At 42.3% G+C, this 203,521-nt stretch overlaps 7 protein-coding genes and 1 non-coding gene across 24 annotated transcripts; 5 read left to right on the top strand and 3 right to left on the bottom strand.

The window, feature by feature from the left end:
* Positions 1-996: 996 nt before the first annotated feature.
* Positions 997-7,638, top strand: ntmt2 (N-terminal Xaa-Pro-Lys N-methyltransferase). Of its 2 annotated transcripts, none has more exons than XM_018753936.2 (4): positions 997-1,418; positions 3,001-3,176; positions 5,587-5,749; positions 6,632-7,638. In XM_018753936.2, the coding sequence occupies exons 1-4, from the start codon at positions 1,265-1,267 to the stop codon at positions 6,886-6,888; spliced, it is 750 nt and encodes a 249-aa protein (XP_018609452.1). In that variant the 5' UTR covers positions 997-1,264; the 3' UTR covers positions 6,889-7,638. The 2 variants fall into 2 exon arrangements, with proteins under 2 accessions (XP_018609452.1, XP_018609451.1); XM_018753935.2 differs by having other exon boundaries at positions 5,497-5,749.
* Positions 7,639-44,760: 37,122 nt separating this feature from the next.
* prrx1b (paired related homeobox 1b) lies at positions 44,761-55,713 on the top strand. 4 transcript variants are annotated; one of them, XM_018753838.2, is made up of 4 exons: positions 44,761-45,831; positions 51,220-51,395; positions 52,190-52,405; positions 53,411-55,713. In XM_018753838.2, the coding sequence occupies exons 1-4, from the start codon at positions 45,561-45,563 to the stop codon at positions 53,549-53,551; spliced, it is 804 nt and encodes a 267-aa protein (XP_018609354.1). In that variant the 5' UTR covers positions 44,761-45,560; the 3' UTR covers positions 53,552-55,713. The 4 variants fall into 4 exon arrangements, with proteins under 4 accessions (XP_018609354.1, XP_018609355.1, XP_018609356.1 ...); XM_018753839.2 differs by having other exon boundaries at positions 44,762-45,807; XM_018753840.2 differs by having other exon boundaries at positions 44,766-45,831; positions 52,190-52,371.
* Positions 55,714-75,161: 19,448 nt separating this feature from the next.
* On the top strand, positions 75,162-149,369 carry pde4dip (phosphodiesterase 4D interacting protein). Of its 6 annotated transcripts, XM_029254899.1 has the most exons (49): positions 75,162-75,302; positions 82,327-82,379; positions 83,693-83,760; positions 99,557-99,667; positions 104,239-104,315; positions 106,034-106,157; positions 106,562-106,722; positions 107,918-108,074; positions 109,092-109,145; positions 117,435-117,572; positions 118,040-118,159; positions 118,248-118,340; positions 118,589-118,798; positions 118,998-119,156; positions 119,369-119,473; positions 119,850-119,987; positions 120,123-120,302; positions 120,615-120,809; positions 121,166-121,357; positions 121,535-121,622; positions 121,736-121,824; positions 121,918-122,034; positions 122,168-122,287; positions 122,428-122,534; positions 122,643-122,782; positions 126,878-126,999; positions 127,555-127,745; positions 127,923-128,241; positions 128,661-128,811; positions 129,258-129,374; positions 130,603-131,047; positions 131,245-131,480; positions 131,931-131,985; positions 136,902-137,158; positions 137,590-137,733; positions 138,990-139,169; positions 140,422-140,703; positions 140,826-140,957; positions 141,042-141,158; positions 141,567-141,756; positions 142,277-142,404; positions 142,534-142,725; positions 143,249-143,359; positions 144,678-144,862; positions 144,960-145,103; positions 146,358-146,496; positions 146,857-146,903; positions 147,269-147,323; positions 148,000-149,369. In XM_029254899.1, the coding sequence occupies exons 1-49, from the start codon at positions 75,256-75,258 to the stop codon at positions 148,146-148,148; spliced, it is 7,131 nt and encodes a 2,376-aa protein (XP_029110732.1). In that variant the 5' UTR covers positions 75,162-75,255; the 3' UTR covers positions 148,149-149,369. The 6 variants fall into 6 exon arrangements, with proteins under 6 accessions (XP_029110732.1, XP_029110729.1, XP_029110728.1 ...); XM_029254896.1 differs by lacking the exons at positions 75,162-75,302; positions 82,327-82,379; positions 83,693-83,760; ... (4 more) ...; positions 107,918-108,074; positions 109,092-109,145 and adding an exon at positions 112,881-115,443 and having other exon boundaries at positions 121,766-121,824; XM_029254895.1 differs by lacking the exons at positions 75,162-75,302; positions 82,327-82,379; positions 83,693-83,760; ... (4 more) ...; positions 107,918-108,074; positions 109,092-109,145 and adding an exon at positions 112,882-115,443.
* Positions 81,430-81,502, bottom strand: trnar-ucg (transfer RNA arginine (anticodon UCG)). Its single transcript has one exon. It is a non-coding gene; the product is annotated as a tRNA-Arg (tRNA).
* A 5,950-nt stretch (positions 149,370-155,319) lies between the features above and the next one.
* Positions 155,320-167,577, bottom strand: slc25a24 (solute carrier family 25 member 24). The gene is made up of 10 exons (XM_018753806.2): positions 166,903-167,577; positions 164,754-164,880; positions 163,945-164,032; positions 162,435-162,546; positions 158,701-158,859; positions 157,864-158,016; positions 157,113-157,220; positions 156,795-156,962; positions 156,123-156,273; positions 155,320-155,846 (listed from the first exon to the last, which is right to left on the bottom strand). The coding sequence occupies exons 1-10, from the start codon at positions 167,095-167,097 to the stop codon at positions 155,665-155,667; spliced, it is 1,443 nt and encodes a 480-aa protein (XP_018609322.2). The 5' UTR covers positions 167,098-167,577; the 3' UTR covers positions 155,320-155,664.
* Positions 167,578-171,233: 3,656 nt separating this feature from the next.
* fam102bb (family with sequence similarity 102 member Bb) lies at positions 171,234-190,056 on the top strand. 4 transcript variants are annotated; one of them, XM_018754263.2, is made up of 11 exons: positions 171,234-171,454; positions 179,629-179,749; positions 180,109-180,138; positions 180,563-180,679; positions 181,057-181,103; positions 182,527-182,630; positions 183,190-183,285; positions 185,472-185,682; positions 185,928-186,064; positions 187,183-187,252; positions 187,829-190,056. In XM_018754263.2, exons 1-11 carry the CDS (start codon positions 171,309-171,311, stop codon positions 187,869-187,871), a joined length of 1,122 nt encoding a protein of 373 aa, XP_018609779.1. In that variant the 5' UTR covers positions 171,234-171,308; the 3' UTR covers positions 187,872-190,056. The 4 variants fall into 4 exon arrangements, with proteins under 4 accessions (XP_018609779.1, XP_018609780.1, XP_018609782.1 ...); XM_018754266.2 differs by having other exon boundaries at positions 171,339-171,413; XM_018754265.2 differs by lacking the exon at positions 171,234-171,454 and adding an exon at positions 176,148-176,836.
* A 1,011-nt stretch (positions 190,057-191,067) lies between these two features.
* henmt1 (HEN methyltransferase 1) lies at positions 191,068-193,838 on the bottom strand. Its single transcript, XM_018754288.2, has 6 exons — positions 193,546-193,838; positions 193,312-193,424; positions 192,814-192,948; positions 192,468-192,650; positions 192,152-192,332; positions 191,068-191,979 (listed from the first exon to the last, which is right to left on the bottom strand). The coding sequence occupies exons 1-6, from the start codon at positions 193,618-193,620 to the stop codon at positions 191,560-191,562; spliced, it is 1,107 nt and encodes a 368-aa protein (XP_018609804.2). The 5' UTR covers positions 193,621-193,838; the 3' UTR covers positions 191,068-191,559.
* Positions 193,839-193,957: 119 nt separating this feature from the next.
* LOC108935390 (pre-mRNA-splicing factor 38B-like) lies at positions 193,958-200,616 on the top strand. Of its 5 annotated transcripts, XM_029255003.1 has the most exons (7): positions 193,958-193,985; positions 194,078-194,472; positions 196,502-196,570; positions 196,748-196,899; positions 197,134-197,194; positions 199,144-199,352; positions 199,440-200,616. In XM_029255003.1, exons 2-7 carry the CDS (start codon positions 194,215-194,217, stop codon positions 200,257-200,259), a joined length of 1,569 nt encoding a protein of 522 aa, XP_029110836.1. In that variant the 5' UTR covers positions 193,958-193,985; positions 194,078-194,214; the 3' UTR covers positions 200,260-200,616. The 5 variants fall into 5 exon arrangements, with proteins under 5 accessions (XP_029110836.1, XP_029110837.1, XP_029110839.1 ...); XM_029255004.1 differs by lacking the exon at positions 193,958-193,985 and having other exon boundaries at positions 194,377-194,472; positions 196,502-196,580; XM_029255006.1 differs by lacking the exons at positions 193,958-193,985; positions 194,078-194,472; positions 196,502-196,570; positions 196,748-196,899 and having other exon boundaries at positions 197,187-197,208.
* The last annotated feature ends 2,905 nt before the right edge of the window (positions 200,617-203,521 follow it).

Raw genomic sequence — 203,521 nt, 5'->3', positions numbered from 1 at the left:
AAGATACACAAGTATAAAATACAGTAAAAGCGTGATAAACAGCCCCAGTCTCTCTGTACACTTATTTCCGCTTAGTGGATGACATTTCTTAATACAGTTGGACATAATGTATTATTCCCAACAAGTAAATTTGAGCGTAATCTATTGAAAATGTATATTAAGCACTACAGCATCAGTAGTTAATTAGTTAGTTTTGCCCTCCGCCCCGGGTGGGTCACCAGCAACAGTTTGCCAAACACTTCACACCATCATTACATTGCCATTATACGTATCATTATTACATTACATCAACAAAACATTACAAAACGTGGTCAGTTCTGCTGTTTCCTCCTATGAATGTCTGAATATTCATAGCAAAATACAGGGCTGAAATGTAGAGCTTTTACATGTTTTCCTAGCAGCTAGTAACTACCAGCTGTGCTCTGTTAAAGATGCATATTGATAACCGGTCATTTCAAAGTCAATGTTTCCCACAATTCGTATAATGAACTGCTTACTATTGTAGGTCATGAATGCACATACGTGTGTTTTGCAATGCATCATCCATCATTCATAAGACTGGTCCAGTGAGAGGAACGGTAGATTCAACAAGCCTGAGGGTCATTGTTTATTTCTCCATCTAAAATAATCCACTTGAGTTTCTTAAGCATATATTTATAAGGGCTGTCCGAGGCTGCCAAACGACACCAATGTACTTCACATCAACAGTTTCACAAAGTGGGGAACTTGACCAGAGGGCAATACTTTATAGGTCAGCCACGGTTTCACATATCTGGGCAAGTAATGAAGAGATTCAAATGTTGAGAAGTAACGTATCAGCTTAGTATATCCAAGTTAGTCCTGTATGAAACGCCCCCAAGGTAAATTATGTGCAAACGTGGGGAAGGTTCCTTCGGCTTATGGAAGGACTAAGAATAGCTGATACGTAACTTGTCCGTCAAGGTCTGAGATATGTTTAAGGACCTGTGCGCGCTGGCATTTTGAGTCAGAAGCTCAGTTATGCCACTCCGTGCCTATTTGAGTGGAAAGGAGAAGGACTGCTGGTCCAAGCTTGGATTTTCTATCACTACGCAGTCCATCTGTAATTCTGCTTTGACTTTCAGCACCCGCAGAGAAGGGGATTGCTGCTGATCAGTTACAGCGAAGGTGCCAATCATCCCACAGATATATCATATCGCCAGTGTGTCACCCGCCGAGCACCTTAGTACAACACTTAACTCGCAAGCTCTTCAACAGGCTGGACTCTCTGTGCTGCACCGTTGCTATGGAATATCGAGGTGCTCACCTGGCTTTCCGCCGGCGATGGAAGAAGACAGACAATGACCTCTGTCGACACAGCATGTCCTTTGTCCTGCACAACACTCTCAGGAATGAGTTTTTTGCCAGCTATCTCTACCTGCTGGAACAAATCCCTCTAGGTAAGTCTGAGAGGGACACAGCATGGGTTTGCCCAACAACCGGCCATCAGTGAACTGCACTCCCTGCAAGATTCCTCAGTATAGCGCCTCCAAATCCGATAAGTATTTTTTTTAAAAGACCTGGCAGCCTGTTGCTAATTGTATTAAACTGTATTTTTCATCCTCTGTTCATACATTTCACTGAAATTACTTTGCTGTTAAATCAAAAAATGATTGGAGGCCCAGAAAACTAACCAGTTTAATCCAATTCACAAACGTTTGTAGTTTGTCTGGCGGACACTGTGTGTTTCTTTGCCTTATGTGTTGAGATAATAGAACTCATGTTGTTTAATTGTCAACAGTAATTGTCTTATGACTGGTGGATAACGATGATCAGAGTGTCATGCAGATAATACTATAAACATTGCTGCCACATGAAGTGCAAACTATCAGATATGCAACCGAATTTAATATAGTAAGACGTTTCCTACGCTCTTCCGCAGTCTGTTTGAAGTCCTTGCTTTTACTCTACGGTTTTAGATTCACTGATGAGGTGTACTGATTCGAGATGGATCTTGAACAAAATGTTGCTTCTAGCTCATTCCATCTGTCAAACAAAGGTCTTTAAAAGCAGGCACCTGCCTTTCTGCAGCTGTCTCTCATCGAAATGAAAATGATCCATTTGGCAGCTGGTCACACCAGGCTGACTGTTCAAATGAATGAACGATGTAAATAGATTCAAATGTCTGCTCCCATGACTTAGGCCACCATGTTGTTACTATACTTATCTCACTGCGGGAAGCGCCAATCAGGCGTCACATGAATGCCTACACGTATATGTATCAGAGTACAATCTGTTTGCCAAAACTGTCATCCCTCACTTTCCTAATGTTACCTGCTGAGAACATGATTTTTTGCAAGTGTAGAATCTGTGCACATCTCGTCAACACAAATTGAACCAGTTCATAGCGGCAAAGCTGCTGTCTTCTGTTTGTCAGTCAATACCCTTTTGGAGGGCTTCCAAGAATGTCCTAATCCTTAATATTACGAAATTTAATGTACATCATGCCAGTGTAAATCTTGGGTGTCGTGGATGTATGCTGGTAACTGCTGAGGTGAGCCCTTTGCCACGTGCGTGATATCCGAGAAGGGCGCTGAACAACCTTGTTGAATCTTCTAGAAATAATTCTATGCTCATTAAAGAAACAGCGAGACTACTTTAAGATTCAGATTTTAATATTATGTTCATGGACTGATATGGCTCATCAAGACTTACACTACAAGTTCACCCAATAAAAAGTCGTTGCACCTCACACATCCATGGAAAATTTAAAACCAATACCAGATTTCAAAAGCACCAGAACAAAACAAAAGATCTTAGAAATATTTTGAGTCAGATATGCACTCAAATCATAACTAATGAATTCCGTTTTCTTACTGAACCTTAAAGCTTAGAAACCCCCCGAAAATCAACTTTTTTTGGTTGTGGATAATTTGTGGAGTGTCTATCAGATTCAGAACAATCAAACTCTCAACACTGAACTCCACCTGTACTACAATGAAAGATACCTGACTTCCGCTGACTTTCTTCTTTGTCTGATAGTGAAGCTATATGCGGTGACATGCGAGTACATCAATGGCGAGAAGCAGTTCTACGCACAAGCACAGGACTTCTACAAAACTGTCCCAGCATCAGAGGAAGGCATGATGGGAGACTTCATAGAGATCTCTGAGATTGACCTTGAAGGCTCCAGAGCATTCCTGAAAAAGTTTGTTGGGGTAGGTACTGCAGTATAAATGATCTGTTTTTCCAATTTTATTTTGTGAGTTACATTTTTATTACATAGAAAGGAAGGACCAGGATTTAGGCTTTCAGGCAAAGGGCAATGGTATCAGTATGGTCATAAACTAACAAGTGTCTGGTAAGACACATGTATACATATGGAAAAATGTGCCCAAAGAAGCCAAATAAATAATGCTTAAATAATTCTTATGAGGGGCCCATAAGAAGGTAGTATATCAGGAGAGAGGAAGAAGTACAATTGACCCTTGAAGTACACCTCTGACCAGGTGTATCATATATATATATATATATATATAGAGCATGCAGCAAAAAAAGCAGAGAAAGGGCTTATTTTATGACACTAGCTGAAATGCCCATGAAACTACATAAATACTGTATGTATATATATATATATGTATTTTCATGGACATTTCAGCTTGTGTCATAAAATAAGCCCTTTCTCTGCTTTTTTTCTCTGTCTTTGTAATGCTATACGGACTTCCATTCAAAAGGGCATGCATGTTTAGTACGCATTTTTAAGACTGATCAGGGCATACATATCTGTGTGTGTATGACAGAGTAAGAGGCAGACAGCGGGTGGTGCTGATTTATGGGAATGCATGTGCCAATGAAGTATGCTATTTATAGTGTCTTCACTTAGTCCAACTTCTTGTCATGATCTCAGGATTTACAGGTTCGTTAAGAAACTCTGCAAATAACGATCACCTCGCGAATTTCTGAATTTCCTTTAAACCAAGTTCTACCTTACTGCTGCTCAGTATTACTTTCTGCCAAATTTAAATGTGGGACATGGATATTTTCAAATACATCTGAGAAGCAGTTTTTGATGAACCAACATTTCTATTTCCTTCACAAGCACTGCCAAGTGAATTTACTTTTTCAAGCAGCACACAAGTTCAGCTCGCACAGATGATACGTGGATTACTGCTGTCACTGATAATGATCACAAAACTTTTGACATTTTATTAAGCAGTTTATAACTGTCTGATACACATTTCAAACATGTATTAGAATTAAAACAGGTTACCAAAAAATCAGGTAACCAAATACTTTTTTTACGTAACTAACAGTTTATGGTAACAGATCAGGTTGTGGAAAAGAGGATATAACCTGGTGGTTGCCAGTTCAAGTCCCAAGAGGGCTCCTGCACTAGTTGGACAAATGTGTGAATAAAGTGACCAGTTAAACAGTACCAGCTGTATAAACAGTAACATTGGATAAAAGTTCTGGCTATGCAATTAACAAATAGGGGGGAACATTACTGGTTGTGCTGTTAAAATATCCACCAATAATTCATGTGAATCGTCAGGTTTCTGTTATTAAACGCCCTTTTCTGTTTGCCTGATTTGCTACTACAGTCAAAGCTACTACTTTTTGTTTTTTAAGTGTTCATGGACAATGAACGTAAAGTGGCCTACTTGGAATTCCAGCCCACCACTTGCTGGCAATTGGTTTCCTTGTGGCTAACCCAAAACCAACTATAAAACCATGAGGGCAGCACTCAAAACACAAAGTCCTGTAAAACTACATTCCATTTATATTATTTCACCTAGGACATTAGTTATAAGCGCTCATATTTCAAATATAATCTTTTTTAATTGATAACATTTGCTTTATTTGGAAATCATTTGAAACTAAAAGTATTCAAGACTTTCCTGGGGTTGTACTAAACTGAATTTTATAAGGTAGGAGAGAATAACTTTCTTATTTACATTTGAAATCACTTTTATACACGTAACAGATGCTTTTCTCCAAATTGACTTCTAATGAACACTGTGCAGTGTTATCAGCCCACACCTTATTCACCCAAGCTGACTTACACTGCTAGATACACTACTTACAATGGGTCACTCATCCATACACCAGACTTATCCATTACATTCTCTACGGTTTCATTATGCCCATCTTTAAGCATTTTATTCATTATTTTATTTTTGATTAAAAACAAAAAAAACAGAACAAAATTAGTTCGATAATGAAAGTATATAACATGCTTTAAAAACATAAGAACACTAGAATTTTCTGATTGTGATTAAATTTTACCTGCATTAACTGAAAGAGACCAACAAATAATTCATGAACACTAATGATAAAGCCATCTCCGCATAGCGTGTTCCATCAAATAACCATTGAATAACCATTAATCAAAAGGTGACTGACGAACCCGGCAACATAGGGCGCAAGGCTGAAGGGGGAGGGGACGCACCCAGGACGGGACTGACGAACTAACGAATTAAAAAAAAAATGACAAGTTGAATTTAAAAAAGTATCCAAAAGGACTACTTTCTGCGCCAGGGCCCTGGCAAAGCTGGCACCAAATGTGCCTTGGACTGTGGCTGTGGGATTGGAAGGGTCTCCAAGAACGTCCTCTTTCCTGTGTTTGAGACACTGGAGATGGCAGACATGATGGAGGACTTCTTGAACCATGCCCACGAATGCTACCTGGGCGATGACGCTGATCGTGTCGAGTGCTACTACTGCTACAACCTGCAGGATTTCACGCCCCCCCTCAATAAGTACGACGTCATCTGGATGCAATGGGTGGCATGTAAGTCTAACCGAAATCAAATTAATTCATGAATGTGGATTTGTTTGTCTATTTTATGCTTAGGCAGCCCTAGGAACTGCATCACAAAAAAACCGATGTCCTGAAGGACAAAGAATTGGTGGAGTCATACCAGAAAACAATATGAAACATAATCTCTTTAGTCACATTTGTAGCTCTGACTTGTCATCTCCTCAAATTAATCTAAAGCAGTTTAAGGATATTTTTAAAACCTCTCTTTTTAGCCTGTGGTTTCATCATCTTAAGTTTCTGATACAGTGAGTAAAAATATTTACTGCATATGTAGGCCTACGCTAACTGACAGTTCTGTGCCACAGGCTCATGTGACTTCTGCCTTTTGGCCCCGCTCACATATACCTCAGCAGAACTGCTCAGGATAGTGGGTTACTCTTACTTGTGGCACAGTTAGGAATTATTCTTCTACCTTCTAAGCTGAAAAGTATAATTAACTAGCAGTCTGCGAGAAAGCTGGTAGCATCTCTAAAATAACGTTGCAAATATTTCCTAGTTCTACAGTTCCGATGATGGTCGAGTGGCTTAAAATTGTTTTTTTTTTTTTTCCCAAGAAGGCCAAAGGTTTTCTAGATGTAATGAAACAGACTGCCTTTAGTGTACACCAGTGATGTCACTTTTCCACAGAAATGTTCTGCTGATGTAATGCCCTCATCGTTTTGAAGAAATGTGTCTGCTAAACGAATAAACGTAATTGTAAATGATAGCGTAAATAGAAGCTCGTGCACTGTAAAGGCATCGGTAATGCAGGTGCTGGTGGGGAGCTTACTACAGCAGCCTTAAGGTTCAAGAATGTATCTCAGGAGTTCTACTGTCACTCCAGAATTAACTTTTGCATCTGTGTCCCTTCAGGTCACCTGACCGATAAAGATCTGATGGAGTTTCTCATCAGATGCAAAGCCAGTCTGAGGCCAAATGGAATCATAGTCATCAAAGACAACATGGCCAGGCAGGGTTGCAAGCTGGATCCCATTGACAGCAGCCTGATCAGGCACCTAGACATTGTAAAAAACATCATATACAAAGCTGGTCTGGAGATACTAGGCGTTGAGAGGCAGCAGGGCTTCCCTGAGCAGATAATCCCAGTGTGGATGATTGCTATGAAGTAGTGACCTTTAAAGAATGACCTGCTTTATGCACAGATCCAAATACATATGTATACTCACATAAAATGGACTCACGGAGCTGAAAACTCTAATTCATTTTGTCAGGTGCAGACTGATCTCAAACGCTGCAGTAACATTTTGTTTTTCAGTGCGAAAAAATGACGTTGGTTCACTTCAACAATTTTATTTTTTCCTAGCCATTCCCACATGCGAAAACATTTCCATTCCTATAATCCATAGAAGTAATTTAGGCAGAGGTAATAATATTAAACTGAGGTTTTATGTCTCCATGGAATAGCACTGTGAGATGCATGTAAACAGAGTGGACAATATAACTGATGCATATAACTACATGGTCACTGCATATTGCAAGTATTCAAATTTTTCATATCCACTATTGCTATAATTCTTATATGTTCTTATGAAAAAAGTTGTTATTTGGAAATTCATAGAAACAGGAGAAAGTATGAAGTAAAAAACCATAATTTTGTTTACCAGTTACAATTTTTAGAAAATTACACCATATATCAGAACTTAGAGTACTATCTTTGTGCCAGTTTTCAAGCAGAAGTCTATGAAAGTAACGAAAACTGTTTTTAAAACTTAAGATGAAAGTTATGTCTTTTCAGACAGTGTAAGTTGCTCTGAAATGGCACATCATGTACTCTGCCATCTGTTTTAAACTAAAATGTACAGATTCGATGCAAAATCTCACCATTTTTACTTTCATGGAAAAATTTTTATTTTTGAGAATTCAGATGCACAGTACTCTTTTACACTGAGATGTACATATTATTATTTTTTAATATTCAGTTCTGTTTTGTACCTACAAATATTTTAATAAAGGTCAACAATTATTTTTTATGCACCCTATATTCTATCAGGAAATATTAGCAATTCTCTTATTTTAATGTCTTTGTTTCAAATGTATCTTTATGTACCTGATTTATAAAGGTACATATGAAGTAGTTTGCTGAGATTAAAAGAGATACATTTGTTTTCCTGCTAATCAAAATGAATAACTGGTGTTTGTTATTTTTCTGAGACCAGGCATAAATACCGACTTTATTTCCATAGTTTTAAAATGTGTTAATCTGTCAAATATATAAAACCATTTTGTAAGTTAATTTATGGGTAAAATGATACGTCCAAGAGAAGGGGGAAACATTTAATGCAACAAATAAGTTATGTGCTCTACATTTTAAAAACAGAAGTCAATATAAAATTAAATGTGTTTCATATAAAATGCAGTTTCAGCTTTCAAAAATATGCTGGTGGTGTGGCCAAAATGTAGTGGCAAAACATGTTTTACTCAGCTTTTTAATGCAATCAATCTAAACCAAACTTGGAAAATAAAACTCTAATATGACATTTTAATTAGTCTCTTAACTATGAAAACATATAAAGTTTTTAAAGAATGTGCAATTTATTATTTATTTACTTTTTATAATACTACTTCATATACTTTGACTTTACTGGAGGTAACACTTTGGACACAGACGTTAAGTCAGGCATGATGATCCAGCAACTGCAGATTCCACAGCTTGGTAGTTTACTGAGGTATTTTCATGTTAAGTACTCTAAAGGAACAACAGGTGGGATTCTCCAAGGGTTTTAAACCAGGAATCCATGAGTCACAAGGCCAATTCCCTAAATAAAGGGCTGCCTCTTCAGTCACTTTACAATATATGACTGCAGAAGGCTGGGGTATAGATCACGAGCGCTGCCGGTGAATTTTTAGCAGCCGAGCTTTGAATAGTTGATTTATGCGATACTAAAGAACAGCTGATGAAGACACACAAAAGATTCTTGGAAACACAGTCATGGGAAAAGTGAAACATTAAAGGATGCACTTTGCAAGTGAAACTTGCTCTAACCTGGTGTTTACCTTTCTGGGGTTAAACATTTTGTTGCTGTCAGTGATGAGCTCCAAACTATGATTTCCCCACAATTCGAAATGCCAACTACTCCGTCCGTATTGCCAATGTTCATCTCTGAAATATCTCATTCTTCGGAAAAGGCTGAAAGATTGCTAACAAAGTTAAAACAGATATATATATATACATAATTCAAAGTTCACTGAAAACATTATGGCACAACCATATGAGTGTTTCTATTGAGGATCTTTTATATTGTCTGTCTTGAGCAGACATTATTAAAGCGAAATCATACTAATTGCTTTCTAAATGTTATTCCTGGTGCCATGTGCTTTCAGTTATAGAGCTCTTTTTAAATGTGTGAGTGCAGTCACATGAAGGGATGATATCATCTCATCGCTTACAAAACAGGAAATAGCTGGGCATGACTTATTTGGTGATTTTTTTCCCTTTAAAAATAGAAGCGACCAATTTTCTTTTATTAGTTTAAACTGACACAAGAAAGTGGCATCTAACCCAGTATGATAAAACACTGTTAAACTGCCCAAAAATGACAATCTGACAGACATGGACATTACTGCAGAGCGCTGCATCTATGTAATGACCAATTGTAAACCAACTGTAATGTATTTTCAAACTGAAGCGTTTACTTGATTTTGTCCAGAAAACATACAGTCCATGTCACTTGAAATTATTTCATGAACATTTGTCCGGAAATTAAAAAGGCAAATAATGTAGGAAACCAGCAACTCAGTTCAATCACGATAATGTTGCTAGTGAAAAAATATTATTTAACAGGGAGTGAGTGTTTTGATCATCATGTACTCTTTATCTAGCTGGAGATTAATTTATGGTAAAAAATAAATAAGTAAAAAATAAATAAATAAATAAATAAAATTAATTCACAGCATGTTATACCATAGAAATTAGGGGAAAACAAGAAAGCAGAAACATCTGATGTCTAATGAAACAGTTTGTAAATATATATTTTATATATTCAATTCAGTTTCAAAATGTTGTGATGAACTTGTGTGATGAATGTCGGTGCATATCGTGATGGAAACAAACTAACAGTACTTAAGGGTCACATGTGTGCAACTATGTCTCTTTTTCTTTCTCCTAACGTAATGCACAAATTTTATTTTCTATGAGGTGTACATCCCTTTGGAGAAAAGTGTCTGCTAAATGAATAAATGTAAATGTAAATAGATATTTTAAAAACACATTATTTATTCATATATTATAGCCCTGCTATTGGCTTTCATCTGAGTCACTTTGTTATATAAAAACAGGCCATTATATTCTGAAATAGTTAAAATGACGTCCATATGTATTGTTTTAGCTAACAATCAAAAACCACATCATTGAGGCAAATTACTTTCAGATGGAGCTCTTTGATATAAGAGTACAATTGTTACCAATCTAAAAGACAATGATGCCTTTTTATCTCCTTTGGCTTTCGTTCAGGCCTGTCAGGAGCAATAGGCATAAATGTGTTTTGCAGTTTTCCCAAATATGGAGACTGAATGTATTTGAGGAATGATAGAAGTTTCACAGAATCGACTGTTCTTAAATGCTTCATGAATGACTGGCTATAAATGGCAAAGCGGTTAAAACTACGTGCAAATATTTGGGAAAACCCTGAACTCTTTCTAATAGAGATACTGGAGATTGGGGCCTCCACTGTGCACTTCCTCTATTTTTTTGTCAAAGTATATGTTCCTTTAAGAACAAACTCCAAAATTAGTCTCTGAAATAGTAAGCAGATAGTGTATGAATATCTTCGGTACCCATAAATTTCAGTTAGAGACATTGACAGCTGTCTTTTTAATGTGGGGATTCATTTGAACCATATTAATGCAGTTATGCATAAATGTAAATTCAGAGGGTTCCAAATATGGCATACACACAGTTATTGGTCAAAACTGCTACTAGTCTTATATTGATATATACAACATAATGCAGAAACACAGTGAATGATAGCTTGATATTTTGCAGCAATCATTTTAAGTTAATATATGTGAAAACTGTAGTATTTGAGGTGTTTTGCATTTTTTTTCTGTCTTTTGTTGTGATCTGTCAATAAAAGACAAATGAACCTTTCAAGTGTTGGTCTTTGTCATGTTTGTTTAATGGTGCAACTATTCACATAAAATTCAATTATGCACTTACTTATGTAGTTAATTATCTACTCAAAGGATAAATACATAGCACTCTGAGCAACAATGTAATAATAAAATGAGACACGTAGCTTGACCTTAAATGGCATAGGCTGTTACTGGGAAAACACCTTTCAGAAATTTTTGGTACAGAAGTGGTGTGCACTGTTTCAATATCATGGTCCTGATATCACATTTAACTCTTGCAGTCAAGCTGTGAAAAGTTGAAGTATCTCGGTAAATTCAGATTTTATTGTAATAACAGAGGGGAGAGTGGTCCATTAATGCAAATGTCCATCAAAGTGCAAACAGGCCTTTTCTTGCTCATACACAATCTGTACATGTGGGGAAAAGACCATAATAGATAATAATCATTTTTAAAAATTATGCTGTGTTGCAGCTCACAGTGATGGAGAGCTGAGTCCACAAGATGTTTGTTTCAGCTCAACAATGAATCACCTGGTTCAACTTACTGTGCTAATTTAACCCATTTATGTCCCTTTCTGTTCTCCTAGTGGGGTAAGGAGAGCTGGAAAACCTGTAGGACTCAACTCCCCCAGGACTTTGTCTTATATAGTTCTACTGTAATGCAGTAATAATAATAACCTTTTTGTTACAGTATGTGAATTTCATCACAGATTAAAAATAATCAAAATGCATGTCCCAGGACTCTTTAGGGTCTTTTACATATGAAACACATACAAAAAACAGATCAATCAAATGTAATATTTACAGTAAATATAATGTCTCGGAAAATATGCATGGGCAAATGTACCTAAGGTATAAAAAAAGTTTTCTTTAAAGTTTAAATTTTGGAGACACGGTACGATGTAGAAAGTATTTTGAAAACACTAACAGACCTAATCATGTGGTTAAGAATTGTACTTATAGTTTATAAACAACATTAAAATTTTGAAAAATTTTCGTGATTTTAGCTTTCCAACAAGATCCCGCATTTTGCAGTGGTTATTGACAGTGATTAAATACGAAGCGGCATCTTTTTTCCAAATTAAATTTGCAACTGAGCGAACACTATCCTTTAACAGTGTGGGATTATTGAGTAATGGATGAAGCTTTTAAAAGAGACAGCAGCAAAGTATAAACAAGCAGGCAGCAGATCTTATAGACATTCCTTCACATTACCAGTTTTGACTGGTCAGCTGGCAAAGCAGCAAAAGTGCATTTGTTTGTTCTCAAGCAGTAAGCGCTAACAGTGCATTTCCATTTCAGCGGCTCCCACAGCTGGAAGTGAGCAGCAGTGGTAACCGTGGGAAGAAAATTACATGTGCAAGTGCATGCATTAATTCATTCTAATTTGGTATAACAAACACCTAATTTAATTACGTGAAGCTAAGTTTAACAGTAAGCCACTCAATTAAATTAGGAGAGGAGCAAACCCTACTATGTACATGCACAGAGTTTGCCGTGTAAAACATGTGGAACCACCTTAGGGAGGCAAGTTTTTTTTTTTTTTTTTTTTTTTTTTTTACCTCTAGAAAAATGACTCCTCATGCTGTTTTCAATTCCATAACCTTTCAGATTTAGGAATAATGAGCCAAAATGGCTCACACATGCATGTTATGCCCGCTGAATCATTTTCCACCATCCCAATATTCTTCCCAGATTTAATATTTTTTCCCCCAAATGAGTCACAAGCACCAGCCGACTCTTGGACGGGCCGAGGGGGCCGTGTAGCGAGCGCACCGGTGTTGGAGACACGCAAAAGGCAGAGCTGTTCCATTAAAGCGAGGAGGACTTTCAAAAAAAAAAGCAGTCTTAATAGCAGGTATTTCCTGCTTCTTGATCTACGGAGGCAGAACACATTTCACTCCACAGGGTGCGGCTTTATAACAACTTGCGGTTTGATGCCAGCAGTTTATTATGCAGGTTTTTCTGGGGGGACTTCAGTGCCAAATCACAAAGGATTGCTGAATGAATTTTGGATGCAGGAGGGAGCCTCTGGAGAAGATGATGATGATGAAGATCTCTGTCAGCCCCTCAGTAATGTTCACTCCCACACAAGGTGAAGCCCATAGACCATCTGACAGTCTTTCTGAACTGGTCAGACATCTATACATGGGGCAGTTTGTGTATTCATAGAGGCGAAAACAGGATGTGAATTATGAGACCACACTAAAAGCAGTTTATGGCTGTGGAACATTGTTCAGATGTATTTTGTCGCCTTGTATACAAAGTGAGCATTTAAAAACCTAGCAGTAAACTTGAGAACGAAATTTACTGGATTCACTTGGAAAACATCACAATTTTTGTTGAGCACTATTCCAATTTGCATTGGAGCCATGACTCCCTGGGCTTTGCATTTTAAATTTATTCCGAAAAGACACGCCTTGTATATTGCACCACGGTTTTTTTAAGCTCTGTTCTTTTTCCATGTCTTCCAAATTGAAACGACCACAAGGAGACTGAAAACTTAATATGAATCAAATATAGAGCTGATGTTTTTCTCATGCTTGTTTTTAGTCATTTGTCATTGTTAATACAAAACACGTATGTGTCTCGGTAGATTTCTGTCCCGTCTTATGTTACATGATCTGAAGTAATGTGAGCATAACAATTATAAAATTAACTGAATACTGTACACTTTTCTAGTCCCTAATCAATCTGAACCTTGAACCCAACCCAAGCACCAACACGGATTCGATGCCAAATCTTCACTGAGGAATTGTAGAAACGAAATGAATCTTGACTTTTTCAAATTTTTTGAAAGATGAAACTTTGACAACAAGGTTTACAAGGAAACGAAGTACCGTCGAATCATGAACTATAGGTTGTAGACAATATAAAACTATAATACCATTGACAACTCTTTGTATTCACTGTGAAAGCAAATCTTGCATGCGCGTGGAGGACCTCAAGAATATTTTAGAAATAATGCACTATTATTTATAAAATATTTTGTTATGTATAAATTAAAATATGCTAGTACTGAAAAAAAAACATGTTCAGATTTGTAGTACAGTTGGGCACCTTGAAAATAAATTTGCATTGCTAACACCCACGCCGATGAACTTGCCCGACAATTCAATTCATGTTTATCAAAAGACTAATAATACATTTTTCTTTTAAAATCTATTTTTTTTTTACAAAACAAAGCAAATTATATCCATGGCAGCCATGTCTAGCGTGATGATAATTTGACTTTGAGCCACGGAAGATCAGTGCCATGTTTTTTTTAAGATAGTGTACTGCAAAAAATACCTTATAAATGAATTCATTCATTGGTTTGCAAAAAAGTCTTTTTGATAATTGGAGATCATTTTCAGGTGTCATTCTGATAACAACTCAACTCTTGTCCTTATGTCTATGGAAATAACTTGGGTGAGTAATTGTCCTTTGCTTGGCATTACAGTAAGAACCAGGATAGAGCATGTATTCAGGAATATGTTAATTTTTGACCCACCCCAAGACTGATCCAGACCTGGGACTGGCATTCCTGTGTAAAAGCATATATACATATAGCACCAACAAATATTCAGCTACAAAAAAATAAGCATTCAAGAATATCACAAAAAAAGTTGATATTATAAGGTGTAAAGGTGTTTCTGGAAATAGAAAAAGGAATGGTGTGTTACATCCACTTGGAACAATAACACATTTTTTAGAAAAGATGCAAAGATGGCCACTGAGGGAAGGACAACTTTAAAAGTAGGTGAGTCTTGACCTAACATATTTTGTGGTTGGGTGAAAGACCGATGAATCTTCACCTAATCTTGAGGGAGGACCGGTGAATAGAAGGTGAATCTTGAACTTATTTTTTCCCACAAAAGTGAATCCCGACGAGGTACTGCATGTTCAAACCCTGATCTTCACATCCTTGAAGAGCCTTCCAGTCTAACTGTAACTGAGGTGTGACACCTTGGGTGACCTATGCAGTCGTGAACACCACTAGTAGGAAGGAAATTATCGTTTTATTACCCCTGCTGCATGTTTCATGTGCACCAGCACTTTAAAATCCATTGCAGTAGAATCTAAGAATAACAAACTCATTTGGTACTCGTTGGGTAAGTTATGAACATAGCCCTTAAGTACAGTATGCTTTTCGTGATGATTACAAATGGCTCCGATGCACTCTGATCCTGCTGTTTGCTAGAGTCTACTTTGCTGGCAATGTCGCAGCCCTTAATCAAATGTGAAAACAGCTGCGGCACGCCTGTTATGATTACTGCAAACTTAGCTGACGAACTCATTGTTAAATGCTGTCCGTGTGGTTTGTCCTAATTGAATAAAGGACAGTTTAATATGGGACTGGCAGACATAGGCATGTGGTGCCAACAGCCACGTCTCAAGATTGTTTTAATGGAACCACTTTCTCTTTACAGTCCTTTCTGCTCAGACTTGAGCGTGTATGGATATAGCTCTTTTTTTTCAATTCCTGGAAACAGTCCAGATTCATGATATATGCCAAGCACAGTGGCATTCCTACCTAAGTTACTTCTTTCATTGCGGATGTTGTGCAACGAGTTAAAAGATGTTGTTCATTGTCACATGACGTTAGGAGTGCCGAGCAAACTCGATGCCTTGAGTATGCACATCTTGCGTGCAGATGTGGCGGTTCGACATACACTTCAAAGTGCCTCCCAGGCCCACAGCGGCCCGCTCCTCCGACGCCAACTGTAAATGTCCTGGACACGCACAGGGGAAAGTATGTAACGTTTCACAATGGCCAAAGCATGATTTACCCAATATGATTTCAGAAAAATTAAGACAAAAGAGTTATCTCTGTGTCTTGTTTTAAAAAAATACTTATATAAAGTAATGCAGGGTGAGGTTAGACCAGAATCACACTGCATTAAAATGAAATTGTGCATCCACTGCTTTCGGAGCATTCCTAAAAACCAGGACATAAATATGCCGGATGTTAATACAGCAGTCTCGGCACTTATTAAAGCATCCTCTATTTCATGTTTTTGCTAGATAATTACAGTGGGTCCAGGAGGGGAGCGTCACGCAGACAATCATGGTACATTTCTGTGGAACTTCTGCTTTTACACCAACAATTTTCTCACGGAAGATTAAACAGAGCGCACTTCTCCCGGTGGGAATCGGCTCCTTTTAATCTGACGTCGGCGGCAACTTTGACCTTAATGGTGGCAGCGGGGGGTGAAGGGGGCGCAGCAGTGAAAAACCCCTCACCGCAAACCAGTGTGGGGAACTTAAGACAAACCAAATCGTTGAAAACAGAACAATGAGCCAGTATGTCCACTGAACCAGTCGTTTAAGTGCTGGAGTAATGTTGTGACATCAAAAGAGTTATTTACCACATTTGAGTGACAAATTTAGTACAGGATGTTTTTGTTTGCTTTTTAGTTTTTTTCTGCCAATAAATAAACAAGCAAACAACAAAACAACTGCATGACCACACACTGTTGAAGTACACTAATGCAGCAAAACATCCACAGAAACATTTTTATCCTTCTTACTCCTCATTGCTTTGGGTATTGTTGGGATTTGGGACTATGCTTAGGAAAATGTGTACACACAGACATCATTAGGTAGTTTGAAATATAAGATGCAAAGTTTGCATTCTACTCTTTAATTCCTGACAGTAAAGCAATTAACTTGTATAGATGTGGGAGCGTGGCCGTTGAAGGCGATCCGCGTGTTTTATGGCCAACATTTCACAATAAAGAAACACTTGCACTCTTGCAATTGTAAATGATACCAGTTCTCTTATCAGTAACAAATTTCTTTCAAGGTTTTTTTTAAAGTCCTCAGTTAAGGACTTTGATACAATCATTTTGGACCACATATACCCACAGACATTTCAAAATCTGTCTTAGTGGTTTATTATTTTCATACTGTCATTCTGAAGGTCTGAAAATTTTCTTTTTTCAAAGTGTATGTGTTTCAAAACCTTCAGTATGGTGATATGTCATGTATTCCTGATTCTTTTCGGAATGGTATTTGCCGAAGAATTCCACATGAATGACGTGATGTCACAGTTGCACACAGTATTGTTCTAAAGCTTTTTTCTTTTATGTCTCTCCAGTGAAATATGAAGCATATACTAATACGCAAAGCACATTTGATTTAGTGAAGATTTTACAAACATTCCGTAAAAAAATAAAAACTGCTTCCATTCACTTGTGCACAACATTTCAACATGTTTTTCAGAACCTCATATTTGTAAACTAAAGGACAAAAAAGAGCAAACTGGTAAAATAAACATGATCCTCTTGTTGTTACTGTACATGAATTTCATGTAAATATGCAGTTAAAATATTGTTTCTTATTTTATCAAGATTTCTGTCCAATATAACATTTTTTATTAAATACTATCCTGAACTAGCTCCTTAAGCATGCCAAAGTTAAATTATTTAAATTATTATTTCTGCTAATGTTTTGTGCAGAAAGACATGAAAAGTTTATACTCAGGAAATTGTCATATTCTTATCCCATTTTACATTTTAAAAACTGAAATGTGTTCATGAAATATATACATTTTCAATATCAAACAAGCTGGAATTATTTACAAAGATTTACAATGTTTTGCTTATCCTACAAAAAGAAAAGCAATTGTATTATTTATTCTGAGTTTTGTCTCAATACATTCACGTTACTTCTTTCAGTATGATTTCAGTTTTTAAAAGTTGGGGAAAATATAGAGTCAGCCAGCCAATAATTGGCAACCTGTGGCAGTTGGTATCAAATGTTTCTGTTGTTTGTGGTTATTGGTAAAAAGCCTTGCTATATATATTTCTGAAGAAAACACAATATTGTCCTTCCATGAATAATGGTTTTGAAAGAAATCTGTTTGAATTCAAGCCTGAGCTTTTCCTGATTTTTATTGTTTTATTTTTTTACTGCTTTATTTGTTCATTTTTTATCAGTAGTGCCAATAATTTTGAAGTCAACTATTTTACTACAGTGCTGATTCATTCTGCAGTATGACTATGGACTATAATTTATTAGTATTTATATTATTATTTGCCTCACCATGGAAATGTCACGGACACATGCATTGAGACACGTATAATATGCTGGCTTCTAATTTTTCTTCATTTTCTTCTTATAGATCACAGGAACTGCTAAAGCTCAGGTTGTGTGGCTCAGTTTTTATACCAGGTCTGCAGGTATCCTGGTACATGTCATGATTTAAGTGTCTGTTAATATTTAGTTTAACTTTCACTTGAAACAGGTATAGACTTTAGAAAATCTGCTCTTAGTACCCTTCAAGCAGTCAGTAACAGAAAAAGGGTGCTACTTTCTGCTCATTTCTGTGTCGAACACTCGTTTGACATGAGTGCTAATAGGCCGTGTAGTCTGACTCAATTGTTATGCCAATCATGAGCTGGGACAGCAGCAATCTGCCAGGTCTCATATGGAAAGCATATTACAGAGCCTCAGCAGCAGATGTTAGACTTGCTACATGCTTACACTTATTGCAGCTGGATTGTACATTGAAACAGCCACAATAGCTTGTGGTCAACAGATAGTTTACAATACCGTACCTCTAAATGCTGCAGTACGGACTTTATTTGTGTGTTATGACAGTAAAACCCAGGGATATTTATGCTTATACATACACACACACACACACACACACACACACACACTGGCTGAAACCGCTTGTCCCGGGGGGGCCACTGCAAGCTGGAGCCTAACCTGGCAACACAGGGTACAAGGCTGGAGGAGGAGGGGACCCACCCAGGATGGGACGCCAGTCCATCACAAGGCACCCCAAGTGGGACTCAAACCCCAGACCCCCCAGAGAGCAGGACCCAGACATACCCCTGCGCCATTGCACCCCCTCTACACTTATACATTATATACAAAAACAGTATTTTTTAGTCAAGGATTTTAAGTGTTTTAAATTGTCTTAGTTTTAAATATATGTTAGTACCTTATCAAGGGCAATTTTCCAATTCAAATTCCAGTTCTGGATTCAAATGTTAATTCAAAAACAAAATTCAAATTCAAATGCAGCTACAAAAAATTTACTAGTGTTAAGCCCTATATTTCACTTCTGCAGAGAAGTAAGGATGTTTTGATGCAATCAGATAGATAAATCTTTAACAAGATTTTGAAGTTTTAATTCCTGGCAGGACCATAAAGTATTAAATTGCACATTGAAGACATATTACAGCTATACACAGTATTGGTTCTAAGAACTAGCAAGTTGCAAAAAAGTGGTAAATAATAACACTCTAACTTTCTCACAGCTCCTGTGATCCTGGTAACAAATTTGGATGACACAGCTGACTTCACAGGCATGTCCTTCTGACCCATTTCAATCATCTGAAGGCTAGTTTGTTGGGGATCATTTACTATCCAAGAAATAAGTAAGCCTTGCATTATACAAGGAAAATCCTGTATGTTCACAGTTTTGCATGTTATTCAATAAAATCATTAACCCGTCAGCGTATCCACATGAAGGCTTCTGTAGCATGAAGACAAGAAACACAAAAACTTTGAAATTTTCATTGGTCTTCTGTGGCTTTACTTCATGTCAAGTGTGTTAAATTTCCCCTAGACTTCATAGTTTTACTATTTTCCCGTTTCATGAAAAAAAAAACTAATTGGATTTATGTAAAGAAATTATCACTGCCTGTGTGTTTGTTGTGTGTGCGGTTGAAAGATGGAGCACTGTACAACGCCTACAAACACATTAAATGCACTCCAGTACCTAGGGGTAGAGCTCACACAGCAATACCTGCTGGAGGACTCCTTCTGCCAGCTCCTCTCATAATTAATAGATAAAAATCCCATTTCAGCTATTTTCAGCACAGGAGGAGATGAAAAAAGATGACGCCTCCTCAAGCTGCTGTTTGTTTGCCAGCCTTGTCTTACTGATGGTTACAATTTGGTAATCATGAGCAGATGTTCATTAATGGGTCTTAAAAGATCCCAGCGCTGATCCTGGACCATCTCATGCCGGGGACTCCTTACACCAGGAGGGGTGTACTGAGATTGAGATCATCTGAAGCTGTGGATGGAGCTGAGTGTTAGCATCCCATGTTACAGCTGGTCAGGTGACCAACCTTATGTGGTTAGACAGTAGGCATATAATCAGACACTACATCATGGCACAACTTTGGAAAGAGAATGGTACAGGGTCTTAGAATTTTGTGAAATGTGACTGTGAGAAATTATATATTCATTCACACACACTGGCTGAAACCCCTTGTCCCGGTGGGGTTGCAGCGAACCAGAGCCTAACCTGGCAGCACAGGGCATAAGGCTGGAGGGGAAGGGGACACACCCAGGACAGAACACCAGTCTGTTGCAAGGCAGCCAAAGCGGGACTCGAACCCCGGACCCGCCAAAGAGTGGGACTCGGCCAAGTCCACTGCGCCACCACGCCCCCCTCTTACATGTTTATACACACACACACACACACACACACATTTTCAGAACCACTTGTCCCATACGGGGTCACGGGGAACCAGAGCCTAACCCGGCAACACAGGGCGTAAGGCCGGAGGGGCAGGAGACACACCCAGGACGGGACGCCAGTCCGTCGCAAGGCACCCCAAGCGGGACTCGAACCCCAGACCCACCGGAGAGCAGGACTGTAGTCCAACCCACTACGCCACCACACCCCCTACATGTTTATAGTGAAGGCAAATATTGTTTAAGTTAAATAAATGCAAAGAGCTGTTCATCTGCCATTCCACCATAATAATCCATCAGTCCTGATAAGATCATTCAAGTACTTCTCATAACAGTGAGTGCAACAATGTAACAATAAAACATTTGTACCTACAAAAGTGGAGTGATAAAACATTTAAATATTACAATACGTTCTAAATATTTATATTTTGAACAAACTCTCTACCTTGTATAGTTTTTGCTGTAAATGCAATAAATTGAAAAAAGAAAATGATCCATTTCACTATTTGTACTTTTAATCAGGATGCTTGAAAAATTAGAATATTTTGAGTCATTAAGCAATCACCTGTCATGGCCATGAAAAACATCATCCTGCAAAATGGCATAAGGTTTGACTGTATCTCTATTCTGTCTCATTAGTTGCAGTGTCTAGGCAATCCTTAAAACAAAGTAATTAAAATGGCATTTGTCTATTCACTAATACCATAACAAGGTGCAAGGTAGTCCCCTTCCAGGGGTCCCATTTGTCTGAAGGAAACAGAGACAGAAACTTGCAGTAAATTTTCAAAGCCATCTTCAGATGACCACCAGAAAAACATTAACATTGCACTGGTGCCAAGACTGCACAGCTTGCAGGTGTACTGTTTTATCTGTATTTCTATTTATTTCTTTAATTATTACATCACTACACACTAAGGCGGGAGGGGGGGGGGCAGTGGCACAGTGGCACACTGGGTTGGACCGGGTCTCCTGCTCTCTGGTGGGTCTGGGGCTCGAGCCCCGCTTGGGGTGCCTTGCGACGGACTGGCGTCCCGTCCTGGGTGTGTCCCCTCCCCCTCCAGCCTTACGCCCTGAGTTGCCAGGTTAGGCTCCAGTTCCCCGCAACCCCGTATGGGACAAGCGGTTCAGAAAGTGTGTGTGTGTGTGTGTGTACACACTAAGGGGCTTTAATGAGACACTGGATCTGCATCATAAAGTTACTAATCTTGTAATATATTCAAGGCTACACAGGGATTATGCTAATTCACAGTATGTTTCTTAACAATACACACCGGTAATATCCAACACTCATTATCAGTAATCATTAGTCCAAGTCAGGGTGACTGTGTTCTGGAGCCCATCCCAGAAGCACAGGGTACACCACACTAGTCCATCACAGCAATGTCCAACATGCCTACAATACAGATAAAGATGAAATCAATGGACAAAAAAATTGGATTAGGGAAAAATTATCTATTTATGAAAATATATTTAATTTTCTTTTCCTCTTCTTCCTGTGTACTGCATCTAAAAAACCTCTGGTTAGATATCAAGGAAAAGAGTAAGGGATACTGGAACATTTCAGTGTTCATGTCCACATATTATCCATTAAATTAAATGAATTGCAACTACATCTCAGAGCATTTGAATTGATCAGTGGTTATCAAACACCTCTATGAAAAATTATAAAGGGCCTCATAATACTTGATGCCAGCTTACAGTTTAACATACATTTTATTATTTCATGTTTCCCTATTTGAAACTGTATATAAAATGTAATTGCTTTCAAATTTAATAAGCAGGTCACATTATGACTATGTTCTCATAAAGCTACATTCTGACTCAGCATGGGTTTTGTATTCTTGATTAATTCCCTGCATTCATCAATACCACCCATTTCAGAACCTCCAATTTAAAGTCTATGAAATAGTTAACACTGGAATGTATTGCTAATGCTTTCAATGCTTTAAAGCAAGGTTGCTGGTATCTCCATGAGATAAAAGATCCCGCAGTACCTGTACATCCATGCCAAAGCTTTACTGTTGATGGGCAAAACATTACAAATTGCAGCCAAATGGCAGCATTTTCTCCCTCTGAGACAGTTAAACCCTGGTAGTTAAGGTCACCATAGTTTTACTATTCTGTTACACTAAACACATGATTAGGCAAATATCATTGGTATTTAATGATAAAAACCCTCCAGATGTTCACGAGTACATTGTCACATGCCAGTTTTCAACTCTCAGTTGAAAGTGATTAAGAGGTTGATTGAGTACACACACACACAGAAACCACTTGTTCCAAGCGGGGTCGCCGCAAGCCGGAGCCTAACCCGGCAGCAGAGGTCGTAAGGCTAGAGGGCAGAGGGGACACACCCAGGACAGGGTGCCAGTCCACCACAAGGCACCCCCAGCAGGGCTTGAACCCCAGACCCACCAGAAAGCAGACACAGGCCAAATCTGCTGCACCACCGCACCATTGATTGAGTATGTGTTACATATTTATCTCATTCCTGGCACTGTACCCAGCTGCAATAGCCTTGAGACAGGTAACAAAGACTACTTAAGTAAACAGTTGTATAAATAGGTCAGTGTTTTCTTCAGTTGTTGTCTATAAACATGATCTGTTTTCTGTTTATTAAATCAGAGGAACAAATGGTGCCTTATTAACTAACATCTGAATCAATGAACATAAATCAAAAAAGTTTTAGTATGTAATGGAAGACAGATTGTATTACAACACATTGTTTTACTGCTTGGCTAGGTAGTAGTACAGTATTCAGATGTGTTGCACACCACTTAATTAGCCTGTTTTATTGATTACTTCTACTCATAATGCTCCTACCATTCTTGTTCATCCATCAGTACAGTATTCACCAACGTTGTGCACCACAGCTATTTAACTGGTAATATTGTTGGTGTTATTGTCCAGCCAACAAGTGTGGTACAACACTGCAATGTGTAGGGACTGTTGCCGTGTCCTGCTGCTTTTCACTTGCTCATCATGGCATTCATTCATTTCTGACATGTGCCATCCCCCTGGACTCCTTTCATTCATCTGTAGGCTTGGTCCTTCTTCTACAGCAGATCTTTTGTTGGTTGTCAGACATGACAGCCATAATCCAACTTAAAGGCCAACATTGTTCTTAAAGAGTAAACTTTTTGGTAGGAAATGATAGAGACAAGAGGAATCAATAACTAAACAAAAAAAATCTTTACAGAACTTTTTAAAAGATTATGATCCACTTAACATGTATGACAACCAATGCAAAAAATTAAATTTGATGTGATCCAGTCTCGGGGTGTGGTGGTGCCGCAAGCTTGGCTGGGTCCTGCTCTCTGGCAGGTCTGGGGTTTCAGTCCCGCTTGGGGTGCCTTGTGGCAGACTGGCGTCCCACCCTGGGTGTGTCCCCTCCCCCTCCAGCCTTACACCCTGTCTTGCTGGGTTAGGCTTCAGCTCGCCAAGACCCCACTAGGGACAAGCGGCTTCAGCAAGTGTGTGTGAGAGATCCAGTCGTAATAATATGATTGTTAAAATTTGGAAAGTGTATTCATATAACATCCTGGATTTCCTTTTGCTCATACCTTTAGAAAGTATGCAAAAGTGTTAAAAACAGATTTAAGATATTGTACTGACTTTGGTTCTCCATATGTTGCTGTGTGACGTTGAGATCCAGTGAAAGTATTTTATACCAACCAATGTCTGTAATGATTGAGGTCCTCCAGAAACCCACCACAAGGTAATTTGCCTATAACAGTAATTACTCCATTCAGATAAGCCTCTGGTTTGCTAACTACCACTAAGACCTCAGTTGCAGAAGGTCCTCAAAGTAGACATAAACACAGAGTATATGCAGTACCATGACTGGATGTCAGCAATCAAGGACCAGAAGGAATCTAGGAGACAGGTTTGGCGATCAAAAACGCAGTAAAACTTCATTCCTGGGAATCAACAATTGAAAGTCAAAAAGGGACTTGAACAAACTTGAGAATGATGAAACAATTAAGTATCTTGAGAAAATTAGAATGGCATCTAAATAAGAAAGCATGACAGATTTGACACTGAAAAGGCTTCATAACTGAGCACTAGCTTTACTACTATCCAGGAAGCTCCCCATACTTAATGATTTATCAGAGATTAAAAAAGCTTCCAGAAGTGTGTGCATATGGCACTGCCTGCTGCTAGTCGGCAGTGGTCATTACAGTACTCCATCTCCAGGGTGAAATCCAAAGCCAGCTGAGAACTAGCAGGACCAAAAGATCAGCTCCATAGAGGGCCTCTATTTCATGAAGGAGCATGTTTGTCTGTGTGCAAAGATGAATGTCTTAGATCTAGCTAAAGCACAAAATTAAAGATCTAGAAACCCACAGGCTCTCCAGGTACAGGGTCCTTTTTTGTATGGCAGCTGAACAAACTACTGGAAGACAGGTGGGGCATTAATTAAGCCAAAAGGAATAATAAGATATTCATAGTGCCCATTACTGGTATGAATAATGGTTTTCCATTAGTCAAATTAATTCTGCAGTGGAGGAGATGAGAGGCAAAGGATACCAGAATACTTTATTGTAATAGCATTGAGCCCACAGTAATCAATACAAGATCACTGGCTCCCATATTTTAACCCTCAACAAAGAAGAAAACAGCACCAGCTAGGGTTGCAGGTGGATGGGTAATTCCTGCCTGAAGGCTTCTTAGATATATGTTTCCGTAGCTTTTGATTTTGGCTAACAGAGGGGATAAATCTAGCCTTTAAGAGGTGTGTCTTTGGCACAGTCATAACTTCTGTGTTGCAGCAGGGTAGTACTTTTGACCTTACTAAAAACCTCTTTGCAATGGAATTCCTCATCAACAGCAGGCTGAAAAGGGGGCAAGATTTCAAGGCTGAAGGCCCAATGTACAGCACTGTACCAAACAATGCTTAAGGCTGTCACACTGGCTATTTTCCCTTCAAGATCTTGGGATGGTGGTTCCATAGCTATTGAAATCCAAAACCCTGTGAACTGAGAAGAGTAACTGTTGTTGTAATGGTTTCATATAGAGTTCCAATATAGTAAGTGTGTGGTTATGTCTGCCATTGGATCCCTCCAAAACAGAGAGTCTGGCTCTCTAAGACCTGGATGTAGTGCACTGCTTAACATGGCTGAACTGGGATGTTTAGCTTTTGGGCCAGTTAAATGTCAGTTAAATTAATTACCACACTGGAAACTCTTCTCTAGAGTATGGTGTTCTGCTGTGGGAAACCAAACTCATGTTAGTTGGATTGGTTCTGACCCCAACATGGTCTCCATAGTGGTATCAGCTGAGGCAGTCCCAGAATTAGTCACATGTGAGGTCCAGAAACTTCCAGTATCTCATTCTTGCCATCTTTTTCTGTGGCACTCATTTTAGCTAGATTGTTAAACTGATGAGGACCTCTAGCTACTCTTTGAGGTCTCTGCAAACTAATTCATCTTTCACTTCCTCCAGTAGTACCTGGGAGACAACAGTGAGGATTTCTTTTATTTAACCAGAGGCAACTGCTATGATGTAAAACTCCACTGCATACTCAGATACCACTGAAGACTTATTGACTCACCACAAGCAAGTTTGTATCCTCCCATACTTGCACTAGATGGTGAAAGATAATCTAGTTCTCCTCCAAAAATAACTCCAGGGTGCTTAATGTGTCTTGTTTCACACAGATGCAAGTCCCAACATGAATTATGCAAGGAGTGGGAAATGAGGTTACTTGTAGCTCAAAAACCAAAACACTGAGTTATCCTCTGGATCTTCCTGGACAGCTATTGCAACTTTTTGGAAAAGAATATAGGCCTTTGGAGATGAATGCTCAGCAAACAGCACAGGGATTGACTGAGATTCTGCTTGTTCTTGCCTTGCCACAGCAGATCATAGCCAGTCTCACTCTGCTGAGTCCATTGTTGGGCTCAGTCTCCCACCACAACCAACCCCTAGGTGTCTAGTATTCTGCCTATAGCAGTTTCCACACCTTTTTGGTGGAGCCTCTGGATTTCTGCTCCCTGCTGGTAAGTACTAGTGATGACAATAACTGCAATACATGCATGTAAGATGCTAATTCAAACCTGACCCATAGCGACCACTCACATGGTTTTCAAGGCGAGTCAAGGGAGGAACAGAGGTGGGTTGCCAGGTCCTTCCTCTGCATATTGGGAGAAGCAAACACAGTGAGAAACACAGAGTCACTGCACACCCCAAGCAGTACTTGAACCCCAGACACGCCACACAACAAGGCACCGGTCAAACCTGCCATGCCAAGCAATAACTGCAATAAAAATTGGAAAATCATAGCAAATAATTTAAGTGAAATAGTGCAACCTTGAGGAGCAGTGGCACAGTGGGTTTGGCCTGTGCCTACTCTTTGGTGGGTCGGGGGTTTGAGTCCTGCTTGGGCTGCCTTGTGATGGACTGGTGTCCTGTCCTGGGTGTGTCCTCTCCCTCTCCAGCCTTGTGCTCTGTGTTGCCTGTTTAGGCTCCAGCTTGCTGTGACCCCACTTGGGACAAGCAGCTTCAGTCAATGTGTATGTGTGTGTTTTTCAACCTTGGGTTTGAACCCCATTATAAGTGTGTATTCTCCAAGCACCACTATGTCTGTGCCTTCAGAGAATTGGTTGGTATCCTCTAACTCTCTCTGTACTTTCTAACAGTCACTGCTGCACTGTTATTTCTTGTTCTGTGTCCTGTAGGATACTAAAACAGTAGACACTTGAATGTTTTCATGTTACAACTGAAAACACTACAGACTGAAATTAAAATGAATTAGCCGCAGCTTCTGTTATTGAATACAGAAAGTTCAGGAAAGTACATAAAAAACCATTAGACCAGATATCATGAGGAGTCACTTCCCACAGACACATACTGCACACACAAATTGAAGCAGAAACCTGTTCCATTATGGTATTCTCTTGACATGGGTGTTTTTTATGTTTAGATATTACTCGGTTTGATTATGAACCAGGTATGCTGTATCAGCATTCCGGAAAGTGTGTGATCTTGATGAAGTGTAATTTTATACTTCTTGCATTGATAAACTGGAAAAAGAATGCTGCGATATTGTTCTGGTGAAAATTTATTACATCATTTTTCAGTTCACATTTTAAGCAAAACACCATGTAAAATATGATTATGTAATGCAAAAGGAATGTCTGCATAGTTTGTAAGGTTTTATGTGCTTTCCTGTACAGGTGATCAGGTATCTCTTAATATTTCAAGGGATGCATATTTACAATTTTTCACTTTGCTTTTATTACAAGCAGTCTGTTGGACTTTGTCATCAGGAGCTCTTATGTCAGGTTCAAAGAATAAATGAGTACACAACCCTGACAGTTAGGTACAGACCTGAAGAGAGAGCTGACTGTTGTCAACGAAAGTGATGATGTGAAGTCGAGGCACCAGCTGACAGACATAATGGCACATCCGAATACACTTGAGATAACAGTGTTAGCAACACAATCTCCCTGCAGACTCTACTGCCAAGACCTATTCTGTTCCAATCTCTCCGTCCCTAGAGATTGTGTGGGAGGGAGAAACACGGTGCATAGTGTCGCCCAGGGTTATTCCTCTAAACTTGCTGCAGATGACAGGACCAAGAATCAGAGGATGAAATTAAAGAACAAATTCAGAACAGAAGTAGGGAAGCCGGCTAGTATGAAAGAAAGAAAAAGGTACCAAAGTTCAAGTGAGGTCAAAGAAGTTTAAAGAATATTTTCCCTAAACTCAGCAACAGGACATGACTGCAGTTATACCGGTACGTTTCAATTTTTTACCAGATTGTTCCAAAAGTATGTGTAAACATTGCTTCTGACACATTACACATTTTACACACTGTTTTGTTTAAAAAAAAGATAGTCTCAATAAGTATTGTAGCCTTGAAGTTAGTTATTTATTCATCTGGCTGATGCTTTTCTCCGAAGTGATTTATAGTGTTAAGCTCCTGAAAATCATTGACACATTTGTACAGCTGGGTAAATTTTAATAGAGTAATTCAGAGTAAGTTCCTTGCTCAAATCACACCAAACCTAGCCTAGACCATGATTTTAATTTGTAACACATCTTGGCTTCATTGTGACATTGAGCTCCACAACAATTAACCTAATAGTTATGATTCTGTTTCAGATGTCAAAATTGGCAGGTTAACAGAGTATAAGTATATCTGATGAGCAAATATGAGTACATTTGCAGGTATTTCAGCTATATACTCTATTATTTAACAATTTCTTTACAGTTTTCCATGCTTGACTTTCCTTGAAGAAAATCTGTTTGAAACCTTTTCAGAAAGCAATCTAAAGAGAAAACAATAAGGAATAAACAGCAGATATTGACAACCTGTGCGAAAAACCAAGACAACATTTTATATTTGATGAGAAATAATAAAATATATTTGTAATCAATCAATAATATTGGTAATATAGAAATCTATAAAGTCTCCCCCTACTTAATGTGTCCCAGAAAAACCCTTTGTAATGCAAACTTTCATAACCTGAAGATATAATTAGCATTAGGTTCAACTGCTAAAGTTTTTATTTCTTCTTAAGCCCCCAGATGTGACACCCATTTATACTATAATATCCCCAGATCCAATTAAAAAGTAATTTCAGTAATTCGCTACTACTGAGGGCAGTTTCCCTTCATGAATTACTCTGTAATACCGTATTGCTTTATTATTATTATTATTATTATTATTATTATTATTATTATTATTATTATTATTATTATTATGTCTACATGTGGGGGGTGCGGTGGCGCAGTGGGTTGGACTGGGTCCTGCTCTCCAGTGGGTCTGGGGTTCGAGTCCCGCTTGGGGTGCCTTGCGACGGACTGGCGTCCCGTCCTGGGTGTGTCCCCTCCGGCCTTACACCCTGTGTTACCGGGTAGGCTCCGGTTCCCCGTGACCCCGTATGGGACAAGCGGTTCTGAAAATCTGTGTGTGTGTGTCTACATGTTCTTGTTCTGCTCTTTCTGAGTTAATGCATTCTCTATGCTTAAACACCCACAAACACAACATGCACAGAAATGATATTCAGTGTTCATGTGTTATTTCAGCCATTAATGCAAAAAAAAAAAATGAATAAAAGTATGAAAACAATGCTAATGCAAACTCACATGTGTTTCACAGCTTCTCAGCTGCACATTTCACTGAGTTTGATCCCCACTCAGTCCGTCGGGAGTTTGCATATACTCCACATGTTCACAAAGATTTTCTCCCCAAGATATTTTTCAGGTGAACTGATCGCTCTGAATTGTTGATAGTACGTTTGCCTATGTGTGACAGTGTGCATTTGTGTGCACGCGTGTGTGCAAATCTGGGTGAATTTCCACTTTCTTCACACTTTTTTAAGATTTTTTTTTCACTTTCTGTAGCCATGATGCACAAAAGACTAAGCAAGACAGTACGCAAAGAGATGCTGGCCAAACATATACCCATACTGTAAATGTGAGATGCATTGCTATGTGTACCTCACCAATGAGCACAAAGGTGCCTTTGAGGGATGAAATAATATATTTTTTACACACAGTTGCTATTACCCCACAGTGATTTTCATAAGTGCAAGCATATTTTATGTAAGTAAATAGAATAGTGATATTAAAATTCTTCATAAATGTTCACAATTCAAGTAATGATTGTACAAATATTATTACAGTTATAGTTCAGTAGAATAACTCATTTGGTGTCCCTTTCCGCTGGGATGTTCTTCATTGCTCAGCATCTTGTCATTGAAGCCTTTTTATCAAATGAGCAACCATGAGGATTCTAAGGCCTGCCATGTCTAATTTGAAGTGCTGTATACTAAATATAAACGTTCCAAATCACTATAAACTTTAAAAAGCAACCTTCCTGGAAAGTTTCTGCAAACTACTTTAAAGTGACGCCTTTCCCTCCAACCAGTTTCTCATGCTTCCTCTTCTTCCTTTCATTAACCTCCTTCATGCATTCCTCCCATGGGACTGCAAGGTCCAACAAGACAAGACAAGCTTCAGACAGCAGCCTAATGTCTGATCTTACTAATTTCGGTGATGGAGGCTGGCAGTCTCAGTTGCCTTCCTAGGTCAGCCATCAACTGCCTGTGTCGAGCTAGACAAATACCTTTATTCCTTATCAATATCATATGCAAAAACGTTATTCAATTCCAGGTAGACAATTTGCACCAGTCGGATCCAAGAGCCATTTCTACAACCATTTATTGTCCTTAAAAATAGTTATAGGTTCCATTGTTTTGGGGCTGACTGGCTTAGTAACTGCTCTCAGACACTGGTTCAGGCTGGCAGTTTACATTGTGTTTGGGATTTATATTCCAGTGATGGTGACCAGAGTTAGGGTTTCGATGATTAGGGCTTTCACAGCAGTTGAACACGATAGGCACATTCCCGCTCGCAGAGTAAAATTTTACTTAGGCCAGGGTGTCTTGGGTCTCTGGCACTTAAATGCCTGCTACGGATCTGTTAGGCGGCTGTATTGTTCTTTAGTAAAAAAATTATTTGCACTGCACCTTCTACACGAAAAAGTTTAAGCTACACGAAATCTCATTCAGGAAGGAATGTGGTTGATGCAGATAGTCTGGACATGATGCCTACAGACTGAAAATTTACTAAAGTAAAGAGAAATTTAGGGAAAAATACTAATATACTGAGTCATCTAAGACTGTCGTGTTACAAAAATGTCTGTTTTCCCCAGAAGATTGTGTGGTCTTTGTTATATTACCAGATAAAAACGAAATGAAACAACATCTGGAAACAATTTAAATGCTGCAGTCTGAATATTTATTGCAGGAAAATATATAAGGGCAAGACAAGATCCTGTAAAATTGTAGTTCATAAGACAGTAGAAATTCACAAAACCCCTAATCCCTCTAAAACTATTATTCTTATCACAACCACTGTCACACTTTGTCTTTAGGTTCTGAAAACAAATGATGGATCCAAGGGGTTTCTCAGGGCTGATATAATTCATGTGTTGGTTGCAGAAATATGTTTGAACTGATTATTTCTTAATTGCAAAAATAAACAAACCAGCTGGTATTTAAAGAATGTAGATAACTGATCTTCCTGCCCTTTATTTCAATTGTTGTAACATCCAGACATGAACTGACAAAGGACAGGCCACAAACAGAACTCAGGTTGGTCCCTTCATAACTCTAGGGAAATCATGACAAAACACTGATCAATAATCCACAAACTCAGCATCAAACTTCAGCCTTTTCGTACATTTACATTTATTTAGCAGACGTTTTTCTCCAAAGAACTTCCAATGAACTCTATGTAGTGTTATGAGCCCACACACATTATTCACCAAGGTGACTTACACTGCTAGATACACTACTTACAATGGGTCTCTCATCCATACACCAGTGGAACACACTCCCTCTGTCACTCACACACTATGGGGGAACCTGAACAGCATGTCTTTGGAGTGTGGGAGGAAACCAGAGCACCCAGAGGAAACCCACGCAGACACGGGGAGAACATACAGACTCCACACAGACTGAGCAGGGAGCAAACCCATGATCTCACACCACCCAGGCGTGGTAGGATAGCAGAGCTGCTCGCTGCGCCACCGTGCCCCCATAGGAGTAGGTGCTGGTAAGTTGGTCAATTGAGGCCAGGTGTGTTAATGCAGTTAGACTGATGCAACGTGATACAGCTGGTGGACATCAGGGATTCTGTTCTTGCGGCTGTGACAATTGTGCTAATTTTAAGGGTTTGCTTTCCAGAAAGAGGAAATCTCTTGACAAATAAGCAAGTGAACCATTTAGACCAAATGCAAAGTGGGAGGACTGCATCATGTATTAGATCTGGAATGAATTCTGATAATTTACAGTAAACAAAAATTAAGGCAAAGCTGGTAAATCACAATGGGAAAACAGATTTCTGTTTCATATGAATATGCGTACTCTAAAAAAATATCTGTTGTTTCAGACCATAAATATCAGTATGAGTGGTAATGCCTTTCAAAGGCATAACACTACAGGTTTCCCCGCCTTCATGACCCATAGGGACATTACTCCTAGTGACCATAGGAGGCACCGCTCGGTTCCAGTAGTGCCAACTTGTGCACCTGTTCACAATATGATAAAACAAGTATACATGGAACAAACCACTGAGGGAAGATTGTGGATTATTAATAAGCTTTCTACTATGTTTTCTGCCATTCCCTTATAAACCTTATTTACTCACCAGGTTCCCAAGTCCTGTTCCAGAGTTGTTTATGCTCTTGTCCTGAGTACGTGTCCTGTCCGCGAAAGCCTTCTGCGCTCCTGACCAGGTCCTGTGTTCCAGTCTCGTGTTTTGCCACGCCATTATGTTCAAGTCCCAGTCACAGATCCCTGCTTCGCTTCTTGCCTCTGTGTGAATACCTTGTGTGTCTTTTTGTTCCATGTTCATCATATCACCGCTGTACTGTACTTCCCAAATTGCACAGTACAATTGTGAATACACTCTGTATGTACGGTCACCGTACATTATGTCTGCATCCAGGCTTTACAGTAATAGATGTCCATGTATGTATTATGTCCAGGACCCAATTCGTTCCTGAAAGTGCATATACCAAAAGTCTGTAAACCGGGAGGTCCTTTCCCATTGTTTTAAATAAGAAGAAAAATTATGCGTTCCTGGACTTTACAGACATACCCAATTATTTCCACAAACACCTTCCAGTCACTTAAAAACAGTCTCAAGAAATAGTAATCCAAACATTAGGATAAGATATTAAACATAATCAAGAAGGAAATTAACAAAGACTAAATTAGGGAAGAAATGTTTTTTACTAAACTACTGCACCGTAAGTGCACATAAACATAAGAAAGACACAGTACATACACATTTACATTTGCATTTATTCATTTAACAGAGGCTTTACTCCAAAGTGACATACATCTGGAAGAACAATATAAAAAGTGAATAACATCAACAGAAGGAGAGATGTGGATGCAGAGATGTGATTTTTGAGTACAGTCAATTTGTCATAAACCTGTACACATTACACAAGTAGCCGTTAAATGTCTTCAACAGAGATACTGGAAGAAAAAAACATTTAAAAGAAGAAAACGTCTAAAAACAGTAATGAAATAACCTGAAAAACAATGCAAAAGTAAGAAGAGGTTATCATACAGTGTTGAAAACTCTGTGCCAGGTTGGGTCATGACTTCTACATCACTGTCTCAAACATCTGAAAAAGGCCTGCAATACCAAGAAAACACACACACACACACACACACACACACACACACACACACACACACATTTTCGGAACCACTTGTCCCATACAGGGTCACAGGGAACCGGAGCCTACCCGGCAACACAGGGGGTAAGGCCGGAGGGGGAGGGGACACACCCAGGACAGGACGCCAGTCCGTCGCAAGGCACCCCAAGCGGGACTCGAACCCCAGACCCATTGGAGAGCAGGACCTGGTCAAACCCACTGCACCACTGCGCCCCCCCTACCGCTAGACATTAAACCAGAAAATTGATTTTTTAGCTATACTATATCAATAATGTACCACAGGGTAAATTCAAGTCTATAAAGTGAGCTCACTATATAATAATTTCCACACATTGTGTTCTCTCTTCACTAGCAATTGTTCAAATGTGGGGAAAGGTTTCTTAAAAGCACACTACCATTCAGCTGTAGAAATGCTCCTAATCATGATGAATGTGACTTAGCCAAGCTACCCAGCTTTTTATTTTCACCACACAAAGGTAATTATAAGCAAGTGCAATATTCACATTTTGCATGCAATGAAATTAATTAACAAAATGCCTATGAGCCAAGCAAGAGTGCAATAACATACAAAAAAGAACAATAAAATGTGAATGCCTTGAAGCATAGAAAATCAAAATAGTACAGGATGTAATATTGTTAGTGTGTACTGTGGGGTGTAAATTTTAAATGCAGACCCAGATACATATATACAAACCCAAACCCAAGTCTTGAACAGACTTGAACCTTTGAACTCCCGAAGCAATCTCAGACACTGTCTGTATCCATGGGCTCAATACATGCAGAATTTGCAGGCTCATGGCCTTCACATGTCCTCACAGGTCCTGTCCATAATGAAGCTCCAGTAATTCACAGCCTTGGGCCCAGAGCCACCATTGCCCGCAAACGCACAACAAATGACCATTCAATCCCCTGCCATCTGGATCCCATGTATGGCCCCGTCTCACTCCTTTCCAAGATTTATACCCTCCTGAGGTGTTTCGCCTTTTAAGCACAAAAATAATTGGCTCCCAGATGGGAAAAAGATGTGGAGTGGGTTTTATAAGTTGCTGGTTTTATTGTTTAGTTGTGCAGAATGCTTATGCGCATGCAACATTTCTTGACGCTGATTATTTTCTTAGCTATTTAATTAGAAGGTTTAAAAATCGTTTAAATGCTTTAAGGTAGAGTTAAGTAGAGTTAAAAGGATTCAAAATTAATAGCAAGACTTAAAGCACAATAATAAAAGCCCTCACATTTGTGCTCATGAGAGACGGGTCTTTTTCAGCTCTTTTCTGTTGTTGAGTACTAGTCAGTATTATTATGAGAGCAATGAATAAATGAAAAGGGGCTTAGTCCTTAAGAACACCATACGAAGTGAAGTGTGCTGTTGCACATGCATATTTTGTCTTGCTTTCCTGGAAGCGCTGTGATGGTTTGTGTGAGTAGGGCAGACCACTAGGAGCCAGGGATAATGCATTCAGCTGCCAGGCTGGGGAACAGCTGGAACACCCTATTTCCTCTTTCCTGTCTGGATAAGGTACGCTGCTACGGTAACACCCCCTGCAGGGCTGGGGCCTACACATCACAGAAGACCTGCCAAAGATGGCTGCCAATTTGTATGAGTTAATAGGTGGTATTTGCCTGTAATTCCAAAAAAAGAAAAAAAATCCATTATATACTTGCACACTGTTACATAAATAGGACTTGGAAAAGAAAGAGCAAATGGTGTTTCTGTTGGCATACTGGGCAACTTCATAAGAGCTCTGGATCCATCTCCAAGCTCAGCTGTTTTAAAAAGGGATAATTGAAATGATCAAAGCTAAAAAGAACATTTAAACAAACTTAACACAGCCATATGGAAAAGTCCCGAGGAGGAAAAAAAATCTTTGATCTGCATGCAAAAAAATAAAATAAATTCTCAGTATTATTAAGTTATTTAAAATAACTACAAGCGGCACAGTGTTGTGTCTTAAAGAATGCTGTGTCAGTTTAGAATAGATACCCTTTTTATTGAATTTTGTCATTTTGGCATATACATCAACCTTTTTAGTCTGGTTCCCTTACAACTGTGTGTATTTGAAAATCCTGTTGCGTTCATTCAATATTATATCCACTAACCCACCACATCAGTGTTCCCTCATACAAATAAAAGTCAAATTAACCTCTTCAAATACTACCAAATGATTCTGGTGACAATGATAGAAAAATAAATTAGTTATAAAAATGATGTGACTTTGTGCGCTAATGTTCACTCTATCTTTATATAAAATTTAAAGCAAATAAAAAAATACAAATTCTGTTTTAACGAAACATATGAGGCAAGTTATAGTTTCCTTCTTGTATAAATTGTTTAAATGCACCAATGTTAGTAAACATTTAAAGTTGCTTTTTTTACCGAAAACATTAGTTTTAAGCGTAGCATCTTACAATGTGTCTGCAATTTTTTGTAGAAACCAGGGATTCAAATATCTTGCCAGTAGAATGAAACATTTATTGTGATTTATAGCCTTTAAATAATATTTGTTTTTCTTGGCCCTCTGAGAATATTATTAGATGATAATGTGTTCCACTCCATGGCAGGCTTTAAGAGTCCAGTGGACGGTGTCTGGCACCGCAGTACCCCCAGGCCGATGTCTAGGGCACTAACCTTTCCTCCATTTCCTGCGCGGACCTCTGTTGACATCAGGACCTCTGGTTTTCAAATGCAGATTGGGGGCAAAGTTCCTAATACTCATAGGAAGGAGGACAACGATTAGAGGACTCAAAAGAGTATATTTTGGAGTCGGATAGCCTGATTAGAAGGCTTAGAGAACCCACACTCATGTCTTGCTCTAAAGCAGATTTCAAATTAACTTGCACATTTAATCTCATTTTGGATGTCCCTGGCTGTATCTACGTAAACCTGAGACTGAATCAGAGCTCTTGAATATGGCCTCATGAACTAAACTTTCCTGCACTGTCAAACCAGGGTAAAGTTTGGGTTAAGGAGGGTGGACAATGCTTAAAATCACCTTGTATGATAAAATGTCCCTGTTGCACTCTGGCCATAAAAAAAGGAATCTTCCATTTTTACTGCACACAGCACCTGGTCATATTTTTTGAGTATCCACAATAATCTAGATTATGAAGCACTACTCCATTTCTTAGCAGGTCATGAATTCACATTTGATTTACTCCACTAGACTGCACTAAGGAGCTTAGATCACTTCTGGAGAGAGTCTGTGCCCACAGTGACAGATGAAAATGTTCAAAAAGCCATAAATGAACCTGTGGTTGTGTACCACCTATACGATTTGACCACAGACCCTGCTTTAGCGGCGGAGAAAGTAGAAAGTGTATGATCTTAAAAGAAAGATTCAATTGTCTAACATCTGTGTACATTCTGGGAAATTTTAAAAGTGGACAGAACTGACAAAAAATGAATACTGAAATTTCCTCATAATAATTAGCCTTGAGTTCCATCCACCTCTTATATCTAATGATGGCAATAACTGGAAATGAAGATGGAAATGAAGATTTTACAGAAAGCAACAAAGGTCTCACATCTTTGATCTTTACACAAACAGCAGTGAAACAAGAAAACATAAATTGTTGGAGCAGCTTCAACAACAGCAGCTTATGGAGGAAAGCAACAAACACAAAACAAGCTCTTTTCACTAGACTGTGAGTGAAAAGTACAAACAGCACATTACAGGTTCAAAGTTACCGGCACTAACAAGGAAAGAAAAAGCTCAGTGTGTGTTCATATATACCTAAGATGAAAAGACTTTTGTAAAAAGAACTGCCATCTTACAAACTTCCAAGTTAAATAAAGTGACAAGTAACACCTAATACTGAAAATTGCTGTATGGACACGTCTATATTTTTTTTCATTAACATCCAGTTAGACTGTAGTTTTCTGTAATACCTGTCAAATATAACTAGAAACAAATAGAGGTAGTACTCTTTAGCAAGGTACTTACTCTGAATTGCTCCAAGAAAATTGCCCAGCTGTATAAATGAGTAAATCATTGTAAGTATCTTAATATTGTAAGTCGCTTTGGAAAAAAGCATCAGCTAAATGAATAAATGTAATGTAAATGTAAATAGGTCATTCCTAAACTACAGACAGCTTTAAACCACAGCTTTGCTTAAAACCTTCCTTTGGAAATCATATAAAATCTCTCAGAATGATTTGATTTACAAAGCATTACAGTGCACAATATACAGTATATAGTAATGCCAAACATACTGCATAGTGTCCGTTATTTTTTTCTAGTTAATATGTTGACTCTAAACATTCATGCCAAGTTGTTTTTCAGCTAGTTAACATCAAAAAACTAACTTTAGTACACCTTACTGCAAAATGTTTTGCAGAATGTTCTGTTGATATTTTACGAAATAGTTGTCCAACCTTTTTTAAATCAACCGCTAAGGAGATTCAGTCGACAACATAAAGCTTTCACTAAACTATTTTTTGTAATCAAAAAAGTAGAGCATTGTTTTATTTTTTAAACTTCTTGCTGCTTCGTGAGGTCAGTTTTAGTACATCTTCGAACCTAACATCTTGCATATAGCTCTGAATACTGCCCTCTAAAGGATTTTCTACTGTTAATCCTTCTGTGATTGCAAACAGAAGAAAACAAGTCAGAAATGTTTCTTGTTTGTTAACATAAACCAAAGCATTGTTTCCTAGAGATAATAGGCATTTTATTATGAAGATATTCTGAAAGTGTGCTGTCTTCTTGTTCAGAAAATTGCACAGCAGTACAAGGTGAAGGAACACCTGTGAACCTCCTCAAAGTGTTAATGTGGGAGCTCAAATTACAGGCAAATAGGGATCAACTGGATTTGGAAGGGAGAATACTGCAAAGACGTGACGAGGGGTGAAGGATAGGGATGATGTTCAATGGTAAAGAGGCGGGAAATGACAATCCATGAAGTATGGCACTCCAGAGCAGCATAGCCAGAAATGTCGATAAGTCCGATTCCCAAAAAACTGAAGGGGAGCACTCAGGACTGAGATCAAGCCCGTATAATGGACATGTGAGTTTACTTTGGCACAATGGACATGTCAGCTGTTTTGGATAAGTCGGTCATCTTAATAAATTAAATTTAAACCAATACAAAACTGTGGGCCGAAAGTGTTTAGTCTTCGCCTCACAAGAAATACAAATACGGTGTTCACTGGACCAAGTAGAGAGAGACTTTACCGTATGCTGCACAGTAGTGACGTTATGTAGATGACACTTTTATCCCAGACAACTATCACTTATACTGACCCATGAGATTAAAAGGAGATTTTTTTCTGCTCAGGGACACTGCAGCAAGCCTGAGATTCCCACCTTTGGAACTGTGACAGTTACTGGGTCATTCTTCAGACTAAAAAATTGTCTCAAATCAGCAGATAAACTGCATTCAAAATGTATTTAATGTCAATATGATGTATGTTTTGCTGAAATTTAGTAAAAACAAATGAAAAGGAAACAGTTACGTCGCCAAAAGACGAATATACAATGGTTCCTTCTACATTCCTAGCTGCACAGCAACACCTCTTTGTATCAACATCAATTTCCAGTACATCCTGTAAACTGTTAACGCATGTTTCTGTTCATTTTAGCAGAACACCACCTGAGTCTCTAAATGACAGACTGCATAGTCAATCTGGCAACTTTGTGTTTCCATAAAGTCCATCTGTCTGGTGCTGCTTTTCTTACATTTATGTAAAAAATGTTATATTTCTATACTACTATTAAGTGAGGGGGGAGCGGTGGCGCAGTGGGTTTGACTGGGTCCTGCTCTCTGATGGGTCTGGGGTTCGAGTCCCGCTGGGGGTGCCTTGCTATGGACTGGCGTCCCATCCTGGGTGTGTCCCCTCCCTCTCCAGCCTTATGCCCTGCATTTTGCTGGGTTAGGCTCTGGCTCCCTGCGACCCCACATGAGACAAGTGATTTCAGACAGTGTGTGTGTGTACTATTAAGTGGAACTGAATTAACCATGCAGTGCACATAATTCCATTTTGATTTTGTATTCATGTGTTAAAGTCTTCTGTCCATGACCATGTCCAGAATATGTTCTAATTTTACTCTTCATAGCCCACTATATAATATCTTTTCCTTAATGGCCTGCTTGGAGTCCAATTCAAAATCGATCCGACAGCTACGTGTTCGTCAGACTAAATTTACAAGACCCTCCTGCGACTTTCAGCACTCCACATTTCACGCATGCACAAGTCCCAACACAACTGTCCACATTTTCACGTGTTCAGTTAACTTGATCACAATCGCCTGACTTTTCCTTGGTTCGCTCCATGTTATACTATGTAGGCGCCGGCAGGAATGGAACGGCATCAAACAGATATACATAAGGACTGCGATTCTGTAAAACTCAAGACTTAAGGGAACTGCCTTCAAAGTGTTCTTGATTTATGTGGAGCCAGTTTTTCTAGACAGGTTGAAGGAGGCAGTGAAACCTGAGAAGCGAAAAGGCAGTGGGACCCATTCTAAGTGAAAATCTGTTCCTCTAGTTAGGCATTTGTTAGACATCCTTTGACCTTGTCACACTGTTTTATACACAATAACTTATGATAATTGGATTGGCAAGTACATAATATTTAAAGTCATTATTTACATGAACACTTAGATTTGCATTTATCCATTTAGCTGAAACATTTCCCCAAAGCGAAATACATCTCAGAAAAAAAAAAAAAAAAAAAGGCAGTTCACTTTTACTTATTTTATTATTTGTTTATGTAAAACAGTTGGTACTGTGAATGTGTGATGATCATGACGACGTGTCTGTCTGACATGAAGAAGCACTTGCACTAGGCTACAGCACAAACCTATTCAGTAAACAAAAGTAGGCTACTAAGCCTAACATGCCGACGATGACGATGGAATATTCATGCAGATATATGAATATGATATGGATCGCAGTTGATGTCATTTTTCGTAACACTACATGTTTTTTTTTCAAACGCAGTTTCCGGTCATTCGTGAACCACTGCATTTCTGTTTCAACGAAAAGAAAGAAGTGATGGATTACAGAACAGCCCTTTGAAGAAAAAAAAAATAATAAAGAAATTTAGAAGTAGAAAAGGGAAATGAAATAATTCCGAAGATGGTGAGATCAATGAGAGCGTGTGTCTTTTATGCTAAAGTAACACGCTTACTTGCCACCATTTTAATGATAGACGAAAGCGGAAACTAGACTCGGTTCGGGTTTTTATTTTCCACAAAACACTTGAACCCACAATCGAAGTTATTTATGACATGCCATGGTGTTATTCATAAGTCAATTCCCCACACAAATGCATTTATTAGAGCTTCAGTAAAAGTTTCTTTTAACTGCGAGCGGTTTTGCTTAAGAACGAATTGCAGCACGAGATTATCAGGCACAGGGTCGTCGACAGGTTGCACTCAGTCAGTGTACTTTGACCTCTTGCGAGCTAAACAATTAAAGCTTATTACTAAAATGCGCAATGTTGAACAATATTTCATAACACAATGATACTGTTCCTTTTTAGTCCCCTAAGGCTTAGCTCTGCTATCACTTTTTCCTCAGCCAGGTTCAAGTACAATCCTGAATCTACATCATTTGCATTTTACTGCGGTTTACAGTACAAATAACCTACGACGTCTTAGTGTATAATTCTCAGCAAGGGGCAGGAATTAATTACATTTTCAATACATTCATACAGGTCATTTTGTCGTCTTTCGTAAAAATAATTACAGAGAGTATAAAGAAAGAATACGATGGCGCCTTTAATTAAACTCATGTCATTTAGACTGTCTAAATAATGTCTGAAATGTTATGTTATACGAAACTATTATTATTGTTGTTGTTGTTGTTGTTGTTGTGCGTGATATTTAATTAATTTTTATGATGGTGTAGGGATTGGGCTGTAATTGTAAAACAGAACATTATCATGGTGATGTAATATCTTCGTTAATGATGATGAATTAAAATTTAACAGCAGTCTCGTTCGATGAATCAGTCTCTCCGTAAAATGTCTAAGAATGTGGATGTTTTAAAGGTGAATTAAATAAGAAATAAGAAGGAGAACGTGGGAAAGCTGCCCATGATGATCGCTGACCTGTTTTAAAATAAGGATGATGTTTTTAGATTTGATCAGGTTATTCGGGAAAACTAATAGGGAACAACAATGGAAACAGCACGAATCCGTTCATTAAGTTTCAGCTCATTCCGGTAATTTATAAGATACGGTCGTATACTCCGATGATATAAACGCCTTTCTGTTCAGTGGTGGAGCACAAATAGAGGAAAGAAACATTTTGCAGTTACGTGTAGTACTGTGATAATATTAAAAAACTTGGTTGTGGGCCCCTCGGTCGGAGCTGTGCTGTCCAGTGACCCTTGGTGCTGATTAAAGCAATCCTCTGACCTGTGCCAGCATTTATTTCCTTAAAGACTATTAACGGCTCTCTCTCTTCATTTTCCACACCCTTCACAGAAAACACTTATGTGTGTACGAACCCTGTGTGTGAGTGTAAAACTTTATTTATGTCTAGAGTACACCTGGATTATTTGTCAGTTTTCTAAATAAACAATTCAAATTAAAATATTCTTAAAGTGTCCAAAATGAAATTGGAAGATTATTATTATTATTATTATTATTATTATTATTATTATTACAACGCCTTCAAAGCGACTTGCAACGTGAGGCTTGAAATTACAATTATACAGTATGAGTAAAGCTCTTTAATAAAAAAAACTGCTTAAAAAAATGTCCTTATCGTTTATATGTTGTTCACTCAATTTACTGGCCTCGTTGTTATCAACATGGACTCTTAAGTCTAATTGCAAACTGCTTGAAACAAGTCTGCTCTGAATTAAAGGACACGAAGAGTTTACAAACCTCTGTATGAGATTAATTAACCTTTAATTTTCATCTTTAAATCAACCACTTGTGGCTTAAAGTAGACAGAACAAGGTTAAAGCAAGACAGACCACTTGTGTTTTTTATTTAGTAATGTAGTACGACCGGTTAAAATCTTTTCTCTCTCTCACACGCACACACACACACACACACACACACACACACACACACACACACACACACCAATTCAGCTTTCTATACACCATCTTATTTTTCCCTCGCTTTTATACGGTATGAAGTTATATTCATCACCAAACCATCTGTATTTTTTATTTTTTCTGTAGTAAATGAACATATTTCAGTGAACTCAGTGAATAGAGAATGCACACAATGTGTGTTATCATGTCAGCGTGTTTGTCTCATAAATATTTTGTTTATTATGGGCTGTCCTCGTAACCCGTCGAGCTGCTATACAGCGCAGCATCTCTGCCGCCGACCTTTTGGAAGATGTTTAGTGTTTCAACTGGATAGAACAAATATGCCACCTGATTTTACGCTGTGATATACTTTGTGATGTGATATGTGGAAAGATTCAAGACTGTAAAGTATTTATTTATGTATTTATTTATTTATTTTTATCTTATTTTAACGCTATGCGGTCGACGATGCTGAACAATATTACGATCGTTCAGATATAGACTGCTTCTCTTGAATACAGTTCTTTAGCATAAAAGTCTTATTATTTTATGACCATGATGAATACCACATCAGGAGTGGGATGCGCAAACATACCATTATGAACCAAAGTATCCGCTTTCAATAATTTTCGATTTCTACATTTCCCAGCTGTCGCGTTTGACCATAAAAAAACCGTTTAAATGTCTTTACAATTTTATTTTTCGTTACAATACCCACGATGTTTGTATAAACTGTCAACAATGTAATTGCATCTATTAATTTATCTTTATTTTGTGCTTATTTATTGTTACATAGGGAACGATGACCGCGCGGGCGAGTCAAGCCTTTTGGTCTTAGATTCTGAAGGCTCTCGGTTCGAATCCCACTCCTATAGCAGCACTCCTCATCAAGGGGTTTTATCCTACAGTCTGAATACACTCTTGTATAAAGTGTGAGCTAAATGAATATAATAATAAGGAAAGTAGGCGTACATTTCCACTCTGATTTTTGTTCGGAGCGGCAGACAAAAAAGATCAGAGTCCAAGAACTGGTCGTTGTTCGTCGTTTCCTCCCTGTGTCCTTTTTGAACAAAGGCGCACGAAGAAAGAGCAGAGACGTCATTTCACATTGTTGTTTGTACCGGGATAAAGAGAGCGGCAGCACCCTGGCACTGGCCCTGGCGTTTCATGGCAGAAAGGAAAGGGATCTGGAAAAGTAATGATGAAAAAATGTCCACTGCATCCCACCATCCCGCCATCCCACCATCCCAGCGCCTTCATTAAATACATGGAAAGAGCGAGCGAGGCACATCTGGTTTCAATCTGCGTCCCCTTTGATGGCATCAAGTGTTCTTTTCCCACATCGGGGTTTGGGAGCCACGGGCTCTCCGTGGCAGCTTGGAGCCCACACTCCCACTCAGAGTCCCACCCCCACTCCCACGCGCGAAGGATCCAAACCCTCCTTCTCCGCTGTCGGACCGATGCACTTCTCTCATTCATGGATTTGTTAAACAATTTCTCAAACAGACCCATAGAAAAGAGGTGTTTAAAAACTACCCGCACAAGTATATGTCACACGTGTGTGGGGCAGTAGGTGGCATGGTGATTAGACGTCGCTGCTTTGCAATTTGACGGTTCTTGGTTTGAATCCCGCTACTAGAGTGCCCTTAATCAAGGTACTTTTTCATAATGGATACAGTAAAAGCTTCTGTTTAAATTTGTAAATTACTGTAAAGGTGACCGTAAGTCGCCTTGGACGTAGGTGACAGATAAATACTGGAAAGGTTAATAGCACAATTCTGAAATAAGAATTCAGAAAAAGTCAAACTGCATTTGAGGGACTTGATTTAATTTAGTCAGTTAACCATTTCACCGTGGTCATAATGGTCATGACGGCCATGTTCCCTCTTCCACGGTCTTATTAACATTTCCAGGATAAATAATAGTGTCAGAAGTTAATATGGAACACAGAATAAAAATAACAACATCATAACAAAGATAAGAACAAAATTGTGCGTTCTCATCCACATTATTATTATTATTATTATTATTATTATTAATAACCTTTATTTAGCTAACAGAGAGGTGGCTTAAATCCAATGATAATCACCTTTAGTGATCTACCCATTTATACATCATGAGGTATTCGTCTTGCATCAAAAGGGTACAGCAGGAGCGAGGATTCGACCCTGCTGGTTTGGCCATATCTCGAATTTAAATTGTGCATCATGTTGTTTTTTTTCGCAGTAAAACGGGGGTCGTTCTGCGCGGTGTCCGGGGGACGGGGGGGGGGGGGGGCGGAGGTGCGGTGCTGGAGTCTGAGAGCGTCTCTGTAAAACGTCAGAAAGTTACAGAAAAAAGCATCGCCACGTAATTACAGGCCCCTATTAGGACGATCTTCCGTCCCGGGGGGTCTTAGGTTCTCATTTGTTCCCCGCTCGGGCTTCCTTCTCCTGCCCAGTGTGCGCTGTTTGAAGTGCCGGAGTCAAAAACCGCTTCGCGAAGCGCCCTCGCCCCAAACGAGGCTGCGTCTTCGGCCCTCCTCTTCGGAACGCAGAGCGAGACCTCCCGAACACCCACGCATCTGGTAGACATCATCTCCTCCACTGCCGTGAGTCAACAAGCGCTGAGAACGACAAGAAGGAGGAAGGAGAAAAAAAAAAAAAAAAAAACGTTTCTCCGAAGTCGCTGTGGGATTTGGACTGGGCCGGGCGCGATACCGCTCGCCATCCGGGGGGGCTTTCAGTGAGTGGACTCATCGTCGGCGCGATCTCCCGACCCGAGTTGTGGAAAAACTGTGGAGGGGAACGGAGGGAAGGAAGGGGACGCGAGAAGAACTTCAGCTTCACACTTCAATTGTCCGTCCCGCTGCGCGCCCCGTGAATCTCTGCGGGTTCGAGACGTCTCGAGATCTGCGGAGCGTCAGCGCCGGCGGTTCCGGATGATCCGTACAAGCGCTTTTGTGACGCAAGGGCCGACTCGCTGACTCGCCGGCAGCTTTGGAGACCACCGGCTCAGGTGCCTGACTGTATGCATGCGAAGGAATAATAAGTCGTCCCGCTCGCTGCTCCTCCATTCATTACCCCGCATCCCATTTGCGTCATGACTTCTGGTTATGCACATGTAATGGACAGACAAGCCACGATATCCAGCCGCCTGGAGAGTCCGATTACAGCCAATCTGGAGAACCTACAGGCTAAGAAGAAGTTCTCAGTGAGTCACCTGTTGGATCTGGAGGAGGCAGGGGAGATGGTGGGTGCGCAGGCGGAGGAGGCCGGCGTAGAGGCCGGACGGGGCATGCTCGAGTCCCCGGGACTGACCAGCGGCAGCGACACCACGCAGCAGGACAGTAAGTGTCCAGGGAGCTCCCGGGGTATGTATGTATATGTGCTGTATGTATCATGTATGCATCTTATGTGCACTGGGGCTCGGGTTGCCATTAACACCCTAACGCAGAGGGACTGGCACATTACACGTGCACGTCGGTTCATCTAGCCGCGCTTGTGACATTAACCGCCAGTGCTACAAATGGACATCATTATTATAACCTATTTATCTGACTCCTGTATCTATCCAAGAGAGGACGTACGCGAAAACGGAACCAACTTTACAGTTCTTACTCAGACGAGCAAGGTATTATTACTTTATCGTGTAGTGTAAGTGCCGTGTATCAAAGGCACCACACCAGGAGTGGCATTTGAACCTGGAACCTTCACACATTGCAATCAATGCCCCTAAACAGTACGCGGTCCGCAGCTGCCCAGCATAAGGGACTCTTCTTGGAATCGAATGGGAGTTGGCGGGGAGGGGGAGGGGGGGCAGCGCGTGTAGTCTTCAAAGACCCTGAAGAAACTCTGTTTTGCTGTTTGCAGTTAAAATGTGTGTATTAAAGGTCCATTTATATACTGGAAGTCATTCCGTGCGACTTCCAGTGTATAGCATAAGCATTTGCTTTAGTTGACCATCACTGCTGATGGCACTATAGTATAGAGGGCAACATGCTCAATATGCCTCTGTATTTTAGCACTCTGAAGAAAACAGTTTGGAAACTTAAAGGGGCCCATTGAAGATGTGGAGTATAATCAGATCATGCAGAAATGGTCTGAAGAGTAGCCAAAATAAAGGTATTCCACAGCGCTGAACACAATACATCAATCTATTGATTTCTTTCCCTGGTCTGTGGAAGTTGGAATCTATAACCCTGGAATGTACAAGATCTGAACAGTTAGCCAGATTTATGTAATTATGTAGTCGGGGTCTTAACAGAACTGGCTGGTTTTAGTTACTCTTGAAAATAGCAGTAGCAACAGCAAAGACTTTTCATGTGTGAATTTCTAATTATTGCGATGGGATAACTGCAGTTACTCAACCTTTAGAGAGTCAGAAAAAAAAATCAATTTTTTGTTCTAAAATATAAATTGGTTGTATTTCTTTATACATATATTTATATTTATGTTTATACTTACGTAGTACATAAGTATTAAGTATTTTGAAGGAAATCGTATAGAACCATAAACCTACGTAACAATGTTGTTTATCGATTACAATCGAGGAAAATCAAATTTTTCCATCTGTTTAAATCTATATTTTACACATTATTTTTTAACAAATATCTGTTTGTGTTTTAATCTGTAACAAGTTTGTTTTATTAAAATTCGAAATAGCATAATTCACCTTGTTATATGTAAGCTAATGGAACATTACCAGCTCGAAGTGATCCGTACAGTTTACCATGGCGTCTACATCTTATTTAGTACTTGAGTAGAAATTACTGAAGTTCTCTTACAAAAAAATAAAACAGATTTTTTTAAAAAAACATTGCAGCTGAATTTAGGGACTTAAAAGAGTGATGAGTACATTTCAGTGCTGAAATAATTTTCTGAAAATGCGATCATCACTGAATTCGTCGTAATAATATAAAGGTACATGATTCTAAATGATGCGTGTTTATTTTGTTTTCTTTTGTTTGATTTTTTTCCTGCATTTCCCTCCATTTATTCTGGGGGATATTAGCAGGGGAAAGGGATCACATCAGACCTCATGAGGTGCAAAACATAACTGTCTGAAAGGATGAAATAAGAAACATGAGGAGTAATCCGAGTAGTCTGCAGACGTGGAATGCAAAATGCTGACACTTTAAATTAAATACGAGCGTGAATCACTCATATTGGTCACCGCGCCGGTGATGCGCTTCTCTCCATCCATGTGTGTGTCAGCGCGCGCCGTTCGGTGAAATATTGAGGGAAAAAAATAAACGTGAACGCGACCTGCACGTTCTGTGTCGTAAAGTAGCGTCATGCTGCGCTGGTTCACATCCGAACCGAGTTCTCGGTCCCCGCAACCATCAGCTGGCGCGTGCCGCTATCACCCCTTCGCGTATATATATATAGGTTTGTCAATATAGATCGACTGCAGTTGCTGTTTTTAGTCACAGTTGAAGCAGTTATAAAATCTGTGGAGAAATGCAAATCAAATGCTGATAAATGTTACATTTGTTACAAATGTTACATTAATGTAGTCTTCAAGATTATACGAAAATCTATTCATATTTCATTGCGTGCACGAATACAGCTAAGAAATGTTTTCCGCCGTTATTACATAGGTTTTGGATCCAAGATGACATGTAAAGTGGGCCTAGAACCAGGGCGCCGGGTTTGGTGTTGTGCCTGTAGCTGACAACAGAGTGGTTTCTTTTGCAGTTACTTAGAAATGTGAAAAAGCTGCAAAATGCGGAGAGAATGAGTAAGTCGCTGGAAAGTGAAAAGTTGGTGTCAGTTAAATAAAAGTTAATAATGTCGTGCGCTAAAGTACTGGTGGAGAACTGTAAATCCAAACAGAGATTAAAATATAAAAGAGTATAACAAAACTGGCTGTGCATTTAAGCACGAATCCACCATCCCCGACTATGCATCCTGCTTCCATCAACAAGAAGGTAATAATACTGCAGGCCGACATCGTAATTTTACCACAGTGCCCGTGAAGCGTTGGCAGAATACTATAGATAACTAAATAAATAAAAATGGAAATGCACCATGAAACGTCATGAATGTAATTTTAAATGTATATACAGAAGTTATCAGTCGAAAAAACTGAATGAGAAATACTGGATCGATCATTAATGCGGTTTTGGAAGAGATTTGAATAGTATATTAAATATTAAAATGACTTTGCCCGTGCGCATCTCCGAAGTGCCACATTCATTCTTCCGAGTCGTCTGCCCAGCAGCCTGGATGTGATAAAAGCCTATAACGCGGTAACAGTCCGTGTCTAATCGCTCTGTCACCAGTCTTCTGCCCGCTCCCGTCCCTTCGCACTGATTGATGTGCGCAGTGAGCGCGCAGCGCGTCCCCGGCGGCGCGTTTTCCCGCCTAGACAACCGTACGTACTGAAGAACAAATATTTTATGCGCTCAGCAAAATGAAAAATATCAAATACCGAGAATCTCAATCTATTTAACCTTTATAATACATACATAGGGTATTTCTTACTATATATATTTAATAACTTATATATACATAAATGTCTGATGACGCCTTGGTAGAATGTAGTAGATAGCTCTATTCACAACAATGATGGCCTCTGGTAGAAACATTGTCTTTTCTGACTTTCATACACTTTTTATAAAGACATGCCTTTTTGTTAAATATATTAATATGTAAGAGCTCACCTGGCCTGTAGTTTTGTGTTTTTGCAAATAGCTGCAGTGAGTAAATTGCATGTAGTAAATATTAGTATGTTTGAAGTGGTTTCAAAAAAAGCATTGCAATGTATTCATCGAATGTAGGCGTTATTTTGCATCTATTGTCCTTCAAGTCCTTAGGCAATGTTTTAGGTACAAACAAATCTGAATTCATTTCTGAGCAGTTGGTTCAAAGACCTCAGTATAATAGCGTGTCTGTATGAGTTTGGCAGAGCATCAAAAAAAAAATTTGACAAGTTCTCACATTTGTGCAGTAAGAATGCACAAATAAAAACATTAAAAAACACTGGTTCTGTGCAATACTTTTCTGTTTCCGTTTTCTGTTTTTAGCCCACTTTGCTCTTTTTGAAGTTGTACCAAAGGCTTCTGACACTGAAAAGAACACAGTACACATCTGGTTTGTAAATTCAGCTGAAAAGAAGTTAACTTTCAGTGTTTAATGACATATAATTGGTGCCACTACCCAGGCCTGTGTCACTGTGTGACTATCAGGCATCAGATGCTGAAGTTCATCTTGTGGTCAAAAAGGTATAAGAGCAAAAACCCAGAACTGGGGCTGCTTTTTGAGGAATGTCATTCTCATAAAGTGAAATCGGTCGTGGGAAGTACATGCCAGAAGTCTGTACTGAATTAATGATGTCTGTTTATAACACATCACATGGTGACCATAATGTTTCTATATTGTACTGATAGTGTAAATTATTTTCTGCCCCTACTACACATTCAGAATATTTAAATGGTGATTTGCAGTCCCCCTCTGGCCTTACGCCCTGTGTTGCCGGGTAGGCTCCGGTTCCCCGTGACCCCGTAAGGGACAAGCGGTTCTGAAAATGTGTGTGTGTGTGTGATTTGCAGCTGCATATTGAAGATAGGTGTGCTGTAAACTAATTTGCTGTCATGATTTTCTTACTCTGACTGGTGTCTGCTTTCTTAGTCTTTTAACTGTTCTTTCAGAAATGCTTTTATATTTATGAAATTAATTTCTAATAAACACCATGTAATCATTTCACAAAATTTTTAAAATAAGGTTTTTTGGAGTAGCACAAAAATGAAAGAACCACAAGCTGAATTAGTTCCTTGGTCAAAAATGTACTTAGTGCAATCCTTATGTCCTGTGCAAAAAAAATCATGCAACTTTAAATTTAATTATATCTGGTTGTTGTCAGTGATTATATTTTTAACTTCTAGGTTTAAATTTTACATTAGAAAATTGCTGTTATCTGTTGATAATCATATAAAACTACGGGTCATTTATGAACATTTTGGGTGTATAGGAATTACATATATTTTAATACAAATGTTAACTTTTGTAGTTGTGATGTATAAATAAATTGCTCTAAACTAGCTCTAATGAAACTAACTCTGATCTGCTCAATAGTTAAGAGAAAAAGTCCTTGATTTAAAAAATTAAGAGATGTATACAGTCATCTTTATTCTTTAGACTTGTAGCCTGTTGAAGGATTACTGTACACTTAATTAGTCTTAATTTTAGATATCTGCAGTATCACAGTAGATCTGTATTTTTATTCCAATTTAGTTCTGCAACTGTAGCAAGAAAATGACAATGTAGTGGAACTCTGCCTGCAAGATCAGAATAAGTTTAATGAACTGCCACCTGATATTTTATGATGCAAAATATAACCTGATATTTTGTGATGCTTATTTATAAACAGCAAATGCCATGCGTCTGTGTCACTGTTACTCGATGAAAAGTAAGTTCCACTGAAACTGACCTTCTTGGCGAGTCACATAAGCTGTATGCTTAGAGGTGGATGACAGATTGATTTGTGCCACCAAATAGACAGTACAATTACTTATTAATGTTCATAACCTTAATTAAATGCAGAAGTCATATACACAGTTCTGATGAGAGACTATGATATTGCTAGCACATGTCAGAAGCACAGTGACAGATCATCAGTAAGCTGGCTCTCCATACTGTCTCAGTGAACAGATAGGCCAAAGAATTTGGTATAATTTAAATCACTGTGTACACATTATATTCCAGTGCATGCCTGTTTAGCTCTGACTCCTGCTGTGTGTTGTTTGAATGCGCTGCAGATGAGCAGCTGAATGCAGAGGAGAAGAAGAAGAGGAAACAGCGGCGGAATCGAACCACATTTAACAGCAGCCAGCTTCAGGCTCTGGAGAGGGTCTTTGAGAGGACGCACTACCCCGATGCCTTTGTCCGAGAAGACCTGGCACGGAGAGTCAACCTCACTGAGGCTCGAGTACAGGTACGCAGCAGCCCGGCAGCCTCGCGTGCCTCTCAGTTAACCCCATTGCATCAGATTTTTTTGCATCCGACATGCAAGTTTCACCTGTGAAACATACCCTCAAGCAGCATGTAATAGCAACTGACTGTCACTAGGGATTTAAATTTGATTAGGGTGGTTAATTAATTCTAATGACTTAATGCATTTAGCATCCGAATTCAATGAGAATTCAAATTTCAATTCATTCCATATGTGTCACATATGTACAGATGCCGGCAAGGACGCGTACTGTAAAGACTTCAGGCTTTGGTGTGTTGGCTTGCCCTTAATGTTAGAATGGGAGTGTTTTGTGCCGGCATTATGCCTTGTTAGAAAAGAAACACATCTGTGATTAATACTTACCAGAGCAATACCGATCCTTTGATAAAAGGACTTTGTGCTCATTCCTGAAGGGTTGCGTTACAGGACATTGTGCCGCCCAGAGCAACAGCCGTACTTTAGTGAGGACTAAGAATTGCTTTAATAAAAGATTTTATTTGCTGTGCGAGAGTTGTGGTGCCCACAATCAACTGTTTTTCTCTTTGGAGTAGTATTATTAAATGATCTCTCAGACTATATGGCAGTGTTATGACGGAAAGAAGTAAATGAAGTTCAGTCTCATGATGATAAGTCCTTTCTTGACGGGAATGCAACTGAGTCCACTGACTCAGAGAAGACATCACTTGAACAGAGGCTTCCCAATGAGCTTGTTATTCCTTAAGGGGCATTTTTGGACTCTCCTAACCTTCTGTTGCCTGGGGCGTTGGGGTGTCAAGGTGTGGTTCCAGAACAGACGGGCCAAGTTTCGCAGGAATGAACGGGCCATGCTTGCCAGCAAGAATGCTTCCCTGCTGAAGTCGTACTCTGGGGATGTGACAGCAGTGGAGCAGCCGATTGTACCCCGCCCCGCACCTCGGCCCAACGACTACCTTTCCTGGGGCAGCACATCCCCCTACAGGTGTCTCTTCCCATCCAGCGAACAATCATTTCAGGCAATTCTTAAAATATTCACTGATGTCCATTTGGCAAAAAGTTATGCCATATACTTCTGTACTTCCCTGTCCATTACATTCCCATTGAATCTTCATCAATTCACTGTTTTAAACACCCTCTGTATTAATACCCTTCACTATTGGCTTTCTGTGCCCATTTTTCTCTTCTCAGGTTTATGTGTGTTTAAAGTACTGCATAGACTTCTAAGTGAGTTCCATACCTGGAGGACTGTAAACTAAAAATGCATGATTCAGGGTTCCTAACCCAAAGTCAGGGCAACTTCTTTTTGGAAATTAAAGGGTTAAAAGAGCCCACAAAGCTCTAAAATCCTCTTCACGAGCTGAAAATCTGAAAATGAACAAACTCTGACCTACAGCTCTCCCCTCTGAGCCCTCCGTTATGCGATATGTGTTAATAAATGCACGGAATGCGTTTTGGGCTGGATTTTTTTGCGTCTCTGGTGACACTAGTTTGATTTACTGTAGTACCTCTGAAAAAGGAAAATAAAATGTATGACAGCATTAATCTGGCAGGAGCAGTGGAGTGTTATTCAGTCGGGAGTCTCCACTGGCGTGAGAGCGCACTGCTTCTTTCCACTTGAGTAGAAACGCGCTTGGCATGTGAGATCGCTAAAGTGAGTCCATGCTGAAACCTTACATATACATCACAATTATATATTGTTATGCTGGTATCCAATGCTGGCTGGAGCATCTATTTCAGTTCCACAGAAAAAGCTGCCTACAGCAAGTACCGCTTGATTTTATAGACTAATTATAAGTTTCCTTTTGTCAGTAGCTAGAATTGCATGACAAATGTTGATCCGTTTCTTTCTTTTTCTCACTTAGTACAAAACTTCTAAAGTATGTATCTGGGCAATTTGTAATAAACGGTTCTCTTGCAATTTGATTTGTTGTTGATATGTGTCAGCACTTCCATACAAATGTTTCTTGTTCCTCATGGATATACTGATCTATGTGTGACATGTGCTCTTGTGTTCATCCTAGTGCCATGGCTACCTATACACCCACATGTGCCAACACCAACACCTCCCAGGGAATGAACATGGCGAACAGCATCGCCAATCTACGCCTCAAGGCCAAGGAGTACAGCTTGAACCAGGTGCCCACGGTCAACTAAGGGAGTGAATAATGTTGTCCCCTGGAAGAGACCCGAGGAGGACTATTTGACATTGAGATCCATGTCCAATCAGGCTTGCTCCAGGCAACAAGCCTTCCTTTGGGATTTACAAGAAACTCTTCCACTGGTGGGACACCATCTTATTCTTGAATGTATTCTATTCTTGAGCAACCATTGGGATAGAGAGAGACTGAGTTATATCAAAATGTTTCTGCACACTTCCCCTTGAACATTATAAGTAAGCAGGTCTCAGTTAGTCAAAGAAAAAAAACAATGAAAAAAGCCTGGATACTTTTGCAGACTGGTTTAAGCTGAAGAAAATACATTTCAACAGAATGGAACAGGCTGCTGATGTCCTTGAATATTAAAAGCTAAGTATCCTAAAGTCCAGTAGTTGGCACCACCTGAGAAAATTCCCCAGGGTTCTCCAGCAACCACTGGATTGGATCACCACGGTTTTCCCCAGTGACAAAACCAAAGACCCTCATCCTGCCTTTTCATGACCCAAGGGGAAGAAACAACAGACCGGTGGAAAGTGTGTGTTCCCGGTATTTTCAAAAAACAAGACTTCAGCCAGTGTATAAACTGGAAACTTTTAAACTTGGTTATGTTATTTTATTGTTTTATTTCAATTTCCCACTTTATACCACTGACAAGCAAACCTCGTCATTGCATCCTGATTTATATAACATACACTATACAACCTATGTCAGCTAATGTAACTCATTTTGAACCCAAATACTAGTTGCTCTTTTTGTTTGTATGGTATCTTTATTTGTAACAGAAAATCGTATATAATAATAAAAAAGCAGTTTCAAGCAATATATAATGCAATGGTGTTAGACTTTAGAGCTTATTCTTGAAAGTGGATTGCAAAATTATTAACAGTATTTAGGACATTGGTAGCTACTTGCTAGAATGCACTTTTATTTAAATCTGAAATTGTTCTTCTCATTAAAAGGTAACTTGGAACTGTTGCTGGCAACAGTGATTCAATTTTGCAGAAAATCATGTCATCCTGGGTAGTTAGTATGTGTGAAGTATACCACTAATTACAGAAAATTTAGAATAAATATCTATGAAATAATTGTCAGAATCTATTCATGGTCTTCACCTCTTTTGATTTTCACCTTATGAAAAACTAAATAGTAATAAGTCAACAACAACAGTGCTAGTTTCCTGTTGTATGTGGTGGTCATATGTGGCCAAAAATGAAAATTGCATTCAGCATTAAGGTACACTCCATATATTAAAAAAAAGAAAGCAAGAATCAATGTCACAATCCAACCAAAACTTTCACTGAAGACAGAATCTAAGAGGCTTCTCTAAAATCTTTTATGGGACACAGAAAAATGTCAAAAAAGCAACTTGTACCTGTTTTGAGGCTATCCTTTGTCTTACCACTTCCATTGTACATAATGTCAGCTTGATAATGATAATGTACAGGCGGCCACGTTACCACGACAGCTGAGGAGGGTGAATGTTCCCTTGGAAATGACGGCCCAGCACCCACTATATCAGCAATTATTCATCTAAACTACAGCAATCACTGGATAACTTATATCACCTTTGTTCTGCAGTTACAGCTAAACAAATGCAAGGCTTGAAGTAACAGCTCTTGGAATTTTTGTGACTTCCACTTAAGAGTGTTTTATTGCTCAGAGCGGGACTTTCCTGCAGCCACACACACACTCTCAATGCTTTCTGTGGAACTGCAGTGTTTACCTAGGAAACAATATTTTATAGTGCAGGAAGCTTTTTTAATGGACCCTATGGCCTCTTTGGGGTTAATCACTACCATAATGTTGTCTCTGTACCCAAAGCTTTTTTGAGTTTACCACTTACATATGACCCAGCAAGCCCCCACTGTGACCCATGGGCGAGGACTCAGGGGCTACCACCGCTAGGCCAAAGAGGAAATGCCACTCAGGAAAGCCTCTGATCTTTGTCAATCATACCCTCAGCATTGTTTATATTATCTTTATTAATTCCTTATTTAGCTCCCACCATAATCCTAGGGGACTTGTGTGAGAAAATTTGAATGTTTGAAACAAAACAATGATCTACTTAGTAAAGAGTAAATTATGGTATTGAAAAGAGCTGGAACAAAAGCCTAAAAACTCATGATATACACATTTATCTTAAACATTTTGTGCCATTAAATTTAACCAAGGGCAACATACTGCGGACTTAAATGTATGATTTATATATTTTCAGTTTCATGCAATCCCATATTTGTGAAGATTTGTTTAATGTCTACAAGAATAAAAATAGTTCACAATGCACCTTTAGTGCTGGTCCTGCTAAACACAGTGATTATGCAGTTGTATAGGGTGAGAATTTTACAGTGTGTGTTTTGTCTCCAAGGTAAAATGCTTTCTATGTTTTTCTACTTAATTTCCTTCTGAGTGGATCACAGCCAGTTGTTGGCGGTGTCATACGAATCCCATCCAGCATTTAGTTATCACTGATCAGATCTTTACCTTTAAAAGTTCAAGGAAACTCTGAAACTGAGGACTGGGAAAAAGAAAAAGGGACATACTCTATTGCAAATACTGTGACACTGACATGTTGATTTACAAAAATCAACCAATTCACAAAACACAAAGGGAAATGCATGCATCATGTGCTGAGCCTGAGGCATGAAAAACACACATTACACATTACGAAGACCACCAATCTTCTTGATAATCTCCAACACATTACAGTGCACATACTTCCTACTCTCTGTGTACATCAGTACAAATACACTCAGTTTTTTTGCTACTTTTATATTCTATACTAAACTACAGCGCTGTCAACACTTGTAAATACTCGTTTTGTAACTAAGTTACTCGACTGCGTTGTCCAGTACACTTAACTCTTCATAACTTCTCTTATAGCCCAGATTATATCCAGACTGTAGTTCTTTTCTTTAAATCTTCCACACATACAAAACCATTGACTCCCTCTTACAAAAGGGGTTGGGTACCTTTCCATATCTATAAGCAGATGAGAGAAAATGATCTCCAGGTCATTTTGTATTGAGGCAATGGTAACCAATTTGATGGCGCTCTCCTTTGTTGGGGGAAGGTGGTGTGTATGGAGGGCTATATGCAGGGTCTTTTCATGGCTTGGGATGAAAGCCCCGCGGGCTACTCCTCACAGGCCCAGCGGCCGTCTCACCTTTCATGACCGAGCCCGCTGACCCGAAGTGCTTCCAGATGTGTTCTGTTCCGTGACCTGGGCCGGGGCCCTCCATCAGCCGCGACAGCCTCCCCTCGGACCGGCGGCTCCTTCCAACCGCAGCCGACACGCGGGCTGCGCGCCCCAGCAGCTTCACATCTGGAGCCCATCAGTGAGAGGACGGCAATAGACGGGGCGTTGCGAAAATATTGCGAGATCCTTTTTATTTAAAAATATTTAATCTAACCCCTTGTTACCGGCATTCAGGAATATGTGTTACCTGTGACAGTTCATTCGGAAAATGCTAAATTAAGTAATTACTGTGCAAGAGCAAGGCAGAGAAATAATTTGTTTTCATGTTTCACAGAAAAAAATGTTGTGAATGATGACATCCAATAAGCAGTCAGAATCAAGGAAATGCTGTTTCTCTTCTGTGGTGACTCAGGTTCTCCAAATTTGTTGTCCAAAAAAGAGCAGACTCAAGATGCTACAGCGTCTTTCCACTGTTTCCTTCAGAGGGAAAGCACGAAACAGAAAAATCATGGTTCATATTGGGCAAACAATAACATTCTATAATCAGATCAAACATCGCAATTCACATTAGTGTAATGGAGGAACAGGAAAGCAGAGAAATATATCTTCTAGTAGTTTTTCACAGCTGTGCTTTCATTCTTTCACTTTCTGAAATCACCTTCTCTGTCTTGTGATCAACTGTAAAGAAAAGCTGTTGTTTAGTACCAAAACCTTATTCATCACTGACTGCCGTAATGTATGGGACCAATAACTATTGTTGTTTCTGTCCTGAAAAGAGAACGTTTTAGATGTTGGAGAAGCTAAATGACATACTGCTGTCAGCAGTCAGCTGTTTTTGTGATTCTTCTTTTTTACCACAAGGAGATTCACAAAAACAGTAATGAAGATTGGAGGATAGCATGGGAGACATTGAGAAGGATAGTGGGAGAACAGTGGGAGGACACTAGGCAGACAGTGAAAAGTGTGACTCCTCAACAACACCGCTCCATTAACAGAGCTACTTTACTCATACCCATAGTAAAACATTAGCCTGCTAAAGATCCAATTGGAAAATGTTATCAATAACATGTATGTTTAATTAGCACCTTATTGACACATGATTAAAATAGAAATTCAGATTCAAATACCAAATTTCCTTTTGCATTCTTCAGTTTCACAACACATCCTGTTTACTTATTTTAAAACAAAAAAAAATGAATTTAACATTTTGGGAAGAGGTTCCATGTGCTAAACAACCATGTTGAAACAAATTGCAAATTGGTCCCTGTATAGTTTGACAATTTTTGACAAATGAGGAGTACTGCCTTTACTCTCTCCCCACCTTTACCTTCAAAAAAAACAATCCATGTTTTCAGAAAATCTGTCTAATCAACTGGAAATCTGTGTCATTTACTGATTAGGAATTTGTTTTTGACAATTACAAAACAAGAAAACACGGAATATACCTCAAGTCTTGGAAGAGCTGGTAGTGTAGTGGTTAGAGCTATTACCTTTGGACCCAAAAGTTGCATCTTTGATCTCCACCTTTGGCTGTAGTACTGTTGGACAAAGTACTTACCCTAAAAATGGTTATAGTAACATTAACCAGCTGTATAAATGGGTAAATAATTGTAAGTATATTAACACTGTAAGTTGCTTTGGTGAAAAGCATCAGCTGAATGCATAAATATAAGTGAAATCTATTCAAACAATATAAAGCTTTCTTCACTTATCGTACCAGAAATTGTAACCCCTCAGCTCCTGCTCACAAACACAGCACATGCACTCAGTGACCAACATTACAAAGCAATGATTCTGGCACTGTGAATTGAAAAATAAAATGTAGTACAAGAAATTGAAACATATTGATTAACACTGGTATTCAGTAATACTGGCTTGATGTTTTTTGCTTTATTATCACATTTTGCTGCCATGGATTCAAAGTTTAAGGAAGTTATGGATGGAAAAGTATTTGCTGAAGCAATTTTTGGCAAAAAATGTTTGAAATGCGGGGGGCGCGGTGGCACAGTGGGTTGGACCGGGTCCTGCTCTCTGGTGGGTCTGGGGTTCAAGTCCCGCTTGGGGTGCCTTGCGGCGGACTGGCGTCCCGTCCTGGGTGTGTCCCCTCCCCCTCCGGCCTTACGCCCTGAGTTGCCGGGTAGGCTCCGGTTCCCCGTGACCCCGTATGGGATAAGCGGTTCTGAAAATGTGTGTGTGTGTGTGTGTTTGAAATGCTTATTCTGGGATAGACTCCAGACACCCCATTTCACCAGGACAAGGAGTTAATGAAAGTGAGTGAGTTTATAGACCAAACTACAAACTGTAGCAGATTCTCAAATGCAGGCCTTTTTGTAGCACCACAGTTTTACACATATTTGCTGCCATTTACTACAAGACAGCAACTTAATAAGACAATATGCTAAAACTGAAAGCTCGAACTCCAAAATCTTCTAAGGTTGTAGATTTTTATTGGCGCCACTCTGACCAAAAATATGCAATATCGTTATGTCATAGTAAGGACATCATATTTGATTTTCACTGAGGCTATATCCTTACTTTAGGGTAATATAAATGACTATTAAAACTGTAATCATGCAATTATCTCTCCCAAAATGAGATTTTCCAACAAAAAAAATATATAATTGTTGGTTGTGTGTGAGAAGGGGGTGCAGTGGCGCAGTGGGTTGGACCGCAGTCCTACTCTCCGGTGGGTCTGGGGTTCGAGTCCCGCTTGGGGTGCCTTGCGGCGGACTGGCGTCCCGTCCTGGGTGTGTCCCCTTCCCCCTCCGGCCTAACGCCCTGTGTTGCCGGGTAGGCTCCGGTTCCCTGTGACCCCGTCAGGGACAAGCGGTTCTGAAAATGTGTGTGTGGTTGTGTGTGTGTGTCCACTTTGGGATATGCAGTGTTAATTTACCACTTTCTTTTATTGCAACTATTTGAATGAAACCAACTATCATAAAACCATGCGAAAACTCTGCTCTTACAGAATTCCTGAACTGGTTGAATTCAAAATTTCATTTTGTAAACCTTAAAAACACCACTATACACAGACTGATTTGCAGTTATGGTAGATGATGTTTATAACAGACATGGCAATATTTACCATGAAGAAAATGGACACTCCAACATATGTAGCATTACTTTGCCTTTTAATCTGATTTTAAATGGTTTCTTCCACACCTGAACTAAATAAAAAATGTATCAGTCACCATTTTTTTTCAATAATTTCTTATTGATATAGGGTTATAGTTATCAGTTAACACCTTGGTAGTTTTTGTTCTAGCAGACAGACAGACAGACAGATAGATAGATAGATAGATAGATAGATAGATAGATAGATAGATAGATAGATAAAAACACAAAAACAATGAGTAACTTTGGTAGGCAGCCACTTTGTACAGCTTCCCAGTTATTCAGCTGTCTTTAGGATGATTATTATTAGCTTGAAGTAGTAAGTCATATCATTCAGTGTATGAGCCATCTACTCCTGAAGTAAAATACACACACACACACACACTTTCAGAACCGCTTGTCCCTTACGGGGTCACAGGGAACTGGAGCCTACCCGGCAACACAGGGCATAAGGCCGGAGAGGGAAGGGGACACACCCAGGACGGGACGCCAGTCCGCCACAAGGCACCCCAAGCAGGACTTGAACCCCAGACCCACCACAGAGCAGGACTGCGGTCCAACCCACCGCGCCACCGCACCCCCAAAGTAAAATACACTCCGAGCCATCCAGGACCTTTTTGGGGACCTTCTACTTTGGAATATGTTTGCAAGGAATGGCAGCCCTGTGATTAACCTGATTAGACATAGGTCACATCACTAGCAAAATTCTTACTTTTTCCTATATAAAGAGAGGGGCCAGGATTTGTAACTGAGAAGAGTGATTTTACCAAGAACTGTATCAGCATGAAGTGACCATAGTGTTTGTCTTTGTGTTTTTTAAAGAAGTTTGGACCAGTCTAAAAGCTGAAATAAATCGGAATTTGACTTTCAAAAATTAAAAAATAAAAATATACACACAGAAAAGAAACAAGAATATGCAAAAAAGAAAAATTTGAAATTGTTATATTCACATGAGGGGTGCGGTGGCGCAGTGGGTTGGACCGCAGTCCTGCTCTCCAGTGGGTCTGGGGTTCGAGTCCCGCTTGGGGTACCTTGCGATGGACTGGCGTCCCGTCCTGGGTGTGTCCCCTCCCCCTCCGGCCTTACGCCCTGTGTTACCGGGTAGGCTCCGGTTCCCCGTGACCCTGTATGGGACAAGCGGTTCTGAAAATGTGTGTGTGTGTGTGTGTGTGTGTGTTATATTCACCTAGATTAGCATTACATTATACATATACAGTGCTGCTTGAAAGTACATAAACCCATTGTGTCCCTTAATTTTACCATGAAATTATTATTTAATCAGAACCAGTCTTTTTCATCTGACATAATAGGTGTGTAATTACCAATTACACACACATTTTCTGAACTGCTAGTCCCATACGGGGTCGCAGGGAACCGGAGCCTAACCCGGCAACTCGGGGCATAAAGCTGGAGAGGGAGGGGACACACCCAGGACAGGATGCCAGTCCGTCACAAGGCACCCCAAGCAGGATTCGAACCCCAGACCCACCAGAGAGCAGGACCCAGTCCAACTCACTGCGCCACTGCACCCCCCATTACCAATTACATATGTTGGTTAAGAGGAAATCATGTGTGTAGTAGGAAACTGGAAGTTTTGCAGGTATAAAAATAAGTGCACCCCAAGTTGCACAAGTTAAACTAAGTAGTGAAGAGGAACCAGGTGTGTAAATTGATTATTTATTCATTTTTAGTTGAGTTTCTTTTAAAATTTAAGATCACATTTTATAGGTTTGTTTTAATATCTTATACAGAATAACACTATCCCTATAGGCTTGTCAGGGCGCTGCATTAGGGCATACCATACCAACGTACAATTTTTCAAATCATATTTTGGTATTCCACTGAGAAACTAAGTTGTTTATAGAATTTGACAAGTGACAGAAAAACAGCGAAGCACTTGTACCTTCTTTTCAAATGTGACCCAGCCTTAGACAGCCTGTTAAGCGGGCTTAGGAGTAAACTTGCCATGTTTATGAGCAAAGTAGGTGGGCATGTGAGTAAAGCTCAGGTCTGTTAGTAAACTGGACAGGTGATGGGTCAGCAGGCCCAGCCATGGTACCTTGTTACTCCTCAACACATTCTTGAACTGAAGAATTTACTTGTGTACTTTAACACATCTACTCTTATCCAAATTTAAGGGATAAATTGGAGATATTTCTGCTTACTGTTTCTTTACAGCACTCTGATGTTAGATTTGCAATGTCAAGATCAAACCATATTTAAGCATTTGTGTCATTTATGAAGTTTAATTTAAAAAATCTCTTTTCCTCTCTACTATGTTACCACATCAAGTGCGCAGGTAGGCTGTGTGGTCAGCAAGGAAGAGTTTAAATTATCCAGACTTGACAGAACAGGGCACCTTGTCACGCTTGTTTGCTGATATTTTCAAGAAGTGTGGAACAGGAAGATTTGATTGCCCTCAGCACTTAAGTACAAGTAATTTACGTTCCTTTGCTTCCGGGCCTCATTACTCTTGCTGCGTCTTGGGATGGAAATATACAACAGTCACACCATGTCTCAGCAGGACCAGTTGGGTGCGCTTTGCCTTTGAGACGGATTTCTTTAAGTCTCTGTATACTACGGAAAAAGAGAAAAGTTTTGTGGACCATAAGTAATGCTTTTTTTTGTGAACAACATAGGCATAAACAAATACATTTGAAGTACATTTGAAGAAGGTCCCTTTTAGATGTGTGCATGTAATTAATTTGTCTCCAGGGTCTAACATGTTAATTTTAGTTACGCATAAGACAGGGATTCATTTTTATAGCGTTTACCCCTTTTGGACTCTTTTCATGTTAACGAGAATAACACAACTTCAGTGACTCTCTCCCTACAACTTCTTTCAGTAGGTTTAGTACCAAATACAGACCCCAGGGACAGTCAAGGTGGAACTGCAGAGAACAAGACTTTAGGTCCCTGTAGGTCTGATTGGACATTAAAAGGAATTGCTTTACGAGGAAATGTTCCTTTGAGTTATTTTGTTAAAGATCTGGAGTGTTTCTGGAGACTCAGATTCAGGTTTTGACTGGCAGGACTCTTTTTTGTAGGCTTCATGTTGACCAAGCTTATGGCTTTATTGTAACGACCCCCGTTACCCACGACTGTCAGATTTGAGCGGGAAAGGATATTTATTGTAAATAGTCGGGGAATTTTGAGGAGTAATGTAAGAGTTGTTCAATCACTGTGGGGGCTGAAAGGGATTATAAGTGCCTGCTGACCCGTGGGAGGAGGTAAAGGAAACCTCGAGAAAGGCTGAGCAGGCTGGATTGCTTGAAGAAAAATGGCTGCTGGGACCGAGAGTATTATTTCTTTGTGCTCCCGCCCATATCTCTCGCTGTGTGCCGCTCTTCCAATAAACGTTCGCAATGAACGCTGCTCGCGCCTCCTTTTTCGCGCCCTGCGAACCCAGCGCGAGACAGCATTTCAGTGTTATGGTGCGTTTGTAAATGGTAATTGAATGAATGTTTGTCGAAAGTTCAAAGCAAATTAATAGTAGTCCAGAGTTGTACAGTTCAGCCACTTCTCACAGAACTCATTCTCCGGCGTCGTGTCACGTCCGGACGTGTGTTGCTGTGCGCCCGAAAACGGGGACGAAGAGGGTAAAAATCCTGGCACTGTGAATACGCACACTAAATAATACGTTTGTACGTGCACCATGCAGCTGGCAGATGTTTGTCCTTAACGCACTCCTTTATGGGGCGTGGATTTAAATTTTAGTGTTTGAGCAGGATAGACTTTGAAAAATTACATAGCATATCAAATTTTTAAAGTTTAAGTGATTTGATTGAGGGGGTGCGGTGGCGCAGTGGCGCAGTGGGTTGGACTGGGTACTGCTCTCGGGTGGGTCTGGGGTTCGAGTCCCGCTTGGGGTGCCTTGAGGCGGACTGGCGTCCCGTCCTGGGTGTGTCCCCTTCCCCCTCCGGCCTTACGCCCTGAGTTGCCGGGTTAGGCTCCGGTTCCCCGCGACCCTGTATGGGACAAGCGGTTCTGAAGATGTGTGTGTGTGTGTGTGTTTAGTAGGTTCAGGTGTGTTGATGTGGCGCCGGGCGACGCCCCTCGAGTACCCAATCCTGACACATATAGGTAATCATTATATCTAATAAAAATTTTTAAAGCAATAATATTTTAATTGTCATAATGCGTTGACAAATGTTCAGTAGCAAAATATTATCATTTAGTTAACGAGCTGTTAGAGAAACCTTAATTTAAGCACCTTAGGAAATTTTGTTTTAGATAACCTAAGTTACTTATTTTGAATTTGCCCATTTTAATCGCATTAATTTATTCAGATGAGCACACCCAGTCTTGCTAAAATAAAATATTAAGTCAAATCCATTTACATTTCTTATAATTATGAGTGTTTCTTGATTAATTAGCAAAAAATAAGGTACTGGGCACTTATACACTGAAACCAACCTGATCACATACTAAGATCTTAATCTAAATATGATTTTACTAGTACAATTTCTGGGAAGACCATATACAAAACTGACATATGACATAACCAAAATTCATTGTAGACTTTGAATTTTCTAACTGCTTTTTTTTCTGCCTTCTGATAGCTACTTTGAGAACTTCCCCCTCCAGCTGGCCAGTTGAGCTTATTATTGCACTTTTCCATTAACTACAGGTGTGAAGGGACTTTATCACATTTTGCAAGTACCATTAACATTTGGTCTTCTTCAGGCAAGTAAATTAAATTGACTAAAATCTATTATCACTTTTTAAATTAAAGGAAGTCTTGTTTTACCTGGTTCATAATTTATTGCTGCTGGTAGGTTTTAATTGTTTCTTATTCCATCTGGGATAATAAAGGGATACAGGGCTTTCATGTGAACTGCTTAATGATTTCCTGATGATGAATAACAGTAACAACTATGTATACAAATGTGATCTATGTCACCTTATTAAACACAGATGTTTATGTAGAAGTAATAACTTCAGAGCTGACATGAAAAACCAGGGAACTTTTCAGCCATGACAACACAAGAAGAAAATAAAGTGAAGAGAGCAAATATTACAGAACCTTACTGTGAATCCAAAAGGTCCTCTTACTTTTATGACATAAAATTCAATAAATGCATTTATTTGGTCTTATTCTGTGTATTTATAAGGATATTTTCAAATGGATGATGTATTTATAGGGTTTTGTAATCTGTTCTATGATGGTGATAATTCAAATGCATTGCCAGGATCCTCTGCAGATGCTTGCATTAGCAAATTATAGGGTGTAAAAAAAGATGTTCACATATCTGTATATGCACATAACTCCAAAATAATTCAAAAGTATCCAAGTTAAAGTAAAATAATTTTGTACTCATGGAAACATTGAACACTTGGAGTCTGTGATAACCGTGGTAACATGATAACTTAATCTCATGTATTTTACAGCACTGAAATTTACGCTTCAGATCTGTGGAGCGGGGCTGGCTGATTCTGTCACATTAACAATCTTTTACACTTAAAGAATACGCTTCAGAAGATACTTCACATGTTCTTTAATGTGGCAAGACTTGAGTGATGTGACAGAATGCCTTTTCAGACATGCTAAACCTAAAATTGCACCAAAATAGAGAGATAAATCAAGCCCATTAATTATGCCTGTTTATAGTTAGCAAAGGGGCTAGGAGAACTGACGTCACGTGCCATTTGGCTTGTCCAGAACGACTTTGGAAAGCTTCTGCTGTAGAGAGTGCAGGTTTCAAAGGAGGTTCCAATTAGGCCTAATTAAGGAAGCACACGGCACACTTCTCTGACCTATGAGCCGGCACTCGTGCCAAATTTAAATGGGATATCCAGTGTGCATGTGTCTTTTATTTACATTTCAGATTAACATAATTCCCTTATTCACATTTCAGTCTTCTAAAATTACAGCAAGTTATGAACTTGCAGATGTTACCAGATGCAGTAGATTTATTACGTATGCAAATATATGTATGTAAAATGCATGGTGTAACAGTTAAAAATGAAGAGAAATTCAATCGAAATCAATACATGACCATCTGTTAATGAATACATTGATTAATAAAAACTACTCCTGGTCAGAATTGTTTAATAGTTGGTAAATGATGATGAACAAAAACTAGCCAATATATTTACATGGCATTAACTTTGGCATCAAGTTTAATGCGGAAAGAGCAGCTCGTGCAAGCTGCATATTTTAATTTTAATTTCTTCCTTCTGTACTGAAATAAGAACAGATTTTTTTTGTGCTCTTAATTGTACGTAAATATCTATGTCTATGGAACAGTTACAGCTGTCTAAAAACATATTATGCCATCATTAATTGCTCGCAATCACTCCCTAAGCATTCAGGCAAATATTATTTTGACAAATTATTGCCTTTTCCACTAACTTCTGCCTTGAAATATTCCTTCCCAGCCTTAAAATTTACACATATAATACATTTTGACGTTGCGAAAGACAGATTAAAACAATAAAACTTTGAGAGCTTATGACTCCCAGAGGATCACTTTAAGTTCAGGCTCCTTTTTCAGATCTCCCTTTTTTGCGTGTTTCATCACATGAAGAACTAACACCATGAAAACACTGTGACATATAAATGACAGAAAGAAAGTATTGCTCCAAACCAGTTCCTTTTGGTATTTATTTTGCTCTAAACCAATTGCAAAATAATACACTGGCATATAAAAACTTCCATTGCCCATTGAGCCGTAATGAGAGAGCAGTTCCTTACCTGCGCTCTACACCACAGTCCTTTTTTTTAGTGAGTGCCAAGATGAATGTTTTCAAAATTCAAGATAACATCGGCAATTTCTGCATCATATAGTATGTATTGCATTTAGCGACTGGTTTCACCCTTAACCCCGTTTGCTTGTTTGGCTCTTCACTCATTCATGCAGTTAGATATTTACCAAAGCAGTTTGGCTTAAGTACTTTGCTCAAGGCTACAGCAGCAATGGCTCTAGGAACACTTTTAACCTCATACTAATAAATTCTTAACTGCTACTCAACGCTGTTGCCCCTTATCACCTGTGGTTAAAACAAGCCTAAGAGGTTGGATTGTTTTCTGTGGATACGCTCCAGTTAATAAATACGGTCCAGGGGAAATAACCACAATGGCAGCTTTCTGTGTTTCAGGGGCAGAGGGGGCTTTCAGAGGACATCTACGGCTGTGTGTTACTGGATGCAGGGTGGAGGAGGGCTGGGGGTTGCTACGCACCACCTGCCTTTCCAAGCTCTGTTTGTTTGTGGAGCGGCGTGCCGAGCCAGGCCAAGTGGGGCAGGAGCTGGGGCAGTGCTGTTCTGCAGCGTTTGTTTCGGTGGGGCGACTCGAGGCCCGAGGAGCCGTGCAAAGCCTGCCGTGGCCCCCTTGCTCCGAGGGGAGTGGGGAGGAATGCAGCGCATTTCCCATCGTGAACGCGCTGACAGGCTGGCTCCCTGAGGACGGCCTAAAGGAACAGGGGAATCGTCAATTACCCAAACGGGAAACACGGTATTAATACGGACAGCTGAAAAGCACTGAAGTGCGCTGGGTTTGTTATGACACTTTCAAACAGATCAGGGGCTGACAGGAGACCCAGCACTGAAAGGGCCTTGGTTCTGTTGCCCCTAGAAGGGAAATGTGTTTATTCTAGGGCAGGGAGTGGGGTGTCCCTTCCTCTGAAACCGATGAACCCGTGTGACCCCTCAACGCTTAAGGCTTAGCTGGAACTAATTTGACTGGGAAGCAGAGTAGAATATTTAATATTGCTCATTAAACAGTGGGATATTCCTCGAGGGATTCCAGCCTTGCTGTTTATTTTGATGGGGTTCACTGTGCAGTCTGCATGGCCCAGGCTAATAACACACTAACATACACTGTATCTGATTATCCACTGAGTGCTTGGTTGTATGAAGTAGAGTCCCCAGTCCTCCTGCAAGGAGGCGATTCTATGTTCGATGGATTTTTTTGTTCCAGTTATGGTTTATTGCATATCCCTTACATTAAAAAATAAAGTCATAACAAATTAAACAATAAAGGAATGAACTAAAGTCAAGAAAATTGAAGCCGTTAACTCACAGTTTACAGTTATAGATAAAATGTTAATCATTAATTTTATGAAGAAACATGTTGATGATACAAGATATTTCGAGGACGAGACACTAGGACCACGGATACATCTGACACAAAGAGCTCTCTGATAAATGCAGTTATATGTTCTTTTGTCTTTTATTTGCTAGAACAACTTGCAGCGGCAAAGGAAGTGTTTTCACCAGCCTGAGAACTAGACGTACAACGTACGATGAAGACAGCTTCACTCAGTGTTCAGTCTGGGAATTTGGGTTGCAGTAAGCATGAATTTTAGGCAGTGTGTTTGAAATCACCTTATCTGTTAAAAATAGAGCTCACATTAATGCAGGTCACTCAATCCTGTCCCTGGATCATGTCAAATGCCAGCCACAGAGGCCTATGTGTATGCTGGACACATTTATCCAGGTAAATTGCTTTGTAAATTATGCCAAATAGCTGTGTGTTACTTACATAATTGTTTCGCTCTAAAGACGACTGAAGAAAATCACACACACACAGGCTGAAACCACTTTTCCCAAGCAGGGTCACAGTGAGCTGGAGCCTAACCCGGCAGCACAGGGCACAAGGCAGGAGGTGGAGGGGACGGCACACCGGTCCATCACAAGGCATCCCAAGCAGGACTCGAACCTCAGACCCGCCAAAGAGTGGGACCCAGCCAAGCCCGCTGCACCACCACACCCCCACTGAAGAAAATAATGTTTTTTATTACATACAGACAGAAGGTAGCGTAGTGATTTGAATTTTAGTCTGAAAGACTTTCACTGCCACTGGACTTGGAAGTCTGTGGCTAGATTTCAGGGGGTCCATGAACTTTTATGGGAAAAATGTACATCTTCACTTTCCTCTAACCAAAATTCAGTATTCCCTTCAGTTGTGAACATAGGCAACAAAGCACACTCATGTTACACTTATTTAGCAGACACTTTTCTCCAAAGTGACTTACAACAGATACTATGTGGTGTTACCAGCCCACACGCCCTACTCACCAAGGTGTCTTACACTACTAGATACACTATTTACAATGGGTCACTCATCTATACATCAGTGGAACACACTCTTCATTCACACACTATGAGGGAACCTGAACAGCATGTCTTTGGACTGTGGGAGGAAACCAGAGCACCCAGAGGAAACAGGGAGAACATGCAAACTCCCCACAGACTGAGCGGGAATCAAACGGACCTCCTCGCACACCACCCAGGCACTGTGAGACAGCAGCACTACTTGCTGTGCTACCCAGTATCTATACCTCTGTCACCAATAGCAATCACAGATATTTTTCTATCATATTGTAATTGTTACAGATATCTTGAAATATTGCTCACGACATGCTCATCACATCTTTTTTATAGAGTTACTGTAGTTTTTAAAAAAATATTTTGATAACTGTATTTTAGTAAGGGGGTGCGGTGGCGCAGTGGGTTGGACCACAGTCCTGCTCTCCGGTGGGTCTGGGGTTCGAGTCCCGCTTGGGGTGCTCTGCGACGGACTGGCGTCCCGTCCTGGGTGTGTCCCCTTCCCCCTCCGGCCTTACGCCCTGTGTTGCCGGGTAGGCTCCGGTTCCCCGTGACCCCGTATGGGACAAGCGGTTCTGAAAATGTGTGTGTGTGTGTGTGTGTGTGTGTGTGTGTGTGTGTGTGTGTGTGTGTGTGTGTGTATTTTAGTAAAATTGGTTTCTTTTGTATTGCTGTGTATTTTATTTTATGCATTTAAACGCATTATACTGAGAAGGGGTTCATACCAGTTTTACCAGACTACTATAGGGGTCCAAGGTAGAAAAAAGGTTAAGAACCCCAGTTCCAGACTTTTCACAGATTGTGAAGGCAGTTCTGGCCATAACCACTAGAGGGAGACAAAAAGCTGAATAAGCTGTTCTTAAGTGACAAGGCTCTTCATACAATACACCCCAAAGGTGACACCTCTCACCTTAAGACCAGAGACCTTAATCAGGTGGATTTATTGTCAGTTCAGCTTCCATTGAATATGAATGAAAACTGCAAACAGCAGCAGAATAACTGGCAATATTCATATTCAAATACCCTAAATTTGGCATTCATGACATCATTCTCTTTATATTTCTCTTTATATTTTTGTACAATGCCATGCACTGCATAGGCTGAGTTTATAAAAGATGACTTCAAATGCACTCGGTTAATATTTTATTGGCATAAAAATAATTATTCTTCAATACATACTAGATTTTGACAGCTCAAACATTTTGTGGTTTCATTCATCCACGGTGACTAATAGCTGACTAAGTCTGCACTGCCTACAGAAGCCTTGCAGTAATAACATGTGTAGAGATTCAAACAAGAACTTGTACTGTACTTGTTCATTATTCCGTGTCGTAACTGCACTTGCTGCGGTCAATTTGTGTCTCTGTGTTTTAAACCGGCAGTTTCAAACATTTTTCATAATATTTGGTAAATATTTATTTGATGGCTTGTAGCATTTTCATAATATTTGTTTGATATTTATTTGGTGATTTGGAAAAAAATATATATAATAGGCCTATTTATCCAAGCCAGAGTGGAAATTCTTTGAATAAATCAAGGACACAGTGGTAATTTTACTGGGTGCCTTTTACAGTTATGCAACATCTACCTACCTTAACCCTTAATTTCCAAATCATTTGAGAAATTCATCCTTTAGAACCAAAACATTAAAATTCCTAGGTAAAATATATGACATACATCATTTTGTTTCAAAGACAGTGTGCTATGACTGACTTCATAAGAACCTGCCCAACTCTGTCAAAACACAGGTTTAATTCAGAGGCTCATTGTAAGTTGTGTATATTGTAGCATAAGTCACCTTGGATGAATAAGGTGGGGGATGATGTAACTAGGGGGTGCGGTGGCGCAGTGGATTGGTCCTGGTCCTGCTCGTCGGTGAGTTTGGGGTTCATGTCCCGCTTGGGGTGCTTTGTGATAGACTGGCGTCCTGTCCTGGGTGTGTCCCCTCCCCCTCTGGCCTTCCGCCCTGTGTTGCCAGGTTAGGCTCTGACTTCCTGCAACCCTGTGTGGGACAAGCAGTTTGGACGGTGACGTGATACAACTAGATAGTGTTCATTGGAAGTTGCTTTGGAGAAAAGCATCTGCTGAATGAATAAACATAATTTATGGCAGAAACATCTTGTCTATAAGGTGACTGGGTGCAATAAATTCATGCAAGCAATCCAGGGAACTGGATTAAAAAAATCAGAAGTTTCAAGATTCAAGAGTTTATTATCATATGTACAGTGAACAGTCTGTTACACCATACAATGAAATTCTTACTCTGTGAATCCTCCCAGCAGCCTAAGACATACATTATAAATTATAAGGACATAAAGAAAGAAAACACAAGGCATAAGTTACAAATTTACAAAAATACAATTAGTGCAAATGCAAGAAGCAAAATATGTGCATACATAAAGTGTACAGTGTGCAATGTAAACATGGAACACATGTATGTGCAAAGTAGTTCAGAGGTAGATTGGGTCCTGTTGTTGTCTGCAGTCTGAAAAGGGGTGTGTGTGAGTGCGCAAAAATGCAGAGGTAGTCTGTAATGTCTGATGTTATTAGCATCGTGTGTGTGTGTGTGTGTGTGTGTGTGTGTGTGTGTGTGTGTGTGTGTGTGTGTGTGTGTCTGGGAAGGATGGGGTAGAAGGCATGACATTAAGTCATTTATCTGATGTTTCTATCCAAAAAAGAAAATGATAGAGAGAAATACAGTTTTGCTAAATTTAGCATGCTAGTATGACAGTTTATATTGTCCAGGGAAATAAGCGTTAAAAACTTTTTTAAACAATTACTATTTATACAGGGGGTTGTGGTGGCAGCACAGCAGGCTTGGACTGTGCCTGCTCTCTGGAGGATCTAGGGTTCGAGTCCCGCCTGGGGTGCCTTGCAGCCGCCTGACGTTCCATCCTGGGTGAATCCCCTCCCCCTCCAGCCTCGTGCCCTGTGTTGTCAGGTTAGGCTCCAGCTTGCTGTGACCCCATTTGGGAGAAGCAGTTTCAGACTGTGTGTGTGTGTGTGTGTGTGTGTGTGTGTGTGTGTGTATGTGTGTGTGTGTGTGTATGTGTGTGTGTGAGTGAGAGATTTATACAGTTAAATATGGTGGTGTGGTTCACCCGAAAGACCTTCTCAAGAGTGCAATAGCAATGACCCTCTGTGGACCAAGTGGTCTTATTTCCACTGCACATGATGTACTTATACAGGGGAGCGCTGGTAGTGTAGTGGTTAGAGTTGCTGCCTTTGGACCCCAAGATTACAAGCTTAGTCCCCACCTGTGGCTGTAGCCCCCTTGAGCGAGGTACCTAACCCAAGTTGCTCCAGTAAAAGGAAAAAAAAAAAAAAAAAAAAATTACCCAGTGGCATAAATAGGTAAGTAGTTCTACCCTTAACTCTGAAAGTTGTTTTGGAGAAAACCTCAGCTAAATGTAATAATACACTGAAAAAAATGGAAAGTAGCTCTACTGAAAATACGAAAACAATACATTTACAGTCAACTTAATACATGTATGTTTGAGATGAGAACATAATTATACTGCATAAAGTCCAAGTGAAATTCAACAGTCATCAAAAATTGATATGATCACGCCGCAATAAAATGTCCCAATGTATTTAGACTTCTAACAGACGGTGTTCACTCAACATGACTTTTATTGCTTGTTCAATTTACTTAATTAAAATTAGTTAATGCGACACAATTCTTTTGCGTTTTGTTTCAACTTAATTTCATTGTGTACAATCCATCTACGTTTACTTAATCCAGTTGTGTCGGGAATATTGTTGGGTCAGTGTATTGCTGAAACTGAACTGAAAAAGCAAGGCTCTATAAAAAAATATCTATTTATAGTATATTGTATTATATATAGTTATAATTTAACATATAGTGTAACATTCAATCACACACACACACACACACACACACACATTTTCAGAACCGCTTGTCCTATACGGGGTCACGGGGAACCGGAGCCTACCCGGCAACACAGGGCGTAAGGCTGGAGAGAGGGAGGGGACACACCCAGGACGGGACGCCAGTCCGTCGCAAGGCACCCCAAGCGGGACTTGAACCCCAGACCCACCGGAGAGCAGGACTGCGGTCCAACCCACTGCGCCACCGCGCCCCTCTGCAACATTCAATCACTTTATTAAATATATATGACATGTAATTAATAATAAATATAATTAATAATGTTATGCAGATGACATAGGGATACATGTTTTTTCTGTCCTGTTTTCTCGAAAAAAGGAGAAAACTTGAAGCTTCTTTTCGAGATGACAAAAACAAGACAGAAAATGTTGGCTTCAGTATCATGTTCCGAATCTGAACTGTTTGCAAAAGCATGTTTTCACTATGGTTTATCACAGCTTCATTTCTATGGGGAAAAAAAAAATTAGATGGACTTCTGTTGAAACGCCGCCCATGTATTTAGCCTGTATTCAAGAAATATCAAGTTTATTGGTCTGGAGAGCGACACCTGGGAGCTGGTAATTCAGTAGAAGGTAAGAATTGTAATAAAAATCTGATAGTATTCTGAGAATAGCTCTCCACCTAACGTTAAATACAAGAAACTGTGTTTTAAGAAAACCCTACACTTTTTTTAAATCATGTCGACCGTTATTAACAGATTAGGCCTATAGTTTCACCGAGTCGAGATAGTCGCCTCAGTCAATCGCAATCCGATAGTTGTCACAGTAGTTGCGATTGCGATAGTCAGAATAGTTGCGCGATAGTCGATCGCGATAGTCGCGACAGTGGTTGTGATAGTCATGATTGTCGCGACAGTTACGCGATAGTCGCAACAGTTGATCCCAATCGTGATAGTCTCGACAGTTGCGCGATAGTCAATCGCAATCGCGATTATTACAACACAGTGGCCACGATAGTCACGACAGTCGATCACGATAGTTGTGACAATGGCCACGATAGTCACGACAGTGGTTGAGAACGTCGTGACAGTTGCGCGATAGTGGCGACAGTCGATCATGATCTGATAGTCACGACAGTAGTTGCGACCGCGGTAGACTAGTCAGGAGAGTTGCACGATAGTCAATCACGATAGTCGCGACAGTGATTGTGATCACGACAGTTACGCGATAGTCGCGACAGTGGTCATCGCAGGAGTGGCCTCTCACTGTGTGCCGGTGTTCCGGTGACTGTTTGTATTTCTTCATATAGCCCATGCTTTTCTCCAAAGCAACTTACAATGTGACACTACTGACAGTTATTTACCCATTTATTTTGGAGCAATTTTTGAGTACCTTACTTAAGAGAACTATAGCTGGAGTTGGGATGTGAACCTGTGACCTCTGGGTCCAAAGGCAGCGGTTCTTGCCGCCACACTGCTCTGTTGTGTACAGGATGCCCTTGCAGCAGCAATCATGTAGTGGTTAAAGTCTTTGTCTTGCAACCAAAGGACTTAGATTTAAAATCATTGATCAAAGCACTTACTTTGAACTGTTATGGTAAAATTACCCGGCTGCACACATTGTCATTGGCAAATTGCCTAAGGAATCGTGTACAACCCTAATATTGTAGGTTGCTTTGCAGTTATCATCATGTGTCTGCGAAATAAGTGATATAAAGTTTCACCATGTGACACAATCGTTCAGGCCTACATACAAATCTGTCTTTAAACACATATTTTTTATTAAGGTTGCAGTGGAGGGTGAAAGTCTCCTCTGTGTAAATTGATCCTTTTTCAACACTCGACTTGGCAAAACAGTTTACGACTGCTTGGTTCGTTTTTCATTGCTATAATCATGATTTTAGTGCACTGTCCTTTGTTTGTGCGAATATCTCTGTCTGGTGGTGTTAAATAGCAGGCGGCTAATCGTCGGACAGTAAGTGAGTAATAATTCACAGTACAGATCAGCATGATTTAGATGTAATCAATGCTTTCAGCATCTGAAATATCACGAGCCGCATCACAATGTACCTTAATTACTGTCAATTTTATCGATTTCAAGCTAGCGATGTAATAAAATATGTCCGGAAAGAGGTTCGGGGATCGTTTCGCTCTTTTTGACACAAAATCTTTAAATCGGAGGAGACTCGGGAGTCAGCGCAGAGGCGCGCGCCTTGTTTGCAGTTATCGGAGCGCGGCCGGAGCGCGAGGCGCGTCGCGCGACGACGTGACAGGTCCGGTGGCACGCGCGAGGTGCGGGTGGAGGGGGGGAGGCGGTTGCGCGCACGCGAAACGCAGGAACCGCTCGTGGCTCGCTACCGCGCAGCATCTTCGTGGCCACGTCCTGCCCTGTTCCCCACGGCCACGCGAGGCGCGCGCGACGGATGGACGCGGCGTTGTCGCCGTCAGTGTCACCGACAGGGATGCGGCTTTCCTGCGAGGACACCGCGTCGTGATCGAGCGCAATGGAGTGGGCTGCGCCCCCGGTGCAGGGCTGGAGAGAAGCGGCAAGGTAACGGCTGCGAGTGTCGGCGCGACGGCGCACGAACGACACACGACACGACACGCACATCAGCTTAGCTTCGTGAATGTGACGGACGGCACGGGGTGGCTCGGCGGCGGGAGGCTGCGCACGCGGCTGTCACTGCGGTGCTCGCGCCCATCCGCTGTCACGAGCTGCGCAGGAAACAAAGACCACCGTTTTAACAAAGACCGCCGTTCGTTCTGCGGAGCGCGTCCCTCCTGCCAGCTCCTCCGTCGCGCTCACGCGCTCCATCCATTATCCCCCCCTGCAAACATCATGATCTCGGAGGAATGTCCGCTGTCCGGGGCCTGCATTTTCCTCGGGTCTAAGCGCAATTAAGCTTAATTTCATTTTGGTTCGCAATGTCCAACGTTCCCCTCTTCACTGTTGAGGGCATCTTGAACAGTACCACGACTTGTACGTCGTTGTCTATATCCAGCTATTTCTGATACATCAGCAAATTTTCCAGTTTTTCTCGGATTGGCTGGAAAGTGGATCATCAAACTGGTCGTTGGCTAACACTAGAATAAAAGTGTTTCTGGGCAGTGCAGGTAGGATGTGAACAGGAGAAGCTGGTAGTATATAACAGTGAAGGTGCTGCCCTTGGATCCAAAGGCTGCAGGTTTGATACCCCCTCTGGCTGTAGTACCCCTGTACAAGGTACACACACACACACACACACACACACACACACACACACCCTGTCTAGGACCACTTGTCCTATTTGGGGTCACAGGGAGCCAGAGCCTAACCCAGCAACACAGGGCGCAAAGCTGGAGGGGAAGGGGACACACCCAGGACGGGATGCCAGTCTGTCACAAGGCACCCCCAGCAGGACTCAAACCCCAGACCCACCAGAGAGCAGGACCCGGTCCAACCCACTGCGCCGCCGCACCACCATGCCCCCCTCCTCTATACAAGGTACTTACCCTAAATTACTCCAGTAGTGTTACTCAGCTCTTTGAGTAATTGTAGGTAGACTAACATTGTAAGTTGCTTTGGAGAAAGCCGTCAGCTAAATGATGGCAAATTGTGGAATATCAGGTACTTGCAATGAAGGACAGAATGTTGCTGAAATGCCATTTCGTGATCTGAAGGCCTGTAGTGACAGAGAAATAGGCAGATTTAGTTCAGTTATAGTCTTGATGTGTTGGTGAGCAAAAAAATTAAAGAATAGCGAAAGAAACAACAAATTCACTCATTGCTAGTAGGAATACATATAACACACACACACACACACACTGTCTGAAACCACTTGTCCCAAGCGGGGTTGCGGCGAACCGGAGCCTAACCCGGCAACACAGCGCGTAAAGCTGGAGGGGGAGGGGGCGCAACCAGGACAGGACGTCAGTCCGTCGCATATTCCATATAAGATGCAATCAATGGGGCTAAATTAGGTGTTTGAAGAGAATGCTTCTGGCACTTTTGGGTTAAACCAAAATTATGTGTTTACAGAGGGCCATCGTCAAACACAATCACTGCGTTTGAGAATTTCACTTTCTTCTGTGTTTGTCCAGCCCCCTTCTGTTTGACCAAGTCCACGGTGCACTTTGTCCTTCTGCTGGACTCCAGCTCACAAATGATAGGTCAGCTAAGCACTAAAACCATCAGGCACATATCGGCAGCTGTTTACAAAGCGTATTTACTTCAGTGAAACGCTACCTCCAGATCTTGGTGTTTATTTGTGTAAGACACAAATGTGTAGGTGAGTCGCTTATTCCCCCCGAGTAGTTTTTGAAAGCTTGATGTATAATTCAAATGTTACGTTCATCACGTATATGCGAGACTGTCTGTATGAGCCAGGACTTTAAAACAATATGTTATTAAAGTATAGGTAGGTAGTAGGTAGTGTACTGTACTGTATTTAGCACAGTAAGTCACCTTGCATGGAAAAGTGTCAATTAAATACGACATAGATAGTATTCACTGTAAGTCGTTTAGGAGGAAAGCGTCTGCTAAATGAATAAATGTTGATGTAAATGTTTCGCACCGGTCAGCTGTCAGTAGGCACACAAAATTCAGATTTTCTCCTTATGAATTCAAGGAAATGCCTCATAAACTTTAGTAGGGGCATTAAATGAAACTCCTCATAAAGTCCAATTCTCGTAACTCGAACGGGCGTATCTTGAGGTATGACTGTATGCGTCTGGTCTTTTTTTTGTGTAACGGACGGAGATACTGTAGCAGTACAGTAGGGATATTCTATTGGAAAATGTTCTCATAAACAGTAAACTGTGAGAAATAGACAGTTTGGGGATTTCTCCATGATGTAAAAATGTAACGTAATAAAGTTAATTAGATTTTTCCCAGAACTTAAATTTTTTATTGACTGGTTTCGTGAACAAATGTGTGTGGTTGCGAGTGATGTGTGAAATACCTGAAAAAAAGTCAAGGCTTCATGTGAGCAGCTGTGCAAACACAGCAGGAGGAGGCAGAGCTTTCAAACTGCCACGGCTCTGCAAGGGTTAATCCCAGGGCAGTCCTGGCAAAACGTCCATGAATCAGACAGAAAAAGGGGAAGAAAAACAAAAAATAAATATACTGGCGTTTGATGCAGTACTAAAAACATTTTGACGGATTATTAGAGATTTTAAAACACATACGTATGTGTTATGTTTCTGGCTATTTGCTGCTATGTCTGTACACCAAAATTACACAGTTCGTTTAGTCAGAAGCAGAGCAGTGCTGTGATTTGTTTTTTGCATAATGCTTGAGTCTGAGTACTGTACTTATAAAACAAAACATTCAGTAATACAGGTCGTTCTAATTTAATTTATATTATCAGTATCTTTCTCAGCCAGTGATGATGCTGCTTTTTTTCTTCGAGAGATTTTTAACCTCTCAGTAAAGTATATAAGTTAAACAGCAGAAAGCAAATACCTCATCAGTTCACCTATGTAAGTTTCAAACCTTTTTATACGTTCAGAAATACTTTAGACTGATCCCACAAATAGTACTATGTGTTTTTGTGTATTAAAGAATGTAACTGGTGTGCAAGGAAATAGGGCCGCAGGTCCTTTCAGTGGATGTTGTGAAATGTTAGGGCGCAGCAGTTGTACATTTTGTTTAACCCGAATTGCTGCACTAAAAACGTCGCCAGTCGAAAACAACACTTTGAATATGTTGTCACTTGTGGGATTCATCCACGGAAAATGTAAAAGAGCCATGGTTTCACCCAGATTCTGAAAAGAGTTTAAGATGTGTTACACGTTCTTTTATTTCTTCTTAGCTCCTTTGAGGGGGAAAAAAAAAAAATCTGAACCCTTCCAGTGAACAGCAGATATTATCTCAGAATCCTTTGTTTTACCAGTCGTGGGCACGTCTGAACCTGTGGCATTCGCTGAGGTATGTTCACGCAGCTCCACCTTGAAGAAAATCACCGGGAGGACTGAGCAAATGGACAGAAACACAGAGGCAATTCATGCCTAGGCAGGAAATGTGCACAGTAACACCGAGTGACTCCGTGTGGCGTGTTGGAACAGACCTGTCTTTCACAGAGCACCTTCGCTCCAGGGCTGCTCCCCGCTAACCGGCGTAGAGCGACGCTCCGCGATCCGCGCTCCATCTGCAGCGGCTTCGGCCTGCCACGTCAAACGACTGCTTTCAACTGTTCCGCTGAGGACATTGTGGCCATTTGCTTGTGTCTCTCCTGAAGAAGAGGAGGAGAACCGGTGAGCAAGTGTAAAACACCGTCCGTCTCACTGGTGGGAGCTGCTGGTGCATGCGGTTTCTTAGCCGGAGATGAGTGGCTTTTTGTACAGGGGAAGGTAAGTGCTCAGAGGAAAACATGGTAAAAACAAAGGCTTTGTGTTTGGGATTGTGGCACGCGTGGGGTGTGTGATAGATGAACTGTCCGAATGTTGTTTTGCAGGACGGTCTCGGAAAAGAGCTCTCAGCTGTTCTCTAAATTATGGGAGGCGACGGTATAGAACTGCTGAGTTTTCATTTTGTCCTGCTTAAATTTACCTTAATCCAGCTTGTGAGTAGCCCTAAGTGTAGGGAAGACTGTATGAGGTTTGTGTTGTTCTTTAAACGCTTGGATTTCCTTTACGCCAAGAGATCATGGATGAGCACACGTTCACAGTGGCGGTGACTAAAGGATCACGCTGAGCTCATTGGAGGGGCGACTGGAAGCTCAGTCACATTGTGGAGAATTAACGTCAGACCAGACACCAGCGTGTGGGAAAGTTGAAGCAAGTGTGGCCATCTAAAGTCATATTCGTCTTTGCAAACCAGTACCTATGGGGTTACGTAAGTGATGGTTTGAGTTATTAAAAACCAATATCTCGTAAATTGTGTCGACCGTAGAAGACGCCAAATCAGAGTCATTTTGATCTGTGCATTTTATATGGTTAGGTGCTCTTTGCACAAATACCGGTTGAATATTTTTGAAGCTGCGCTCACTGCGGGTAGGACCTGCCTGGCTGGCGGACGACCTCAGGTGGTGCTACAGTCACGCCCCTCGGTCGTGCTGCGTTCGGGAGCTCTGAACAAGACCACCCTCCCCCTTCCAAGCTAGTCTGCTTTAGTAAAGTAAAATAAAGCACGGAGGTTCTCGGTTCTGGCTCCGTTGTGGTGGAACGACCTCCCCCTCTCACTCAGAACTGCGGAAACTCTGTCTACATTCAAGAAGGCTCTGAAAACTCACCTTTTCCGGACCCATTTCGCCCAAGAGCTCTCCAGCTCATGTGCGGTGTAAACGTTCGTGCACCGTAACTTCACGAGCATCCCCAGATAAGCCTTTACACGGCCGCTACTCCAGCATTGTGTGTTTTGCCTATCTTATTGTTATTATAAAAAAAATTTGGTAGGAAGGTTATTAGGATTCATCTACTCATCCTACTCAAGCGATAAGCCCTACAATAATGGTCAACTGTTCACAACTGAAGTCTTGAATTCAGTGAGATACGTGAGTATGAGGCACCTTCACCTGTAAAAATATTCTATTTGCATTTCGGAGCTGAAGACAACAAAATCTAGCAGCCATAATAAGCAAATATAAGTAATAACTGAACATCTTCGTGGGGAGGGGCTAAGTGGGTTGGACCAGGTCTTGTTCTCCGGTGGGTCTGGGGTTCATATCTCGCTTGGGATGCCTTGCGATGGACTGGTGTCCCATCCTGGGTGCATCCCGTCACCTCCAGCCCCATGACCTGAGTTAACAGGTTAGGCTCTGGCTCCCTGTAACCCTATATGGGACAAGGAGTTCAGACAATGTGAACATCTTTGTAATCAGTGAAGGTTTGTAACAAGTTACATTTACTCCATTACCTATGCTAAAGTAATTTTTTGGAGAATTTGTACTTTTCAGAGTAGTTTTTGGAACAAATTTTTAATTTTTTTTTTCACTTTTACTTGAGTACATAATTAAACATTTGAAAAGAGTTGTAAAAATGTGTACAGGTTATCCCTCATTTTATTTCTGTACAGTAAAAGTATTTTAGATTGCTGCTGGAAAGCTGAACATCAGGACTAGGAGCTACCAAGTTTGGAAAGCTATCCATGCATCCATTACCGTTAACCACTTCTCCAGTGCTGGGTCTCACACACACACACACACACACACACACACACACACATTCACTCTCATACTCGCACTACCGTCGTTTTATATTCACCAGTTCACCTACAATGCATATCTTTTGGCCGTGAGAAGAAATGGGAACAAAACCCCACACAAGTATGAGGAGAACATTCAAACTCCACCCTGACTCAGCCAAATTCGAATCCAAATCCTACTGCACAGCCCAGGAGTTGTTAGGCTCCAGTCCTACCTGCTGCACCACCATGCTGTCTGCGGAAATGTTTGTTAATGTTAATTGATATGTTGATTAATTAGCTAATTTAACATGACTCTTAAAAAAGAGTGTGACAGTCAGCAGTTGTATTTGGTTTTACATTTAGCCTACACTTTTCTCCAAAGCAACTTTGAATTATTTACCCACTTATACAGGTGGGTAATTTTACTGGAGCAATTTAGGGTAAATACCTTGCTCAAGGGTACTACAGCTGGAGGTAGGATTTGAACCTGCAGCTGTAACCACTAGACTGTGAGATGTTCCTAAGCAAATAAAAGCATGAGTAATAATGGAGTTCAACATTGCACAAACACTAACAACCACGAAGGGACTCGAACCCTCAGTCTTCTGATCCGAAGTCAGACGCCTTATCCATTAGGCCACGTGGTCTGTTGCAGTTCTTCAACAAATTCTACTGGAACCAGCAGTCTGGTTAGGTGTGGGGTGTTGCTAAGAGCCATCAGGTCAATATTAATTCTTGGTAACCACAACATGTGAGCTATTAAGCTATTCAGGTATTTCTGAACTTCGTGTTTTGTATTTATGTGATTTTTATCATTTCTGTGATCTGTTTTTTTTATGAAAGCAGCCTTACTCGAATAAAATAAACTTAACACTTGAGTGGGGGGGGTGCGGTGATGCAGCGGGTTTGGCCGGGTCCTGCTCTCTGGTGGGTCTGGGGTTCCAGCCCTGCTTGGGGTGCCTTGTGATGGACTGGCGTCCCATCCTGGGCGTGTCCCTTGCGCCCTCCGTTACTGGGTTAGGCTCCAGCTCGTGTGTGTACTTTCACTCGAGTACTGTTTTTTGATTATTCAGCCACCTCTGCTTATTACTGACTGGCAGAGTTTGAGATTGTGTGCAAATTTAGATGTACATATAGTAAACGTTCTGACCATAGAGGTCTATTTATGGTCACATGCTGCACACTGAAAGCTTTCACGGTTATTCTTTCATTTTGCAAGTAAAGCCCTATAATCTGCTTTCATTACTTCTCCGTTGTATTCTGAAAGCACACAGTTAAACCGGGTGATTGTAATGCAGAAAATGAATATGATTCATGGTCCGGTGTCTGCCCCGCTGTCTCCACATCTCTGCGTTGCCTATTTATTCCACGCGTTGTGTTATGCGTCATGTTTTAACTCTTTAAGCTCTGAGGCCGAGAACGTTTCATGGATGTTACTGATGACTGAAACATGGAACCTTGTCTTTTTCAGGCACTCGGTGCTGGACAGGGAAGATGTGCAAAGGAACAACTGCAACACATCAGGTGAGGTCTCCCGTAGGTGATGTCTCTCAAAATGCTTACTCTTTCTACACTGGACTCAGTGTTAAGATGAACCTTCCTGCTGTGGTATGTCATATAGACACTTCCTTCCTTTAGCTCAGCTATTTTCATTTATATCCACAAGGCTTTGAGCTCACATCTCTTAAGAGTGTCCTCTCAAAATTGCATTATGTGCTCGGTATCACTAAGAAAATGTTCGATCTTTGGTTTCTCAGAAAGGAGCTCAAATTTGAACTCTTTTTAGTTTTATTTGTCACATTATGTTACGCTTGGGGGGGTGCAGTGGCGCAGTGGGTTGGACTGGGTCCTGCTCTCTGGTGGATCTGGGTTTCAAGTCCTGCTTGGGGTGCCTTGTGATGGATTGGCATCCTATCCTGGGTGTGTCCCCTCCAGCCTTTCACCCTGTGTTGCCAGGTTAGGCTCTGGCTCCCTGCAACTGTGTATAGGACAACCAGTTCCTGATTGTGTGTGTGTATATATGTATGTGTATTATGCTTTATTCTCTATTTTTGTCCTAAGCGACAGGCAATGTCAAGCTTGTTCAGTACATAAGTGCTTATAAGAGTGCAGGGTAAATGTAGGGTCTATAATGAAGTATAGGCCTAATACTTCATTATAGACGACTGTATACTCTATACTCTGTATACCGTATATACAATATACTCTATATATACTCTATACGTCATTATTCCATTGCTTTTCCTGCTCTGCTACTTTAACGTCCAGAGTTGACATGGACAAAGTGTTATTTACTGTAACACTTTGTCTATATGAACTCTGGACGTTGAAGTAGCAGGGCAGGAAAAGCAATCACAGGCCACCTCTACTTACCCCTAGTACCCCAGGATTGGCTCCACTGTTCTGCAACACAGCATTGTCATTAAATTGTCATTCTGCAATGAATTTTAACACTCCCCAGATGTTTGATCGCCTCTGTGTTGCTGTCATTATGCTGCGTATAATCTTCCACACAAATCATATATCAGTGCTACTCACCGAGGTTTCACTTTTACTGGTCTTTCAGGAATTCTCTGCTGTCCGACTCAGAGTGATATCTATTTCATTCTATTCTAAGCTACAGAAAAAAACAATTTTATTAAATTCATGCTTCAGGGAGCCGCAGCTCATAAATTAGGTCAAATCCTAGAGCTGTACAGGCTTGATATAAATGCACAACCAAATCACAGTTTTTGTTTTTGCAATACTTTTCTTGGATTCTTTTTAGTATTTTGATTAGTTTAATTATATGGAAGGTCTGAAACAAACTAATGCTCCTATTTTTTGTGGCCTCACAGAACTGCTGAGTGATGAGACGGAAAAGGGCCCTCCTCTCCAGACACACACGCTACGGAAGTTCGAGCAGGTGAGGGGCTCCCTGTCCTCCCTCCCGTTGGTTAATCGAATCTGGCTTGAGTGTTGATCTCTCGCTTTTTACAAATGGATTTGCTGGATGGTTGAGCTCTTCCCAGTCCAATATCATTGTTGTCCACTGGGCAAAAGGACATCTCAGTTGTTTGTGACTGTGCAGGTACTTAGAGTAATGGCCACTGAAAAAGAAGCATTGCAATCTAATCAGCATATGTAAAGTTTACATTGTCAGTCGTAATCTGCACATCCATCTAACAGCACAATGCATCCTTGATCGGACCACCTCTTGTTTTTTTGACCCGATAAAGGGCATTGTGTTTTAGTCTCTGCCGCTGTAGTGACCTTCTGTTCAATCCATATCCGTATGGTTGTGCTGTAAATAGGAAAAATTGGATTTTATTTTTCCCTTGCTCATATTTGTACTGCTTGTAAGTATGATCTAGGACCTGCGCCAAGCTGGTTATGATATTACTTCAATGTCAGTGGACTTCATTCAGCAAAGTGCCTTGAGAGGAGGAGGAAAGCATATTAAATTAAGCATTGCACCGTGACTCTTGGTGGACGTTCGGGAACAGAATGATTTCAGTCGGGTCACCGATTTTAGTAGGATTTTCGTTCGCTGGTTGTAATTCATCATTTTGCTAAATGTGTTCATATACAGTTACTTTTTTGTGTTCTCAGCTGGTACTTCTCAGTTGTTCCTGTCACGATGATGAAACTGAAGAAAAAGAAATCCGGGGAGGGCTTCAAAAATTCCTGTATGCAGTAGCCTCAGACAAAAAAAATAGCAGGCAGAACGTGGAGTCTCGAGTACAAATGCCTTTGTTGTGTTTGAGCTTCATTTCTTTGTTTGTGGGGGGAAAGTCGGTCAGCCCTTCACATAAATCTCAAGATTTTCTCTTTATCTAAAATCGCACTGTATGAGAAACTGACATGTAGGACGTAGCTTAGTAATTTAGAAACTGAACTAGGAACACTGACCTGAGCATTTTATGTGCATTTTACATATCAGAGCCAATAATTTGGTTTCGATACTCATTTATGACTATGCCAAGAAAATTCTTAAGATTCCTTACTTTTTGCAAGCTTCTCAGTAGACCAAGCGGTACATCGTTCCTGGATTTATATTCTGATAGATTTATCTGTAATATAATGTTGGTTTGATTATACACATTATTTGTTTAAACTGGTTATCATTTGAGCGACCTTTCCGCTAATTTTCTGCAAGGAAGCACAATAATGCACACCTGTTTCAGCGTGGGTAAGAGCTGGACTGAGTTCAAACCTGAGTTAACAGGTACTCTGTATGACACATTTCTCAGTGGAAAACATCAGACAAGATTTCCAGCTTCTAGGCGTGGATGTGAAACCATGCCGAAATAAGATTTGCTGCTGTAAAACAATTTTAAAAAAATAATAATATGAGGACAAGTGGCAGGAATGTTTGCAGAAGTTTGAATTTTCTTTACAGCTAATTACATCTTCCACTTCTAAAGCTCGTATATTTATGATATAGGAAGGACTTTTTGATTCAATTTATTCCTAATAAATATCAATCTCCCTTTGTATCAGAGGTTTACGCACATTAAACTAGTGAGTTGGAATTTTGCATTTCATTGTTATGCAAAGTGTTTCAGCGGTGTTATTTTGGTGTAACAACTATAGTATTTGCAACATAAATGTGGTACAGTGGGTTTAGTCTGTGCCTGCTCTCTCATGGGTCTGGGGTTTGAGTCTTGCTTGGGGTGCCTTGTGACAGACTGGTGTGTCCCGTCCCATCCCCCCAGCCTTGCGCCCTGTGGTGCCGGGTTAGGCTCTGGTTTTCCGTGACCCTCCTTAGGATAAGCGGTTTCCATCAATGTGTTCAGTCAGTCAACATAAACGTACCAACATTTCTATAGGCCTTGTGAAGGTAAAGTCTTCATGTGTAGAATGACAAACATGCAATCATGAAAAAGAAGTAGTAGCAGTGTCAGGATGCACCACAAGCAAAGGGGTCCAGTAGTCCACCTCAGACAGGGTGGGCATACTAGTGGTAGACTTTCTCTACTAATAAATTCTTTATCAGTTTATACGGCAAGGTATTTTTAGTGCAGTAATTCAGGGTACGTACCTTGATCAAGGGTGTTAACCACTCTAACCACTGCCCTGCTTGCTGCCCCCTAGACCCTCAGAACCAGCTGCTGGACATCCTTCTCTATCTCTTTACATTTGCAGTCTTCTTGTAGGTATCAGTGCTTGTGTGTATCTGACGCAGGGTCTGGTCTACATGACTTCTTTTCTCCTCCCATGTCATTCAGTTAAATTCACCATGATTTGGGTTATTTGTCTTTGACATGAGAATGGCACTTGATACACGTGGTTCAGAAACATTTCATTTCCAATGCCGGGCTTCAAGGAGCTTGTGGCTGGGCCAGTTCGGCCGACGGCTCCGATGTCTTTGAACAACCAAGGTCACTGCTCATTGGGCTGGTCATTTGGCGGGGTACAACTCTCCAGTGCTGCCATCTGGATGGGATTTTAAGCCTAAATTCTCTGCCATTTGCTGGGCGATAGGGTGGTCGTAGTGGAAGAATCCCAACAATTCGCTTGACTAATTCTCTTTCACCACTAACAGTATATGAAAATTGGTGCTAATTCACCGCATCACAGTTAAGATTTACCAATTCAGTATTATATTTTTATAGATATTAGACTTGCTGAAACCTGCGCTTGAACTGCACCGGTGCCGCGAGGCGGCAGCGCTACTTGCTGCATCACCGGTCTATTTTTCCCTTAAATTTTGCAGATATGCATGATTGAACTGACCAGATAACATTTTTACACGGTAAAGAAACGAGCAGGGTAAGTTCGGTAGGTGCTGGGAATCCTGTTATTTTTGTAAGGTTGGCCAAAAACAGAGCAGGAAACGTTCGTTCGGGACTGGTGATAGGTAGTAGAGCCTGTGCACTTCATAAATAATTGTAAACGAGAGCTCTGTTAGTGCGTGCGGACACGTCTCACTCGCCCTACCGATTTCCTAGCCAGCAGTGCGTGCTGCCTGCCCTCCCCCCCTCGTCGAGGCCTTAGGGCCGATGGCAGCTGGCCTGTGGAAACAAACCATAATGTATTATATGAGCACAGTAACCATAACTGTGCTCACCACGGTATCTCCATTGTGGGTAAAAATAAACTCGGCAGCACAATGTTTTCGGATAACTCCGCGTCTCCGGTTCCAGCGCAGCGCCGGAGTTTTAAGGATTAACTATTAAAATAATTGAAATAGGTGCAGTGACTGCATTTGTTACGGATTATATCGTGATTTCGGGTCCATTTAATTTGTCTCTCGCGAACGTCGGCCCTTTGCCGCCTGTGACATTTTAGAGCATTTATTTGCTTTGAAAACACAGCAGCTGAGAAGATCCCGGCGGACCAAGGCATTTGTTGGATTAACTGTTCGTGTGTTTGTCTGTAAAATGGAAGAAGTGTGATTTTCATTTTTTAACCTTCCCAGGATTTAAGCACAAACACATTTTTTTCATAATGCAGAGCAGAAGAGGCTTCTGCTCTGAATTAGAGAGACATGTAAAGAGGCCATGTGTGGACCAGGACTGAGAGTGTCAGTGCTTCACGCACCGGCATGAAACGGGACAAGAGAGCAGAAAATATCCCTCTGTTTTCAGTAAGATTCCGTTTTTTTCTCCCTCCCTTTTTACCCACAAGACTCGAACACTCTGTGATACGTGTCTGCACTTCCCTCCCCTCATTCTTCGATAGGAGATCTTTGCCCGGGACAGAGCACATAACCACAGCTGTCCCCAGCATGTTCCCAAAAAGAACAAGAAGCCCGGAGCAGCACATGCCTGTCTCTGTTTTATGGCCGATACGGTATAAATATAGAATAAATAATAAGCCAGTTGGGTATTGGGATTTTCAACTGGTAAACCGGGACGCAACATGGGACATACGGCCCGGAAACTGACGTTTGGAAAGAAGGGCCCGGAAAGTGAACTTCTGCCCCTCGTTCGGCTGCTTTAGAGTTACTCACATTACTCACATTTACCTTACATACTTCCTGAATACCACATTTGTTTACAAGCAGTAATTTTAATGAGGGTTAAAAGCAGCAGGAGTTTTAGTTATCCACATGCCGCTGCCTTTGTTATTCCCCTTTTTGGTGCCAGGCAGCAGGCGGAGCAAGGTATTTACCCTGAACTGGTGCTGTAAAAATGACCCAACTGTATAAATTGGTGAGTAGTGGTAACTAAATTACTATGCATATGCAACATTGTAAACTACCTTGGATGAAGGCAAAATGAATAAACAACAACAACAATAATTATTATTATTATTATTATTATTATTATTAATAAAAATAATAATAACAATAATAATAATAGTGCATAATGATACTTCTTTTCAGGGGGCATGGTGGCACAGTGGTTTGACTGGGTCCTGTTCTCCGGTGGGTCTGGGGTTCGAGTCCCGCTTGGGGTGTCTTGTGATGGACTGGTGCCCTGTCCTGGGTGTGTCCCCTCCATCCTTGCACACCGTGTTGCTGGTTAGGCTCTGGCTTCCTGCATGGGGCAAGTGGTTTCGGACGTGTGTGATATTTGTTTTCCTCCTTTAGTTTGATCTGTGCTGGGAAAAGTGATTTTGCTTACTGAAAAATGTGAAAATCTTAAAAGGTTATTAAATTTGACAGAGAGCCATTTGTCCTGTAGGTGTATAGCAGTGTGTGATTTTATTTATTTATTTTTTTTAAATTATACTGCTTATCTCTCTCTTGTCTGGTCTTGTGATTGCGCTCGTGGGGAAAACAGTTCTGAATCATTGTTGTTTTTGCGGCCACCTCCTTCACCCTGTAGAAATATTTTCACAGCTCCTTAGAAAACTACAGCTCTAACCACTAGAATGTGATTTGTTGGCGATATCACTAACGTTTAACCCCTTAAACCAGTAATAATTTGCAATGTTGAAATGAAAGTCCGTGCATTTTCTGATTATCAGAGAATTTGGAAGTGATCGGAAAAGAAATGAATAAACATCCAGAGAAGGCCTCTTTTTCTCGTATTCTGACTCTTGAAATTGGTGTTTACAATAAAAAAAAAATACCAGCATGTCTAGGAAGTGAACATGCCTCGGTGGTAGATGGTCGATACAGGTCAATGTCGCTAGAGTCAGCACCGACCATCCAAAGTTTGTATACCAGCAGAGGAGACGTTACATAAAGGGCTTTGGTTTGAGCAAACGCAGTAGCTGTCTGCTTACAGAGCTGCGTTGTAGGGGACCCCCCCCCGACAGTGCTCTTTGAACGTTACGTAAGTGCACCGACTTTAAGCCGCGTGGATTTTAGAGAGTCGTTTTACACAAGCCTCACAACCCATGACGTAAGTGCTTGAGGAAGAATTCTCCGACAGCCTGCTGAGGTCCTGTGCGTTTGTACCCATTCAGGAACCTTAAAGCAACGTCGAGGTCCTGGTGACAGTGACATTTCGCCAGACGTGGTCGTTTAGTATGACGAAGACAATAGCGTGTTCAATGAGAAAATAGACAGCTTTGCTTACGACCAGTGCAGCACTGGTCCATTCCAGTGAAAAAAATTCCACTCCATCTTATGGAACTGCAGCTTATGTAAAATCCTATGTGGAAACTCTAAATACGCCCTCGGCAATGGGTTAGTCGTCCTATAAAGTGCTTCCGTTTCTTGGGTGCTTCCATCCAGGGAGAGCTGTGTGCTGAATCATTTTTGCAGAAAGCAGAGCAGAAAGAAACATACCCTCTTTAATGCACATTTTTGGTTAATCGAGAGCTTCGGTAACGATCTGAGAACTCATTCCGGTGTCGGGGTGGGGGGGTGTGCAGTGTAGGACAGCTCACTATACCAGCCTGTGCCTGAGCCGCATGGTAAGAGCGCCTCGAGGCTGGAGGAGCCAGACAATTTAGGATTGAGCAGTCCTTTAGAGCTATACACTAAGCAAACTACCTGTCAGACTGTCAGAACTCTTCAACTCACATCAGTCTCCTCAAGAACACAAGGGACGGTGTGTTAGATAATGCGCTTCCGTGGCAGCCGCCAAATTCCAGTGTTATTTATATACATCCGTTTTTGCATAAGGGGTGCGGTGGCGCAGCGGGTTTGGCTGGGTCCTGGTCTGTGGTGGGTCTGGGGTTTGAGTTCTGCTTGGGGTGCCTTGAGTTGGACTGGTGTCCCGTCCTGGGTGCGTCCCCTGGGTTAGGCCCCAGTTCACCGCAACCCCACTCGAGACAAGTGGCTTCATACAGTGTGTGTTCTTTTTTTTTTTACATATTACCATGAAGCTGGACACATTTAATAAAAATGTATTAATTTGGTAATTAATTTCGTAAAAGCTCAATAAATATATTTTTTATTTTATTATTTTTAATAAGTACGTAAATTAAGTACAAATTATATTAATTATATAATAATAATAATAATAATAATAATAATAATAATAATACAGTAACATCTTACATTCATTTTACATTGCATGTTGTGTTACCTGTGTTCTGTCTCCCCCTGCTGAATATGAGATGTATTGTGGTACAAAATTATTACTATACAAAATGTAAACAAATGTAATCACCCTAATTTTCAAATCTCTCCCGTGGCTGGGAATTCAGCAGTCCGCCCACGTGGAGCTGAGCACTTCGTTGCGGTCGCCGGAGTGGAATTTACAGCACGGAACAATGGTTCGATCGACGCCGTTTGGTTTTTGCAGATATCTCCTTATTGTTCGTTGGCTTGCTTCCTTCGTAAAGTTCGGCTGCCAAAAGAGTTTCCGCTTTGCTCTGCTCGGAGAAAATATTTGCTTTGTTTTCCCGCTGTCTTGAAAAAAAAGTCTTAATTGTCGGAAATGACTTCAAGAACTAAATGTTCTGTAAGATTTTGTAACATGTCAGCGAAAGAGACAAATGAAATTTCGCCACATATGGTTTGCAGTTAACGTGATACCTTAATTTTGGCCTACTGTAAATAAAATAAATGAAGAGCAGGGATTTGGATGTAAAACATGCCCCGGAAGCATTGTGCTGTTATCAATTGAATGCGTTTGGCTTGCAATAGGTTAGAAATAATAGCTATTTATAACACTAACAATTTCAAAGAAGTTTGTTTTAATATGATTAAGTTTAGGAAAAATAAGGAATACTGCTGTTCTGTGATTTAACGTTTAGTGCTTTCGTTTGAAAACGTAACTTCGAAGGAGGATGCTGTGCTTTTTTTGTTCAGAAGGCCATAGTAACATAACGGTCAGTCGTCACAAGTTAATAACAGAACAACTGCTTATTCACCTGTCTCGTGCAGGATCTGAGTCGCCAGAATTTTTATTTAATTTGAGATTCTCCCTGACCAAATAGCACGCTAACTGGCGGGTGGTAATGACATTCCGATGACTGGGCGTGTCACCGCGCCACTAACTTGTTGCTGACATATGTCAGCAGGCTGAGATGTCTCCTTTGTGCCGCTCATCTGCTCGGCAAAGGCCTCCGAAAGCCCACGAACGTCTCCGGAGGGGATCGGCAGGAAATGAAACCAGGAGGAAGAAGATGGGCTGGAAAGTGAGCTCTGTGGGACAGAAAGGGAACCTCCTATGACTCCTCTGCTTATGTTACAGAAGTGGAGCTTCTTCAGCTTTGTTTACACGTCTTCTCGGTGTCTTTCGGCGAGCAGTGATAAGGCGCTTATGCTTGGTTTTTTTTTTTTCTTTTTTTTTTTTTTATGCACCGTTGTGTAGGGAGACCGTTGACTGGCGCCAGGGGACCCCTGAGTGTTGAGTGTCGGTGTTCTCGACTGATTCATGCATGAGGAGCAGTGAGAGGAGGGGGTTATTGTGGAAGAACTCCTCACTGATTGGTGGAAGGATGGCAGGTGGGCGGGGCAACTGAGCCCGGACATTTGGATTAAGTGGTACCGGAGGAAGGCGCGGGGATGGGAAGTGTTGCTCCGATTAACGGCTTTACGATCCCCGGGCCTTTTCACACCTGCTCGGAGCCCTCGGTGAGGCAGCTGGAAAAACGCTTTATGACCCGAACTCCCTCCGGGCTGCTGCAAGCCTACCGTGAGGAATGGGGTCATGTGCGCGCCGAGCCCGGATTCGCCCTCATTTCCAGCTACATAGTCATCTCTTTGGGAACAGTTTGAGTTTATGGTTTCCAGAAATACCTATAAATCACGCTTTTATATCTATCCCGACTAATGATTTCACTTGAACGCCTGTTTGTACTTCCACCTTTGGATTAGAAAACCCTCCGTGTGCTGATCTGCCACAATAGAATAGTTTTCTCCCGCGCGTTACCTGTCCTGCGCTGGGAAAGATGTGAAATCCGGGGATCGGAAGCGATCGGCTGCAGGTAAATCCTTTCCGCGTCCCTGGAGCGTGCGAGGTTGGCGGCAGAGGCGCGCGGACGCAAACGAGGATACGAGCCCTTCCGCGTTTCGTGGCGTCGCAGCAGATGCCGCGCGTGTGTGTGTGTGACACGTGGCTCGTCGAGAGGCGGGAGGGGAGGACGCGGTAGCGCGAAACTCTCGGCTGCGGCGTTGTTCTGATTATGGTCCGGGAAGTGATGTAAACCGCTATCGTGTGGCCGTAACTGGTCCTCGCCGAATAGTTCTTCCCCTGAAAAGCTCAGATCCAGCTGGAAAAGGCTAAGGGCAGGATTTGCTGGGAGTCTTCTTTCGCCTCCTAGCTCCATTACAGGAGGTTTGATGCTTCTCCCAATGAGGTAACTTTGCTCTCCAGACACTCCGCTGGCAGGGTGTGTTCAGGGATTACACCAGTGGGATTGTAGTACCCAGCCCCAACGTGTCCTCTGGCGGAGGGCCGCCGGGCCCGGCCTAGCTCCGGTGGACCTAGAATAGCACGCGGCTCCTGGATCTCCACACATCTGCTAAGCCGTGATGACCGGAGCTGCCCGCCGTGAGACTTGTAAAGAACGGGACTTTGGGAAAAACAACACATTCCGCTGCCTCTGGATGAAGCACTGCACACATGTAGAGTCCAGTACAGTTGAGAATGCGCTCATAGAAATGTTGCATTTCTAAATTTTTCTTGTTTATGCGATACCCATCCATGTGAAATTCTTCTTGTTTGTTCCACAGACTGTGTGTGTTGACACGGGACAAAGAGCTGAAATACAGTTTGTGTTAACGATCGTGTAAAATGAGATCACGATATAGAAGTTGCTCAAGTTCAAGTCTGTTTGGATGACGGTGAATGGGATTGTGGGAAATCTCAAAGGGAAGGTGGTGATACTGCGGTCAGTTCATCACTGACAAGTGACAGTAAGGCCAGCGAAGAGCTGACTGCGCTCATGTCGCTGTGATTCCGCGTTGCTGTGATCATAGGGGGAAGGAGGCCGTCACGCCGAGGTATTGAGCGAAGCGCAGATACAGTCACTCGGGGACTGTTCCCTTGTGCGGGGTCACACGCTGTTTCCGGAAACACCTTTGTTTGGAGGTTACCAGTCATTTGCATTAGATTTTGTTTAGTTAAGCCCCACGTCGCACGCACACGCACACGCACACGCACACACACACGCACACACACACGCACACAAACCACTTGTCCCAAGCTGGGGTCACAGTGAACCTGAGCCTCACCTGGCAACACGGGACACAGGGCTGGAGGGGGAGGGGACACACCCAGGGCGGGACGCCAGTCCATCACAGGACACCCCAAGCAGGACTTGAACCCCAGACCCACCAGAGAGCAGGCACAGGCCAAACCCGCTGCGCCACCGTGCCCCCCCATAGTATATATACTGTACATATTTCTGTAAATGTTTTAAACAACTTTGACACTTTAACTTCCAACTCTTATAAAAAAAAAGAAATGTTATTGTCAATGATTCTTGCAAAGTTTTCACACCAGTTTTGCCACTTATGTTCAATGTTCAACGGATGAAAATTGTCCTTTTGCAAATTATGCATATATTATTACTTCAAAAACACCAATTTATTGAAAATCAAAGCATTATGCTACTTGTATTTCTTTTGCAGCAGACATATGGCCAACAAAACATTTTTTTCTCATTTAATAGTCATGTGATTCACTACATAAGATCACGTAATAAAGTGAATAATGTAACGTTATCTGCGCTGGTCCACTGGTGCAAACAGCAAATACAGGAAAATGGAAGCGGTGAAACCAGGACATTTTCAGCATATTCATAAGTTAGGTACTTTTTGTATCTGATTACCTTTGTTCTTCTGTAGTAATATTCAAGTCACCTGACACCGTTTACAGTTTTTGGTCTGTCCAAGTGAGCTGTCTACCATCTTGGTCATCCGTTTGGTTCACAGAGCCGTACCTCCTTGCCAAGCCGATGGCTTTCTCTACGCACCGTGGGTCTCTCACACACACACACACACACACACACACACACACACACACACACACACACACACTCACTTACTTACTTCTTGCTGGCAGTTGGAAACTTGCACGTGTGAGACACGAGGCCCTGGGGCCTGGCCAACTTAAACACTTTCTCCCTCAGGGGAATAAAGACAGTTATGTTCTGCCGCAAGGGACCGGCAGGTGACGCAGCCGGGAGTCGACTCACGTCTCTTATGAAACGTCATTATTGGCTATTTGGTGCGGAATATGCGCCTTTTCCGGGATCGTTGTTTCTCGTCACGCAAGTTTGCATTATGTACTCGTTGAGATATGTGTTACATTTGGATTTAGCTCATTTCCTGCTCTCTTCCCCATCTGTTGCAGCTGAACCGTAGATCTGCGTCCAGGGCGTGCGTCTCATCGTGCGCGTTGTGCCGGCGAGAGAGCCGAAGCCGTTATCCAGTTTTATCCTCCTGTTTTATGTCTGTGGCGAAGTCTTTTTTAATACTTTGACTTGGCATTCCCGACTCCAGGAACGGTATCAAAAACATGCAGTGTAGCATCCAAGTGCTAAAGTGCTGGAAGTTGTCAAACGCAAGCCTGCGTTTCCAGAATTTTCTCCCACGTCGGATCCCCATAGCCGGGAAGAGGGTGAGTCACACGTTGTTTTTCGGGAAGGACCGGTGACACACCGAATACTTCGACCGCAGCGATGCTGGCAGCCTTTGTGGAAAAGTTCCCCTGACGAGCTGGCGCCCGGGACGGACCCCCATCTGGAAGCCATTCGGGCTCGCGGCGAATGGGGTGCGTGGGCGATGAGCAGAGAGGGGGAAGGGTAAACCGAAGGCTGGGAGGCTGGAAGGCAGGGAGGCAGGGAGGTCCCGAGCCGTGTCCTCATCTGCTTGTCCTCCTCGTCTGACTCTAGAGTGGCGGTTCGGTCCGCAAGGACAGGTTAGAGCTTTAAGGAAAGCGGGACGCAGGACGAGTCCCCCGTCGTGTCCGCGTTGACTTCGTACAGGTATCGCTGTGACAGCTGCTACCTCGCAAAGTCTCTGACGCTGACGGGGAATGAAAAGAGCTGCTTCTCCCAGAACTCCCGTAAAATGCTCACACTGACGTTATTGTTGTCACATAGTCCCCGGGACGCTCACTCTTGAAGTGCTTCCTGTAAACAATCGGCTTGCTGTTCTCTTTATTATTGAGTCTTCCGGTTGAAGTATGGTGCCGCCGTTTAAGTGATCGTGCGTGACCGTCCTGCGATGTCCAGGTGGCCTATTCGCCGCGTGAGCTTCGTTGCCGTACGCCACGTGCCTCCCCAGGATAGGCTCCTGACCACCTTGGCACCGAACCTGGCAAGTGGTCATCGAAAACGGAAGGATGGATGGATGGTTAAACTACTCCCCATCTACGTGCCCTTTACTTTTACGTAAAGATGACTCTTGCCTCCCTTGATTGTGCAACAGTGTCATTTGCAAAGGGAATCATCACTGCACGTCCTGTTTTTTTCTCATAAATAGAGAACAACTGCAGAGCGCTAGCAATTTTGCCAGACCGAAATCTACTTCTGTTTTATAATTTATGTATTATGGCCTGTGCAGCTTGTTTTTTTTGCCTGTAATAACTGTACAACTGGAAGCAAAAGTTGTCAGTGACTGCTCTTATAAGTACATGTGTTTTTTTTTTTTTTTCAGTTTTCCTTTTTTTATTTTGTTCCAACACTCAAAGAATTAATTAGTCATTTTTTTTCATTTTAAAAGAAAAAGCATCAGCTGACTTTTACGGCTTTAAATTAACTTGTAACTCTGCAGGGTAAATTATTCACACCCAAAAGAAAGCCGGGTGATTTTTTTTTTTTTTCTGGACAAGTGTTGGAGAATTGATCGACTGTGCGCTGTAGCCCAACAAAAGAAAAAAAAAAAAAACTTCAGACCTTGCAGCCCCCATAAATCACCCTTTAGTGAAATGTAATCGGTTTCTAATTCCTTCCCAGATCTGAATTGGGAGGGGACATGGGAGTGTGGTGGTGCAGTGGGTTGGACCGGGTCCTGCTCTCCAGTGGGTCTGGGGTTCGAGTCCTGCTTGGGATGCCTTGCGATGGACTGGCGTCCCATCCTGGGTGTGTTCCCCTTCAGCCTTTCACCCTGTGTTGCTGGGTTAGGCTCTGGCTTCCTGTGACCCTGCATGGGACAAGTGGTTTCAGATGATGTGTGTGTGATGATCTCTATTTGCTGACTGTGTGTGGAAGGCACTGCTGTTTAATGAAACACATTAGTGTGTCACCATTGTGCTCCAGCCAAAGGTATAGTGTCATGGTTTTTTTTTTTATATATATATAGGAAGTTCTGTCCTGTCATGCTGATTTCTCGCTATTCTGGATAGACATCATCTATCACTCATCTGCACACTCACTTACTGTAGTGTCTGTGCACAGCCACTAGGCTGAATGGACTTATTCCAGTGTGAGCTGTGCTGTTACTGTGCTGCCTGGTCCTATTTTGGTCTCTCTGGACTAGTTGGTACCACTCAAGTCACTGGACTGCGTGCTTTCCTTCAGTTGTAGCGTGGAGCACGGTGACCAACGTATCTTGGTTTCACGCTTCTTTCAGCGCACAGAGGAGCGTTCGGGCTTCCGGCCCCCTCACAAGGCACCTCGCTGTTCGAGGGGGGTGAGACATGTCAGTGAAACTTCGCCCAGCCACCGCTGTGGCCAGAACAGGGCAACGTTTGGAGTCTTGAAACGCTAATCATCTTTTGCCACCGCTGTTCCCGACAGTCGTGGAAACCGAACAGAACACACTGACAGCTCAACTGTAGTCAGTTATTCACAGACTTCTGATACATTTTACATTTATTCATTTAGCTGAAAGTTTTCCCCAAAGCAGCTGGCAATGTTTAACTACCTACACTTATTTACCAATGTATCAAACTGGGTAGTTCTACCAGACCCATTGAGGGTAAGTGTTTTACTCAAGGGTACTACAGCAAGAGGTGGGATTTGAACCTACAACCTTTTGGTCCAAAGGTACCACCAGCTCTAACCCCTACACTACCTGCACGGTTTTTTTCATGCAGTTCACTTCGGCCTGAATCCAGCCTGCAAGTAATTTGTCAAGCTTTTCTTCATATCCCATCAAATAGTGCTTGATGTGTAGCATCAAATTTTTGGAAATAATCTCTAGACCAAATAATATTTTGTTCACTTTGACCTATCTACTTTTCCCATGTATATATGCGAACGATCTATTTATATTAGAACACCGAATATAAAGTTAAAAGAAGCATAATGGCACAAAACCAGTAATTTGTTTAAATGGAAGCCCTTTGTAACACATTGTAAACACATTGTAAACAGTGGCGAGGCACTGCTGCTTCGGTCCCTCCTGTGACACCAGGGGGAGCCATACCCGAGGACCAGCTGGGTCCCGTGGACTCACTTTCCCTCACGTGAAGCCGTTCCTTCTGGAATCCTAAGCCTTTGGTTCACATTTCCAGTAAAAGCTGGCTTAAAAATAGTCGGGCCAGCCTTCCTTGGCATCTCCCCTGCCTCCTTTAAGAGCGGCATTGTTATTTGGTGGAGCTGCAGCGCCCCCCACTGATTTCCTGCACCGGTTCCATGCTGAGTCTAAAGCTGAGATTTTGTCACATGCTCTTTTAACTCGTTTTTCCAAGAGTACAATTTGCAGGGTCATAGTAATAATTTACTTTGCTTTACTTTGTGATTATTGTAATCGTTGATCATACATAGTACTCACATAGGGTAATACTAGACACAGCAGGTTAAACTTCACACTACCTACTGGTGTATATACCTAGGACCCGTAACAATCAATGAAGAGGTGAACTATCAAAGAAGTTAAGTTTCGCTGCAGTATATTGACTCTTCTAAGAATCTGAGTGCTTATTTGTGAATTTGTTGATTTAAGGAGTCTGCCTCTCAGAGTTCACGATACATACTTTGGAAGACCGTAAAATGTGCTCAAAGTCAAGTCAGCAAAAAATGTTTAAAGACCTAATTTCTTCAACTGCTTGGGGATTCTGCAGCATCGCCGTCCACAGCAGCGGAATGTAACGCATAGTAGATCATTAATACTAACAGCAGTTGTGCAATAGTCAAGTTTAAACCGTGGTGACGTGCATGCTTGGTGACAGTTCTCGATAAATTTTTCTATGTTTTTTTTTTTAACATTATCAGTAACCGCTTGTTCATTGTAAGGTCGTGGTGGTCTGGAGTCTGTCCCGGAAACAGAAGGGTTGAGGCAGGGTACACCCTGGACAGGATGCCAGTCCAGTGCAAGACAATCACACACACAGAATGAGACAGTCATACACTAAATGCAGTTTAGAGGCACCAGTTGACCTGTAATATGTCTTTGCACAGTGAGGAAAGGAAGGAACCCACACAAAATTCAAACTGCACTCAGGCTGAGAAAGATTCAAACCCAAATCTGAACCCACATCTCATAAGCTGCGAGGCCGCTGCAGCCTGCTGCACCGGCATGCCATCCGTCGGTCAACTACCATACATTACAATTTAATAATCTGGGATAAATGTTGATGCAGTGTGTATTGCATAACGGAGAAGACTAAAGGACAGTATCTTGCCTGCACGATAAAATGATTTCATATCAGTTTTATGCATGGATTTGTCCTGTAATCTTTAAATGAATTCAGGCTTTCTAGGAGACATTTCAGAAAATGTATTTTCCTACAGATCCTTTTCTAGAATTATAAATAAATAATTGATAAGGAAACGTAGTGTAATGTGAAGAGGTTTTATTAAGCGGTTGTGTGCAGTCTTACAGGTACAGTTTTACAATTTGAACAATTAAGTCTCAACATAGCTGATGTGTCTAAATATCAAAATGGAAGTAAATCCAAATGTATGTAGCAGATGTTTCGTGTTATTTACCTGATTTACATCTGGAGTTTATCGGTTAGTCTGACGTGAGGTGCGGCGCATGGTGCTGAACACACTCCAGTTAGGAGCGGCTGATCTTCCCAGCCGTTGCGTGGTGGCGGAGGGGGGGCTCGCGTTCGATATGAGTGAGCGCCAAACCATCACGTTCACAGCAGCACCGCTCGCTCTTTATCTTTAAGTCACTCCCGCCTTGGCCTGGGCCGGCTCCCGTGCCACTTGAGCCTGTGACATCGCGCCTACCCAGCATTCCCGAGAGCCTCAATCCCCCCCCCCGCAACAAGAACCCGTGGGTGTGGGAGGGGTACGGAAGGGGCAGAGCCAAGTGTATCACTGTGTCACTGTAGCACGGTGTGTGTTGATGTTGTCACTACTCAGGCAGTACTCGCCGATTCACTAGTTAGGCTACACCAACCTTAAGGCTGTTTGGAACGGACTCTTCCGTGAGCGTGCTGCGATGCTGCGGGACTGAGGAGCTTCAGGATGTGCCCCCCGCAGGACCTGTCATGTCTAACAGTTACCGCACTATATCGCAGCACCTCAATGACCTGAAGAAGGAGAACTTCAGCCTGAAGCTGCGCATCTACTTCCTCGAAGAGCGCATTCAGCAGAAGTATGAGGACAGCAACGAGGACGTCCACAGAAGGGTGAGTGCCGGTGCGTGGGGGTGGGGAGCGGGAAGAGGAATTCATTGTGACGCTTTGCTCTGCAGGTTAACATGGAATGGTATGCATAAATGTCCCCAAACTAAACAGCTCTTTGTTTGGATGGAACAGTGGTTCCCTGTACATAACCTAGAGTTGATGATAACTGGTTTGACTGTATCAGTCCATCTGTTGCACTGATATACAATTCCATGTATTTATATTCTGCTTTAAAATATGAACTATAATAATGGGGGTGTGGCCGGGTCCCGCTGTGTGGTGGGTCTGGGATTCAAGTCTTGCATAAGGTGCCTTGTGGTGGACTGGTGTCCCATCCTGGGTGTGCCCCCCCCCCCTCCAGCCTTGCGCCCTGTGCTGCCGGGTTAGGCTCCGGTTTGCCGCGACCCTGCTTGGGACAAGCGGTTGTAGATATTGTGTGTGTGTGTGATTAAAATATAACATTTAAATGGGTTTTAGTGCAGTCAAGGTGCCATCATTAGTCCTTCTGCACATGAGATCTGTCTTTTAGAGTTACAGTGACCAAAAAAGTGATTAATCACTATAACTCTTAGTAATGAAGAGTGCAGACCTTCACTGCATGATATACAAGTTCTACTAAGTGTATACATTTTTAAAAAAATTTTAAATCGTAAGAAGGCATGTTGCGTAGTCTTTTGGACTGTTTTGGCCTTGTTATCTGAATGCTCCCAGTATAAATCCCGCTCCTGCTGTAGTACCCTTGATCAAGCTGTGTATCTTGAATTGAAGCAGTAAGAATACTCTGCAGTACGGATGAGTAAATCATTGTCAAGTTAGTTATTTATTGCTGTAAGTCACGTTGGGCAAAGGAGTCAGTTAAATAAAGGTTGAAAAAAAAATGCTCATAGATTTGTTGCAGGTGGTGCAGCGGGTTTAGCCAGGTCCTGCTCGCTGGTGGGTCGGGGGTTCGAGTCCTGCTTAAGGGGTGCCTTGTGATGGACTGGCATCCCCTCCCATTCCAGCCTTGTGCTCTGAGCCGCTGGGTTAGGCTCTGGTTTGCCGTGACCCCCGCTTGGGACAAGCAGCTTCAGCGAGTGTGTGAGATTTGTTGCAGATGCATGAGTTGGAGTTATTTGATTACATTTCTCTAAATTAACTTAAATTCTTATCTTATAGTTTATTTTGCTGCTATCTCTAGTCACTTCAGCAAAATAAATAATGACTATCTTCAGTTCTGGAGATAAAAAGTGATGGCATTTTGTTGCTTAATTAAAAAATATCATCCACCACTTTAAGTCTGTTGGAAAGAGTCTGTATCAGATTTAATCACATAGATTTTTTTAGTGTGACTCCCCTCAGTTAGTGTATTGATAATAGCGCCAGACATTCAGCAATCATTTTCCTTATCCGCTCTGTTGCAGTGTGGTTCAAAGGTTCTTTCAGTTCCCTATTGATAGCTCAGCAGCACTGCATTGTGGGTAAATTGTGCGATCGCTTGCGCTGGGGTACATGTGGTAGGATTTCCAAGTACATGTTGTTTTCGAGCGCTGAGACAAAGAAGCGGTAATTAACGTTTTTCCTGCACACACTTAAGACAGTGGGGCGAAGAGAACAGTTTTAAAAATGCAAAAAGGAAACTAAGAGGATTACCTTTGAATTAATACACAGCTTGAAGGAAGTTCTCAGATGACAATGAGGCATTTGTGCACTTTTGCTGCTTATCTTGAAGAATTAAAAACATATCCACATGGTAATGAAATCATTGAAAGTAGTTGTGTCGTACATTGTGGAGTAATACTGAAGAGTAATTTTTGCGTTTACATTTATTGGCAGACACTGTTCTTCAAAACAAATCACATTTAAAGTCGTACAGATACAGTGGCTGCATTACAACAAAAACATTACAAAACTAAAATATGCAAGGACAACAAAAAGATAATATAGTGCATTAAAGGCCAGTGAACCCTAGCAATGGCGGATCTTAGCAAAAGCTTATGCATACCCTAGAGTCCACATTATCTGCTGATGTCTTTAAAGAATTAGCATCTTAACAAAGTCACAGGTAAAGTGATACACAAATGCAAGTGTCAACTGTAGTGTACTTTAAGAATCACGACATTATTATCTAAAGAATATGGATAATGCTTAAAAGGTAAAATGGGAAGACCACAGCACAACCAGGGAAAAGTTACGGTTTTAATTGGTGCAACAGTGATTTGCAGTCTTTATTTTATTCTATCAAACATAGTACAGATGAGCCTCATCTTACAAGCCCAACTGGGACCGGAAGTCGGTTCATGACTCGGAATTGTTCATAAGTCTGCACACTACATCGCGATCGATAAAATCTTAATAATACGGTTTAATCTCTCGATTTATTAACAGGTTAGGTACAGTTAAAAACATCAGATAACGATAAAATTATCTGAAAAATTTCCTATAAGACACTTTGTTTTCAATGCAGTGTAGCGACAGCCTTCGGTGTAGAGCAGAGATTTTGGGTTGCGTTGCTCGACCTGGATGTGGTCGGCTCCCAGTTTCAAGCCGTCATGTGTTTCTGGGTAGGGTGGGGGGTGTCGGCCCACACTCCGTAGTGGGGTATACACATGCTGCGATCTGGGACAAGATGGCCAATGACAGTTCGTCTCACCCCTGGCATGTGTATCGAAAGTTATAAGAGACTCTGTTGCTGAGCTGGGAGGTGCAAGCAACAGGTGGTCTTATTTTTAGTTTTATATCTGTCCAGTGAAACTAGGTTAGTTTGCAACCTCACGAAAGCTTGTATCCACTGAGGGGTTTTAATTGCTTTTTCGAGATTTTCCCTTTCAAAAGATCACCTTTTACGTATGGACTGTGTGACTGAAGTCTAAAATCTGTCAAACAGAATTGGTTTTGCGGCATTGTCTTGCTTTTACTCACGGTGAATTATCCATAGGCTCTCTGTCGATATGCTGCTCTATCACAGACTACTGTTATACAATAATAATTTTTTTCATGTTATTTGTTAATGCTTGACTTTCACATGCTTTTCTGGTTTCTGGTCCCAAAATAACAGTGTAATTCATATATTGCTAACGTGTGGATGACAATAATCTCTCTTTATTCCAGTATGGCTGCAAGCGTCTGCATTTATTTTTGCTGTATAAACGTTATTTATAGAATGTCTAGAAAAATGTAAAAATTAAAAAAAAAAAAAAATTAAACCCCTGTTTTGTGTAAACTTCGATAATGCAACCAGCTCAGATTTGTCTAGACATACTGGAATCGCTGGACTGAATGTGACAGGTTACCAGAGGCAGGGGTGCACATACTACAGATGAGAGAAAAGGCAAAAGAAGTCAGGAGAACCGCGGCTGGAAGCACAAAATTAGGACAGGCCCAAATCCTACTGAGCTCCAACCGTCTGCAGCACAAGTGTGCCAGTGTCAATATCAGCATGTGTCAACGTCAAAGAAAAGGCTGCCCATGTTGCAGATGTCTCTCCGTGCAGGTAAATATTAATACGCTTCACCTGGCATCACACGGGCCCCGGCATTCCTGTGGTCTAAATATAAAAGCGAGGGCACTGGTGAAATGTCCCAGGGTGGTGTTAAGTTACACCCAGACACATGGACTGTGCTCTGCAGACAGCCTCCCCTCCCCTGTGCCCTGCGGGACAGAAACACTCTCTCTCCACAGAGCGGACAGCTTTCCGTTTCTTTTACTGCACAAGTCGAGAGGATCGAGAGTAATGCGAGACAAAGCCGAAGATATATTTAGAACTTATTTACTGTATGAACATTACTTTGAATCCTCTGCACAAATGGCTCGTACATCTCATAAATCTCCCACTTTTAAAGAAGTGCAGTGGAGAAAATAAGGGCTGCAGTGTAATATATGCAGGTTTAGAAACCGAGCTGTCATCTTCCTGGCTGAGTTATGACAGAGCAAAGGAAACCAGATGATGTATATTATCTCTGTAGAAACTATTTCTTTTAAGTGATTTTAAAGTAACTTCCCCGGTTCTTGAATCTGAAGATATTAAATTTTCATTTTCTCTTTTCGAAATTAAATGTTTTTTTTCCCCATACGGAAATCAAGGCCATACATCAAGGTCATTCGGCAAATATTAAAAAAAAAAAAATGCACCATTTTGTTTTTAAAATATCATTTAATGTTTATTAGTAGAAGGGGTGCAGTGGCGCAGTGGGTTGGACCACGGTCCTGCTCTCCAGCGGGTCTGGGGTTCGAGTCCCGCTTGGGGTGCCTTGCGACGGACTGGCGTCCCGTCCTGGGTGTGTCCCCTCCCCCTCCAGCCTTACGCCCTGTGTTGCCGGGTAGGCTCTGGTTCCCCGTGACCCCGTATGGGACAAGCGGTTCTGAAAATGTGTGTGTGTGTTTATCAGTGGTATCCAGGCTGCTAAGTGAAGGAATATATACTTTATATAAGAATATATATCTCAGTGTATATACTAAAGGAAAATGCAGATGGATTGAAATGTGTTCATTTTTGCAGTCTTTGAATTACAAGGTCAAGGACACATTACGGAAGAATTTAACTTTCAGTCAAGTATAGACGTGTTTAATTATTTAGTTTTTTCTTCATTTTATTTCAGAACATCGAACTGAAAGTTGAAGTGGAAAGCTTGAAGCAGGAATTACAAGAAAAGCAGCAACAGCTTGACAAGGCATTGTAAGTTCACATATAACTTCACAGTTTTGACTGATTAAAAACCAGAAAGTTCGACCTGTATCAAAAATGCATTTTTTTATACTGATTTTACAAAGGTTAGAAATAAACCATGCGGCTTAACTCCCAATTTACTGTAAATGGCTGTAGTTAAAACGCCCCTGACATGGTCCAGTCTGAGATCCTATTACACTTAGACGTTTGACAACCAAATAAAAAAGCAAATCAGCAATAATCACACTAGCAAGAATGCTTGAAGTTCAATGCCAGGCTCTGAACCTGATGGTGCTCACATTTCACTGGACAGCTGCTGGAGCCTGAAGTTCATCCTGCTCTGACTTGCTTGATTCAAAACGGTGCAGCTGCCATGCTTGTCTTCCTGTCTACGTACTGAAAATCAATGCTTTGCTCTCTTTAGACACCAGTGGGAACAATGGTAGAAGTGGGCATGTTCACATGTTCATGGGGCTCACTGTAGCTGCTTTATGTCCTACTCAGTTGACTTTCACTTGCCTCAAAGGGCTTTGTAATGTCCCAACGGTTGCATTGACCAGTTAGCCTCCATACACCCCCATAGAGGAATAAAAGGTGTTTTTTAGGAAATAAACACTGGAACATGCAAGGAATTTGCATGTTCTCCCTGTGTCTGCATGACTTTCCCCCAGGTGCTCCGATTTCATCCCAGAGTCTGAATTTATGCAGTTCAGGTCGATTGGTGATGCTAAATAGTATGTGCATGAGTGTGTGTGTGTGTGTGTGTGTGGCTACCCTGCAATGGACTGGGATCCTATCCAGGGTGTATCCCCTCTCAGCCTTGCACCCACTGCTTCAAGAATAGGCTCTGGTTCACCACAACCCTGCTCAGGACAAGCAATTATTGAAATTGGATGGGTGGATGGATGGATGGATGGATGGATGGATGGATGGATGGATGGATGGATGGAATATACAAACAGCCTGTATACCCTGCTGAAAACTCATCTCAGCATTAAAACTCTCAGCACGGAAGACCTCCTTTTAGTTCAGACTGGCCTTCAATGTGGCCAGCCCCATTCACTTTATCCTAACAGAGACCCCACAGTGTTCTGCATGTATGAAGTGGTGCCCACCGTAGTAAGAAAGTGAGCTTCTTGTGTTAATCATGATCTGATGTCCTCTGTAACCATAATGCTGTCCTGAAGGTCACCAGTTCTCTAGATTATCACATACATTCGGGTAAATTCACAGGCAGAGAGCCAGCAAAATGGCGACCTGCTAGGCCTACATAGTTCTGCAGAAAATTGTACTGTTTCTCACGGAAAAATTCTAAATTACGAGTAAATATTTTCCTTTAACAGTGTAGGTCAAACAACTGTGTTCATTTGTCTCTTACACTTGGACTGGAGGATGCCTCCTGCACCAATAACAAATTTGTAGCATCTAGGTCATCTTAAACATCTAGCACCATGCCTTGCCTCTGATTGTGAGCACAAGTTGGATGATGTATAATAGACTTGTCCTAAATAAATTATATATGGCTTTATTGTCTAAAGGCAGGAAAAATTTGCATTATTTGCATTTGTAGCAGAAAGCATTACCTAGTAAAGAGCAAAATCATAGTATCCTAGTCCAAGTAATGTAGTTGGATTTTTTGTGGTGTGATGCAGAGTCCAGAAAAACCACAATGATCACATTTAGCATATTAACTATTAATGATTATTTGTCATTCTGTGGTCATGCAGGACAACAGTGGAGAGCCTCTCCAGTCACAATGAGGCTGAGTTACAGCGACGATGCGACGAAAGGCAGCAGGAGATCGACCACATGCAGGAGATCCTGCAGACCAAAATCCAGCTCCTGCAGGAGGTGCATCACTTGATCCATGATTTTCATGCTAAAAATGGCTGTGGACTGTTTCAAAACACCATTTTATTCTATTCTCATAGACAATGAGTGCAGACTCTTCTTAAGGGTAGCCTTCCAGTGTCAGTGCTAACACTACCCTCTTTTACCACATTTACCATGCAGACATCGAAGCTGAAATTTCCCTTTAGTACAACCATGTTCGTTACCAACTTTCCTGTCAACTAACGTTCGTACTGCTAATGATCACTACCATTACCTGTATGTTCACATGCTCATACGAAAGTTGCACAGGTGTACTCACCTGTTCTGTAAATCTCTGCTTTGTCCCATCCTCCAATTCAGAGCTGTTTGAATAATACCATGTATAGCAGTTTATGCAGAGACTCACGTTGTTGTGAACTCAGGAGGCCAAGCTAGCACGCAGTGAGGCGGAGAAGATGGCCACCTTGGCGGAGTGCGAATCCCAGCGGTGCTTGGCACTGGAGAGGAAGATGAAGGATGTTCCAGAGGATGGGAATATGCCCTCTGGACCAGCACGGCAGACTGACTTAACCGAAAAGGACAGGTGTGGATGTTTCACTTCTCTGCAATGTTCAGAGTCCTCAATTTGGAGCTTCTTCATCAGTTTTAAAGCTTTAGTGGGAAGTTCATAGATGAGAAAGGAACAGTTAATTTATTCCTACTTCACTTTGTTAACCTGTATACAGTGCAACTTTCTGGGGTCTATAAATAAAGTGTATGGAATGAGAGTTGGATGAGAATGTGATCTCCGAGCTGAGCGGAACACTTGTGGCCTTTGCCATTCACTGACACTGATAAACATGACAGAAGCCGACAGGCTAAACTCAGGTCCACAGAGCACATACCCCAGTGCCATCTGGGATGTCTGGACAAATGGGAAGAGGGCTTTTGTGGAGCAATATAAAGCCTCCAGCTATTCCATCCGCAGCCTGCTCTTCCAGCTCATTACATTCTGAAGCATGATTTTTTTTTTAGGGTATTTTGCGACTTGCGTGTTTTACACTTCGTACTTCTTTCAAAAGTAGATGAGAAGCAACATTTAATGCATTGAAAAATTTAATCTCTTGATTAAGTACTTTAAACACAGTGCTGCCCATAGCCCTGCAGTTTTAATTTTAATGGATAAAAAAAATCACATGTAAGTCTGATTTGGACTAATCAATTTTTTTAAAGATATATATAGTATGTACAAATTATAGAATGTCCACTTTCTGTTTTATTCATATACAGTGAACACATTCTTCGATTAAGCAAATAGTAGACCTGTTATCACCATGGCACAGTGGTGCAGCACGTAGCCTTTGGGCGGGGGTTTGAGTCCTGCTTGGTCTGTCCTGAGTTTGTAAGCTCTCCCTGTGTTCATGTGGATTTCCTCTGGGTGCTTTGGTTTCCTCCCACAGTCCACAGACATGTGTGTTGAGTGAATTGTGGGTCAGTGGGACAGCTGGTAGTGTAGTGGTTAGAGCTACTGCCTTTGGACCCAAAGGTTGTAAAATTGCCCAGCTATATAATGTGGAAATAACTCTAAGCATCTTAACATTGTAAGTGGTTTTGAAAAAAAGTATCAGCTAAATTAATAAATGTAAAATCGTTGGCTTTAAATTCCCAGATAAATGCTAGTTAACAGTCATAATCAGTGCCCTGAGAAAAGACTATGCTGAATGAGTTTATGTAAATGTATGGTGGTTGTGATTTAAGGTCAGTTCTGACTTCAGTGGCTGCTCCTTCCCTTATTGCAGAATGATTGGGGAGCTCACCCAAGCCCTGCAGTCCAAAGAGGCTCTGATCACCCAACTGGCAGAGGAGAAGACCTCTCTGCAGGGGCAAGTTGGTCTGTTGGAGGATCAGGTGCAGGACCTCACTGCCTCTCTCCAACAGAAGGAGCAGGATGCTGAGGTAAGCTTGAGCGAAGATGACCTCTTGTAGGAAAATCTCATGGAGGTTTTTAAGGTTCCTAGCTCAAGGGTACTGCAGATGAGGCCCTCTTACAGCCTTCAGGTTATAAACCCATGTCCTTAACCATGACGCTACCAGATAGCCTTAGATCTAACCCTGACTATGAACACTCATGGAAGTCAATAGCCTGTGCTAAACAACTGGTGTTAAAGACAAACATGGACTTAGTGAGATTTCTTTTGTTTTGCCTCCATTCCCACTAATAGCAGTTGATGACATTTCTGTCTATGACCACTTTCAGCTCAGAACTGATAAATGCTGCGAAAAAGGGACACATCACATAATTTTATTATGTGATGCAGACCAAGTGACTGCTGTTCTTGCCCCTTGCTGCAATGGAAAATATGAAGTAAAACTTGTCTTTTAAAATGCATTTATGTACATAGGGCCCTGGCTTGTGCAAAATCTAAATCTGTTTCCTGAGCGAGGGGGTGCGGTGGCGCAGTGGGTTGGACCGCAGTCCTACTCTCCGGTGGGTCTGGGGTTCGAGTCCCGCTTGGGGTGCCTTGTGACGGACTGGCGTCCCATCCTGGGTGCGTCCCCTTCCCCCTCCGGCCTTACGCCCTGTGTTGCCGGGTAGGCTCCGGTTCCCCGTGACCCTGTAAGGGACAAGCGGTTCTGAAAATGTGTGTGTGTGTGTTTCCTGAGTGTTCAGAAGTGATTGTCATGAACATAACAAAAACAAACCTTCTGTCTAATTTCAATCAAACAAAATTGTGTATACTTTCATGTTCTTTTTAGACAGAAAATGTTATTATTGGCATGAAATAAAACCCTGGCAATAAACTATATCAAAGGGACTGAATCTAAACTTTTAGTCTGAATGCTGCCATCTCTAAGTTTATGTGGTTTGGTACAAATGTCAGTCAGCAAAGGTTCAGTAGTTTTTTTTAAGAAAGTATTCAGGAAATTTTGCCTTTGCTCGACCACCTCCTTTCTCCTCTTTCCTGCCTGCAGTTCTTTCAGGACGAGTTGGGCCGTGAGAAACTGCGCATTCAGCAGCAGATGCAGGTATGTGGGTCAGGATGGCTGGCACTAGCTATGACTTCTCTCTTGCACCCCATCCCACTCTCAGCTAGTGATGGACAGTTAGAGGATTCCCCCTGGTGGAAATCCTCACACACTGCACAAAGGAGCAGAGGGCACACTGAGTTGAGGCCGTATGTACAGGTGGTCTCCGATTTATGATGGTTCGACTTATGATTTTTTTGACTTTAAGATGATAAGCTGGCGATAGACACTTAGTAGAAACCATACTTCGAATTTCGATTTTTTCCTGAGCAAGTGATATGCAGTATGATACTCTCTTGCAATGCTGGCCAGCGGCAGCGATCTACATCTCCCAGTCTGTCATGCAAAGGTGTGTATTAAGTGCATTTTTGATTTACGATATTTTAGACTTATGATGGGTTTCACAGAATGTAACCCCATTGTAAATTGGGAACCATCTGTATAACTATGTCCAGCTGGGTTGTAACTCTGTTGTAACTGGGTGACCACCATTTGGACATCAGGATGGCTTTAGAGTTAGATGAAGGTCAGAAATTACAACGCGCTATTCATTCCAGATGATGCAGTTCTCCTTTCCACACTTTTGCATTTTTAAGTGCGTATATTAATTTTCATTCTTTTTAATTTTGTTTCAAAGTGTTTTATTTAGGGGCGTGGTGGCACAGTGGGTTGGACCACAGTCCTGCTCTCCGGTGGGTCTGGGGTTTGAGTCCTGCTTGGGGTGCCTTGTGACGGACTGGCGTCCTGTCCTGGGTGTGTCCCCTCCCCCTCTGGCCTTACGCCCTGTGTTGCTGGGTAGGCTCTGGTTCCCCTGTGACCCTGTATGGGACAAGTGGTTCTGAAAGTGTGTGTGTGTGTGTTTTATTTAAATTATATTTCATGATTGAAGTGCTTACATGCTGTAATCCATAAGTATACCTTTTAGGAGTGAAAGAGTGACTTTCATTGACCTGGCTTGAAGATTTGGGGCTCTTTACTATGGATGTAGAGTAAAAGAGCCGCAAAGCTCAGCATTTTACACATTGTTACATCTCTAAGACCTTTTCTTGCACTGCTTTTGAACTTGCATTGTATTAAATTGCCTGGATTTTTTCCCCACTCATAAATTCACAATGTTTGAGGGTAGCTTATTTGTTCTTTCACTGGAAATGAAAGCCAGTTACCTAATCAGTACAAAAAAAACCACAAGGGCAGAGCTCTGTCATTGTGTGAATAATAAATTAACAAATTGTCCTGCAGTGGAAGTTTTTTCAGTGTTGCAAACTGAACTCCGGCAGAGGTAGTGAGTATACTTTGGGCCGGCTTGATCTGTTGGGGAATTCAGCATGGTTCAAAAGAATAAGTAATTATAAGTTCTCGTGTTCTAAATTTTATGGCCACAGACTGCTCATTTTCATGTTTACTAAAAGAAAATGTAGGTTCCTTGCCGAGTGTTAACTAATGTTTACCAGCCCGCAACCAGTTGGTAGTGTATAATGCGACTGCATTTGGACCCAAAGGTTGCAGGTGTGAGCCTCACCTCCATCTATCGTACCCTTGAGCAAGGTACTTAGCCTAAATTGTTCCAGTAAAATGCCCCAGCTGTATTACAATACTTGTATGTATCTTAACATTGTAAATCAGGTTGCAGAAAAGTGTCAGCTAAATGAATAAATATAAACAATTAATCCTGTATATTGAAGTTGCTTCATGAACTCTGTAGTTCTTTGTTCCAGCTCTTTCAGGTACTAATACATAGAGTTGTATTTAAACAGAAGGTCTATAAATTGAGAAAAGGAAAAAGACCCCTAGGTAGGTTCAATACTGCATTATCATTCTGTATTAATCAGTGTCAAGTGGTATTCTCTTGCATGTGGTTATAAGAGCCTTGGTCAGAAGTTGGGTCGAAACATTGAGATGTTATTAATCTTTACAAGATGAAAACCAAATTTCAACATTCATATACCAATAAACATAAGGAAACATAATGGTTAATAACAATAGATTTGTGTGTGAATATAAATCTGGTGTCTGCCCTGATCAATCAGTTAAGTTGTACTTCAGTTAAATTCTAAAAGATTTCCTGGCAGTGACACTTTGTATAGCTGAAAGAAAAGACAAGTAGTAAAACTTGAAAGAGCAGCATAATGCTATGGCTTACACTATATTGTGCCTAAATTACATTGAGGCTGTGGTAGGTCCACATAGTATATATGCAAAGAAAGAAATTTTTAAATGTAATAATCCAGGCTTCTGGAACCCATGACACAAATCCTTCTGGGTGAAGAACCTCAGCTAAACAGGTGCATGTTAAAAATAAATAAGAAATGTAGAAAATAGGAAAAATTTTGTCACACTTGACACAAGCAGGCTAGAGAGAGGTAGGTAGTGAACCCAATTGTGGGTTGGTTTTAACCTTCAGCGAGGTTCGTAGGACTGGACGTAAACGAAGTCAGGGACAGGCGAAGTCTTGCAAGGCACGAACGTCACAATACAGGCAATCCGAAGGTCAGTAGCGAGGGAGAACAGGCGAGAGACGGGAACAAGCAAGGCAAAGACGCTGATACTGCAAAACCACAAAAGTGTTTGCGAGAATCCGCATCATGGTGTGGACTCAGAGCTCCTTATATCCCAGTGGTTCAATTAACTGCAGGTGCTTCGCTTGTTCCCAGAGGCGTGAGAAATTTACAGTGTGAAGTATAAGAATTGAATGGGAGTTAACTTCCATAGGTGATAATAAATTTCCTACAACATGTCATTTAGTTTGTTAAGAAAGATTTTGCATACTGAGGCTTGTTTAGAAAACGGGCAGCGGGTAATGTGAGAACGTGGTTTTGTATCATTCTTCAAATACATGACCATCTGTCTCCTGAGACTCTAGTGTCAGTAATGATAGAACAAAAAAAAAAAACAGGAGGTAAGAAACAGTAACGTTTTGATGTGGACCTGGCCTTTGTTTTGTATAACATACCTGTATTCTTTTGAACATCTTCCTGTAGTGCTTTCACTGGAATCTCCCAACCCGCCGCTATTTTGCATGGCTTTGTAGTCACGGCTATTTGTCCCCATTGAGCGGGGCCTTTGTGAAAGGGGCTTTGCTTGTCTCCGCATCGTGTGGCCTCCAGACACTCACCCCCCGCGCCATCCCCAAAACCCCAGCCTAGTCACCAGACTGTAGGCTGAAACTCTTCCCTTGGGGCTATGCATTGACAGTCGCCAAATAGGACACTGGTTTTACAAATGTTACATATATATGAGGAAATACAGTTTACTGTATGCATATTATTTAACACGACAGATTACTTATATTTAGCATCGTACAAATGGCTGTTATCGAAAGCCCTCCCTTGCATCTGAACAGCAAGTCAAACAAGTTGCTGACTTTGCATATGTTATACATGTATTTCTTAATTTACTTCACATGACAGATTAGTTACATTTACCATCCCACAAATAGCTTCATGACTGTCACTGAATATAAAAAAAAAAAAAAAAAAAAATCATTATATTAAAGTTTGTGACTTAAAATATACTACATTAGACTTGCTTCTTGTAATAACAGACAAATGTTCTACGTTTCAAAGGAATAACTTTCACAAAGGGAAGAACATTTTCCTGAAACATACAGGCTAAACAGCATTTAGTTCATCGTTAATAAAATTACTGTATGTTTAATTCATTCCATCATAACTACGAGTGCAGAAAAACAATAACACATTCGTTATACTGAACATTGTTATTTAGTTCAGTGTGAAACATTTAGGCTGCTGAAACAAGCTTGGGCAGAATTATTAAAATTGTGCAGGCAGTACAAATGCAGCACCTAAACCGAGTAGTTTGACATGTTGATCAGCGTCTTAACAGACAGAACTGTTGTAAATCGTAGATTATTCGCAGTATTTCGCTGCTATTTCCTTATTCTGTGGTTATGAGGAGGCTTCTGGCTGCGTATTTCGTTGTTCTCCACATCACACAGCAGTCGTATGACAGAAAACGAGCCCTTCACCGATTCACCTCCACATCGGACCAAACCACATCATTGCTCGGGGGGTTGAGGGATTATCACACAATAATGTCACTGTTCTCGCATAGTGATATTTTATACACATTTTATCTTTAAACAGTATTCTTGTGTTTTTCACCATTCTTATTGTGCCACGGTTGAAAATAAATACGCTTTACATAAATTTAATTTCGGCACTCCTCCTTTGTAGTAATGGTTCGTTCCGCAGCGGCTCTGCGCAGCGCTGCCACATCACAGCCGTCTTCTCGCTGCTGACGCTGGAGAAGCGTCTCAATTTATTTAAAACGAAGAAACCTTAATGTAGCGGGACACCAGTATTTGTTACTAGATAAAACATAAAACCTGAGGTCTCCGGTGGCTCGCGAGAGAGCGACGTTTTGCCGTCACACCGAAGGAGGATTAGCAGCAGCGGTGCCGCGGCGGAGCTGACAGGACTGCGGTCCGGCATCATGATGAGGAGGAGGATGCTGAAGATATCCAGACACTGACTCTCTCGCACGTCGGCTAAATACACACTACTGCGCAACAGGATTTTGAATTATAAAGTGGACTCCGTTGACGTTGTTTTGTCGAGGGAGGGGGAAGGGACAAAAAGAAGAAGAAGGGGAGAGAGGGGGGAGAAAAAAAAAAAAAAAACCCGCTGATATCACGTGGATTGCCTTCATTTTCGCTTCTCTCGTGCATGGCGCGAGAGGCTTCTCCGCGCCCTCTTACCGCTTGCGGGACTCCGGCGTCTGTTTGTCCTCTGTCACCACGTGAACACGCAGTGGTGCAGCCCCCCCCCTGTTTGTATTATTGACGGCTCCTTAATGCTGCTTGTCGACACAGGTGTGTCTCATGATGATGTCTGATGGACCTACACTGAGACCTACAAGCGATGAGGGCTGCAGTCCAGCAGTTCCTTCTCTAAGGCAGCGCTCTCTATGACTATTGTGCTGTGTGCTCATGCTACTTTAGGCTTTCATGTTTATTTATGTATTTATTTCCCAAATGGCTGCAAAACTAAGTGCATCAATCCGTCTTGAAAATATGAAAGATTTCTTCCGACTACCTCGGCGACGGGTATTTTTTGGACGGGGCGCCTTTTGAAAGCGGTTGCTTCGCCGTCGAGCGCTGCGGGGCGAAGGCCGGGCTTGGTCGGCGTTTGCCGTCTCTGCGCCGATGTTGGACGTCAGGATGAAGGATCTGTGTCGGATCTGCGCCCGTGAGCTGTGCGGTAATCAGCGGCGCTGGATTTTCCACCCGGCGTCCAAGCTCAACCTGCAGGTCCTGCTGTCCCACGTGCTGGGCCGGGACCTGACGCGCGATGGCAGGGCTGAGTTTGCCTGCAGCAAGTGCACTTTCATGCTGGAGCGCATGTATCGCTTCGATACGGTCATCGCGCGCGTCGAGGCTCTCTCCATCGAACGCCTTCAGAAGCTGCTGTTGGAGAAGGAGCGTCTCCGGCAGTGCATCGGCAGCCTCTACAGTAGGAGCAATAGCGAGGAGATGAGGGCGGGCGCGGAAAGCCGGCCTGTGGACTGCACTGTGGACATGTCTGGCCTGCATGATGCCAAGTACGTTTCCCTGCTCCAGGAGGACCTTGCCTATTCTGCGTATGAATCGTGGGCCGAGCACGAAGACCAGGTGCTGGACCCTCACCATCATTGCCAGGGGTCTGAGGCGTGCACAAGCCGCTCGCGGAGGTGCAAGGGCTGCTCAGCCCTGAGGGTCGCCGACTCCGATTATGAGGCTGTGTGCAGGGTGCCCCGCAAATTAGCCAGGAGCATCTCCTGCGGCCCATCCACTCGCTACTCCGTGAGCGTGCCGGAGAGCGAGTACAGCGTGGAGCCTTCAGCAGCCGTGACGCCCGTGCTGGAGGGGGACAGCACTGCGGAGTGTGGCAGCCTTGAAGACACTAGCTCTGGATCACCCTCCGTCGAGTCCCTGGACACTGCTGTCGATGCGGTCCATCCCTCCGGTCATGGGGAGGAGGAGCAGAGGTCTGAGCAGATGTCTGCAAGTTTGGTCCTCTCCTCCCACAAGTTGGCTCTGGCCCTCAGCCTGGTGAGGAACTGTGAATACAGGCCCATCCAGAGTCCTCGTGGAAGCAGGCTCCCAATCCTGGTGAAACCTACCTCCCTTGAAATGGGCAACAAGGAGGCTGCATTAGAACTGTCCGCTAGGGTTCTGTGCAGCAGGTGCAGCGAGGTGGCAGCCCATCAGGTCCCCCTAGACCTGCAGCTGGAACTTGCCGAGCTTGAGGAGATGTGGCGAGACGTCTACGTGGAATATGCGCCTATTCGCTGCAAGAAGGTATCGGATGGGCGCCTGTCGATTTCTAACCTGCCTATCCTCCTATGTGAACGTGGTCAAGGGTCAGCCAACAAAGCGAAGCCCCTTTGTCAGCTTTTTGTTGTAGATATGATTGCAAGTTCAAACTTTTTTTTCCCGTGTATTTCTTTTTAATTTTTCATTTAACTTATTTGGACCAGAAATTATATGTGCTCAGATTTTTGTATTACACTGTTAAATGCAGTTTACTGTTTTCAGATGTATGTTAGACAGCTAATGCATAATTATTAATTATATTGAATATATGTTCTTATTGCGGACTAGATATGTCCAGAAGAAGGCCTGTGGCAGTGTGTTTAGTGGGCGTACCACCACTCATGATAATTCATAACTCCTCTTTGCTAGACTGCAGTCTCGGAGAACATTACCCGTTTCCTATAAGGCCTGTGACACTCGTTGTCATGGAAACAGTTGTTGTGTTTGACACTGTAGGTCCATCCCACATCCTTTATTTCGCTCCTTCTCTCGTGCTGTTTCCTCAGGCTTTGTTTGTTCTTGTTTGTAAGTACTGGTTGCTATGATGACTCTAGACTTTCAATTGCTGTGAGCTATTTTAAAGGTCATGTTTCATTCTAATGTGTTTGCAGCTCTTTGTCTCTTGTGGATTTAGAATTGTATGCACTAATCTTTAACTTTTTAAATACACAAATAATACAACGATCACATGTTCATTAATGTCAGGATAAACAGCACTTAATTAGTTGTGGGATAATTCAAAATTAGGCTGATCGCCTGCACTCATGAATAAATCTGTGACTACTTTATCATTACTTCACTATCTTTGTCTATTGACAGAACCTGGTGCTCCCCATTAATTTTGTGGATGATGAATTTAACAGTTGTGAATATATTCCTTATTTAATTCTTCCAAAGATTTTGTAACGGTTGCTCTAAGGAATGATCTGAGCTTTGTTGTTTCTACCTCTTACCTGTTTTTTTTTTTTTTTCCCCTCCCCTTTCCATTTGACCTTATGGTGCCAGCATGCTCAAGAGCCCCCTCATTCATGTTGGCCTTTGTCAGAAGACTCTTCTAGCCTGTGGTATAACATGCCCACCAGCTAAAGCACCTGCTCCTGACATCTGCATCGGCTTTAGTGCTGTCCCACTTTCGCTGCTAGCCGAAAACTGCAATACCGTGTTAGATGATTCTTCTTTTTACGGAAAGACTGCTTATGTTGTAGACAAACGCATTCAAAAAAGAAAATAAAAATAAAGGAGGCTGTAAATGTTTTTATTTTAGTCATTTAAATATGGATTGTAGAGACCTCCCTCTGAGGGAACTCAAAAATTTGTGGTAGGGTTGTACAGCGTAAGCTGCTAGCTCATATCTAGTCCAGAAATTTCTCCAGGACATCAGTGCTCTGGGTATGCAAAGAAGAAAAATAAACACGGATGCCCTCAGGAAGTTATAGAACACTGAGCTGCAGTTCTCATTTTGCTCAGTGTTTTGCAAGAGAAATCAGTAGAGGGGTGTGCTATAGGTGTTTGTGTGGAAACAGAAACATCAGAGCAGAGCCAATGCCTTTTATAGATCAGCGTTTAATTTTCCACACAGCACAGAGATGTAGAGTTAATCAGGATTTCAGCAGTTGCTACTGATTGAGGGAGTGAGAGGCCTGACCTTGCGATAGTGCTGTGCTGTCTGTTTACTGTTCCCTGCAGCAATATGTCCCATTGCCTGCCCTCAGAAGGCCCCACTGAGATGGTGTGTAAATTGCCCACTATTGTCAGTGGGCCCTCTCTCTTTTTATGACTCTTGAAATTGGGTATTACCTCATGAAAAGGCAATTTTAGTCACTAAAGCTGATGCAAAACAAAATCATAAAAAGCTTAACATAGGTCATGTAGGTGAGTTTGTGCAGTGGAGGACCTCATAGTCCTTTCTGGTACTGTGGCTGAGGTAGTACTTTTGACCAAGATGACATCTGTTTGTGCTGTGTTCGTGTGTCCAGAGCCTCATCGAGGAGCAGCAGAGCCAGCTGAACCAGTACGAGTGTGCTGCGGGCCAGTGCGTCAGCGAGCTGCAGAAGGCACAACTCCAGGTCCAGTCGTTGCAGGCCCGAATCCACAAGAGCGAGTCCAACAACAAGGTACAGTTTATCCAGCCAACCTGTACGCTGAAAGTTTCTTCTGTGTTTACTCCGCAGCAGGCCGACAGTATCCACGTGATGCAGATGTTCTACAGTACCAGTGAAAAGTTTGAGCACTCTTCCACGAAAGTAGTTTTTTCACACAAGGCATTCGGCTGACAAAGTTCGATTAGCAAATGAGTCAACGTCTTTCTAGCTCTTCTGCAGCAGTTCCCAGAGGTGTAAGATGCTTGTAGGTTGGCCTTATTTCACTCTTCTGTCCAGTTTCACCCATACAAGAGTTGGCTAGGTTGTCTGGGTGTACTCATATTTTTGACCGGTACTGTATAAGGCTACACGTTGGGGCTCACAAGATGATGCAAGATTTGGATAAAATGAGAGGTGGGGTTAAACATGAGCTATGCCCTATTTTTGTTGGGCAACCTCACGCCAAGTGGTTGTGGTCACAGCTCATCTCCTCTCCGCAGAAGCTCCAGGAGAAGCTGAATGAGATGGAGTTGGAGCTGCGTTCCCTCAGGCAGTCCACCCAGATGCAGGAGCGCACCATTCAAGGCCTGAATGACGTTGCTGGCACCAAAGACAGGGAGGTGGGTGAGCTGCTGCAGGAGATTGGTCGTGGAAAGGGTGAATTTCAAGGAATCACTCTTCATTGCTGTGCCATTGTGCGCTTTCCAGGCCCAGGAGCTCTACAGTGTCATTGAGGGGCAGAATGAAATGCTGTGCACGCTGAAAGAGGTGGCCCACCGGTACCAACTGCAGCACCTGCAGGTAAGAGCCCGACTCTCACAGAGGTGCATGTGGGACTTTTTCAGCATATTTATTGTAATTCACGTTTCCCTGACCAGCCTGGGGTATAGCTTTCAAAACGTATTGAGAACATTTGGTACCAAATACATCACAACATGATACATCCTGCAAGAATTGTCCTAAGCATTTAAGTAGTTTCTGACAAGCATTTCCTCACTTGTTCTGGTGCAGTGTCCTGACAGGTGTTATTCATAACCACTTTGGTGCAGGTGTCTGACAGGGAGGCAACCCAGCTACAGACAGAGCTCCTTGCCCTGCGCAGTTCCATCTTTTCTAGTCAGCTGGAGCTGCAGGGCAGCAAGAGGGCAGAGCGGAAGAGCCAGTGGCAGGCTGCTGACATCTCTCGTGCCCGTGACCGTCTTCACGCCGACCTGGAGGAGGCGCTACAACACCGTGAGAGCACAGAGCAGCACAACCAGGTAGGCCAAGCATAAGGGTCATCTGTGCTTACTTGTCTATCGCTGTAGAATTTCTCTTCCCACCTGCAGGAAATGGCGTATTAAGCATAGGATATTAACACATCTTTTTTCCAGGCTGGCTGCTCAGCAGCTTGGTGTTGCGTAAATGACTTTGTGTGCAAGAAGTGAGATTAATGACATGTTGATTGTCCTACTACAGGAGTTGCGCAGTGCTCTGCATCAGGCCCAGTCTGACCTCCAGGCAAAGGAGGTGCAGCTGAAGGAGGTGGAGGGAGAAAAGCAGGTGGAGGTGGAGGCCAGGGAGAAGACCATGCAACAGCTGAGGCTCTCACTACAGACCAAGGAGCAAATGGTGCAGGTCAGAAGACCAGGGTCATTAAGTTGCATTTAGTTACTGCTGCTATTGATTACCTCCACAGCCATGTTTTCCATCCCATGAGTACAACGTGGCTTGTGTGCTTGTCGCCAGACCTGGGCTGGTTTCAGGTTCTTTGGGGCTTTAAAGGTATCAGAAGAATAGGACTGGTTGGATCCAGATTGACCTTAACCTCCCAGTGATCCTTTACTTAGGAGTACTTGGAGCTTCTTGACCATCAAAAGGATCCCAGCAAGAATCGGGACACAATGCTTCACAAGCTAAAGGAGCGCATCAAGGAACGGGACAGAACCCTGGAGGTGGGTTGCAGATCAGCACTGCGTGTGAGCTTCACAAATCACTTACATTTATTAATTTAGCTGACACTTTCTCCAAAGTGACTTACAGTATTAATCTACCTACAGTTACCCACCTCTATAAATGGGTAAGTATTTTTACTGAAGCAATTTAGAGTAAATACCTTGCTCAAGGGTACTACAGTTGGAGGTGGGATTTGAACCTGCAATCTATGGGTCCAAAGGCAGCAGCTGTAACCACTGCACTGCTTTACTTTAGATTGCATTTATATTTTTAGGGTGTTTGATGGAACAGGAGGATTCAGATCTGAAAAAACCTGTCTGGGAATATTTCAGGTAGTTGGCCTTTGCCTGATTATTTTACCCCCTCTCCCTCCAGCGTGCCATCGATGACAAATTTCACTGCCTGGAGGAGAAGAATGCAGATATTCGCCATTTGCAATTGGCCCTCAGGGAGAAGGAGAGGGACCTGGAGAGACTGCGCTATGTTCTGTCCAAGAATGAGGAGACCATCACGGTACTGCCAATACCCCAGCTTCGCTCCATTGGCGACACTGACACACACCAAATGTACTGCGCTGTGTGTCTGATATACCTGCCTTCCTAAGTCTGCTGGTCTCTGTCTGTCTGCATTTGTCTCGGCATGACTCAGAGTCTGGAAGGTGTGCTGCGAGGCCGAGAGCTGGAGCTCGAGCAGGCAAAGGAGGCCAACAAGAACCTGCAGTGGCTGAAGCACGAGGTGGAGGAGAGGAACAGGCACAGCCTGAAGGAGAGAGACGCCATCATCAGCCAGCTGCAGGCCTCACTGCAGAGCCGTACAAAGGAGGCAGAGGTATGAAATGTTTCTCCGTCCATGGTGTGTGTGTGTGTGTGTGTGTGTGTGTGTGTGTATTCACCTCACTGCTGTATAAATGGGTAAAAAACTAAAGTTCATCCAGCATAAGTTGTCTTGGATAAAGACATAAATAAGGATTATGAATAAAAACGTGCTAGCAGCCCTCTGAAAACATGAGTAGAGAAAAAGGTAAATGCAGGAAGAGGTGCAACACCATCGCAGTGAAGCAGAACACATCCTTTGTTGGATGGAGTCAAGTATATACTCATCTCAAGCATTTCATTGTGTTTGTATTTGTTTGTGGCTCAGAACCTGACAGCAGCACTCCTTAGCAAGTCCACCACAGATGGCAACCTGGTGGTAGAGGAGCTTAAGCTGCGCCTTCAGCTGAAGGAGCGTCTCTTTCAAGAAGCTCTTTCAGATCGCACCCGGCAAGCCCAAGAGCACCACTCCCAGGTCCAGGAACTACTCGGCGCCATCAACAGCAGGGACCAGTACATCAAGGTAAAACCCATGCTGCAGCAGGTGACAGATCTGCTTTAGAAATCCGTCAAAGCACATAAATAAATATAAATGGAATAACTTTAAAAATGTAATATTAATACATAGTCAAGGAAGTACACTAGAAAATGGTGCTGTTTACAACTGTTTGCTTGCAATGGAGGGACCCTGGTTTGAATCCCACTCCTGCTTTTGCATGCTTGATCAAGATACTTTTCCTGAACTGATATACAGAATGAAATTCTTTTTCTATTTATAAATCAGTGCTATAAAACAGAACAGTAGATATAAGCATTGCACTCATAGCCAGACAGTGTTGAGTGTAACTTGCGATGCTTATTCAATTGGTCTCCTCTCAGGACTCTGTGAGCCGACTGGGTCAGGTGATCGCGGAGCGGACCTGTGAGCTGCAGGAGCTGCGCAGACAACTAGCTGTCCGTGAGCAGGAGCTGACCAAGTTGACCCAAAAGACTGAGCAACAGAGCTCAGATCCACATTACCAGATCAAGAGGCTGCAGAACCAGCTGCGTGAGAAAGAGTCATTTATCCAGGTAAGCAGGCCTGCATAAATCCAGGTTAGATTTCTTCAAAGCATGTTGGGTCTTAATTTATTCAAACTCAGTCAACAGTACTCAGATCTTGCATTAGCATTGCCTTGGAGTATATGTTGTATGTTTCATACAAGTGTTGTACCTTCACTGAGCAAAGTTTGTGATAATCACCTGTAGGTGCTGATGAACAGCAATTCATACAATCAGGAAGAGCCCATGATCACCTCCAAGCAAGGAGAAGCATCCACAGGCACTGGGCAGAGAGGTAAATGAAAAATAGTAGGCACATGTAGTACCAGCACTTCTCCATGTTAGTCGGTGCTAATACCACTGGTACAGTTGTTCATGGCAAAGTCATGTTCTCTGTGGTGTGGACAGCGGCTGACAGAGATTTGGGGTTGCCGACAGAGATTTGTGCACTGCACGAGGAACTTCGACTTGCCCTAAAGAAGGAGAAGGAGGCCCAGGTAATGGGCAGATGATTCGATATGAGTGATCATGAATTCAGCGTCCTGTCAGTTTGGATTGGCTATGACAATTTTTTTTATCTTTCCATCCAGTTGGAGCTTTCCACCCTCCGTGCTGCACTAGCCAAGGTCAAGGATCAGATAGAGACCCAGGCTGTTGAACTGGAAGGCCTCACAAAAACACTGGAAATCAAGGAGGAGCTCATTAAGGTTACACAACAGATTGCTTTTGTAGCTCTTAATAAGATTCTCTACAGAGTGTATGCTCACCTGTCTTTTTAGTGCTCATCTGGTATCCTTGTTGTTTTTTTGCTGGTGTGTTTGTGTGCATCGTGACTCAAAGGACCTTCAGAGGCAACTAGTACATCCTTCAGACTTGACTTTGGTGGAGGGGCTGACACAGGAGCTCCAGGAGCTGAGGGACAGGGAAGGCCACCAGAAGATCACCAGCAAGGATCACCAGGTGGCACTTATTTTTTCTGTATTGACCACTTGGGCAGTAAAGAGATCACTGACAGCTCACTGTCTCTTCTTTTCCATCTGGGTACCTCTAAGGGGCTTGTTTTTTGATTTTAGGGGGTTTTTTTGTCTATTTCTTGACAGCTCTTGTTAGAGCAACTGATTTCAGACTACGGTAGACTGAACGAAGCTGTAAAGGTGGAGAAACAGGTGTATCACAGTCTGATGCAGGTTGGCTCTATCGAAGACAGGTAAGGTCCCCTTAGTTGATTTATTGGTCTTTTTTTTTTTTTTTTGCTTTTAACCTACTCTGTGTAGTTCCTTTTTTCTGTGTTGGCATTTTTTTTTCCATACCTTAGCTCTGAGAAGGTCTGGACGCTGCAGAGAGAGCTCGACACAATTCAGGCGCTCCGAGGACAACTGGAGGAGGCCCTTGGAAGGGCCCGAGAGACCACCACTCTGCCAGAAAAGGCAGCTGCAACACAACCTGAATTTGGAGGTGGGAAACAGCAAAGTTTGAGGCTCCTTCAGGAACAGGCCTCCTGTGCTGCAGGGGGCAGCAGTGCTCATTCTGCGTAGCTCACTAATGTTGAATGGGGTTGCCGAGTGGGACGGACAGTGTTCGTGGGTGGTGCTTGCTCTGAGCTGTTCATCTGTGGGGTGATTCTACTAACTGAAGAGGCAACATGTGCAAATCTCTTTTGTGTGTATTTATTTTAATTTGTTGGTTTTTACCTTAGTTTCCTGTTGACCTAATGAGATTTTGTGCAATATCTCCTCTCCCCCCCCCCATATTTTGACTGCACTGTATTTATGTTAAAGCCTTATTTTTACCGTGAGTTTCAGAATTTTTTTTTATTTTGAAACATTTGTAGTCATTCATTCTCAAGTCCATCCATGCACCTGCAACCATTTTGGGGAAACCTTTCATAAAAGTCATTGCAAGCTAGCAGGGCTCGTGAGAGACGATGCTTGTGTCACTGTGCCGTAATCACCTAAGTGACTTTTTATTGCCAATTTGTCGATCGGAATATTACATTGGTAGGAAACGGTTCACTTCCCTCATAATGTGGCAAAAACAAGAGTTTTCAGGAAAAAATACAATGTAGGCCTACAGTTTCTAAGAGTTACCCTGCAATGCCAACATCATTCTTAATTTAAATTCTTGGATACATTTTACGAACCTTTTAATTGCCTGTTCAGTCCTTCTTGTGGATAAACAGTAAAAAATAAATGTTTGTGCTATTGGCGATACCTGTATTTAGTATCAGTGTGTTGTGTGCAAGGAAGTGGAACCAAGTTGTGTACTTGTTCCCTTTTGGACTTTTTGCTCCTTTTTAAGACTACGGTCCCACCCTATTCTGCTTGTGTGTCAATGCTCTTTTCATAGGATTTGTTATTTTACCATCTAGTGCAAATAGGTGCAGATTTGAAGGTCCAGAACCAGTACGATTAACTCCCACTTGTGTTTTTGCCTCAGAGCTAAGTGAGAAGTTTAGTGTAGGAGGGTCCAGCCTCTCCATCCGTTTCTGCCCTCACAGGGACTTCCATGTGCGCGTTTGCTTTTCGCTTCCTATTCCCATTTCCAGCACTGCCATGTGCCGAGTCTCAACCTTTCACGGCACCCGGGGGGGAAATTAAATATCCGCTTCCATTACTCAGAATCCCAGTTCACGTCTGACCAAATCATCACCCGGCACAAAGGTCAAAAAAATGTTCTCTGTAATACTTGTGTTTTTTTTTTTTTTTTTTTTTTTTTAAAAGTTAATTTCCCTAATTGGCGTTTGGATTTTCTAAGCAAAATGGTTGAGAAAAAAAACATATTTCAGCTGACATTAGATTTAATGTAATGCAAGGTAGATGGAAACAGTTTTATGGAAGTAGGCGATTTATGGCAGCCTGTGTTATTGTATGGCGCCTGTGGTTCTTGCATGAATGGTGTGCAGCATGAGCCTCTAATCTGCATGGCTGAACTTCTGTAAAGCTGCAAAACTGATATATGCCGTTCTGTTTGTAAACCACCATTTGTAAAAGAAGGTGTGATTTTTAACATGAAATGGGAATTCTTTTGTGTGAGTTTGTCAAGCTGGATTTTTATTTTTTTTTTTTTTTTTTGGTAATTGCTTTAATTCTTCATATAGTGGGTATTGCTGATACTGCATTCTGGATATTGCTCATAGTCTTACAGTGAGGCAGCATAATGAACTTTTTAAGGGTAAGGATTCACCAGACTTAGTGTTTTTAAACTATTTTGTTTGAATTTTATGCAACATTCATACAATATCTTCGGCCTTTGTGGCATATATTAGATAATAATTGAACATACTTTATGGACCTAATTACATGCACATTTTAGTCCACATGTCTCATGGCTGGATGAAGGTAAGTACTATAAATATCAGCATTTTTGTCATCATCCTCTCCACCTTAAGAGCGCACAGGTACGTATCCTTCCCGTTTCCCTCACTATGGCTCTGTGCTGTGCCTGGTGCCTTCATTGCTATATCTGCTGCTTCTTAAGGTTCACCTTAGTTCTTTAAAATATTTAGTTTTTTTTTTTTCCCATGTCAGTAATAAAAATGCAACTGTGCTACATCTTGCATTTTCTTCTTTTTGAGGCAACAAAGTAAGGAAAGGGTGGTTGACTCAATTTTTTTAATTTTACATTAGTAAACCACAATACGGAGCTGGAAGTTGTTTGCATTGTCTTAGCAAAGGACCTTTTTTGGTTTTCCCACTGTAATGCTCTTCTATATAAAAATGTCTATAAACATTTCAGTTACACCTTCTTCCTGGTGATGTGAAGCTAAATAAATGCACCGTCAATGATCCTGTGAGTTTGTGTTAGTTGTTTTGAATCACCACCCCATCTCTGGCCTTTTCACCATTTTTACCATTCGATTATGAGTGTGATGCTCTAGGGACAAATGTAATCAATCTCATGATTTTACAAAGAAATGAATCTCTCCCATGTTTCCTAACATTTTCTTCACCAAAGTGAATAATTTTACCCATTTTATGTAGATATTTAATGGAGCAGGTCATGTGCTTTGCTTAGCTCAGTTCTACAAAAGGGCCCCATCCTTGGACTGCCCACCTTCAGGTTATGAGTCCCTTCCCTTCATCACAAAGCAGCCTGCTGTTTTTAATGCATGACTGCCATACGCCTGCAAAACAAACACAAAATACACATCGTGTTTCAGTACATATGCAGTGTTGTACATTTCTAAAACTCAGCAATCCTCCAAGTTCCTGGGGGTAAAATACACCAGAGATGTTAGCGCACTTTGTGTTGGATACAACAGTCCAAGTTACATTTTCATCCCTGAAAATGAGCAGATAACAGAATTCTGTTTCCCTACTGTTTTTACATGTAAATTGGCACAACACAATCCATCAGTAAAACTACACAATTCTCAGGTGAAAATGTGGCAGCATTTTTCCCTATGTACTGCAACCCAAATGGTCACTATCTGTGTGACCAGCGCATACACTAAGTACACACTGACACTAGTAACATCCAGCATAGCAGCGTTTTCTAGCCAGTTCCAAGATGGGAGGGGTCTCTGGAGCCTGTGAAAACACCAGAATGGTCACCCTCTCCTGATAGCAGCCAAGGAGTAATCCGTGTGCGATTTTAGCAAATCGCCCGATCGCAGTCTCGGGGGTAAGGACGAGTCTGACCCGCGGACACGTCCGCTTAGTCTGACCCTTTCGCTGCCCTTTACTAGTTTTAAACATTTATACATACTAGTCTTTTCAGTGAAAACCTCCGTACTGCCGAAAGTGTGAGGTTCAGAGCTTGTTTACATATGTAATGTTTTTGATACAAAAACAGCAATCAAGATGAAACAATCAAAATACTTGTTTTCTGCTCCTAGGTCATCATTTCGTAACTTCATACAACTGCAAGGCAGTAACATGAGAAAACACAAAAGCAGGATTATTTGAACCGCTGTATTCTCAGATGCGATATTTATCAAAAACATATGGATTCTTCGGTAATACTGACAAGGCTGTACATTATGATCTGGCACCAAAATCAACACGTGGAAAAATGTGATTTGCGTAGCTTTTTTTCTTTGCATCGGTGCACAGGGCAGCTGTGTTGTACGCTGCCGCTGTAGATCCCCGAAGGGAAGGCATCAGTCCATTTGTTTAGACCCTCGGTTCCCAATCTTTCAGGAGTCGGTTGCCCGAGAGCAGCAGTAACACAGGACTTGCTGTTACTGAATAGATGCATTAATTTTGCTTTGCGAATGTCTTGGCAATGTCTCTTTATTTTTAAGTTCATGAGAGCGGGTGAAATGAAAGCCAGCAATGTGCACTGATTTATTGATGTGCTGAGCAGCAGCGCATGCAGAAGAGGGACAGTGTTGGCTTTGCATAACGCAGCCAAAACAGGGCTGATCTCTAAGGGCATTTTGTGTTTACACGTTTCATAATGATGAATGTTAATGAGGGCAGCGCACTCTGATCTTGGGACTGACCGTTTGTTACCTGCGGGGCGGTATGTCCGTAACCTGGGCGGCCACTGTGGAGGCAGTGTGTGGCTGTGACACGTGTGGCTCACGTGTCTCTGTGCTCTTTTCAGAACTCGACGTTGAGGAAGAGGAGGAAGAGGAGGAGGAAGATGACGGCAGCAGCGAATACGCAGATAGCATTGAGGACGAAGAGAACTCTAAGCTCACTGCTCGCAGCCTTGCTGCCAACCAGGTAAATTGTGCTACTCAATATCTTACTCTACTTTTCCCCACTGTGTGAACATAGTTTGAAGTATCACTGCATAGCGATGGTGGTGTTGCAAAATTGAAAGGACTCCTTTACAGATGTTGAAATACATCCCATTTAAGTACGTGAACAATCGACAGTAAATATATGGAGCGCAACTGAATGAAAACCCAATCCTGTTGTTATTATTTCAGTCTGCATCTGTTCGTTTTTGGTTCAACTTTAAATTTGATTGTTCTCAGTTTACATTTATTCATTCAGCTGACGCTTTTCTCCAAAACCACTTTCGTTGTTAAGGTTACAATTATTTACCCATTTATACAGCTGGGTAATTTACTGGAGCAATTCAGAGTAAGTACCTTGCTCACGGGTACTACGGCCAGAGGTTAGGCTCGAACCTGCGACCTTTGGGTCCTAAAGGAGTCGCTAGAATCCCTACGCTACCGGCTGTCCCCGGTTTAGATTCTTGATCTTTCCCATCTTGGTCATGTCCCACGTTCACAATTGGGAATACTCAGACTGTCATCCCTCTCTGAACAGACCTCCTTTGAGAAGCTGGACCTGCACACCGGAGCGACGCGTGCCGTTTCCTCCCAGAGCGTGGCGGCGGACAGTCCGGGCCTGGCGGAGGTGCAGCAGCTGGTGGAGCAGAAGAAAGCAGTGGAACGCGAGCTGGGCGAGCTGAAGACGCAGCTGGAGAAGGCCGGCTACGCCTCCCTCTCTCAGATGAGGTACGGAGCAACTCGGGCCTGCTGGGCCTCGGGCTCCCCGTCTCACGCGAAGCACGGAGCAGCGAAGCCCTGCTGGCTTCAGATGACGATTTACGATGGGCGTCGGTAATTTATCTGTAGCGTCTAAGTTCTCGTGTGTTGGTGCGGCTGAGCGTCTGCCGTTTCGGTCCATTGCAGAAATGCTGCGCTGAGCCTGCGTGCGGAAAACGGCGAGCTGAAGAGGGCACTGGCGCAGGCGGCCCGCAGGATGCGGGGTAAGGCCGAGCCGGGGGGGCTCGCTGACGACGGGCGGTCGGGGATCCCTGAGAAGGAAGAAGACGAGCGAGGGCAGGCGGGAGAAGGGGAAGGGTTGGCGGACAACGGGAGGGAGCCGGGCGTCGCCCACAGCAAGCGCTCCATCTCCGGCTCGCCGCTCCGAGAGGGACGGGGCAAGAGGAGGTGCACCCGGCCAGTCTCTCTGGACCTGGGATCTCTGCCGTCCCACACCTCCACGCAGGTATCCTTGCCGTACTGCTGGAGCAGCGCCTCTCAGCTCTCATGAAGGTGCGCTTTGTGTGCCCTTTGAACACGTCCATAACTGGCTGATTGATCTTTCTGGAGTACGAAAACAAGACCGCTGTAGTTCGGCGCTTTCGCCGTCCATCCATCTCGCTCCCTCGCCAGCCGAAGTCTATAATCCGTTGCTCGTTCGGCCAGGTTTGTGTAAACAGTCTGCGGCACCGAGCTGTAGGCCGACAGAAAAGAGTAACCTTCATAAGCTGAGTTTACATAAGGCACGGAGGCCGCGGGAAGCTGTTCGTCTGTTAAATTTGTCGCCGCATATTTGTCATGAAAAGTGCCAGGCTGTCCGTTGTAGATTAATGACGGAATAAGAGGCTCTCCCCTGAGATGAGTTTTAGGCGATTTGTCACTTAGGAGGCGGAGCTGAAGGAGCAGGCGAGACGGCTGCGTTCGGACCTGGAGCGGAGCCAGCAGGAGAGCCAGGAGCTCCAGGAGAGGCTGATGGTGTCTGAGGCCACGGTGCAGGCCCAGGCGGAGCAGCTGAAGGACTACCGGGAGCTGCTCAGTGAGTGCGTGCGCTCATGCGAGAGACACGTACGAGTGCACATGGTCTCTCTCTCTCACACACACACACACACTGTATATGTGTGAGTACACAATTCGGTTCACTCGATGAAGTTTTGGGGGAAAAGCTATGTTTTTCTTTCTCAGTGCTGTCCATGTGTTTTTGTGAAAAATTAAAAAAAACCACAGAAACATTTCAAGTTCTGTACAGCGGACTCAGAGCACAAATGTGTTCCGGCAACTTTACCGCCTCTGAAATGAAAGAAGGAAAGTTCAATGAATTATGAATTAGTACCGGTGGCGGTTGCGTGTCTCTCCTAAGCAACCCGAGCTGATCGACGCTCCCGTCTTGTCAGCGATCCCCGTGCTTCTGTCCGTCAGCGGAGACCTCGGTACGCCCGGCAGGGGTGTCGCCTGACTGCGTTTGCCGTGCTTTCGCCCTCCCAGCGGAGACCTCGGTGCAGCAGCACAGCAAGCAGGTGCAGGTGGACCTGCAGGACCTCGGCTACGAGACCTGCGGCCGCAGCGAGAACGAAGCGGAGCGGGAAGACGCCAGCAGCCCGGGTAGGACACGAAGCTCGCGAGGTCGCACAAAGATGCGGCGTCGCACTCGCAGCTCAGATTGCGCATATGCGAAAACCGGTAGTGTTGTGCTTCGCACCATCACCTTAAAATCAAAGGACCTGGGTTCAAATCCCCCCTTTTGCTTTAGCTCCTTTGATCATGGTTTTTAACTAAATTACTCCAGTAATAAAGAGAAATAAAAAAAAAAAAAATATCAGCTAAATGAATAAATCATAATAAAGCATTTATAAGGTAGAAAAGTAAATTGCATCTAAAGAGTAAAGGGTTTACCGTAAGCTGTGTTTGCGCCTGAAGATGAACGTTGCATCAGTGCGTTATTATACACCGCTGGGTGCAAATAAGCAGTTGTACTTCGGCTAATAACAGCACAATGTGACACAATGACAGTGTATTCTGGGTATAAAATGGTACGTGGTCATGCAAAGTAGGAAGGGATGATTACGTAGGTTATTCTTATGTATTTCTTCATGTACCTGACACATTTCTCCAAAGTACCTTACAGTTCTGGGCTTATTTACCTAAACTACTTACAGTGATTTACACGTTCTTAGAGAAACTATACTTCTGCCGTTCCTGCTACAGCGCTATTGTCTTTGTGCGGTTTTGTTCGCCTTGAATTGCTCCAGTTCCTGGTTATAAATGGATCAAATGGATTTTTACCCTACGCTGAACTGCTTGGGATTTTTTTTTTCCACTCTATCAATTACTCTCAATCAAAGGGAAAACCGATAGACTGCCCTTGATGGCCTAAACCGTGTTAAACCGTGTCTGACCGCTGACAAGGGCCGTTAAATTCGCTGGAAGTCGTCAGCTCGCAGCGCGGAGGTGGTGCTGATTGTCTGCAGTAAAAGTAAATCATTTTAAGAAAGAGAATGCTGAAACACTAAATGGGAACAATTCAAGAATAACAAGAATAGGGTGACAAATGTGGCGTACGTCTTCCTTCGCGAAGGTGCCGAAGTAGAAGTAAAAGGTACTGATGGCAAAACTACTGTGAAAAGTGGAAAGAACAGATTAAATGTAACTTGCCGCTACCCACCTCTGCCATTCAGGGTAAGTGGCTTGAAGAAAAGGAATTACGGCAGGAGCGAGGATTTCCACACGGGTCCTTCGAGTTCAAGGTGTTGGCTCTAAGCGCTACCCTGCTGGAATAAATGGGTAAAATTGTGAAGTCTCCTTATCGGTCTTCATCTTATCCTCCCTTCAGAGTTTGACGATCTGGAGATGTGCACCACGCTGTCTAGGCAGGACTGTGGAGCGCGGTGGTGGGCGGAGGATTCTGGGAAGGGTGAGCACGCTGCGTCCCTGCAGCGGCAGGTGGAGGACCTGCGGAGCCAGCTGTCCCGCTCGCACGCGGCCATCCGCAGCCTCCAGGGCCGTCTGCGCTTGCTCTCCAACGCCAGCGATTACGGCTCCGGCCCGGAACGTCCGCACAAAGTGAGCTGGGGCCTCCGGGGTTCCCCTGCCACCAGCGGCCCCGAGGAGGACGAGGGCTGGCAGTCCGAAGGGCCCGCCGCGCCATCGCGTCCGCCGCCGAGCCGAGAGCTGCGGGAGCTGGCGTCTCGCGTCGCCAGCTTGGAGGATCAGCTCAAGGTCTCGCGCGCTGAGGGCAAGGGTGCCCACGAGGACCCCAAGACTGCTGCCTGGCAAGGGTACGTGCCGTGGCCCACTGCTCACGTCGTGCTGCCCGGTGTCGCTGTTCGTCGGATGCACAGGAAATATTTTGAACTTTAAATGAACCGGTTCGAGCGTGTTTGATTTAAGAACTGTGAAGTGGTGTACGGCTTCGTTGAGGTGCTACAGATTCATCGTGCTGAGCAGCCCCGCTTCACCCCCTGTCCCGCTTCAGGAAGTTTGACACGCTGATCCAGGCGCAGGCCCGCGAGCTGTCGCACCTGCGGCAGCGCATGCGCGTGGGCCGCGGCGTCTGCCACATCCTCAGCCAGCACCTGGGAGACACCACCAAGGCCTTTGAGGAGCTGCTCCGTGCCAACGACGTGGACTACTACATGGGCCAGAGCTTCCGGCAACAGCTGGCGCAGAGCCTCGCGTTGGCCGAGCGCGTCGCCGCCAACATCGGCAGCCGTGAGTCCCCACCCCTCGCACGCAGACAAACGCACGCGCGCACATTTCCCCCGGTCCCCCGCTCTCCCTTTCTGCTCTGTGTCCAGCGGCTGGCTGGACCTCATTAAATTTGTGTAACATGTTGCTAATCAATTCAATCGGACCGCTTGCGTTCGACGCTTTGCGTGCGTCAGGCTATTGAAATCCAATTGCAGAACATCCCATCACCGGTTCGCCGATATCCTACCCCGTTGGGTCAGCTGGGCTGCAGTATGATGTCTTGGCAATTATATAACTGAATGATAAACCATCAACTGCATCTATCTTGAAGATCCTGTTTATTGGTAGAGTAAAGGAAAACAGGAGTAAGAGATATGGGGATGGATCTGAGATGAATAATAGTGCAAAATCAGGGCAGGTGAATGTACATGGACAAGGAAAGAACGTTTATTAACTTATATTTGTTGACAGGGGACCCCGTTGAGGTGCTCGATGATAAGATGGGCCACGAGCTGCTGGCTTTGAGGTGGGTGTTTTACCTTTCTGTCGTTTTCTTGTTTTTTCCTCTTCATGCCCGTTGCTTTCTGAATGGAATTTCCTTATGGACCCCCATGTCTGTTGGGTTATGATGGGTTTTGCTTTCTCCTTCCACAGTCAGACATTTACATTTATTAGCTTTTTCAGCTGATGCTTTTGTCCAAAGCGATTTACGGTGTTAAGTTGCTTACAATTATTTACCCATTGATACAGCTGGGTAACTTTACTGGAAAAATTTGGGGTAAGGACCTTACTCAAGGGTACTACAGCCAGAGGTGGGAATTGAACCTACGACCTTTGGGTCCAAAGGCAGTAACCACTATGTTACTGGCTGCCCCAGACAGCCACATCCCTGTCCCTTGATAAGATCTGCATGTTGTCTTTCACTTCCTGTTTCCACCAGTCCCCTGCAGGGTTTTGTGGAAAATATTGTGGTTTGATATTTGTTCTTAATAAATAATTGTTCATTCTTACTGGATATTGGATCCATCTCACAGTTGCTGAAGGGGAGACCTGGGGTTTCCATTTTGGGGTCAGTTTGATGTAAATGCTTACAGTAATTACTTTTAAGAATTTCTTGCATAGCTGGCACTTTTAAATAGAGCAGCTTAATTTTTCCTGGAGCAATTTGTAGTAAGAAGCTTCCTCAAGGGCACGACAGTGGGAGCAGGGAGTGGGGCTTGCACTCACAACCTGTAGGTTTAAGTCCTTAACCTGCTGCTTATTTGCCTAAAAAACAAAGCCCACAGTAAGAGAACTGCCAAACCACTTGAAAACATATAAAGATCACCAGACCTGCATGAGGTATTTTTGGGATAACTGATGATAATAGTACAATTAACGATGATCATAACAGTTAGTGATGGCATTGCCAGAAAATACTCAAAATCGGTGCACACATGAAGGTTTTAATCATGACTTAGTTGGTGACTGAAAAACATAGATTATTTAAAATACCGAGATTACGAAAAAATTTTTTCCACACCAATTTTTTTCTGAATTTTCTTTTATTTATCACACCGATATAGAACTGCGGAGTTAGACGGTAGGGTGTGGTACATGATCATCACTGGTAGAGAATTCAGAGGTCCCACAATGACCACAGCAGCGGTGTAACAACTTGTCAGGAATTCGAGGACTGAAAAGTATTAGTGATAAAACTGGATGGAGTTATGGACAGGAAACTCGATGGAGTTATGGACAGGACGTATTAGGCTTCTCTGAACACCAGGGGATCTTCCCTCTTTTCCGTTACACCTATGGATGAATGCGCTGTCAGCTCACTTTAAAAGGTGCCTGCAAAAGGATAGTCCTCTCTTTTCTTTTGAACTTGCACGTAGATTTATTTGGTACCTTACCGATAGTTTTACTTAAGGCCTTTATCTAACTAACTTTAATCGACCTCCTTGATTGGGTCGGAAATATCAAATGGATTTGTAAACATCTTGAAATTTGACTGCCGCTGTATGAACTTTGTCTAAATAAAAAAGTTTGCTGCGACTGAAAGCCAATCAAGCAAGCCGCTTTGAAAGGGTGATGAAGATGGTCTTTGTTGTCCTTAAGTAGGTGGTGATGTGGACTGATTTCACATTGCTGGCGGTGGCTGCATGCTGTCACGGCCACCCTGCATAATGTCACAGCTGGTTTGAGGGTAGCCTTCCAGTGCCGACGGGGACAAGTGATTTGATTGGATAACTCCTGCCTTCCAATAGGCTTGAGCCGTTCCCCCACCACCAACCCCCAAGGGCTGGATTTGATGACTGATGAATCCCTTTTCTTTCCACCGTCATGCATCTGTTTTGGGCATTAGCCAGTTGACCGAGCAGCAAGCGAGCGAGTAGAGCTGTCTGCTTCAGTGTTCTGCACAAGCCTCCAAATGTCACACCCATCCTCTGGTCCTCCTGCCTCTGTTGTCAGAAGACCCTGGCAGATGCTGTGTGGTTGAAGTCCCCCACCTGATCTTGGATGTGATCCGTTTTGCTGGCCGGGACTTCTTTTCCACCGATGGACGTCCGACTCTTCTAGGCTCATTGGACGAGCTGCACGGAACCGCTGATTGCATCGGAGGCAGGGGCTCCCTCGCGTGTCTGGCTTCCCATGTGTGCGTGTTCACCATGTAACTAATACCTCGTACTTCTCGCTGAGGTGTGCCAGTGAACCTGTCTGTTCCTCCATGAATTGGTCAGCCGTAGCCCTCACCAGGTGGAAGGGGACTTACGTCAAGCTGCTCGCTACAGATAGGCTGGCATGTCTCCACAGGGACGTCCTCTTCGGTGCAGGGACAACGCATGGTGCTAAGGATGTCCTCGTGTCCACCCCCCTTTCCCATGTTGCTGCAGGGCTGAGGGGAGAGAGCCAGCGAGCGATTGTGTTCTTTCAGTTTGTATGGGCAGGATTACTGCTCCTGTGGACCAGCATGCATACGGAGCCCCTTTAAATGAGGAAATACCTTTTGCTTCTCGCTGCTCTTCATTCGGGCTCGGAGAAGGGACTTCCTTTTCATCGAAGATCATCTGAGCTTCACTACCTCCTGATAGTATCAAGACAAGAAAGTCTTGTGGTTCAGTTATAGGAGTGGGTTGTGTGACAGCTGTGGAATCGGCGTCTTTCTTTCCTTCTTTTCGTTTAACCAGTTTGTTAGTAGTGGTGTTATTGGTTGGTAAGCTTTTTCATTGATGCTTTAAGAAATGTTTATGTTACAAGCAGATGCATTTAGCCTCGGGGTGGGGCATTGACATGGACGGTAATAAGGTTAAGCTATTAAGTCTCTGTTGAAGAGTTAAGTAGGTCAGGAGCAGCTGAAGCCAAAGCAACCTGAGCGTGAGGTCTCAGGCTGGAGAAAGTGGTCTCTGCAAGTCTTCCTCTCTTTATGTGCTGTATGATATCAAGGTTTGCATTTTGCTATTTGTCATGTGAAATGTATTCAACAACATCATTACACGTATTTATCGTTGACCACAAGAGATTTTTTTGACGGATCATGCAGGATGGCAGATGAATTGGTCCTATATACAAATCCTTAAGTACAGAATTGCATTGTATTTGTCCATCCATCTCGAGCTGCCGTGCACTTGGGAGAAGCACTTTTCCTAGTGAACATCCAGTTGATGCGAGGAGAACCCACTGGCCTAAAGGCAACGAAGATGACCACCACTGCTTGAAAAAAACACTTTCCAAGTAGGAAACTACAGCGTTGTCTACTCTTCATCAAGAAGAAGCAGTTTTGGGGTCACGGCAATGCCAGGCGCTGAACCCCGAGGGATGAGTGGAGCCTTTTGAACCGTTTGAATAGAACAGATACTGAAAAACCAGAAGACTGCTGTGGACGCATTCTGCACACAGTGTGGGTGACTTGCGATAGTCATCTGAATCTACGGTGCCAGCTCCCATCGTTGCAGTGCTGGGGGCACCCAGGAATAGAGGGGGAGGAGCAGGGCTCTGCGTGCAGAGTGCAAAGCCACAGGACAGGGACGTCCACAAAGTGCAGTCTACATTGATAGATCCACTTTCTGAGGCCTCTCAGCAGATGCGAATTATGCGGAGTTGCTTCGGTGAGCGATAATCAGATTAACTGCAGATTTGCCTTGTGTCGCGCCTGATTGCATGGACACATCTCTCACCGCCTGCTCGTTTTGGGACTATTCTGCTCTGTTTGTTACTGAGAGAACATCGCTGAGCAGGGTTGCTGAGCACACCAAGTGACCTTTGTATCCAGGACGTCTGTAACCTGAGACTGCAGTCAGACGACCCACTCTGGACAGACACACCAAGAAGTAGACTCATCCTAGGGCCATGGCCCCTCTATGGAAGTCCATGCTGTCCAAGAGCAGCCCACTGTACCGCGACTCGCTGTTTTCCTTCTCACTGTGGGAATGCCGGGCAAAGGAGAGAGAGCTGGCCTTCATTCGGAAGCAGCTGGAGAAAGAGAGGAGAATCTTGCAACGACAGGTGGAGAAGTAAGGGTGGTAGGGAAGGGATCATCATCATCAGACTGTATGGACTGCTCTTCAAATGAAGATGAAGGTTTTTGGTAGAGTTATGAAAAATATAGTGGAATAGCAAAGATGTTTTTACTGAATGCATGGTGTGGAGTTTTAACAGTTGAAATCAGTTTTTTTTTATCTATTTAGTAATGATCCAGTGATATGTGCCTGCTCTTCTGAATATTAGTACTTATAATGCATTTATATAATGAGTATTTGTGTGGATTGGCCTCGGTTTGTGTTCTGTACGATTACATTAAATTGCAGTCATAAACAGATTGTGAGAACAGCTCGTGACAGTTTGTGGCAGCTGTCATAACACTTGTGATGGCTGTCAAAGCTTGTTGCAAATCACGGGAGTAAAAGCTTATGAGAATCTGACTCCGTTTTACTATCTCGCATATATGACGGTGTTCATAAATCAAAGTATATTTAGTTTATATTTAATGTACCCTGACTCTTTGCTTTATGAATCCAACTTTGAGCAAAGTCTATTCGTAACTCCAAAGTCACTTTTACTATTAATTTATAATCAATGAAAGCTTAATAAAGAGATGTAGCTCAATTATTAGGCTATTTAGCTCTGCGAGCTAGCCAGTAAATTCATCGTGTTCATCTTAAAATAAAAACGTAGTGAATTAAACAAAATTCAATGTAAATGAATTCATATGTATTTATTCTGCATTCAGTATATGTGAATTTCTCCGTGGGCTTGGTGTTCTCTTCCTCGCTCTTCTAGGTTGGGTTCAGACAGGCGTCGGACTTTCAAAGTCCTGATGTGGACTTGTCTTTGCTAGCTCTCAAGTTGTGTCTCAAAGCTGACCATGTTCATTGTGTGGGATTTTTGAATTTGATTTGATTTTGTCTGCTGCACATGTTCACCTCATCCGTTGTATTGTTTGCTGTCTCGGCTCCCATCCAGGCTGAGCAAGGAGCTCCAACAAAAAGATAAGCTCATCGAGTCCCTCCGCTCCAAGCTCAAACAACAGCGGCCGGACACGCCGTCAAGTAGCCATGCCCTCTCCGAGACCACCAACCAGTCGGACAGGACTTCATTTGTGTCTGATGAACCTGGCTCCGCTCACGAGGACCTGGAGTTGGGTTCCGAGTTGGATATGGCCAGCGAATACACACAAGAGGAGCAAGACCGTGGCCGAAGCCCTCTGCATGCCATGTCAGGTACAATTACAGTTGCATAATCAGGGAAAGCATAAACATTTCCACTACCATTGCTATGTGTGTAATTTCCTCATCCTTTCATTTGCCATTTTATTATTTCTGCGAAAGTTAGACTTCAACGGCGTCAAACAATGGCTTTTCGTTCCAAACTACTTACTTACTGCTCCTATTAATACTTTATCAGTGTGTTTCTCCTATGCCTCTTCATGAAAATAACAAGAAAAATAGTAATTTGCATATTTATTTAGAGAAGGTTAAAAAAAAGATGGAGTAATTGAGACATGGGGAAACGACCTCTGGAGTGGTGTATATGGCCCGTTGAGTACTGAATTCTCATGTCATGATCGTGGGGGTCGTGGGGTTTTCTTTTGTGAAGGACCTCATTCCTTTAGTGCCACTGCAGCTCTTCATCCAGCATCATTTTCTTACAGATTCTCTTTGTCCTGGTGGCACTCCACCTCTGCTTTCTTCTATCCCATCATCCATCTCTCCATCACATGGACCTCAGTCACCCACCAGCTGTCTCAGCATGCCCCGCACATCACCCAAGCTCGTGGACAGTCATTCACAGAAAGGTAGGGTAAGAATGAAATATGGCACAAGCAGCAGGATCCCGACAATGAAGTGATTTGTATGCAGTACAAGTGATTTTTACATACAGCAAGATTTCAGCACAAAGGCTCCTCCTAAGCTGAACAACCGGGTTACAAATTTCTGCGTTTATTCATAATTTAGAGTAGAAGAAATAAAAAATTTAAATAAAAAATGTAATGAAATAAAAAGAAAATTTATTGTTTTTAAATCTAATCTAAATGAAGGCTTTAAAAGAACTCTCAGATATGAAGTAGTAAGGAAGCTTTTCAAATACAGACTTATGTTTGTTACCACAACCACACACACGATTTAACAAAGCTGGGCATGCACCCACATGATATAAAACAAACTTTTCAAACATGTTCACGCTTCAAAAACTATTTGTGGACGAGATCAATGAAAAAAGGTGGTGATTCTTTATTATTTTCTGGGAACAAACCACAAAGAAGTAAAACTACATAAAATTTGATATGCTACTTTTTTATTATGTTTTATTAAAAATAACAATTTTGAATTTTTCCTCAAAAGAAATAAGGAATTAGTAATTTCCTGATACTGTTTTTCAATATTTGGACTTCTTAGAAACAAATTAACACTGGATAACAGGTCTAAGCGTAAAACACAGTGTCTTCAATTTTAACACAGTAAACACGTCCAGTTTTTATACTTTGCTGTGAAGAGCACACAAAAAAAACGATCACCAAACTCACACAGGTCAGCCACAACACTATGGGAATGAGTTCAGTTAAGGGGGTCCCACATTTCTATATAACAATGTGTCATTAATCTATATTGAATAGGAGTTTATGGAGACAAAGTATTTTTGTCATTTAACATTAGCTTTAATTTTAATGGACCTCAAAGTTAATTCAGTGATTTAAAATAAGCCTTGAAAAGTATTTTTATAGTCATATATCTGTGGTTGTAACAGAATCTAATGTATAAATAAATCACGGGGCATCTGTATTAGTAAGCTTTCACTGATTGTGACTTAAGTCGCGTAGGAGTTGAGAACAAAACGAATTATGAACAGACTTCCTGTCCCATTTGCATTTGTAAGTCAAGGAGGCAGTACGCGGAGATGTGATTAAATCTCAAATGATCAGTCATGATTTAATGAAAAGTGGCCTATCTTGCAGTTAAGATGAGTCCTATGATCTTTGGTGGCTTTGGTGCTGGGCTGAGCATCTGCTGACATGCTGTGATGTTTCCATCTCTCTGTTCTCCTCATCTCCAGAGCTCTTTATTGGTCCCATGTCCAGTTCCCTGCCCTGCTCTAACCTCCCGGGCCTCAGGGTGCCTTTGCTCTTTGACCCTCGCTCTCCCCTAGTGGGGTCCAGTCACTGTGATGCTGGGTCATTCTCCTTGGCTGAGGTTCACCAGGAGCTGCAGGCTCTGCAGAGACAGCTGGCTGACAGTGAGCGTGTGTTTCGTTTGTCTTGTATGTGTCCTGAAAAGTGATCAGTGATACTTGGTCACTGAGTGCCAGAGTACCACACCTCATCTCATCACTTGCAACGTTACCACAGTTTCTTGTCACATCTTTCAAAATATGACTGTGGAGAAAATTCTGTTTCCTCTGACGATAATACTGAAATGAGTACATTGTCTCACACACACACATCGACTGAAACCGCTTATCCCAAGCGGGGTCGCGGCGAACCGGAGCCTAAGCCGGCAACACAGGGCATAAGGCTGGAGGGGGAGGGGACACACCCAGGAGAGGACACCAGTCCGTCACAAGGCACCCCAAGCGAGACTCGAACCCCAGACCCACCGAAGGGCAGGATCTGGTCAAACCCGCTGCACCACCACGCCCCCCCCCCCCCCAAGTACATTGCCATTCTTTGTATTTGAGATGAAAATGTGTTTTACCAACAAGTATATATTTTGGTTAACACAAGTAGAAAACATTGACTTGTACATTTATGCATTTGGCAGATGCTTTTCTCAAAAGCAACATGCAAAAATACACAAAACTGCATTCGGAAACAGAAAGAGCTACAGATACACACAAACACAAAGGCAAGATCACGACGTCGAACAGAGATGTCAAGATGATGTGCTTAAAATTTTTTCGTTTCTGAACAAATAATTCTCTGAACTAATTGAATCATGATTCACTTGAATTACGAGACATGGCTGTCACTACAAATTGCGTCACTAAATTTCCACTCCCTTTTAATTGTAAATTTCCAGTGGTTGATTTAATGATTTAAAATTAATTTAAACTGGCTTCTGTGTTGGTGCTTGCGGTGTCCTGCGCGAATGCATCTGGCGTGAAAGCGTGGTCCTGTGCCGATCGGGCCGGAAGAACGGAGTCCGTCCCCCGTGGCTCTCCGAGGCCTTCCGAGGCCCCCGGACAGATCCACTGGGAGCTCGCAGCTTAATCAGCTCGCCCATGCATGCATTTCCCATGCACGTTCCTTCTCGCTCAGTTGTTTCAGCCTTCAGTCCAGCTCTGATCGCAGAGATACGCAGTGTGTGGTTTAGTTCAGTGTTGATTCTGCGCGTTAACATGTAATTCTACTCTTTTTCTGCTTCGACTCTTAGCACGCTGATGCTTCCTGTTTGTTCGCTAGACAGAGGTGGTGAATTATGCTCTCTGTATACAAAATAAGAACACTTCGGAGTTCACCGTGATTTTTTTTTTGCTTACCTTTACTCAGGTTTTGCAGTTCCGCATATGAAGCCACTCTCCGCTTTCCCACCAGCCCAGCCGAATCCTGCCGGTTACATCCCACTGTCCCATCATGCCTTTCATCAGCCTTCGCTAAGCACCCCCAATGCCAGCACCCCCAATGCCAGTACCGCAGTGAAGCCAGAGGCAAATCTCCTGGACCGCAGTGCACTGTGGGACATGACCCACATTGGGCAGCCAACCAGAGCAGGCGCTTACAGAGACATCTCCTCAGGGTCGTCCGGATACCAGTCTGGGGCTAGCCACACAGGTATTGCCTGCTGCTTCTCTTTGGGTTTGTGTGGATGCCTCTTTAGAGCACTGTCTGATTGGTTGGTCTGAGAATCAGTGCGAGCTTCCTGACAGACAGGATGTCCTCGCTTTGTACGTCAGGCTCCGACCTCATTGAGGAGCACCTTAGGGAGATCCGTAGCCTGCGACAGCGCCTCGAGGACTCCATCCAGACCAACGACCGCTTGAGGCAGCAGCTTGAGGAGCGACTGGCCACCACAGGCCGGGATGGTGGTAAGGAAGGGCTTTGGCCGAACATAGCGATATGTCACAGCCTTTCCGCTGGTGCCCTTTCGCTAAGACCTCTGTCCTGCACAGGGGCGCCAACCAACATCTACATCCAGGGCCTGGACTCAGTGAGTCAGCTAACAAACGAGAATCGAGCCCTCAAAGCGGAGAATCTCGACCTCCAGGCCCAACTGAAAGCCAGCAGAGGTACCAGTTACAGCCTGGTTCTGATACCCACTTATTCCACTTTGAAGAATATTCGGTATTGTCTGTTTTGGTGTTAAATTTTACCAAAAACAGGTAATGGGAACATGTGTGAAATTTTGAGCACTGTCAAGATGCATCTGAACCTGAGTTGTGCAGAACAGGACAGGTTGGGATGGAGTGTAGGATCCATGGGGAGAACACATTTCTCCATCCAGGTCCCTTTCCCTATAACACAGTTTAATCATTTATTACTGAACTTAAAACTTGCCTGAAGCAATTCCTCTGTTAAATACATTCATAACAAGAAAAATAATAATAGTAGTAGAGATTTTTTCTATTATAGCAGAGGTGCATGTGTTTGCTTCCGAGTAGGTGGACTACGTGTTAACACATGCGTTCCGTCCTTAGACAGCTGTAAGGAGTGCACGCAGCTACGGGAGGTGATCCTCTCTGGCCGGGTGAGGCTCAAGCAGGTGGAGCTGGAGGCGGAGCGATGGAGGGAGGAAAACCAGCGGCTTCAGACCCTCGGCTGTGAGCAGGAACAGGAGATCCAGCAGCTTCGTCAGGAACGGCAGATGAGCCAGGATTACACCAACAGGTTCAAGCATCACTGGGCACCAGTCTAGACCAGCGTTCAGCCAGACCAGTCTGCAGAGCATGTATTACAGCACTGTGCACAACAGCTGCAAAGTTGCATCTGCAGTCAGCACTCTTTTACCACGTCACAGTTTGACAACAGACTTACAGTACTAGTCAAAAGTTTGAGTTCACTTTTTGGAAAATGTGTGCGTCCCACATCTGGTTGATGATTTTGATCAAGAAACAAGCCATCATGTCTTCGCAGCTCTTCTGCAGCAATTCCCAGAGATGTAGGACACTTCTGATTTGCTTTGCTTCGCTTCTACTCATCTCTCCAGATCACTCCATAGAGGCGTTGCTCAGCTATACTCAAACTTTTGACTGGTACTATAGATCTTGCCAGTGGTCTTCATCAGAGCATGCTCAGTTCTTTTTATATATGGTGTAATTCATGATGTAAACACGGTAATACTTATTAGCATTGTGCGTGTTCAAGGTGAGCACCGTATCTTACCGCACGTGATGCGATCTGTTCTCAGGCTGAAGCATGAAGTGAACCTGCTCGAACAGCAGCTGTCTGAGAATCGGCAGCTGTTGCGCTCCCTGCAGTGTGAGCTGCAACTTTACGAGCAGGTGTGCAGGACTGCCAAGAGCAATGCTCCCGCTGGTGAGTAAGAAAACAGCACTAAGGAGATCAGAGGACTATATGAGACTGACCACACCAGCAAAGAAGGGCAATATAATGCATATCCAAAATATTTTTAAAAAAATATGTATGTTTCCCCAAACAATCTAGAGCTGACAGGGTTGCTGGAGGAGCTGCGCAGCCTGCGCATGCAGCTAGAGCGCAGCATGCAGGAGAACGGATCCTTGCGTGCACAGCTGGAGCAGCAGCTGAGCGGACTGGTGACACCTAGTGAGCCTCGGCCTTCCAACATTGGCGTTCACGGCCAGCAGGACAACAGCGGCAGGAGGCAACTCTTTCATGGTGAGGAATCCCCAAGGCCGGATATCTGCAGCTGCATCGCTTAGCTGCTGTACTGCTTAGAGTTGCTCGTATAGTGTAATGAATTGGCTTTTATGTAGTTTGTTATTGGGTGCATTTTTTTTTTACGGAAACATGGGTGGTTATAGAACTTGACCCCGAGTCCTTGGAGGGATCTTTCTGTAATACCATTGAGAAATGTCTGCTAAGCCACTCCTGTTCATCCAGCCTCCCTTGTGAACTGCATTTTGTTCCAAATGTCCTTAACAGTAATTTCTCTTGATTTCTGAAAAAAATTATTTATTTAATGTGAATGGAAACATTCCAGCTAGTCATTAAATATTGTTTTGAGTTTAACATGATTTGAATAATGGTGTTTGTTCATTTAGCAGCCCAGTTATGACAGCTTTATTCACATCATGGCTGGAGCAGCAGCTGGCATACAGAGTGACCCAGATGGAGCAGGATTGATCAGAGGGAAGAACCCCTTTGCCGAGTGATTAAACAAAATGTGTTCTGTCAGCAGATCCTGCCCCGTCTCCACCTGTCCGAGACCCAGGGTTATTAAATGCTGACTCGCCATACTCCACCTTGTCCAAGTCCCCAGAACTGGAAGATTCAGACATCCTGACTAATGGTATTGATCCACAGTTTTCATATAGTTAGATACTTAAACTTGTTGAATTACATGTTCTCCACTGATGAAGTTGTGTTGTAAACAGTATCATTATTTTCATGTTTACATTTATTTACAGTTATTCATTTAGCAGATGCTTTTCTCCAAAGCGACGTACATCTCAGAGAAATACAATTTGTGCATTACATTAGGAGAACGCGAGACATAGTTGCAGACGTGATTCTTAAGTAAAGTTAGTTTTCATTCCAGTATATCCACCGATGTTCATCACATGAGTAGGTGTATAAAACTCAGAATAGACGATTCCTAATCACCTTCCTGCAGAATTTTTTTTTAAAGGTACACAAACATTTACGTACAATATAGGAGTAGCGGCTGTGTGAAGGCTTATCTGGGCATGATCATAAAATTATGGTGCATGAACATTTACACGTTACATAAATTTAGGAGATCAAGGGCGAAGTGAGTCCAGAAGGCGTGAGTTTTCAGACTCTTTTTAAATGTGGACAGAGTTTCAGCAGTTCTGAGTGAGAGGGGGAGGTCATTCCATCACAACAGAGCTAGAACTGAGAACCTTCATGCTTTAGCTTTCGTGCATGGGACCACCAAGCGGGCAGAAATAGATGAGCGAAGCGGTCTGGTTGGGGTGTAGCGGTTGATCAAGTCTTGTAAATAGCTGGGAGAAGTTCTATTGATGCATTTGTAGGCCATAACCAGGGTCTTAAATTTGATCCGGGCAGCTATAGGAAACCAGTGCAGAGAAATAAGTAGAAGAGATACAAGGGAACGCTTTGGCAAGTTAAACACAACTCGTGCAGCAGCATTCTGTATCAGCTGAAGAGGTTTGATGGCAGTAGCAGGAAGGCCACACAAGAGAGAATTTAATATTTATTAAAATATTTACATATTAATATTTATTTAGCAGACACTTTTCTCCAAAGCTATTTCCAACAAACTCTGTGTAGTATCATCAGCCCACGCACCTTATTCACCAAGGTGACTTACACTGCTAGATACACTACTTACACTGGGTCACTCATCCGTACATCAGTGAAACACATTCACTGGGTATCATTCATACACTACAGGGGAGCCTGAACAGCATCTCTTGGGACTGTGGGAGGAAACCCACACGGACATGGGGAGAACATGCAAACTCCACGCAGACTGAGCGGGGATCGAACACACGTCCTCTAGCAGCACCCAGGCTCTGTGATACAGTAGCGCTACTCGCTGTGCCACCATGCCGCCCGCCCATATTGTTCGTAATTTAAAAATTTTTCTTAATTTTGCAATTATACAACCATCTTGAACACAGATTTGCTGAAGCCACATTCAGAGCTGGAAGGAGAGGCACCGGACGGTTCATTTGCCAACAAGAACGGGCGGCATGCCGTTGGGCACGTGGACGACTTCAATGCCCTGCAGCAGCAGATCCTGGAGGGTGAGGTGTTGGTGCACAAGATGGAAGTCATGCTGCAATCCTCCCTCAACTCAGGCAAGGTAAGGAGCCCATACAAGGACACATCATGAGGAGACATGGCCCATGGCCCATGCCCCATCGCTTCACATCGCATTGTTTCTCTGGTACTTGGGGCAGGCTCTGGACCATGGTCTGGTGAAGAACCTGCTGACCAGCACGAAGACACTCCATCAGATCTTGGAAGAGGCCACGTCCCTCCTGAAAATGTTCTGGCGGGCAGCACTCCCCAGTACTGAGAGCTCCTTCCAGTTCATCAGAAAGGTCAGATCTGTGGTTGAACTCACCACTGCTGCCTTTATTTCATCAGTCTGTCACTGTCCGGTGTGTCTTCCCGAAGATCTCAGTGGTGTTTTGTTTCAGTCGACTTAACCTCTGTTGTTCAACATGTATTTTATTTTAACTGTTCTTTATGTGACCGATAAAACCCTCGTGAAACTGACACTCATTCATTCCAAACAGCTGAGCTGACTTGGTTACATTTTCATGTCATACACAAACACTCAACTTTCTTTCTGTTATGTTGTTAAATCTGTATGTTATACATAATGTGTAATGTTCGAGCATTACTTGTATATTACTTATCCATCAGCATTGTTTACTTTTAGGTCTGGCCAAAGACCCATGTAAGGTTTTAGGTGGCCTTATATATTGCCTGATTCTGCACGTGCTCAGTTGAAGCTAAATAGGAAGAAACATTGTTAGGGAAGTTTGTAATTACTTCGTTTTGATTGATCATTGAATTTTCTAATACAAGAGTAAAGTAACACAGTAATAGTCGTAACAAAAGGGAAAATAATATTCGTGCACGAACCTCTTGATTTAAAATGCTTTGATGTATAGCTTCTCCTTTGTTATATTTAGGTCAGTGTTTATGTGGTTCAGGTATGTATTACTGTGACACCCCTTTTTGTGGAAAAATGGTTCAGTCCTTCCTAAAATCAAAAGGGTTACTACTACTGTGTTTAAAGGGTTCATTTGCCCTTTTCCAAGAGGGAGGTTTAAATGTGTACTAATTGTTTAGTGGTTAATGGCACATGTGAAGCATAATGTACTTCTATGAATATTGTATATATTACCTTATTTATTATTACTATATTTACACTTACATTTATTCATTTAGCAGATGCTTTTCTCCAAAGCGACGTACATCTCAGAGAAAATTATTTATATTATATATTTATATTATAATTATACCTATATTTAACTGTAACTATAATACTGAACTATATACATATTACTAAAACATCTGTTCCTTTTTCCTAGCTTACTTTGGCACTTTAATAATTAACTTTGACGCTCAGAGTAGTTGCAGTTTACGAGCAGGTAAAGCAAAAAACCTGGAGGCAGCACACTGATCTTGCACCAGCGTAACGAGTGTGACAGTGTCAGTGTTGCTTTCCTTTGTCCCGTTGCACCCTATTCGTACCCATAGTTTATACCGGCTCTTGTTGATCGCTCTAGATTTCTGCTGAGTGGAGACATCCGCTGATGATGACACTGTTGTGCGCCCTGCAGGAGCAATCCATGAAGGATGAGATTCGCAAGCTGAGGGTGAAGATTTCTGAGCAGGAGGGGCTGCTGAAGGACACCATCGAGAGGCTCAGGAGAACAAACCGCAGCAAGGAGAGCATGGAGCTCTTCATAGTGAGCCAGCGTAAGTTGCCACCACCAGCTGTCCTCCTCAGCTTCTGATCTACTGCGGGAGCCGCAGTGCGGTGACTGGGCGGTGGTCCTGCTCGACCGCGTAAGCTTCTGCTTTGTAACGATTCGGTGGCAGCTGTGTCATGAAGGTCATGTCATCTCTCAGTTTTATCAAGTTGGAGTTGGAAATTATACCTTGTCTTTCTGTCTGTTCTTCCCCACTGATTTGTGTGTAGTAAGTGGCTCACGTCATTCCTGTGCATCATGTATCTCTAAATGAGCCCATGTCAGTTTCAGTGTTTTTTTTTTTTTTCCCCCTCTTAGACCCGGTTCTGTGGGGTGATCTGACACTTTCTTTTGCTCTGCTTTTCAGTATCAAGAACACGTGATGTCTTGAAAAAAGCTCGGACAAACTTAGAGGTGAGCTTACGTTGAAGAAAATGTTTTCTTCCCGCTAATAAACAAGGAACATTAACAGTAGAAGGATTTTTACTAATGTACCTTCTGGAGGACTAAAATAAAACGTGTTTCTTAAACTTGATAAAATGTGTATTTCATAAACTTAAATGTGCTTCCATGGAGCAGCAAGAGTAGTTTTGGGCAAAACTGAAACTTTTAAGAGGTGAACTGTCAGAACATGGACAGGTTAGGAATGATTGGGTCAGGTATGACCAGTTACCCAGGAATAGTTGCCATGCCAGGAATTACCTTCTGTCTCCTGTTCTCTGTCTTCTTGGCTTGTTCTCTGTCCACCCTTCTGTCACCCCACCCTTGAGTTTGTTCAGAAGAATGAGTACAAGATATCTTCTCTAAGTTCCTCCTCTCCTTCCCTCCGCCCTGGTAAAGTACTGCACGCTGGCTTGCTGTGTCCTGTGAATGTTCTGCCTGCAGTCATCGCTTCTCATCCGTTCCTGCTGTATCCCAGTGTCAGCATCGTAGGACCATTAGGAAATCGCATCTTTCTGTAACGTGGCATGCCAGAGATGTCAGTCTAGAGTTAAAAGAACAGTTAATCCTGTGTATACACTCAGCAGGTAGGTAGAGTAGTGGTTACGGCCATTGCAGGCGTCAGAATAATAAGTTAATAGTAAGTATATAAAGAGTAGTAGTAGTAATAATAATAATGATGATAATAAATATGTAATAGTTTCTGCCTAGGACTAATATGTTTAGAAGGTTGAAAAGAGGAATCCAGTATGTCTAAACCCTTTAGCTGGCACAGTGTGAAGGACAACACTTAAGCTAATGTATATATGATAAACTTTCTGTTGTCAAAGCAAAGTCACTCCATGTGCTTTTATTGACCATTTTAAATGTGAAGTTGTGGATGGATTCCCAGATTTCTAGAGTTGTGAAAGCAGAGGAAGATCTGTTGTAAGCTACTTCAGATCCACTGTAGGTGGAGTCCATCGCTGCCCTGCTGAGCTTTCATGTGAGAGTGGTGAAAAGTAAACTTGAATGCTGACGTGGTTTCTCGTGATGAGTGATGATGTGAGCTTTTGTTGCATCTCTGCAGGTGAAGTCCAGAGGGGGGGTGACCGGAAGTCCTTTCGTGATTGGGGTATTCTGAGTTCTCACCCTCAGATGACAGCCAATGGGACACCCAGCCAGTTGAACTCCAGGATGGGCAGCCAGTCACATCAACCTCAGATGGTCATGTACTAGACCATCTTCGATCTCAGTCATCCTCAAATTCTTCCAGCAGTGATGTTTTTGTCTTGTGAGAAGTGAAAGCTCTTAACTATCTTATCCTACAATGTATTGGTTGTCTAGAGGCCTTCACGGGGTCTCTGGTCCAGTCAGCTTGTAACATGTTAACATTGGAATGGACATCAGTTAGGGTTGTTGTCTCACAGCACCTCACTGGTGTTGTTCGGCTACAGTAAGTTGTTCTCTAGGCCGTCTGTGTCCAATTAAGTGTCCTTGACACAACTTGAGACATGAAGCCATAGAAGAAATGCCAACTGGTCAAAAAAGTTCTTTCCTTCACCTGATTCTGCTGCCATAGGGATCTGGTTTACAAGAAGCTTATTGTTCAAAAATTTTCTCCGAGGTACGAATTTTCTTGAAATATTAGGAAGTAGGTTTAGAATTTAGGTATTCTAGCAAATTTACAGATGACTTATCTCACACTACGGAATATATCAGTTTCTAATTACAAGAAGTAACGGTTTTCCCACCATTTTGATTTGCTCAAAAATGGCGAGAGACCAACTGTTTAGCTCTAGAAAAACCCGCCTACACAAGCATGTGCAATAAAAAAAAACACTGTTCGTTGAATGTCTGCCATCGCAACCAGCTTTGCCTTACTCTGAAACCAAGTATTTATTCTATAAGGCTGAAGACCGTCAGTGCAATAATAGTGAGGTACTACTGACACAAGCGATACGTAGTTGGTGTGTAGTTTAGGCACTGTAGTAAGGACATGTAAAGAAAGTAAAAGCTATGCTTGTATAACATGGATCACCAGAACTGCCAAAAAATTAACGTATTAATTTCCTTTTTTATTTCAACCATTTCTGTTACGGATTTTACGAAGTTTTCATGACCGAGTCACCCAGTTCCTCAGAACTTTCTCTGGCCCATTTAACAATTTTGTTTTTCAGATCCAGCTGTAAATTTCTTTGAGGAAACATTCAAATGAGAGAGAGAAATTATAACCAAAAAAAAAAAGTTTTTGGTCCAGTTTCATTTTTAAAATTAGTTTTTTTTTTCTTTTTAGTTTAGACTTTTTACAAATGGACCAAAGGCTGGTAAATAATTTAAATTGCAGGTTTTACACTGGAATTCTTATGACTAATATATAAATATATATATATATATATGTCTTGCCCTCCATAGACATGTTCAAATTTTGGCAGAGAACTGATAGAAACCTACATTTGTCGCTTGTTCTCTCTGTGCTCTTGCTTTGTATTGTGCATTTTAACACTAAATTATATGCTCTTTGCAGAATTCATCGTGTGTGTGTCTGTCGGAAATCAATCTTTTCTGCACATGCTGCGTCGGAGCACCCAGACCGCAGTGCAGTACAATAGTTTAAGCTTTTTGTTTCCGAACCTCCCACAGTACATATATTTAAGCTTTTCAAGTGCCATGTTTCCTGTGCTTGGTGTTGTCTTGACATATTCCTTTAATCTAATGCTAAGAATAGTTTGGATTTTGAGATGTAGTGATATATAAATGCCTGTCCCACTGTGGACTGGGGGTGTGGGATAGCCTTAAGTCCACGTAAGGACAAAATCCCCGGAATGCTGTTTTCGTTTCGTTGTTTTCAAATAGAGCTTTAGCGTGACTAGTGCTAACGAATGAATATTAGAGCCTTTCGCTGTCAGGAAGTCAAAATGTTCAGACCTAACGGCAACTGTTTTGGGGGCTGCTTCCTTTCCATTGTCTTTGAGGACCAGGCAACTCTAGACTGTTCATTTTAAATTGGGATGTAATAAGGAAGCAATAGGGAGGGAAAAAATGATGATGAGACTCACAAATGTATGTGTTAAATGACATCAGTATATTAGAGAGGAGTGAAAAGTGGTCTCGTGAACATAGTAAAGGTGTTAAGCTTGGTGTTGATGGATTGTGTATGATATGTACATAGAGGTTGGAGAGTGGTCTCGCAGCGCAGACCACGCTGCCTGTTTTCAATTGACCTCACAGTGTGTGTTTTGTGTACAATAAAGAACGCTGCTCAGTCTTTCAGTTCTAAAATTGGCGTCTGTCTCGTTTCTGGGTGCCTTTTCTTTGTGTGTTTGTCGTGTTTCTGAATTTAAGTTCACCCGAAATGTCTTAAGCAAACAATGAAATATGCAGCGACAAAGACGAAATGGGAGGCCCACAGAAATATTCCTTTTCATTACAATTTGAGGAAGTGGTCAAGTGGTCACTTAAATGGGAACATCTGAATCATTGCTGACTTCTACAGCACCAAAAATGTATTTTAAGCTACATACATTTATGATGGGTTTTTTTCTTTTTTTTTTTGCACGTCATAAATCTGCTGTTTCAACTGTAATTTATACTGGAATGCTTGTTTAGTAGATTTTCATATTTTGTGTAGAGGACATTTTTGCTTGAATTTAGATTTGTATTGCATTATTGTATCATTGTAAGTGGCTCAGTTATCAGGTTTAAGTAACCATTGTGTGTAGAATGACTAACAAATTATAGAACATCTGCACAGACATATTCAATTGTAGTGCAGTCCCCAGTGGACAAGTTTTCCCTTAGCATTTAAGAGCTGAGAATTGGATTTTAATGGTTTCGTTAAGGTGGTCAGTTGGATCAGGGAACTTACTGCCCGGCTGGAAAAAGAAAACCTCATAGACTCAATCCTCCGGAGCCATCTCTGAATAGCATTCCCAGAAAATTAAGGCACGTTACTGAGGAAAATGATCTTGAGTCAAATATTTTAGGATTTAGCAAAAGTGCAGCATTAATACTAACACTGTCTGCTAAGAAAGGCAACATTTTTTAATCATGAGTATGTCTATTTGCTATATTGTGATAAGTTGTTTTTATGGTGGGTGTGGTGGTGCAGCGGGTTTCGCCGGGTCCTGCTCTCTGGTGGGTCTGGAGTTCAAGTCCCACTTGGGGTGCCTTGTGATGGACTGGCGTCCTGTCCGGGGTGTGTCCACTCCCCCTCCAGCCTTGTGCCCTGCATTGCCAGGTTAGGCTCTGGTCCGCTGCGACAGGTGGTTTCAGACAGTATGTGTGTGAGTTGTTTTCATCATCCACTGTAAGCTATGTGCGTTTAAAAGGCTTTAACACTGGACGAACAACTAGCTTGCAGTACTTGTGGGTACCAGCAGACAGCATTGTAAGACTATGTACTGCCAAGGTACCAGACCTGTGGTGACTCACATACGTCAAGGCTCTCAGTCACCCATCAGTCATGTCATACATCCTGGGCCTAATGCGTCTCTAACAAAGTCCAGGGCGATTGCAGGCAGTAAAATGACAGCGAAGAGAGTGGCCGTATGTGTATCCAGCGTTGCCTGGCTACAGAATAACACTTCTTGCCTTATCTTACCCTGGCTTTGTGTCCTCGGAGTCGTCCTGCTCATGAATGGCAACTCACTAAAGCTATGCACCTGACAATTTTTTTTTTAATGTAATGTCATCTCCTTAGAACCAGTCAGTAGGCTTCAGTTGTGCCCTCTATTCTGATGTTTTCTGTGGGTTTCAGGGCTCCTGGTCAGCTGTCTGCCACAGTCCCTATGAGACCAGCAAGGCTGAGTGTGTAAAGTATGTTTGTACAATATTGACTAACCCTGTGCGCTTAACCTTTCTTTGGCTTTTAAGCAGCTGACCTGAGAGGTCTTTTTAATTTATTAGTTATCTGGATGGATTTGGTTTGTGTTTTTTCATTATGGTACAGTTAGTAGTGTACCGGTTAGGGATAATGACTTGACCTACAACCTTTTGATTATTTGAGGTTCTTCTGGTTCAACTTGTAATCTACAGGGTTTTGGTTCAAATTCCACTCCTGTCTGTTGCAAATCAATTCGGCTAAAGGAGTCTATTATAAACAGCCACTTAATGGTATAACTGTTGCACTGAGGCCATGAGTAGTGTAGCAAGTACAGCCATTGCCTTGCAATCCAATGACACGAGTCTCCACTTGCGCTGTAGTACACTTGACCATGCTAATTACCCTAAATTGCTCCAGTAAAACAAATGTACTCCATTGTATGAATGGATGTATAAATGTAGGTCTACATAGCTCAGAATGTAAACCTGAGATTGTAAGGGGCCTTGAACAAAGGTGTCAGATAAATAATGGTCTAGACTGTAGTCTCTGTTACAGTATCTAATTTTTCTGGGACTACAGATTCCATGAGTTTAAAGTGTATATTGAAGCTGTTAACATCATCTGTTCAGGACATTAAAAAGGGCTAATTTGAATGAAAGGTATTTGACACAAGGAGTTGGTGACCTGATACCCTTTTATTATACTGAAGTGAATTTTCAGGTAAGCACTTTCCTTTGAATAATTTTTTTACTGATAGTACTTCTACTTAAGTGTAAATTTTGCCTACCCACCTCTGGTTAGACTCATCACCATGCATTCTAAACTTTACACTAATCCCCTTCATCAAGGTACTTACCCTGAAGTGATGCAGTAAAAATTACCCAGCTGTATGAACGGGTTAATAATTGTAAGAAGATTAATACACAGACCTAACAATAAAAGTCCTCCTGGACAAAAGGCATCATCTGAGTTATTATACTGAGTCCCCAACTTAACTGGGAACGGGAGTTCTTCGTTACTTGAAAAGTTTGCTTGTTGAATGTGACACAAAGTGGACTAGGGACCCATCATTAATGACTATTTTCTAATTCGATATTCAGAGGCTCATGTAATGTGGAGCAGTACATACTGTGGTTTGGACCAAGTGATTGTTCTTTGTGCGTCTTTATCTGTATCTCTGTTGGTGGTGCACTTTTATTTAATCTGACTTGTATAAGACCAGGGTGGTACACAGCCCCTCCCCATGGTGAGCTACATGCCTTGTGCACACACCTGGACATTGAGTCCCCTGGGTGCGGTATTTATGACCTGTCATAAATTAAGAAAGAACAATAAAGTACTGTAGGCAGAGCCAGAGCAGGGCGTTGACAAATTTAAGGCAGCACTTACTGCTGGCAAAGCTATCCGTTGGTGAATCGAGCGAAACTTCGGCCCACAATTTGAGTTGTATGCTAGCCCAATTTATGAAAAATAAATGCTAAACACTAATATAAATAAATACTCATGCTACTTGTCAGAAAAGTATGCAATAGTGAAAATTCTCCACTCGAAAGTTCACACGTATGAGATCCACCGTTTAATTAATGGCATCTTGATTAGCGAAGAAGTTCAGCCAGTGCAGTTGATGGACACTGCAGACTACCTGCAGGATTTCCAACATCCAAACATGGGTAGGCAAATAGTTTCAATTTCTTATTTGTGCCTTTCATTAATTTTGCTGTAACAGTTTGCAGTGGATGTCTTGGTCCGCACTTTAGAGTTCCGAAATTAATGGCCAAGTTGAATCTGTGGTTGAGTCATTTCAGTTCCTGGAAGACACCATAATCATCACCTTGAAGTGGAACAAGCACATCACTGTCATCATCAGGAAAGCCCACCTGAGACTATTCTTCTGAGAATCTCGATTTCTCAGTGCATCGTGATGAACTTTTCCACAGCCATCATTGAGAGTGTTTTGACCACCTCCTTCACCATCTGGTTCTCCCCTGCCTCCACCTTCTCCAAGACGATGCTGCAGCAAGTTGTATGCTCTGCTGAGAAGGTCATGGTGCTCAGCTACTATCAATAAAAGACCTGTTCACCACCAGGGTGAAGACAAGAACTGGAAAGACTGCTGCAGATCTGACCCATCCCAGCAGTAACCTCTTCACCAAACTGCTGACTCAGAGGCGAGACAAGTCACACTTGGACTTCACATCTCCGCAGCTTCTTTCTTGATGCTATCTATCTTCTCAATAAAATCAGCCACTGCACTCTCAAACCATTTCTGGTCATGTCCTAAATCTTGTATTTGCACTACATCCCTTAACTGCACTCTGGATTTTGCACACTGCTGTTAATTGCACCGTTGTGTATTATTTGCACAACCGCTAGTATCTGCAGTCCAGTTGTGATTAACTACTTGCACATGGTGACCGTTTTGTATATTGTCCTTCACAATCTGTTATATTGTATCTCACATTTGGTGCAACACCACAGCCAATTCCAGTATGCTATATACTGGCAATAAAGAGTTCTGAGTTACAGACAGAAGTTGGTGTTTCAGTTACCGTCGAGCTGCAGTCTTGTCGTATTTACTCTGTCTAAAGCTGCCAATGTCCTGATGAAAACGGCCCAATGGTTTTGGTCTGAATTTTTTCCCCCCCCTTTCAGTTTCCATGAGGTCTGACAGCCAGAAGCCTGTTTCCCTTTGTGGCTCTTATTTAATCCCCCCTATATAGCAGAAAGGTGCAATCCAAGCCAATCTACTTTTAGAATTGTTATGAATAAAGTTGCAAATTATCTTTCATCAAGTACTGATTAACTAAAACCAAACTATTCAACTTTTCTGAAAACAAACATGCTTTTCCATCATCAGTATGTCCCAGTGTAGCACACGTTCTCCCCCACCCCCGAGTATATATGTGCGATCTTGGCCTTCAGTTACTGAATTGCTATGATCTTATCTGTGTGACTGAGTTACCAGTGTACACCAGTCTTCAAATGCCACATGCATTCTTAAATCCAGTGCGCTTCAGCTGCTGCAAACAAATGGTCCAAAGCCTCCCACAGAATCCTGGCACATACACAGTCCTTACGTAAGAGTCTCTATACTACAGTCTTTACTTAGACTAGTTACGAATGGTGTCACTGCCAGGGGGTAAGGAGAGTAGCTTAAACCGCTTACACCATTTCTCAAAAGGCTTACGTCATCACTGCAACTCTTTTGTTCCAATTAATCTTGTGCCTCAGAGTTAAACCTCCATTCACTGAAAGTCAAGCTCATTCATTATTAAGCTTCACCAAAAACAACTGAGATATGGCAGATATGAATTTAATCATTTGAATAATAACCTGGTTAAGTTAGACAAAACTGAGATGTCCCAAGCCAGGCTTAAAAACACTTGGATACTAAGAGGATGAAGGCCACTTGGTTCAAAACACACAAACTATTCTAAGTATTCAAAACAGTAAAAATGAACAAAGCAGCCACACAGAATATTCAAAGAATAGTGTATTAAAAATATTAAACTGTAAACAGGAACTACACAATAAAAACTTGGGCAAAGGCAATGGATACCAAAAAAAAAAAAAAAAAAAAAAGACAACAAATTTATACCTGAAAGGATCATAAGGCACAATCTCTGCAAAACATACACGTAATAAATCTTTGGAATTCTTTCAAATTGCAATGATACCTTTCATATGTTCACTGCCTTAACTACACATAGTCAACAAGCAATGATTTCATAAAGTGACAAACTAAAAACATGCAAAAAAAGGCATGATATGTTAATATTTTGGAATAGTGTATATCAGGTGACTGAACTGAAATGAAAACATGGGAACTTTTATTTTTTTTTTTTAAAAAAAGTTAACACCTTTGTCCTGAGCTTTTGCTGTACTGGATGGAAGGGAACTGTTTTGAAATGGATGAGTTTAAGGCGTTTCTCATTTAGAAATGCCCAGTCCCGTTTTCATGTACTCATAGACCACATAGCTAATGCTGACGGCTGGAATCACTTTCATAAAATTGGGGAGAATTCCCCTGTAGAGCCCGAAGATGCCATCCTTTTCCACTATTTTCTTGGCCAGTCGGCTCATTGACAGCTGTTCTGATCCTTCCAGAGAGGCTACACATTAAGAAAAATAATTATAAATTAATATTGCAGATTACAGACATACATTGCTTTTGGCAGAAGGTTCCCTGGAGCATACTCTTTATTTTGAGTGGATAATCATGTGTCTGTGTCTGAACTTCTTTATCTGTTATACAAATGTACTTTTGTACACCCTGAATGGTATGTCACCTTGGAATCACGCTGTTGATATTTTCAAAGTTTCATGCTTAAAATGACAAGAGTTCAACACAAAATCACAGTTATGTTACTGTAAAGCCTGGTGCTTACCTTGTGCCTGCATGCGTGTTCTAATGAGAGCGAGAGGATAACTCGCTAGCTGTCCACAGGTACTCGAGATGGTGCCGCATCCCAGCAACACTATGACCCCAGGGTTGGCCGTGTCCTTGGCATAATTTGACAACCATGCATTCTTCAGACTCTGAAAATGACAAAGTTGATGATATTAAGATCAGGATAGAGATACTACTGCTACTTTGATACTACAGTCACCACTTTGTTTTTCTTTAAATATCACTACAACCACTTTCTATTGCTGTAAAAGAAATGAGCATTTTTGTTATTATTTTATGTTCAAAACAGCTGTGAGAAAAGCCGTAAAAAGACTATTATACCAACTCACTTCAATTCCAAGTTACTCAACATCAAAACTTTACTACAAACCAATTATTTACTATTTATTCATTAGCAGACATTTCTCTTAAATGTCATGGAACATTAAGTGCATACACTAAATTACATACAATGATTTACACTTTAAACAGCAAGGTAGTTTTTACTCCACAATTTCACATTAAGTACCTTGCTGAAAGATACTACTACAGAATGAAATTCAAACCCAGGACTCCTGATATGCAGGGGGCAAGCACTATCCATTTTGCTAACTGCTGCCCCAGTAAGTAGTTGTGCTTTATAAATCATCTGTCTGCCCCACACACAAACCTCATACACGGCCAAGTCAATCCCAGCGTAGGGAATTATGCCCAGGATGTTGGGGATGTATCCTTTATAGAATGCTTTTATTCCTTCCTTCTTCAGAATCTTCTTGGCACAGTCAAACATTCCAGAGTACTGGCCAGTCTTCCTCAGGGTCAGCCTGGTCTTCATCACCTAACAGAACAGAGGAACAAACCACATTTACAGGTGGTGAGGACTTGTTGATGAAGACCCATCATCCATGTGCCTTAAACGACGATCCTATCTGCCAAGTCCGGAGCAGGGAGGAAGGGTACCCCCTGTCAACGAGAGGTCTCCACTCACCTCCATTGGATAGATGGCTGTCTGTGCCGTGGCTCCGGCCAGAGAACCAGCAATAAACCTCTCGTGGGTCTGCACTTTGCCCCCCTCCGCAGAGAGAAACTTCTTGTACTGTAAGGAGACAAGAGGGGCCACTCAGTGAGAAAAATAAAAATCACACACACACACACACACACACACACACACACACACACACACACACACACACACACGAAAGAACTGCCTGAACATTTCCTGGATAAGATTCATTTATGGAGGCATTTCTGACAAGTCTTAAGGCAAAAATAAACTCCTGATAATGGAGGAACAGAGTGTGGTCATGCCTAGATCACATGGTCTGGGGAAACAGATGACACACTTATCCTAATTCATGATATCTACACTTTAATATGCGGGACTATTATTTACTATTACCCATTTAAAGTGATTCCAAAAACTAAGCAATAAATGACTATAAAACACCAAGGTAAAGACTCCCAAGGTCATCACAATGGTGTCCTCTGTTGTCCTCAGTCACACAGAGGGGTGGCGAGTTCCTGCAGACTAGCACTGGACACGGTACACTACTATTCAGAGCTTTCAATCCCAGGAAGGATGCTGTGTTCGAAGCAAAGCCTTGAGCATTACTGTAATGAGGATTATTTCAGGGCTACTTTAAGAATCACACCAGGATCAAACCCCCCTCACATATGTGAAAGACACCGAGATGTTACTTATTGCTGTGTACGCCATGTCTTTGGTCAAGTTCACATACCTGCTCATAGGCCATAAACTTAATGGCAGTTTCAGGTGCGATTTTGATCACGTTCACGCCATTGCCTCTCCAGAGGGATGTCACTCCCCCCTCCTTTATCATCTGTTTGAAGCCTCCTACCAGGCTGATTTTGTTGGACTTGGAGGCATGCACCTAGAATATAAGCATTAAATAACATTTTTTTTTTTTTTTTTTTTTTTAATTATCAGCCATAGGTTGATTACAGACATGCACACACACACACACACACACACACACACACACATTTTCAGAACCGCTTGTCCCTTACGGGGTCACGGGGAACCGGAGCCTACCCGGCAACACAGGGCGTAAGGCCGGAGGGGGAAGGGGACTCATCCAGGACGGGACGCCAGTCCGCCGCAAGGCACCCCAAGCGGGACCTGAACCCCAGACCCACTGGACAGCAGGACTGCGGTCCAACCCACTGCGCCACCGCACCCCCATACTACAGACATGCATATTCTGTTATTTCAGTGGACTTTGTGTCAAAATACGATAATAAAGATCTAACACATAGATTCACATAACTTATTAGAAAATTATAAAGCAACTATTCTTTAATTACACTAACTTTTACGTAGGTATTCCCATGAGGAATCCTCTATCTTTCTTCACCTTTTATAACTTAGTTGTCAGAAGAAGGTAAGTGAGGTAACATTTAAGTGTGTTAACTGTCACAAGATGTTTTTTGCAACACTCTGGGAACAATACATTTTAAATGTTAGTTAGGCATATCAATGAACTTAACACGAATATAGATCAGTATAGATCACCTATACATCAATAAGGAAAATGGGAGTGATGAGCAGCAGGCACCTGCATGAACACTTTCATTCTGTCCAGGGGGGCGGTCCCCGTACGAGACACGGCCCCAGCCACCGCCCCTGACATCAGCTGCTTCCACCAGAGGCCCGTGGTCTTCTCCTCCTCCGTGAACTCATCAGGGATGGTGAGGCTGTCCCCAATGTCCAGCACCTGTGGGGCGGGAAGAGACAAGTGACATCTCATACAACACTGGCCAATGCAAGCACACTGTAAAGACTGAGCAGAGAGCCTCTTTTGTACACTGACAAAGTGTAACAAAGCATTTTAATAGAGACAAATGCAGGCAAACTAAAGAGAAAAGTATAACAAAGATTTAATATAATACAATGAATATACTGCTTTTACATGCATCGTGTTCTCCGTAAAATAACCCAGTAGTTATCGGCATAACGATTGTTTGGTATTGTGGGCCAAAATAATGTATCTGTGAAGTTATTTGTGTAAAGTTCTACATAAACACTGCAGGGAATATTACACTTGTTTGAACAGTACAGTCCCCTTGTTACTCATGCAACAGCGGTACAAATGTGTGTTAACAGAACACAACACAGAACATTACATTTGTGACACAGCACATGGTGCTAAAATTTTACGCAAGTAATTTTTACGTTTACATTCATTAACATAGGAAACTTTTCGCCAAAATGACACGGAATGTTTATTCCATAATATTTAGCCGAGACCTTTATTCAAGGTGACTTACAATGCTAGATGCACTGCACCAGACTCCCTGCAATCAATGACCCAGGTACACCAGAGCAACGGAGAAAACACACACACACACACACACACACACACACACACACACACACACACACACACACACAACGGGCAATTCCTAGTCACCAGTTTGCCTGAAACGGAAATGTGAGCGGAAAACCGATGCAGACTCCAGGAGAACGTGCACAACTCCACCGAGACTGAGCAGGGATCAAACCGACGTTAGAAGAGTGCACTATAAAAGTTCACTTGAGCTTGGGTGAAGGCAGAATTTCTTTCTTTCTGATGCCTCTGTGCCTAAACTCAAAGGTGCAGAAAAATCAGTGCTGGTTTCAAAAGGGAGTCATTGAGTAACAGCTGACATGTAAGGGGGTCAATTTAAATGTATAGAGCGCAACAACTTGTAATGTTTTTGCTGAAATGCCCTGCTTAAAAGTGTCTGAAAAATGTCTGGCTCTGTCAATGCTACAGTTAGAGTATGAAAAGTCAAGAGCGAAACACAAACACACTGTTCTTACTGATACTTTTAAAAACACCACATTTTTTTTCATTGAAAATTAATGGACGGTCAATGTAAGACGTACATTTTTGCCAATTCGATAAGGTTGGCATTAAGTTCATTAAATGTCACTTAACATGTGATTTCAGTCCCTAAAAACACCAATCTCGGTAGTCGTTAATTATTCACATTATCCATGTAATTACTGGATTTTACTGCAGAGAAAACCCTTCATACACAACAGATTTGACAGCAGAACCTCCTGAAAGATGAACCTGCCATTAGCCACAGATCCAGTTCCTGCAACACTCGGACATGTTTAGTCTGATCTTTGCTGAGGAGTACAGTATTTCAAACAAGAAAATTATTTTCTGTGCAATTATTTCTCATTTTTTTCAGCCTCAAAATGCACCAACAGCTTTTACGTAACAGCAAAGAGTTCATATTCTGCATGCATCGTTGCCAAGAAAGATCTATAAGAGCTATCTTGACAAATACATCACAGGGATACTCATTTATTCAAATAACTGGGTGCACGAGATTACCACGGTTCAGGCTACAAAGGCAGCAAATAAGGTCAGAAAAGAACAATGTCAAAGATGGCCACAAATTAATCAAATTCACACAGCTCCATAAGCAACAAGCGGCAACTTCTCCCTGTATGTCGAGAACAACCTGAACACGTACCACTTCCATGTCCACCTCGCAGACTGTCCCCCCGCCATCCTCCAGGTCGATGAAGAACCAGTCGCCCTTCTGCGGCTGCAGCAGTGCCATGCTGGATGCTCCTGAACGCACTGGCAGCGTCTCGGCGCTCCGTCCTGCACCTCCTCGCTCACCCCCACCCCGCCTCGCAGGTCCTCTACGAGCTAATCCCTCAGAGGACGTCCCAAATTAGCTGACGTCAAAAGACGACTTTGACGTGACTCCAGGATGCAGGTCAGTTCGTTTTAAAACGGTGTGTCTGATAACTTCTCCCCTAGGTCACCTTCAATGTCTGCCTGCTTCCCAAGGAAGACCTTTTTTTGAATATTGCAACTGAATTTCCCCCTGGGGATCAATAAAATACTTAGCCATCCATCCATCTAAAACAGTGTGTGTTCTTGCTCTGGTCTCCACACTGTCCAAACTTTCATTACGCTGTGTGTGCCAGTAAACTGCCTATGCTCTGAGCTGAACATGGGGCTCGACCAAAAACATGGCGAGATCACGTTTTTAAACCTCTTGTTTGTAAGTAATATGTATGTGAATATTGCATCTACACCGATTTAGACTGGAGACAGCATGGCTGCTTGAACTATTTCTGACATTAATGTGAAATCACACACACACACACACACACACACACACACACACACACACACTTGCTGAAGCCGCTTGTCCCAAGCGGGGTCACGGAAAGCAGAAGCCTAACCCGGCAACACAGGGCGTAAGGCTGGAGGGGAAGGGGGGACACCCTGGATGGGACGCCAGTCCATCACAGGACACCCCAAGCGGGACTCGAACCCCAGACCCACCAGAGAGCAGGACCCGGTCAAGCCCGCTGTGTCACCATGCCCCCCCTTAGTGTGAAATTATAAATTAAATTAAATTAAATTAAACAAACACCAGTGTTTCATGTTAGGTGGTTTTCCTGCCCATTTGGGCTAGTTTGTTGTATCAATTGCCAGTTAAAATCTACACCAGGTTGTGATTTTTTTGGTTTATACACCACTTTTTTACACAAATTAAGCAAAAATGGTTAGCTGGAGCAAACACCCACCGCAATCAGTTACACAGCGAACGTGTCTGGTATTAAATAAATCATGTTTAAATTAAATTCAGCAGCTAAATTACAGCAAATCGATTAATAGCTCAGTACAACATGAACAGTGAGAACTGAGTCAGCACTATTTTAATGGCTAAATTTCAATTTTAATTAGTACCTGGCACTGATTGTTTAAATACTTTGCATCTGTACGCTTATTTTAGTACTTTAAAACTAAAAACGAGTACAAGCAAGGCAATTGACCAGATCATCAAAAAAAGTTGTCTCAGGATGAATCCCTCACCAGCATCCCTACAGTGGATATAAATGGTTCGCCAAGCAGCTCAGTCAGTCTCCTTCGCTGCAACTCGTGACATTTCTGACGCTGCAGCAGTGTATTACACAGGCACCGGCACGCTGCCAGAGTCACTGCATCTCATTCATGGTATCCGTCGGCACCGTTACATCAGAGGACATGTGCATACGCTGCCCAACCCAGTCCCAATGCCTTGAAACAGATCACACTCCATTCAGATTGAGCTTCAGGTGTTCCCAAGTGAAGGGAGAAGCTGACACCTCTTGGCAGAGGAGGCCACCGGACATAACACCGTACTCCTCATATCAGTACCTGTCAACAAGCGCCATTCACAGCGAAAACTAATTTGAGGCATGTTATGAAATACCTAAACAAACACGGAAACACACACCCATACACGCTGAGGCCAACGAGAAGCTGCTCATAGTAGCAGTGGTTCGTACCGTGGAATGCTTCCAGTAGCGGATGATGTCCTGGAGATTGTCCACGGGGTTGAAGAGGAAGTGCTGCTGCCACTCGTTCCAGTCCACTGTCATGGTGCCATCTACGTCAATGCTGGAGACATGGAGGGGGAAGAGTGTCACGGGCCTTTTATCACACGGAGGGAGTGTATGTAATGTTCGTAACCCCAAAGTCATGGTTACCACTAAGTCACAATCACTAAGGTTAATAACAAAGCCATCTCCTGATGTGTTTATTTATTTACTGGTTGAAAACGTAAATGTCTCCATAACCTCCGAAACAACATTATTAGTTACAACACTTACAAACACCACACACAAGGTGTAAACGCTGGAAATAAGCCGAATTAACCAGGCGGACGCATTTTACCGGCGTCAATCGGCTGGATGCATAAAAACGGGTCAAAACTGCTTTGTTGCAAAAGTGAATCTTAGAAAATAAAGTGAAGAAAATGCCCTTAAAAAAATAAAGCGGAAAATGTGCTTTTCAAACATCTGTAATTCAACCTGATTACCATGAGGAGCCAGTGAAACAGGAGCACATTTAATATTTAAGTGTGCTAACATTAAAGTTCTGTATTTAAAGACTGCCACAACACTGCTACAAAACTTGTTCCAGCTCCTGGGGTTTACTTCTTACATCCTGACTTTCAGTTTCTCAGGCTGCGCACGAGCACATCAACTGTAGAGGGTGAAGCAAAATGTTAAACAAACAAGAGTTCTACCTGCCCAAACAAGAAACTGTTCCTTTTTAACCACATATGGTTTAATTTGTGAAACATCGAGACGTGAAAAGAGAAAACTGAAAATATCATTTTGGACATTATAGAAAAATTTTCCTATGTGACTGAAACGCAAAAAGTCACGATTTCACCAAACACCGTATGCCGTTATTTATAGTAACGTGGTCATCAAGCATGGTACCCGTTTTCAGAGAAGGAACAACGAATGCAATATGATGAAGCTTATATTTTGGAAAACAATTTCCAGTGATAATGTGTAACTTTACCAAGATGAAACCCATTCCTGCTATGGAGGTTTTATACTTTCAGTTTGCTGTTGCTCTCCTCTGGGCCTGGGACATAAATTCTTTATCACTGGAGCTGCAGGACAGTTCTGCACAGCGCCCACGTGACTGCGAGGGCCCTCCACCCACACACAGAATGCCCACTTCCGGCCACAGCCACCGTTACAGCATGGAGTAAAAGACGCTGCAGATTAACGTCAGCGGTGTCTTTGTTTACAAAACACAAACTCTGATCACTTATACCACCAAAAAAACCAAAGATTCTTCTATCTGAAGCTATTCGATGTCTCTTATTACCGCAGCAGATGTTTAATTAGCTGAATCTGTGAAACCAACAGAGAAGATACAAAAAATAAGAGGAAACAGACTATTAAAAGCAGTATCTGATGACACTTTTCACCAGCACTATGTGTAATAACATAAGTAAGGTGCAGTAAAATGAGAAAATTCAGTAAGATGGCAGACCTCTTAAGAATCTTTTCCGCCTCCTCCTGCGTTATATTCACCCCCAGGTCGGCGAGCGACTGCTTGATTTCCATAGAGTCAATAGTGCCTAGAGAACAGAGAGCATTTAGCAGAGGACTATTTCTCCAGTTCAGCGCGCACACACACACACACACACACACACACACACACACACACACACCATCTGAAACCACTTGTCCCATACAGGATCACAGGGCTCTAGAGCCTAACCTGGTAACACAGGGCAAAAAGCTGGAGGGGGAGGAGGGGACACCCAGGACGGGACGCCAGTCCGTCGCAAGGCACTCCAAGCAGGACTCGAACCCCAGACCCACTGGAGAGCAGGACCCGGTCCAATGCACTGCACCACTGCACCCCCTCTTCAGTTCAGCAATCGATGTCTTTTCACATAACCACACTTACATGCATTCATTTAGCTCACACTTTTCTCCAAAGTGATTTACAATGTTAAGATACCTACAGTTATTTACCCATTACAGAGCTGGGTAATTTTACTGGAGCAATTTAGAGTACCTTAGTCAAAGTGGGATTCAAACCTGTAACCTTTAGGTCCAAAGGCAGCAGCTCTAAACACAGCTACCAGCTGTCCAAGATGAGCTCCATATATGCAATTTTAACTATTATCAATAATTTCCAGCCTTCTACTCACAGATCACTTCAATGTTTTTAAACATTTACTTTCATTCAACCTTAAGAATTTTCCAGATCACACAAAAGTATGACTGGCATCAGCGGCCTGACATCTGAAGTCACCAAATGACAATAAAATTTCATAATTTACTACATACCATCATTATTTTTGTCCAGGCTTTTGAACGTCAGCCGAAGTTTCTTCTCGTGCTCCTTGAGGTACTTGGAGAACTCCGCGAAACTGAGCCCTTCGTCCTTATCTGTGTCTCCAGAAGACACTATTTTCTAAGAAAAAAAATACAGTAATTTGAAATGGCATCAATGCAATATTGCAAGAAAAAGCAAACATGCATATCAAATATGCAACAGGATAAAAACATTGACACAGGACCGTTAAAACATTGTTTAAAACACAGTGTTAGTTAATTCTCAATTACGTTAATAGGTTTGTTCATCACCTGCTTTATACTCTTTTTTTTTAAAAATCACACATACATATGCAGTGCTTCCGCTACTGTTTATGAATAGCGGTCTTGAAATTATGTCTATTAAATTATATTTATCCCACGCCCCCCACCCTTCCATTATTCACTTAAGGAGGGTATAGAAGACATACTGCTATGTTAATGTCATTAGCTGTGCAAAGTTCAGAAGGGTGTCAAACAGCCTTTCTGACAGAAGGGTTTGTTTTTTATGCTTTTGTAAAAAACAACAACACTGTTTTTAAATATACTGCGATCGACTGCCCAGGTGTATTGGATTCCTAAAATATTTCCTCAGTTTGCAAGGACTGGAAAAACTAAATCTTATACTTTAAACACTACTTGAACCAACCAGAAACCTACAGCATACAGTTTGAAGAATCACCGTGGGAGAAAAAAAAAAAAAAATTAAATGTCCCAGCTAAAATCAAAACCCACTGATCAGGTGCTCAGACTCTCCTAGACTCAGCCCTTCCTGCATGAAGCCACACAGGTTTCTCATGTTCTCAACTCCACCCAGTGTTAAAACAAACACACCAGTGTCCAGCAGGTACAACTAGTTAAGAGCACTCTGGGAAGAGATGTATAATACTCCAAAATATACTCTCATTTAGATATCATATGTACTAAACCTCAACTGGACTGGCGTTATGTGCTGGATGCGTTCTTTTCACAGAATTATACTGCAGTCCTGGCAAAAAAAAAATAATCTTTAGTTAGCAAAAACCTTTATTCAAAGCAGTTGACAATCAATAACTAAGTTTACAATGATTTACCCATTTATGCAGCAGAGTTTTCCAACTGCATCCATTCACAGTAAGGGATTCAAACCAGTAACCCCCAGACTGAGCAACAACCCCCAGACTTAACCGCTGCGCCACCTGCTGGCCCACAACATGACTGCAATGATGATGTTCACATCCTGATGAGTGAGCGATGAGGGCAAAGCGTAGAGGTGCGAGTGTTACCCTGTGTATTACCTGTTTAAGAGCAAGTATGACTCGATGCTGCGGTATGCGAACCATTTGCAACAGTGGGCAAGTCTCTTCAATTTCCCAAATGCAGAGGCACCCTAAAGCTCACCGACCTGTTGCAAACCATAAAACTAGGAGGACTTTCCCATTTCTTCTCACAACTACAAGTCCAAAATTCTGCAGTTGGGCTCAAGTACTATTTGTGTCGAGGGGAAGCTGGCGCTGCCGTCTGACGGAGCTAAATAACTGGCAAGTGTTGTATCAAATCCCTTTTTTCCTGAGCCTGACCCGCTGGGCTCAGCAGTGTACTCTGTGTTACCAGCAAAACACACTACAGCCTCAATCATTTCCACATTTTCGCTGATGCTTTTCTCCAAAGCCACACGCAGTGTTGAGGCTACAGCTGTTAACCCCTTGGGTAGTTTTTACTGGAGTAATTTTGGGGTAAGTATGTGGCTCAGGCCAGGGGTACTGTAGTGTAGCCAGAGATAAGGCTCGAACCTGCAATCTTTGGGTTCAAGAGCAGTAAGTAACAGTAACCACTACGCTACCAGCTGTCCCACCATTTTTACTGCATTTATATTCATTATTTGGCTATGTATTGCAGTGAGGTTAGGGGACACACACATGATGATATAATATTCTGAGCCCAACACACATCAAATTTTCAGATCTGAGATGTTAACATAGGAGCGCGCGCGCGAACACACACACACACACAGTTCCTTTGCAAATGACGCCCGTTTTTTTCATTGTGCAACAACCGCACTTTTCCGCGAATGTCCGGTATTAGGAACAACCGGACAGGGCCGCGACGAGCCCCAGCAGCTGCCAGCAGTGTGTGTGTGTACCTCTACGGAGCCGAAGGCGATGCCCATGGCCGCCAGGCCCGCTCTGAGCTCCGCAATGTCCACCTTCCCGTCCCGGTTCACGTCCAGCTTCTCGAACAGCTCCTCGTAGCTGTTGGGCGCCTCCGGCTCCGAATTGGCGCACCTCGCTTCGCCGAACGCCGCATTTCTGATTGCTTTATATATAATATTATACATCGGGAACGACAAGTTGAATCAAGACACGTCTGACTCTTAGTGAGCGGAGTAAAAACGATCCTTTCCTGTGCCGAACACGACGATGCGGAGAGGAACTCGACAGCGCGGATGCAGAAGAGACGGTCCCGCCCGGATCTCGCTGAAAAAGACTCTCTCCTCCGCTCTCGTACTTTAAAGTGTTCTTACAAGACGAGTCATGTACGAGGTCTGAGGCGGCGTGGCGCGCGCACTGCACTGGCCTGTAAGGACTATATTAACGAGCTGTAGTCCCGGCGGAGGCGGGACTTCGCGGCGCCCCGAGCTCCTCTCCTCTTCGACACACCCTTCGACGACCGTCTTTTATTCACGTCTCATCTTAGGTGTTTCTAGCGATACACGCTCCTCATGTTCACAAAAACAACACTTCACGTGTTTACGCTCACGCTGCGTGAGCGACGGGTACACGGTTGTGTCCCTTAACTTTAGAGTTAAGTTTTTAAACGTGACATTTCGACATCGACTGCTTTAGGGACTGCGTTTCGCGTCGCTTGGTGTCGAACTGTTTTCTAGACTTATTTACTGGATTTTGTCCATGGAACGTGTGTGAAATACTGGGTTTTACCGCGGCGTACACTCACTGCCACCCACCACTCCCACCTCCCATCCTGCGGACCCACCCGTGGGAGGAGCACTCTGCCACCCCCCCCCCAGAGGCACGAGGCGTGTCAACTCAACTGCTGGCATCCGATTCCTCCTTCGACACGCAATGCTTTATTTGTGTTATGTTGAGTTTTGTAGGGGATGGAATGGAAGTGAATTCTTGAGCAAAACCGGTCCCGTGACATACTGGGCATTTATCTTCTCCCAAAAACATGTCTTTAAAGCGATTAAACCGTCCCCACTTGCTCACACCGTCCTAATGTCTGCGTTACTCGTACTGTAGGCCTACACATCTCGGAGGGAGTGAGGCGGTAAGGCAGACATAACACGAAATACTGCCTCAGCCCTGTACGGAGACCATGGACGCCCCACAACGCGTTGTCCATAGTACCGTCCGACCTACACTAAATGTTTTACTCTCCGAAAGGCAAGGAATTTCCTTAAGTTAAAGGTTTCCAATATACCCTCAATGCCCTTCTTGAAGTGATTCCACGTGTTACGCCAGGGAACAAAACGGTTTCTCAGCTCACGCAGTGAACTTTAAACTCGCAACGAAATAAAGTTTAAACTTGCACAGTAAAGAGCACTCAATTCCCCTCCGCGGATAATGACCATCTATTACTCCCTTTTACCACTATGGGGCGGACAAACGCTAGAATTACACCAATGTATTATTTCTGTTGTACTCGACAACAAATGGTTGCTGTGCAAAGTAGACTAATGAAGAACACATACTGTATTATCACCTTTAATTAGACACAGAACCGTTATTCACCCAGTCCCGTCGATCCAGTCCAGGCCTGTTACATATATTTGTCACTCCAGAATTTACTAGAGTAAATACAGTATCACATTTATTCATTTAGCTGATGCTTTTTTCCAAATCAACTTAGTGTCAAGTTACTTACAGTTTTTTTTACCCAGTTATACATCTGCATGATTTTACTGGAGTAATTCATAGTAAGTAGTGTTCAGTAGTACTACAGTCAGAGATGGGAATCAAACCTGCAACCTTTGGGTCCAAAAGCAGTAGCGCTAACCTTTGTGCACAGAAAACTACAGTGTACAGAGAAAAACAGAAAGTGTGCATTCTTGTAGTGGTTTCCATGGAGAAGTGTACACAAAACTAAAACAGAGTGTGGATATAAAGAAGCGTATGAAGTAAAACAAAGTCTGCCTCTGAAGAGAGGTTGCAGCAAGATACAGTGTGCATATCAACAGACAAAAATATGCACTGGGTCTTCAACACCCAACTGGGTCTGTTCCTAACTTGGTTTGTTCATTAATCCAACCACTATATGACAATCATTAGAAGCTGAACACGGATGTCCTTCAAATTATTCATGGGTTCTTTAAAAAACATCAGATGAAGCTATAATCGATTAAATTTATTCAGTTTTCTTCAACCACACTTCTTATTCAAGGTCGCTGTGTTCAACAGCTTATCCTGGACACACAGGCTTTGAAATAGAGTACACCATAGAATGGACATGAGTCTGTAATAGGACTGTTCTTTTATTGTCATTAAACTTAAAACTACAATCAAGTCCAGTTTATTGAAAGTTAAAAAAAAAAAAAAAAAAAACACTACAATGTTCTATTCAGTCACATGGTTCATCGATTCATCTCATTAACATGTGCAAGGTTCAACATCTAGCCACTTTTTTGATTTATCTGTACAATGAATAAAAGTATATTAAATATAATAACCAGAAGCATTAGTACTTCACCTTCACTTATTCCCAGGGTAAGTTCTGTACAAGGCTCAAATATAACAAATTTAAAAATATGCTGAAAGGCTTTTTTTAAAAAAACTTCAGGTACACTCAAATAACTAGTTTAAAATGATGGTAAATGTGCTGTTACCACAAACTTGTTCAATGCTGATTGTTCTCTGATTTATCCCATAAACATGCACAAGGTTTGTCATCTTGTTACTGATGGCTGAGAAACACCAGACACCAGCTGTTGATTCACTGAAATCTAGTTGAATTAATCCAGTCCAAGAATATTCTCTTTTGAGTGTTTTACTTCCAAGGACCAGCTGGATGCAGAAACGCACTGTAACAAAGAGGTTTTTGAAAAGACAGGAAAATACAAACAAAAATATCAAACCTGGTAACATTTTTTTGTATCTGAAATTCCTAACAAACTGTTGAAACATGAGGACTCCATGTATAATAGAGTGTATTAAAGTGTGCATAAAGTGTGTATAAAGTGTACTGGGAAAAAAAGTATCACAGAAACAGCAGCTTGCAGAGAAATTGTTGAAAAGTATACCAACAGAGAAGTGTATAAAGAAAAACAAAGTGTGCATATTAGAGAAGTCATTCCCTCACTTCTGTTAATCGCTTGTTCTCAGGATCCCGGCAGTGTGGAGCCTACCCTGGATTCACTGCGTGCCAGGAGAGGAGTGTACACCTTGGACAAGATGCCAGTCCATCACAGGGTAAGCCATACACACAGTCATGGCCTCATTCACATACTTCTGAAAGTTTAGTCACCAGTTATCGTGAAACACGTCTCCACACAGACTAAGGTGGATCACACCATACGCCTGAAGAGCTCCATGGCTGAGAAGGAGCAGTGCTACCTGCTGCATCATCATGCCTCTATATCAGACAAGCATGTAACAAAAGACAGAAAGCATCCATGCCAATAACATGCGCAGAAAGATGCACAAAGGAACAGCGCTTGTTGCAGTACTGCACAGAGGAGTACACTGTACATAGGAAAAGGGCGAGCGGGTAGCAGCATTGCACAGGGAAGTGTATAAATGGAAAGAGAAAATGTATAAAGGGAAAGTGCTCGTGGCAGCAGTGCACAGAGAAGTTTATAAATGAAAAAAGAAAGTGATCGGGGTAGTAGGGCACAGATGAGTATAAGGGAAAAAAGAAAATGCAGGGAGCAGCCTGCAACACACAGTGAAGTATATAAAGGAAAAGGGAGTGTTCAGGGCAACAGTACACAGAGAAGTGTATGAAGGAAAAAACGTTCCAGGGGCAGCAGCACACAGAGAGAATATAAAGAAAGAGGAAACGTGCTATGGCAGCAGTGCACAGAGAAGTGTATAAAGGAAAATACAGATGGAAACCTGCATCAGAGAGAGAAGTATATAAAGGAAAAGGGAGTGTGCACAGAAGTGTATAGGAAAGAAGAAGATACAGGTGGAAACCTGCAAGACAGAGAGAAGTACCTAAAGTTTATAAAGGAAAAGGGAGTGTTCAGGGAAAGCGTCAGAGGTGAAGGAAATTGCTAATTATGGTAGCAGCAGTGCACAGAGAAGTGTATGAAAGTAAAAACAAAGACGTATGTAAAGTATATGGGAAAACGGAGCGTTCGGGGCAGCAGCGCACGGAGAAGAGACGCGTATAAACGGAAAGAGAAAGTGCTCCCGGCGGCAGCGCGCACGAAAAAGGGCTCCTTCCGCCTTCTACGTCGCTACCGCTCGTCATGGGGGCCTGAAGAGCGGAGCGGAGCGCGAGCGCGAGCGCGGCGTGGGCGCGAGGGCGGATCGGGGACTCACTCGGACTAGACTAGAGCGCCCATGACACGCGCGCGGCTCGCGCCCTATGGCTTTCACCATGATGAAAAAGAAGAAGTTCAAATTTAGGGTGGATTTCGAGCTCGAGGAGCTCTCCTCCGTGCCCTTTGTGAACGGCGTCCTCTTCTGTAAGGTGAGGCTCCTGGACGGGGGCTTTTCCGAGGAGTCGTCTCGGTAAGAAACGCCGTCAAGGCGGCGCTGCGTGCGCCGCGCATCACCGATCGATCCGATCGGCGCTTTTACCCGAACTAGACAACTGATCGATGGGCTTTCACCTATGTCAGCGGATCGTTTGCAGCCGACCCGTCCACCTAGTCCCCCGGCCGGCTTATAAAAGCGTAAACAAACAAGAGCAGCAGCTCTCCGCACTTGCGCGATATCGAAAACATCCGATCGGATCGTTTGGCGAATAGAGGAATCATCGTGCAAACAATATTCGCACAGACAGGAGATAATTTATTAACATGCGAACTATCCGTTGATACGTTACAGATGAAGAGATGGTGGTGGCGCTCCAAAAGCGTTGCGGATCTTTTTGCCCGATGTCTTATTGCATTTTTAATGTTTCGTAGTAAAGAGGTGCGGACTCTTTTGAATGGAACCCAATTGATCTCCGAGGGAATATGATCGGCGCAGTTACGTAACTGAAGCAATAATATTAATAATTAAAACCACACTATCGTTGCATGTAGCTGAGTCGGTTTAGAGGTTGGCTTAAATATGTATCTATATAATACAGTGCATTTTCTGGACATAATTTTATAAAACTGTAGTACAACACAGTAAGTGGGGGTTACAAATATTAAATGATCAGATGCGATGCATTTACTGTCTGTTGTAGGTTCGGACAGACGCAGGACATGTCTTGTCTGCATGGTGCCACAATATATATTTTGTTTTATTTTATTTTGGCAGGCGTGGTTCAGTGCGTTCTGTGGGAACAGCCAGATTTTTAGTCGATCGCGTAATCATGTTTGTGTCCCTGCAAATCCCACCCAAGTCTGGAGCGACAGTGGTTGTGATCAACAGGTTAAACCAGCTAATTTCTGGGTTTTTTTTTTTTTTCCCCCCTCTTCCCAAGCAATCCCAACACATGACCATGTTTTTGTTGTTAACTGTTTGCTTCCATGTGGAACTGCAGAAACAAGTTACACTGGGTTTTGTGTTACTGTTTGCACACCTTCTCACTGATGATGAGTTGCCTTGTGTTTGACCCTCATATTAAGTACTTTTCTACACAATTTTATATATTTTTTTTAGGTTTTCAAGTTATTCTTGTAAATTGTATGTACAGCAGGTGGCATAATGGTGAGCTGTTGTTCTGCAGCTGGAAGGTCCATGGTTCAAATCCCATTCCTGGTGTAGCGCCTTGTATTAAGGTACTTACCCCAAAATAATACAGTAAGAATACAATCCTTTATGAATAAGCAAATCATTGCAAACTTACCTATTCCACATTGTAAATCATCTTGGACAATGGCATTAGCTGTATAAATTATTTATTATTAAAAAAATTCATAAAGATGTTCAGTAATACTGAAGGAATCTTGGAAAAAGTATCATGGTTTTTTCAATCCTAGCACTGTCATCTTTGAGATAATATACATTATCTCATATACATTATATTAATAACTGCATAATGCACAGCTAATCCTCCTGAACACTTGTGTAGGATGTACTTTAATTTTTAATAAACTTAACACATATATGGTGTTAGTCACTGCTCAGAAGTGAACACCACTTATTTATTCATTCAAATTATGCTTTTCTCCAAAGTGACTTACAATGTTAGGTTTGTATGCTAAGCTACTTACAGTTATGTACTCATTTATACAGCTATAGGTTATTCAGGTTAAGGACCTTTGGTAAGTGCTGGAGCAATCTGGGGTAAGTACCTTGCTCTAGGGTACTACAGTGGGAGTGGGGATTTCCTTGCCATAGGGGTAGTTCCAACTGGTATTCTATTTGCTGCCCCATCAATAAACGGATATATAGGACGATATGATTCAGGAGATTAGCTGTATTTTAAAATAATCATAGGCTATTGTTCAAAATGCAGCTTGTATGTAAGGTGTTAATGGAAGAGGTTGAAAGGAAACAGATATGTGTAAACTGCATCACGATTGTTATTTCAGCTATACCCTTTGCCCTTTTAGTGGTGATTTGAATTATGTGAAGGTGATAAAATGAGGAACTCTATGATGCAAATTATTTGCATCTACAGAATGCTTGTGTTCCTGAAATACTGTTTGTGCTTGTTTTTCCACACTGTTTTCACAGCAGTGGTCTCTGAATAATGCAACATGCTGTGCAATACAGAGAACTACTTTGATTTAATTGTCTCATGGATAGCAGTTTTTACAGGTGACCGTGTCACGCTTCATGTACATTTATATCGCATTGCTAGATGTTTGCTTTTGCAAAGTTTAGTTAAGTACATGGTGTGCATTGACTAACAGTAGGGATTCTTCTGTCTTGGGCAGTAAGTGGAAAAATCTCTTCATTGCACAATATACATACCTCATTGGTGTGACTGCTTTCTGGGCCTTTTATGAAGAGCTGATGTTGGTTCATGGGATATTTTGTCAAGTCTTCCTGAACAGGTCTCTTCTCCCTCATTCTGATTTGTCAAGGTGTTTAATATCAGTATTACTTAATTGATGCTGTTGTCCAATGCAACTTGCAGTATTTGGTCCATTTGTACAGCAGAAGCAGTTCATCTTTAGTACCTCAAAAACCAGCATCCCTTAGGTTATAGCATTATATAGCATTCGTTCATTTAGCATGTGCTATGTGGCGGCATGGTGGCACAGCGTGTAGTGCTGCTGTCTCACAGTGCCTAGGTGGTGTGAGAGAATGTGGGTTTGATCCCTGCTCAGTCTGTGTGGAGTTTGCATGTCCTCCCTGTGTCTGTGTGGGTTTCCTTTGGGTGCTCTGGTTTCCGCCCACAATTCAAAGACATGGTGCTCAGGATCCCCCATAGTGTGAGAGTGACACAAAGAGAGTGTGTTTCACTGATGTATGGATGAGTGACCCACTGTACGTAGTGTATCTAGCAGTGTAAGTCAGCTTGGTGAATAAGGTGTGTGGGCTGATAATACTACGTAGTATCTGTTGTAAGTCACTTTGGAGAAAAGCATCTGCTAAGTGAATAACTGTAAGTACATTTGAGGATTTTCTCCAAGGCAACTAACAATTTTATTTTACTTCCAATTGTTTATCCATTTATACAGCTGGATAATTTTACTGGAGCAATTTTAGGGTAAGTGCGTTACTCAACACTACTACAGTTGGAGGTGAGACTCTAACCTGTGACCTTTGGGTCCAAAAGTAGCAGCTCTAACCACTATGCTACCAGATGCCCACTAAGCCTCTAAGCTTTATCATCTGCTGTACCAGTTAAGTAAAATAATGACAAACATAAAACTGACTAAACTTGCTTAACACTGAACATCAACATTAATTTTTAAAATGAAGGTGTAGACTTTTCCAACTGGAACGTGAAAATCCTTTTCTGAGTCAGGTGCTGCAGCCACAAGGCAGCATTGATTTGTTAGAAGCAGTGGCCTTTGTGACTGACCTTTGTCTTATTTGTATAAATGCTTTATTGAAATCAACTGCCAGAGGCACTCAGTGTGTGGTCGGTGTTGGTGTGTGACCGGCTTGGAAAAGTAGTGTGGGGTGAGCAGGGGGCTGGTGGGGCTGGTGGGGCTGGTGGGGCTGGTGGTTAGCTGGCCAGAATGTGCTTGTTCAGCACTGGGGTTCAGGCTCATAGCAGAATCTTAACTGTCACTCTAAGCTCTGGGTCCAAGGTCTGCAATGTGCCCTTTTACAAACCAATTTGTAGTCAATGGCCTGTGAAATTGAAGTGCTCCTTTTAATTTTATGCAATAATTCTTTTTGTCCGACGCAGAATGCTTATGGATGTCCTTTTCTTTTTAGTAATGACTTGACAAATTTAAAAAAAGAAAAAAAAAACTTACTGTATTTCTAATGAAAAAATATTGCGGAATAAATTATTTCCCCTTCACCTGTCCCTCGGATCATCCGTCATTTTCACGGTGCAAATGCGGCGTGCTGCACAAACGCACTGCAGGCAATGAACACCAAACTTGCCACCAGACTGGCACTGGTTCACACAGCAGGCAGCATTTGCTCATCATGATGTCAGTGGCGAAGGGACAAGATCGGTGGTTTTTACCTTACTTTCTGCATCGTCAGTCTTATAACAATGTGTGGGTTTTTTTTCCATCTTTAGCCTTATGTAGGTGACATACTGATATTATATTTCATATAGTGAAGGAAAATGCTTCAGGGACTTTTACCTCAAATTCATTTTGAATACATCAATATGTTGTATCTCAGCCTTGTCCCATTGCCTCTAAAGACAAGCCTGTCAAAGTGGTCATTGGGTTTTTTTTTTTTTTTTTTTTTTTTTTTGTGGTGACAAGAAAAGAAGTGATTCACAAGGCAGCAAAGGTGTGTTCCGGTGATGAGATGGAAGCCGTCGGTGTGACCGTTAGGCAAGCGTTGCCGAATGACTGGTGACGTAAACTGCAAAGTTATTTGTCGCAGCATGAAGAGATTGTGACACTTTAATAACGCCCTTCGCGCAGAGCGGTGACTAACATCCGCAAGGTTCCCATGAGTCTGAAGGACAGAGCGTCCATCCTCGCTGTTCGATTTCACCTCATCGCCTTGAGTGTCTCTGCACCTTCCTTCAAAGTTTGTCGTGTGGCACGGCGTCGGTCACTTTTCCGCACGTTGGCTGAGATTTCTGCTGGATGCTGGGTGTTCGAACTCGTTGGAAATCTTGGAAGTTCATGTGTGGTGTTTTTTTTTTTTTTCCTCTCTCTCTCTTCTTTTTGTGATGTTTGAGGAGGCGTAGGTGTAAGTGTGAAGGAACTCAGTCTGGACTGTGCCTTATGGACTTGCTAATGATTAATCCGTGGAAAAGCCCAAAAACACTGTGGCTTTTGTGCCTAATAATTCTTTCCCTGATTTTGCCATAGCAACGTAATGCTTTTTTAGAATTAATCTCCCTCATTTCTTCGTTCTCCTTTCTTTGACCCGTATGCTGTTTTTGTCCATTTTGTACTTGTGTCTCCATGCTTCGGTCAGTTTTTCTTTCAAAAGAAAACATTTCTATGCCTTCCGTGATATGTGGATTAGCTTTTATTTGTCATGATGTCGCAAGAACCGCAGCCTCATCTGCAGCTTTTTTCACACCGAACAATTTTTCTTTTTTTTTTTTTTTTCCCTTCCCAACGTGCATCAGGCAGAGTGATGGATACTGGTTTCAAAGCACGGATAACCACGGATTTACGGCGGACTGCCTTGACACGTGGAGCCTCAGGGAGAGGAGGTGTTGTTATCTGCCCACCCCCCCTCCAGATCTCACTCTTGAGCCTCTCCAGCTCACAGGGATACAGATTGCTTTCAAGTGACAGCCTCTTGTCAGGGAACTGCTCTGTGTCCAGGAGAAGTGAAGTGTTTTCAGAGTGCTGCAAGAGCCCAGCACCGTGTACCCGCCACAAGTGCTGAGTGGAACATCTTGTAAGCCACAGATCAGTTTTATCAAGCTAAGTTAATACATTCACGCTTCAAACATGGGTTGTACTATTTTTATGCAAAAAGCATAACAGCTGCATTATTTTTCCATAGCATACCTGTCCCTTGATTGCTGTCGAATTTCTGGTCTGGGCTCATTTCTCATGACCTTGCATCTTGTAACTGTAGCACCAATATTCAAGCTGTCAGGTGGAGACATGGATGTGGCATTTCGTTTACATTTACATTTATTAATTTAGCAGACACACCAGACAATACAGCTGAGACTAAAAGAGTGCATTTCTTCGAGAGATAGAGATACAATTCATAAAATACAGCCAATTAGTCTAGTGCCATTTTTTTTGCCAGCATACTATAAATAGTTGTATATAGAATATGATGTATAGATTTTTTTGACAGAAAATGTAGTGAAACTGTGGAGCAGATCAGCAGAGAATGTGGGTCTGAAAGAGATGTTTTGAGACTCTTAAATATTGGGAGGGATTCAGCAGTTCTGAGTGAAAGAGGGAGTTCATTCCACCTTTTTGGAGCCTGAACTGAGAACATGTGTGCTTTTCATTTTGGATCTATAGTGTATCTGAGGCCACCAAGCAGCCAGAAGCAGAAGAGCATAGTAGTCTGGTTGGGAGCTGAATGTTTACGTGGTGGTAAAATTATGAATATATTTGTTCCTAAGTGGTGATTGAATTCTAGTCAGATATTTATTACAGCTCTTACAACACATTACTTTCTGTTTTTCATTAAAACGCCATCGCTAGAAACAGCATGGTAGTGGAACCGTCGAGGTGACACGTGCTAATGAAAGAAGATAGATGGCATGTGCCCTGTTCCCCCGTTAACTTTTGACTTGACGCCCATTAATTTGGCAAACCAACAGCCTGTCATTAACCAAAGAAAGGGAATGTGTTGAATTCTCTTTAACACTTTGAGGACTTCAGAAGAAATTTGTGCGGCACCCAATCCCCCCAGTGTTGTTTTTTTTTTTTTTAAATTTATTACAGGCAATAGAAATTTTTTTTAGCTGAAAGTCACTTTTGGATACTTTTTTCACACTAATACATAAATGTAATACACAAAAATATTTTCTTAATTTCCTATCTAGAAAGAATATTGAAAGTTTTCATTACTGACAAAACGACGCATAGTTGCGTTTACTAAGCTGTGCATGTTATTTTGTACGTCTTTTCTGTATTGACAGTGTGAAACTCAGTGTGTTTTATTTATTTATTGTTTATAATCTGCTGTCCAAGGTTTTGGAGTTGAAAGGGCACCATGAATATTGACATGGAAAGGAGCTGCAATGTGGTTCAACGCAATGGAGTAATAATCACCCTAGCCAGTATTGTTTTATTGCCTTTCTCGACACCCATTGAGAAAAAGTCGGATGCTTTTGAGATTTAAACTCAGTTTTGATTGCTTTATTAATGTAATTATTTGTGTAGAACTTTGCCTAATCAGATATTTTTGTTGTGAATTATTTCTTAAAACAAACAGTATTATAAAATCTCCAAAACTAGGGCACTTTAAGGTTTTCCCACCAAGAAAAAAACTGTCATTTGTAATTGTCAATCAAAAATCCATTTAACACACTGTTTTAGTGTGACAAGCAGTTACAGGAATACTGTAACCCTTCTTGGAAACGGAACTCATAACAGATCACACACACACACACACACACACACATTTTCAGAACCGCTTGTCCCGTACGGGGTCACGGAGCCTACCCGGCAACACAGGGCGTAAGGCCGGAGGGGGAAGGGGACACACCCAGGACGGGACACCAGTCCGCCGCAAGGCACCCCAAGCGGGACTTGAACCCCAGACCCACCGGAGAGCAGGACTGCGGTCCAACCCACTGCGCCACCGCACCCCCTCTCCATAACAGATCAGTATAATGCAATTATCTATATCGCTCGGAACTGCAGAAGCTCTGTCTACATTCAAGAAGTGTCTGAAAACTCACTTTTTCCGGAATCACTTCACCCAAGATCTCTCCAGCTCATATACGGTGTAAATGTTCATGCACCATAACTTTGCGATCATCCACAGATAAGCCTTTACACAGCCGCTACTCCTGTATTGTGTGTAAATATTTGTGTACCTTAAAAAAAATAAATTGTAGGAAGGTTATCAGGATTCATCTATCCTGCGTTTTATACACCTGCTCGAGCGATGAACATCGGTGCATCAAGTGGAAAGTAACAAACTAGGTTTACTTAAGAGTGACACATCTGCAACTATGTCTCTTTCTCCTAATGTAATGCACAAATTGTATTTTCTCTGAGATGTACGTCGCTTTGGAGAGAAGCGTCCGCTAAATGAATAAATGTAAATGTATAAGGTTTCAATTCATGAACCATCATCTCAGCAGATAACATGAGTAGAATTATGGTGGAATGGCACCCCTACACTGTACAGGTTGTTACTGATAATGGATGTATTATTATTGTTGAAGAACTGCTTTGAACTGCTCTTACAAGTCTGAGATGCTGATCGTGTGTCAGTTGCTTATTTATGCTCCAGTTCCAGCGAACACAAACGCTTACACTAATTCTTTTACACATGTAGACAGATATTGCTTCCCCAGATCCCCAAAACAGCATTGCTTTACTGGGATATTTTTAGTCAGTTTACTACAAAAAACTGCTGTACATACGACGCTTAAAATCAGCTACTCTCAATAGTTGCAGTCTCTTTAAATGTCTTTGTGGTACTTCGTGATCCTGCCGGAGCGTTTCATGTGTATGGGCTTGTGCCGTCTGTCCGTCTCGCCCCAGGGAGGTGGTCCAGGCCAACTGCGTCCGCTGGAGGAAGACCTTCTCCTTCCTGTGCAAGATGAGCGCCAGCCCCAGCACGGGGGTCTTGGATCCCTGCGTGTGCAGAGTATCTGTCCGCAAGGTGGGGCGGCCCGCTCCCGCACAGCTGACCCTCCTCTGCTTAACATTGTTCAGCACACGCTGCTGTGCGCATTCACGTGCCGTTGTAAGGACGTAGCGGATGCGGGTAACGAGCCGCGGTGATGATGGGCACGGACGGGCAAAGAGAATGTGCGGTGGTCCCTGCTAGGTCCATTAAAGACGAAGACAAACCGCACAGATGGCTTCTGAGGATGGCCCCCTAATTGCTGTGTGCCTTTCTTTCTGATTTTGACATTAATAATTTATGAACAGTATTCGGTTGTTCTTGGGAAAAAGATTCAACTTAATACGGTTCTGTCATTCTTTTTTTTTCATGGGGATTTCTTTGTCTTTTGATAGGAACTGAAGGGTGGAAAAACGTATGCAAAGGTAATACTTCAAATCGCTGTCTCTGCTGATATACATACGTGTGTGTGTGTGTGTATATTTTACGTACATTTTTAATTTTATTTATATACATATTTTATTGTGCATGTAATTCCGTAACAATATTATTTATATATATATATATTTATATATATATATATATATATATTTTTTTTTTTTTAATGAAAAATCTGCCATCCTCAGTGTTCAGTATAAAAAGCAAGAGTAAATAAATATTTATTCTGTACGTACTTAAGATTTTGGGTCAAGGCGAGAAGCACGAGCACAGGCTGTGCACTTTAAGTAGTTCCAGTTTTTAAAGACTTGGCAGCGCTGAAAGAGAACAGCCCTTCGAGACTGTTTCCGGCACGGGTTCCACTCAGGCGGAGTATGACGGCGCAGGTGCTGAAGTTGTGTTCTCCTGCAGCTCGGGTTTGCTGACCTCAATCTGGCTGAGTTCGCCGGCTCCGGGAACACCACGCGGAGGTGTCTGCTGGAAGGGTATGACACCAAGAACACGCGACAGGACAACTCCATACTGAAGGTTAGGATTGCTGCCCGTGCACGATTATTACTGGGTTATTACGTGACGGATGACCGTTAATTATACCGTGGCTGATCATCACTTTAACCTCTTTGCGGGTGATCAGCAAATTGCATTATTTTCTTCAGTCATAGGGGATGATTGTGAAAAATTTTTGGCAAATCATTTCTAAAGCTAAAAATATGTTTTTTTTTTAAAATAAATGTGTTTTTTCCATTTGGAACATGAGTTGTCTTTTGTCCTGAATGAACTTTAAATGTATAGTGCATTATTGGAGAAATAGCCATCACAGCATTTTCACCCACTCAGTGAAATTCTATATGCTCGTAGTTTAAATGGTGCATTTTATCTTCTCTTTTGATTTTTCTCTGTTGTAGGTGGTTATCAGCACACAGCTGAAGTCGGGAGATCCGTGCTTTAAAACGTAAGGAGATGTGTGGAATGGCAAATTTCTGCAAATTCCCTTCTGCAAGTGAGGCAGTTTTCAGTTGGGCATCAAGGCTGAGGTCAAAGTGCTTTGAGTGAATAACTTTCCCAGACACCCATTGTTCAGTGACGTATCCCTGTGCCTGCACTGGTATATAATGTGTCTCCAGCAGCGCAGCTATTTCTGAGCGGTGATCTGTGTTCTAAAGCAAGCGTTCGGATCTACGCTCGATTTTTCTGTGTCTGTTGGGTTCCCACCAACGCTGCAGGGGAAAAAAAAATAAGCTGATCCTTTCAACTGGAAAAGATTTCGCTTTGTGGGGGTGAGGGGACAAAGAATCATTTTCTGATTTATGGGATGCTTGGGGGGGGGGGTCTTTGGCAAGGCTTTGGGCATGGTAATATGAAATAATGGGTGCTGCGTACTGAAGATCCTTTGTCATAAGCTGTGCATTGACACTTTCATTCCTCAGGAGGTATTTAAATCTCTGCACTACCTTTTTAATGTCAAACTGTATGCTTCGTTAACTATTTGTTACTGTTATCCGGATAAAGTTTCAACATGTAATATTTTGTGTATTTAAAATATTTTACATTTTTATATGAATTGACAAGAAATATGTTTGCCATATTTTCTTAATATTTGATATATTTTATAAGACAAGTCCACAATGTAATGACATTAAAGCTGATTAAAGGGTAAAAGATGAAAAACGGAACGGCTGTAAACGTACATTTACATGATTGTACGGATGCCAGTTTGGTTTGCCGAGGCCATATGGGAGTCACACCCGTGTGTTTGGCCTTCAAATGTGAAAACTCGAAAAGGTGCAAAGCAGATGGGTGCAGTGAGGGGGAAAGGTGTTTTGTTTCGGTTTCATTTGACCAGAGAAAAACTGGATGAGAGAAATCGCTTGATGTTTGTGAATGATTTACAAGCAAAATGCTTGCGTTTACCAGATGCAGAGATGCATTTTTATTCTTACCTTAGCATCCGAACAGGAAAACCAGCCTGGCATCGCTTTCAAAATCCGGGCAGGATTCCTTCTAAATGTAACATTCATACATTACAGAAAGCAGTTTAGCAGGGAGCCCAAATCACAGCAGTGATGCGCTGTGGTGGATTATCGTGCAGTAATCCCACTTTTAATTCCATAATCGCCATGTTTCGGTGGGTGCTGCATCCCTCTACACCTTCCATTCTGTTCCTAAAGGTACTGATGTTGCGTAAGTATGTTGTTTAGTTGGGGTGATGAGCAAGAAGCGGGTTTTATTTATAAAATTGAAAGCCTCACTGTGAATGCTGACCAGCTGGAATTGTACTCCTGAGTCATACAGCGGTATGAATTGAAGTGAAAGCAACGGTGTGTTTGAGTTTGCACTACAGTCCGAGGATGTGCCTAATCCCACGCTTTCCACAGGCCTCCTTCCACTGCTATGTATATAGGAATACAAGGAGATGCTGACGGCCTGCACGAGGACAGAAAGGGTGGGGACATGCAGAAACCCTTCCTGGGGGTATCAGGTATCTTTACATTACATTTATTTACATTTATTTATTATAGGTATGGTCACCTGGCATCATACGGGCTGTTGATCTCTCAGTATAATGGGCAAAAAAAGTTTTCTCAGAGCTGCTGGGAAGGGTTTTTGGAGGCCACTTTCTTCTTTTGGTGACGACGTGTGGTTTTTTTGGATCGGGGGTAATGTTTAGAAACCCACCTTGAATGTCCTGACATGACTTAATATATTTTATGTATACTCCATAACTTAAGAATGCAGCCACAGGCACAACAAATAAACAGGTACTAATAAAACCCTTTATTAACTGTTGTGTGTGTTACCCTTAACAGGCTGTGTGTGTAAAGAGAATGCTGTTTTTGACTGCCTGCATGTGAACATGTGTGTCTCCTACATGAGCGGCTGCGACTCGGCACTCCGCCTTGCCTCATAATAATCACTTAACAGCAATGATCGTCGCCGCAGCTAGGACCAATGGAGGCTGCCTGTCCTCGCTGGGGCGGGATGAGAGCGCCGCGCCGCTGCTGACTTCCTGCTCTTTGTCCGTGTTGTGAACTTGACAGAGACCCTGGGAAAGTGTGCCTCTCTTCCAGATGAACTTGGGGGATATAGCCACTCCAGAACATCCAGCTATGCTAGTCAGCAGTCAAAAGTATCAGGTATGCTTCATAGAGGGTGTTAGTGAATGTCGGTGGTACTTTGTATTTTTACACTGCAGGGCACTGAAGGTTCTGAGAAGATTAGGGAGCGGAGGAGACACTTCTAACAGGGTACTTTGATAAACATGCTTTGGCTCCTCAAATCCTCCAAAACACAGCTGGGACCCGAAGTCTGTAAAATGACTTTGGAGTTATGAGCAAATCACTTTTACTATTAAGTCACAGTCAGTTAAAAGTTCATGATACAGAAGTCTTCTGATTTTATTTAAGAGTCAGGTTCTGAACAAGTCTTTTTCCTCTAAGACCTTCTTCTATTATTTTTATTCATTTTGAAACAAAAAAAAACAAAACAATGATTTAAATGTTTTAAAGCTAATTTAAAATGACTGAAAATAAAAACATGTCCTATACAATAATAATTATCGAACAGTTTATTTCATAAACGTGTGGTGTGGTTTGTCCTGTTGTTTTTGATCATCTGTAAACACTGGAAATGAGTTAAAGCTCCTATTCTGTTTGGGTGCGCTGTACTGACACCTGTTGGCTGGCACTGGAAACACAGGTCCTATTCTGCACTAAAAACAAAATTTTAGAAAATATACATATAACTGACAGAAATGCGTTTAAAGAATAAATAAACTTGGCATGTTTGTGTTCTCAAGAATTAGTAACTCGACCATTCGTAGCAGGAGCCGTCACCGTAGAACTAATGGGGGCACCCCGACTCAGCTACATCTACAACAGGCAGTATAGTGGCACAGCGAGTAGTCCTGCTGTCTCACAGCACCTGGGCGGTGTGAGGGAACATGGGTTCAATCCCCACTCGGTCTGTGTGGAGTTTGCATGTTCTCCCCGTATCTGCGTGGGTTTCCTCCCACAGTCCAAAGATATGCTGTTCAGGTTCCCCCATAGTGTGTGAGTGACAGAGTGTGTTCCACTGATGGATGGATGAATGACCCAGTGTAAGTAGTGTATCTAGCAGTGTAAGTCAGTAGGTTGATAGCACTACCTGGAGTTCATTGGACGTTGCTTTGGAGAAAAGTGTCTGCTAAATAAACAAATGTAAACTAACCCTGTATGCATTACTGGGCTATGAGAAATCCTCCCATTTACCTGTGATTTCTGCATAAGCTCTGTCCCCTCTCTTCGACTGTTTATCATCACTATGTCTGTTGTAACATCATCCCAGATTGAAAGTGGGTATTATTCCCACCAGCACGGATCTTTTTGTTTCGCTTCTTAGGCCGATTTATAAACTCAGCGGCAACCCTTTTCTAAATTGTACATTAAACCACATTCCGTCATAAATTCAGGGTGAAAGAAGTTCTCTAGTGTACAGAGTGAGCACAATCATGTGTATGTGTTCCTGCCCATTCCCTCTCATTAAAAATATTGCTGCAAGATGCACGACTGGCCTTTACAAGAAGCCTGGTTAGTGGCGCGTCAGTCGTAGATTCTAAACTCATTGTTTTGTCATCTATGGAAACTAGAAATACAGGTGAAATGTTTTGACATAAATGAGGATCAGTTTGATCCCTGGTTTTTGATTTCTTACTTGCATGTGAAGATGACATTTGAAAGGAGTGGGAGGTCCATATGTCTATTTGTGTTAGTAATTTGTTTGTAGATATGCGTGACATGAATTGATGGATATTCATCTCTCAGTTGCTTAACCACTTGTGAAAGGATCTGGCAGAAAAGGTCTGCGAACAAATAAATCCCACCCTTTAAAGGTCTTTCGTCCTTAAAAATTTGGACGGAGTGGAGACTGAAATATGACATCCTACGCTGACCCCTTGCCATGACCCAGCACTGCAAAACGTTCTAGCACATTGCGGAAAAAGCTTCTTTTCACACCACATTTAGGGTAGTCTGTGAAACTGCAGCAATCCAGACGAATCTACCGAATGATAGGGAGGCATCGAGCAAAATTCGTATGTAAATTTCACGCGAAGGAAAAGAGCACTGAAAATATCAGAGACGGCCTCAGAGTGTGTATAAACAAACGGGAAAACAGGTGCTTATGGGTCGATGGTGTTTGTTTAGAGCTCAGGTACAGGGTTTTGCTGGCACACCTTGTTATTCAAACACAGGTGTATTTACGTAGTTCTCTATACATCACTATGCATTTAATTACGTGGCTGTTTTAAGATTTGTGTGAACGTGTGTGCGGTTGCACTCTCCAGGGTACAGCACGGGGCACTCGCGTTCATCCAGCCTTTCGGAGTCCTCCCATAGGAGAAACACATCGGTGGGCAGCGCCTCCACGGGCATCGGCAGCCTTCCTGAACCCAGCGAAGAGCGGGAGTCCAGGACAGCGCCCCCCGGTGGAGCGGCGGCTGCCTGCGCCGCAGTGCCGGAGGACCCGGATAGCCCCAACCTCGGTGCCTCGTCCAAGTGAGACACACCCCACGAGGCTTAATGGCTCAATGCACAAAATGCATTATAAACACACACATATATGCTCCATTTGTTATTGCTTTGCTCACAGTTTTATCCAGAGAGTCCTACCAGTCCTACCAGTCCTACCAGTCAGCACAGTGCTGGCCAGAAAGGTGCAGGGTACAAGTGATGAAATGTGTGGTGTGTGGGACTGGAGCAGGGGAACCACAGTGTGATCTAACTATTGTCTGTCTCCATAGGCTTCCTGCCAAACAGGACTCTGTTGAGTCGCAGCTGAAACGGGTGGACGCCACTAGGGTGGACGCCGACGACATTGTGGAGAAGATCCTCCAGAGTCAGGACTTCACTCCCAGCCTGCTGGACTCCAGCGCTGAAGGTACCAAGCCATGTATAAGTGGATCAGAACCAGAACGGGAGTGGTACATGTCTAGAGTACAGCTAGAGTAAGAAAGATGTATTGGACAAAAAGGACAGAAGAAGTGTGCTTGGAGTAGTAGTGAGAGCAGTACTGTTATTGTAAGCATAATGTACTTTGCACTTTTCAATGGACTGGTTTCCTGTCCATGGTGTAACCTGTAGGCTCCTGTGCATCGTGACTCTGCACAGGGATTATCCTTTTATCCTTGAGTGCTTGTTAATGATGGATGTATGGATGGTTGAAGTATATTGTAGAACTTATGCAGCTGAAAATGTATCTGTATTTATATAATATATATATATGTATGTATGTATAGTACTGTGCAAAAGTTTTAGGCACTTGGTTGGGCTGTAAAGTGAGAATGCTTCTAAAAATAATGCTCTTAATTAATAAACTTCCTACAAAGCTTAGTAATCATCCATCGTCAACAACCGCTTGTCCCCAGCGGTGATGCAGCGGGTTTGGCCGGGTCCCGCTCTCTGGTGGGTCTGGGGTTCGAGTCCCTCTTGGGGTGCCTTGCAATGGACTGGCGTCCCGTCCTGGGTGTGTCCCCTCCCCCTCCAGCCTTGCGCCCTGTGTTGCCGAGTTAGGCTCCGGTTTAGGCCGCGACCCTGCTCAGAGCAAGCGGTTGTAGACAGTGTGTGTGTGTACTTTCTTTAACGACATACAAAACCCTTACTGCTTGGAAACGTAAAATATGCTCTTTTCCATTGACGCTAATGCAGAAGACATGAAATAACCGTCTAAAACAAATATTTTTGTGAAACATCTAAGTGACTAAGATTTTTGCACAGAACTGTATATATATTATTAACACAAACCTACATATTAATATACAGTCTGTATGTGTATCTGAGAAAGGTTTAAAAAAAAAGAGAGATTTTGCCATTAAACTGCAATTGCATGTACCATATGAATATGAATCTTCCCCTTTGCAGAATGCTGGATACGGAACACAGCTGTCGATACTTGATTATTTTTAGATTGCTTAGCAACCATTCTTTCCCAGTGAGGGAAATGGAGATTTTACATTTCCTGCGCGAGTCTGAGTGACGCCACCCATGTTTGCTTTCCAGAGGAGGGCCTGCGCTTGTTCGTGGGTCCTGGGGGAAGCACCGCGCTTGGCAGCCATCATCTCCCGGCCAGGTGAGGATTAAACAAGAGTGTCCTTCGCCGTCGCAGACCTCAGCTCTGCAGCTAATGGGAGCACTCGGGTTGAAGAGTACAGAAAAATGATGGCATGCTTGTGAGATGTTGAACAAAGCTTACATAGCTCTGAATTGCTACAGTAAATAGGTAAAACTGATGTTGTCGTGCTCTTGAAAGGATAAGAGGTAAGCTACTATGCACTGCTGTCTCACGGCGGCTGGGTGGTGCGAGAGGACGTGGGTTTGATCCCCGCTCAGTCTGTCTGGAGTTTGTATGTTCTCCCCATGTTTGTGTGGATTTCCTCTGGGTGCTCTGGTTTCCTCCCACACTCCAAAGACATGCTGTTCAGGTTCATCCATAGTGTGTGAGTGACAGAAAGAGTGTGTTCCACTGATGCATGGATGAGTGACCCAGTGTAAGTAGTGTATCTAGCAGTGTAAGTCACCGCAGTGAATAAGGTGTGTGGGCTGGTAACACTACATCGAGTTCATTGGAAGTCGCTTTGGAGAAAATCGTTTTCTAAATAAATAAATGTAAACAGGCATGTATGTTCTCTCCCCCATGTAATTTCAGAGTCGGTGCGGGAACGTATGAGCAGGTGGTGATCAAGCGCTAGCTCTACCGGATGCCAAGCAGAAAGGCAGCACAACCCAAGGTGACCCGGAGGAGAGTTGTGTCTCACTTCATTCCAGCACCACACTGACCCAACTGGGAATGCGCTCTGTCCACACGTGCTGACCACAGTGGCACCCCCTGGTGTTCACGGAGCACGACGACTTTTTTTCGTTCGCTTTTTAAAGGTCGGGGTGCCACCGTTGAGTCGCGTGTACAAATCTGTGAGTAAAAGTACAGTGTAATGCTGTCTTTTGTCATAGTTTCAGTGTCAGATGCTAAATTCCAGGAGTGCAATAATGTGCCCTTTTGTCCCTTGTTTGTTTTTTTATGTGGTAAAAAAGCATGTTTTATTTGTGTTGGATAGTTATTCATTCTGAGGTTTCTCTGTTACTCCTTTATTACGATCCTCATTAATTTGCTGCTACAAAGTCTTAATGTTATTTCTATAAAGACCCATTAGATGTTCTGGAAGAGAGGCAGTTTCTGACAATAAGGCCTCACTGTGCACTTATCCTGGTGAGCTGTGCAACAGCCCATGTTTGCTGGATTATGATATTAAAACTAATTCAAGGAATACACATCGAGGTTCCCATGTTTGAGGGAATAAATGCATAGATAAGCTGCACATCTCATTAACTTTTTCTTTTTTTTTTTTTTTTTTTTTAATATATTTGGGGCAGTGGGTCATTGGAGCCATTACCTTCCGACTGAAGGACCCAGGTACAAAACCCCACTGCTGTTGTGAAACTCTGAATGAAGGTACTAACCCTAAATTGATACCGAAACATTACCCAGCCCTATAAATGGGAACTAATTTTAAGTAGCTGAGCATTCAAACCAAACATTTTAAGTTGCTTCGGAGAAAAGTGTCAACTGAACGAATCGTAGTCACATTTCACTAGTCACATTTCGGTTAACATACTCCAGCTTGTGAGACAGTCGTCGCCTGACATTTTTACAGCGTTTCATGAGGACGTCAGGTTGTGTCGTGGCAGCGAACCCATGGCTGTCCTCTCTGAGGATCTGAGATGAGATGCAAACCCACCATCAGTTCAGATTCCATATCCTAATTTGCATGCAGAGACCACCCAGGAAAACACATATTTAGTACATTTCTTGCATCTGCTGACAAATGCATTGCTGGGAAATTTCTTCATGTCATATATACCAAAAAGGTTGTTTCAATTTGAACCTTTCTTTAAATTTTTCTCAATTCCTCATAATCATCAGAACGTAATTGTGCTAACTTAAAAATATCAGTTTAAAAAGAATCAGCTCTTGGTTTTCCATCATTCCACTACCATAGCAAATCTGCACTGTGTTAAGAATGTCACAGTCCATCTGTGAAATCTGCAGTTACTGTACAAAAATTTTGCGTATTAATGCAAATGTGGGATTTCGGTTTCTTTCTAGTCTTCGGTCAAAACCATCCTGAGGCCATAGTATTCTTGTGAGAATACCATTTAGTTCAGATTTTCCAACATGGGAAAGGGCCATATATAGTGGGACATGCTCTCTAGTTCACAGATGTACAATCATTGCTTTGCTGAGGAGCCCATTGCTGAAATGAGGCTTTATGATGGAATAAAGCAGGTTGTCTGGACAGCGCACGCCTTCACACACATGCTGGTGTGTGATGTTAAAGGAGCAGGTGGTGCAGCAGTCCACACTTCTCATAATGGACATGTGAGTCAGATGTTTGCATTTTAGTCTCGTGGAGGCGAAGCATGGCTTTACCTGGAGTATGACCCTTAGTCTAAGGTATCCAGCTGCATAAATGAGTAAAACTGTGCTAATTCATAACTTTGGATAAAGTATATCCCAAGAAAACAAAATATATTACTGATATCATGAGACTAACCTGACCTTTTCTTTTGGATTAGATCCAAACCCTTATGTACTCAGAACTGGAACCATATCCTCATATTGTTACTACAGCTTATGTTACTGACTCTGGTATTTTTTGATGAAACATAAGGGTTGTATTCGGTGTATTATTGTGTCATTTGGTTTACCTGTTCATTGGTGTGCTATATTGTATTTTCAAAGTCAGAAATGCCTTTTGAACCAACATTGGTTTCTTTTTCCAATGTATATACATGTACTGTCCATGAAAATGTTAATTGCTTAATATTAATTACATCCATTCATTTACATAACAGTATTGCACAATACTGTATGTCTTCTTCGGCCCAGTGGTCTACAATTATAACTTCTATAGAGATCATTTCCCAGTGTCATGTACTTTTTGTCATTAAGTAAAAGGTTCGTGTCACTTCCTTCGTACCTGTGGGTCTAGTAGCGAAATAACTGATGGAGCATTAATCCATTTTTAATAGAAGATTAACTTATTTTTGGTTCAGCAGTGATTGCAGGGTTTGCCTAGTGCACTTTATGCAGGTATAACACTTTGCAAACAGATTCCAAGGAGCCACATTTCTCTTTAATACATGAGCATAGCCAGTATTTATTAGCCACTACTTTTGATTTGCTAATATATGTGAGCAAAAACAAAGGTTAGTAATCTCAACACACAAATTTTAGAACATTTCCAACAAAACAAGAACTGAGCAATCCCAACACTTTAAAACCTGCTGACCAAGGAAATGTAATTTGAACCTACATTTTGCATTGGAAAGAAGAAAAAAAAAAAAAAATTGTTTTAAACAAAATATACCATCTGAAGAAATGAATCTCATCGCAAAACATGAGACTTGAAATTCTGTCCGCAGCACAGCTGGAAATTTGAATCTGCTCATCCCAGCGCTCATAGTGTATCTGTGATCCCCCTATTTGCAGTCATACACGGTTTCAATCTTTGTGTGTGACATTTCTCCTCTGATTGAGCTATTCACATCTATACCGAAAAGACATACTGGTGTCAAACATGATCTTAGGGCTTGCTTTGTGAAAATACTGAACATTCCATACAGTAGTTTTATAGCATGAAGAACTTATTCTGCCTTGTCAAAACAGCACTGTCGAGTGCACAAACCAAATTTTGGAGAATATAAGGCAAGTTAAAAATATTACTTAAAGGGAAACGTCAGCTTTGATGTGCGCAGAAAATTTTTTATAGTTTTAAATTTGAGCAGATGAGTTCTGTAAACATTTCAGTAAAATGAAAAATACTATATTTAGATGAACATGCATATTGTAGCATTCAGTTTTTTTTTTTTTTTTTTTTTTTTTTTTTTTTAAACTTCTCCTGATCATTTAACAGGTTCCAAGCCAATTCAAATTGTACCAGAAAACACTTTTCCTTGGACACATATTTTCAGAAAAATGCAAAATGTGACACCACTATGTATCATGAGGTGTTGTGGCTCAAAGATGTTTTACAGGTGGTATTGAGTCAGTTATTTAACACAGAATGATTCAAACAACAGCTGAAGTTAACTCTTCAACTCCTGACTTTTGTGATACTAAAGCAATTCTTAGCTTTTCATTCAAAAGGAGCTACTGCCTCTGACCCACTGACACAGCTGGGTACTTTGTTACAGTGAAGTAATTTCTAGTTAAAGCACCTCGCTCAAGGCTGCTTTACCACATTACATGTCCTTGTCCTTAACAGCTACACTAACTGCTGCAATTATGGGCTGTAAAAATGGCTCATTTAACAGACACCGTTTCGGGGCACAACTCACATTTCTTCAGAATTACTCATACCAGTTCTCATCAAAGCCCACTTAAAGCGACACATGTTCAGCAGGTCCGTAATCCCTGCAGGCCCCCCCTTCACATGTGTCAGTGAGCTCCTCCTCACTTGCAGGTGATACCATCACGTCACCGATCAGCCTAACACGCGAGTCATCCAGCAGGATGCCCCGGAGGCGCTGCATGTTGCCACTCAGCTCACGCACTTTTGGGAATGAAAACACTCTGGCCAGAGGAACACAGAGGTCACCGCCAAGCCAGTAGGGTTCCTGTCCATCATCTTCTGAAACCCGGCTCGCTGAGTCATCACTGCTTTGCACATCTCCTATCTCCTTCTGCAAAGCTTCCAGCCATTGCCGTCTTACACATTCCACCGCGTAAAGGACTTCGTTCATCAAGGTCCTGTGGAGGATGTTGTTGTCGCAGAGACTGGGGTACTCCACTTTATAAAGCTACGGCACAGAGACAAAACCTTATCTATCCACTGTAACTCAAAAGTCACAACACAGTAACTACCTACAGCTAAGAGCAACAGTATGGAACTAGTTGAAGAACCATAAATGACCAATATGTGGTGTAATTTACAATACAAGACTGACATTTTTAACAACTTTTTTTCCATACCAGGCTGTACACTGGCACATCTTCATAGGCCTCGTTCCTTAGAAGCATGCTACATCTGGAAGTGTCCTTGTAAAACACGCCAATCTGAGAGCAGAATCCAACACTCTCCTCATCAGAGGGATGTCTTCCAACTCCAGTGAACTCAACCCTGTAGCCATATGATCGACATATCTCCAAAGCCCTAGAAAGAAATATTGAAACGACTGAGCTAAATTTACCTAGATCAAAAACAGCGAGTTCAATTATACTTACCATAACATATCAGATCATTTGAATAAAGGGAGCATTACTCTTTTCCAGTATATTACTCTCTCACCAGCTGCAAAACTCTGCTTGGGTCCATTCAAACTTGTGATCAAGATGTCTGAAACCAGAGCATCCTGGTAGTAAGGGGTTGTAGTCTGCATTTGGGGTGCTGATGACGGCAGCGGACGGGGCCATATAACCAAACAGAACCTCGGCAAACTTCTCCACTTCAGCAGGGTGCAGGTGCTCAACACTGAGGTGGGCGAAAGAAGGAGCACGGCAAGATGTCGGCTGTTTCCAACACACGTTCAAGGTCAAAGTCAAGAACACATCATCATGACTGTACAGTATACGTGTGACATTCCAGGGATTTAAAAAATATGTTTTAATTTGGAGCAAAATGCTACATGACTTACAGCTCGATGCATGTGGCCAGATCATATCCTTTGATGCGGGGTTCCCTCTTTGTAACAGAGCCGTGATAAAGCTCAACGGTCAGAGGATGGACAGGTGGCTGCAAGTATTCAGTGGGTAGTGGAGACAAAGAATGCCTGTTAAAAACAAGAAATGTGAATTACAAAACAATCGGTAACATCCATTATCAATAGCCACTTCTCCAGCGCAGGATCTATCCCGGAAGTACAGGGTGCGAGGAAGGACACGTCCTGGACCGGATGGCAGAAACCGGAGCACCAGGAGGAGTAAACCCACTAGAACAAAGGGAAAACATGCAAAAATTCTGATCAGACTGAGCTGGATTCAAACCCATGTCCTACCCAACAGCTCAGGGGAAGTATGGCGCCCGTGCTGGTCACTGTGCCACCCAAGAACAGCCAGTAACAGTGACACTTAAAAGCTGAGGATGTACACGCATGTGTGTTTTAACACACACTAATGCATTTTGGCAAACATACTTTTTTTTGGTGATAACAGAGCTGTTGGTGTCCACTCCAGCAAGCAGCTGGATCTCACGGTGGAACCTCAGCTTTCTGAGCAGCTTGAGGTCTCCGCAACCCAGATCAACCACCTCAGTAAAGAAAGAAAAAAAGGAACAAGTAAGACAGCCATCTAGGTTTCCTATATACCTAACAAGCTAGAATTTAATTTAAAGAAATTAAAAAAAAAAAAAAAACTAAGGTGGAGAATACCTTTTTAGGCTTGTGGTCTTTAACAAATTGGATTACAAAGTCGTGCCTCTGCTTATACAATGGCGGGGAAAACATTACGGTTTGCTTTATTTTTTGCACTGCTTTTCACCTAAAATTTTAAGTATTCCTTAAAAGACTTCGTCACTGTCCACTCGCTACTGCTCGTTAGCAAAAGGTTGAACCTGGCGCGCTGTTGAGCTCAGCTTATATAACCGCCTCTTGCCGTTGACATCGGTGTAAACTGATGCCATTTTGGTTCAAAATCACTAATAACGTGAAGAAAATGCGCTGCAATCCGGAGCCACAATGGAGCGCTACTTGTGCAGTTTCCCTTAAGTGGGGTAATTTCGGAACATGTTTCAACGATTCTCATTGGGTACGCCGGTAATACGTAACGGCCATTTCCGTTTGCCTCAGTAGTACCGCCATCTTGGTTCCCGGTATGCAAAGAAAGCCGCCTCCTACCGAGAATGATAGAGAATACGCAGTGACATAACGTGTACGTCGACTGATTTCTGTCGTTTTCTTTCAGGTTCACAAAACAGTCTGAAAGTGTAGCGCTGATGGAGGCGCAGTGACAAAGTGGAACTAATTTAGCCTGAAACGCGAACCTCTTCGTTCGGCGCAACTGCTGCAACGCAAGAAGAAGAAGAGACAGACGCGGGCGGGATGGCCAACAACGCGGCGTTGGCGGGCAATCAGCCGCCGCCGCCGCCGCAACAGCAACAACAACAGCAGCAGCAGCAGCAGGCCGTGAACAAGCCGCCCGCGGGCAAACAGGGCAACGTGCTGCCCCTGTGGGGCAACGAGAAGACGATGAACCTGAACCCAATGATCCTGACGAACGTACTGTCCTCGCCCTACTTCAAGGTGCAGCTCTACGAGTTGAAGACGTACCACGAGGTCGTGGACGAGATTTACTTCAAGGTAACTTATAACTAACGTAACGGCCCTTCTGCTCCAGCACATGATGATCATGATCGCGCCACTCGGGCTCCTCCTACTCTCGACTGTTACCGCGCTTGTTTTCACTCGTTAATATTATGTCACCTCATGGCATGATTTGATTTGGACATTCTTAGTAAATCCATTTTGTGCCAAAATATATACATGATTTACTATACATTTCTAGTAATTTAGCAGAATCCCAATGGCAAGGAAAGCGACTTCCAGTGAACTCTAGCCCACACACCTTCACCCAGCCAAGGTGACTTACACTGCTAGACACTACTTACTAGTTACTGGGTCACTCCTCCATACTTCAGCAGAATATACCTGGGGACCCCTAGTCTAGTCTCCTGCCACAAGTCAGGTCTTTCCAGGTAAATTTTTTATTTTTTTTTTTTTCTTTATCCAGCTGATGCTTCACACACACACACACACACACACACACACTTTCAGAACCACTTGTCCCTTACGGGGTCACGGAGAACCGGAGCCTACCCGGTAACACAGGGCGCAAGGCCGGAGGGGGAGGGGACACACCCAGGACGGGACGCCAGTCCATCGCAAGGCACCCCAAGCGGGACTCGAACCCCAGACCCACCGGACAGCAGGACTGCGGTCCAACCCACTGCGCCACCGCGCCCCCCCACTGCTGATGCTTCAGCTATTCGTAATGCTGTACTGCTTTATACTGCTGGAGTTCTCACTGTTTCAGTTCTGTTCTGCTTAAACGCCTTATTCGAGAGTAGCGTGGTGGTTAGAGCTGCTGCCTTTCTAAAGGCGCAAGTTTGATCCCCACCTCCGGCTGCAGTACCCTTGAGCAACGCACTAACCCTAAAATTGCTCCAGTAACATTAACCAGCTGTATAAATGGGTAAATAGTTGTAACCTTAACGTTGTAAGTCGCTTTGGAGAAAAGCGTCAGTTAAATGAATTAATTAATGGGGAGTGCAGCAGGAGCGGAGATTTAAACTAGCAACCCTCGGGTGGCCCCATCCTCTACGCTTCAGGCTAAAAACAAATGTTGTCGAGTGTAAGTAGGCATATTTATATTGACAGCACGCTGTAGCTGTGTAGCCCGGAAGGACGCGCCGTGTGTGTCGGCTTTACTTTGGGATTTTTCCAGTTTGTGGGACCATGTTCCAAAAAACTACGCAAAACAAGGCAAGGATCTTTCCTATTCTGTATTAACATAAAATTCACAAGCTTCGTCTCAGTATCCGGCTTGTGATGCAATAGAAGTGGCAACCTGGTACAGCTGGAGGCGGTGATGCTTCAGCACCCGGCCGGTGAATGCATTCAGTTGTGTGTTGGAAGTCAGCCCAGCCTGTATGGAGTTTGGAAGTCACCTTAGATAAAGGTATCAGCTAGATAATATTTACTAATAGTTGTACATCAATTTGGAGAAAAGTGTCTGCTTAATTAATAGTTGTAAATGCTCCTTACAGGTGTTGACAAATCCATTGATCCAGGGAGCCACAAGTATTGCATTTACTGGAGGAGGAGTGTAATATGGTTTGCAGACAAATGTGTGCTCAGTGCAATGCATTTTCCTTGTGGATCCTGGCTGATTGTTCTAGTCACTGGGTGTTGCTTCCCTCCCTGGGAAGATGGTCTTCTAGCACAGTGCCCACGCAGATATGTACAGCACATTTCGGCATTTTTGCAAGTTACCGCATCTTTTTCAGCAGACCTCAGTCGCAGAGAAGATATGTGGAGGTTTCTGGAATAATGGTTATTTTTTTCTTTCATCAAACCTTCCACAAGGGCAAGTGAAACTTCATAGAATATTATAGACTTTAACCAAGTCGCTGTGCATTTAATAAGTAATATATGATGGTAGCGTTAATCCAGAGAAATTAATCATGAATTTTTTTTTTATCAGGTTGATCTAAGTGAAATTGGACCAGTTTTGGACTGTGCGGTAGATTGTCTCAAAAGTTCGGTTAATGTGAGATCAATTTGAAACGAATAGCTGTGTCAGCGGTGGCGAATCTCCTGTGTGTTCTAGGTAACTCACGTGGAGCCCTGGGAAAAGGGAAGCCGCAAGACAGCAGGCCAGACCGGAATGTGCGGAGGGGTAAGTAGAAGTACGTGCCTTTTGCTCAACTGTTTTTCAAAGATTAGAGCAAGCCCATGGGTCTTACATGCTGACAAGTATCAGTGAGTAGTCCCTTTCACCGAAATAGTATTTGACCATGCCAGAGATGCTGTCTGCGGATGTCTGAAAGTCTTCGTTGCTTTGGAACACCTGCAGGTCCGGGGAGTTGGGACAGGTGGCATCGTATCTACAGCGTTCTGTCTGCTGTACAAGCTGTTTACCCTGAAGCTCACACGCAAGCAAGTGATGGGCCTCATCACGCACACCGACTCTCCCTACATTCGAGCCCTCGGCTTCATGTACATAAGGTACACAAATGTTTTCATTCAGCCTCGTTGATAGCTGTCTCAAGTTGAAACACTTGCATAAACCATGTGTAAATTTCTGTGTTTTGATGTGAGTGGCTTGTAGAAAATGTTTTACTAGGTTTACCAGATGATGTTTTTTTTTTTTTTTAATTAAAAGATTGTGCTGATGTGAATTTAGGCTTGAATTTACCTGTTGTCCTTCTTGTAAAAAGAGCTCTTTGAATTTGTAAACAGGTATACCCAACCTCCAGCAGACCTTCTGAACTGGTTTGATGCCTTCTTTGATGATGAGGAGGTATGTCGAAAAGGGTAATATTTTTTTCTTTATCAATTTCAGCTGTAAATATGCTACATTGTGCATGGTTCAAATGACATGATGTATTGATGTTTTACTACATCAGTTTGTGATGCATATAACTAATTTTCACCTTTGCCTTCATTTGGTATAATTCAATTCTCCTCTAAAATTTCCTGACAATAGAAAATCGATCACTGCTTTCTAGCAGTTTTGGCAAGGTATGTATGAATATTATGTTGAGTTCAATTTAGAATGGCATGCCTAGTGTGTTCTTCATTTTTAATGCGTTTAGGATATGTAAAAGTAATGTATTTTAAATTATATAATTTTATATGTTCTCAGAGTTGGTAAATTCCACAAATTTCAATTCAGACAATTTTTTTTTTTCTCCCAATCTTTAACAGTTTCATCGTTATAAACTGCATTACCATTTATGGGATTTATTTGGCTAGTAATTTGAAACAGTCGTAGGTATGTCACCGTGTATTGTGTTGTAACACTGAACTAACTTTTTAGCAACACTACTGTATAAAAATAATTGAAAGATATATGTACTTCTGACGTCACAATTTTGCAAGAGATCATACCTCTTTCAGTAAATTTGACATGTATATATAATGAACGTTATGAGAACGAATGTCTAAGGTAGCAGAAATATTCAAAAGTTCTCTAATCTTATGTTCAGCCCCAAAAATGCAAAAAGCTGTCATGCAGCAAGAAAAAGGGGATAAAGCCAATCAGATCACTTATCATAATACAAGGCCAGCGCAATCCTTTTATTATCTGACTCTATAGGCAAAACAATAAGTAATCCTATCGTAAATGTAGTGATGTGATTTCACATGGAAAAAGTCCTTAAGTACAGACGTTTCCATAACATGCCAAGGTATTTTGGTATCAAACAATGTCATTATCTTCAGATTATGTGCCGTAACCTTTAGGTTCTTTTAATATTCAACCATGAATAGATACTTTAGCGATCGTTGTTTATAACTGCGATTCCAGTTCTATTTTCAATTTCAGAATTTGGGATTACTATATCGGCAATTTGTAATCTGTAAGTATTCAAAAATGATGTCATACATGTAACACCAGCCCTGTAGAAAATGATTGATACAGAATGCCAGCTAAATAAAAGGCAGCAATTGATTGTTTCAAAAAACAGGCTCAGATGCAAGTCAGGAATTAATTATTGGCCAGTTGTTATAGATATATTTCTTCTAATGCAGTACTAACTTTCTTTTATTTCCTGACAATTGGCTAATTTCAGTGTTTCCTTCTTCAGATCCCCTTTGTGCAGCAGGTGAATTGGCAGTTGTTTCTCAGCAATGTTGGTTTGAGTGTGTGAGTGGAAGCAGCTGTTTTACCCTTCAGCTTTATTTTCCTTGTGGCTGGTTTAAACCTTCCTCTTCCTGTGTGCTTGCACTGTAGGTTTGTTCCTGACAGTAACTAAGTTGTCCTGAACTGTGAGATGGCATAGCAGGGAAGGAGATGTTACGGTAATGACCCCTTTTAAACAAGATGGTCATTAATTTGCTTTTCATGCCATTTGTACATCACTGCACCAAAGGCAGATGGTTTTCTGCTGTTTTATACATCTTAATATGAAGGAACCTATAGTGTAAACACTATCTTGGAGAGGAACGTAGTAAGATACTATCTAAGCATTTTTAATTTTCTACAGATATTTCTAACATTGTACATCACTAGTGTCTGAATAAAACAGGGATGATTGCTTTAAACTTTGAATACAGAGGTGAACATTGGGTATTTGTTTATCACAATTATATAAATGTTAGATGACTTCAGTGATGGAAGGCACTGCTTTTAAAGGGACTTTAATTAATTCTGCATTTTAAGAGAGATCCCACTCAGAGTTCAAGCTTATTTGGTGTTGAACACTTTGGCAAAGACCTGGATGACCGTTTCTTTGTTTATTTTTTTAGGAACTTGATGTGAAAGCTGGAGGTGGGTGTGTCATGACCATTGGAGAAATGCTACGCTCATTCCTCACCAAGCTGGAGTGGTTCTCCACACTCTTCCCGCGGATCCCAGTGCCGGTCCAGAAGGTAATCGACCAACAGCTGAAGAGCCGACCGCGGAAGATCTTTAAGAAGGACAGCAAAGAGGAGGCTGAGCTGGAGAAGCGGTCCAGGTACGAACATGGGATTTTGAGTCCTGTTAGGCAACCAGCTGTCCAGAGATTATCCAAACATTCAGTCCTTTGACAACTTTCTTGCAGGAGCCCCAGACGAACCCCTACTCCGCGGAGATCTCCCAAAAGGTCAAGGAGCAGAAGCCACCATAGAGATGGTCATGGGTCTACCAGCTTTGACTGGGAGCTTGAGAGGGAGCGGGAGCGGCAGAGGAAGGAAAGGGAAGGCAGGGACAGGGATCGGGATCGAGAAAGGGCAGACAAGGATCGGCGACATTCCCGCAGCCTAGAACGCATTCTGGAGCAGCGCAGTAGCTGGGGGAGGGATCGGCGTCGAAGTCGTAGTACCAGTCGGGACAAAAAGAATGACCGTAAGGAGGCTGATGCCGACAGGAGCCGGAGGAAGGACCGTGACCACGACAAGGACAAGGGTGTTGATCAGGAGAGATCCAGGGATGGTGAGCGGGCAAAGGATAAAAGGAGCAAAGGGGAGGTGGAGGACAGGAAGCTCAGGGAGGAGAAAGAAGAGAAGAGACACAGGGAAGAACGCAGGATAAAAAAGCACAGTAGGAGCCGGGAAAGGAAGCACAGGAGCCGGAGCAGAAGCAAGAACCGCAAGCGCAGTCGAAGCAGGAGCAAGAACCGCGGAGGCAAGCGCAGCCGGAGCAGGAGCCGCAGCAAGGACCGCTCTGGTAAGCACCGGCCAGAGAAGAGCAGCAGCAGGAGCAGGGTCAGAGTTGACGGTGAGGACCGAGCCAAGAAAAGAGAGCGCAGCCACAGTAAGGAGAAACCTCACAAGCGGAGCCGCAGCAGGGAGCGCCCTGTCCGACGGGAGAGCAGCAATGGAAAGGAGCAGACTACTGGCAAATGTGAGGGCAAAAGAAGCCAGAGTGCAGAGCAAGGGTAGAGGATACTGGGCAGCAGGATAGAATTCAGACTTTGATTCTCTTCTTTTGATTTTTTTTTTTATTCTTTAGCTTGTCTACTTTCCTGTAGTATCTAGTGCAGTTACAACAAGGCCTTCCTTTCTGAGGCCCTCTAGGTTGCCTATGTAGGTTCCTCTTAGCAGGGAAGTGCCTCTGTGTCCTTTTCATCCAGCACTGCTGCCCTGTGCTCAGCTTAACATGAAAGGGTTTTAATTTTTTTTAAACTGTTTTTGTTCTCCCCAGAAGGTTAACGATTACTTTGTAAATATAGATATGAATGTTTTAAATTCTATGGAGCCACTTCAATTGTAAATTTGTATGAGGCACTGTTACCCTAATTTGTGCTCTTTGGTTAATTGCCTTGTTGCAATTTTTTCCAAATAAAAATACTTTTGTGTAATAGCTGTCAAATGTGAGTTTTTTCCTACATATTCCAGTTTAGTAACCAGTGCTAGTGAAAAATTGAGCCTTTGTCTAGTTATAGCAATTGATAAAAATATGTATCTTCTGTTGGCATCAGATATGACATCTGCTTACTTAAACTGACATTCCCATTTTATACTAATTAAGATGGAAAGTGCACAGATCGGTACATAAACTTCTTATAACGTACAAGTTTTGTGTTTAATTTCACTTACTTCCTGTCTGTGTGAGTATATACATCAATTCCTCATTACATATAATCCTCCCATTAGGTGAATTCCTGTTGCAAGGAGGTGGAATTGCCATTATTTCTTCCTCTATTATAAAGGAAAGAAAATCTGTTCCTGGACACAATGTCAGCTAAAATTAATTGAAATACCAAAAATAGTAATGTTTCTATGTATGACAATAACACCAATATAATGGTTGCAACAAAAAATATGTTTTGCTTGTCCTCTGTTTTGTTTATTGGTTATGAATAAGTACTCGTCCAGTGCAGAGTTGCAGAGATACAGAGCCTCAGACGCACGGTGTGAGCCAGTGTATAATACCCTGTATAGAGAAGTGTTGATAATTTGTCTCACTAGTGCTTCTGGTGTCAAGTTCACATATCATAGCCTGTGTCTTTCACTCTATAAAGCACACAGACACATCCTGTTAGAAGCACTGTGTAGTTTTCATATATATACAATGACAGATTTTCATCCAATCCCAAGATTTAGGCTATATTTGTATGCTGGGTCAGTATTCAGGTTATAAAAGCTGTTTATATGATTTAAATCACAGTTAATAATTACGTGCTTATGGTTTACTAATAACCCAAGTTGAAATACCACTCAATTTTGAGCAAAGTACTTAACCTGAATTGCTTCTGTAAAAATTAATCAGCTGCTTAAATGTGGAAAATTGCTGTAGGTAACTTTGTATAAGTGTAATATTTTACATTTTTGCTGTATGAGGGCTGAGTATGTATCTAAAACAGGTATTCTTTCATGTATGCAGTATTACTTTATTATTAACTATTTAGTTTATTAACTAGCAAGCTATGAAAGATGTTTCCATCATATGTTTTGATGTTAATAATGTGGCAGTTAATAGACATGCCTGATCAACAGACATTTGGGGGACAGGAGCGATGAGAGATGGTTTGCAGTTCAGAAGTTTGCAAGTACTACTCACTCATTTTTCCTCCAGCAGATCTGCACACTTGCTCTAAGAAATTCTATTTTCCATGCGATAAACCTCGTTGCGGTTTAGTGAAGTTTTTAAAATTCATTGCCACATTTACTCCAGTTTGTTCCAACCCCTGACTGCCAGGAGAAGATCTTTTTAACGTGTTTTTCCGAGGCAGGTCTGGTTAACCAGCCCAGGGACTGGAGCCAACCAGCTTTCTGCTAACAAGGTCACAATCATAGCCATGTTGCCAGCTGCCGTTCGGTGATTTTCAAACCTAGGGGTTAAAGTTAATTTGCTTTTAATCTCATTCAGTTTTGCAGAGAAGGCGAAATGCGCTACTAAATTCATGGTGTACTTTCACTGACTGTACACACAGTACGACAGTCTTGCATAGGAAATGGAGCTCGATTGCTTTGTATCTGCAAGGTGAAAAGTGCGAGCGGAGCTTCAGAATTAGCAGCGTCAAACACCTTCACCGTACTTTTAACTGCAGTGCGAAAGTGAACCGAACTTTATTCTAATTAGACCTTTTATAGAAATATTTAAAGAAGTATTTAATGTTTCATAGGCTTTTATTCCTTTATGAATTTTAAAAAAAAGACTAATGGGAATGCTCAAAAAATAAAATATTATGGTACATTAGAAAATATAATTTAAAAAAAATTCTTGATAAATTATTTATTTGAACTGTATCTACTTTTCCCTCGTGTACACATGTGATTAAAGCAGCAAGGCTCAGAATTTAAAACGACTTTTTGCCAGTACAGAGGAATCGCTTCTTGGAATTTTCTAAGCATGTCCGGAAAATACGTTTAGACAGAAATGTCCCGCAGTCTTTTGCGAACAGAGCTCTGACAGATGCTTGCGCATGCTTTGGTAGGGACAGGAAAACTGTATCTGATGATTTTAAACAATTTCAATCACACTACTTTTCAGCCTACCGAGCGTGAATGGAAGACACTACGGAAATTACATGAGGCCCTCGAGTTCATCGCAGAGAGAATTTGAGCCTTTCTTAATCTGAACGGTGACGCGTCGCGTTGGATCTGCCCAAGGCCGATTCGGAGGCTGCTCCGCTCTTCCGTCCTCGACTACGAAACGTGGAATTAGACTTCCCCCGTGACGACGCAGACGGGTGGAGAGAAGGGGCTCGCGGCGGTGTCTCCCGCAGCCGACACCGAAACGCAATGTCTGGTGGCAGGCGCGAGGTCTGTCACGGTGGACGCCGTTCTGCTCACGAACGTCTGCAGCTCCTTGACGGGCTCGCCGTCGGATTGTTCCGCGACGCTGAGGACGTAGCGTTTGGCGTCCTGCACTGGCGTCCACCGTACGTGCAGAGAGGTCCCATCCACGGTAACGTTCACTTCAGGAGGTGACACTTCTTCTATTGGAAACAAACGCTCGTTTCACTCGACTCAGAAGTCTAATCGAGCATATTTCGCAAGACTGACACCTGTGTTTGCGCACGTGAGCTCTGTTTTTATGCAAAGTTTATGTCTTTATGTTTCTTCTTGAAACTGCATTATTTGACTTATTATGTACGTATATATATTTATACATTTCAACGTTAATAAATATAGTTGTGTGCATATAGGTATATTTTTACCTGACTCACCTGATGGGGGATGCCTAAATCCTTGCACT

Source organism: Scleropages formosus, chromosome 9 (assembly GCF_900964775.1).
Source record: "Scleropages formosus chromosome 9, fSclFor1.1, whole genome shotgun sequence".
NCBI lineage: Eukaryota > Metazoa > Chordata > Actinopteri > Osteoglossiformes > Osteoglossidae > Scleropages > Scleropages formosus.
This window is presented reverse-complemented; position numbering and strand designations above follow the sequence as displayed.

Excerpts from the sequence above, each read along its gene's own strand:
- LOC108935390 (XM_029255003.1), top strand. The coding sequence starts at position 194,215 with ATGGCCAACAACGCGGCGTTGGCGGGCAATCAGCCGCCGCCGCCGCCG. Across the intron at positions 197,195-199,143 it reads CCTTCTTTGATGATGAGGAG|GAACTTGATGTGAAAGCTGG; the intron begins GTATGTCGAAAA and ends TTATTTTTTTAG. Across the intron at positions 199,353-199,439 it reads GAGCTGGAGAAGCGGTCCAG|GAGCCCCAGACGAACCCCTA; the intron begins GTACGAACATGG and ends ACTTTCTTGCAG.
- ntmt2 (XM_018753935.2), top strand. The coding sequence starts at position 1,265 with ATGGAATATCGAGGTGCTCACCTGGCTTTCCGCCGGCGATGGAAGAAG. Across the intron at positions 3,177-5,496 it reads TCCTGAAAAAGTTTGTTGGG|GGCCCTGGCAAAGCTGGCAC; the intron begins GTAGGTACTGCA and ends TTTCTGCGCCAG. Across the intron at positions 5,750-6,631 it reads CTGGATGCAATGGGTGGCAT|GTCACCTGACCGATAAAGAT; the intron begins GTAAGTCTAACC and ends GTGTCCCTTCAG.
- fam102bb (XM_018754263.2), top strand. The coding sequence starts at position 171,309 with ATGGCTTTCACCATGATGAAAAAGAAGAAGTTCAAATTTAGGGTGGAT. Across the intron at positions 183,286-185,471 it reads TCAGCAGTCAAAAGTATCAG|GGTACAGCACGGGGCACTCG; the intron begins GTATGCTTCATA and ends TGCACTCTCCAG. Across the intron at positions 185,683-185,927 it reads AACCTCGGTGCCTCGTCCAA|GCTTCCTGCCAAACAGGACT; the intron begins GTGAGACACACC and ends CTGTCTCCATAG.
- pde4dip (XM_029254895.1), top strand. The coding sequence starts at position 114,310 with ATGTTGGACGTCAGGATGAAGGATCTGTGTCGGATCTGCGCCCGTGAG. Across the intron at positions 117,573-118,039 it reads AGAGCGAGTCCAACAACAAG|AAGCTCCAGGAGAAGCTGAA; the intron begins GTACAGTTTATC and ends TCCTCTCCGCAG. Across the intron at positions 144,863-144,959 it reads CCTCCCTCAACTCAGGCAAG|GCTCTGGACCATGGTCTGGT; the intron begins GTAAGGAGCCCA and ends TACTTGGGGCAG.
- prrx1b (XM_018753838.2), top strand. The coding sequence starts at position 45,561 with ATGACTTCTGGTTATGCACATGTAATGGACAGACAAGCCACGATATCC. Across the intron at positions 51,396-52,189 it reads TCACTGAGGCTCGAGTACAG|GTGTGGTTCCAGAACAGACG; the intron begins GTACGCAGCAGC and ends TGGGGTGTCAAG. Across the intron at positions 52,406-53,410 it reads CCAGCGAACAATCATTTCAG|TGCCATGGCTACCTATACAC; the intron begins GCAATTCTTAAA and ends TGTTCATCCTAG.
- slc25a24 (XM_018753806.2), bottom strand. The coding sequence starts at position 167,097 with ATGTATAATATTATATATAAAGCAATCAGAAATGCGGCGTTCGGCGAA. Across the intron at positions 164,033-164,753 it reads CCTGGACAAAAATAATGATG|GCACTATTGACTCTATGGAA; the intron begins GTATGTAGTAAA and ends TCTGTTCTCTAG. Across the intron at positions 158,860-162,434 it reads GCTACTGGAAGCATTCCACG|GTGCTGGACATTGGGGACAG; the intron begins GTACGAACCACT and ends CCCGCCCCACAG.
- henmt1 (XM_018754288.2), bottom strand. The coding sequence starts at position 193,620 with ATGTTTTCCCCGCCATTGTATAAGCAGAGGCACGACTTTGTAATCCAA. Across the intron at positions 192,651-192,813 it reads CTGGCCACATGCATCGAGCT|TGTTGAGCACCTGCACCCTG; the intron begins GTAAGTCATGTA and ends CGCCCACCTCAG. Across the intron at positions 191,980-192,151 it reads ATGTGCCAGTGTACAGCCTG|CTTTATAAAGTGGAGTACCC; the intron begins GTATGGAAAAAA and ends TCTGTGCCGTAG.